This window comes from Stegostoma tigrinum, chromosome 1 (assembly GCF_030684315.1).
Source record: "Stegostoma tigrinum isolate sSteTig4 chromosome 1, sSteTig4.hap1, whole genome shotgun sequence".
In the NCBI taxonomy this organism is placed as follows: Eukaryota; Metazoa; Chordata; class Chondrichthyes; order Orectolobiformes; family Stegostomatidae; genus Stegostoma; species Stegostoma tigrinum.
Window position 1 is genome coordinate 162,247,228 of NC_081354.1, and position 241,421 is coordinate 162,488,648.

The following is a 241,421-nucleotide window of genomic DNA, read 5'->3' on the forward strand; positions in this document are numbered from 1 at the left end:
TCCCTTAATGACAGGGACAGCAAGATTCCTAGGATAGGATCCTGCAGGGAATCTCTTTCTACTTTCTGCTAGAACAAGAAAATTCTTTCAACTCCTAATCTCTGGCTGAAATTTTACAGAGACAATGGCCCAACAGCTGGCTGATAAGTCCTGGCAGTTGGGTCACCCTACTTCAATTCAATGGCTCCCAGCATGTTAATAACTCAGGATGAGGCAGGCACCCTCTTTTAGGCAGGAGTCCAACCTCTGTAAGTTTCCAGTTAATCAAATGGCTGGAAACACTCCCAAAAGCGCTATGGGAACAGTGGTCATTGCTGGAACTGCAGGTAGTTTCTTCTGAAGAAAAGTCATGCTGCCAGCCTGCCAGTCTTCAGTCAATGAGGGAAACTCAATTAGCCAAAGCCCTCCCTCACTAGTGATAAAATACCAACAACGGTGAGCAAGTGAAGGGTGTGGGACCTCCATCATGGATGCAATCTGAAGGATCTCACCTACCAACCTGTTTCAAGGAGGACTGTGAAATTCCAGTCTTCATTTCTGATTCGTTGCAACTTATTGATTTTGCATGGCCTCTACTTTTGGCTTGTTGTGATCCCATGTTGAAGGGTTTCTGAAATTTTGTATGCACCACATTCACAACACTACTCCTGTCTACTACTTTTGTTAATTCCTCAAGTCTTTCAATAACATTAGTTCAGCATTCTTTTCAAAATCCATGCAATCATTGATATTCTCTTTGTCTCTAAATGTTTCGTTATCTGATCTTTCTCAGATTCTCAATTCTCACCGACATTGAGCTAAATAGTTCATCATGCTTGATGTTCTAGGTCCTTTTAAGAACAGGAGTTGTATTTGTTGTCCGCTAGTCATCTGGCGTGATTCATTTTTCTACTGCATTTTTCATATTTCATAGCATATACAACATAGAAACAGGCCATTTGGCCCAATCTCTACATTTAGTCTTCAGTTGTTTTCTCTTAGTTTTCCTTGTTGAACTCAATCGGGACAAGTCTCAATTCTGTCCTCTGCAAAATACTTTATCAGCAGCTCTTTGAGTGCATCGAGATGGATAGACAACTGGCTTGGTCATAGAACACAGAGGGTATGGCAGAAGGATGCTTTTCAGAATGGAAACTGGTAACTAGTAGAGTTTCACATGGATCAGTCTTTGGTCCTTTGTTGTTTGTAATATACATAAATGAAATGGAGGAAAATATGGGTGGACTGATAAGCAAGTTTGCTGATGACACGAAGATTGGTGGAGTTGCTGATAGTGCTAGAGATTGTGAAAGTATACAACAAGATATAGGTAGATTGGTGACTTGGGCACAGAAATGGCAGATGGACTTTAATCCAAACAAAGGCCAGGTGATGCATTTTGGAGGATCAAATTTTGGTGTGAATTATATTGCAAATGTCAGAACCCTTGGAACACTAACATTCAGATGGATCTAGGTGCGCTGGTCCACAGTTCCCTGAAAGTGGCAACACAAGTAGCCAAGGTGATTAAGAAGGCACATGGCATGCTTGGCTTCTTCGCTCGGGGTGTAGAGTACAAGAATTGGCAAAGCATGTCGCAGCTATAAAAAAAACCCTTGTTAGGCCACATTTGAAGTATTGTGTGCAGTTTTGATCACGACACTACCGGAACGATGTGAAAGCTTTGGAGAGAGTACAGCGAAGGTTCACCAGGATGTTTCCTGGCCTCTGGGGCATTGAGTATGAGAAAAGGTTAAAAAAAACTAGGATTGTTTTCACTGGAAAGACAGAATCTGAAGGGAGACCTGACAGAGGTCTATAAAATTATGAAAGGCATAAATGGGGTGGATAATCAGAGGCTTTTTCCAGGTTTGAAGTTTCAATTACAAGGGGGTACAGGTTCAAGGCCAGAAGGGGAATGTTTAAGAAAGGTGTTCGAGGGTGGTAGCAGCCTGGAATGTACTGCCAGAAGTGGTGGAAGCGGGGACATTGAAAACAGTTAAGAGGCACCAAGATAGGTCCATAAATAGGGAGGGAATCAAGGGATATGGTTTGAAAAATGGCTGCTTTTTAAAAATTAATTAGGGCAAGATGGTTGGCACAGGCTTGGAGGGATAAAGAGTCTGTTCCTGTGCTGTACTTTTTCATTTGTTCATTTGTTTTGCATTGGTACTGGTTTGATTTTGTTTTGATGTAACCACTTTGGTATTGTGGGGCACCTGGGCAAATGCACTCATAACATTCTGATTGGAGTTGTCTGTCTTGTTTAAGGAGGAATTAGACAACAACCGGATAACATGTGATATAATATGATTTGGAGTCAATGTTGAGGACTGCCAGCACTATTGTGCCATCATTTCAACAGGTCTGACCTGCCATTGTGTAGATAAGACATGTGAGATACTTGCTTTTATTAGTCAAGGCATTAAATACAAGACCAAGGAGATTATGGTGGAGCTGTAAATGATGTTATTTAGGCCACAGCAGGAATACTGCGTACAGTTCTGGTTGCCACATTATAGGAAGGATGTGATTGCACTAGAGAGGGTGCAGAAGAGAGTCATCAGGATGTCGCCTGGAACCAAGCAATTAAGCTATGAAAAGAGACTAAGTAGGCTGGTATTGTGTTTCCTTAGAGCAGAGAAGACTGAGAGGTAATCTGACTGAGGTGTAGAAAGATCTGAGAGGCATAGACAGCGCCTATCAGGAGAAACTACTCCCCATGGTAGAGGTGTCAACATCAAGGGAGGTACTTAAGGTATGGAATAGGATGTTCAGAGGGGATTTGAGTTAAACTTTTTTTTTCCTGAGAGGCTTCTGGGAGCTCACTGGCGAAAAGTACGTTCAAGACATTAAAAACTATCTACGTGTGAATGCAGAAGGTATAATTAGTAAGTTTTCAGATAACACAAAAATTGATGGTGACATTGATAGTGAGGAGGATGGTCTCAGGCTACAACCTGATAGCGAGCAGCAGGACAGAGCAATGGCAGAAGAAGCTTAGTCACGAATAGTGTGAGGTGATGCAGTTTGTGAGGTCTAAAATGGGAAGAACATCCATAATAAATGGTAGGTTCCTAGGGAATACTGAGGAAAAGTAGAACCTTGGTGTACAAGCCCACAGATCCCTGAATATGTCAGCACAGGTAGACAAGGTAGTGATGAAGGTATATGGGATACTTGCCTTCATTAGCAGGGGCAACGAATATAGGAACAAGAAAGTCTTGTTTAAACTTAGCAGGATTTTGGTTAGCCCACAGATGGAACACTGTGTGCAGTTTGGTTGCCACACTATCAGAAGGATGTGATTGTAGTGGAGAGGGTGCAGAGGAAATTCATCAGAATTTCACTTGGGATGAAAAGTCTCATTTATGAGGAGAGACTGAATAGGCTGTGTTTGTTTTCCATGAGAGTAGATTATTAGAATGTCTTCCCCACAACAGATGTGTCTAAGACCCGAGGGCATAAATTTGAAGTGAGGACCAAATGGTTCACAGGAGATCCGAGGAAAGATTTTTTTCACCCAGACGATGGTAGCTACATGGAACATTCTGCCTGAGAGGCGAGTGGAGGCTGATACTATTGCTACATTTAAAAAGCATCATGGTGAGTACTTAAAATGTCGAGGCATAGTAGACAATGGACGAAGTGCAAGTTAATGGGATTAGTGTAGTTTGGTGTTTGTTGCTCAGTACAGACATAGTGGTCCAAAGGGTCTTTTTATATGACTCTATGAACACTTGAAATGACACAGGATACAACGCTATGAGCCAAATGTCAGAAATAAGGTTAGTATAAATGAATGTTTGATGGAGGTGATTGAGGTAGTAAAGCTCCCAGGTATCTGCCTTTGTTTTTCTACTTGATAAAGATCATAGGTTTGGAAGGTACTGTTGCTGCAGTAGATCATATAAATGCTACATCTGTTGTCACTGTGTTTTGTAGGGAGTAAATATTGAAGATCGTGTATAAGGTGCTAATCAAGCTGACTGGATCATGAAGAACTTCTTGAGTTTAGTTGGAGATCACGCATACCTTATAAATAAGTGGGTGGTGTTGGCCTAATGGTATTATCATTGGACTGTTAAGCCAAAGACCCATGTAATGTTCTGGGGACTCAGATTCAAACCCTACCATGGCAAATGGTGGAATTTGATTCAATAATTATCTGGTATTAGGAGTCTAAAAATGACCATAAAACCATTTTGCATTGTCAGAAAAATCTATCTGATTCACTAATTTTTTTTAGGGAAGGGAATTGCCTCCTTGCTTACTTTCGCCTTCATACGACTCCAGACCCAGACCAATGAGTGCCTCTTAACTTCTGGGCAATTAAGGATGGCAATAAATTCTGGCCTAGCCAGTGACACCCGTATCTCATGAATGAATATTTAAAAAACACACACACTTTCCCTGGTTGTCGAGTGGTTATGTATCGGTGTTCTTACCACCAAGGCCTGGGTTTGATTATTCCTTTAGGGTGGCACAGTGGTTAGCACTGCTGCATTACATTGCCAGGAACCTGGGTTCAATTCCAGCCTCAGGCGACTGTCTGCATGAAGTTTGCACATTCTCCCCGTGTCTGTGTCGGTGTTCGCCGGGCATTCCAATTTCCTCTCACAGTCCAAAGGTGTGCAGGCTAGGTGGATTGGCCATGCTACATTGTCCATAGTGCCCAGGGATGTGTAGATTAGGGGGACGGGACTGGGTGGGATGTTTTGATGGTCAGTGTGGACTTGTTGGGCTGAAGGGCCTGTTTCCACACTGTAGGGATTCTTACATTACACAAAATACCCCACACTAATCACAACTCCTCAAATATTGAAGTGGCCCATGTGCAAATGCAACAAGATCTGAACAACAACCAGGCTTGGGTTAATAAGTGGCAATTTACATTTATGTCACAAATATTATTAAACAGAAGAGAATCTAATCCACTCTGCTTTGCATTATTTGGCACGATCATTTCCGAATCTACCACAACAAAAATCTTGGGGATTACCATTGATTGGAAACTGACTGAACAAACCATGTAAATGCTGTTTATGTAATAAATAAAGCTCAAGAACAGGTCAGTGGCTAGAAATTCTCAGCAAATAATACACCTCCTACAGTCCCCTACAGTGTTCATGCACAATTCAAGAATGTGATAGAATATTTTCCACTTGCCAAATGAGGCAGTTTCAACAAAAATTCAAGAAGTTCTTCATGATCTAGTCAGTTTGACTGCCATCCTATCTTCTGTCTTCAACAGTACACCCTCCACAAACACAATGACATTATGTATCATTTACAAGATGCACTGTAGCAACAGTACCTTCCAAACACTTGCTCTTTCCTGTCTAGAAGGCCAAGGGCAGATACCTGGCAGCATTACTACCTGAAACTTCCCTTCCAAGACACACAACATCCTGACTTGGAACTGTATCAACATTCCTTCACTGTTACTGGGTAATTTTATGATCTTCTTTCCAAACAGCATTGTAGGGTGTGCCTATACCCTAGTTACTGCAATACATTCCAAGTGGATACTACCATCACTCACTGTACAACAGAGAACTCATCTCAGCATGGATAGCTAAACAATATCTGAGGAGTCATGAATGGTACTGAACATTGTACAATCATTGGAGAACGTCCCACTTCTGACCTTATGTTGGGGAGGGGGGGAAAAAGTCATTGATGAAACATCTTCTTTAAAAAGGAGCTAACTTAATTATGTTTTCTCTGACTGAGTGAGTTTATTAGTTATTAAAAGTGAGCAGTAATATGAATGCAACAACATACAAATTAGAAATGATAAGCATCCAAAAACGCGTTAAAAGAAATGCATTTCAGTCTCTATATTGTTCAAGAAGAATAGATAGTGGAATGTTGATAGTGAAGTAGTCTGTTTTGAGATTCTTGAAAGTGCACGTTGATTGTAACTCTTTTGTTGTTTGTTTTTGAGTAGCTTGCTAGCAAACTGCTTTCTTACATTCAGTGTTAGCGTTTTACCTGTAATGCAATGGGTGATTCAACAACTATGATCACTCACCAAACTTAACTCACTTTTGACTGAATTCTTGTGAGTTATAAAAAGGAAGCACAAAATATGTCTCTTGCCTAGACTGCAGCCTTTCCCTCCCCATTTTGTTCACAGTGTGAGTTAATTCCTGAGAGATTGCAGCTCAGTTTGTAGTTACATTTGGTCCCTTTTAGGATTATTCCTTTGAAGTTTCCTTGGCAACACATCATGTGTCATTCCAGGCTGTCTCATAGAACATAGAACACAGAACATAGAAAAGTACAGCACAGTACAGGCCCTTCGGCCCACGATGTTGTGCCGTGGAATAATCCTAATCCAAAAATAAAATAACCTAACCTACATTCCCCTCAATTCACTGCTGTCCATGTGCATGTCCAGTAGTCGCTTAAATGTCACTAATGACTCTGCTTCCACGACTTCCACTGGCAAAGTATTCCATGCGCTCACAACTCTCTGGGTGAAGAACCTCCCTCTGACGTCTCCTCTATACCTTCCTCCTAACACCTTAAAACTATGACCCCTCGGGGCAGTCAATCCTGCCCTGAGAAAAAGTCTCTGGCTATCGACTCTATCCATGCCTCTCATTACTTTGTACACCTCAATCAGGTCACCTCTCTTCCTCCTTCTCTCCAGAGAGAAAAGTCCGAGCTCAGTCAGCCACTCCTCATAAGACAAGCCCTCCAGTCCAGGCAGCATCCTTTGCACCCTCTCCAAAGCCTCCACATCTTTCCTATAATAGGGCGACCAGAACTGGACACAATATTCCAAGCCTCTTTCTCTCTCTCTCTCCAGATGGTTAGTAAACTCACACCTGTAATTATTTTGTCTGTATCAGTCCTTCTAATAATATAACTTGTTGATATTGAAGCTTGATGACATTGTGCTTATTAACTCAGGCAAGCTTGCTTCTATCCAAGCAGAAACTGTATCAAGTCTTAATGATGAGGCAGTGGTAGCAGAAAAAGAAAGATAAGGAAGCAAATCTTGCACTCTGAATCCTATTATATCATGGAACATCCTGTACCATGTACACTGTGAAGAACTGGCTTACCACGTCACATGAAGACCCCTGGCAGAAATTCAAAACCCTGCATAGATATCTTCCTCAAACTGAGGCTCAACTAGCGAGTTGGATAGAAATGACTCCAAGAAAATCATAGAATCCGTGCAATGTGGAAGTAGGCCATTCATTCCATAAAATCCACAACAACCCTCTAAAGAGCATCCTACCTAGACCCACCCCACCCTTGGAACCCTGCATTTCCCATGGCTAATCAACCTAGCCTGCACACCATGGACAATTTCGGATGGCTGATCCACTAATCTGCACATTTTTGGACTGTGGGAGGAAATCCACACAGACATGAGGAGAACATGCAAAACCCACACAGACACCCAAAGCTGAAACCAAACTCATCTTGTCACTGTGAGGCAGCTGCATTAACCTCTAAGCCACCATGCCACTCAGTGCAGTTATCCCTTCCGTCTTTCAATTAACATCACGAAACATGATATCTGCACATTTTCATCCTGCTGTTTGTGCGGACCTTGCTTTGTACAAGATCAATCACCCTGTTTCCATCATTGCAACATTTGCTACACTTTAATATTACTCAAATAAAAGCGAAATGCTGAAGCGGCTGGAAATTTGAAAAAATATTCTAAAGAACAGTGACATTGGACTCAAAACATTAAGAGATAGTAGGAACTACCATTTCTGGAGAATCAGAAAATGGCTCCCTCCAGAAAGACCTAAGTGGATCTCTCACCTATTGCAACCCTCTTGAAATTTCTTTGGCCCCGAAACTGCTTGACCATGTCCTGAAGCAAATCAGGTTGCATTTCTCAGTACCTGCCTCCAGAACCAGATCATCCCTAATGGACTACAGTCTACATTCATACCTTCCCAATTTGGGCCAGACTGCGACAACCACTACATATGGATCATTCACGTCTTTCAAAAACGTTTCTCCCTGCAACTCCTCAAACACACACAGCAATGCACCGGTATTTCCTGGCACTACAATCAAGCCTACCCCAGCTCAGAGCCTCCCCCACCTAAGCCTGCATTTTCTGAAGAAAGGTCCAGACCTGAAACGTCAGCTTTCCTGCTCCTCTGACGCCGTTTGGCCTGCTGTGTTCATCCAGCTCTACACCTTGTATCTCGAAACATTAAACTTGTTTCTTTCTCCAAAGTACTGCTGGGCCTGGAGTTGCCCCACCACTATCTCTTTTTACTTCAAAAGTACTCATTTAGTTGTAAGTGCATTGAAACTTGCTGGTGTCACGATAGAATCTATATAATTGGAAGGCTTCATTTATTTCTTCGTTCACCCTGCCTATAATTCCGTTTCTTACAATATCTCTGGTATTTTTAATTCCGCTTTCTCACCCTGTAACTCCTCGTCAGTGCCTCATGTTACCTTTTGCCCAGTTATTAACGACGTTCTGGACTGGGATACATAAAACTGGTAATGGTGGTTAGAATTCCCGTGGAACCCTGCGCTCCAGAATCCGCTCTTTCCGGCACCTCCCAAAAGGTGCGCATGCGCCACGCACAAGTGCATCCTGGTTTGCAGAGTGGACGGTGGAGAATGGGGGAACGAAATCGGGTGCAGAGTTCGGCCCAGGGGTGAGCTATATCTGCATATACAGGGCCTGCATCCATAATCGGGCTTGGAAAGCATCTTCTACCGCGTCCACTGGCTAGCCATTGCTTTTCATTCCAACCTCGCCAGTATATCCACTGACGGCAGTTGCGAATAGGGCGGTTTCCCTGGCGCAATGCACTCTGGACCAACGCATCGCCATTGACATTTCTCTCGTTATAGTGGGAGCAAGTGGCCCATTACATTATGGAGCTAGAGGGCAATGACGAATAGAAAGGCGGGAGTGCTGTTGCTCTCTGTTACGTCCTACTTTTCATATAACATTTAATGCCGTTGCAAATTGTAGTCAACGCTCTTTGCACAAAGATTTTTATTGCCGTCGTTGACGGTCAATAATCTCAGCTTCAGGACATTATTGCAGGGGTTCCTCAGGGTAGTGCCCTTGGCATAATTACCTTCAAATATTTCATCAGTAACCTTCCCTCCAACGTAAGGTCAGAAGTGAAACACTGTAGTTTGATGATTGCACAGTGTTAGGTACCATTTAAGACTTCTTAGATAGTGAAGCAGTCTCTGTCCAAATGAAAAAAAAATTGAATCATATTCAGGCTTGGGCTGACAAGTACTTACTAACATTTCATCAGTCCAGACTGTAATAAGAACACAAGAACTCTGAGCAGGAGGAGACAATTCAGTTCCATCACCATCTAATGCAATCATGGCTGATCTCATTTTGGCCTTAACTCCACTTTCCTGCTTGTTGTCTGTAGGACCATTTCCACCAAGCCTCCAACCCCACCTCCCCCCTCCCTGGCCACCCAATGGGCGCAAAGACTCAGGAGGCTGGCAGCATTCAGGCAGTGGCAGACTTTTGTTCAAGCAAAACTGATTAATGCAGGGAGAGAGCCAAAGACCTTCCCCAAATTTGGCCTTGATGTGAAAACCAGTCATCCTCTTAATCCAGGGCTCACATTGGAAGAAATATGAATGATGCACTTTCATTTTTACAGTGAAATACAGCATTTTTATACATTTTGTGTTACAATAATCACATACCATGTGATCATAGTGTTTCCCACCTCCCATTCCATACATCCAAACCTGTGAAACACCTAATCAATGATAGACATTCCTCTGGACAGCCCCAGGTTTCCATGACCTCATGGTGTTTAACACTCATTGTAATCGCCAGTCATTGAGATCTTTCTATGCATCCTATTTGCATTCTAAAGTTACTGGTTATGCTGCTTTGGGTCTATCCCAGACATGCTTATCTCTAAGGACTGCTTAAATTCTGTTATTCATCGTACTCCATGTGCTGTTCTATCAAATTCTGTTATAATTCTTATATTTTCCACTGTCCAAATTATACATAAAAAATACAAAAGACTTGTTGATCTCAATGACAGCTATAAGATTCATAGATATAATTTCCCATTATAAAGTTAATTGTACTTTTTAACTAATAAATTGCAAACAATCTATTTTGTTCAGGACATGCCTGGCACATTTTTAAGTAATAAGGAGAGCATTTCCCAAGACTGCTTAACTTTCAAACTTAGGTTTAAATGTTTTTCCACTAATGTTTCTATTATACTTTGGTTATATATGCATCTATAATTATGTTGAAATCTATCTCAATAATTATCTGAAGAATCTTTAACTAAACCTATTTCTTAATATTGGCAATAACTTCAAAAAAACAACTGGTTACTACAAAATAATTTTAGCTGTTGTTTAATGAGTTAGGCTGACTGGTTCGTGAACTGAGATTTACACCCCTTGTTCTAACTGGCACTGATCACCTAATGGGGCAACATTCTTTCATTAACGAGGCTGGAATCAATCACTTGTCATATTTTAATGAACTTGTGTCTATCCTTAAATGTCCTGTTACCAAGCTGTCTTGGATGATTGCTTGTAGGGCCTCCCATTCACCTTGGAGTAGCTCTGTTCAAAGTAACATTATGTTTCACTTAATTGCTGGAGCAGGATGTTTTAATTCTTCTTGGCCGTTTTGTGTCTTTCGAACATGGGTAGCTCTTACACTCTTGATAACCCTTCAATCCATTACTAATTAAAAGTATTTCTGTAATGAGATCTGGACCCAAGCCATCTTGGCAGGATCCAACGTGAATGTCTTGAGCCTGTTATTCTTAAGTAATATGGCACTAATAACATTGTGCACAATAACATTCTGTCACTTTTCTAATAGTTGACAGTCGGCTGATACAGGCAGTAATTTCCCAGTTTGGAATTGCATACAGGGTCGTATCTGGACAGTTTTGCACCTTTCAAGAAAATACCGAGTCAGCTCTGGTCTGAATTATTCTGTTTAGCACAGTGGTAGTAGTACACACCAAAATGGAAGATGTCCTCAGTTTGAATGCAGCACTTTGCCTCCACAAGGATTGTGCAATTGCCACGGACCTTAGAATCCCTACGTTGTGGAAACAAGCACTTTGACCCAACAAGTCGATGTTGATCCTCAGAGCATCCGATGCAGGCCCATTCCCCGATAACCCACCTAATCCACACATCCCTGAACGCTATGGGCAATTTAGCACGGCCAATCCACCTAGCCTGCACATCTTTGCCCTGTGAGAGGAAACCAGAGCACCCGGAGGAAACCCATGCAGACATGGGGAGAACATGCAAACTATGCACAGACAGTCACCCGAGGGTGAAATCAAACCCAGGTTCCTGACGCTATGAGGCAGCAGTGCTAACCACTGAGCCACCATGTCGCCCCATGTCATTTCTACCAATACTATTGTTATCAGTTACCTTTGTGACACATGGCTTAGTGAGGGTGAATTCATGTCAGTTTGTTCCTCTTCTAATTTTCCCTTGGCAGTAGTAGTGCTACCAAACCACTCTTGTGATGTTCATTGAACCCCAGAAATTTGTGTTCTTCCTCCTCCCAGTGCTTTTTCCAAGTGCTGTTCAACATGATTCAACTGATTCTCCAGCTGAGGGAGAACAATAGGTAGTAATTGGTTAGTGTTTTCTTCAGTACTCAGTCAAATAGCTGCTGAATCTATTCTGCTAGCTTCATCTGCAGTAAAATGCAGCCTTCAAAATAACAATTTGACTTGAAATTCCTTTCATGTAGCCTGTGTCATACCATTGAAGAGGAACAAACGTCGGAAAAGAATGTTTGACAGAAATTGGATCTGGCTGTTTCAAATTTTCTGTTTGTTATTGCATAAATGGGTTTGTAACCTGGTTTTCCAAGGATTGTACAGCTCAGGTAGATATTAAGTGCTGCCTTTAAACATTGAAACATTAGAAAATAGTCCTGCAATTCCTGTTGCGTAGTGGTGTTGTAGTCTCAGGTAGATCTGAAAATGAATGTAAGAGTATTGCAAAAGAATAGTTTATTTGCAGCCACACTTGCCTTTGTATCATAATTATCTACATGGCAGTATCTCACTTCTGTAAAAATCACTTCATGCAATTTTAAGAGATTAAGAGGAGATCATAGCCACCATGCAAATCAGGTATCATTCTAGGGCCATGGACAGAGCTTGTGTAAATTTGGCAACCATGGCTTTAAAGGTAAGAATGTTCAAGAGAACATAGAGTTAGATCTTTGCTCTGTCCTTAACAGCAATTATTTCTGCAAACCTTTTCACAGGGTATCAAAAATGGAAGATTTACAGATGAAAAATCTGAACCAAACTTCACACCAAGATCTTAGAGACACAGCAAAATCCTAAAGAGTCATTCAGTTCACTAAGAAATATAGATCATCGAACTTTACCCATGGAGGAAGAAATGTTTGTTTGTTCTGTATGTGGTAAAGGATTTCAAACATTAACGTGGCTGGAAAAGCACCAAGACACACACACTCGAGTGGGTATGTTCCAGTGCACTGACTGTGAAAAATGCTTCAACCAATTACACAGCCTGAGAAAACATCACACTGCTCACAGTGAGGAGAAACCATATGCTTGTTCTGTGTGTGGGCAAGGCCTCAGGCAATCAGTTACCCTCATGCTGCACCACTGTAGTCATGCTCAGGAACCACTATATCAATGTGAGGACTGTGGAAATGGATTCAGTTACCTGTCCAAACTGCAAACCCACCAGCGAATTCACACTGGGGAGAGGTCATTCATCTGTTCCATATGTGGGAAAGGGTTCAGTGAGTCATTTAGTCTCCAGCGGATTCACACTGGGGAAAGGCCACTTGGCTGCTTTGTGTGTGGCAAGAGTTTTATCCGGTCAGCCCATCTGCTGAGACACCAACGAGCTCACACCAGGGAGAGACATTCACTTGTTCTGTGTGTGGGAAGGGATTTACCCACTCCCCCATCCTATTAGAACACCAATGGGTTCACACTGAGGAAAGGCCCTACAAGTGCTCAATCTGTGGGAAGAGCTTCAAAAGTTCCAATGAAGTGAAGGTCCATACACAGATTCACTCTGGACAGAGACAATTCAGCTGTTCTCACTGTGGGAAGAGTTTTGTACAATCCTGCAATCTGTTGAAACACAAAAGAATTCATACAGGGGACACACCCTTCATCTGCTCAGTGTGTGGAAGGGGGTTTGTGGAGTCGGCCACACTTCAGAGACGCCATCGAGTTCACACTGGGGAAAGACCTTTTACCTGCTCAGTCTGTGGGAAAGGATTCAGTCATTCATCCTCCTTGCTGAATCACCAGCGCGTTCACACTGGGGAGAGGCCATTTACCTGCTCCAACTGTGGGAAGGAATTCAATCGGTCATCAAACTGTTAAGACACCAGTGAGTTCACCTGTGACTGCAGTGAGTGGATTCTGCTGTATGTTTAAAACGGACTGTGTAGGGATTTGTTTCTGCTGAAGGGAAGTAATTCTTAGAATGAGGCTGGATTTTAATATTCTGTGCAGTCGTTTTAAACACATGTTCAGTCAAGCCTTTGTTATTTTTAAGATAAAATGAAATCTAATTGTTGCCTTTTTTGGGGTGTATTTTTCTTTTGAAGACTGCCACCTTGATTATTCCCTAATGATCAATGACACACAGGAAAACATCTTTTATAATTACAAAATAAAAATCTTGACATAAATCTTGAATTAATCTTTGTTATATCTATTCAGCATCTGATGAAGCAAATTATTAAAATTTTCAATAAAAGAAGTGCTTATTGGTCCGTGTTCATCCATGTCGACAATTTCTACTGTTTTGCATATTGTTCTTTGTTGGGGACTTGTCTATCCAACAGAAATTGATGATTGATTTATTGTCACATGTACCAAAATACAGTGAAAAGCTTTCTTTATGTGTGGTACAGGCAGATGCAAAAGATGTACAGCTCAAAAAGACTTAGAGGCATACAGGTTACATTATTTGAGGCTAGAGTCCATTCAACAGTCTGATAATGGCGAGAAAGAAGCTGTACCTGAACCTGCTTGTGTGTGTGTTCAGGCTTCTGCATCTTCTACCTGACGGAAGAGGTTGTAGAAGGTCATTATCAGGGTGCGATGGGTATTTGATGATGTTAGCCGCCTTTCTGTGGTAGTGAGCCATGTAAATAGTCTGTTGGCTTCCGTAATGATCTGGGCTGTGCACACAACCTTCTGTAGCTTTTATGGTCCTGAGAGAGCAGTTGCCATACCAGGCCATTATACACCCAGACAGTATGCTTTCAATAGTGTATCTGTAGAAGTTGCTGAGGGACCTTATGGACGTGACAAATATCCTGAGCCACCGAGGAAGAAGACGCATTGTTTTGCCTTTTTGACTGTTGCATTTACATGGGAAGTCCAGGACAGGTCATCAATTATTGTCGGACCGAGGAACTTAATACTCTTCACTCTCTCAATCTCTGTTTCATTGATGTGGACGTGCAGGTGTGTTCTCCTCCTTTCTTTCTGAAGTTGATGATCAGTTATGCAGTTTTGCCAATGTTGAGAGACAGATTGTTCTCATTGAACCATGTCATCAAGCTCGCTATCTCCCTTCTGTATTTTGAGTAGTTGTTATTAGATATCCATCCCACTTCGGTACTGTTGTTAGTGAACTTACAGATGGCGTTCATTCAAAATTTGGCAACATGGTCATCGGTGTTCAGGGAGTACAGTGGTGGCTAGAGATACATCCTTGGGGGGGTCCCCAGTGTTGAATGTTATTGTGGAGGAGGTACAATTACCTATTTTCACTGATTGCGGCCTATGGGTCAGAAAGCTGAGGATACAATTGTAGAGGATGGAGCTAAGACCAAGGTCACACGGTTTTGAGATCAAGTCTGAACATAGAACAATACAGCGCAGAACAGGGCATTCGGCCCTTGATGTTGCGCCAACCTGTGAACTAATCTAAGCCCCTCCCCCTACGCTATCCTATAGGGAGGAATAATGGTGTTGAAGGCAGAGTTGTAGTTAACAAGCAGGGGGCTGACATAGGTGACTTTGTTGTTCAGATATTCCAGGGATGGGACATGGCATCCTTAGTGGATCTGTAATGTCGGTAGGCAAACTGTAGGGGATCAAGGCAGGTTGGAAGACTGAACATAGAACAGTACAGCCCCGTACAGACCCTTCAGCCCACGATGTTGTGTCAACCTATGATCCTACTAAGATCAATTTAACCTGCACAGCCTACATTTTACTATCCTCCATGTGCCTATCCAAGAGACGTTTAAAAATCTCTAAAGTATCTGACTCCACGACCACTGCTGGCAGCACATTCCACATGCCCACCACTCTCTGTGTGAAGAATCTACCTCTGACATCTGCCCTATAACTTCCTCCAATCACCTTAAATTATGCCCCCTCGTAATAGTCATTTCCGCCCTCTCTGACTATCCACTCTCTCTATGCTGCTCATCATCTTGTACACCTCTGTCAAGTCACCTCTCATCCTTCTTTGCTCCAATTAAAAAAGCCCTAGCTCCCTCAATCTTTCCTCATAAGCCCTGCTCTCCAGTCCAGGCAGCATCCTGGTAAATCTCCTCTGCACCCTCTCTAAAGCTTCCATATCTTTCCTGTAATGAGGTCACCAGAACTGAACACAATATTCAAAGTGAGGTTAACCAGAGTTTTATAGAGCTGCAGCGTAGCCTCACGGCTCTTAAATTCAGTTACCCTGCCAATGAAAACCAACACACCATACGCCTTCTTTACAACCCTTTCAACTTGGGTTGCAATTTTGAGGAATCTCAACATGTGGACTCCAACATCCCTCTGTTCCTCTACGCTGCTGAGAATCCTGCCATTAACCCTGTATTCTGCATTCAAATTCTACCTTCCAAAATGAATCACTTCACACTTTTCTGGGTTTAGTTCCATCTGCCGCTTCTTTGCCCAGCTCTGCATCCTGTCAATGTCCCGTTGCAACCTACAACAGCCCTCCACAACTCCACCAACCTTCATGTCATCGGCAAACTTACTAACCCACCCTTCCACTTCCTCATCCAAGTCATTTATAAAGATCACAAAGAGCAGACATCCCACAACAGATCCCTGCAGAACGCCACTGGTCACCGAGATCCAGGCTGAATACTTTCCATCTCCTCCCACTCTCTGTCTTCTATTGGACAGCCAATTCTGTATCCAGACAGCTAAATTTCCCTGAATTCCATGCCTCCTTAGTGGAGTTGATGTTTGCTGAGGATTGCTGGATTAGCAAGGGATCCTGATGGTGATTATTGGATGAGCATGAGATCCTGATTGGGATTGGAAGCCACTTGCTTCTTCGAACCTGCTCCACCTTTTAATAAGATAATGATTAATCTGATTTTACCCTCAAGTCTACATTCCTGCATATCCGCAATAATCTTTCACCCCTTGTATTCAAAAATCTATCTACCTCTGCCTTAAAAATATTTAAAGATTCTCATTGCCTATTTTTCGAGGGAAGGAATTTCAAAGGTTCACAACCCTTTGAAATAATTTATTTATCCTCATCTCTACTGTAAATGGGTAATCCCTTATTTTGTAACTATAATCCCTAGTTCTAGAATCTCCCACTGAAGGAAACATCTTTTTCACATATATCTGATCAAGTCCTCTCAGCATCTTGTACATTTTAATTAAGCTACCTCTGACTCTTCCAAACTCCAGAGGATACAGGCCTAGCCTGTCTAGCCTTTTCTCATAAGGCAATGAGGTGTTGATGGCCTAGTGGTATTATTGCTGGGCTATTAATCCAGCTATTGTTCTGGGGACCTGGGTTCAAATCCACCATAGCAGACGGTGGAATTTGAATTCAATAAAACATCTGGAATTACAAAAACTAATGATGACTGTGAATCCATTGTTAATTATTGTAAAAACCCACCAGGTTCACAAATGTCCTTTACGGAAGGAAACTGCCAATCTTACCTGGTCTGGCCTCCGTGTGACTCCATACGCTCAGCAATGTGGTTGACTCTTAACTGCCCTCTGGGAAATTAGGGATAGGCAACAAAATGCTGCCTGGCCTTCAACCGGTGAATGAATAAAGGAAAAACAAAACTGCTCAGTCCAGGGACTGGACCAACAAGCCTTCTTTGAACCACTTCAATCTCATTAACATCCTTCCGTAAGATCCTTGATATTATCTGCCAACTTTGAGATGTTACATTTTTTTCCCTTATCCAAATCATTCATATATATTGTGAATAGCTGGAGTCCCAGCACCAATCCCTGTAGCATCCCACTAGTTAATGCCTGTCAATTATCAAAGAACCCATTAATTCTTACTCTTTGTTTCCTCTTTGCCAACCAGTTTTCTATCCATCTCAAAACACTTGCCCCAGTCCTATGCACTTTAATCTTGCACATTTATCTCTTATGCAGGACTTTTTCAAATGCTTTCTGAAAGTCCAAATATATCATGTTGACTGGCTCCCCTTGTCAACACAACAAGTTACATCTTAATGGAGTCCCAACAGATTTGTCAATCATGATTTCCCCTTCTTCCATCCAGGCTGGTTATCAGTACTGTACTCCACATGTGATCTTGCCAATGTCCTGTTTAACTGAAATGTAAACTCCTTACTCATGCATTCACACTAAAAGATAATGTTTGATCAGCTTTCCTGATTACTTGCTGTTCCTGCACACTAACCTTCTGTGATTCATGCACTAGAATACCCAGATGTCTCTACATCTCAGAGCTCTGCAACCTCTCACTGTTTAGATAATATGCTTCTTTTCATTCTTTGCCAAAGTGAGCAATTTCACACTTTCCCGCATTGTACACTATTTGGGAGATCTTTGCCCACACAACCTATCTACTCACTTTGTAGATTCCTTAGGTCCTCCTCAACTCACTTTCCTGCCTATCTTTGTACCATCAGCAAATTTAGTGATCATACCTTTGGAATTATTCATATAAATTGGAGCAATGTGGTTGACTTTTAAGTGCTCTCCAAAATGGCCTATCAAGCCACTCAGTTCTATAAATTGCTACAAAGTCGTCAGAAAGAAATGAAACCAGATGGACCATCTGACATCGACTTAGGCACCAGAATAGACAATGGTTGAAACAGCCTGTTGAACTGGCAAAGTCCTCCTTACTAACCTTGGGACCAGAGTCAAATTTGGGAGAGCTGTCTCACAGGCCAGTCAAGCAATGGCCTGATATTGTCACATTTGGAATCGTACCTGACAGACAATGCCCAGACACTACCATCACCATCCCTGGATATGTCCTGTCCCACGGTCAGGACAGACACATCAGAGACAGCAGCACAATAGTATACAGTCAGGAGGGATTTGTCCTTGGAGTCACTAACATTGGTTCTAGACCCCACGAAGTCTCATGACTCCAGGATAAACATAGTCAAGGAAATTTCCCGCTGATTACCACATACAATCCTCCTTTGCTGATGAATCGGTACTACTTCATATTAAACAACACTTCGATAAAGCACTGAGGGCGGCAAGGGGACAAAATGTACTCTGCTTAAGGGATTTCAATATCCACCACCGAGAATGGCTGGATAGCAACACATCGACACAACCCGATCAATCTGGTCAGGTCCGAAAGGACATAGCTGTTAGACTGGGACTGCTCCAGGTAATGAGGGAACCAACAGGAGGGAGAAACATATGATTGCATCCTTACCAACCTACTGGCTGCAGATGTATCTGTCCAAGAATGACTGCCACACAGTTCTTGTGGAGACAAAATCCCACTTTCACATTAAGAATTCCCTTCATTGTGTTATGTGACAGTATCACTGTGATAAATGGAACAGGCTTCAAACAGATCTAAAAACTCAAGACTGAACATCATGAGGCACTGTGGGCTATCAAAAGCAGCTGAATTGTACTTGAGCACAATCGCAACCTCATTGTATCAGAGATAATGGGAACTGCAGATGCTGAAGAATCCAAGATAACAAAGTGTGGAGCTGGATGAACACAGCAGGCTAAGCAGCATCTCAGGAGCACAGAAGCTGACGTTTCAGGCCTAGACCCTTCATCAGAGAGCTCATCGCAACCTCATTGCTTGGCTTATCCCCCCACTCAACCATTACCATCAAGCCAGGGGATCAACACTGGTTCAATATAAGAATGCAGGAGGGCCTGCCAGGAGCAGCATCAAGCATGCCCAAAAATGAGCTGTCTGCAGTATTTCCACATCTAGTTCTGAATGGTGGTGCACAATTAAACAACTGACTGGAGGAGGAGGCTCCACAAACATCCCCATGCTCAATGATGGAGGAGCTTGGCACATCAGTGCAAAAGATAAGCAGTAATCTTCAGACAGAAGTGTCAAATAGATGATCCATGTTGGCCTTCTCCAATGGTCCCTAGCATTACAGATGTCAGTCTTCAGCCAGTTCAATTATCAAGAAATGGCTGGAGGCACTGGATACTGCAAAGGCTATTGGCCCTGACAATATTCCAGCAATAGTACTGAAGGCTTCTGCTCCACATCTTGCCTCTCCCCTAGCCAAGCTGTTCTAATACAGTTGCAACACTGGCATCGACCCGACAATATGGAAAATTGACCAGTATTTCCTGTACACAAAATGCAGGACAAATCCAACCTGCTAATTATGCCCCATCAAAGTACTCTCGATCATCAGTAAAGTGATGGAAGATGTCAGTAACAGCACTATCAAGCAGCACCTGCTCAACAATAACCTGCTCAAGACGCCCAGTTTGGGTTCCGCCAGGGCCACTCAGCTCCTGAATGACTCCTATACCTGTCAGTAAAAATTGCATTTGTTGGAATTGGAGGTAGACTTTTGTACCGGGGTCTGCTTGCCATTTTAAAGGTAACTTTGCTAAAATCCAACTCATTATGTTCTACAGACTATCTACCAGAAAAGATGTAGAGGAATAAATTTAAAACAGAGTTTCAGTGTGGTGCTAAAACTGTAGAGTAGTTATAATGGTGGACATAGAAACATAGAAATGTAGAAATATAGAAGATAGGAGCAGGAGGAGGCCATTCAGCCCTTTAAGCCTGCTCTGCCATTCATCATAATAATAGCTGATTGCCCAACTCAATAGCCTAATCCTGTTTTCTTTCCATAACCTTTGATCCATTTCGCTCCAAATGCTATATCTAGCCACCTCTTGAATACATTCAATGTTTTGGCATCAACTACTTCCTGTGGTAATGAATTCCACAGGCTCACCACTCCTTGAGTGAGGAAATGTCTCTTTGTCTCCATCCTAAACGGTCTACCCTGAATCCTCAGACTGTGCCCTCTGGTTCTGGACACACCCACCATTGGGAACATCCTCCCTGCAACTACCCTGTCGAGTCATTTTAAAATCTCATAAGTCTCCATGAGATCCGCCCGCATTAGTCTGAACTCCAGCAAAAACAATCCTAAACTAGTCAATCTCTCCTCATATGCAAATCCCGCCATCCCCGAAATCAACCAGGTAAACCTTTGCTACCCTCCCTCAGGAGCAACAGCATCCTTCCTCAGGAAAAGCGATCAAAACTGATCACAATATTCTAGATGTGGCCTCACCGAGACCATGGATAACTGCAACAACACATCCCTGCTCCTGTACTTGAAACCTCTCGCAATGATGGCCAATATACCATTTGCCTTCTTTACTGCCTGCTGCAACTGCATGCTTACCGTCAAAGACTGGTGCACAAGAACACCCAGGTCCCACTGCATACTCCCCTTTCCCAATTTACAGCCATTCAATCTGCCTCCTTGTTTTTGCTTCCAAAGTGAATAACCTCACATTTATCCAAATTATATTGCATCTGCCATTGATTTGTCCACTCACACAACCTGTGCTGATCATGCTGAAAGATCTTTGCATCCTCGTCACAGTTCACTCTCCTACCCAACTTGATAATACCTGCCAACTTTGAGATGTTACATTTTGTTCCCTCATCCAAATCATCAATATATATTGTGAATAGCTGGGGTCCCAGCACCAATCCCTGTAGCATCCCACGAGTTAATGCCTGTCAATTATAAAAAGACCCATTAATTCCTACTCTTTGTTTCCTCTTTTCCAACCAGTTTTCTATCCATCCCAAAACCCTTCCCCCAGTCCCATGCACTTTAATCTTGCACATTAATCTCTTATGCAGGACTTTTTCAAATGCTTTCTGAAAGTCCAAATATATCATGTTGACTGGCTCCCCTTGTTGACACAACAAGTTACATCTTAATGGAATTCCCACAGATTTGTCAATCATGATTTCCCCTTCCTACATCCATGCTGACTCTGTCTGGCCCTGCTAGCATGTTCTATATGCTCCGCAATAAAGTCCTTGGGAATGGATTTGTGAATTTTCCCCACTACTTATGTAAGGCTTACTCTCCTAATGTTCCCCGTTTTCTCTCTATCTCCCTTTTTGAATATTGGAGTGACATTAGCTACTCTCTAAACTCCAGAGACTATTCCAGAGTGTACAGAATCCTGGAAGATGACCAGCAAAATATCCGCTATTTCAAGAGCCACTTCCTTAAGTACTCTGAGATTTGGATTACCAGGCCCAGAGGATTTAATCACCTTCAATTCCATCAATCCCAGCACCATTTCTCTCCTAATATTGATCTCCCTCAATTCTTTCCTCTTGCCAAATCTTGCATTTTCCAACATTGTTGTTAGCTGATTTGTGTCCTCTTTTGTGAAGACAGAACCAAAATGTGTATTCAGTTGCTGAGTCATTTCTTTATCCTCTATTACACATTCCCCCTGTTTCTGTCTGTAGGGGACCCACATTTGTCTTCACCAATCTCTTTCTCTTCATGTACCGTTCGAAATTCTTAGTCAATTTTAATGTTCCCTGCAAGCTTTCTTTCATACAGTATTCTCCCCTTCTTAATCAATCCATTGGTCCTTCTTTGCTGAATTCTAAACTGCTCCCAATCCTCAGACATATTATTTTTCTTGGCTAATCTGTATACTTCTTCCTTGGCTTGGATACTATCTCTAATTTCCTTTGTAAGCCATGGATTGGTCTTCTTACTCATTTTGCTTTTGTGCCAGACAGGAGTAAACAGTATAACTGTGAAGCTGGATGAATACAGCAGGCCAAGCAGCATCTCAGGAGCATGTTCATCCAGCTTCACATTTTGTTATCTTGGATTCTCCAGCATCAGCAGTTCCCATTATCTCTGATCACAGGAGTAAACAGTAGTTGCAGCTCCCCCATGCATTCCTTGAATTTTTGCCATTGCCTATCCACTGTCATCCCTTTAAATAACTCTCCCCAATCTGTCAAGGCCAACTCATGCCTCATATCTTCATTGTTTCCTTTATTAAGATTCAGCACCCTAGTCTCCCAATCAACTAACTCACTCTCCATCTTGATAAAAAAACTATCATGTTACGGTCAGTCATTCCCAACATTTCTTGCACTAGTAAATTAGCAATGATGTCCTTCTCATTGCACAGTACACAGTCTACGATGGCCTGCTCTCTAGTTGGTTCCTCCACATATTGGTCAAGGAAACCAACCTGTATACATTCCAGAAATTCCTATTCTACAGCACTGTGGCTAATTTGATCTGCCCAATGTATGTGCAAATTAAAATCATTCGTGATCACTGATATTCCCTTATCACATGCATCTCTAATTTCCTGTTTAATGCCATTCCCTTTATAACCATTGCAGCTTGGAGATCTATATATGACACCCACTAACATTTTTTGTTTTTTGGTATTTCTCAACTCTACCTATACAGATTCCACATTGTCAGAGCTAATATCCTCTCTCGCTATTGTGTTATATTCCTGTTTAACCAGCAACACCACTCCACAACCTTTTTCTTTTTGCCTGTCCTTCCTAAATATCAAATACCCGGGGACATTCAGTTCCCATTCCTGGTCACCGTGGAGTCATGTCCCCATAATCGCAATTATATTGTACCTGCTTACATCTGTCTGTATGATTAGTTCACCACTTTATTGCAAATGCTCCTCCATTAAGGCACAAAGCTGTTAAGCTTGTTTTTTTAACATTGTTTGTCTCATTCTTATTTTTACTCAATAGCTGTGTTTGAATTTTGTCCTTGGTTTCTCTGCCTATCACTTTTCTTATTCCCTTTTCTCCTTACTCCCTCCTTCTCTGACTCCTTACATAGGTTCCCATCCCCCGGCATATCAACTTGAACCCTCCCCAATTGCTCTAGCAAACACTCCCCCGGGACATCAGCCTCAGTCCTGCCCAGGGGTAACCCCTCAATTTATACAGGTCCCACATCCCCCAGAACCGGTCCCAATGCCCCAAGAATCTGAAACCCTCCTCTGAAACCATCTTTTCGGCCATGTATTCATTCACTATATCCTATCATTTGTATTCTGACTCGCACATGACACCAGTATTAATGCTAAGATCACGACAATTGAGGTCTGATTTATTAACTTTCTTCCTGGCTCCCAGTATTCTGCTTGTAGGACCTCATCCCTTTTATTACCTATGACATTTGTACAAATGTGTGCCACGACCACTGGCTGTTCGTCTTCCCCTCCAGAGTGTCCTGTATCCGCTCCCAGACATCCTTGACCCAAGCACCAGGAATGCAATGTATAGACTGGGATAGACACATTGCAAAGAGCTGAGGGGGCAAGAGCTTCTCTAGTGTTTTCATATAATCTTCTAGGTCACTATTTTCTTGTCCAATGAAGAAAATGCATTGCTGGATCTTGTTTAGGGAAGAAGGTCAATTGATCAAATATAAGCAGGGGAATGTTAAGCCAACCAGAATCAAAGTAACAAGTCTATGGAAAAGGAGAAGGAGCACTCAGGGTGAAAATAATTAATTGGGGGATTGATTTAATTGTGTTAAGACAGCACATGGCACCAGTAAATTGGAATCAAAGATCAGTAGGCAAAAGCATAATGGAACAATGAGTTGTATTTAAAAATGAGATCATTTGAATACTTTCAAGCTACATTCACCAGAGCTAGCACAGTAGCATAACTAAAAGCAGACTTTCACAATTGTGTGAGGAAGCCAGTAAAATGGAATCCAAAAAGGATGTTCTTGGCAGATGTCAAATTTATGAGTGTGAATCAGGCTGAATGTAGAAAGTTCATGGGGGACAATACTCCCGCTAATTTAGTTATTCCTGTACAGACCTCTGAGTTCTCAGCATGGTATATTTAAGTCAGAGCAGAAGTCATACAGTGGGGGATAATGAAGTATGCACTAAATTTCTCAGCAGCCACTTAGGTTACTGGGGAGAATGAAAGGAGAAATGAGGAGCAAAGAAAGATTTTGGCTGTTAACATAAGAAGGATATACAAGTGCCCTTGCACATGAAACTTTCCCAATCTATCATCATCTAATTAATAATCTGGCTTTCTGTATTTTTCTTACTGAAGTGGATAACCATGTTTTTCCACAGTTTTCTGCATCTGCCACATATTTTCCCACTTACTTGTAGAATTGCCCTAAAGCTTCTTTACATCCATTTCTGACTGAGAAAGGATAGATAGAAGGCAAAAAGTTAAAACAGTGGACGCCTAACAAGATTTGGGGGTTCAGGTGCACAGATCTTTAAAATACCACAAACAGGTGCAGAATATAGTCAAGAAGACTAACGGAATGCTGGCTCCCATGTCTAAAGGGCTGAAATATAGGGATGTAAGTATTACATTATCTTTACAAAACTCTAGTTAGAGGACTCTACCAGATCTGGGAAGCACATCTTAGAAATGATGTTTTGGTCCTGGAGGGAGTTCAACACAGGTTTGTAAGGATGATAGCTAGACTTCAGGGGTTAAGTTATTCAGAGAGATAAGCCAAATAAGGTCTTTATTCTCTAGAATTTAGAAGGTTTAAGAGTGATCTAATTGAGATCTTCAGGACATTAACAGGGATAGAGAACAATATATTACCTCCACGGGTTGAAAATTCTAGAACCAAGGCAGTAGTCTAAGAATTAGGACCAGACCATTCATGACATATGTTAAAAAGCACTTCTACACGCAAACAGTGGTGGAAGTTTGTAACTCACTTTCTTAAATGGTGGTCAATGCTAATTCAATTGTTAAATTTAAATCTGAGACGGACAATTTTTATTAAGCAAGCGTATCAAGGGATATGGGCCCAAGACAGGCGTATGAAGTTGGGCCATAGATCAGCCATGATTGTATTGAATGTCTGAGTAGGCTTGAGGGGCTGAATAGCCTACTCCTGTTTCTATAATGACTGCTGTGCAGGACCAGGCTGTCTACAGTGGCACCATTCAGTTCATGGAGGCAGCCACGTGTCCTCATGCCAGAGATATATATCAGACAGAAGTTGGACAGATTAATCTATCCTCTGCTGCAGTCTACACATCATCTTTTGTCTCTCTGTTAGCCATGCCCTGCTTGCCTCTGCATCCCTCTGTCAGTTCATGAATGGCTAGGTCCAGACACACATCATTTGTGCTGGGCTCACTGACAGACAGTCCTCCTGCTGTCCTCAGAAATTCAGAGGCATTGGTTGTCTCTTCTTCCTCTAGCTGCAGCCTGTGCCAGTGCAATGCTCAGCAAAATCACCCTGCACCTACTCCAGGTATACTACAGCAAGGTGGAAATCTAGGCGCTGGTGGAGGGTGGGATGGAGCACGTTGATGATGCTTCATCTGAGGTTCCTGCCTACTTCTCCTCACAAGAGTGCTCTTCAGGCTGAAGTTCTCTTTTTAAACCTGCCTTGGAAGTAGGACCTGGAGGCTGCAGAGAAAAACATAATGACTTGTTAGTGTGACGAGCCACTGCCCTCACCCAAAGTGTTATGAAGATGTTGGTGTTTGATGTGCAATTGGAAATAGCAGGTTGAAGGTTTTCTCACGCGATGGCTAGGTGTATCCAATCTCCTTCAGCATGTGACCTTTGTCCTCCTGAATCTCTATTGTCTCTTCTTCAGAAGTGGTGACAACTTTTTTGTCAAGCATTCCCTCATTGCCTGTGCACGCTTATTGCTAGTTGTGCATGCTCTTCTATGGAAGAAGAGAAGCATTAAGAGACTTTAGGATGGTTACATGAGCACTATCCCTGCAATGATCAATCTAGATTAAGATATTAATACATAGCTCTGTGAAAATTTACTGTGTGCAATGCTTCTAAGAAGGATGTGGTATGGAGGAAATTAAGAGTGAAAGGGCTCTGTATGAATGGGGGTTCAGTGGTCAAAGAGATAAAGCTAATGAAAAGAAAAACTAGGGAAGATGTTTAAGAGGGAGGGGAAATATCTGGTTGTCATCTTCTATGTTGGTACTAATGACATTAAACCATACTGAGAACAGTGTTGTGGCAAAATGAAATAACTAGAGCTGTAGACAGTGTTTGAATTAATTAGAGAGAGGGAGTGGTTGGGAGGCAGAAAAAGCCAGAGGGTATAGCAGAATCACAGGGCATCTATTTGGATAATGATAGCCAGAGTGTAGCCAGAAGGGACACAGTGTAAAAACATGGAAAAACAGGCAGTGTGGAAAGCTAAGGGGATGCTGGCCTTCATAGTGGGAGGATTTGAGTATAGATGTTATACAGGACCTTGGTGAGGTCACACCTTGAGTATTGTGTGCAGTTTTGGTCTCCGAGTCTGAGGAAGGACATTCTTGGTATTGAGGGAGTCCAGTGAAGGTTCACCATACTGGTTCCCAGGATGCAGGACTGACATATGAGGAAAGACTGGATCAACTAGGTTTGTATTCTCTGGAATTTAGAAGAATGAGGGGTATCTCACAGAAACATATAAAATCCTGATGGCTCTGGACAGGCTAGATGTGAGAAAAATGTTCCTGATGTTAGGGCAGTCCAGAACTAGGGTTCACTGTTTAAAAATAAGGGGTAAGCCATTCAGGACTGAGATGAGGCAGAATTTCTTCATTCAGAGAGTTGTGAACCTGTGGAATTCTCTCCCACAAGAAGCTGCAGGAGCTAGTTCACTAGGTTTTTCAGGAGGGAGCTGGATGTGGTCCTTATAGCTAAAAGCATCAAGGGAGAGGAAAGGCATGGTATACTGAGATTGCATGGTCAGCCATAATCGTACTGAATGGTGGTGCAGGCTCAAAGGGTTGAATGGCCTACTCCAAAGCTGATTTTGTGTTGTTAACAGCAGAATATAGGGTCAAAGGGGAAAAAAATGATAAAACGAAAAAGAAATTATTTGAATGCTGAAAGCATTTGAAACAAAGGAAATAAACTAATGGCATAACTAACAAGTTGCCATTTTAGGGACAAAGGTACCTAGGTACAGATTCATAAGTGCAAATTCTTTGGTAAAACAAATTCGAAAAATAAAGAAATAAGAGGTCCAGCATTACAGACCAAAGGAATAAATGAGGAAAATAAAGAAATAAGAGGTCCAGCATTACAGACCAAAGGAATAAATGAGGAAAATAAAGAAATAAGAGGTCCAGCATTACAGACCAAAGGAATAAATGAGGAAAATAAAGAAAAAGCTCAGAGTAACAGTCCTTCCAATCCAATCCATACTGGCACCTAGGCTCTAGTCTGCACCTGGCCTTGAATCCAGGCTCTTGAGGCTAGGAGACTGCTCTGGAATCATCGCGAGGCCAGAGGTCAATGCTGAGGCTGCTGAAATGGCAGCTTTGTCGCGACAGGATGAAATAATACCAGGAAATGATCTTGGGTCGGAAGATGTACAAAATGCGGAGGAATGGAATTGTGGGAGATATAGCAGTTTGGATCAGAAATTGGCTTGTCGAAAGAAGACAGAGGGTGGTAGTTGATGGGAAATGTTCATCCTGGGGACCAGTTACTAGTGGTGTACCGCAAGGGTTGGTGTTGGGTCCACTGCTGTTTGTCATTTTTATAAATGACCTGGATGAGGGCGTAGAAGGATGGATTAGTAAATTTGCAGACGGCACTAAGGTCGGTGGAGTTGTGGATAGTGACGAAGGATGCTGTAGGTTGCAGAGAGACATAGATAAGCTGCAGAGCTGGGCTGGGAGGTAGCAAATGGAGTTTAATGCCGACAAGTGTGAGGTGATGCACTTTGGTAGGAGTAACCAGAAGGCAAAGTACAGGGCTAATGGTAAGATTCTTAGCAGTGTAGATGAGCAGAGAGATCTCGGTGTCCATGTACACAGATCCTTGAAAGTTGCCACCCAGGTTGACAGGGCTGTTAAGAAGGCATACAGTGTTTTAGCTTTTATTAATAGAGGGATTGAGTTCCGGAACCAAGAAGTTATGGTGAAGCTGTACAAAACTCTGGTGCAGCCGCACTTGGAGTATTGCGTACAGTTCTGGTCACCGTATTATAAGAAGGATGTGGAAGCTTTGGAAAGGGTGCAGAGGAGATTTACTAGGATGTTGCCTGGTATGGAGGGAAGGTCTTACGAGGAAAGGCTGATGGACTTGAGGCTGTTTTCATTAGAGAGAAGAAAGTTGAGAGGTGACTCATTTGAAACAAATAAAATAATCAGAGGGTTAGATAGGGTGGATAGGGAGAGCCTTTTTCCTAGGATGGTGACAGCGAGCACGAAGGGGCATAGCTTTAAATTGAGGGGTGAAAGATATAGGACAGATGTCAGAGGTAGTTTCTTTACTCAGAGAGTAGTAAGGGAATGGAACGCTCTGCCTGCAACGGTAGTAGATTCGCCAACTTTAGGTACATTTAAGTCGTCATTGGATAAGCATATGGATGTACATGGAATAGTGTAGGTTAGATGGGCTTGAGATCGGTATGATAGGTCGGCACAACATCAAGGGCCGAGAGCCTGTACTGTGCTGTATTGTTCTATTCTATTCTATTCTAATCCATATGGATGGAGGTGAGAAGTAAAAGTGGGAATAAAACACGAGTTGAGGTAATCTATCAGCTCCTCTAACAGTTGCTATATGGTAGGACTCAGAAGAAATCGGGGATAACGAGAGCATGTATATAAATGCAATACATTAATTATGGGCGACTTTAATCTTCATGTAGATTAGGAAAGTTTGATTGGCAGACGTAACCATGAGGAAGAATTCATAGAGTGTATTCAAGACAGTTTCTGAGAACATTATGTTGTGGATTCAACCAGGCAACAAGCTATTCTGGATCTGTTAATGTCTAATGAGGTGGGTTTAATAGATGATCTCCGAGTAAAAGACTCCCCAGAAAAGAGTGACCAGAACATGATACAATTTAGCATTCACTTTAAAAGGGAGAAATTTGAGTCAGAAATAATTGTGCTAAACATGAATTAGGGTAATTATAAAATAATGAGGACAGCACAAACAGGAGTGGTAAATAAAACCCAAAAGAACTGCGGATTCTGTAAATCAGAAACAAAAACAAAGTTGTTGGAAAAGCTCAGCAGGTCTGGCAGCATCTATGAAGGAGAAAACAGAGTTAACGTTTCAGGTCAGGTGACCCTTCCTCGGAGCTGATGGTGGCTGGGAAAACGTCAGTTTACATGCAGAAAATAGGGAGGTGGGTGGGGTAGGGAGTAACTGATAGGATAGAGCCCAAAGAGAGAGAAAGACAGTTGGACAGACAAAGGAGTTGCTAACGATCAGGCTGGGAGGGTTACGCTTCGTTTCCCCAATGTCGAGGAGACCACATTGGTGAGCAGCAAATGCAGGAGACGAAATTCTGAGATGTGCAGGTGAAGTGTTGCTTCACATGGAAGGTATGTTTGGGCCCTTGGATACTGCGGAGGGAGGAGGTAAATGAGCAGGTGTTGCACCTTCACTGGTTACAGGGGTAGGTGCTGCAGGACTGTGGGGAGGTCTTGGGGGGGGTGAATGAAGTGTGGATCAGGGTGTCCCAGAGGGAACGGTCCCTGTGGAAGGTGGAAAAGGGAAGGGAGGGGAATATGTGTCTGATGGTGGCATGTTGCTGGACATGGCGGAAATGGCATCTGATGATCTTCTGGATGTGGATGCTGGTGGGATGGTAGGTGAGGATAAGGGGAACCCTATCGCTGTTGCCGGAGGAAAGAGAAAGGGTGACGGTGGAAGTGGGGGTGATGGGTCAGACCTGGTTGAGGGCCCTGTCGACAACGGAGCTGGGAATCCTCGGTTGAGGAATAATGTGGACATTTCGGAGGCTCCCTTGTTGAAATTGGCCTCACCTGAACATATGCAACAGAGACAGAGGAACTGAGAGAATGGGATGGAGTCTTTACAGGAAGTGGGTTGTGAGGATGTATAGTCCAGGTAGCTGTGGGAGTTGGTGGGTTTGTAATGGATATTAGTGGCCAGTCTATACCCAGAAATGGAAACAGAAATGTCAAGAAAGGTAAGGGAGGAGTCAGAGATAGACCAGGTGAAAGTGAAGGCAGGGTGGAAATTGGAGGCAAAATTGATGAAGTTTTCCAATTCCAGACAAGAGAGGGAAGCAGCTCCGATGATAGCCTCGATGTATTGGAGAAAGAATTGTGGTGGGGGCCAGAATAGGACTGGAAGAAGGAATGTTCCACGTGCCCCACAAAGAGACAGGCATAACTAGGTCCCATGTGGGTACCCATGGCAACCCCTCTTACCAGAAGAAAATGGAGGAGTTGAAAGACAAGTTTTTGAACGTGAGGGGCAAGCTTGGTCAAGTGGAGGAGGGTTGTGGTGGGTGGGGATGGTTCAGGTCTTTGCTCCAGGAAGAAGTGGAGAGCCCCAAGACCCTCCTGGTGGGGAATGGATGTGTAAAAGGATTGCACATGCATGGTAAAGAGGAGGTGGCTGGAGCTGGTAAACTGGAAGTCAGATGAAGCGTAAGTGGGTAGGGATTGGACTGGGAGAGAAGACTGAGTCAAGGTAGGAAGAGATGAGTTCTGTGGGGCAGGAGGAGGCTGAAACAATGGGTCTGCCTGGACAGTCCTGTTTGTGGATTTTTGGCAAGAGGTAGAAATGAGCTGTTTGGGGTTGGGGAACTTCTAGCTTGGAAGCAGAGGAGGGGAGATCACCGGATTAAATGAGATCTGTAACCATAGAGGATACAATGGCCTGATGTGCCACAGTGGGGTCACAGTCCAGGGGAAGGTAGTAGGATGTACCTGAGAGCTGGTGCTCAGCCTCTGCAAGGTAGAGGTTAGTACACCAGACTACAACAGCACCACCCTTATCGGCAGGCTTGATGACAAAGTCAGGGTTGGATCTGAGTGCATGGAGTGCAGTTTGGAGGGAGATAGGTTGGATTTGTTGAGGGGCAATGAAATTGAGGCAACTAATGGTCACGTTGACAGTTCTCAATGAAAAGATCAAGTACAGGTAAAAGGCTGGAGGGAGGGGTCTAGGTGGAGGGAGAGTGTTGGAGTTGGGCAAAGTGGTCTGTGCGACGGGGAGAGGACACTTGTCCAAAGAAATGAACATGGAGGCGAAGACAGCGGAAGAAGAGTTCAGCATTATGTAGTGCCCAAAATTTGTTAAGGTGGGGGTGCAGAGGAATAAAGCTGAGCCCTTTGCTGAGTACAGAGCATGCAGCATTAGACAACGGAAGGTTAGGAGGGATGGTGAATACCTTACAGGAGGTGGGGGGGGATGTTGGGGGAGGGGATAGAGTCAGAGGGAAGTGTACTAAGTAACTAGTAGAAGACAGGAAGTTTGGATAAGGAGGGCATTTTTAGAATAGCAACCTGTAACTAGTGGTGTGCCACAGAAATCAGTATTGTGGCCACAATCATTTACAATATATATTAATGATTTGGATGAGGAAGTAATTGTGCTGTAGTCGTGTTTCTAAACGACGCAAAAATAGTTGGGAAGGCAAATGGTGAGGATGGTATAAAGAGTCTGCAGTGGGGTAAGTGAGTGGATAAAAACTTGGCAGATGGAAACTATTGTGGGCAAATGTGAGATTATGTATTTGGCAGGAAGAATAGATCTGAATATTATTTAAACTGAGAACGACTGCAGTAAGCTACAGCACAGAGACATTTCGGAATCTTCATCCATGAATCACAAAAAGCTAGCATCCAAGATCAGCTGGTAACAAGGAAGGAAAATGGAATATTTACCTTTATTTAGAAGGGTATGAGGTATAAAATAGAGATATCTTGCTTTAACAATGTAACAGCTGTAATACTGTGAACAGCTTTGGGCTCTCTTTTAAGGAAGGATATACTGACATTGGAAACAGTCCAGAGGACGTTCACAATGCTGATCCTGGGCATGCAGGGATTGACTAACGAGAAGATGTTGAGTTGTATTGGCTGTACTCACAGGAACTTAGAAGATTGAGAAACATACAATATTCTTAGGGGACTTGACAGGGCATATGCGGAAAGATGTGACCCATTTGTGGGTGAGTCTAAGGCCAGAGGGCATAATCTCAGAGTTAGGGGTTGCCCAGTAGGGCAGAAATAAGGAAGAATTTCCACTACCAATCTGTGAAATTCTTTATCACAGTCGGTTTTTAAACCTGAATCATTAAATATATTCAAGGCTGAGGTAAGATTTTTAATCAGTAAGGGAATCAAGGGGAATGGGATGAGACAGGATAGTGGAACTCACTGGATGGTGGACCAGATTCAACTGACAGAATGGTCTACTTCTGCTGCTATTTCTTATGGAGTTATGATTTTTGAAAATTCACTCATAGGACATGGGTGATGCTGGCTGTCCAGCATTTATTATCCATCCCTAATTGCACTTCAGAAGGTGGTGGTGAGCTGTCTTCTTGAACCAATGCCGTCTAGGTGATGTAGGTAGATTCAGTGTTGCTAGAAGAAAGCAGAGTTAACGATTTGAGTTTAGGTCTTTGGAAATGAAGCAAGGTGTAAATGTGATGGATTTTATTTTGCCATTGTCCAGTTAACGAGTCACATTCCACACATTGACCACCTTCTTTGTGAAAAAGTTGCCCCTCAGTTTGCTTTTAAATCTTTCCTTTCTCACATTAAATCTACCACATTAAACTCTAGTTTTGGACTCCCCTATCCCAGGAAAAAGACCTTGGCTATTCACCCTATCCATGTCCCAAATGATTTTATAAACCTCTATAAGGTCACCTGTCAGCATCTAATGGTCGAGGGAAAAATGTCCCAGCTATTCAATCTCTCCCTATAGCTCAAACCCTCCAATCCTGGCAACATCCTGTAAATTTTTCTGAACCCTTTCAAGTTTCATCTTTTCTATAGCAAGGAGTTCAGAATTGAATACAGTATTCCAAAAGTGGCCTTACTAATGTTCTGTCCAGCTGGAACATGATGTCCCAACTCCCATACTCATTGCACTGACCAACGAAGGTAAGCATTGCAAACGCATTCATCACATTTAATGTAAGCGAAGGCTGCGTGTCAAATTCAGAGTGGACTGAACCCACAACTTTCTGGCAGCAGGGAGAGAGAGTGATACCATCTAAGCAGAGCTAATATCTACAGATGTGACGCTATTAAATCAATAATTGCACGGGCAAAGAGAAAGAAAAAGACACATTGGTTCAAAATATTAATTGTCATCTCAACAGAATCACCAGAGATCTGCAAGACTTTAGCTCTGCAATAATGGGTTTCACTGCAATCTGTGAGTGTCAGGACATGGCTCCAAGGTCAGTGCTGTCAACTTCAACTGATTAATTTTGATCATCAATTTGCTTGAAGTAAGGAAGCTCTCCCCATCTGTTTTGTAAGCCCAAAAGCGCCCAACTTCAACAACCTGAGGGAAAGGTAATAAATAGTTCTTTTACATTAATAAGCAGCATTATTAGACAACTAACATTACATCAAATATTGCAGTTGCAATTATATTGCTATACATGCCAAATACATTCCAGTCAAACTGAAAAACCAAAATTGCCACGGGTTTTGGCATTTTGTGATTTAGAGCAAAGTTAATCAACATTCTTTTTCAAACCGCATTCAATCAACCTTGTTACCTTTATTTCTGTAACACTGCCAAAAGAAATTAACATCTATTTCAAGGCATAACTGAACTCCAATCATGCTGCATTTTTGCAAACAACAAGTGTAAAAGTTGTGGCAGTTTGCTACTGAGGTATGGTCCTGTTTAGTTCATACGGTGAGGGGAGGGCCTTCCTGGCCCTCTTCAGTCATTCCCCAAGGCATAGTAGCATCCGCTGACACCAACTGTGCAATGATAAATTCTGACTGAATAATCATTTCTTTCAGACTGTGCACTCCTATACACAATAGAAAACCAATCTTTTAAAAAATTAAATAAAAATCTGTGTTTAGCACTCTTTCTCTTCAGAACATAGAACATAGAACAGTACAGCACAGAACAGGCCCTTCAGCCCACGATGTTGTGCCGACCATTGATCCTCATGTATGCACCCTCAAATTTCTGTGACCATATGCATGTCCAGCAGTCTCTTAAATGTCCCCAATGACCTTGCTTCCACAACTGCTGCTGGCAACGCATTCCAGGCTCTCACAACTCACTGTGTAAAGAACCCGCCTCTGACATTCCCTCTATACTTTCCTCTAACCAGCTTAAAACTATGACCCCTCGTGTTAGCCATTTCTGCCCTGGGAAATAGTCTCTGGGTATCAACTCTATCTATGCCTCTCATTTTCTTGTATACCTCCTCCTTTTCTCCAATGAGAAAAAGTCCGAGCTCAGTCAACCTCTCTTCATAAGATAAGCCCTCCAGTCCAGGCAGCATCCTGGTAAACCTCCTCTGAACCCTCACCAAAGCATCCACATCTTTCCTATAATAGGGCGACCAGAACTGGACGCAGTATTCTAAGTGCGGTCGAACCAAAGTTTTATAGAGCTGCAACAAGATCTCACGACTCTTAAACTCATGCTTAAGCTGCATGCTTTTTCATCTTCATAGGTTAGGGGCGGCAGATTTCCTTCCAAAAGGGCATTGGGGAATCAGTTTTTATGAAATCGGCTGTGATTATATAATCAACATTTGTCCATCTTTTATATTGAACTAAAATTTCACCATCTGCCATGGTGGGATTCAAAGCCATGCCCTCAGATGCCATTAGCCTGAGATTCTGGATTACCAATCCATTTGCATTACCAGTTGACTGACAACTTTTTGCAATGCAGTACCTTACATTGGCTGCAGCTTGGTGGATGAGGGAAAGAAGACTATAAGAAGACAAATCATAGAATTGTTGTGGTGGAGGAGGTCATTCAAAAGCATTCTATCTGGGTGCATAACAGGCTGGTATGGCAACTACTCTGCCCAGGACTGTAACAAACTACAGTAAGTTGTGCGCACATTATCAAGGACGCCTTCCACCCCAATAATGGTCTCTTACAAATTCTCCCATCAGGCAAAAGATACAGAAGCTTGAACACATGCACCAACAGGTTCAAGAACGGTAACTTCCTTGCTGTTATTAGACTGTTCAATGGACTTCTCAAACTTCCAATAATGTTGATCTTGCTTTGCACACCTCAAGTGCAGCTGTATCTTTGTATGCCTCGCTCTGTCTAAACATCTTGATCTGTATGTCCTTGTTTCGTATGATCTCTGCCTATACTGCTCGCAAATCAAAGTTCTTCACTGCATTTAGGTACGTGCGACTGTAATAAATCAAATCAAATTATTCAGATCATGCCTACATGCATTTTCTTACCGAGTTCCAATCTCCTGCCTTTTCTCCCATGTCTCTGCACACTGTTTCTATTCAAGTAATCATACAACGCCCTCTCGAAGTCCTCAATTGAACCTGCTTCCACCATATGATAGGGCAATGTTGTGCTCCTGAGATGCTGCTTGGCCTGCTGTGTTCATCCAGCTTCACACTTTGTCATCTTGGATTCTCCAGCATCTGCAGTTCCCATTATCACTGATGCATGAAATGTTTTGCTAAGTGGGAATGTGAATTTTGTCTTGTGTTTTTTTTTAAGTATTTTTATTCATATAAAAATTAATAATCATACAAAGATTCTAATTCTGTTATGTACAATCATATGAAACAGTGAAACAAACACAAACATTGGAATTTAATGGAAAATGAATTTTTTTAAAAAATCCCACAGAGCTACCACGCAGCTGCAAATAACAGGGGAATTTTTAACAAATGGAGGATGAAATTATTTACATTTTAAGGCAAGGAGTGGTATCTGTACCTTGCTTTATTACCATGTTACCTACCTCAGTCAATGAGGACTGAAACGGAGAACCTCAAGAAAACAAGGTGACCTTCCCATGTCATTGTGACAGTGTCTGTTTCCGGGTCAGGGGCGGAGCCTCGCACTGGTGAAGTGACCTTTGCAGGAGCCGCAACAGCCGCCATTTGCAACAGGAGCCGCTTGGAGGTGGCAGCAAGAGCAGCACTTCCACGATAGTATCCACCCTTCGCTCAGTATGCTGTCTGCCCGTCTGGTAACCGTCTCAGTCCGGTCTCTGCTTAGACAGCGAGCTCATGTAAGTATCTTTGAAAGCTTGGCTCCGGTTTTTCCTAAGTTCTGGAGCAGCGAGCCGTGTGAAACAATCCAGAGCCTCCGCCATTTTGGGCAAGCAGTTGGTGGGACGGGGTGGGGAGCAGAGTGACTTTGAAGAGAAACTGTTAACGTCGTTCTGATTATTGACTTATAGTTATTCTTGAAACAAGGCTTTTGACGCTCGTTGCACAGGTTTTGTTCCCTTTTGTGTCAACCTTGTCACGCGGGGAGGTTTCTAACAGTTGCATGTATGCCTATAAGGGAGGTGCATTGAAAACGTCCTGTTGAAGGTCAGGTCCTCCTTTTAATGTCTCTTCATTTCCACACTGAGTTGCGTTACAGTGTTTTCGATCAGCAATATTATTTCTATAAATTTTAAAGATCCTCTTTAAGGGGTTTTACTTTGCACTTGATATTTGCATTCTTATGGGCAGTCATTGAAAATTAGAGAAGAACGTTGGAGAATTTTATTTAGTCTGCATTTAACTGAGTAGTGTTTGATAATGGGTTCAGCAAAGTGCTATAGCTTAATTCCTTGGGTGTTATATTTGATAATATAGTGTGGCTGAATTTAATCAGTGATTTGCTTTGCTTTCCCTTTAAAATTGAAATATATTTTGTCTGTGCTGTAATTAGAAACACAAAATAGGTACATGAATAGGCATTTAGCCCTTTGAGCCTTAGCTACAATTATGTTGGGACTTCAGCTTTGTGTTAAATTATTGCAATTTGAATAGTGGCATTTGATGAGTCTAGTTTTTTTCTCTTAATTAAAATGTTGCATTTTTAACAACAATGGGTTACCTCTCAATCTGTTTTGACTTTGCAGGTTGAAATAATTAATTTTCTCAGCTGTGTTTAGATGTTGATTTGGGGTAGTTGAGCAAATGTCTTTTAATCCTATCCCATTCATGGTGTCAGCTGTAGTTCAGCTGGCACCATTCTGGAATTTAGACCTGTACAGTACAGGCTTTTTAGCCCATGATGTGTTGACCTGTTATCCTATTCTAAGATCAAATGACCCTGCCTTTTACTATCATCAGTAAGTCGCTTAAATGTCTCTAATGTATTTAACTCTATTACCACTGCCAGCAGTGCATTCCACGCACCCCACTGTGTGAAGAACATCTCTGACATCTCCCCTATACCTTCTTCCAATCACCTCAAAATTATTTCAGAGATAGCAGAAACTGCAGATGCTGGAGAATCTGAGATAACTGGATGAACACAGCAGGCCAAGCAGCATCAGAGATTTTCTGAAGATGGGTCTAGGCCTGAAATGTCAGCCTTCCTGCTCCTCTGATACTGTTTGGCCTACTGTGTTCATCCAGCTAGTTATCTTAAAATTATGCCCCCTTGTAATAGTCATTTCTGCCCTGGGAAAAAGTCTGACGATCCACTTTCTCTGCCTCTCATCATCTGTACACCTCTATCAAGTCACCGCTCATCCTTCTTCGTTCCAAAATGAGAGAAGCCCTAGTTCCCTTGATCTTTCTTCATGAGACCTGCCCTCCAGACCAGGCACCATCCTGGTAAATCTCCTCGAAACCTTCTCTGATTCTTCCACATCCCGATGATAATGAGGTGACCAAAACTGAACACAATATTCCAAGTGTGGTTTAACCAGGGTTTTATGGAGCTGCAGCCTAACCCTGTGGCTCTTAAACTCAATTCCCCTACTAATGAAAGCCAACACGTCATATGCCGTCTTAACAATAGGATCAACTTGGGTAACAACTTTGAGGGATCTGTGGATGTGGACCCCAAGATTCCTCTGTTCCTTCACAATGCTGAGAATCCTGCCATTAATCCTGTATTCTGCATTCAAATTTGACCTTCCAAAATGAATCGCTTCTCACTTTTCTGGGTTGAATTCCATCTGCCATTTGTCTGCCCAGCTCTGCATCCTGTTAGTGTCCTGTTGCAACCTACAACAGCCCTCCAAGCTGTCCACTGTTCCCCAACTTTGTGCCATTGGCAAGATTTGGGGCAAGAGTCAGAAGGTTGCAGGTTTCATCTCACTGCTGGACTGTATTCCTCAACTGACATCATTAAAGCACATTGTCTGTTTATCATTCTATTACTTTTTGTATAAGTTTCTGTAAATTGGCCACTGCACTTTCTAAATTATGGAAGTAACTACATTTCAGAAGTATGTCACTCATTGACGATAAAGTGTTTCATATTTGAGATTGTGAATGATGCAAGTCTTATTATTAATCCATTCGTTCACTCAGAACATTTGACAGGCTGAATTCTTGACATTTTACATAGTTTTTAGTGATTACTTCCAGGAGAGGCTTCACTGCTTTTTAAGACAATGAGGCTCAGGTAGTGCTTCCTGAGTACAGAAACCTTTATTTTTGAACCAGATAATAAATTTAAAACTTGTCACTGACCCAGTCTAAGTATGTAACAACAAAATTTACCAACAATCTTTCAACAGAAAGGTGATCTGTATTTTGTGTATGAAAGTGACATTTTGGAAGTATTGTATTGTTAACCTTGTTTAAGAGGTTTATTTCCTACACTCTCTAAAATTCTACAAGCTTTCTGATGTTCTGGGTTATCTAGGGAAAGTGTATTTAAGTTCTGATTTGTTTTTTGTAGGTGGCGAAGCATGCCCTTCCTGCAGCCTTTGTAGGCACCAAGGATCTTCACACTTCAAGAACATGGCTACAAAAGACAGGTCAGTTCTTAAAAAAGGATTTTGACTAACTTACTATTTGTAGAGATTCATAGTCCACTGTTAATAGACGAAAAAAATTGTATGAACAATAAACCATTCTCTTCTGATTTTAAAAATAGTAGGAACTGCTGATGCTGGAGAATCTGAGATAACAAGGTGTAGAGCTGGATGAACACAGCAGGCCAAGCTGTATCCAGGCCTCAATATGGACTTCACAAGCTTCAAAATCTCCCCACCCCTGACCTCATCCCAAAACCAGCCCAGCTTGTCCCTGCCTTTCTGACCTGTCTGTCTTTGACCTATCTGCTCTTCCCACCTCCTACCTACCAGCCTCATCCCTGCTTCCTTGACCTATTTGCCTTCCCTTGACTGATCAACTCCCATCCTAACTCATCACCTACATTCACCTTTACTAACACCATCCCTGCCTTCTTGACCTGTCTGTCTCCTAGCCTCCTTGCACTTGCGCTCCCTATTTATTTTAGAATCTCCTTTCCCTCCCCGATTTTTGAATATGGGTCCAGACCTGAAATGTCAGCTTTCCTGCTCCTCTGTTGCTTGGCCTGCTGTGTTCATTCAGCTCTACACCTTGTCTCTTCTGACTTAATATTGTATTTATATTCATTGACTGACTTCAGCCATGTCATTAACTGAATGTAACAAAAACAAACTGTTGGAAAAACTCAGCGGGCCTGGCAGCATCTATGGAAAGAAATCGAGTTGAAGGGATTACTGGACTTGAAACGTTCAGAATTGTTCTAAAGAAGAGTCACTGGATTCAAATCATTAATGCTGATTTCTCACCACAGATGCTGCCAGACCAGAGCTTTTCCAGTAGTTTATTGTTTTTGTTTCTGATTTCCAGCATCCGCGGTTCTTCCGGGTTCTCATTAACTGAATGTTATTTTCATGTGAATGATGGGTTGTTTCTCAGAATCACAAGTGTTACTGCATTAAAGTAGGCCCTTTGGCTAAATGTGTTTGAACCAACTGAGTATCATTATCTACTGCCAATCTCCTTTTCTTCTCTCCCTTCTCTTCCCCATCCCCCCACCCACCATACTTTCTTTTATAGTGGCTGGCACAATTGATTGCCTCTGAAGGTCCAATGGAATTGAAGGTCTGAACTAACAACACAAGATACAAAATAGATGTTAAAATATTGATGACTGTAGAGCAGCTGAGATATTGTGGAGTGCAGATTCTTGTAGATGGCTAGACAAGCTGAAAAGGTGTTCACAACACATATGGGATGTGTTATTCAAGGCTAAGACTGAGGTTGGAAGTTGGTACATCTTATGTGATTTTGGCACTGCACCAAAAAAATGTTTACCTTAGAGGGTGTTTTGTGATTGCAAGGATGTTACCTAGACTAGCAAGTTTCAGTTACAAGTCAAAGTAGAATATTTGCTGTTTCTTTTAGAATAGAGGTGGTTGCAGGAAAACCTTACTAATTAAATAGAGATCTAGATTAGGTACATAGGAACATCCTGCTCCCTGTTATTTAGGCATTTGTAAATGGGTCACATAAACTTGGGGTGAGTAGGAGTTTACAGGAGAACTTCTTTTCCAGCAGAGGTGGAGGAGTTCTGGAAATCGCAGGAACATTTGAGTGGCTGGAGGCTTGTGTCCAGTGGTGTATCATAGGGATCAGTGCTGTATCTAAATGATAGAGAAAAGTTTGCAGACAAAGTGAATAGTGAAGAAGGTGGTCTTGGGTTACAGGCGCATATAGATGGATTGGTCAGATGAGGTGACAGATGCAATTTAATCCTGATAAATGAGGTGACGCACTTTTGAACGGCTAAGAAGGCTCGATGAATGGCAAGACATAAGGCTGCCCAGAGGAATAAAGGGACCCTGGGACGCCTGAAGGCAGCCGGACCGGTTAATAGGATGGCATGGGATGTTTGCCTTTATTGGTTTTGGTAATGAGATTGTTAGAGCTGTACAAAACTTCAGTTTGGCAACAGCTGGAGTACAGTGTGCAGTTCTGGCCATGGATGTGATTGTAGTGGCGAGATGCAGAGAAGATTCGCCAGGATGTTGCCTAGGATGGATTGTTTTAGCAATCAAGTTACCTTCTTTTCAGTGAAGGTGGTTAATGGGGAACCTGATTTGAGGTATTTAGGATTATGAGGGGTGTACACTGGTAGGATAGAAAGCAACTGTTTTCCTTAGTTAAAGGGTCAATAACAAATAGGAATAATTTTAATTTGAAAGGCAGGAGGTTTACAGAAAAGAAATTTCAGAGTATGGAAGACATTGCCTGGGAGGTTTATCTAGATGAGAAACCTGTAAGAGTATTTAACTTTCATTAACTTTTCTTTGGAGCTTGAGAATTAGCCGAATTTGATCAGTCTTTCCTCAACCAGTTTGTAAGACCGTAAGACATAGGAATGGAAGTAAGGCCATTTGGCCCATCGAGTCCACTCTGCCGTTTAATCATGGTTGGGCATTTCAACTACACTTACCCGTGTTCTCCCCATAGCCCTTAATTCCTTGCAAGATCAAGAATTTATCAATCTCTCCCTTGAAGACATTTAACGTCCCAGCCTCCCCTGCGCCCGGTGGCAACGAATTCCACAGGCCCACCAATCTCTGGCTGAAGAAATGTCTCCTCGTTTCCGTTCTAAATCGACCCCCTCTAATTCTAAGGCCGAGCCCATGGGTCCTAGTCACCTTGCCTAACGGTAACAACTCCCCAGCATCCACCCTTTCAGAGTCATTGTGTGATAGGATTACCCTGGTTGAACCTCTTTTGCAAGTATATCCTTAGAGACCAAAACTGTACACGGTACTCCAGTTACAATATATTATGGTGTTATACAACTGCAGCAAGACATCTTCTGTTTTCAGATCTTTTCCATAAAACATAGAAGCAGAAGTAAACCAACCAGCCTATTGAATCTACCACAGCTGAACTGATTATCCTCAACTTCTTTTTCGTAATAACCTCGATTCCCTTACTAACTAAAAGTCTTTTGTCTCGCTTGAATGTACTGAACAATCTAGCTTCAGCAGCCCTCTGGCAAAGAATGCAACAGATTGACTCCAGAATTCCTCCCTGACCTCTTGTCCTAGACACACTTGCAAGGGGAGAAGTCCAAGTCCCCCAAGAACCTTTGTGTGTTTCAATAGGATCTTATCTTGTTCTTCAAAACTCCAATGAGTACAGGCTCAACGTATTCTACCTCTCCACAAAGGAACATACCCCCGTACCCAAGATTGCTTTGTGAACCTTCTCTGGACTGTCTTCGACCCCAGTATATTTTTTAAATCGGGTCCCAAATCTGTTCCATATTCTAGCTGTGGTCTTACTAGTGTCTTGTCTCGTGTTTTGAATAATTTTCAATTCTCGCTATTTTTACACTGTTTCCTTTGAAATAAAGGCCAGCATTCCATTTGGCTTACCTTGTACTTGCTGAACTTGGTTCTTTAGAGCTAAAGGGATCAAAGGATTTGGTGAGAAAGTGGAAACAGTACTGACTTGTATGATCCACCATTATTGGATATCAGAGCAGGCTCAAATGGCCTGTGCGTTCATTCCTAGTTTTTAGTGATTTATGTATGTGGATTCCTATTTTATGTTTTCATCCGCTGACTTAACCTGTCTGGTCCTCTGTAGACTTTTTTAGTCATTGTCGCCACTTGCCTTACCATATATTTTTGTCATGTCTGCAAACATAGGCAAGTGACTCTGTCACAGCTCATGCAAATCAATAATACATATTGTGAATAATTGTCTCTAACACTGATTCCTGTCATAGTCCACTATTACAGGTTGTCATTCTGAAAATGTGGCTATCTCCAACACGATCGTCTCTTATTAAGTAGCCTAAGCATAGTCAAAAACCTGCTGAAAATCCTAATGTATTATATCCATTGCTACCCCATTAAATACCCTGCTTATTAGAATTCTTTGAAGAAATAATAAATTTGTCAGCAATAATTTTTCCCTTTGTGAAGGCATATTGTTCTACAATCATTGTATTTCTAAGTGCTGTGCTGTAGCATCAGTTAGATGAATAATAACGCAGCATTTGCCTTTCTTAATTATTTGCCCTGCATGTTCACTTTTAGTGAACAAGGATGCCCTGGTCCCTTTGGCCACCAACATGTCTGAACGTCTCCCCATTTAAGAAGCATTCTTAATTATTTTAAGTGATTAACTTTATACCTCTATTCCATCGGCCATCTTGCTCATTCATTCAGTCTGTCCAATTCTGCTTAAAGCTTCCTGTGTCTTAACTTGTTCTGTCATCAGCAAATCTCAATTTTGCGCTTGGTCCCCCCAGCTAAATCAATTATATAGATTGTGAACAGCACTGATCCTTGAAGTAGCATGGAGATTAACTGAGATGGCTAGTTGTTGGCAACACTTTCAATGAATTATATGACCACCTTTTGTGTTGTGTATTTCTATTATGTTAAAGCATAGGCTGTATGTTATGTTAATGAACCAGTTATTACTAATTGGACTAATTTCATGCTTTTGTGAAATGTAAACATCTCTGTCCAGCCACATTTTTGCCTTGGCCTTCCTCTAATTGTGTTTCCATTATTAATTTTTAGTTTACTATGACAGTATTAAGTGCCCTTGTTTTAAGAATACTAAAACCCATAGTGGCTTTAATCTTTAACTATTACACTTGCATTTGATGTGGCTTATCAGTAACCTGATTATTTTTTTCGCATCTCGTGCATCTTTATTATTGTATAATAATGCTTAGCTTATAGTAGGTATCCGGATTATTGGTTTGTGCAGTTTCTGCTAGCTGCAGGAAATTTTTATTCAAGAATCCATAACCTGGGTTCAGATTGTTCTGATACATAGAATCCTAAAAGTTTTCTGCATTAAAGGAACCCATTTGAACCATTGACTCTGCCATCTCTGGTGGCTAGAGCACTTCAACACTAAACTCATGGCCCTGTATAATCCTGAAAGTGAATCCAAAAGACAGATTGGAATATATATCCAATTCTCTTGCCATTTCCTCTGGGAAAGATTTTGGATCTAAACCAGGTAGATGTTTTCCCCCAATTTTTTTCTTTGAGCCTATGATCTTTAAATTGATGGTAGGAACTCACATCTTCTAGTAGTGACTTCCTAGCACCTATTGCTGACTCCTGATAATCACACTTAAAAGAACTTGAAAGTGTTGCAATGTTAATTTTTTTTTAAAAACTCATCAGACTACTCAGCCTTCTCTGCTCAAAGTGCAAATAGCTTCAAATGAACATTGTTGCCATATAGCTACACCTCTAATATTTGCTGTTAGGTACTGCAGAGGTTTCCTCCATTCTGGAAGAACGTATCATGGGAGCTGACGCTTCTGCTGACCTGGAAGAGACAGGTCGTGTGCTGTCAATTGGTGATGGTATCGCTCGTGTGTATGGTCTCAGAAATGTACAGGCTGAAGAAATGGTTGAATTCTCCTCTGGTCTGAAGGTAACTCAAGTGCTTGTGACAAGTTAATAGTATACTGAACTTAATGAATGTGCATGTATTACATGTAGAATCTTTACAGTTAAATTTGTGCAATGGCAGCTAAGCATCACTAATAGCTGATATTTAATATTTAACTGATCGTTCTACTCTCTTGTGACCTCCACTACGTTTTTATAGATCTTAATGTCATAGGCTCCCACATGATTCCCAAAAGATGTTGTGTTAACTGGTTTCCTGATGCAGCTATTGTAGAGGTGCCAGAAGAAATTTTAATGTTTGGCTTGGATAATTTAGTTGGTGTTTCTGTGCTCAGCTGTTAGATTTCTCTTAATTTGTGTGTGCGTGTGGAGGTAGTGTGACAACAATTTATCTCATGATGACCACTTTGGTGAACTATTTGCCAACACGTAAATGTCTAGGATAAAGAATGGCCACTACTGGAGAACTGGCAGCAAGTAAAGAACAATATTCCAAGGGAAATCCATACCTTTCAACTCACTTGCTGTCTTTCAGGGAATGTCTCTGAACTTGGAACCTGACAATGTTGGTGTCGTCGTATTTGGTAATGACAAGCTAATCAAGGAAGGTGACATTGTGAAGAGAACTGGTGCCATTGTGGATGTTCCTGTAGGAGAGGAGCTACTCGGACGTGTTGTAGATGCTCTGGGTAATACCATTGACGGAAAGGTAAAGAGCTTGCAGAAATTGTGCTCGTCCTGAATATATCGGGACTACATAACTCTTGATAGTACTTGTCAGAACGTTTACTTTTAACGTTGTTATTTTTACTTCATTTTAAATGTAGGTAAAAATTTCACTTTACTGAAGATTACCTTGTGGTTGTATAGTAGAGAACTGGGTATTTTGGCCAAGTAGTTATAAATGTTTGTCTCTTTTTGCCCCTCTTAATTCATTCCACATTGCTGTCTTTTGCTTTATCCTTGATGTTGATCGAGCATCAGTTTTTTTTTGGGGATTTGAGAGGGATCTCTAAAATTTGGACTCTGGGCTGTAATAGGTCCAAAGACCACTTAGTAAAACTTAACCAGGCAGTGTCATTAGGGTGATCAAACTAAATTACCATATCATCTTTTTAGTTCCTTTCTTTGGCTTGTCAGAGTTTGGCACTCAAAGAACAACACTTTGCCTTTCTCTAACAGGGTCCACTTGGTGCTAAGAACCGTAGACGTGTGGGACTGAAAGCCCCTGGTATTATTCCCAGGATCTCAGTACGGGAACCTATGCAGACTGGCATTAAAGCAGTAGACAGTCTAGTTCCCATTGGCCGTGGGCAGCGAGAGCTTATCATTGGTGACAGACAGACTGGGTAAGAAAATAGTTCTAAAATTGTGTTAAAGTAGTTTTGGTAAATTTAGGTTCTTGATATAAATTAGGTACAACGTACAGTGGCCTGATTAGCTGTCTCAGTGCTCTTTTTGAAACACTTTTTTAATATTGTCTTAGCAAACATTGGATAAGTATTTCAAGAAAGACTGTGATCTGAATGGAAATTTGCAGGTATGGAGTGAAGCCTGCAAATGTGGGTGCTCTTGGATGATGAGTCAATGCATCATTTCAATGGAGATGAGCCTGCTTTGCTTGGGATTGCTGTATTAGATGCTTGCAAAATCATCCTCGTATTGTTTCTTCTTGTTTAATCTAGAGGCGTGGAAGCCACTTCATGTTCTTACTGTCTTGTCTGAGATGAATTAAGTCCTTATGGGTTATTAATGTACTTGCCGTTTATGTTCTGTATAGCTTGGCTATCAAAATTGTTCTTACTGAAATGATTTTTGTAACGTGTTTCAGAAAAACTGGTATTGCTATTGACACCATCATTAATCAGAAGAGATTCAATGACGGCACTGATGAAAAGAAAAAGCTGTACTGCATCTATGTTGCCATTGGTCAGAAAAGATCCACTGTGGCTCAGCTGGTGAAGAGACTGACAGATGCAGGTGGGAATTTGTATCGAGTAATTGATTTTTTAAAACGTGAGGATTTTGTACAGGTGGCACTGACACTCATGGGTTATTGAAGGAAATCATCAAGGATGGGAGCCTACACAGGGAGGGAGAAGAGTGGAGAATGAGCAAAGAAACAAAAGACTGGGGTGGGAACTGAATATCTATAAGGGTATTCAGTTTTTAAGAAGTTCAGGCGAACAGGAGGTGGGGTAGTTCTGGTTAAAGAAGAAACTGACGCAATAGTGAGGAAGGATATTGGCTTCAGTAAAGTAGAATCCGTGGTAGAGCTTGGAAGCATCTGGGGAAGAAAATGATGCTGGGGGTTTATGTCCAGACCTCCAAATTTGTAATGTTGCAAAGGGCATTAAGCAGGAAAGTTTCCTGGATTAATGTTGAGAAAACAACTTAAATAGGCCATCCTAGAGTGGGTATTATGTAATCAGAAAGGAATAATTGATAGTCTAGTTGTGTGAGGACCTGTGTGGGGAGGATTGACCATATATGATAAAAATTCATCATTTAAGATGCAGTGTGACAGTTAATTTCGAAACTGCAGTCCTGAATGTATAGAAAAATGATGGTGAGAGCTGGTCATGATAAATTAGGTCATTTTACTTACAAAAGGTTGATGGATAGGTAATAGCAAACATATAAAGAATTCTTGGATGAACTGCAATAATTATTATTTGGGGAGAGGCGGTACTGGTGGTGGGGAAGTGACAGAATTGGACAGCGTTAGTGTGGATTTTAAAAAAGGGAAATCTTGCTTTGCAAATCTACTTGAATTTTTTGAGGCTGTAACAATTGGAGTTGATGAGGCAGAAGCAATGGGGTTTAATTGGATTTTGCAAGGCTTTGATAAGGTTGCATTAAAAACGTAATGTTAAAGTGCACAGGACTTGTGGTAGTGTCCAGGCATGGATAAAGATCTGGTTCAAAGACTGGGAACAACATGAACAACTGGGTGTTTTTCCAAGTGGCAGGTGGTAGGTAGTGAGACAGTGCTGTGATCAATGTTCAGACCCCAGCAATTCACAATGTATATTAAAATCTTAATATGAGGAAACTAAATGTAGCATCCCCAGTTTTGAAGATGACAAAGCTGAATGGGAGGGAGAGCTATGAGGAGGATGCAGAGATGGTTAGTTGTGATTTTAGACAAGCTAACAAAGTGAGTAAATGCATGGTGGATGAAATGTAATGTGGATAAATGTGAGGTCATCTACTTTGGGAGCAAAATCTAGAGAGATAATCTTAATGGTGATTAGATTGGTATAGGTGAGGGTGCAAGAAGACCTGGGTGTCACTACAAATAAGCCTGTAGATGCAGCAGGCAGTAAAGTAGCAACTGGGATGTTGGTCCTCATTGAGAGACTTGTGGTACAGTCAGAGAAGCAGGCATGTCTTGCTGCATTTGTGACAGGCTCTGTGAGTTGAAACTTGCAGTGTTATGTGCAGTTGTGGTCTCCTTCTGAGAATGGATGTTTTGGCTATGGAGAGAGTACAGCAAGGTTTGCCAGTGATTCCTGGGGTGGTAAGACTGACATTCAAAGAAGGTTGGATCGGTTAGGACTGTTCACTAGAGATCAGATGAACAAAGGAGAATTTCATGGCCTGCAATGTTCTAACAGGGCTAGACGGGGTAAAAGTAGAAAGGATGTTCTTAATGACTGGAGAATTAAGAATCAGGCCTCATCAGTCTAATAATGTGTCATATGTGTGAGTGATAATGGGAACTGCAGATACTGAAGAATCCAAGATAACAAAGTGTGAGGCTGGATGAACACAGCAGGTCAAGCAGCATCTCAGGAGCACAAAAGCTGATGTTTCAGGCCTAATGTGGCATAAGCCATTTAAGGTTGAGATAAGGAGAGAGTGTGGTGAACTCATGGAATTTTCTGCCATAACGTGGTTGACTCCTCTTCAAATAAGAATGTTTTGCATCAGTTATTGGGAGTAAAAGGATCGAAAGATACAGGGAAAAACCACAAACAGGGTATTGAGATGGATGATCAGCCAACGTAATAAACCTACTACTTTGTTTCTATACAGCAGAATATAGGGATGAATTGATTGAGGGTGGTGGTTATGGTCAGAGGTAGTTGAGTCATAAGCAATAGTTTCTGCACTATAAGTCATTATGGTGATTTTTATCATGCACCTAATAATTCTACTAATGTTTATGACTTATCTTCTAGATGCCATGAAATACACCATTGTGGTTTCTGCCACAGCCTCTGATGCTGCCCCACTGCAGTACCTGGCCCCATATTCTGGCTGCTCTATGGGCGAGTATTTCAGAGACAATGGCAAACATGCACTGATTATCTATGATGATTTGTCCAAACAGGTCAGTGCTGTTTTCCTCTCCTGACTAACTTTTGAGCCATTTCTATATTTGCCCAGTTGTGACTTATTGGCAGAAGGGCATTTTATCAACATTGCCCTTTTTCACAAGTGTCTGGAAGCATGGAATAAGCTTAACTTGTTGTAGAGTTATAGCTATACAACATGGAAACAAACCCCCTGGTCCACTTTATCTGCGCTGACCAGATATCCCAATCTGACCTAGTCCCATTTAATAGCATTTGGCCCATGTCCCTCTAAACCCTTCATTCATTGGCCCATCCAGATGCCTTTTTAAATGTTGCCTTCCTTGCCAGTTTGTTCCATAAACACACCACCCGATGCATGACAGAACCTCCTGAGATTTTCCTGGATCCTAGAAGGAGCACACTTGGCCAGTAGTACCTACACCTGATTATCTGATCTGACTCTATTGTGTAGCGCCAGATAACTCTTCTCCCTCTTTCTTTATCCCCCCTGACCCCCCCCAAAAAAAATCCCTGCCCATCCTTTCTATTCAGAGAAGAATATGTGATGGCCTTTTGAATGCTTCAGCAAAACCTGCCTGCTTTGCCATAAGACATGGGAGCAGAAGTTTAGCCATTTGGCTTATCGAGTCTGCTCCAAATTCAATCGTGGCTGATAAGTTCCCCCACCCCATTCTCCTGCTTTCTCCTCATAACCCTTGATCACCTTGACAATCAAGAACCTGTCTGTCTCAGTTTAAATATATTCAATAACCTGGTCTCCACAGCGTGGCAGTGAATTCCATAGATTGACCACTCCATGGCTGAAGAAGTTTCTCCTTATCTCTGTTCTAAAAGGTCTTCCCTTTACTCTAAGGCTGTGCCCTTGGGCCTAGTCTCTGCTACCAATGGAAGCATCTTCACAACATCCACTCTATCCAGGCCATTCAGTATTCTAAGTTTCAATTGAATCGCAGACAACCCCCCCCCCCACATCCCAAATCCTTCCTACTCCAAAGAGGATAGCCCCAGAGTCTTCAAACATTCCTCATATGTTAAGTTTCTCATTCCTGGACCATTCTTGTGAACCTCCTATGAACCTGCTCCAGGACCAGTACATCCTCCCTGAGATATGGGGCCCAAAACTGCGCACAATACTCCAAATTTGGCCTGACCAGGGCCTTCTAAAACCTCAGTCATACATCCCTGCTTTTATATTTGAGTCCTCTCAATAAATGCCAACATTGCATTTGCCTTCCTGACTGCTGACTCAATCTGAGAGTTTACCTTGATAGAATCCTGGACTAGAACTCCCAAGTCTCTTTGCTCTTCAGACTTCTGAATTTTCTCCCCTTATAGAAAATAGTCCATGCTTTTATTCTTGTTAACAAAGTGCATGACCTCATACTTACCCACATTTGTACTCCATCTGCCACTTCTTTGCCCACACTCCTAACCTGTCCAAATCCTTCTGCAGCCTCCTCACCTCAATACTACCTGTCCCTCTACCTATCTTTGTATCGTCGGCAAACTTAGCCAGAATGCCCACAGTTCCTTCATTTAGATAATTAACATACAAATGAAGATTTGTGATCCCAACACTGACCCTTGCGGAATACCACTTGTCACCAGCTGCCATCATGAGAAAGACCCTTTTATCCCTGCTTTCTGCCTGACAGCTAATCTTCTATCTGTGCTAGCACCTTGCTTCTAACACCATGGGCCCTTATCTTACTCAGCAGCCTCCTGTGCGACTCCTTGTCAAAGTCCTTCTTGAAGTCCAAATAAATAACGTCCATTGGCTCTCCTTGCTCTACCTTGCTCGTTACTTCCTCAAAGAATTCTAGCAGATTTGTTAGATCTCCCCTTGATGAAACCATACTGACTTTGCCCTATTTTACCATACACTTCCAAATATTCAGAAATCTCATCCTTTATGGTGGACTCAAATCTTACCCATGACCAAAGTTAGGCCTGTATTTTTGTATCTTTTTGCCTTACTCCCTTTTGAAAGGTGTCTCACATTTGTGATTTTCCAGTCCTCTGGGTCCCTCTGACTAAAGTGATTCCTGAAAGATCACCAGTAACGATTCCACTATCTCTTCAGCTATCTCCTTTAGAACTCTGGCGTGTAGTCCATCTGGTCCAGATGGTTTATCCACCTTCAAGTCAAATCACTTTTACTAGCAACTTTTGCTTGGTGTTGGCCACCATACTCTCTTGAATTTTTGGGAGATTACTCGTGTTGTCCACAGTGAAGACTGATGTGAAGTAATTATTTAGTTCCTCAGCCATTTCCTTGTTTCCCCACTACTGTCTCTCCAGCATAATTTTCCAGTGGTCCACTGTCGTCTTTTGCCATTTTATATATCTACAGAAACTCTGAGAGTTCTCCTTAATATTACTGGCTAGCTTACCCTCCCTCCTATTTAATCTTCTCCCTTTATTCTTTTCTTTTTTTTGATCTACTGGTGTTTGTAAGCTTCCTGATCCTCTGGTTTCCCACTGCCCACTTCACGTTTCTCGATAGTGCGTTCCATACGCTGATACCTTGCTGTGTGAAAATGATTTTACTCTCATCACTCTTGCTTTGTTTACCCGTCACTTTTTTGTTTTGTTTTCAAGTGGAAACAGCTTTGCTATCTCTACTGTATCCAGTCAATTCATGATTTTTGAAAACCTCAAATCGGATCTCCTCAGTCACCTTCTCTTCAGGGAGATCAGTCCCAAAATCATCATAGCTGAAGTTTCTCATACATGGAACCATTCAAGTAAATAGCTTCTGTACTGTCTGCCCAATACATTCACACATTTCCTCTGTGGCCTCCAGTACTCTGCCCAGTACTCCAGCTGAGTTCTGATAAGTGACTTCTAGAAGTTCAACATCACCTCGTTCTTGTTCTTTATGCCCCCATTAGTAAAGCTGAATACTCACTATACTTTATTTCTTTATTCTTCATCTTGCCACCTTCAGTGATCTGTGCACATATACTTCCAAATCTCTGTGCTCCTGCTCCCCTCTTAGAATTGTACTCCCTATTTACTTGACTTTTGGTGTTTTCCAGATCATTGTGCATTACCTCACTTGTCAGTGTTGACCCTCAACTGCCTGTTCCACTAACTTGTCAGTGTTATCTTGAAATAACAAGGTGTAGAGCTGGATGAACACAGCGGCCAAGCAGCATTAGAGGAGCAGGAAGGCTAACGTTTCCGGCCCAGACCCTTCTTTAGAAAATTTTCTCCAGTATCTGCAGTTCCTGCTATTTCTGAAACAGTGTTATCTTGAAGTTCTGCACTATCCTCACTTCCCAATTCTTCCAGATTTAGTGTCATCTGCAACCTTGAAAGCTGTCCCCTCCCCCCACACACATCCAGATTATTAATATATCAGGCCTTTAATGAAGGAAAGTTTCCAGTTTTTCGGCAAATCCCCAAAGTCAGGAGAATTGAAATATGGCAGGTGCCTCTGCAAATTCTACCCTCACTTGTTTCGAAATTCTCAGATGCATCTCGTCCAGTTCCAGATGTTGGCTTCAAGTGCCAACAATCTGTCTAAGAATTCTTCCTTATTAATATTGATCCCTTCTAGTGATGGCTTTTTCCCTCTGTGACTGACCTGGACAGCATTCTTCTCCTGTACAGACAGGTGCGAGGTATTCACTTAATAACTTAGCCATACTCCCTGCCATCCTCTAAATCCCTTTTTTGTTTTGGGTTTCTAACCCAACTCCTCCTAGCTTCTCTTGCCTGACCATATGCCTAAAGAAGACTTTGGGATCTCCCTTTGTTAGTTGCTGTTGTTTTCTTACAGTTCTTCTTTTTGCTTTTCACCTGCCCCCAGCCTTCCTGATTTTTGATTCTGTTTCATGTTTTCAATCCCACACCTTTTTCCTTTCTAATGTTAATTTCTACTTGCTTTTGTCATCCAGAGTACTCTGGATTTATTTGTCCTCCTGCCTTTTGCATTAGAGCTGATACATCTTGACTGTACCCAAACCATTTGCTCCTTGAATTGGCCCTTTTTCCCCCCACAAGAGATGCCAATCTCTGTTTCAGTCACTTCTCAACATGTTAGTTTGTTTTCTTCTGTCACAGGGTGTGGGCATTGTTGGCAGGTCAGCATTGCTTTCTTTATCTGCTGCAGTCCATGTGCTATAGATAGATCAACAATGCTGTCATGAGGGATTTCCACAATTTCAACCCAGCAGCAGTGAAAGAATGGCAGTATAATTCCTAGTTAGTTGTGGCCCCCTCCCCTGCTTTTTCATTTAAAGCAAAAGAGTGAAAATTGAGCTGCGTGCTTTTGAAATGTGGTTGCTGAGGCTGATTGAGACCAGGCCTAGCCTAACTATGAAGTTCAGGGATAATTGCTTATTTAATCAAATCCTTAAAATCGTTATACATACATAACATACTTTGCCCTATTCCTCCTATTTAGGACTTGTTTGAAGTGCAGTTAAATTTTTTTTTCAGGCTGTCGCCTACCGCCAGATGTCCCTGTTGCTACGTCGTCCCCCAGGTCGTGAAGCCTATCCTGGTGATGTATTTTACCTGCATTCACGTCTTTTGGAGAGAGCAGCCAAAATGAATGATAACTTCGGTGGTGGCTCCCTTACTGCTCTTCCTGTCATTGAGACTCAGGCTGGTGATGTATCTGCTTACATTCCAACAAATGTCATCTCCATCACTGATGGTCAGGTGAGTTGCAAAAACCTATTCAGTTCTGTTTCATGAATATGATTGAAAAGTGAGTCGTTTTATCCATGGTCTCCTTTTTATCAAATGATTCAATCCGAAATCAGCCATATTTCGGAGATAGTCACGGGCATGGGTTGACACTTGGAACTGTGATATTGATGTGATGATGAGATGTAGTTGAGGGAGAGACAAGAATAACAACGTCACTTTTCAGGATATAGGATCTTCAGGCAGGATAGTAGAGGATGCGGAAATGGAGGTGGTGTCACGTTAGTTAGTTACTGCAGTAAAGAGGAGGCATATCTTGGAAAGGTTGTTAAATGAGCCTCTGTGTGTGGAACTTCAGAATAAAAAGGGCCTGTCATACTGTTTAGTATATTGTAGGCTCCTTCACGTAGTCAGCAGGCAATTGAAGTGCAATGTGCAGTTAATGTACTATGGTGTGTGAAAATAATGTAATTATTTTAGGACGTTTCAACTACCTGAATTGGGATAATAAGTATAAAGAGTTAAGAGGAGGCAGAATTCTTGAAATGGAGACTTCTTGTGTCAATGTGCAGATAGCCCAAGAAGGGATTGTGCAGTGCTGTATCTGCTCCTGGGCAACGAAGACAGACAGTTGTTTGAGGTGACGGTGACGGGAGCATTTTAGTGAGAGCAACCTCAACACCATGCGTTTTAGGTTTGTTATGGAAAAGGAGAAATACTCTAATCTGAAATGCCTTTTTATAAAATGTAAGGCAGATTTTAAAATCTGGCTGGATCAGGCCAAAATAGACTAGAAGCAGCCTCTCGAGAAAAAGTGTACAGCAGAACAGGAGGCTTTCAAAAAGCTGTTCATGGACCGTACAGCCTCAACATGTTTTGATTTATGGTGAAATGTTGGAACAAAAAGCTTGATCTCTAGATGTTGAGGAATATTCTGGACTGGATAAAAAGAAAGAGACTTATAACAGGCACGAAGATACCAAAACAATGGAGGTTCTCGACGAGTTTGGAAAGGGGGTGGGGGGGGGTTTCAAAAAAGTAACGAGGTGAGCAAAGATAATGCGTAAAGAAATGAGACAGGCAAGATGAGAGAATCTCAAGATATTCTAGAATTTCTAGGGAAAGAGTAGGGCCTATTGGGAACCAAGGAGACAACCTTGGGTAGGCAATGGCCAAGTGGTGGTATTGTTAGAGATGATAGGAACTGCAGATACTGGAGAATCCAAGATAACAAGGTGTAGAGCTGGTTGCACACAGCAGCCAAGCAGGAAAGCTGACATTTCGGGCCTAGACCCTTCTTCAGAAATGGGGGAGAGGGGGCGGCGGATCAAAGATGGATAGAGGAGAAAATAGGTGGCGAGGAGACAGACAAGCAGTTTAAGGCTGAAGCGATTACAAGAGAGTTGCAGTGGGAGAGATCCCCTGAAGTTTGTCCAGAGCGAGGAGGGTAACTTCAGGTTAGGCATCCCTAGGAGAGGCTTCACAGTGAGGTTAAAATTGTAGCAGAGATAATAGGAACTGTAGATGCTGGAGAAGTGTTCATCCAGCACTTGAAGGGCCTGTTCTGTGTTGTATTGTTCTATGTTCTATGTACACTTTGGTATTATTGTTAGACTGTTAATCCAGAAACCCAGCCGGGAAACCTATGTTTGAATTCCACTATCTGCTGTGGTGGGATTTGAACTTTTTTAAAAGTCTGGAATTAGGAATCTACTGATCACAATGAATCCATTGTTGATTGTCGGAAAAATCCATCTGGTTCATTGATATCATTCGGGGAGGATATCTGCCACCATCACCTCGTCTGGCCTGCATGTGACTCCAGACCCCCAGCAATGTAGTTGCCTTTTCAGACGGCAGTTGAAAGTCAAGTCTCAAAGAAATGAAAATGGATGGATCACCTGGCATCTACCTAGGCACGGAAAAGACAACAATGGGAACAGTCCTGTCAACCCTGTGAAGTCCTCGCTAATGTTTGGAATTAGTGCCAAAATTGGGAGAGCTGTCTCTGACTAGTTAAGCAACAGCCTGACACTTATGATTCTGTGTGTATGACTGTCCCAGCTGCCACCACCACCATCCCTGGATATGTCCTGTCCCACCAGCAGGACAGACCCAGCAGAAATGGTGGCACAGTGGTATACAGTCGTTAGGGAGTTGCTGTAGGAGGTCTCAACATTGACTCTAGGCCCCATGAAGTCTCATGGCTTCAGGTTAAACATGGGCGAGGAAACCTCAATGTGGACTTCACATGCTTCAAAATCTCCCCTTCCCCCACTGCATCTCAAAACTAGCCCAGCTTGACCCCTCCCACTACTGCATCCCAAAACCAGCCCAGCCTGTCTCCGCTTCCCTAACCTGTTCTTCCTCTCACCCATCCCTTCCTCCCACCTGAAGCTGCACTTCCATTTCCTACCTACCACCTCATCCTGCCTCCTTGACCTGTCTGTCTTCCCTGGACTGACCTATCCCCTCCCTACCTCCCCACCTATACTCTCTCCACCTATCTTCTTTTCTCTCCATCTTCGGTGCCTCCCCCCTCTCCCTGTTTATTCCAGTTCCCTCTCCCCATCCCCCTCTCTGAAGGGTCTAGGCCCGAAATGTCAGCTTTTGTGCTTCTGAGATGCTGCTTGGCCTGCTGTGTTCATCCAGCTCCACACTTTGTTATCTTGGATTCTACAGCATCTGCAGTTTCCTTTATCACAAGGAAACCACCTGTTAGTTACCGCAACGCATCTCTCTCTCTCGCTCTCCCTCCCCTCCCTCTTCTCTTCTCTCTCTCTCTCTCTCTCTCTCTCTTTTTCCCCCCCCCCCCCCCCCCCCCCCCAACCTCATATGATGAATTAGGACAAGTTGAACACTTGGAGGATGAGGATAGCAGTGGCACAAAATGTACTCTGGTGGACATTGAAATTCCCCACCCACCAAGTGGCTCAGCAGCAGTACTACTGATCAAGCTGTTCCTGTCCTAAAGGGCATAGCTGCCAGCCTATGTCTGTGGCAGGTGGTGAGGTGACCAATGAGGGAAAAACATGCTTGACCTCATCATTACCAATCTGCCAGCTGCAGTCATATCTGAGCATGATGGTCACTCTTACCGATACTATTGCACAGTCCTTGTGGAGACAAAATCCTGCCTTCACCTTGAACAGCCTCCATGTTGTGTGGTGGTATCACTGTGCTAAATGGGATAGACTTTGCATGGATCTAGCAACTCAAGACTGGGCTTCTATGGGGTGTTGTGGGCCATCAACAGCAGCAGAATTGCACTTGCACAATCTGTAACCTCATGGCTGGCATCGCCCCCTCTAACCATAACCATCAATCCAGGGGATCAACCCTGGTTCAATGGAGAGTGCAGGAGGGTATGCCAGAAACAGCACCAGGCATACCTGAAGGTGAGTTATCAACTTGGTGAAGCCACAAACAGGACTAATTGCATGCCAAACAACAGAAGCAGCTTTAGGTAAACAATCCTACAACCAAGCTATCATATTTAAGCTCTGCAGTCCTGCCACTTCCAGTCGTGAATGGTGGTGAACAATTAAACAACTCACTGGAGGAGGTGGCTCCACAAATATCCCCATCCTGAATGTTTGAAGAGCCCAGCACAAAAGCTAAGGCTGAAGCATTCGCAGCAATCTTCAGCAAGAAGTGCCGGGAGGATGATCCATCTCTGTCTCCTCCAGTAGTCTGCAGCATTACAAGTATTGGTCCTCAGCCAATTTGATTCACTCCATGTGATATCAAGAATTGGTTGCAGACACTGGATGCTGCAGGAGGCAGTAAATACCAAGCAGAGTAGAATAACATCGCTTCATCGGAGGCTCCACTGATGTCACCTAGCACAGTGACAAAACAGCTGAACAAAAACAAGCAAGCTCAGCGTGCAAATTGGCATCACGGCAAGTGACATTCATACCACATAAATGCCAGGCGGTGACCATCACCAATTAGCAACACTCTATCTACTGCCTCTCAACATTCAATGGTGTTACCATCACTAGATCCCCCACTATCAACACCCTAGGAGTTACCATTGACCAGAAACTCAACTGGACTCACTGTATTAACAGTGGCTACAAGAGCAGGCCAGAAGCTTGGAATACTGCAGTGAGTAACTCACCACCTGACACCTCAAAGCCATCCACCATCTGCAAAACAAGTCAAGAGTGTGATGGAATACTCCCCACTTGCCTGCATGGGTGCAGCTGCAACAACATTTTAAGCAAGACAAAGCAGCCGCCTTGACTGGTGCCACATGTACAAACATTCACTTCACCACTAATGCTCAATACTGGCAATATGTGTCATCTACATGATGCACTATGGAAATTCACCAAAGTTGCTTGGGTGACATCTTCCAAACCTATGACCACCAGCACTTGCAAAATCCAATGCAAGCAACAAGTTTTCAATCGTGGTATTCATTTAACAGAGCTATCCTTAAGTGTCGCTGATCAAACTGGACTTTGCACTATTATGGCATTCCATGTGCATCCACAGCACGGGAAGTCTGACAGGGTTTGGATGATGTTATTTCCGGGTGCAGATTCCACAATGTCATCTCACGTGCGCGGTCAGGTCTTTGTCCAAGTCTGCAACGTCAGCAGTAGAAAAGCCAGCAACATCCTTCCCTGTTAGCATTTTGCAGGGACAGTTCCCTCCGAGACACCCCGGTCGACGACGACTCCACTCCCAACACCAGCCCACACCCCCAGGTCATTTTCCCATGCAATCACAGAACTGTAACACTTGTCTGTTTATCTCCTCCTTCACTATTGAAGAGTCCAGACATGTCTTCCAGGTGAAGAAGTTATGTATCTGCATTTTACACAATCTAGACTGCTACATTCACTGCTCACAATACATCACTGTGTTCCCTGGCCAACATTTCTATCTTGGGCCTACTATAATGTTACAATGAGAGTCAGCGTGAGCTGAAAGAACAGCATTTTATTTTCCGTTTGGAAACCCTGCAGCCTTCAGGTCACAATATTCAGTTCAAAAGTTTAGAAGCTGAACACCACCTTTTTATGTCCTTTACCCAGTCCAGTACCCCGGGCCCTTTCAGCGTAGCCGACCCATTTTCACCTACATGCCACCCAGGTTGATAGTGCTGTTAAGAAGGCTTACGCTGTGTTAGGTTTTATTGGTAAAGTGATTGAGTTCCGGAGCCTTGACGTCATGCTGCAGCTGTACAAAACGCTAGTGCGGCCTCATTTGGAATGTTGTGAGCAGTTCTGGTTGCCCCATTACAGGAAGGATGTGGAAGCATTGGAAAAGGTGCAGAGGAGATTTACCAGGATGTTGCCTGGTCTGGAGCAGAGGCCCTATGAAGAAAGGCTGAGGGACTTGGGTCTGTCCTCATTGGAGAGAAGGCGGCGAAGAGGGGATTTAATAGAGACATTCAAGATGATCAGAGGATTAGACAGGGTGGACAGTGAGAGTCTTTTTCCTAGGATGATGACTTCAGCTTGTACGAGGGGGCATAGCTACGAATTGAGGGGTGATAGATTTAAGACAGATGTCAGAGGCAGTTTCTTTACTCAGTGGTAAGGGCATGGAATGCCCTGCCTGCCAATGTAGTTAACTCAGCCACATCAGGGGCATTTAAACAGTACTTGGATAACATATGGATAATGATGGGATAGTAGGGGGAGGGGATTAGATTAGTTCACAGGTCGGCGCAACATCGAGGGCTGAAGGGCCTGTTCTGCGCTGTATTGTTCAATGTTCTAACTCCTGAGTGACAGAACGAGACAGCAAGAGGACACAGTGGATCAAGTAATGCAGTTTGTCGAGCCCAGTCGTCAATTTGTTAAGGATTCAATCAGACTTGTGAAACGACGTACCAAACCAGACAGAAAAGAATTTCAGAAGATTGTCAAGGCAACAGCAATTGGATTTGCCATCATGGGATTCATTGGTTTTTTTGTAAAGCTCATCCACATCCCTGTTAATAACATTGGTTAGGATGTCATCTGGTCTAATGCAAGTTGGGTAAGGAATGAAGATGAGAGGACACCATGGCATAGTTCTTATTTTGTGCGTTATGAATCAATAAAAATCATTTTAGAAAAAAAAGTGGCTCAGTGGTTAGCACTGCAGCCTCACAGTGCCAGGGACCTGGGTTCGATTCCAGCCTTGGGTGACTGTCTGTGTGGAGATTGCATATTCTCCCTGTGTTTGCACATTCTCCCTGTGTCTGTGCGGGTTTCCTCCGGGTGCTCCAGTTTCCTCCCACAGTCCAAAGATGTGCAGGCTAGGGGGATTGGCCATGCTAAATTGCCTGTAGTGTTCAGGGATGTGTGGGTTATAGGGGGGATTGGTCTGGGTGGGATTCAAGGGGCAGTCTAGACTTGTTGGGCCGAAGGGCCTGTTTGCACACTGTAGGTAATCTAATTACAGGGATTCAAGAAGGCACTTACCACTACTTTTTAATGATTTGGGTTTGGAAAATAATGCTAGCCCAGGTAGTGATGTCCACATCCCAACTGATCACTACTTAGTTATATTTTGTAAGTAAAAAGGTGAGACTTCTGTTTGGTTTACAGTAAACAGTTGTAGGGTTTACACTTGACTTTTGGGGTGTATGGATTTCTGTGAGACACCAGAGATAAATGCATCAAAATTTTAATGGTACAACAGCAAATGAGTATTGATTTGAGCGTTTTATTGCTCTGATATCTAGAGTATCTAATTGTGCTTTTTCATGTTGTAAAACTAATGTTGAGGTGATGTGATTTGATACATATCCTTTGTAAGCAGTGCTGCTTTGTCATGCTTTTAAATAATTATTCTGATGTCATGATGGCTTTCATTTAAGTCCATTTATTCTCCCTTAGATCTTTTTGGAAACTGAACTGTTCTATAAAGGTATTCGCCCAGCTATCAATGTGGGTTTGTCTGTGTCACGTGTTGGATCTGCTGCCCAAACCAAAGCCATGAAACAGGTATTCAGTGCACAGATTTTATTTGCTTTTTAATTGAATGGCAAATAGTTCAGCATTGTTACCAGGACTTCATTGATCTATATTCAGTTCAGTCTGCTTTAGTCAACTGATTTATAAAATTTTTAAAAATAAACAAGACCTGCCTATTGATTAAATTTGACTGAAGCAGATGGATTGCTTGATGAACAATATCACTAAATGTCAAATAAGGCAGTCAAAGACATTAAGTTCCAACTCCATTTGTTTAATGAATGAAACCAAGAGATAGACAGATGTACGGAGAGACCTTTGCATCTGCCTAGTTGTAAGTATGCTGCAGCATTTGTCACTTATTCACGGGGTCTAGGCTTTGCTGGCTTGGCCAGTGTTTATTGCCAATTCCTAATTGCCTTTGGAGGTGTTGTGAGCTGCTACCGTTGAACTGCTCCATGGCAGGTATCTATGGTCACAGTGCAGACAGGAAGTTTTAGGATTTTGATCTAGCAACAGTGAAGCATTAGTAATGCAGTTTAAAGTCGGAGTGGTGTGTGGCCTGGAGGGTGGTGGTGCTCCTTTGCATCTTCTTGATTGATAAGAGAACCTGTGGTTCAAACAACTGTCTACTACTGTTCATGCCAGAAGTGTGCTGGGTGGACAGTTAGCAAAGATAGATTTACTTTGACTTATAATCCTGCTGCTTGTCCATCCAATTCCATCTAGATTTGCTAACCTGACAATTGACCTGAAATTTGTGAATGGCCACTTGTGTTCGAAAGAGAGGGTAATGTTTTATGGAGCCTTTGCTGCATACAATAATGTTTGGATGATATTGTTCTGAGAAGTGTAATGAAGCACCCGTAATTTTGATTCTTGGATTTTGTTGCTCACAGGTGGCAGGTACCATGAAGCTGGAGTTGGCTCAGTACCGTGAGGTTGCAGCTTTTGCCCAGTTTGGTTCTGACTTGGATGCAGCCACGCAACAGCTTTTGAATCGTGGTGTTCGTTTAACAGAGTTGCTCAAACAAGGACAATATGGTGAGTGTATCTCTGTACTCTGAGACTTGCATTTATATATTCTCTTCTGTGACCGTTGAGCATTCAGTTGTACTGTGAAACTAACAAAGCTAATTTGAAGGGAACACAATCATATTCCATGTTGTATGGAGGATAGCTAAATTCCTCATTTTATTTTTCTTGTTCTGCCATTAGGGACATTGGTATGGTGCACCATATTAGCTCCATTGTTATAGTGTCAGATAGCTTCAATTACATTATCTGCAAATTCTGGATGATTTTTATCACCACCTATAAAGCAAGAATCCAAACAACTGCACCAAAAAGTACCTGGCTATCAGTTCATTCTGTTGGGCACTTATCAGGATGTACCTTAGTGTAAGGTCATGTTTTCTTTTGCTAATTTTTAAAATTCAAATGGAACATGGTCAACACATATGAAATACAAAGCAAGCTCTCTTGGAATTGTGTTGGGGGGGGTGAAGCAAATTTTGTAGGCAGATATAGTGGGATTTTACCACTGGAAAGGCTTTTGATCATGGGAAACTGGTTTAACTTTTTGGGGATAATCCTGACCTCAGATTTGTGGCATAAATGTTACTTGTCACCTATTAGCCTAAAACTGAATGTTGCCAAGATCTTGCTCCACGCAAGATCTAACCAGTTGCAAATTGATTTGAACACTGCAATTATCAGTAACCCTCCCCATTTCTGACCTTATGATGGAAGGAAGTTTCTTGATGAAACAGCTGACGGTAATTGGGTCTCTGATGCTACTCCTGAGGAACTGCTGCAGTGTTGTCCTTGTGATTGTCCATGCAATCATCATCCTTTGTTCAAGGTCTGACTTAATGGGGAAATCTTCTGCTTAGTTTCTGTTGCCTCAAATTTCATTAGGATGACTTATTACCACAAATGTTGCCTTGAGGTCAAGGGGAGTGACTGACCTCTGGAATTCTGTTCTTTTGTTGTTTTAAAATGAAATATTATGGTCTGGAGCAGAATGATGTTGGTAGAATGCAAATTAACCATCAATGATGAGGTTATTAATGTATAAGTACCACTTGGTGACACTGCCTTTGCTTCACATTAGTCTGATGACAAAGAATTGGCTGGGTTGGATTTGTCCTGCTATTTTGACCAGGATGTACCTGGGCAGTTTTCCAGTAGATAAGTGTAGATGTACTGGAATATTATAGCTAGTTCTGAAGCACACATCTTTGGCACTACAGCCAAGATACATTTGGTGCCCACAGCCTGGATATAGTGAAGAGATGTTTGAAAACTGAATCTGTTGTGTTTTGGATCTCTGAAGGAGGCAGATGGATGATCTGATCGAAGATAAGTGCAAATGCTTCACTTGTTTCATGCCAATACGTGTTGCTAACTAACTCCTGTATTAACTTCCAGTTCCCATGGCTATCGAAGAACAGGTTGCGGTAATTTATGCTGGTGTTAGAGGCCACTTGGATAAAATGGAGCCTACCAAGATCACAAAGTTTGAACCTGCTTTCTTGGCCCATGTGAAAAGTCAGCACCAGGATGTCCTGGAAACAATTAGGTAAGGTCATCTGAATATTTGTGTTGTCATTCTTAGAAAACTTCAACTTCGCATCTTTTTTGCAATATTTTATCATTTTGGAACATAGCTTGAAAGACTTACAATCAATAGAAAGAAAATCCTGGGAATGATAAATGATTGAGGGCTGAAAACATCTAAAAATGTTGTTATTATAGTTTTATATTTTGAATTTACCCTTTTTGGAAATACGCCTTTGTCCTTGAGTCCTATATTGACTACCATCGTATTGCACGTCAAAGGTCAGTGGGTCTCTAGTGCCCACTTAAGCTTCCTTGCTATTCTGAAACCAGCCAGAAAAATGGTTGATAGACTGAGCAAAGCAGCATCATCTCCATCATAGAGGCTTACAAAGTGGGAGTGATAGAAGTATTCAAAATGAAAGAACTAAAAGAACCTGATGGATGTGAAATGTAGCAGAGATTGACAAAAGGGACAATGATGCAGAGTGAAAGATGATAATGAAGAAATTTAAAAAGAAAAGCCTGGAGGAGCTATCAGTCTCACCAGAATTATTGCTAACTGCTACTGTCTGAAAAATGGGAGCTGTAGTTAATCATCTGAATGGTCAAGAATAATTTCCTTTTCAGAAAGGAGAGGGGAAAGGAAAAAGAGGTGGCATAGCTGTTTAAAGAGTAATATTAGCACACCAGTAAGAGATTATCCATCTTTGGAAGATTGAGGTATGGAATCAGTTTGGGTGGAGATGATAAACAGGTGAAAGATATGACTGGTGGAATAGATTAATTCCTCCCAGTGTTGTTACTCCTAAAATGTAGCTGCACTGTAAATCATAACATTGAAAAAGAACTAATGGGAACTTGTTAGATTCTGCAATAATTGTGAACAATTTTAATGTTATTGCAAGGTTGGCTTGGCCAATGCTATGCTGGCAGATGAGTTCATAATGTATTAAGGACTATTTCTTAGATCAATATGTTTTGAAGCTAAGCTTGGAACAGGCTACTTTAGATGAAGTATTTAAATAACTGTATTAATGGAACAGATTCAGAATTGGTCAGGGTCTTCAATGTTATCACATCACTTAGATTTTTTACCTTGAATTTGATGTTCACTGTGGGTCTGAAACTGGTCCTTAAACATAATGTGGTTTCATACCATATGTCTTTATATTGGTGAAAATAGACTGGAAAATAGGCTGAAAGGTGTGACAGCTGAAAAATTGCAGATTTATGGAAATTTCAGAAATCAAAAAATCATTAAAGCATGGCACTAGGGAGGTTTTCTTGCTAACTAAAGAATTTGAGAATAGTATCATTGATGCAAAAGACACAATGCTGCCTTCATAGATGCACTGCATTCCAAACACAAAGTGGGGTGAGAAAGAAAGGATAAATCAAAATAATTAGACATAAAGGCTGATCAGACCCCTAGATTTAAGCTGTATCTTCATTTAAATGAAGTGGATGCAGAGATAGTCGTTACATCAGTTGTAATCAGATTAAATTCCTTAGGGATTGAAAAGTGGAAGTGAAAATTGGGGAGCTATAGGCTAATTAATCTGGCATCCACCACTTGGGGGAAAAATGCCAGAGTATTAAGGTGGCAGTACATAGAAAATCACAATATAAACTGGAAGAATCAATGTAGTTTTGCAAAAGACAATTTGTTTGGTAAATATTACATCTTTTTATGGAGTAACTGACATGGATGTAGAGGAGCTTTTAAGTGCCATGTTATGTAATTGGATTTCCATAAGATACTTGAGTGTCACTAAAGGTCTCTGCACAAAAGAAGAGCCTTTGGTGTTTTTAAACCTGTTTAAACACTGTTCAAATTGGTTCTCCAGGAACCTTAACTTTGAGCCTTGTGGAAAGTGTTTCATTTTAATCACTTTTAGTCAACTGGGGCAGGGGATATCTTGGATAACAGTGTGGAGCTGGATGAACACAGCAGGTCAAGCAGCATTTTAGGAGCACAAAAGCTGATGTTTCAGGCCTAGATCCTTTGTCAGAAAAGGGGGATGGGGTAAGTGCTCTGAAATAGGGAGAGAGGGGGAGATGGATCGAAGATGGATAGAGGACAAAACAGGTAGAGAGGAGAAAAACAAGTTGGGGGGGGGGGGGGGGAGAAGTGAGAATGAGAAGTTAAGACAGAGAACAGAATCAATGGAGCAGAAAACTCAAGCAGGGATTGTACAGTATGGCCAAGTGAAATAAGGATTGATAGGAAGGGTGAGGGGAGTAACAAATTAAAAATATTATATATGAAGGCACGAAGCATAAGAAATAAAGTGGATGAGCTTGAGGCTCAGTTGGAAATTGGCAGGTACGATGTTGTGGGGATAACTGAGACGTGGCTTCAAGTGTACAGGGCCTGGGAAATGAATATTCAAGGCTATACATGCTATTGAAAGGACACACTGACGGGCAGAGGGGATGGGGTGGCCCTGTTGGTGAGGAATGATATTCAGTCCCTTGCGAGGGGTGACATATGATCAGGAGATGTAGAGTCAGTATGGATAGAACTAAGAAATTCTAAGGGTAGAAAGACCCTAATGAGAGTTATCTACAGACCCCCAAACTGTAGTCTGGATGTAGGGTGTAAGTTGAATCAGGAGTTGAAATTGGCCTGTTGCAAAGGTATCACTCCAGTTGTTATGGGGGATTTCAACATGCAGGTAGACTGGGAGAATCGGGATGGTACTGGACCCCAAGAAAGGGAGTTTGTGGCGTGCCTCCGAGATGGATTCTTAGAACAGCTTGTACTGGACCCTACCAGGGAGGAGGCAATTCTGGATCTGGTGTTGTGCAACGAACCGGATTTGATCAGGGACCTCGAAGTAAAGGAGCCGTTAGGAGGTAGTGACCATAATATGACAAGTTTTAACCTGCACTTTGAGAGGGAGAAGGGAGAATCTGAAGTGTCAGTATTGCAGTTGAATAAAGGGAACTATGGAGCTATGAGGGAGGAGCTGGCCAAAGTTCAATGGTTCAATACCCGAGCAGGGATGGCAGTGGAACAACAATGGCAGGTATTTCTGGATATAATGCAGAAGGTGCAGGATCAGATCATACCAAAGAGGAAGAAAGATCCTAAGGGGAGGCAGGGGTGGCCGTGGCTGATGAGGGAAGTTGTATAAAGATGAGAAGAAGTATAACATAGTAAAGATGAGCGGGAAGCTGGAGGTCTGGGAAGCTTTTAAAGAGCAACAGGAGATAACTAAAAAGGCAATACGTGGAGGAAAGAATAAGGTACGAAGGAAAACTGGCCAAAAATATAAAGGAGGATAGTAAAAGCTTTTTAAGGTGTGTGAAAAGAAAAAGGTTAAGACTAAAATTGGGACCTTGAGGACAGAAATGGGTGAATTTGTTATGGGGAACAAGGAAATGGCAGACGAGGTGAATAGGTACTTTGCTTGTGTTTTCCATAGTGAAGACAGATCCAATCTCCCAGATGTAATAGTGGCTGAAGGACCTAGGGTAATGGATGAGCTGAAGGGAATTTATATTAGGCAGGAAATGGTGTTGGATAGACTGTTAAGTCTGAAGGCTGATAAATCCCTGGGACGTGATGGTCTGTATCCCAGGGTACTTAAGGAGGTGGCTGTAGAAATTGTGGATGCATTGGTAATCATTTTCCAATGTTCTGTAGATTCAGGATCAGTTCCTGCGGATTGGAGGGTGGCTAATGTTGTCCCATTTTTCAAGAAAGATGGGAGAGAGAAAACAGGGAATTATAGATGGGTTAGCCTGACGTCAGTGGTGGGAAAGATGCTGGAGCCAATTATAAAAGATGAAATTACGACTCATTTGGATAGCAGTAACAGGATAGGTCAGTCAGCATGGATTTACGAAGGGGAAACCGTGCTTGACTAATCTTCTGGAATTTTTTGAGGATGTAACTATGAAGATGGACAAGGGAGAGCCAGTGGATGTAGTGTACCTGGACTTTCAGAAAGCCTTTGATAAAGTCCCACATGGGAGATGAGTGAGCAAAGTTAGGGCACGTGGTATTGGGGGCATAATACTGACTTGATTGAAAATTGGCTGGCTGACAGGAAGCAGAGAGTAGTGTACATTAATGATGTCGATGAAGGCATTAAAAGTAATATCAGCAAATTTGCTGACGACACAAAGCTGGGTGGCGGTGTGAAATGTGAGGAGGATGTTGAGAATACAAGGTGATTTGGACAGGCTAGGTCAGTGGACGGATGCATGGCAGATGCAGTTTAATGTGGATAAATGTGAGGTTATCCACTTTGGCAAGAACAGGAAGGCCGATTACTATCTAAATGGAGTCAAGTTAGGTAAAGGGGAAGTGCAACGAGATCTAGGTGTTCTTGTACATCAGTCAATGAAAGCAAGCATGCAGGTGCAGCAGGCAGTGAATAAAGCTAATGGCATGCTGGCCTTCATAACAAGAGGAATTGCGTATAGGAGCAAAGAGGTCCTTCTGCAGCTGTACAGGACCCTGGTGAGACCACACCTGGAGTATTGTGTGCAGTTTTGGTCTGCAAATTTGAGGAAGGACATTCTTGCTATTGAGGGAGTGCAGTGTAGGTTCGCGAGGTCAATTCCCGGAATGGCAGGACTTTCGAAGCTGTACAAAACTCTGGTGCGGCTGCACTTGGAGTATTGTGTACAGTTCTGGTCACCGCATTATAAGAAGGATGTGGAAGCTTTGGAAAGGGTGCAGAGGAGATTTACTAGGATGTTGCCTGGTTTGGAGGGAAGGTCTTACGAGGAAAGGCTGGGGGACTTGAGGCTGTTTTCATTAGAGAGAAGAAGGTTGGGAGGTGACTTAATTAAGACATATAAAATAATCAGAGGGTTAGATAGCGTGGATAGGGAGAGCCTTTTTCCTAGGATGGTGACGGCAAGCATGAGGGGGCATAGTTTTAAATTGAGGGGTGAAAGATATAGGACAGATATCAGAGGTAGTTTCTTTACTCAGAGTAGTAAGGGAATGGAACGCTTTGCCTGCAATGGTAGTAGATTCGCCAACTTTAGGTACATTTAAGTCATCATTGGATAAGCATATGGACATACATGGAATAGTGTAGGTTAGATGGGCTTGAGATTGGTATGACAGGTCGACACAACATCGAGGGCCAAAGGGCCTGTACTGTGCTGTAATGTTCTATGTTCTATACGCTTGAGTTTAGAAGGTTGAGAGGGGATCTGATTGAGACGTTTAAGATAATTAAAGGATTGGACACTCTGGAGGCAGGAAGCATGTTTCTGCTGATAGGGGAGTCCAGAACCAGAGGACACAGTTTAAAAATAAGAGGTAGGCCATTTAGAACAGAGTTGAGAAACTTCTTCACCCAGAGAGTGGCGGATATATGGAATGCTCTGCCTCAGAAGGCAGTGGAGGCCAAGTCTCTGGATACTTTCAAGAAAGAGATGGTAGAGCTCTTAAAGATAGTGGGATAAGGCAGGAACAGGATACTGATTGTGGATGATCAGCCATTATCATAATGAATGGTGGTGCCGGGTCGAAGGGCCAAATGGCCTACTCCTGCACCTATTGTCTTAACCATATTTGCTATGCTGCATGATTTTTATAAACAGGCAGTTGAAGCTTGTCTTAGATTTTCTGTTTGAATTTCTCTGGACCTTAATTCTAAATCATATTTAAATCTCTTTTACAGGGCTGAGGGACAAATAAGTAATGAAATGGAAGCCAAGCTGAAGAAGATTGTAGTGGACTTCTTGTCCACCTTTGAGGCATAAACTCATTCCCATGTCCATCAATCTATCCTTGTTGATGTTTGGTTGAATGCTCTGGTTCCTCATCACGTGAACTGTTCAAATAAGTTTATGCTTTTGTTTAAAATGTACAGGAGGTTTTTGCTTCAGAATAAAATATTCCAGTCTGTAATGAGCTTGTTTTTCTCTACTTGTAATTGACATGCAAAAAAGGAAGTTGCTGTTGATGAATGTGGCATGATCAAGGCCAATCCTTTTTCCACTGAACCTTTTTTCCCTAATTTTGAATATTTGAGTCAGTAGCAGTAATCTTTCAGTCATTACTTGGATCAAAGAACTGAATGCAAACGATTTCCTATTTGGCACAGGAATCATGAGGGGGAAAATAAACTGCAAAGCTAAGTATATTCAATATTGTTTCCCTTGATAATGAATTCAGGGGGAAAAAAAAATTCTGTTAATATGGATCCCAGAGAGCTTCATGGAAACATGATCAGGCAAATCAGGGAAGGCAATGAGCTAATGGTATTAATAGCTTGACAGACTATAAAAGCATTGTGAACTGTCAGAAAACCCACCTGGCTCAAATTTTCTTCCCTGAAGGACATTAGCTATCCTCAGAGATAATGGGAACTGCAGATGCTGGAGAATTCCAAGCTAATAAAATGTGAGGCTGGATGAACACAGCAGGCCAAGCAGCATCTCAGGAGCACATGCTCCTGAGATGCTGCTTGGCCTGCTGTGTTCATCCAGCCTCACATTTTATTAGCTATCCTCACCTGGGTTTTGTCTCCATGTGACGCCAGACCCTCAGTAATCTGGTTGACTCTCAACTGCCTTCAGAAATGGCCCAGCAAGCCACTCAGTTGTATCAAACTAAGGCACCAGAAGAGACCATGGCAGAAACAGCCTTGCCAACCCTGCAGAGTCCTCCTTACTAACATCTGGAGGCTAGTGTCAAAGCTGGGACAGCTGTCTCAGACTAGCAACAGCCTGACATAGGAATCATATTTTACACTGTCCCAGGCACAACCCTACCCATCCTTGGATATGTCTTGGAGACAGTAAGAACCACATGCTGGAAGCCATAATCAATAGATGTGAAGCTGGAAAAGCACAGCAAGTCAGCCAGCTTTTAAGCAGCAGGAAAGTTAGTTTCAGGCTTAATTCTTTTCAGGACTGGGAAGGAAGAGGTGGGGGAGGGGTGGAGCTGGGGCAAGAGTGGGTGGGAGGGTAACAAGTGGATGGGGGTTGTGATTAGTCAGTGGGAAGGGTGGAAGTGGATAGGTGAGTAGCAAGATAGATGAGGTGAGGGGGGAGGGTTGCATGTGGGATAATGCTATGGGTGGAGGGAATTTGAAGCTGGTGAGGTCAATGTTGAGATCATTGGGCTGTATGCTCCCAAGCTGAAATATCAGGTGGTGTTCCTCTAGTTTGTTTGGCCTCACTGAAGTGTAGGAGGCCACGGATGGACATGTAACCAGGGCAATGGGAGGTGGAATTGAAATAGTATCCTGAAGGTTGGGTTGATTGGTGCATACAGAGCCCTTGCTGGACTTCTCAATCTCCATCTTTGGAAACCAACTCCTCCAATTTCTTCTCTTCTGTCCTGAAACACACACTTTCTCCTTTCTCCCCACCCCCTTCTCCCCAAAAGCAATAGAGTCCCCTTAATAATTGTGTACCTCCCCATCAACTTCTGAATTCAACACATCCTCTGACATTACCATCACCTACAATCAGACACCCCCTCCCCCCACCCCATCCACTTTCTGTGGGACTGTTCATTCTATCACTCCCTCGTCAGCTTGATGTTCCTCACCAACTTCTCCATCACACCAGGTACCTTCTCCTGCACCTGCATGAGGGGCAACAGGTGCCCCTACACCTCCCCTCTCACCGCCTTCCAAGGCTCCAAACAATCCTTCCAGCAGGACAGACCCAGCAGAAGTGGTGACACGGTGGTGCACAGTTCAAAAGGAGTTGCTCTCGAACCTTAACGTTGACTCCAGATCCCATGAACTGCCATGGCTTCAGATTAAACATGAGCCGGGAAACCTAATTACTACGTACCATCCTCCCACAACTGATAATTCGATACTAGCCCATGTTAAACAACACTTGGAAACACTGAGAATGGCAAAGGTGCAAGATGTATCCTGGGTGGAGGATTTTGCTGCACTCCAAGAATTGCTCAGCAGTAATGTAACGGATCAAGCTGGTCAGATACTAAAGGACATAGCTGCTAGGCTGGGTCTCCTGCAGATAGTCAGGGAGCCAATAAGGGGGAAAATATTGCTGCCTGCAGATACATCTGTCCATGACAGCATTGGTTAAAAGTGCCCACTGCACAGTCCTTGTGGAGCTACAGTTCTGCTTTCACGTTGAGGATATTTTCCATTGTATTATGTGGCACTATCACTGTGCTAAATGGGACAACTTCGAACAAATCTAGCAACTCAAGACTTGGCTTCCATGAGGCACTGGGCCATCAGCAGTAGTGGAATTGTACTCCAGCACAACTTGTAACATTGTGGCCTGGCATATTCTGCAACGCAACCATTACCATTAAACCAGGGTATGAACCCTGGGTCAATGGAGAGTGCAGGACGGTATGCCAGGAGCAGCACCAGTCATAACTGAATGAGGTGTCAACCTGGTGAAGCTTTCAAACTGGACTAATTGAGGGCCGAACTGCATAAACAGCAAGTGATAGGGCCAAGTGATCCCATAACCAATGAATCAGTTCTAAGCTCTGCAGTCCTGCCATTTCCGATTGTGAATTATGGTGGAGCAAGTTCCACATATATCCACATCATCAATGATTGAAGAGCTCAGCATATCAGTGCAAAAGCTAAGGCTGAGACATTCACAGCAATCTCCAGCCAGAAGTGCGAAAAGGCTGATCCACTTTGCCGCCTCGAGTGGTTCCCAGCATTAGTCAATTTGATTTACTCTACGTGATATCTAGAAACAGTCAAAGGCGCTAGATATTGCAAAGGTTGTGGCCCTGACAACATTCCAACAATAGTACTGAAGACTTGTGCTGTTTTCTCACCAAGCTCTTCCAGTACAGTTACAACACTGGTGTCTATATGACAATGTGGAAAATTGCCCAGGTATATCCCATTCACAAAATGCAGAAAAAATCCAACCCATCATTACCAGTCCATCAGTCTACACTCAATCACCAGGAAAGTATCGGAAGGTGTCATTCGACTGAATGTGGCATGAAGAAGCTGTGGCAAAACCGGAATCAATGGGTTCGAGCTCTGGTAGTTGGAGTCACACCTGACACGTAGGAAGATGGTTGTGGTTGCTAGAGGTCAATCATCGCAGCTCTACATCGCTGCAGGAGTTCCCCAAAGTAGTGTCCTAGGGCCAACCATCTTCAGCTACTTCATCCCTCCATCATAAGGTCAGAAGTGGGGATGTTTGCTGATGATTGCGCAATGTTTGGCACCATTCATGACTCCTCCAATACTGAAGCAGTCTGTGTTCAAATGCAACAAGCTCTGGGCAATATCCAGACTTGGGTTGACAAGGGGCAAGTAACATTTGTGAAACACAAATGCCAGGCTATGACCATCACCAATAAGAGACAATCTAACTATCCCCCTTGACATATAATGGTGGTATCATCGCTGTATCCCCCACTCTCAAACATCCTTGAAACTCAACTGGACTTATCACATAAAAAATGTGGCTACAAGAGCAGGTCAGAGGCTAAGAATACTGTAGCTAGTAACTCATCTCAAGACTCCCTGAAGCCTGTCCAGCATCAAGATGGCACAAGTCAGGAATTTCATGGACTATTCCCCACCTGCCTGGATGGGTGCAGCTCTAATGACATTCAAGAAGCTTGAAACCATCCAGGACAAAGCAACTTGCTTGATTTGCATGAAATCCATAGCAACCATTTCCTCCACCACCAATGTTCTGTCGCAGTGGTGTATACTATCTACAAAATACATTGCAGAAATTCTCCAAATATCCTTAGATAGCAATTTGCAAACCTATGACTTCTTTCATCTAAAGGGATAAGGGCAGCAAATACATGGGAACGCGTTCTCTCCAAGCCACTCACCTTCCTGACTTGGAAATGTACTGTTTTTCCTTCACTGTCATTGAATTAAAATCTTGGAATTCCCATCCTAAGGGCATCCTGGGTCAACCTACATTATGTTGACTGCAGTGGTTCAACATGGCAGCTCATCATGACTTTCTCAAAAAAGTATAGACAATAAAATCATTCCATGTCCCTTGAGTGAATGAAAAGAAAATCAGTGCTGATCAAAAGGAGGATATATTGAGGTTGATTTTGTAATTGTTATATCTATTTGGCTGAATAAAATTCAGTTGAATGCTGAAATCACTTTTTTATTACAAGTTTCCAACAAAACAAGTTTATCAAGAGCATCTGTGACTTGTTGTTATTCAAGTTCCAAATATTTGTGCGTCTGGATATTTGCAAAATTAGATGAAGAGTCCCAAAAATCACAAGGTTTATTATTAGACTGTTTATTCGTTGCTACGGCTTTTCCAGGGAAAATGCCTCAGCCTCTCTCTATTCAGCCTCTCCCTCTAACTCAAATCCTCCAGTCCCTCTCAACAATATCCTGCCTATTGGGGTGATGAGAATTGTAAACAATATTCTAAAAGTGGCCTCACTAGTATCCTGTACAGTCAATGTCTCAACTCCTATACTCAATGTTCTCAATATTGAAAGCAAGCAGGCTAAACACCTTTCTGACCACCCTGCCTAACCTGCAACTCCACTTTCAAGGAACTATGCTCCTCCACCCCTAGGTCACTTGTTTGACAACACTCCACAGGGCCCTACCATTAACTGCATCTTGCCCTGGTTTGCTTTACCGAAATGCCACACCTCACATTTATCAAAATTAAAATTCATCTGCCACCCTGTGACTTTTGGCTGGTAATCGTGCTTTGTTAACTATGCAGTATCTCCATTTCTCTGATTTCTTTACACCATTCCTTCTTCCCGTTAACATTCTTCCCGATTGTAGGAATCTTTGGCTTCAATCCTGAAGGTTTTATGCTTGCAGTTTATACTGCCATATTACTCTTCTGAGGCAACTCGCATTTCTATAGTGCTTGTAACATGGTAATAGGTCCCCAGGTCCATCATGTACACATTTTGCCATGAGATTTTGGAACAGGGACTAGGAGCTTGGTCAAAGACGTGGGTTTTGAGGAGTGTCTTAGAATCACAGAGGAGTTCAGTGAAAGAATGTTTAAAATTCATTCACGTTGTCACTGGTGAGGCCAGCATTTATTGACCATCCCTAACTGTCCAGAGGGAAATTAAATTTCAACCGCATTGCTGTGGATTTGGACTCTCAAGTAGGCCAGTCCAAGTAAAAAGGGCAGATTCCTTGCCAAATATGACATTAATGAACCCAATTTTTTTTAACAATAAACAATGGCTCCATGGTTGCTATTTGGCTAGCTTTTTATTTCATATTTTCACTGAATACAAATTTCACCGTTTATCATGGTGGGATTTGTCCCACATACACAGATCTTTACCACTGGGTTCAAGAGTGCTAAACTTGTGATATTATCACCATAGCAAAACAACTCCCACATGAATAGAACATAGAACATAGAACATAGAACATAGAACATTACAGCACAGTACAGGCCCTTCGGCCCTCGATGTTGTGCCGACCTGTCATACCGATCTGAAGCCCATCTAACCTACACTATTCCATGTACGTCCATATGCTTGTCCAATGATGACTTAAATGTACCTAAAGTTTAGAGAGCTAAATACAGAACAGAGCTAAATACAGTTTGTTAAAATCGGTTATCAAAGTGAGATGACTTGGTAATAGAATATTAACCATCCTCCCTCTTAAAATTCCTCCCGTCTGGGTGAGTTGCTGATCCCTGCTGTGTCCATATCTCTTCCTTTTAAGGTTGTTGGTAGTTTTTACAACTCACTCTAGTATTTTGCACACTAACTGATGAATGTCCCAGCCTTGGAAATAGAAAATGAAATTTTCATTTACAATGCCCATTTCACAAGCTTGTGATTTGCCAAAATGTTCTATTTCCAATGGTACTTTTGAAATGTAGTCTTTATTGTAATGTGGGAAACATGGCAGCCAATTTGCACAAATAACTGCAGTAGTTTAGTGATAATGGGAACTGCAGATGCTGGAGAATCCAAGATAATAAAATGTGAAGCTGGATGAACACAGCAGGCCAAGCAGCATCTCAGGAGCACAAAAGCTGACGTTTTGGGCCTAGACCCTTCATCAGAGCTTGCAGTGGGAGAGAGATTCCCTGAGGTTGGTCCGGAGGGAGGAGGGTAACCTCTTCAGGTTAGGCATCCCTGGAAGACGCTTCGCAGTGAGGTTAAAATTGTATCAAAGATAATGGGAACTGCAGATGCTGGAGAATCCAAGATAATAAAGTGTGAAGCTGGATGAACACAGCAGGCCAAGCTGCATCTCAGGAGCACAAGAGCTGACGTTTCGGGCCTAGACCCTTCATCATCCCTCTGATGAAGGGTCTAGGCCCGAAACGTCAGCTCTTGTGCTCCTGAGATGCTGCTTGGCCTGCTGTGTTCATCCAGCTTCACACTTTATTAACGCAGTAGTTCAGTGATTTTGATTTAGTCAAGACATGGGTTCATTTTGAAGCTTGTTTGGGTGACACAGGTGATTGGAGAATAAGATGCAGGAGAGACGGCAAGACAGAGTGACAAACGTGTATTTGAAATAGCAATACTGGAAGGAAAACAAAACACCATCAGTCCAAGGATCAGCAATGTGGAGGGGTTGGTAGGGTGGAGAAGAAGAACTAAGTTTAAAAATGGCACCTGGATTCTGAATTAGTCTTGAAATTTTCACACCAAGCCAAAAATTTAAGTATGTAAATTCTTAATACCAACATGGACTGGTTTGTGCTATTTTCAAACCCTGAAACTACCTCAAAATAGGAAATGGTGATGAGTCCTAATAGTTTGCGATAACTGAGGCTTGTTGGAGTACTTCAGTTGCTGGGTTGGGTGAGGGCACCAAATTTACTTCAATAAAAGATGTCAGAAATTCAGTTACCTTTGTTATCTAGGACAACAATACGACTATTATACCGTTATATCTGATAAAAAAATTCATTACATTCAAATACAGAAATACAACTATTTCTGTTAGTCACCAGTAGGTGGAAATCTTCTATCTTAAATGTCTTCCTACCTACTTGTCCCACCCTGGCTGGAAAAAATTTTGTGTGTGTAGCAGGGAAACAGTTTATCTGTTTTTCCGAAGGGAATAGGAAACCAACTTGTTTGCTTGCCGCATCCATCAAAGGAGATAAGAGAGATGGTGTCTCTGAAAGTAATTAGCTGTAATGATAGTGCTGACTTCTGGTGCCATACTCCAGTAAATGCTTAACTTTAAGACAACACTGTAAAACAATGAATACACACACAGACACACACTGTCCACTAACAGGGCCACTGAAAATCATGTGAACTGTGTTACACTGAGCCAGACAGTCATGAGTCATAAGCAAATATTTAATTAAATATGGCCATTCAAGCCAACCAGGAAATTAACACACACTCTCTTTAAGGATTGAGAATCCACAAAAGGATTATACTGTACGATATACAAAATAAACATTAAAAAATGTATATTAGACAAACATGACATGGATTCAACAACTAAACAGTGTTTTATGATGACCATATATCCAAAGTCGACAGGGTGAATTTCACATGGTGTCAAATGATAAACAGAATGTGGAATAACACAATTTTTTTGAAAAAAAATGCATGTGGTGGGGAGTCCATGTTATGCATTTCAAAAACAACAGCAAAAGCTAGCTGCAATGTGCAAGTTCCATCACAAAGCTATTAATTCAGCTGCAGTTGAACAAGCAAGTAACTATTCATACAGTCGCAGAGTCATTGAGCTGTAAAGCACAGAAACAGACCCTTTGGTCCAACCCGTCCATCTGACCAGATATCCTGAATTAATCCAGTCCCATTTGCCAGCATTTGGCCCATATCCCTCTAAACCCTTCTTATTCAATTACCTGTCCAGATGCGTATTAAATGCTGTAATTATACCAGCCTCCACCACTTCCTTTGGCAGCTGTTTCCACATAGCACCGCTCTCTGCGTAAAAAAGTTGCCCCTTAGGTCCCTTTTAATTCTTTCCCCTCTGACTTCAAATCTATGGTCCCTAGTTTAGGACCCCCTCCCTATGGAGAAGACATTGTCTATTCACTCTATCCATGCCCCTCATGATTCTATAATCTATACTCTATAAGGCCATCCCTCAGCCTCCGACACTCCGAGAAAGACAGCGTTAGCCTATTCTGCCTCTCCCTATAGCTCAAACCCTACAACACTGGCAATATCCTTGTAAATTCTTTCTGAGCTCTTTCAAGTTTCACAACATTCTTCCTGTAGTAGGGAGACTAGAACTGCATGCAGTGTTCCCAAGTGCCCTAACCAATGTTCTATGCAGCTGCAACATGGCCTCCCAATCCCTTTACTCAATGCACTGACCAACAAAGGGAAACATACTAAACGCCTTCTCCACTATCCTACTGACTCCACTTTCAAGGAACTATGTGCTTGCACTCCAAGGTCTCTTTGTTCAGTAACACTACCCAGGACCTTACCATTAAGTGTATAAATCCTGCCTTGATTTGCCCTTACAAAATGCAGCACTTCACATTTATCTAAATAAAACTCCATTTGCCACTCCTCAACCCAGTGGCTCAAACCGATCAAGATCCTATTGTACTCTGAGATACTATTCTTCACCATCCATTGTACCTCCAATTTTGGTGTCACTTGCAAACTTACTAACCATACTCCTATGTTCACATGCAAAACATTAATACAAATGACAAAAAACAGTGGCCTCAGCACCGATCCTTGTGGCACACCACTGATCACAGGTCTCCAGCAACACTCCACCACCATCCTCTGTCTTCTACTTTGAGCCAGTTCTATATCCAAATGGCTAGTTCTCCCTGTAATCCATGAAATCTAACCTTGCTAACTAGTCTACCATGAGGAACCTTATTGAATGCCTTGCTGAAGTCCATGCAGATCATGTTCACCACTCTGACCTCATCAATCCTCTTCATTACTTCTTCAAAACGCTCAATCAAATTAGTGAGACACAATTTCCCAATCCTTTGCAATTGGGAAAAACACTCGCCCCAACCTGATAACTTCAAGGTAAGCTCAGGACCAATGACCCATACATTCAACTACAAAAGGCTGCACAGCTTACTTAGCAGCTTCTGCTTTCCATAACCTTCATTTCAGCCAAAGCTGATATTTAAGAAAGTATAGGCCTTTCCCACAATGGAGACTGTAACAATAGCATATTGTAATTGTATTATTATTTTCTATATTTATAATAAATCTTTGTGAGATTTATGGTGTGTCAGTGCAGCAAGTGAGACATAGCACTGGTGCAAATGTGGGATAATAAACAAGCTTTAGTTTTAAATTTTCAAAAGGCTGCTGTTGCTGTTGTTTAATTTGGATTAATCCCTGTAAATGTCAGAAAAGACACATCTCACATAAGAAGCAAAATGATCATGTGCTGTAAGCTATGGTAAAGTCTGTCCGTGGCACAGTGTGATTTGATTGCAATATTCAAAGGGTCTTTTTGTGTTAATTTAGAATTGTAAGTTTCTTTGGAGTTACCAAAGAATACCTAATTGGGATGTGTAGAAAACAGACTGTCAATTTATCTGTCACTGAAGGTGGATATCATGCCTTAAAGTTTTCCCTACCTCTCTCTCCTTTTTAAAACTGGTGTGGCTTTGATCAGTGTCATGTGCTCTAACACAGGTTCAGTAAAGTTCAGAAATATATCAGCAGAATTTATTTCCTTCAGGAACTTGGGATGTATTCCATTAGACCTTGGTGCTTTTTCTTTCATTAGTTTAATTAAGTAATATGGAATTTTCATTTTATTCATCTCACACTCAAACATCTCAGGATTCACCTCCTTTCTGATAGTCTGCTTTTTAGCAAAGACCAATTCAAAGTACCAAATAAAGACCTCTGAAATACCTCTCTTCAGGCCTTGACTCACTTTTAACTGTATTATTTATTACCCAACTGATGCTCTTAGATGCATTTGAGGAATTTCTTCTTGATGCTCATGCATCACTTCTTAGAATGCGTTTCATTTCCTATTTTGTGATATTCGCCTTCAGTTATTTTATTTTTGTTATTATAGTTCCTTCAAACCTAATTGATTTTTAACTCTATTTACCCATCATCTATGTGTTTGTTGAGTTACATTGCCTCCCACTTAATGCATCAATTTTAAAATTCTTGCCTTTGCTTTTGTGACTTCACCGCCTCCCTATCTCTGTAATCTTCTTCAGCCGTACAGATCCCTCACATCTCTGCACTCCTCTAATTCCATAGACTTCAACATCCCAATTTTCATCATTCCATTACTTGTGGCTGTGCCTTCCGTTGCCTTGGCTGGAGCCAGTATTTCACAAACTTGTTCCCCCAGGACCCCATTCCGATTATGAAATGTTTGAAGAAATCTCAAAGACATCTAAAAGGATCAATCAGGTAAATTGTACACATATCAGCAAAAGTGAGGTGGTGCCTGAGGAGAGGTATCGCAAAGGTATTTAATCAGTACTTTGAACAGACTAGATGAGCTAAAGAGCAGACTACCAGAGAGGAGGTGAATCCTGACATAGAACATAGAACAATACAGCGCAGAACAGGCCCTTCAGCCCTCGATGTTGCGCCGACCTGTGAACTAATCTTAGCCCATCCCCCTAGGTCACAGAAATTTGAGGGTGCATACATGAAGATCAATGGTCGGCACAACATTGTGGGCTGAAGGGCCTGTTCTGTGCTGTACTGTTCTATGTTCTATGTTCTATGTTCTATCCCATCATCATCCATATGCTTATCCAAGGATGTTTAAAAGCCCCTAATGTGGCTGAGTTCACTACACTGGCAGGCAGGGCATTCCACACCCATACCACTCTCTGAGTAAAGAACCTGCCTCTGACATCTGTCTTAAATCTATCACCCCTCAATCTGTAGCTATGCCCCCTTGTACAAGCTGAAGTCAACATCCTCGAAAAAGACTCTCATTGTCCACCCTATCTAATCGTCTGATCATCTTGTATGTCTCTGTTAAATCCCCTCTTAGTCTCCTTCTCTCCCATGAGAACGACGTGATTGTGTATGATTTGGATAAAGTGAAAACGCTTGAAAATTAGAGATAACAAGGTGTGGAGCTGGACGAACACAGTGGGCCAAGCAGCATCTTCGGAGTAGGAAAGCTGACATTTCGGGCCTAGACTCGGTCTAGACCCGAAATGTCAGCTTTCCTGCTCCTAAGATACTGCTTGGCCTGCCGTGTTCATCCAGCTCCACACAGTGTTACCTCGGATTTTCCAGCATCTGCAGTTCCCATTATCTCTGATACGCTTGAAAATTACTATGGCCCTAGACATGACAGCAGGGTACAGGAAGGGACCTTCAAGAGCTGGGATGGTGGGTGGAGAAACTGTTTAATTCGCTAGGTTTTAAAGTACAGATTCTGCAATTCAGCAATCAGGCCTCAAGGATTGACCACTAGGCTGTGCTCTATCAAAACTAAATTGTGATGACTTAAAAGGATCCATGCAGCTATGAGCACTGGAACGGAGCTCTACAGCGTCCATTGCTGCTTCAAAAAACAAAGAAAATTACAGCACAGGAACACGCCTTCGGCCCTCCAAGCCTGCGCCAATCGAGATCCTCTGTCTAAGCCTATCATCTATTTTCTAAGGGTCTGTATCCCTTTGCTCCCTGCCCATCCATGTACCTGTCCACATACATCTTAAAAGACACTATCATGTTTGCGTCTACCATTTCTGCTGGCAACATGTTCCAGGCACCCAACACCCTCTGTGTAAAGGACTTCCCTTGCATATCTCCCATAAACTTTTCTCCTCTCACTCTGAACTCATGACCCCTAGTAATTGAGTCCCCCACTCTGGGAAAAAGCTTCTTGCTATCCACCTTGCTTACAACCCTGATGACTTTGTAGGCCTCAATCAGGTCCCCCCTCAATCTCCGTCTACCTAATGAAAATAATCCTAATCTACTCAACCTCTTTTCATAGCTAGCGCCCTCCATACCAGGCAATATCCTGGTGAACCTCCTCTGCAATCTCTCCAAAGCATCCACATCCTTTTGGTAATGTGGCGACCAGAACTGTACGCAGTACTCTAAATGTGGACGAACCAAAGTCTTATACAACTGTAGCATGACCTGCCAACTCTTGTACTCAATACCCCGTCCGATGAAGGAAAGCATGCCATATGCCATCTTGACCGCTCTACTGACCTACATTGTTCCTTGAAGGAACAATGGACCTGAACACCCAGTTCTCTCTGTACATCAATTTTCTCCAGGACTTTTCTATTTACTGTATAGTTTGCTCTTGAATTAGATCTTCTTAAATGCATCACCTCGCATTTGCCCAGATTGAACTCCATCTGCCATTTATCTGCCCAACTCTCCAGGCTATCTATATTCTGCTATAATCTCTGACAGTCCCCTTCACTATCTGCTACGCCACTAATCTCCGTGTCATCTGCAAACTTGCTGATCAGACCACCTATACCTTCCTCCAAATCATTTACATATATCACAAACAGCAGTGGTCCCAGCACAGATCCCTGTGGAACACCACAGGTCACAGGTCTTCAATTTGAGAAACCCCTTTCCACTACTAATCTCTGTCACTTGCTGCCTAGCCAGTTTTTTATTCATCTAGCTAGCACACCCTGGACCCCAGGCGACTTCACTTTCTCCATCAGCCTACCATGGGGAACCTTATCAAACGCCTTACTGAAGTCCGTATACATGATATCTACTGCCTTTCCCTCATCAATCAACTTTGTCATGTCCTCAAAGAATTCTATTAAGTTGGTAAGACATGACCTTCTCAACCATGTTGTCTATCACCGATAAGCCCATTTTCTTCCAAATGGGAATAGATCCTATCCCTCAGTATCTTCTCCAGCAGGTTCCCTACCACTGACGTCAGGTTCACCGGTCGATAATTACCTGGATTATCCTTGCTGCCCTTCTTAAACAAGGGGACAACATTAGCAATTTTCCAGTCCTCTGGGTTTAAGGATGCTGCAAAGATATCTGTTAAGGCCCCGGCTATTTCCTCTCTCGCGTCCCTCAATAACCTGGGATAGATCCCATCCGGACCTGGGGACATGTCTACCTTAATACCCTTAGGATACCCAACACTTCCTCCCTCCTTCTGCCGACTTGACCTAGAGTAATCAAACATCTATCCCTAACCTCAACATTCGTCATGTCCCTCTCCTTGGTGAATACCGATGCAAAGTACTCGTTAAGGATGTCACCTATTTTCTCTGAATCAGCGCACAACTTTCCTTCTTTGTCCTTAAGTGGGCCAATCCTTTCTCTTGTTACCCTCTTGCTCTTTATATAGGAATAAAAGGCTTTGGGATTTTCCTTAACCATGTTTGCTAAAGATATCTCATGTCCCCTTTTAGCCCTCTTAATTCCTCATTTCAGATTCGCCCTACATTCCTGATATTCTTCCAAAGCTTCATCTGTCTTCAGTCGCCTAGACCTTATGTATGCTTCCTTCAGTGCTCACAATCCCAAATTTCAACTGGTGACTCCAGTGAGCATCGTGACCCACAGTTTGGGATGCCCTGCCCTAAGCTCTGAAATTTCCTCCTGAACTATTCTGTCTCTGCATTTTCCCCCTTCTTGACCAAACATACAGTCATCTGCTTGAATATCTCAGTGTGTAATTTTGTTTTATTGTACCGCTGTTAAGCACTTTATGGACTATTTTATTACAGCAAGGTTACAATAGGAATGCAGGCTATTGAAACTACTAATAATGCATTACTTTTAATTAAATTGAATTATCCTGTATCTTTATACTTGCCATAAGTTTTAAAAACTTCTGTCGCTTTACAGTCTTGTGTGGCTAATTCACAAGGACAAGACAGGCTACATGGTTGGCACCACATCTGTAAACATTCAACTCCTCCACCATCGATGTTTAGTTGCAACATTGTGTGCCATCTACATGATACACTGTAGAAATTCACTAGGGCTCCTTAGACAATGCATTCCAAGGACAGCAGATACATAGGAACCTCACTACTGGTGAATTCCCACCAAGCCATTCACCATTTTGATTTGGAAATATGTCTCTATTCCTTTGGTGTCACTGGCTCAACAGCCTCATGGGCCTACCTACAGCAGATGGACTCCAGCAGTTCAAGACCTCTTCTAGGGCAACTAAGGACAGGCAAAAACTGCTGGCCAAGACAGCAATGCCCGCAACTTCTGAATGAATACAAAAAAAGTAGTGGAGAATTTTATTTTTTGTTTGCTCCCGTAACATTATAAACACACTATGATTTATACACGCTATGATTTGGATATAAATAGTAAACATGATTTCTGGAGCATCTTAAAATAAAATCTGATGCTATGATGTAAGGTGGTGCAGCACTAAATGGGTTTGGCTCATTCCTAATCCTAATCACAAACTTGTTCGATGGCAAATAATGGCGTTTTAAGCCAGAGATGCAAGCAGATATTTCTGTGTTTGAGGTTAGAAGTTAGTAATATTCAAGGGCAGTATTTTTAGAGGTCAAACATGAAGATAAGGGGACATGTACAATGAGTCACAGATCCTCTGGTCCAACTATGCCAATCATGCTCCCAAACTAAACCAGTCCCACCTGCCTGCACTTGGCCCATATCCCTCCAAACCTTTTCCATTCATGAATCTATCCAAACGTCTTTCAAATGTTGTGACTGTATCTGCATCCACCACTTTCTCTGGCAGTTCATTCCAACATGAACCACTCTCTGTACAAAAATGTTGCCCCTCCTTTAAATCTTTTTAAAATCTTTCCCCTCTCAAATTAAAAATATGCCCCCTAGTTTTGAACTCCCCACCCTAGGGAAAAGATCCTTGTCATTCACCTTATCTAAGCCTCTCATGATTTTATAAACCTGAATCTTTTATCGTCAATAAAAACAAGCCCCAGTCTTTCCTGTCTGCTTTTACATCTCAAACCCTCCATTCCTGGCAACGTCTGGGTAAATCTTTTCTGAACCCTTTCCAGTTTAATAATATCTTTCCTACAACAGGGTGACCAAACTGCACACAGTACTCCAGAAGAGGCCTCAGCATTGACCTGTACAATCTCAAAATGCTGTCCCAACTCCTCTGCTCAAAAATCTGAACAATGAAGGCCAGTGTGCTAAACACCTTCTTAACCACCCTGTCTGCCTGTGATGCAAATTTCAAAGAATTATGTAGCAGAACCCCTAGGTCTCATGGTTTTACAACACTACCCATGCCTCTACCATTAATTGTATAAGTGCTGTCCCATTTTGTATTACAAAAATGTAAGATTTCACATTTATCCAAGTCAAAATCCATTTGCGACTCCATAGCCCAATTGATCAAGATCTCTTTACAATCTTAGATAATGTTCTTCACTGACCACCATACTGCCAATTTTGCCGTCATCTGCAAACTTAAGAAACAATGATTCAATTTTGTGTGATGTGAGACTCCCCAAAGCATAACAGTATAACACAGACACCAATACAGTGAAGATGGAACACATCAGTGAGAACTATGTAAGATAATAAAATGTGAGGCTGGATGAACACAGCAGGCCAAGCAGCATCTCAGGAGCACAAAAGCTGGCGTTTCGGGCCTAGACCCTTCATCAGACAGGGGGATGGGCTGAGGGTTCTGGAATAAATAGGGAGAGAGGGAGAGGCGGACCAAAGATGGAGAGAAAAGAAGATAGGTGGAGAGAGTATAGGTGGGGAGGTAGGGAGGGGATAGGTCAGTCCAGGGAAGACGGACAGGTCAAGGAGGTGGGATGAGGTTAGTAGGTAGATGGGGGTGCGGCTTGGGGTGGGAGGAAGGGATGGGTGAGAGGAAGAACAGGTTAGGGAGGCAGAGACAGGTTGGACTGGTTTTGGGATGCAGTGGGTAGAGGGGAAGAGCTGGGCTGGTTGTGTGGTGCAGTGGGGGCAGGGGACGAACTGGGCTGGTTTAGGGATGCGGTGGGGGAAGGGGAGATTTTGAAACTGGTGAAGTCCATATTGACACCATTAGGCTGCAGGGTTCCCAGGCGGAATATGAGTTGCTGTTCCTGCAACCTTCGGGTGGCATCATTGTGGCACTGCAGGAGGCCCATGATGGACATGTTATCTAAAGAATGGGAGGGGGAGTGGAAATGGTTTGCGACTGGGAGGTGCAGTTGTTTGTTGCGAACTGAGCGGAGGTGTTCTGCAAAGTGGTCCCCAAGCCTCCGCTTGGTTTCCCCAATGTAGAGGACGCCACACCGGGTACAGTGGATGCAGTATACCACATTGGCAGATGTGCAGGTGAACCTCTGCTTAATGTGGAATGTCACCTTGGGGCCTGGGATAGGGGTGAGGGAGGAGGTGTGGGGGCAAGTGTAGCATTTCCTGCGGTTGCAGGGGAAGGTGCCAGGTGTGGTGGGGTTGGAGGGCAGTGTGGAGCGAACAGGGAGTCACGGAGAGAGTGGTCTCTCCGGAAAGCAGACAGGGGAGGAGATGAAAAAATGTCTTGGGTGGTGGGGTCGGATTGTAGATGGCGGAAGTGTCGGAGGATGATGCGTTGTATCCGGAGGTTGGTAGGGTGGTGTGTGCAAATGAGGGGGATCCTCTTTGGGCGGTTGTGGCGGGCCAGGGTGTGAGGGATGTGTTGCGGGAAATTCCGGAGACGTGGTCAAGGGCATTCTCGATCACTGTGGGGGGAAAGTTGCGGTCCTTGAGAACTATGTGCTTTGTGAAGCCGGGACATTAGTCCTTAACCCAAGCACTCCTAACCATTTCATACAATGTTACAAGTTCATTACGCCAATGGCTGTGAAGTGCCAGTACTTCGTCATGACCTGGAAAAATCAATCTTAATTGGAAAAAAAGTGATAACCTGTCACTTACCCATAGCCAGCACATGGCGCTGGAGCTACTTACTTCACACCTTGGATCACGAATATCGTGTAGCGCTAAGAATGACTAGGCCCTGTACCTTCAGTGGTGTATCTGGGGCTAGACTGACACTCTCACACACAGCTGTTGAAGTCAAAACATATTTACGAATGTAAAAATATATTAACTGTACTGTGTTTCCCATGTCACCTATGTGCCTTCTGAAGGTCTTTTTCTTTCTTACCCCTCTGCAATGTCTCAGTGAAATCACGCTGGCACAGGCAGGTGACAAATGAAAGGATGTGTTACAACTAAGGAGTGGAAGTTGTGTCATGTTAACAATACATCAAATATGGGGATAATGGGAGAATAGCACTGTAATGGACAATATTTCTTAATTGGTTATCAGGATTGGAAGATTTCAGGATCTCTACAGGACTGTTCCCTGTCTTTGCCAGTGAGAGCAAAAATCTTCTCCTCATAGTGGGTGAAGAACACTCTTGGCTCTTTCAGCACTATTATGGTACATTTTCTCCAGAGGGAGAGAAAGGCATGGATTGAGTGACATGAAAGTGGGTGGCACAGCTGTTTGTGCTGTTGCAGGTTGTGGAAATGTGCTGAGGTTTCTAAAGCATTGGGGAGGCAGTACAGAGATCATGCACGGTTAGTAGTGCTGCCTTTCGGTGTGTGTGTGAGCTAGTGAGGAAAGATGTGGCAGGCTGCAGTGAGAGTGGTAGAATATGAGCCTTGGTGGGCAGTGGGTGTGGGAACACAGACAGAGAGAATGTGAGGTATTGGACAGAAGGTGGTAGCACTTACCATGGTCAAGCAGAGAAGATCCTTGACTTTCTAGTGGCACTGCTGGTTGTTTCTTCAGGCCACGGAGATCACACGGACACAAACAGAAACCTCAGACCAGGCTGGCAGGGGGTCTGGTATCATGTTCCCTCTGTCAGAGTTGAGGAAAGAGAATGTCCCTCTTCGGCATCATCCCATTCACTGGGATCTTCAGGTTCCTGCCCTCAAAGTATGGTACCAATTTCTCTCTGTCTACCATTTCTGCGGCAAATGTTTTCAATCGTGTAAAGCATCACCAGGCTGCCAGCACTTGACAACACACACCTAGGGCTTTTAAATATGATTATGTGGCAGGGATTCCAGGATATGGCCTGAGATTGAGATGGGTGGCACATTCGCTCAGTGGTTAGCATTGCCCAGAACACCAGGGGTCTGGGTTCAATTCCAGCCTCGAGTGACTGTCTATGTGGAGTTTGCACATTCACCCTGCATATGTTTGGGAGCACCCTCCAGGTCCTCCAGTTTCCTCCCACAGTCCAAAGATGTGGAGATTAGGTTGATTGGCTTTGTGAAATTGTCCTCAATGTCCAGGGATGTGCAGGCTAGTTAGCTTAGCCATGGGAAATGCAGGGTTACAGGGACAGATTAGGGGGGTGGGCCTGGGTGGGATGCTCTTCGGATGGTCAGTATGAACGCAATGGGCCAAATAGACTGCTTTCACATGTAGGGATTCTATGATTGCCTGAGGAAACTTGCTAGGCCTTGCAGAAAGTGACCCAGCCAATTTCTGGAAAATTTGAATCATATGCCTGAGGTTAGGGTTTGTGGCAGAATTATGAGTAAAAGCATAGATCTGCCTCAGTCAAATGGGTAGGAGAATATGGCCATGTGCCGCATTTGTTTTTAATTTGCTAATTTAAAGATTTTTCAAAGAAAGATGGAGAGATTTAAATCAATATGTACATCACAGACAAGCTCATACAGAACTACAAGTCAAGAGGAAAAGTGCAGCACCAAGGTTTCTTTAATAAACAGAAATGTTATCATCCCAGCCAATGGTAATGCTGCATAAGTCTGATTCCTGAGTGAAACCTGGTCTTATAGGCCAACAATTTTATCTTTGTTATTTGTTTACTGAACAAATTCATAAAAGACTGTTAATGTATTTTAATAAAAGAACATCAAAGTTTGTTTCGCATTAAAGGAAAAATATGTGAATAACTTTACAATCCATAGAAACTATGCAAATTTTTTATTACAGATCGCAGAAATAATGAATCAACACTTTTATCTCAAATACAACCTTCCAGATGCACAAACTTCAGTAAATGTTAACCCTGTTTCATTTCAAAGTTCCTTGTTCAGTTGGCACAGCTCTACTTGGCTTCTTTCTGACAAACTTATTACTCTTTCTTCAGTCAATGTTTCTCCCTGAGACCCTTAAATAACCTGTTAATTCAGTTCACTGATTTCTTAACATAGATACCTTAAACTCCTCTTCCACAGCTTTCTTTTTCTGCAGCTTTTTCTTACTGATGTTAGACTACACAAGGCTTCCTAACTACACATCGCTTTGGTCGTTGCTATGTTAACAGCACACTTGCTGTTCTAGACTTGTTCTCTATGACAGAAACCTGCACAATGCCTGAAAGACACCTTTTGAATGGATCTCTCTTTCAAAAAGAACTGGGTCCTGTCTCTGTCTCCCTGTATCTTAAGGCAAAATATACTGGGCAACAGCCAAATTATTTTTCTTCTTTTGATCCCATTTCTTTCTAAAGCAATGGACTATTTACCTCACCACCTCATTTAAATGCTTGTAAATACACTTCTGAACACCACTTACCACCGCAGAGCTCAAAAATTAAACCAGGTCCTACCCTTCATCATATGCATAATATTGAAATCTAAATCATATGAAAGCCATACATAGTTTTCTTCACCTTAAAACCTAAGCTTCAACAATAAAGATATACTCATGAGCTTTCATTACATACATTAAGTTACAATTGCTGTGAACTTGTAAACACAACAGAAGACGCTAAAAGCACATAACAGGTTGTTCGTAACAGAAATGACAAAGTGGCCAACTTTGACTGTGTAAATCAGTAACAGCAAATGCATTTTTGTCTGGTATCTTTCCCTCTGCCCCCCCCCCGCCCCTTGAGATTTTGGGTGAGATTGGCACAGTGCTGAGAGAGGGTTATTTGAATTATAAACTGAATTACAATAGCTGTGGACAACTGTTCTTTTCAACGCACATTTGCATTCACGTAAGTAGATTTCTGCAATTCATTGATGGTGTTCCTGCAAACATTCTAATGATAGCTTTGAGCCAATTTCTCACTTTTGTGCTCATGCAAGTATTAAGAAGGAAGTTTGTGCAACAACAAACCAGTTCAGGGAGACACATTAAAAAAACTTTAACCCAGTGTGAGCCAGGCAGCTCTGCTATAACTACATGAACCTTGCTTGGAGGCTGACTCAAACCCCTACAATGCACTTAAAATGCACAAATAACCTGGAAACTTCCGTTTTAGGAGCTTTTCCTTTTTATGCACTTTTATGAATTGCCTAAAAGTAATTTCTGCTTTCTGACTTTGCTGCTATTAAATTCCAGACCACAATACCAATTGTTTGTTTTTGAGGTATATAGTTACAGGTTTAGTCCTTTGTAACATTCTATCTTTAAAAAATAATATGAAGCAACATTAATAAAAAAAAAGTTAGATCACATCTGATTCCATTTTAAGACAGACAACCTTGCTCTGTGGTTGCACAAATATATAAATCCAGATCCTGAGCCAGCCCACACAGCCTCACTCCATAATGCAGTTGTGCCTCAGTGGGTAGCATGCAAAGCTCTGAGTTAAGGATTGTGATTTAAGTCCCAACCCAAAGAAGCTGGAGTGCCAAATTCTAAGCTGACATTTTATTACAGTGCTGGGCTGCTGGAGATGGCGTTAAACTGTGCATATGTCAGTATATAAAAGAACCCATGTCAATATTTCACAATAGTTATCCATGATGTCCTGGTTCATAAACATCCCTTAACTGACATCATTAAAGTGCTGTTTCTGGGGCTTTACCTTTTCTTAAATTGGCTGTGGGGTATCTAATAATGCGATACTTTAATAATACTTCCATGGTTTGTAAGCACTTTGGCACTTCCTCAGTTTGTGAAAGTGTCTATTTCCGGGCTGCTACGTTCCACATCCTCTTATATTTTCAGCTCAAGCTGTGGTTTCTACAGTCCCACACTGAGTTGCTTTGTCCAATATAATCCTGCATTGCCTTTCCTCTGCCACAATTATCATAGTTTAAATTATCTTTTATCATTCATGGGATGTGAGTGTCACTGGCTAGGTCGGCATTTTGTCCTTGAGGGAAGGAAACTGTCATCTTTACCTGGTCTGGCCGACATGTGACTCCAGACCCATAGCAATGTGTTTGACTCTGAACTGCCCTCTGGCCAATTAGAGATGGGCGGTAAATGCCACCTGGCCAGCGACATCCTCATCCCATTAATTAATCAGGAAAAAAACATTTATTACCCGTCCCTACTTGCTGTTGGGAGGACGGTGATGAGCCGCCTTCTTTGACCACTGGTATAGATAAATCCACAATGCTGTTAAGGAAGGGAATTTCATGATTTTGACTTAGTCACACTGAAGGAATGGTGTTTTATTTCCAAGTCAGGATGGTGAGTGGATTGGAGGCAAACTTGCAGGTCATCTGGTTGAGTTCCTGGTCAATGGTAACACCCAGGATGTTGATGTTGGGGGATTCAGTGATGGTAACACCATGAACATTGGGCGACAATAACTGAATTCTTTTTTGCTGGAGATGGTAGTGCCTGGCAATTGTGTGACATGAATTTTACTTGCAGCATATCAGTCCAAGGCTGAATGTTGTTCGAGTCTTGTTAAATTTGGACACAGGCTGCTTCAGTATTTGACAAGTTGTCAATGTGCTGAACATTACGCAATCATCAGTGAATATTTCTACCATGGGCCATATGATGGAAGGGAGGTCCTTGTGATGCAGCTGAAGATGGTTTGGCCTAGCATACTCCCCTAGGGACCTCTGCGATGATGTCCTGTAAATGAGATGATTGACCTCCCACAAACACAACCATCATCCCTATGTGCTAGATATGACACTGATTCCCATTGACTCTGACTCCTAGAGGCTACATCAGGTCAAAGGCTGCCTTGATGTCAAGGCCAGGGATCTTCACTCCCCTCCCTTGAGTCCAGCTCTTTTGTCCATTTTGGACAAGGCTGTAACGAGCATAAGACTATAAAACCATAAGACATAAGCGTAGAAGCAGACAATTGAGCCTGCTTTGCCATTTAATGAGATGATGACCGATCTAACAGTTCTAAGCCCCATTTTTCTGCCTTTTCCCCATATGTCAGGGACAGAGTGTGCCTGGCTGACAGTCAGTGAGCAAGTTACTGGTGTGTAAGTGTCACTCAATAGCACTGTTGGTGATCGCTTCCATCAGATTGCTGATTATTGAGATTAGACTGATTGGGCACTATCTCACAGGGTTGGATTTTTTTTGTGAACAGGCCATATCTGGGCACTCTTCCATATTTCTGATTAGGTGCAGCTAGTTGTGGAGAACACATCTTCAGTACTATTACCAGAATGTTGTCAGGGCCCACAGCCTTTGCAGTGTCCAGTACCTTCTGTTATTTCTTGATTGTGTGAGGAGTGAATTGGATTAGCTGAAAGACTGGCACCTGAGATAGTGGGTGGAAACCTTAAAAGGAGACCAAAATTGATCATCTGCTCAGCACGTCTGGCTGAAGATTGCTTCAGCCTTGTTTTTTGCTTAGCTCTTCCATCATTGAAGATGGGGATATTGTGCCAAACAGACTCATTCTCCACTGAGTTGTTTAATTGTCCACCATTCTTGGGTGGGTGTGGCAGAGCTGCAGACCTTATATCTGATGCATTGGTTGCAGAATATCTTAGCTTTGATAAACACAAGCTGCTTCTGCAGTCTAGCACGCTCGTAGTCGTGTTTTCAGTTTCTCTTGGTTGACAGCTCATTTTTAGTTGTATCTGGTGCTGCTCCTGGCATGTGCTCCTGCACTCTCCATTGAACCAGGATTAATCCCCTGGCTTGGTGGTAATGGGAAAGTGGGGTAAATGCCAGGCCATGAGGCTGCAGATAATGGTTGAATACAATTCTGCTCCTGTTGCTAGCCCACAGTCTCATGGATTCCCACTTTTGAGTAGCTAGGTTTGTTTAACGTCTGTCCCATGTAGCATGGTAATAGGGCCAGACAACATGGTGGAGGGTATTCTCAATGTGAGAATGAGACTTCATCTCCACAAAGACTGTGCAGTGATCTCTCTGGCAGTCATAGACTGATGCAAATCTGACAGGTAGGGGATGGATGAGGTCAAATATATTTGTCCCTCATGTTGGTTCCCTGATCACTGGCCCAGTCTAGAAGCTATCTCTTTTAGGACTCAACCAGCTCAGTCAGGAGTGGTGCTACTGAGACATCATTGCTGATGGGCAGACCCAGAGCAGATTATGTGCCTTATCCCCCTACAGTGGGTACATGCTCCAATTGAAATTCAATACTGAGGAGAACTGAATCATCAGCCAAGGTGGGGAGGCTGATGCTGTGGTAAGCAGCAAGAGGTTTCCTTGACCATGTTTGACCTCATGCTCTGAGACTTCATAGGATCCACAGTCAATGTTGAGGATAACACTCGATGTGGGACTACACCCTCTTGACTGTGCTGCCACCTTTGGTGGGTCTGACCTGTTAGCGGGGCTTCATTCAATATGATTCTGTGTGACTATGTCAGGTTAATACTTATAAATCCAAGACTGAATGTTGCCCATGTCTTGCTACACAATGCCTTATGCACTTTAGCAGGAAGAATAGAGGAGCTGAATATTATTTAAATGGAGAAAAACTGCAGAAAGCTACAGAACAGAGGGATATGGGAGCCTTCATCCATGAATCAGAAAAATGCTAGCATCCAGATTCATCAGGTAATAGGGAAGGCAAATGGATAGTTGGCCTTTATTTCAAAGGGAATGGACCAAAAAATTAGGGAGGCTTTGCTAAAATGCTACAAGGTACTTCTCATACCTCAGCAGGGATACTGTGAACAGTTTTGGGTTCCTTATCTAAGGAAACATATAATGGCATTGGATGTAATCCAGACTGTTCATTAGGCTGAAATTAGATGAGAAGAAGTTGATAGATTGGGCTTCTGCTCATTGGATTATAGCAGAATGAGAAGCAGCCTTACTGAAACAGAAAAGATTCTTTGGCTATTTGACAGGGTAGAACATAGAACAACACAGCACAGAACAGGCCCTTTGGCCCTCAATGTTGTGCCAACCTGTGAACTAATCTAAGCGCCCTACCCCCTACACTATCCCATGGGTAGATGAGCAAAGTTTGTTTCACCCTGTCGGAGAATCTAGGACCAGAGCACATAACTTCAGAATAAGGGTTTGTACATTTAAGACAGAGATGAGAAGCAATTTCTTCCATCAGAGGGTAGTGAATCTGTGGAATTCTTTACCACAAAGGGTTGTGGAGGCTGGATCATAACGTTTATTCAAGGCTGAGATAGATAGATATCTAATCGGTAAGGCAATCAAAGGGAAAAGGCAGGAAAGCAGAATTGAGAATTATTAGGTCAGTCATAATCTCATTGAAAGGCAGCAGGCCTGATGGGCTGAATGGCCTGCTCCTATAACTTATGGTCTTTTGTTCAGACTGGAAATGTGACTGCCTCTTTTCTAAACTTCTGAGGAATAACAGCAATGTTTGTCACGATTGCCTCTGTCTTCTCTCAATTATTTCATGTAAGTGTATATAAAGTACTTTGATGTTGTTTGTAAGATTGATATGGTGTGGAGTGCTGTAATCAGTCCTAAATATATGCCTCACTCTTCATTTCATTTTTAATAATCACATCCAATTAAACTGCAAAGATGAGTGAGGATTCTCAAGAAATATTATTATTTGCATGGTTTTATCACAACATAGTTTGCATTTGTATTCCAAATAATTTGTATTGTCCCAGTGATGAACTATCCTACTCTTGTTATTCTCTGGTATCAGTATTAAATACAATGCAGGTGGAGAACTCTTTAACTTTGCTTTCCTCCATGCCAAGCCTAAACTGACCTCAGTGGACACACATGATCTTCAGTTTATGGAAGATTCCAGTGTCATCACCTGTTCTACACTAGATCTGCAATCACTTCAATCTCATCAATTCTACACATGTAAAACGTAGCCTGTTTTCAAATAATGCTCCAAACTCAGTCACCACCCTATTTAGTCAAATATTCCACCTCCTACTTATGTGGAATGTGTTTAGCAGTTTTCATTCCTCAGCAGCAACTTCTCTCTCTCAAAGACCCAATATTGATGAGGATATCTTTGGCAGATGCCATTTCCTTGGCCCTACGGTCATCCCTGGAGCATCTGGATAACAAGCCCTATCTACATAGGGCTCGACTCATTGACTACAGCTCTGCCTTCAACACTATAATTCCAATGAAACTAATCTCCAAAGTAGGTCTGTCCTCCACTCTCTGCAACTGGATCCTTGACTTCCTGACCCACAGACTGCAATCTGTGAGAATAAGCAACAGCACCTCCTCCACAACAATCCCTAACACTGGCACCCCTCAAGGCTGCGTACTCATCCCCTTACTGAAATTCCTGTGCACACCTGAATGTGTAGCCAGATCCTGTCCTATCCCCATCTATAAGTTCGCTTACAACACCACCGCATTGACAGGATTTCAAACAATGATGAAACATAATACAGGGAAGAGGCAGAGTGCTTGGTGGCATGATGTAAAGATAACAATCTTTCCCTCATTGTCAGCAAGACAAACAAGCTCGTCATTGACTTCAGGAGGCAAGGTGGAGGGCATGTTCCTGTCTACATCAATGGTGCTGAGGTGGAGATGGTCAAGAGCATCAAGTTCCTAGGAGGGATGATCACCAACAATACTGTCCTGGTCCTGTCACCTTCATGTAACTGTCAAGAAAGCACAGCAATGCCTCTACTTCCCCGGAAGGCTGAGGAAATTTGGGATGTCCATGAGGACCCGCAACAACTTCTTTAGATACATCATAGAAAGCATTCTATCCAGATGCATCACAGCGTGGTAAGGCAACTGCTCTGCCCAGGACAGTAAGAAACTACAGAGAGTTATGAACACAGCCCAGACCATCACGTAAGCCAATCTTCCATCCGTTGACTCCATCTGTACTTCCTGCTGCCTCAGAAAGGCAGCCAACATAATCAGAGCCCCCTCACACCCTGGTTATAATCTCTTCCATCAGACAGAAGATACAAAAGCTTAAACACATGCACCAACACATTCAAGAACAGCTTCTTTCCCACTGTTATTAGACTTCCGAATGGACTCCTCAAATTTCAAATTTAATGTTGATCTCGCTCTTTGTGCGCCTTCTCTGCAGCTATAACACCTTCTGGAAATCCAAAATATACAAAACAAACTGGTTTTGTATTGTCTATCCTGCTTATTACCTCCTCAAAGAATTGTAACAAATTTGTCAGATGTGATTTTGCCTTTATGAAGCCATGCTGACTCTGTTCGAATGTATTTCTAAATCCTGTCTTCGCAGCATTCAAACACCCGTGCTTCCCAGATAGCATCTAAAGAATGTTTGAAAGATTCTGAATCTCTCACTCTGTTTAATACTTTAACGCACGTTGTATGTTACGATCTGCCTGTACTGCATGCAAAATAATACTTTTCACAAGGTACATGTGACAATAATAAGCTACCAAGATCAGCTACCAAAAGCAGAGGCTGCTGGAAAAGCAGCAGGTCTGGTAGCATCTGTGAAGAGATATCAGAGTTAATGTCTTGGGTCCTGTGAACCTTCCTCATAACTGCCAGATCAGCTACTCCTGTTAAATCTTCTTCAAACTACAGAAGGTGTGTCCCAAACAATTGCCCAGGTTGGAAAAATGGCATTTGACACTTTGTTGCTTTTGTGCTCCTCTGATGCTGCTTGGCCTGCTGTGTTCATCCAGCTCTACACTTTGTTATCTTTGATACTTTGTTGATGGTTCTCTATAAGGTTGTCTTGGATATTGTAATGTTAGATTGAAACTAAGGAAGCTCTGGAGTTTTTGTCACAAACATGGGGGTTTGGTTTAAGTGTTGCATGATGCTGCTGGAACCACACTGTTCTAGTCTTTACTTTATCTATTCAATGGCCCCAATGATGACATTTATATAAATGTCACTCGTCCATACAATATTGCGCTGTGTTGATTGCTGTCCCTGAATTTGAGGATGATGTCCATTCAGGATCACAAGTTTTTGCCATGTATTTTCATGAGATTGGACAGGCAGATTCATGACTCACAGAGCGCTGGGCACATGAGGCAAGTTGTTTTGTGAGATAGTTGGATCCTGACTGCATGATTTATTTATTTATATTTCTTCTTTGCTACCATTTTACCTCATCATTAAGACACTGGGACTCAAAGCATGATCCAGTTTGGTGGACATGTTATCACAATGAAGAATAATTGGTAGCCAGCTCCTTCCAGCCATGGAAGCCATTTCTGCCACCCTTCAAAGAGAGATTCAGTGTGTCTTTTAAACATTCTTTATATATATAATGGATATATGGCCATTTGGAAGCTGAGAAAACAGGATTAGAAATACATTCAAGCAGAGTCAGCAAGTCTTCATAAAGCAAAAATCATGTCTGACAAATTTCTTATAACTCTTTCAGGAGCTAACGAGCAGAATACAAAATGCGAAACCAGTTGATATTGTATATCTGGATTTCCAAAAAGGTGTTCAATAAGGTACTGCACAGAAGGCTGCATGAGAGCCCATGGTGTTGTGGGTAATGTAATAGAATAAATGATTGGCTAACTGATAGAAAACAGAGATTTGTTGCTGCTGAGGAGGCCCATCCATAACCCAGTCTGCCTACAAATATGCTCTACATCAAAATACAGGTGGTTTTGTTGGCTTCACACTATGTGAGTGATATCTTGACATTTGCAAAACCGTGTGGTTTCTTGGAATGCAAACTCAGAGGTCATTGCATTTTGATTCCGTCCACGTTGGCACTGGCCATAACGGTGGCATGTTCCTTGCTCTAATTTCCACCATTACACATTTAAACATCAGGAAGCAATCTGACAAAAGATGGTAAAACAGTTCACTTTCATCTAAGTTATAAATGTTTCTTGACTCATGTCATTCTGGATGTGGACAGGATCATTTTGTAGCCAGTTATCTGTCATTTGCTGTCACACCCACACCACTTGCTACACTGCAGATGATACAGTTTCTTGCTGCAGGTCACCTCCTTGTGGCTCAGCCTCCTGGAATGACTTCCCCCTTTCTGCATTGTTAGACCAGAGATGGGAACATTTGCTGCTTGAGCTGCCTTGCACCACATTAGCTGAGTTGCTGCAATGTCAAAATAGGTAACTGTTCTCATCGAAGATAATAGGAACTGCAGATGCTGGAGAATCCGAGATAACAAGGTGCGAACACAGCAGGCCATGCAGCGTCTTAGGAGCATCCTCCTCCTTGCTAGAGAGAAATGCCTTTTGTCAAACTACTCCAAGGTGTTCACACTGTGATTCATAAAAGTTGACAAACTCACAGAATCTCAAACTCCTTTGCAAAGTTCATATCTTGCTTTGTGCTGAGGTTTCCCACTTGCTGTTATCAATTCCACTTTCTCACCAATTGATAACTTTTTAAACTTTCTCAGAGGCTAAGCCAAACATGCCCTGCTTGAATGTCCTTTAAAAGGACATCTTGATGTCAAATGATGTATGGCTTGTCGAACACCTTACTGAGTTCATATAGGCAACATCTACCACTCTGTCTTCATCACTCCTTTACATCACTTCTTGATGGGCCAAAGAGCCTGTTTCTAAGCTGATGACTCTGACTCTAATTAAGGTTTTACCTAAGGCAATCATGAATGGTGATTCAACTGGCACTGGGCTCTTTGGGATTTGTGTGTTTTCGTTACTTTTTAAACAAATAATTATTTGTCCAAATATATGGCTACTTACTCTTTTGCTTTAATTCCAAATACAAAGCCAATTTTCTTTCCATTAATAGGAGATCAGGGAAGGGGAGGGGGCGAAGAACAGTGCACAAGGAAATAAGTGTTTGAGACACATAGAAAAAAGGTCTGGTCAAAGAGAAAACAAGCAACATGCTGAAATAAAGACACAAACGAAAATGTGTAAGAAATCAAATGAGCAAAAGAGTGACACACTTACAGAGATAGGTAAGCCTGTTAATGGGAAGGAAGTGTTGTCATTTTATTCTTATTTTAACTCAGATCTCAGAAGCAAATAGATAGTGTTGACTTCAGGAAGAAAGTGGGAGGACACGGCCCTATCTGCATCAATGCTGCCGAGGTGGAGAGGGATCAGGACATCACATTCCTAGGGGTAACAATAACCAACAATATGTCCGGATGCACCATAGATACGACATTCAAGAAGGCACAACAATGCCTCTTTTTCCTCAGGATGCGAAGGAAATTCAGCATGTCCATAAGGATACTCACCGACTTTAACAGATGCATCATAGAAAACATTCTATCTGGGTGCAACATGGCGTGGTACAACAACTGCTCTGCCCAGGACCATAAGAAACTACAGAAAGTTGTGCACACAGCCCAGACCATTGCGAAATCCAACCTTCCAACCATCGACTTCAACACTTCTCACTGGTGCAGAAAGGCAGCCAACATCATCAAAGTCCGCTCTCACCCTATTATTCTCTATTCCAACCTCTTTCGCCTGGTGAAGTTACAGAAATCTAAACACACAGGCTCAAGAACAGCTTCTTCCTCGCTGTTATTAGATTGTTGAATGGGCCTCTCTAATTGCAAATCTAATGTTGATCTTGCTTTGTGCACCTCCTGTGCAGTTGTAACCTTGTATGCCTCACTCTGTCTAAACACCCTATGATCTGTACGTCCTTGTACGTTATGATCTGCCTTTACTGCACAAAAAACAAAACTTTTCACTGCACCGAGGTATTTCTGACAACAATGAATCAAAAATTCAATTTCCATTTATTCATAATTTCTCTTTTGTGTTTTATTAATTTCCTGTGATTTATTTCAGTATGACATGCACATTAAACTCCCTGCAACATAGTTCAGTATCAACATGAATGATTGAATACAGAAATTGTACAAGCTCCCAGAATTTGGCAGGGTCATCACACCATCAGGATGGTTATTCTCACAGAAACCCTGGCTTTCGCAATGTGTATTGATCATCTCCGCCAACAATATCCAAAACAGTATACCTGTTTTGGAGGGAGATGACCACAGTGGGCACCTGCACTGCCTTTCTGCTCTTCCTCTGCCTTTGGCTCACCCATTCCCTTTCTCCCTCAGCAATCCTAATCTGCGATGTGACCAATTCGCTAAACGTTCTATCCACGACTTCCTCAGCATCGCGGATGAGTCCATCCGCAGCTCCAGAGCCGTCATGCGGTCTAGCAAGAGCTGCAGCTGAACACACTTCTTGCATGTGTAGGATTCAGGGACATCAGCCGTGTCCCTGAGCTCCCACAATGAGCAAGAGGAGCATAACACGGGTCTGGGATCTCCTGCCATTTTTACTCTTAGGCTTAACTTAATCCTATTGTAATATCAAATAATAGATAAATGAAATGAATTTTTTTTTACCAATCACTCTACTTATCAGCACATGATTTAAAAAAAAGAAAAAGAAAATCCTTACCTTATCAACACACCACAGAGACTTTTTTTCAGTTAGAGGAGGAGGGCGGGTGGGAGACCCGACACGTGTAGTGTCTCGGGTTTAGCTAGTGAGCAAATGTATCCGTTCACTCACCTTCCGAGAGAGCAATTCGACCGCTCCCACTCAGCTCCGCTGCCAAAATGAAGAATTTACCGTCTCGGCAGCCCCCTGGTCCTCGCTCTCACTGCTCTCGCTGCTGCTGCAAAAACGAAGGCCCCTGATTCCACGAGGTAAGTTTTTAAGTGGGAAATTAACCTTCCCAGTAGTCCCCTGGTCCTCGGTCTCACGGCTCCTGCTGCTCCTGCAAAAATGGTGGGCAAAATGAGAAAAGCAAGTTTCTTTCTTTGGGAGCAGAGTGAAAGTTTTGGATTTTGAAGCCCTGCTAGTGACAATTGCAATTTTAAAAAATTATTTCATGGAGCATGGGCATCACTGGCTATTTACTGCCCATCTCTCATGACCTTTGAACTGAGTGGAGTTATCCTGGTATGGAGGGACTGTCTCATGAACAAGGGTTAAACAGGTTGAGACTCTGCTCACTGGAGTTTAGAAGAATGAGAGGTGATCTCATTGAGACATATAAGGAGCTTGACTGGGTAAATGCTGAGAGGATGTTTCTCCCCATGGAAGAGACAAGGTTCAGAGGGCATCATCTCAGAATAAAGGGGCACCAATTTAAGACTGATATGAGGAAAAATTTCTTCTCTCAGAGGGTTGTGAGTCTTTGGAAATCCTATGCATCGACAGCTATGGGGGCAGAATCTCAGAATATTTAAGGCTGAATAGATAGATATTTGATCAGGAGAGGGATAAAGTGTTTGGGGAAAGGGTCAAGTAAGTGGGCATGAGGAATGTTGGATCAACCATGATCCTATTGAATGGCTGAAAAACCCTGAGGAGCCACATGGCCAATTTCTGCCCCAGAACATAAACTTGGGTCACCAGATTACTCATTCTTTAACAATAACTTTTACACTAGCCCTTCCTCAAATTAAATAATGTTGGTTTCAATTTACACTTAATGGGCAGATCACTCATTTTCCAGGCATGTAGATTATACATTATGCCCTAAGCAGCCATGAACACCTCATTGTTTGCACTGATTTGTTATGTCACCTAAACAGGTATCATGAGAAAAAGGAAGTTAAACATGGAACCTGAAGTTCCCATTTGCCAATTACATCCAATATCAAATACTAGAAGCCAACGCTTCACAGCATTCATGGTAGAGTTCTACTCACAATGTTGCATGAAAACACACAAATGGATAATATCACATACCTCAGTCTTTCTTATGGAAGCAGGACAATGACCACTTTGGGAAGCCTCCACGTCACTGCAACAAGCTGCTGAACTATTCTGGATGCACAAGCTCAGCAGTTGCTTCAATAATGCAGCTTAATTTTGGTGACAATCCCCATGGTTCATCTAGTCACAGAAGTGGTATAATACTAACCCATCCTTCTACGCCCTCATCCAGGTCATTTATAAAAATGACAAACAGCAGTGGACCCAACACCGACCCTTGCAGTACACCACTAGTAGCTGGTCTCCAGGATGAACATTTCCCATCAACTACCACCCTCTGTCTTCTTTCAGCAAGCCAATTTCCGATCCAAACTGCTATATCTCCCACAATTCCATTCCTCCGCATTTTGTACAATAGCCTATTGTGGGGAATCTTATCGAACGCCTTGCTGAAATCCATATACACCACATCAACTGGTTTACTCTCACATGAAGAACAGTGAACTATGAATGCACCTAGGATATTACAGATGTCTTTTTCAACAGCCCTTCATATCCAATGAGTGTGAGGCAGGAATTTCAAGTTCACTTCAATAACGACCTCATGTTGAATATCAATTTATTGCTTTAGTTGCCTAGTGGTATAATTGCCGGACTGTTAATCCAGAAACGCAGGTGATGTTCTGGTGGACTTGGGTTTGAATCCTGCCACTGTAAATGGTGGATTCTGAATTCAATAAAATTCTGGAATAAAGTGACTAATGATGACCATGGACTCATTGTCAATTGTCAGGACAAACCCATCTGGTTCAGGGATAGAAACTGCCATCCTTACCTGGTCTGGTCTAAATGTGACTCCAGACCCACAGCAATGTGGTTGACTCTGAACTGCCCTCTGGGCAATTAGCGATGGGCAGTAAATGCTGGCCTACCCACTGATGCCCTCATCTCATGAATAAATAAAAAATTACATTGAAGCAGTCGGCTCCCAAAAGAGATAAAAGCGCAGTGACTTGTACTTGCTCCTCATATCTGTTTCTATTTCATTATTCTGTCATTGTATATGAAACAATTTCCACATGCTCTATCAACTGAAGAGGGGTTGGTAGGGGAATAGCAGCTTCCAATTTCTGTTAACTATTTTCTTAAAATTGTGGCTTGCTTCTTTATTAATTTTTGTTTTTAGTGCTCTCAGCATTCCTGTGTCTCTGATTGTAGGAAGGTTCTGAGGAAGGGTCACTGGATATGAAACATTAACTCTGTTTTTTCCTTCACAGATGCTGCCAGACCTGCCAGACTTGGTTTTTGTTCCTGATTTACAGCATCCGCAGCTCTTTCGGTTTTTATTTTGTCTCTGACTGTAGAAATGCTTTGCTGCAGCTTTGCAACACTCTATTCTGATTGCATATTTTGCAACTAAAGCAATAAATTGATATTCAACATGAGGTCGTTATTGAAGTGAACTTGAAATTCCTTCCTCACACTCATTGGATATGAAGGGCTGTTGAAAAGACATCTGTAATATCCTAGGTGCATTCATGCTTCCCTGTTCTTCATATGAGAGTAAACCGGTTGATGTGGTGTATATGGATTTCAGCAAGGCGTTCGATAAGATTCCCCACAATAGGCTATTGTACAAAATGCGGAGGAATAGAATTGTGGGAGATATAGCAGTTTGGATCAGAAATTGGAAGACAGAGGGTGGTAGTTGATGGGAAATGTTCATCCTGGAGACCAGTTACTAGTGGTGTACCGCAAGGGTTGGTGTTGGGTCCACTGCTGTTTGTCATTTTTATAAATGACCTGGATGAGGGCGTAGAAGGATGGGTTAGTAAATTTGCAGACGACACTAAGGTCAGTGAAGTTGTGGATAGTGACGAAGGATGCTGTAGGTTGCAGAGAGACATAGATAAGCTGCAGAGCTGGGCTGAGAGGTGGCAAATGGAGTTTAATGCAGACAAGTGTGAGGTGATGCACTTTGGTAGGAGTAACCAGAAGGCAAAGTACAGGGCTAATGGTAAGATTCTTAGTAGTGTAGATGAGCAGAGAGATCTCGGTGTCCATGTTCACAGATCCTTGAAAGTTGCCACCCAGGTTGACAGGGCTGTTAAGGCGGCATACAGTGTTTTAGCTTTTATTAATAGAGGGATCTAGTTCCGGAACCATGAGGTTATGCTGCAACTGTACAAAAGTCTGGTGCGGCCGCACTTGGAGTATTGCGTACAGTTCTGGTCACCGTATTATAAGAAGGATGTGGAAGCTTTGGAAAGGGTGCAGAGGAGATTTACTAGGATGTTGCCTGGTATGGAGGGAAGGTCTTATGAGGAAAGGCTGAGGGACTTGAAGCTGTTTTCATTAGAGAGAAGAAGGTTGAGAGGTGACTTATTTGAAACATATGAAATAATCAGAGGGTTAGATAGGGTGGATAGGGAGAGCCTTTTTCCTAGGATGGTGACGGTGAGCATGAGGGGGCATAGCTTTAAATTGAGGGCTGAAAGATATAGGACAGATGTCAGAGGTAGTTTCTTTACTCAGAGAGTAGTAAGGGAATGGAACGCTTTGCCTGCAATGGTAGTAGATTCGCCAACTTTAGGTACAAAGTCGTCATTGGATAAGCATATGGATGTACATGGAATAGCGTAGGTTAGATGGGCTTGAGATCGGTATGACAGGTCGGCACAACATCAAGAGCTGAAGGGCCTGTACTGTGCTGTAATGTTCTATGTTCTATCTCCTTGGTGGATCTTCACCTGGATATTTCTCCTTCAGGAGACTGTGCAGCAGTTGCTGGTGTTTGCCGTTCCTACTAGCTTTGATGAGGATGCTGTTTCCTTCTATATTATGCAGTTGTACAAAGACTTCAAGGATTCCGGCCATTGTGAGAATATCGGGTCATTAAAGTGCCGCATAGATGCTGGGGTGTCAAGCTACATCATGATCTTCAGTCTGATGTGAAGTGATGTAACATGGTGATTTGAAAATGAAGCCGTCAAAAGTAAGGTTAAGATTTTATGATGGTACCACACTATTCCACTTCCCAGCACTTGATATGTATAGCTCATCCAAGTACTTATTACAATTTGTGATGTTTCCCAGCTCTATTTCCCTGTCTCGTAGTGCATTCCAGATTTTCATGTCTGTCTGGGTGAAAAGCTCTTTCCTCAAATCCCCTCCAATGCTCCTGCCTTTCACCTTGAAACTATGCCCCCTCGTTATTAATCCTTCAACTAAGGGGAACAGCTGCTTCCTATTCACCCTGTCCATGCCCCTGATAATCTTATACACCTCAAGCAAAATCCTGCTTAGCCATCTCCGCTCTAACAAAAAGAACACAAACCTATCCAGCCTCTCTTCATGGCTAAAATGCTTCATCTTAGTCAACCACCTGGTGAATCTCCTCTGCATCTTCTCCAGTGCTTCCTATTTATATCTTCCCATACAGCAATGACCAGACATGCACACAGTACTCCAGCTGTGGCCCAACTAAAGTTTTGTACAGCTGTAACAAACCAGCGTCAACAAAACCTTGTACAGTGTGAACAGAATCTTCCTGTTCTGATAAATTATGCAATGATTGACAAACACAAGTGTCCTGCATGCCTTCTTAACTATCCTATTAGCCTGTCCTGACAAGTGTCCTGACACCTTCAGATGTCTGTAGACAGCATCCGAAGGAACCTCTGCTCTATATTCTGCCATTACAACAATGAAGATCTGGAGTTCCACATCATAGACGGCACGCAATGCCAAACATCCCTGCCACAATGAGTCTAAGGCTTGGACTGGCAACCCACAAAGTGCCAAAGCAGCTTTGTACTCATGTCACATCAGTCCCTAAGATAACCATTGAAAGAATCTTTCCAAACTTGCTAAATCTTCAACACCAAAGCATGGATATTGGCAAAACTGAAATCTGGCTTGATAGATCGTATTTTGTTTTGTTTTAGTTTTAACAAGGTTGTCTCTCATTAAAGTATAAGTACACAATGTTACAGATTTTGTTTTAAAACAAGTTTATTAACCAGAAAAATTAAGAAAAATATATAATAAACCAAATTATTTAGTTATCTTTCAAATTCAAAGATTCTTACACGCAGAAGTATTATTCTATTAATCCCAAAACACTTACAAATTCCAAAATAAAAACATTCATTGTACAGTTCCTAAAACCACTCCTTGTATAGTACTTCCACCAGGGAAAAATACATCTCTTCCTAATACTTTGATAGGGTTAAGGTGACTGTGTATTTAATTCCTAAACTGGAAATGCTGATAGTTTGTCTGTGGAACTATCATACACCTGTTCTTAAAGGCACTTAACTTCAGATACACACTTCAGCTTTTATCCCAACACTTTTGATTTGCTACTATCACTAACTCCCTACTCTAAGGTAAACTTATTATATTCTCCCCTTCCCAGGTGTACTGTTCTGGATAATTATTCCTCTCAAAGGGCTTCAACGAGCTGATAGAAAAGAAAAGCAAAATTGGAAACAGCTCTCTCTAAACTATGAGGATTTTCCTACGCTTAGGAAAACCATAACAGAAATTTCTAACGGACCTTCAAGCACAATGTTTTCCTTTACTAAGGCGTGAAACATCCTAAGGTAAACAAAGAAAAATTAGAGAGATACCAAGGTGTGGAGCTGGATGAATACAGCAGGCCAAGCAGCATCCTAGGAGCAGAAAAGCTGACGTTTCAGGCCTAGGCCCTTATTCAGAAAGAAAAATTAATTTTTCTGATGAAGGCTCTAGGCCCGAAATGTCAGCTTTCCTGCTCCTAGGATGCTGCTTGGCCTGCTGTATTCATCCAGCTCCACACCTTGGTATCTCGGATTCGCCAGCATCTGCAGCTCCTATTATCTCTGATACAAAGAAAATTTAATGCTGCCAAAGTAGCTCTCACAAACTGTTCTAACAAATAAAACAAAAAAAATCACCATTTCTACAGAAAGTTAATTATCACCTTCAGACACTCAGAAAAGTCACACGACACCAACTCAAATTGTAAAACCCAAACTAAAAATAAATGACCCATGTTGTACACATGTAAGAGAAAGAACCAAACCACAACCTAATTCCAATTGTGATTTCTCTCCACAAATGCTGCCAAAGCTGCTGAGCTTTTACAGCAATTTCTGTTTTTGTCAGCAGGTCTGGCAGCATGTGTGAACGGAAAAACAGAGGTAACGTTTTGGTTCCGGTCAACAGACCTGAAATGTTAACTCTCTTTTTTTCCTTCACAGATGCTGCCAAATCCGCTGAGTTCCTGATTTACAGCATCCACAGTTATTTCAGTTTTTATCCAGGAAAATGAGTTGTTTCAGATTCTATTGATAATCTCCCAAGCATGGTTGGACTTTGACATTTTTGTGGCCCTCATAATTTTTGCAGAGTTTGATTTTTTTGTGTTTTTAAATAGATTTCTTGTTTTCCATGTGATTGTATGCCTAATATTATTGGGTGATCCACAATTGACTAAGCAGAGAGTTATGGTGAAAAGTAGAGCACGGTGACTCAGCGGTTAGCTCTGCTGCCTCATTGCGCTAGGGATCCGGGTTCAATTCCACCCTCGGGTAACTTTGTGGAGTTTGCACATTCTCCCTAGTGTCTGCGTGGGTTTCCTCCTGGTGCTCTGGTTTCCTCCCACAGTCCAAAGATGTGCAGGTTAGGTGGATTGCCCATAGAGTTCAGGGACGTGTAGATAGGGGGATGGGTCTGGGTGGGATGCTCTGAGGGTCAGTGTGGACTTGTTGGGCCGAAGGGCCTGCTTCCACACTGTAGGGATTCTGTGATGATCTGAGATATCAGTGAAGAATACAGTGGTAACCCCTGGTGGCAAACATTGGGACCACAGCTCTTTCTGGTATATATTAACAACCCATGCTTGGGATCAGAGAGCATAATTACAAATTTTACAGTTGTATTGAAATCTGGAAACATAGTGTCAGTGAGCATGACAGTAGCACACTTCCAAAGGAGAGAAAGCCTGGCGCAACGAGCAGACAGATGGAGATTAAATTTAATGTAGATCAGTGAGAAGTGATGCATTTTGATGGATAAGTAGGTAGAGTTGTAACAGAGTGCAACTAGAAAAAGACCTTGGGGTGTACAAGTACAACTTTGACAATGACACAAGTTCAGAAGGTTCTCAAAGAAAATATTGGATCCTTATAACTTGAGGCATAATGGCTGATTTGCGGTCCCACACTCTAGAAAGAATGTCAAAGCTTCAGAGAGCATGAAGAGGAGATTTATTAAAATAGTATGATAGGAATATGGGAACACGGGTTAATGGAGAACTTAGGTAGGTTAATTGCTTTGCAGCAGAGAAGATTTGATAATGGGTGCACTGAAAGTTACAGTAATTTCTTTCCAGCAGCAATTAATTACCAGACGGCACAAATTTAAGCTAATTGGCAAAAGAACTAGAGGTGATACAAGGAAAACACTGCACACAGTTGCTACGATCTGGAATACACTGCCTGTCAGTTTGTGGAAGCGGATTCAACTGTAAATGCTTACGCAAGGAATCAGGCCCTGCCTCGACCCCACTTTAGAAACTGCTGTGGAAGGATTACCCTATTGTACTGTAGAGACTAACTTTCTTTCCATGACGTGGCTGGCCAGGAATATCACTCCATCTCAACAAAATATTTCGGCAGGAGTTATAAATTGATACTCAACCTGCTTGACCTTGCTATGAACACAATTTTCTTGGACATTAAACACTGCATGGGGATCTCGATGCTGCAGTGCTGCAAGACCTCCTGTCTCTGAATTCTAGTAGATATCACCACTTTGCAATCGGTGCATTAATTTTGAGCGCCTAACGCCTGAGTGCTGACTGGAAAACAGGAATTTGCTTCTTCGTCATTTCAGTGAACAGTAAGCATCCCAACTCAAATAGAAATAATACCACGTGGATCAATGTATTGCAGCCTCCCTGCACATCCCCGGCAGACACCAGGACCCAGAGGAATCCAATTCTGTCTGTGTGCCTTTTTGGGTGAAGGAATTAAAAACAGTCGAAGGGTGGCGAATTAGACAAATGTCTTTCAGAGCAAGCAAATCATCGACAAGACAGTAGCACTCGTGAACCTGCTGACAAGACGGAACAGGAGTTTTCAGCAGCAAGTTGCTGCTGGATTTCTGGGGATAGTGTTAACGCAGGTTTGGCATTTAATTTCAACATGAGAGAGCCACGGTTTCGGGACAACTTCTGGGTAAGTGGCTTTCGCGCTGTCTGTCTAAGGCTGTACTCATTTATCTGCTGGGAATTTGATTGGGGAGGTGGGACATGGATTTTCATCTTAAGGTGTGCTTGTGCGTCTGTTAGATTTGTGAGTGGGTAAACATTCCCAATGTATTTTGTTTTACTGAACATCGAATACAGTTTAAGTTACGTAGGTGTCCCTTGCTCGTTCTCTCTCGGCATTTCAAGCTGACTCACACCTAAAATGCTCGCAACGAATCCCCACAGGCTGGTCCTGTAAAAAAATTTGTTACCTGGAAATCTGAGACCAATATCTGAAAAATGTTTCCCGTTCTTTTGAAGTGTTGTGTCTCAAATATTAATCCACCCCTCCCCAATTCGCAGATGTTGCCCGACGTGTTAACTATATTCAGCATTTTCCTTTAACTATAGAAGATAGCAGAGTGTGAAGAAAGTAAATACACATCTTCGATCTTTATTCCAGCTCAAGTTGTAGGTGCAAACCGGTTTGTTCTTTAGGATCGGTTTTTTTCCCTCTATTATTCATTAACCGGATGAGGGTGTCACTGGCTGAGCAGCATTTATTGCCCATCCGTAATTGCCCTGAAGGCAGTTCAGAGTCAACCACATCGCTGTGGGTCTGGAGTCACATGTAGGCCATACCGGGTAAGGATGGCAGTTTCCTTCCCTCAAGGACATTAGTGAACCAGGTGGGTTTTTCCTGACAATGGACAATGAATTCACGATCGTCCTTAGACTCTTAATTCCAGATATTTTTACTGAATTCAGATTCCACCATCTGCTGCAGTGGGATTCAAACCTGTGTCCCCAGAACGTTATCTGGGTCTCTGGATTAATAGTCTTGCGATAATACCACTAGGCTATTGCCTCCCCTAGTTAAGCCACTTGAAAGGGCAATTTCAAAAGTAAAATACTGGAAATCTGACAGATAAAGGATACCACTGGAAAAACTCAGTTTGATAGTTCTGAGTTCATGTTTCTTGGCCTTTCATTTTGGAGGTAGGAGGGACGTTGATATAAGCAGACAGTGGAGTCTGATTTCATCCTGCCTCCACCAGAATTGGGTTCTGGGCAGGAAAGTGCTTTTTTTCCACCCTCTTCACCAAAGTTGCTAGCTGTCCTGGAGATACCTTGTCACTTTTTGTGGGTAACTCTTGATTAAGGAACTGAACATCAGACTATGTGGTGCCAATTGGAAACCACGTCTTGTCCTTGCTTTTGCCACGCCCCAACTACCTTTGGCCTTGGCCCTGTGATCTTGGGTCTCAGTCTTAGCCTCCTCTATGGTGCTGCTGAGTGAAATGTGCTTGGGCTGTCATTGGCCAATGTTCCCCTTCATCTTCGACTGCAAGGAAAGACCCATCATTTCTGGGTGTACATGTGGGGTTTGTGGGTTTTCCCTGTAGCTGGCTGATGAGACCCTCCATAGCCATTCCACCATTTGGCCTTCCCTGGTATTGCTGCATACACTGCGTGGAAGGAGAAATGGAGTAGATTCATTGAGGCAAAATCTCAGTTTGAGAAGCAGCTGAAAACTGAGCTGGAGCCAGAACCCCAGGTGAACTTTGCTGCTCCAGCCATTTACGTCATGATTTAATGTGGCTTGTGCCAGCATGGGATTATCGTAACTTCAGGTTTCGGCATGAGGAAAATGTTTGGTAAACTTATCTGAGACAGGAACACTTCCGGATCCACCCAGTTCACTGATGAAAGGGATGGTAGCACCATGATAAAGGATTCTATTCATCAAAGTAGGTGGTGCACTGATGATGTTTCGGTGACAACCTCAGAGAACCTCTGCTGAGGCAGTTGTAGGTGGACTGCGCAATAAACCTGCAACATCAGTGTTGTCTCACAATGCTGTCAGGAACCAATTTTAAATCTGTGAAATTGCCTGCCCCATCACCATCTGAGATAGCTGTGCTCATCCAATTCTAGCCTATCATCCCACCGTCCACCTTCCTGATCTTTTTTTGCTCCACCATTTGGTAGCGGTGTCTTCAGCTACCCAGGCCTAGCTCCATAAACCTCTCCACCTTGCTCTGCCTCACTTTGCTCCTTTATGACTTTCTCCTTGCAACCTACCTGGTCATCTGACCCACGCTCCCTCCACCACGTTGTTCTGTGTCATATTTGGTTTCAGAAGGCAACTGCAAAGTGCCTTAAAGAGCATGGGACTTTTATGTTGAGGTTATCGCATAAATAGAAGATGTTGTTGTGATGCATAGCATCTTTTCTCTTGCTTCCACATGCAAACAACAATCTGATGGTAGAGAACAGCTCTGTGAAAGTGAAACTATTACGAATTCTCAGAAACACTTCTCAGAGACAGGTTGAACTGGTTTTGGGATGCAGTGGGTGGAGGGGAAGAGCTGGGCTGGTTGTGTGGTGCAGTGGGGGCAGGGGACGAACTGGGCTGGTTTAGGGATGCGGTGGGGGAAGGGGAGATTTTGAAACTGGTGAAGTCCACATTGATACCATTAGGCTGCAGGGTTCCCAGGCGGAATATGAGTTGCTGTTCCTGCAACCTTCGAGTGGCATCATTGTGGCACTGCAGGAGGCCCATGATGGACATGTCATCTAGAGAATGGGAGGGGGAGTGGAAATGGTTTGCGACTGGGAGGTGCAGTTGTTTGTTGCGGACTGAGCGGAGGTGTTCTGCAAAGCGGTCTCCAAGCCTCCGCTTCCTTTCCCTCCGTGACTCCCTTGTTCGCTCCACACTGCCCTCCAACCCCACCACACCCGGCACCTTCCCCTGCAACCGCAGGAAATGCTACACTTGCCCCCACACCTCCTCCCTCACCCCTATCCCAGGCACCAAGATGACATTCCACATTAAGCAGAGGTTCACCTGCACATCTGCCAATGTGGTATACTGCATCCACTGTACCCGGTGTGGCCTCCTCTACATTGTGGAAACCAAGCGGAGGCTTGCAGACCTCTTTGCAGAACACCTACACTCTGTTCGCAACAAACAACTGCACCTCCCAGTCGCGAACCATTTCAATTTCCCCCCCCAAACTCCTCGGACGACATGTCTATCCTGGGCCTCCTGCATTACCACAATGATGCCACCTGAAAGATGCAGGAACAGCATCTCGTATTTAGCTTGGGAACCCTGCAGCCCAAGGGTATCAATGTGGACTTCACAAGCTTCAAAATCTCCCCTCCCCTTACTGCATCCCAAAACCAACCCAGCTAGCCCCTGCCTCCCTAACCATTCCTCCCACATCAAGCCCCACCCCCATCCCCTAACCACTAACCTCATCCTGCCCCCCCGACCTGTCCGACCTCCCTGGACTGACCTATCGCCCCTAACTCCTCACCTACATTCACCTTCACTGGCTCTAACCCTGCATCTTTGACCTGTCTGTTTCCTCTCACTCTATCTTCTCCTTTATCCATCTTCTATCCGCCTCCCCCGTCTCCCTATTTATTTCAGAACCCCCTTCCCCTACCCCAATTCTGAAGAAGCGTCCTGACCCAAAACATCATACTTTCCTGCTCCTCTGATGCTGCTTAGCCTGCTGTGTTCATCCAGCTTCATACCATGTTATCTCAGATTCTCCAGCATCGCCAGTTTATACTACCTCTGTGACAAAAACCCAGTTCGCTTCCCCATTTTCTTTCCTAATCTTTGTCTCAGGATTTACGTGCAGTAGAATTTGGGCTTGATGTGTGGTTACAATTGTGTGCAGATGGTAAAGCTGCAGAAATTATTGCATTTTTTGTAGAAGAACAAATCTTGCTCAGTGGTCACTCTGTGCTAGTGGTACCAATTGATTGGACGCACATGGAATAGTGTAGGTTAGATGGGCTTGAGATCGGTATAACAGGTCGGCACAACATCGAGGGCCGAAGGGCCTGTACTGTGCTGTAATGTTCTATGTTCTATGTTCTATCTATGTATTCTTGTGGCTACCGTAGTTTGGGCAAGTGCTTAAAAGACGAATGAAAATATACAGTGAAGAATGTGTCCAAAAAACAATTTTATGAAAAGTTATTGGGATGTTTTAAGGACATAGTGAAGTGTTACACAAATACCATTTTGTTTCTTTTCAAGAGTTGAAAAGGAATGATGCAAAAATGTAAACAGTAAAATTATATGACTGGTTGGCTTCCACCATTATTAACTGCTCCCCTCGAGGAATTTTCCGCAACAACATCACTCTTCAAACTAGCTTAAGATTCACATCATTTCTTGTTGTACACACTGCGGGAGAACTCCATTTCACATGCATCCCGCAAGCAAATATGCAGCTCTTTGAGGAACTCAGAGATATATCCTGACCTTTGGGTGGGCTCCTCATCAAACATTGCTTTGACCCATTCACAGCAACATTAAAAAGTAATCTGTATGCAGAAAGCAACAACTACGGGGACACAGGCTTTTTATTTCAATTTGTTTTGCTGGATTTTGTTCGGAACCACTTTTGTATCACACTGAAGCTGGTGTGAAAAATGTGCTTCACAGAGTTCAGGCAAACAAGTAAAGCTTTAAGCAAAAGTTCTGGGAGTGGCTCCCAATGTGCTAACTTTCACTCTACTCCAGAGCGTCTGTTTTTAAGAGCTGAGCAAACTTTCCATTTATATGTTAAAGCCTCATGGCGCCCTGAGATCACCTTAAAATACTTAACTGCAATCTGGAGCTGGCTTTCACGATGGCCCAGTGGCAGTATTTTCACATTCTATATGGTGTAACATAAGGGAATGTATTTGCTGACACAAACAGAAAGAAAATCTCTAAACTAAGCAATAATGAGGCAAACCCAATCCTTCTACTCGGGTCATATGTTTCCAATGTTAAGCTCAGCAATGGATCCTCTTGGTAATGTAAAGATGAGCAGACCGGATTACAAGACATATGGTAGAAGAAAACGCATAAATATCAGCACAGACCACTTGGGCTGAACAGCTTGTTTTCGTGTTGTAAGCTGAATGTAATAGCACAGGTTTTGTATACCTCACATCCTTGTCTCATGGTTGGTTCTCAGCGACTAGATAAAAGAGCTGGCTGTTAATGGGGAACCATTAGAGGCTGATGTTGGCTTCACGGAAGGGCAGATCCATTTCACCCATCTATTTACCATGTGGTAATGGCAGGTATTTCATCCTGGATGATATTGCAACATTTGCATGTTCTGGTTTCCATATGAAGTTAGATGTGTTGAATGATTAGCACAGCATTGGTGTGAAGTTCCACTTAGCAACAGGTGTGATATTGGCACATGGTGTGTCAAACAAGGAACCATCATGTTCCTGCGTTCTACCAGAATAACTGCTGTTTCAGGAAATTTCGGTGTCATGACTACAGCAATCCAATATGGTACAAGTTGTGACAGGTTTTGTCCTACAAATTTTGGACCATTGATCCACTTAGCTTTTGAGTATTGCCGGTTACTCCATCCAAAATAACAAGCTGTCTGTCACAGACCCATTGCATGTCAGGAGCTTACCTTTCCATGAGGAAAATGTGGCATCTCTGGGAGTTGCAAAGAACGAGAGTGTATTCCCTTGAGGATCACTGTCAATCCCGTATGCATCAGTGAGTGCCACACTGAAGTTGGATTGTGTGAGACTGAGACCCTAAGAATTGCTACAGTGCAGAAAGAGGGCTTTTGGCCCATTGAGTCTGCACTAATCCACTCCATAAAGTAAGTTAATTATTTTTATTACACTGCTGTATCCAAGAATTGTGCCTTGGCACTTATATCTAGGGTGTCACCATAGGAAGGCAGATATTGTAAAAGATTTTTCACTGATTTCTACAATGAAGTACATGTGACAATTAAAAAGATACTGTATATTCTATTCCACCCAATCCCCATAACTCCGCATTTCCCATGGCCAATCTACCTAGCCCTCACATCTTTGGACTGTGGGAGAAAGCTGGAGAATCCAGAGAAACCCTGCACAGATACAGGGAGAACGTAACAGTCACCCATGGCTGGAATCAAACCCAGGTCCCTGGCACTGAAGCAGCAATGCTAATCACTGTGCCACCCCAATTATATGTGAGTTGGATTACATTAAAGTGATAGAATGCTAATTCTAAAGTATATATCTATAGAAGAAGGATAAAATTTGGAGAATTTGGGCTAACTTTAGTTAGGAACAACATAAAGACTGTTAACTTAACTGAAACAACATAGGATAGATGAAATTTGGGCTCAGAAGCAGAGCATTTAGTCCCATTGGCCTGTGCTGGTAATAGTCCATGCATTCTACTCCCATTTATCTAGTTTCCTTTTGAAGCATCGAAGCTGTTTGCATTAACCACTTCCTGTTGTACTGAGTTCCACATTCTAACAACTCACTGAATAAAGAAATTTTTCCAGAGATCCTTATTGCAATTTTGTACTCAGTTTATGAAATGAAGCAGTATAAACATGTTCTCTCACAATTAGATGCACTCTCTCTGTATCTATAATGTCTAACCCATACATCATGACTATATTAGGTCACTTCTCTTCCCTATAGAAAACAGCCTAACCTGTTAAATGTTTTCTCATAGCTGTAAAATTCAGTTCTTGTAATGTTTACCCCAATGTTTCTAAGTCTTGCTAGTGGCACAGAGACCAGAATTATATGGAATACAGTATGTGCATGTTTAACGTAACTCCAGTACTTTTAAATTTCATACCACAAATAAATTTAAGTGCTTTGTGTTTTCGGCTGCTTGCAATGGTGTATTTAACACTTTGATTAACCATACCACTCTTGCCTGTAAATACTGACCTTGCCAATGGCAACCAAATCCAATGAAGGAAAAAAAACCTTTTTTATTTTCCAAGATATTTCTCTATTATAACCCACCAAAGTCCATCCCTTGCAAATTTTCTTTTGTTTTGTTAGATCCAGCAGTTTGGTATCAGCTACAAATTCTGAAATTCAGTTACTTGTTCTTAATTTACATCATTAATTTGAATCTATGATTGACAATGGCACCAGCACTGAGAAGCTTTCTTTGTGGCACAGTGGTAATATCCCTGTCCCTGGAATGGGAGGCCCAGGGCCGGTCTCACCTGCTCCAGAGGTGTGTAATAATATATCTGAACAGGTTGATTAGAACAAATCAGAGCACGTTCTGTCTTCCAGTACCAACCAATAGGGACAAGTCTACTACCACTAAACCTGAAAGACTGACACACCTAAAGAAGTTTCCCCATTTAAGGTCCTCTTGTGGCTCCATGATAGTTTCCCTACCCCTGGACTGAGAGGCCCAGGTTCAAGATCCTCCTGCTCTAAAGGTGTGAAATAGCATCTCTGAGCGTGTTGGTTAGGAAAATAGGTTTCTAAAAAAATCTACCGCCACTGATCTTTCTGAAGCAGTGCTTTCCATGATGCTTCAAACTGACTGACTGTGCTGTAGTCTCTGCTTTCAGAATTTTGGTCACATTACTATGCATTCAGCTGTATATCTGAGGGCTCTAAATGACCTCAAATCTTAGTTATGAGCCCACTGTTTTGTCAAAAAAATCCAAGTATGGGACCTCTACTACATTACCTTTATCAACACTGTGCAGTTCATCAAAGAAGTCAGTCGAGTTGGTGAAGCATAACTTAGCATCTTGGAATCTATGCTGGCTATTTTGTTGTATTTTCGGCCCCTAAGTGGTTCTTCTACCAACTCTTTAGCTGCAGGGCTCAGGCATTCCAATACCTTGCTAGCACTGATATTAACATGACTGATTTGTGATACCAAGTTTATATTTTGTCCCTTTAATTTAGATTAAAAACACTTCTTCAATTTTGCAGTCTGACCTTTTTGAGAAAAAGGCTCCATTTTGATACTATTTCAGTGCGTGAACCAGCTTTGAACACTTCTTGTACATGAATAGATAAACCCATTGGCTTCTTCACAGCTCCTACATTCTTTCAACTTTCTGTCATCAGCCAAGTTAGAAAGTTGTGTATTCTTTCATTAAAGTCTCAGTTATTAAGTATAGAGTGAAAACTTGATACAAATTCCTTGATGTACTTTTTCAAAGTAGTTTAAAGTGAGTGAACATGTGTTCAAGTAACATGCTGTTTGTGCACACAGCAAGAAAACTAGGCTGCCGCCCTGTTTATTTGCTCTCTACATGAAAGTTCAAGGCATTCTGTGACATTTTTATAATGTTTGGATTTAGTAGAAGTTTGTTTGCCAATGATTAACTTAATCGTGAAAATGAAAACTTAAAGACCAGTTGTCCATGGGAATGTGGTTTTCCAAAATTTCCATAACTTTAGCTTTTACACTGATTTCTGTTGAGTTAGAAATTTCCCTAGTGGCTTGCAATTTGATTGATTGTCTGTGATCCCAGAGTTACAGCACTGCTCAGTACAATGTTGCTGAAGTTACCACATGCTAGAATCTGATCTTTTCAACTGTTGTCACTTCTGCAAAGGACACAAATGTGGCTTATTGTTTGGAGGAGGGGTCAGGGACATCTGTTAGTCTCTGGGTAACCTGGAAATATGGAGGCTCAGCCAAATTTAATAGTAGGACATCATTGAAATTCTTAATATCTGTATTCTCTGGCTGCTTGAGGGGCAGGATGACTGACAAGTTGGAAAGACTTTGCTATAAGGCAGCAGACAGAACTGCTAGGGATGGTCCCTGGTCTCAAAGCAACGTAGAAAATGCATTTTCCCCTTCTTGGTTTGGTATCACATGCTGCGTTTTAACTGCCAGGTTTCTTGACTGCTAGGAAATGCAGTCTGAAACCATTAAGCCCAAATTGATAATAACACCCAAACCTTAGGTATTAGTAATGCTGTCTGTCCAGTGTTATTTGACCCATACAAAACCACTCTAGATAAACTGGAAGTAAGCACAACTACATTAGCATGGGTTTCCTATTATTAACAGGCTACATACTAACACCCCTGGCAATATCGTGTCTAGCTGAGAGTTGGATTAAAATTGCCCCTCTTGAAACAGCAGTTCAAGAAGGCAACTCACCACCACCTTCTCAAGGGCAACTAGGGATGGGCAATTAATGCTGGCTTAGTTAAAGATACTTGATTTGTGCCTGATGCAAGCCATTCCTTAATTTTGCCAAAGGCCTTATGGATAGGAACATAGGAACAGGAGTAAGCCATTCAGCTCCTCTAGCTTGTTCCAACATTCAATGAGCTCATGGCTGATCAGTGGCCTAACTCCATATGCTAGCCTTTGGTTCATATCCCTCAATTCCTTTGCTTAATAAAAAGGTATCTAGCTCAGATTTAAAATTAACACCTGACCTTGCATCTACTGCTGCTTGCAGAAGAGTTCCAAATATCTACCACTCTTTGTGTTTGGAAATGCTTCCTAACATCCCAGGCACATATTCTCAGACTATGCCCCCTAGTTATAGAATCCTCAACTAGTGGAAATAGTTTATCTGTATCTACCCCATCTTTTCCGGTTAATATCTTTAATGCTTCGATCAGGTCACCCCTTAACCTTCTAAATTCTAGAGAAAACAGGCCAAATTTGCTTAATTTCTCCTTGTAACTTAATCCCTGACGTCATTCTTGTGCTCCCCTCTTCCTTAGGTGTGGTGCCCAGATCTGCTCTGTCCTCTGCTAACTTAATATTTCAAAGCAGAAGGAGAGGACAGTCAGCCATTTGGCTAGTCTGTGGTTCAGACTACTGCCAACAACTTAGATCTGTTCTGGCAACATCTGTGGAGAGAAATATAGAGTTAACGTTTCGAGTTCACTGATCCTTTTTTGGGACTCTGCTGAGTTTCTCCAGCACTTTGGCTTCTTTTCACTGTTTCAGATCTTCAGCATCTGCAGTTCCCTGTTTTATTTTAGCTTAGGTTTGAATCTTGTTTCGCTTGAGGTAGACGCAGGATCTGAGCGTGAAAGCCAGTGGCAAGTTACTGCTGACACAGACTGTCAAGAAAACTCCCCCAAATGAGGCATTAGCAGCTCAAGTGCCGAGGAGCAGCCTTTAGATTGCGCTCATATGATGATAATGAAAGAACTGGTCATTTGAGTATATTGCACACAAGCATCCTTCACCTCTTCCTATAACAGCAGGTGAATTAATCCTTGATCCTAAAGGAAAAGGGAACATCCATGCTTGGAAAAGCTGAATGGCCGCTACAATGCTGAGACCACAAAATACAATGTGTGTTGCTCCCCAGTGACTAAATTAAATCCACTTTTATTACAGTTTATCCCAGATTTTCAGTTAGTGTTTTTGCTTCACCTGAAGGTATGGCTAAATGAAGATAACTCAGCAGGTTTATATGTATGTTATACTACAAATGAGATTAACTAATCAGCACATTCTTCATTGCTGCTTGTTCAAATTGTAACTCCAAATGTCACTGGACTTGCCAGGAAGCGCCGACAAGCAGTCTTTTTATTAAAGACAAGTCGCCATTCTGAAATATATGTCTGCAACACTTAATTGAACCTGAAGCTAATTATATGAAATAAAGTAGGTGGGGTGGGTGTGGGGTTTGGTGGATCGGAAGAATTTCTGCTTGGATGAGTTTTTAAATGCTATTTTTCGTATCAAAAGCAAATGTGTGATTCAGAAGGCAATTGCAGCATTGATTCAATGCCATGACTGCCGATTAGAGTCAATGAACAGCAACATGTTGCAACATTAACATGTTGTTGTAAGTCGCTGGGTCAAAATCCTGGAATTCTCTCCCTAAGGACGTTGTGGGTCTACCTACAACATGTGGACTGCAGCAGTTCAAGAAAGCAGCTCACCACCACCTTCTCAAGGGGAACTAGGAATGGGCAACAAATGTTGGTCAGCCAGCGACACCCACATGCCATGAGTCAATAAATTATCAAAAGAACCTCCCGTTATTTGATGTTAGAAAAAAACTAATCCTGCTGTGTGAATAAAAATTAAAACAAAAAGCCGCCTACCTCTGCTATGACAGTAAATAATCATTTACAGTTTAAACTGTGTAACTTTTGAATGAGGCCACCTTGGTGAAACTGCCAGCCAAGGCAAAGTTCCATAATAACTTATGTCCTTAGTTTGTTTCACCCACTTGTTGTAAGAAAGCCCCTGGTGGAAGAGGGCATTTGTTCGAAACTATCTGTTATTTTGCCAGATTGGAGGATTGTAATGCCAATCCTATTTTAGTCTGACTATAAGATATAGGTGCAGAATTAGACCATTCGGCCCATTAATCTGCTATGCCATTCAATCATGGCTGTTATGTTTCTCCATCCCATTCTCCTGCCTCTCTCTGCAACCCTTGATCCTTTAACCAATCAAGAACTAACTACCTCTCTTTAAATACTTGCAGTGACTTGGCCTCCACAGCCCTCTGTGACAAGTTCCACAGATTCACCACTCTCTGGCTGAAGAAATTGCTCTTCACTTCAGTTCTAAATGGTCATCCCTTCAACCTGAGTCTTTGCCTTTGGTCCCTGGTCTCTCCTGCTAGTGGAAACATCTTCATGTCCACTCTGTCCAGGCCTCTCAGTCTTCTGTGAGCTTCAATGAGATGCCCCCTCATTCTTCTGAACTCCATCGAGTGCAGACCCAAAGTCATCAACCACTCCTCACAAGACAAGTCCTTCCTCCGCAGGATTATTTTTGTGAACCATCTGCAGACCCCTCCAATTCCAGCACATGCTTCCTTAGATACAGGGGTCCAAAACTGTTCTCAATGTTCCAAATGCAGTCTGGTTGGAGCCTTACATAACCTCATAGAACATCCCTGCTCTTGTATTCCACCTCTCTAGAAATGAATGCTAACCTTGCAGTTGCCTTCCTGACTGGATGTTAACCTGAAGAGAATCCTAAGCCAGGTTACCAAAGCTTTTCCCCATTTAAAAAAGATGGTCTATACCGCTATACATTGCAGCAAAATGTATACATAAGGAGCCAAAAGGAGAGGTTGGACAAACATAGGATTATTTTCATTAGAGCTTCGAAGGCTGAGAGGTGACCTGATAGAAGTGTATAAAATTATGAGAGGCGTGGATAGGGTGGATAGTCAGGGTCTTTTTCCCTGGATAGAAACATCAGGAAGGTTTAAGTTGAAAGGGACAACATCTAAAGTCAAGGTTTTTTTCTCATTGGGTTGTTAGTGCTTGGAACATGCAGCCAGGAAAGGTGACAGAAGCAGATATGATAGCAAAGTTTATAGACGTGTTTTTTATCAGACACATGAACAGGCTGAATTTGGAGGAATATGGACCATGTGCAGACAGATGAGATTATTTTAGAATAGCATCAGGGTCGGCACATACATGGTGGGCCGAAGGGCCTGTTCATGTGCTGTACTGTCCTGCGTTCTCTGTTCTATAACCTTGCAGTGCAGTCCATCTGCCACTTCTTTGCTCACTTCCCAGCCTGCCCAAGACCTTCTGCAGCTTGTCTGCCTCCTGAAAACTACCTGTCCCTCCACCAACCTTCATGTCATCTGTAAGTAATGCCCTCAGTTAATTTGCCCTTACGGCCCTAAAACTGACTCCTGCAGAACTCAAGGTACAAAGTACAAAGTACAAAGAAAATTACAGCACAGGAATAGGCCTTTCAGCCCTCCAAGCCTCCAGTGGCCCAGATCCGATGTCCAAACCTGTCGCCTATTTTCCAAGATATCAGGAACTGCAGATGCTGGAGAATCTGAGATAACAAGGTGTAGAGCTGGATGAACACAGCAGGCCAAGCAGCATTAGAGGAGCAGGAAGGCTGACGTTTCGGGCCTAGACCCTTCTTCAGAAATGGCCCTAGGCCCAGAACGTCAGCCGTCCTGCTCCTCTGATGCTGTTTGGCCTGCTGTGTTCATCCAGCTCTACGCCTATTTTCCAAGGATCTGTATCCCTCTGCTCCCTGCGCATTCACGTATCTGTCTCGATATATCTTAAATGACGCTATTGTTCCCACCTCTACCACCTCCGCTGGCAACGCGTTCCAGGCGCCCACCACCCTCTGTGCAAAGAACTTTCCATGCATATCTCCCTTAAACTTTCCTCCTCTCACCTTGAAATTGTTACCCCTAGTAATTGAGTCCCCCACTCTGGGGAAAAAGCTTCTTGCTATCCACCCTGCCTATACCTCTCATGATTTTGTAGGCCTCAATCAGGTCCTCCGTCAATCTCCTGAGATGCTGCTTGGCCTGCTGTGTTCATCCAGCCTCACATTTTATTACCTCCGTCAATCTCCATCTTTCTAATGTAAATAATTCTAATCTACTCAACCTCTCTTCATAGCTATCACCCTCCATACCAGGCAACATCCTGGTGAATCTCCTCTGCACCCTCTCCAAAGCATCCACTTCCTTTTGGTAATGTGGGACCAGAATTGTACGCAGTATTCCAAATGTGATCGAACCAAAGTCCTATACAACTGTAACATGACCTGCCAACTCTTGTACTCAATACCCCATCCGATGAAGGAAAGCATGCCATATGCCTTCTTGACCAGTCTATCCACCTGCATTGCCACTTCAGGGAACAATGGACCTGAACACCCAGATCTGTCTGTGCATCAATTTTACCCAGGGCTTTTCCATTTACTGTATAGTTCGCTCCACTAGTCACTGACTGCTGTCCTGAAAAGAAATTTTTTATCCCTATTCTCTGCTTTCTGCCATTCTGCCAATCCTCTATCCATGCCAGTACCTTGCTCTTAACACCATGGGCTCTTACCTTAGTTAGCAGCCTAGTGCATGGCAGTTTGTCAAAGATCATATGGAAATCCAAATAGACCACATCCACTGGTTTTCCTTTGTCTAATCTGAGCATTACCTCCTTAAAGAATTCTAACAGATTTGTCAGGCATGACCTCCCGTAAATGAAACTGTGCTGATTCAGCCCTATTTTACCATGCGCTTCCAAGTAACTCCATAATCTCATCTTTCATAATAGACCCTGAAATCTTACCCAATGACTGAGGTCAGGCTAACTGGCTTATCATTTCCAGTCTTCTGCTTCCCTCCCTCCTTAAACTAAGTATATTACAACAGTCATTTTCCAGTTCTCTGGGACCTCCCTGACTCCATTAATTCCTGAAAGATCACCACCAATGCTTCCACAATCTCCTCAGCTGCCTCCTTCAGAACTGTGGGATGTAGTCCATCTGGTCGAGGTGATTTATCCACCTTTAGACCTTTCACCTATCCCAGCACCTTCTCCTTAGTGATGGCCACGACACTCACCTCTGCCCCCTGACTCTCTTGAAGTCCTGGTATGCTGCTGGTGTCTTCCATGATGAAGTCTGATGCAAAGTGCTTATTCCTCTTTATTCCATTTCTTTTTGCCCATTACTAATCCTGCAACCTCATTTCCCAGCTTGTCTCTCTTACCTTTTTATATATATCTGAGAACACCCTTGCAGTCTCCTTCCATATTACTAGCTAGCTTACCCTCATATTTCATTTTCTCCTCCCTTGGTGCTTTCGTAGTTGACCACTAAAGGTATGGCTAAATTAATATAACAGTCCTCTGCTGGTTTTAAAATGCTTTCTGATTCTCTGGCTTCCCACTATTGTTTCAAACAAGGTGGTCTTCTTTATTTCACTTATACCAATGTGTACTCCCCAGGCTTTCATACACGACTCTTATCTACTTTCACTCTCTATTATTAGCATTCAGACAATCCAAAAAAATGTGTCCAAGCTGAGTTTGTTGTGTAGAAAGTCCTGCTTGACTATTGGCCTTAACTGTAAATTGGGCAGCAAGAAAACTTGCAGTTTGATATGAGGCCAAGTTTCCAACTGTGTAAAGGTAACATGCCAAACCATGATCTACCCCACAGTGAGAACAAATCTGGGTAGACAATCTGGAAACTGCGCAAGTAACATGTTCGTTTTCTTTTGAGACAAATAGATATCTTGCCTTGGCAAAGACAGTAGGATTCTTACAAGTAAGCTAGGTGCATATAACATGGAGAAATCTGAGATGTTTCTCAACCTAGCATCATGCACACTAGCAATGTAACTGTTTAACAGAGGCCAGTCTGGCCACCTGTGAGAAATTGGCTTGCTGGCAATCAGAGATGTTAGAACTCAACCCTGGAGCAAATAGATCTTGAGTCTGTGTCTTCTTGTCTAGGGGAAGATACTTTGTTTTTTAAGGCTTTGGACGATGAAGAGAAGGTAAAATCATTGACTGTTGGGTACTGAATTCTTTCATCCATGAATTCTTAGAATCATAGTTTTTATAGCATGGAAAATGGTCCTTCAGTCCATCGTGTCCATGCTGATCAAAAAGTCTCTACTCTAATTCTGTTGTCCACTACTTCACCCATAGGCTCATGTGCTCATCTAAATACTTAAATGCCTTGATGTTCCTGCCTCTACCATCCTTTCAGTTATGAGTTCCAGATTTCCATTACCTTCCAGGTTAAAAAAAAGTCCTCAAATCCCCTCAATGCCCTGCTCCTTACAATAAAACTGTGACCCTTGCTTATTGACCCCTCTATGAAGGGGAAGATTCTGCTTTTCTACCCTATTTATGTCCCTCAGAACTTTGTCCACCTCAGTTTGGTTCCCCCCCTCTGATTCATTTATTGTCACATGTTCTAAGTAACTGAAAAGCTTTGTCTACGAGCAGTGTAGGCAGATCACAGTAAGCAAGGATGTACAGATCAGAGGTTGTAAGAAATACATGTTACAATACACAGAGGGTGTACAGATGGCAAGATCAACGTTAACAACATCAGCATTATTTGACGCTAAAGACTCCATACATCAGTCTAATAACAGCCAGGAAGAAGTTGTTCTTGAACCTGCTGGTGCGTACGTTCAGGCTTCTGTATCTTCTGCCTGACAGGGTGTGATGGGTCTTTGATTTTGACAGCCTTTCTGTGGCAGTGGGCCATGCAAATAGAGTCCATGGATCGAACGTTGACTTCTGTGATGGTCTGGGCTGTGCACATCACCTTCTGCATTTTCTTACAGTCCTGGGCAGAGCAGTTACCATACCAGGCCTTTATGCACCCAGACAGTATACTTTCAATGGTGCATCTGTAGAAGTTGGTGAGGGTCCTTATGGACATGCCAAATTCCCTGACCTGCCTGAGGAAGAGGAGACATTATTTTGCCTTCTTGACTGTCGTGGGAAGTCCAGGTCAAGTTGCCAATTATCATCACTCCAAGGAACCTACCACTTTGGCTCTAAGGAAAACAAGTTCCTTGTCCCTCTTCTTTGAGAGCCGCTTACCTTTAATCTCTTCCACTGCACCAGTAGCTAGGACAGAAAAGTAGATACAACTCATCTGGTGAGCGTGATGAGGAGGATTGTGTAAGGATTGGAGAAAGTGTAACTGTGGATTGATAAAAGGGGAGGTGCAGATGCAGATAAAAAGTGAAAGCATAGGTGCTGTTAGTTTAATTGGATGTTAGGAGTGATGCAAGTGTGTATTTGACAAAGCAAAGTGAAGGTGACATTTACATCACAGAATGTAATAGATCATAACTCTCTGACCTGAGAGGGTCAATAAACTGCTTCCCGCACTGTGTATGGAATCTGAGTGACTCACTCCTGCATCTAATCATCTTGGGCATCTCCAGTCATGCCTTATGTTATGTGATATCTGCAAATTTCTTTTCTGTTGGCGAACAGCATGTCTCTTCTCTTGACTATATCCAGCAATAATTACAGGAAAGTGTTATCAAACCTGGTTTTTGCTCTCCGCATTTTGCCCATTGGTCCTAAACAGCTAATGGTTCCATCAATGTCTGTTTTGGCATTGCCTGTTTAAGCAGCGGGGATCAGATTGTGCACAGTGTGTATGTGATATGTCAGCTTGGTGATTGAAAATCTCAATCTCAAGTCTTAGAATCTGGCCCATTGCCTTCATTGCATACACAACTGGCCTCTCCATTACGATAGGGCCAATGCCTCCCCTAATAGTAGCCACTGGAGTACTTTAAAGATAATGAGCCGTTCCTTGTGAATGCTTGATCTACAAGTGTTTCATTAATGTCATTAATTTGCATCTTGTATCTGTGGTCGCTACATATCTCTGTCCACACTAATGTGTTGATTTTTCTGACTGTGTCTGACTGTGTGGCACCAAAAAGATAGTCACCTACTTACAGTGCCTAATATCTTAAAAGAGTAAATCATTTGGTATGTGTGAGCATTAGCTACTGCATTGTAATCCCGGTTCTATAGTTGATAGAGTAGCGTCTTTGTTGTTGGATCAATAGAGAATGGGGTAATGCACTTCTATTCCTTCTTGGGATGTAAGTATTACCGGTAAAGCTCATTTTTAATTGCCTTTGAATGGTTTACTGAACTGCATTTCAGGGCAGTGCTCTGGGTCTAGAATTATATGTATACTAGGTTAATAACAGTAGATTTTCTTTCATAAAGGACATTTGTGAATCAACTGAGTTTTTACAACTATGCATCATGGTTGTCATGGTCACCGTTATAGAGATGGTCTTTATGTTCTTCTTGCACAAATTGAATTTTAATTTCATCAGTGGCCTTGATGGGAATTTGAACGCATGTCCCCACATCTTTAATTCTGGATTACTAATCTGGTGACACTATCACCATGTCACCATCTTCCCAATGTAAGTGTTGCAAAAACTCTCATCAGTTAAAATTTTGAAAGCTAGGTAATCACATCTATGGTACAAATTAAGAAATCTGTGAATTGGTAACAATGGGCTGTGTTCAAGAAAGGCTTAATCTTTTTAGCACTTTACTGTTGGTAGTTGCAGTGTTCTACAATCTCAGGATCAGGCCACATTGAACGTATTGTTTGACTCTGTACTGCCCAAAGACTTCCTGAGCATTGAATAAGATGACATTGTCTGCCATGTCTAGTGTGATTGGTCTGCTCTGCTTTTATTTTAATAAATTCACCGCATGCAACAATGCTGGCAAAGGTGGCATTAATAACCATCCTCTATCTCCAGCACTATGGTGCTGAACCTGATCTGTTGGGCCTCACAAGATCACGGCTGAGATAACGTTGGATCTGCAGCCTGTTGGTGAGTCTTAGTCTGTGATATGGTACTCAAACAGGAATCGGCACTAAGGTACAATTTAGAGGTATTAGGGCATGTGAGCCCAAGTTTGGTCATAACGGTAGGTTTTAAGGACTAAAAGAACTGCGGATGCTGTAAATCAGGAACAAAAGCAAAGTTGCTGGAAAAGCTCAGCAGGTCTGGCAGCATCTGTGGAGGAGAAAAAAAGAGTTAACGTTTCAGGTCCGGTGACCCTTCCTCAGAACTGTGGGTAGGTTTTAAGAGATGCTTTAAAGATGCCGAGGGTTATAACAAATGTTGGCAGTTAAGGTCTCAGGTCATAAGAAACAACAACTTAAAATCAGGCCAGCTGAAAAGGTCAGAATTGTAGGAGTGCAGGTATCTGGTTACTGAGAGACAGCATCCTAATGAGAAATAGGACACAAAGCTTAGATCCTTGAGGGTTAACGAATATAATAGTTTTGGAGAAGAAAGTGAAGCTATAGCAAATATACACTTGCTGTGAATAGATTAAAAAGAAATGAAGTGATAATAGTCCCACCCAAATGAATACCAGCAGATGGGTGTTGGAAAAGGTGCAGCTGTAAAGCTCATAGATGGTAGTTTATTTTCCATGGTCACATAAAATATCATTTAGGACTATAAGACTCATTTCTGGGAATGTGGGAGAGGCAGAAACCTGTTTGGAGAAAGTCAAGCCTGGAATACACCAGAGGAAAAAAAAATGTATTACTACACGATGTTACAGAAATACAATTGGAACATTGATTCAGTGTTGAGCAGAATGGAATTTCCAACTGAAACCATACAGCACAGTTTATTGGGAAACCTATGTGCTCATGTATTTACAAAATTTAGAAACACATCCACTTTAGGTTGCGTAATAGATTTTTTGGCAGGCTTCCCAGAAGACCTGCATTACTTCCTTTTATAGTCTGTTAAATTTGAGGAATAGCAGCTCTCTTGTTTTTAGTAAAAGAATTTAGCACCTGAATGAATTGTGGTTTGTGCTGAGTCAGTTTTCAGCTGACATAGTTCCTTGAAGTCTATTTTTGCTTTTCTCCATCTCCCTCTTTGACTTCACCTCCGGCCCTTGCTGACAGATGCACAAAAGCTTGGGGCAGCTGCTGCCAAGATGCAGTGGGGAGAGACCACTGTCTGAGGTCTTCCTACCGAAGTTAAATGGGGTTCGTGCAGTTATTGGACCATCCTAGTGCCTCAAACGCATGTATTTATAGTCTTCATACGTGTAAGAGATGTCATTGGTTTGTTTGGACAGAGTCAAACTCCAATGTTTGTTTGTTTCCTTGATTTGCTACTGAGCAGAACTGAATGGTTTGTGACAATGTGTATGTGCAAAGATATTTTTTATGAATAAAATATACGTTTGAAATAACAGAAACAATTCCAAGTCCCTTCATAATATTTCACCTCTATCCACTTATTACAAAGGGTATTGTCACCAAGTTGGGGCAACTTTCTGTCTGGATTAACAGATACTATTGAATCAATGAGAAATGCTGTCAAACTGTGCAGCAGGCAGGAGCACTGTGATTTCACTGGACATATATTCAAACGTTAGGTCTATTTTTGGCTCAGTGTGCTATTGCTTCATTAATTTGATTGCAACAATGTATTGGCAAGTTGAGCTTTGAATGTCATAGTGCTGGCTTTTTGAAAAAGAAAATCATTCATAGGATGTGGATGTCATTGGCTGGGCCAACATTTATTGCCAACTCTTAATTGTCCTTGAGAAAGTAGCAGTGAACTACCTTCCTGAACTGCTGCTGTCTTTTTGGCGAAGTTAGGGAGGGAATTCTAGGATTTTGATCCAGTGACACTGAAGGAACATTGCTTATGTTTTCAAGTCAGGATGGTGAGTAGCTTAGAACAAAGAACAGTACAATACAGGAACAGGACATTCAGCCCACCATGTCCGTGCTGACCATCATGCCATTCTAAACTAGTCCTCTCTACCTTCACATGGTCCATGTCCCTATATTCCCTGCATGATCACATGTCTGTCTAACAGTCTCTTAAATGTTGCTGAAAAACAAAGTTGCTGGCAAAACTCTGCAGGTCTGGAAGCATCTGTGAAGGAAAAAACAGAGTTAACGTTTTGGGTCTGGTGATGCTTCCTCAGAACTGAGGACCAACTAAGAAAAGTATAAGAAAAGACTTTTCTTGCAGATCTCCCTTTAAAATTTTCCTCTCTCATCTTAAACCTATGCCCCACTTGATGTGCAATTTTGATTTTTTTTATTCACAGTAGACCTTTCCAAGTGAAACCCCAACAGAGATAAAGCTGCAGCCTTCAGACAGGAGCACAACAGCAAGCGGAATTTGCAATGGATAGTGTTCCCATGTATCAGCTGTCTTTGTCCTTCTGGATGGAATTGGTCGTGGGTTTGAAAGATGCTAGTCTAAGGATCTTTGGTGAATTTCTGCAGTGCTTCTTACAGGTGATGCACAAGGCTGCTACTGGGCATTGGTGGTGGAGGGAGTGGATGTTTTGTGGATATAGTGCCAATCAAGCGGGCTGTTTTGTCCTGGATGGTGCCAAGTCTCTTGATTGTCGGAGCTGTACCTGTCCAGGCAAGTGGGGAGTATTCTAATCATGCTGCTGACTTGTGCCCTGTAGATGATGGACAGACTTTGAGAGGTAGGTGGTGAGCTACTGCAGTGTTCCTAACCTCTGACCTGCTCTTGTAGCCACAGTATTCATGTGGTGAGTCCAGTTCAATTTCTGGTCAGTGGTGACCCTCAGGATGTTGATGTTGGTGGATTCAATGATGGCATCACCATTGAATTTCAAGGGGAAGTAGTTGGGATTTTCTCTTGTTGGAGATGGTCATTGATATAGTCCATTGTACGAATTTTATTTGCAACTTGTCAACCCACAACAACATATTGTTCAGAAGCAAATGCAGAATGCATCTGTGGAGAGAGAAATTGAGTTAACATTGTGAGTGTGTTATGACTTCTTCAGATATATATACATATTGTCTAGGACTTGCTGCATTTGGGCATGGACTTCTTCAATATCTGAGTAGTGGTGAATGATAGCACAATGTTCAGCACCAGAGAGCATTGCCATTTCTGACCTTATGACAGAGGGAAAGCCATTGATAAGGCAGCTGAAGATGGTTGGGCCTGGACACTACCCTGAGGGACTCCTGCAGCAATGTCCTGGAGCTGAGATGACTGACCTCCAACAACCACAACCATTTTCCTTTTTATGACTCCAACCAGTGGAGAGTTTTTTTCCTGATTTTCATTGATTCTAATTTTGCTGGGACTGCGCGATGCCACACTCAGTTGAATATGGCCTTAATGTCAAAGATAGTTACTCCCACCTCACATCTGATATTCAGCTCTTTTCTTCATGTTTGAACCAAGGCTGTAATGAGGCCAGGAGCTGAGTGGCCCTGACAGAGAGGGTGCACGAAGAGTGAAATCAACATTAAATTTACAATTTGAAAGGTTCGTTCAGTAGTCTAATAAGATTGGGTAGGAAACTGTTAGTGAATCTCTTGGTACGTGTGTTTAAGCTTTTGTATCTTCTACCCAACTGAAGAGGTTGGAAGAGATTATAACCAGGGTGGGAGGGGTTTTTCATTGTGTTGGCTGCCTTTCCAAGGCAGTGAGAAGTGCAGATAGAGTCAATGGATAAAAAGTTGGTTCACAGCTCTGTGCAGTTTCTTACTGTCTTGTTTAGAGCAGTTGCTATATCAAGCTGTAATGCATTCTGATAGAATGCTTTCGATTAATAAAAAAGGTAGTAGTCTTTACAGGAATGCTGAATTTCTGCAATCTCCTAAGGAAATAAAGGCATTGTTGTGCTTTCTTGACCTTCACATCATCATGGGTGGACTAGGGCAGATTGTTGGTGAATATTGTCCCTTGGAACTTGACACTGTTGACCATCTCCACCTCAGTATCATTGAGGTATTCAGGAGCGTGCCCTCCACCTTGTTTCCTGAAGTCAATGACCAGCGCTTTTGTCTTGCTGACATTGAGAAAGAGATTATTATCTTTACACCATGCCACCAAGCACACTGCCCTGTTCCTGTCTTCTGTCTTGGCATTGTTTGAGATCTGGCCTACAATGGTGGGTGATGTCAGCGAACCTGTAGGTGGAGTTAGGACAGAATTTGGCCACATATTTGTGTGTACAGGACGTTCAGTAAGAAGCTGAGTATGCAGCTTTGTGGGGTGCCGGTGTTGAAGATTATCATGGAGTAAAGCAGCAGGTTTGCTGAGTCCAATAAACAACCTGCTCTATAATAAACCTTTCCACTTAAACATATTTTAACCATCTGAACAAAAGCTAAACCAGAGAGATTGTAAAATATCTACCCACCATACATCTGCTAACTAACACTGGCTCGCTACATCAGACAACCTCCTGTCCTGAACAAAAACAAAATTGCTGCAGAGGCTCAGCCGGTCTGGCAGCATCTGTGAAGGTAAAAGACAGAGTTAATGTTTCGGGTCTGGTGACCCTTCCTCAGAACACTATTTCGAGTCACTGGACCCAAAATGTTATCTCTGTTTTTTCCTTCACAGATGCTGCCAGCCCAGCTGAGCCTCTCCAGCAATTTTGTTTTTGTTCCTGATTTACAGCATCTGCATTTCTTTCAGTTTTTTTAACCTCCTGTTGTGTCCTGCCTCAGCATTACTGAACAGGTAAACATTCACCGTATAGCAACCCTCATCGTCTCATCAAATTTTTTTATCAATCCTAAGAATACATTTCTGTCAAGATAGAGTTGGTATTTGGGAAACTTGTTGATGCGGAACTACACTTCCTGTCAGCTTTTCATGGAGAAACATCTGGTTTCTGTAGTCAAAGGAGTCAATGGTTTGTAATGGTCTCAAGGCTGTAACTTAGAGGGGGAAAAATTTATCGTTACATCCCTTTTCTTCAATTGCTTGACTTTTTAAAAATTATGTCCCTTGTAAATGCAATTGTACACTTCATTCTTTCTCTAACTCACTGTAGTTGTATTTTTCTACTTCCAGAGTACAGACATAACCAGCAGCATTGGTTACGATAATCTGATCCAGCACATGAACGATGGGAGAAAAACATGCAAAGAGTTGGAAGATTTTATAAAACAAAGGTTCGTGAACTGTATTGAGATTTTCAGCTCTGCTGAGCTTCATTACAGAATCAAGGCTCTTTGGTGCTGCTTGTTAGTTTAGGCACAGCATGGTAATGTAGTCACTAATGTAATGGAGGCACTGGTCAGTGAGACCTTGTGTGGAATTTCAAACTAGTCCACCCTGTGGGAAAGATTTATTGAGCTGTTCCTGATTGATCCCAGTCCACTGCCATCTAAAAGAGACAGAGATGCTCATCTGAGATAGTGGGAACTGCAGATGCTGGAGAATCCGAGATAACAAGGTGTGGAGCTGGATGAACACAGCAGGCCAAGCAGCATCTCAGGAGCACAAAAGCTGACGTTTCGGGCCTGGACCACTCCTAAGATGCTGCTTGGCCTGCTGTGTTCATCCAGCTGCACACTTTGTTATCTCAGAGATGCTCACCTGATGTGCTGAGACCCATATGAATATGGTGTGCTATCACATCAGCACTGCCCCAAAACAATTTTAACAGCAGGCAGTCTGCTCAGCACTGAAGCAGTGCACCTACATTTTTGTGAGAGGTCGCTAACGTAGGATTTGAGCCCCTAACCTTGCATCTCTGATGTGAGTGTTGCTGCTGAGCTGATGCTGCCACCAAAGGAATGACTTTCACTGAAGCAAAGAATATTAAAAGAACACGTGTCTAACACTATGAAGGATTTCAATGGGTTACCTAAAGAAAGGGAAAAAAACTGCTCCCTTGGCTGGGCAATGAGGATTGTGACAAGTTCAGCCAGCTGGACCTCCATAGAATTTGGGTTTCCTGACTGGGCTGTTAATCTGGGCCAACCAGGGAGTCCTGGCTTAAGTATAGAACATAGAACAATACAGCACAGTACAGGCCCTTCGGCCCACGATGTTGTGCCGAACTTTTATCTCAATCCTAAGGTCTATCTAACCTCCACCCCTACCTTATACTATCATCCATATGCCAATCTCATTCCCACTTAAATGCCCCTACAGAGGCCAACTCCACTAACCCCTCTGGCAATGCATTCCACACCCCAACCACTCTCTAAAGAACCTACCTCTGATGTCTCCCCTATATTGACTTCCGCTCACTTTAAAACTATGCCCCCTCGTAATGGCTACCTCCACCCTAAGAAAAAACTCTCTGGCTGTCTACTCTATCTATACCTCAGATCATTTTGCACACCTCTATCAAGTCACCTCTCATCCTTCGTCGTTCTAAAGAGAACAGCCCTAGCTCTCTCAACCTTTCCTCGTAAGACCTTCCCTCCATTCCAGGCAACATCCTGGTAAATCTCCTCTGCACCTTTTCCAACGCTCCCACATCTTTCCTGCAATGAAGTGACCAGATCTGGACACAATACTCCAGATGTGGCCGAACCAGGCTTTTGTATAGCTGGAGCATAACTTCACGGCTCTTGAACTCAATCCCTCTATTAATGAAAGCTAACACACCATACGCCTTCTTAACAACTCTATCCACCTGGGTGGCAGCTTTCAGGGAACTGTGGGCATGAACCCAAGATGCATCTGCTCCTCCACACTGCCAAGAATCTTTCCATTAACCCTGTATTCTGCTTTCAAAGTTGTCCTTCCAAAATGAATCACCTCACACTTTTCAGGGTTAAACTCCATCTGCCACTTCTCAGCCCAGCTCTGCATCCTATCAATGTCCCTTTGTAACCTAGAACAGCCCTCTGCACTGTCTACAACTCGACCCACCTTCGTGTCGCCTGTGAACTTACTAATCCACCCCTCTACTCCTTCATCCAAATCATTTACAAAAATCACAAAAAGAAGTGGACACAGAACAGATCCTTGTGGTACACCACTCGTAACTGAGCCCCATGTTGAATGTTTTCTGTCCACTACCACCCTTTGCCTTCGAAGGGTCGGCCAATTCTTAATCCAATCTGCCAAATTTCCCCTTAGTCCATGCCTCCTTACTTTCTGCATGAACCTACCATGGGGAACCTGATCAAACGCCTCACTTAAATCCATGTATACCACATCCACTGCTCCACCTTCATCCACGTGTTAGATCACTTCTTCAAAGAATTCAGTAGGGTTTGTGATGCATGAACCACCCCGTACAAATCTATGCTGACTATCACAAATCAAACTGTGCCTTTCCAAGTGATCATAAATCTTATCTCTGAGAGCCCTTTCCAATAATTTGCCCACCACTGATGTAAGACTAACTGGCCTGTAATTTCCCAAGGTTATCCCTATTCCCATTACTGAACAAGGGAATGACATTTGCCTCTCTCCAATCTTCTGGCACTGTACCCATGGACAGTGAGGACGGAAAGATCAGGGCCAATGGCCCTGTGATCTGTTCCCTCACTTCCCATACAATCCTTGGATAAATCCCATCAGGCCCAGGGGACTTATCTATCTTCAAGTTCCTCAAAATTCCTAGTACATCTTCCTTACTAACATCTACCTCCTCTACACACTGCCCTCCTTGACATCTAGGTCCCTCTCAATTGTGAATAATGAAGAAAACTATTCATTAAGGACCTCTCCTATCTCTGTAGGCTCCATGCACAAATTCCCTTTACAATCATTGATCGGCCCTACCCTTTCTCCTTTTTCCTTATGTACGTGTAAAAAGCCCTGGAGTTTTCCTTGATCCTATCTGCCAAGGTTTTCTCATGCCCCCTTCTAGCTCTCCTAAGCCCTTTCTTTAGCTCTTTCCTGGATAACTTGTTTCCCACTGGATCGTTTTCCGTTCCTTGTTTTCTAAACATCACATAAGCATCCTTCTTCCTTTTAACCAGTTGGTCGGCCTTTCTTGAGAATCAAGGCTCCCTCACTCGACCGCATCTTCCCTGCCTGCTAGGGACAAACATATTGAGCACATGCAGTATGTATTCCTTAAACAATCTCCACATTTGTATAGTGGTCTTCCCTGATGGCATCTGTTCCCATTTTACGTTACCCAGTTCTTGCCTAACAGATTTGTAATTACCCTTCCCCAATTATAAACCTTACCCTGCTGTATGTACCTATCCTTTTCCGTGACTAATGTAAAAGTAACAGAGTTATGATCGCTACTGCCAAAATGCCCTCCTACCAACAGGTGTGATGCATGGCCCGGTTCATTGCCAAGCACCAAATCCAAAGTGGCCTGTCCTCGTGTTGGTCTGTTTACATACTGTGTAAGGAATCCTTCCTGAAAGCACTCGACAAAATCCACTCCATCTAAACTATTGCAACTAAAATGTTTCCAATCAATATTTGGAAAGTTGAAGTCACCCGTGACTACAATCCTGTGACTTCTGCACCTTTCCAGTTTCTGCCTCTCAATCTGCTCCTCCACTTCTCTGCAACTACTAGGGGGTCTGTAAAAAAACCCCAATAAAGTGACTGCTCCTTTCTTGTACCTGACTTCAACCCAAACTGACTCTGTGGACATTCTTAAACTGCCTTTCAGTAGCTGCTATACTAGCCCTGACTAGCAATGCCACTCCCCTGCCTCTTGTTCCACCCTCCCTATTTCTTTTAAAGCATCTAAATCCTGGAACTTCCAACAACCATTCCTGTTCCTGAGTTACCCAAGTTTCTGTAATGGCCACAACATCATAGCTCCAAGTACTGACCCATGCTGTAAGTTCATCCGCCTTATTTCTGAATGCCTCATCATCTGAATGACAAATCCGATTCCCCAGCCCTGCCAATCTAGTTTAAACCATCCCGTGTCGTTCAAGCAAACGTCCCTCCCAGGATATTTGTGCCCTTATGGTTCAGGTGCAACCTGTCCTTACTGTACAGGTCCCACCTTCCCCAGAATGTGCTACAATTATCCACATAATGGAAGCCCTTACTCCTACACCAGCCCTGTAGCCACGTGTTTACCTGTGTAAAAAGGGTGAATGTCAGAGATACTGACACTTTGGTACCTGACTCTGAATGAGGCAGTACTAAAGTCAGAGACTGTTCATATGTAATCAAATAGTGCCTTTGGGACAGGATCCTGGCCTTTTTGGAGTTATTTCAGAAGCAGTAAAATCTTTGCAGAGAATGAAGGTAGAATTTGAAGTAATTTCTTCATGCAGAAAGTCACCAGAGTTTGGAAAGTTCTGTCACTACGCTTCAAAAGTATTTCGTTAACTGTCAGGTACTTTAAAGTATGCTGAGGTAGTGAAGGCTCTTCAGGTAACAAAAGGAGATGAGGGCACCTTTTAAGAAAGTGCAGCTAAATACTTGAAATGGAGGAAAATGTGACAGCTGTTTTTACAGACAGCAGTGCAATGGAGCCAGTTTTACATTTACTCAAGAGAAGTGTTCGCACAGATTCTGAACTGGAATGGCTTCTTCTTCTGTAGTGTGAATATCTTTGAATCTGTGGTGGACAATATCGCATTTTTCTGTTCTTACCTGATATATACAAACAACTGGTTTTGGTTTGTGATGGTCTGTTGCTTGGTCTCATCCTATTTGGTTGGAAGAGTGCAGATAGAATGAAGATAGGGCCATATGCTGCTCATGATAAAATATCCTGCAGTGTTAAGGTTCACCCATGCAGAATGGCCACACTAATGATGTATAAGTGGAGCCAAGGGCATTGGGACTATTAGGCTCCAGCATGATTCATTGCCTGCAGGAAGTGAGCGGAGATAAACTGTACAAGACCAGACATTGCAGACGTAGTATCTTCTGATGAGTGAACAATACTCAACAGGAAACAGGCTTTGTGCTCTGTGAAAATGACCGCAATGATTGCTGATGTGTATTTCAGAAGCTGAGTATGTACAAAATAATAAATACACAAAATGCTCGAAAATGCTCAGGTAGGGTCAGTTGGCATCAGTGAAAAGAGGAAAAATTGTTGCGTTGATGGCTTTTCATCTGCACTGGGAAAAGGTTAGATCTGTAAGGATGATCTGTAAGGAATGGAAGGCAAGGAAGTTTAAATGACAAAATGTCTGATGGTGTAAAGCATACTTTTCCTTTCCTCCCATGCTTGCCCCTGTACTTAGTATAAAACCTATTTCTATCCTGGTGGAGGATCAAGGCCTGAGATGTTGCCTGTCCTGCTCCTCTGATGCTGCTTGACCTGCTGTGTTCCTCCAGCTCCACACTGTTATCGACTCTGACTCCAGCATCTGCAGTTCTTCCTGTCTCCTTTACATCTCACAATCTTTCTCAAATGTGACGAACGGCCAGCATTCTGAAAAGTTAACCTGGGTTCTCTCTCCACAGACGATTTCGGAACTGCTGAGCGTTTCCAGAACTTTCTGTTTTAGTTCCAGGTTTCCAATTGTGTTTTTTTTACAGTGTTTTTGTAAGAACTATCCTGATCTGTTGACAGAGCTTCTTTCAATGAGGAAGCACACTGTCTTCTTGCAGATTCAGTTTGTTTCATCAGAGAAGTAGTCATGTTCTGAAATCACAAACACAGACAGCAACAAAAGATTTTGAATTTACAGTTTTTTTTTAAGGGTTCAGGATTGCAAAGAAAAGCCAGAAGACAATTTGACCTTCTTGGTGGATTTTGTGCTTTTCATTTGTTCAGTACAATTAAACATATTGTGAGGGTAGACTTTTTGTTCTTTTTAAATAATAGTCACATTAAACCTGTTAACTGACTAGTTACAGAGATAATGGGAACTGCAGATGCTGGAGAATTCCAAGATAATAAAATGTGAGGCTGGATGAACACAGCAGGCCAAGCAGCATCTCAGGAGCACAAAAGCTGACGTTTCGGGCCTAGACCCTTCATCAGAGAGGGGGATGGGGAGAGGGAACTGGAATAAATAGGGAGAGAGGGGGAGGCGGACCGAAGATGGAGAGTAAAGAAGATAGGTGGAGAGAGTGTAGGTGGGGAGGTAGGGAGGGGATAGGTCAGTCCAGGGAAGACGGACAGGTCAAGGAGGTGGGATGAGGTTAGTAGGTAGCTGGGGGTGCGGCTTGGGGTGGGAGGAAGGGATGGGTGAGAGGAAGAACCGGTTAGGGAGGCAGAGACAGGTTGGACTGGTTTTGGGATGCAGTGGGTGGGGGGGAAGAGCTGGGCTGGTTGTGTGGTGCAGTGGGGGGAGGGGACGAACTGGGCTGGTTTAGGGATGCAGTTGGGGAAGGGGAGATTTTGAAACTGGTGAAGTCCACATTGATACCATATGGCTGCAGGGTTCCCAGGCGGAATATGAGTTGCTGTTCCTGCAACCTTCGGGTGGCATCATTGTGGCACTGCAGGAGGCCCATGATGGACATGTCATCTAAAGAATGGGAGGGGGAGTGGAAATGGTTTGCGACTGGGAGGTGCAGTTGTATGTTGCGAACTGAGCGGAGGTGTTCTGCAAAGCGGTCCCCAAGCCTCCGCTTGGTTTCCCCAATGTAGAGGAAGCCGCACCGGGTACAGTGGATGCAGTATACCACATTGGCAGATGTGCAGGTGAACCTCTGCTTAATGTGGAATGTCATCTTGGTGCCTGGGATGGGGGTGAGGGAGGAGGTGTGGGGACAAGTGTAGCATTTCCTGCGGTTGCAGGGGAAGGTGCCGGGTGTGGTGGGGTTGGAGGGCAGTGTGGAGCGAACAAGGGAGTCACGGAGAGAGTGGTCTCTCCGGAAAGCAGACAGGGGAGGGGATGGAAAAATGTCTTGGGTGGTGGGGTCGGATTGTAAATGGCGGAAGTGTCGGAGGATAATGCGTTGTATCCGGAGGTTGGTAGGGTGGTGTGTGAGAACGAGGGGGATCCTCTTGGGGCGGTTGTGGCAGGGGCGGGGTGTGAGGGATGTGTTGCGGGTAATACGGGAGACGCGGTCAAGGGCGTTCTCGATCACTGTGGGGGGAAATTTGCGGTCCTTAAAGAACTTGGACATCTGGGATGTGCGGGAGTGGAATGTCTTATCGTGGGAGCAGATGCGGCGGAGGCGGAGGAATTGGGAATAGGGGATGGAATTTTTGCAGGAGGGTGGGTGGGAGGAGGTGTATTCTAGGTAGCTGTGGGAGTCGGTGGGCTTGAAATGGACATCAGTTACAAGCTGGTTGCCTGAGATGGAGACTGAGAGGTCCAGGAAGGTGAGGGATGTGCTGGAGATGGCCCAGGTGAACTGAAGGTGGGGGTGGAAGGTGTTGATGAAGTGGATGAACTGTTCGAGCTCCTCTGGGGAGCAAGAGGCGGCGCCGATACAGTCATCAATGTACCGGAGGAAGAGGTGGGGTTTGGGGCCTGTGTAGGTGCGGAATAGGGACTGTTCCACGTAACCTACAAAGAGGCAGGCATGGCTGGGGCCCATGCGGGTGCCCATGGCCACCCCCTTAGTCTGTAGGAAGTGGGAGGAGTCAAAAGAGAAGTTGTTGAGTGTGAGGACGAGTTCAGCTAGGCGGATGAGAGTGTCGGTGGAGGGGGACTGGTCGGGCCTGCGGGACAGGAAGAAGCGGAGGGCCTTGAGGCCATCTCTATGCGGAATGCAGGTGTACAGGGACTGGACGTCCATGGTGAATATGAGGTGTTGGGGGCCAGGGAATTGGAAGTCCTGGAAGAGGTGGAGGGCGTGGGTGGTGTCACGGACGTAGGTGGGGAGTTCCTGGACCAAAGGGGAGAAAATGGAGTCCAGATAGGCGGAGGCTTGGGGACCGCTTTGCAGAACACCTCCGCTCAGTTCGCAACATACAACTGCACCTCCGAGTCGCAAACCATTTCCACTCCCCCTCCCATTCTTTAGATGACATGTCCATCATGGGCCTCCTGCAGTGCCACAATGATGCCACCCGAAGGCTGCAGGAACAGCAACTCATATTCCGCCTGGGAACCCTGCAGCCATATGGTATCAATGTGGACTTCACCAGTTTCAAAATCTCCCCTTCCCCAACTGCATCCCTAAACCAGCCCAGTTCGTCCCCTCCCCCCACTGCACCACACAACCAGCCCAGCTCTTTCCCCCCACCCACTGCATCCCAAAACCAGTCCAACCTGTCTCTGCCTCCCTAACCGGTTCTTCCTCTCACCCATCCCTTCCTCCCACCCCAAGCCGCACCCCCAGCTACCTACTAACCTCATCCCACCTCCTTGACCTGTCCGTCTTCCCTGGACTGATCTATCCCCTCCCTACTTCCCCACCTATACTCTCTCCACCTATCTTCTTTACTCTCCATCTTCGGTCCGCCTCCCCCTCTCTCCCTATTTATTCCAGTTCCCTCCCCCCATCCCCCTCTCTGATGAAGGGTCTAGGCCCGAAACGTCAGCTTTTGTGCTCCTGAGATGCTGCTGGGCCTGCTGTGTTCATCCAGCCTCACATTTTATTAACTGTGTAGTTACGCTGGCCAATTACTTTGTATCTGTTCCTCTAAACTATTGTAATCCACACCATTCAATGTCGACAGCGCATCTCAAAGCAGGTTTCATGCTTTGCGGTACTTTTTGAGTGTAGCAGGAAAGTAGCAACTAATTTGCACCCATTGAGTTCCGTAATTTTTTTTTAAAAGTTAGATTTATTGTCACATGTACTCAAGTACAGGATTACATGAGTACAGAGGAAATTGTATAAAGTTGCTATTTCTGGAGCTATCTTCGGTACAGAGATACCTCGGTAAAAAAATCTTAAGTATAAATTCGAAAAATGAAGAAACTACTGTTTCAGATAATAAATCTTCACAACAGTGAGCTAAAAGCTGTTGAAGGTACTGGGGATAGCTGCCCTGCGATTCTTCTAAATAATGTTATGGACACTTGTACATCCACCTGAGAGAGCAGAAAGGATTTCAGTTTAATGTCTCATCTGAAAGAAACCACCTCTGAGAGAGCTTTGCTCTTTCAGTATTACTGCCATCTGAGCCACAACTGACACAAACTGTTGATTTTTACCCTGGGCATACAACATTTTCTGTCGATGAAAGATTTAATGAAGCTATTTCTACATCTTGTTCACAAATTGGACAGATCATGGCACTGTTGCTAAATGTTTATGGCATTTGGAAGATGTGTGACATCTGAGCAAATTTGTTTGAAAATTTCATTGTGAAGTAAGAGCTGTATCAGTAAATTTTATGGTTTCAGGACTGTGGAATCCTTCAGTTGAATGTTTTTGCTCTTTCGTTAGCCTAGTTTTTAACTGAATTGGGTTTAGTTGGGAAACGTTTATCAGTGAGCAGGACTTGAGTAAGGGGTGCCAACACTACTCCCAAGCCTTCTGATTATCAGGAATGCCTTTTAAGGGTGTGAGCTGATTGAGGTTGCGAGCCCCTGCACACTGCACCAAGCACTTGAAATTTCTTACTGTTATGAAAATAGATATTATGCTGTTGATAGCACAGATAAGAGAGTGAGAGCCTTACCTAGGAATCAGGAGAGTAATGGATTACTGGCACACTGAGGAATTGTGTGGAGGAGCAGGGCCATAATTTGCTATTGGGATCATAAGGGGCCGTGGATGTGGCTAGGGATATAGCAGCCATGAGGAGTCATGGATGGGTCCTGGGCAGTTTTTGGGAGTTGAAGGGATATTAGGACTAGGGGCCCATTTCATTATAATGAGGATGAAAAGCCTCAGCAAAGTCCCTTTAAATATTCTGTAGTGGCATCTAGAAGTCTTGAGGGCAGCTTCTGATTTCTTTACTGGGTCAGCTGCCCCAGTTTGTATTCTCCTGCCAGTGAAGATCCTGTCTTTGAGGGCACTTAATGAAGAATTTTTCTCACTCTACTTAACTGTCTGTGTGATTTTAAAAATAAAAGGTCCCTGTAACAATTACAGATGGTGATGGGGCATTGGTATTGTTGCAAGACACCCAGGTCATGTTCTGGGAAGCTGGCTTTGAGTTCCAGTACCTCAGATGGTAGAATTTGAGTCCAATAAAACAAAGTCTAATGATGGCTGGAATTATTGTGGGTTCACCTATGCCAAATGTACTGGAACTGTTCAAGAAGTTAGCTTAGCACCACCATCTCAAGGGCGACAAGGGCTGGCTTATGTTGTCCATAACCCTTGAATGGATTAAAGAAAACTGAAATTTCCAGAAAATACTGCTCCAATATAGTAACTGTTGAAATATCATCACCTGAACTGACCCTTTTCCTCACTTAGCAAGCCCTTCTTTTGGGAGAGATGCTAGTGTAGTGTGTTGACACTGGTCTAGCAATGCAGTGAGCTAGGCTGAGTGGACACTGGTTCAAATGCCACTAGGCAGCTTTGGAGTTCAAATTCAATGAATGTATAATCTGTCTGGAATTGAAAGCATGTCTCAGTAATAGTGGCTATGACTTCTATCATTGCAAATACCCATCTGGTTCACCTGCATCCTTCAAGAAAGGAAATCTGTCATTCATTCTGCCCTACATGTGACTCCAGGTCCAGAGCAATGTGGTTGAGATTCTTAATGGCCCTCTGAAATGGCTTAGCAAGCAACTCAGTTCAAGGGAAATCAGGGATGCACAACAAATACTGGCTTTGGCAATGCTGCCCACAATCCATTAAAAAATAAACAAAAGAAGAGATTCTGCCTGGTATCATTGTGAATGTCAGAGTAAGGAGCATACACCACTTCGCTGAAGTAATTAGGGATAACAAATGAATACAACCTTCTCAACACAGTCCAGATACAGCTAAAACAATTGCTGTGAAGTTGTTGAGTCCCATAGTGTGTCCTGACCGTTTTCTTCTGGATTTTCTAAATTCTAGATTGAAGCCTAAATTGTTATGTAGTTATCCTTGTGACAAGGCAGGCAGATAAACAAAAAGGTTTCTGTGTGAATGGCAAAATGAGGCTGATAGGAGAACAGGGCTGAGATGAGGTTTGAATGGAAAATGCACACGGAGATCAAAATCAATTGCAATTAAATCGTCAGGAGAGGAATAAAATCATTGCTTCTTTCTGCTGCAACAGTGATAACATTATGGTCACTGGCAGAGCAAGATGCTGCAAAACTCTGGGGAACAATGACGGAACTTTCTTACTGCTGTGTGGGTAGGGGGAGGATGGGGGGAGAGTTGCTGCAGGAAGTCTAACCATTGACTGAGAGGAAACTCGCTACTTGTGCAGTTAACAAATCTGTTGACGTTATGATTGAAATCTGCACCGTATTTGGAGAATTCTGCTTTTTATTAGAAAGCAGCTATGTTATTAACTTTGTCAATGTTCTGTTTTGTTTCATAGCTGTAAGGAATTCAGTGAGATTCCTTCTTCTTCATGCCCATTGTATTTTCAAATCTTTAACCTTGTGTCATTTGTTGAAATTCAATGCCAAAATCTCCAGTCTTATATCAGTGCTTCATATATTAATTACGTGGATTTTTTTTGAAAGGAAGGCAGACATGTTCTCTGAGTGTTGGAGCTGCCAACTCTCCTGGATTCATAGAATCCTGACAGTGCAGATAGCCATTCAGCCCAGCGAAGAGTGATCCACCCTATCCCCATAGCCCTGCATTTCCCGGAGTCATACATCACAACCTGCCCATGCGACCGGGTTTGCTAAACTGAATTAGTCCCATTTGCTTGGTTTGGCCCATAATCCCTCTAAACCTTTCCTATCCATTTACCTGCCCAAATGCCTTTTAAATATTGTAATTAGTACCTGCATTTATTACCTCCTCGGGCAACCCATTCCGTATATGCACTGCCCTCTGTGTGGAAAAAGTTGTGCCTCAGATCATTTTTAAATCTTTCCCTTCTCATCTTAAACCTTTGCCCTCCAGATTTGGCCATGCCCACCTTAAGTAAAGACCTTGGCTATTCACCTTATTTATACTCCTCATGATTTTATAAACCTCTATAAGGTCACCCCTCATCCTCCTACACTTCAGGAAAAAAAGCCCCAGCCTATCTCCTTATAACTCAAACCTTCCAGTCCCAGTAAGAACCGGAGTGCCGGGTGGAAGCCCACACTGATGCAGTGAGAACGTGCAAACTCCACACAGACAGTCACCCAAGGCTGGAATTGAACCTGGGTCCCTGGTGCTGTGAAGCAGGAGCACTAACTGCTGTGCTACCATGTTCTAGATGGTAGATTTACAGGATTTATGGCTTAATATCACTGTCAACTCTGTGAGCAGTCCAGTGAATAAATGCATTAAACAAGATTGTGTGTGTGTGTGTGTGTGTGTGTGTGTGTGTGTGTGTGTGTGTGTCTGTGTGTGTGTGTGTGTGTGTGTGTATTTCAGTCCCATTTTCCTTGAAGGTTCTGAGGGAAAGTTGGGGAAGGTTGCTTGAGTGGTTCAGCTGGAGAGGGTGGCAAAGTCAGCAGATAATGGAATGAACTTCCTGTTATGTGTGAAACCAGAGTTGGCAGTTTATAGAGCCCAGGCTAATACTCTACAAAAATGAATTATTAATTTTGCTGCTATTTGTGGAACCCTGCTGTGTGCAAAGTGGTTTCTGCATTTGCCTCCAAAATAGTTGCAGCCCTTAACAATAGTAACTTGATTTAAATGCAAGCTATCTTGATGTTTGAAGAATAATACTGTGAGACACGGTACAGACAGAAATCTCCTGCACAATTGGTGCTATTATTCCTGTGAGTATATTTTTAACTGCGATCTAGAAAACTCAATGTTGCCATCCTGACAAAGCACACAATCGCAGCTGATAGCTTGATGCTGCACAAAGGGAGACCCACGCTATCACGGCAATCTTTTTTTTGTTAGCTGGGAGACTAAATTGTGACCATGTCTGTCTGTTCAGAGAAACGTAAAGGTTCCTGTAGTATTATTTGAAGAGCAGGAAGGTTCCTATGAGATAGTAGGAACTACCAATGCTGGAGTCTGAGATAACAAGGTGTGGAGCTGGATGAACATAGCAGGCCAAGCAGCATCAGAGGAGCAGGATCTCTAGTTCTGGATGTCCAATCAATAGAAAGATCCTGACTAAGCCTGTGAGAATTTTATATATTTCCTTCAAATCCCCTCTCATACTTCTAAACCATAGTGAACACACGCCGAGTTGAACCAATATCTCCTCATACAACAGTTCTGTCATCCTGCGGATTAGCCAAGTGAACCTTCTTTGTCAACTATATCCTCCTTTAATTAGATTAGATTCCCTACAGTGTGGAAACAGGCCCTTTTGCCCAGCAAGTCCACTCCGCCATTTAAATCATGGCTGATGGGCATTTCAACTCCACTTCCCTGCACTCTCCCTGTAGCCCTTGATTCCTTGTGAGATCAAGAATTTGTTGATCTCTGCCTTGAAGGCATCCAACGTCCCGGCCTCCACTGCACTCCGTGGCAATGAATTCCACAAGCCCACCACTCTCTGGCTGAAGAAATGTTGTCTCATTTCAGTTTTAAATTTGCCCCCTCTAATTTTAAGGCTGTGCCCACGGGTCCTAGTCTCCCCGCCTAACGGAAACAACTTCCTAGTGTCCACCCCTTCTAAACCATACATTATCTTGTAAGTTTCTATTAGGTCTCCTCTCAACCTTCTAAACTCTAATGAGTACAATCCCAGGACCCTTAGCCGTTCATCATACGTTAAACCTACCATTCCAGGGATCATCCGTGTGAATCTCTGCTGGACACGCTCCAGGGCTAGTATGTCCTTCCTGAGGTGTGGAGCCCAAAACTGGACACAGTATTCTAAATGGGGCCTAACTAGAGCTTTATAAAGCCTTAGAAGCACATCGCTGCTTTTATATTCCAACCCTCTTGAGATAAACGACAACATTATATTCGCTTTCTTAATTACGGACTCTACCTGCAAATTAACCTTTAGAGAATCCTGGACCAACACTCCCAGATCCCTCTGTACTTCTGCTTTGCAAATTTTCTCCCCGTTTAGAAAATAGTCCATGCCTGTATTCTTTTTTCCAAAGTGCAAAACCTCACATTTACTCACGTTGAATTTCATCAGCCATTTCCTGGACCACTCTACTAAACTGTCTAAATCTTTCTGCAGCTTCCCCACCTCTTCAGTACTACCTGCCTGTCCACCTATCTTAGTATCATCGGCAAACTTCGCCAGAATGCCCCCAGTCCCTTCATCCAGATCATTAATGTATAAGGTGAACAGCTGCGGCCCCAACACTGAACCCTGCGGGACACCACTCGTCACCGGTTGCCATTCCGAAAAAGAGCCTTTTATCCCAACTCTCTGCCTTCTGTCAGACAGCCAATCCTCAATCCAAGCCAGTAGCTCACCTCGAACACCATGGGCCCTCACCTTGCTCAGAAACTCCATGTATTACAAGATAACAAAGAAACTCCAAATGTATTACAAGATAACAAAGTGTGAAGCTGGATGAACACAGCAGGCCAAGCAGCATCTCAGGAGCACAAAAGGGTCTCATCCCAAAACGTTAGCTTTTGTGCTCCTGCGATGCTGCTTGCCTGCTGTGTTCATCCAGCTTCACACTTTGTTATCTTGGATTCTCCAGCATCTGCAGTTCCCATTATCTTCATGTATTACAATGCTGTTTCTTGTGTGTCAACCATTTGTCAACCTATACCAGTACATTACCCCAATCCCATTTTCTTTTTTTCAAATTTTGGGTTAGCATCTTATTTGGGACCTTATCAAATGAAATAAATGACATCTACTTGTTCTCCCTTATCTACTCTACTAGTTACACCCTCAAAGAAAATTCCAAAATATTAGTTAAGTATGATTTTCCCTTTCATAAATGCATGCTGACAGTGTCTAATCCTGTTAACACTTCCTAAGTATTCTATTATTATATCTTTTATAGTGGACTCTACCATTTGTCCCACTACTGGTGCTGGGCTAATTAGTCTGAAATTCTCTGTTTTTCCCTTCCTCCCATTTTAAATAGTGGGGTTACATTTTTCAATCTTCTAATCTGTAGGAACAGCCCCAGGGTCTATAGAATTTTGAAGATAATTACCAATACATCAACTGTTTTCAAGGCTATTTCCGTGATTACTGTGGGATATAGATTATCAGGTGCTGGGGATTTGTTAGCCTTTATTCTCATTAGCTGGTAAAGCTGGTTTAACAAAAAACTGATACTGATTTTCTTCATTTCCTCTCTGTTTCTAGAACAATGAATTTCTGGGAAATTTTGTGACCCCATGTTCCCTCATTTCTGACTGTGAGGGACATTATTTGTGTCATCCTATTGTAAAGATAAAACCAAGGAATGTATTTAATTGGTCTCTGATCTCTTTGTTCCCCATTATAACTTTGCCCCTAGATCAATTTTCTTGTCCTCTTTTGATGAATTCTAAAATGCTTCCTATTCTCAGGCTTGCCTCTTTTTCTGACAATTTTATATGTCTCCTCTTTGGATCTGATACTATCTCTAACTTATTTTGTAAGCCGTGGTTGCGCCACCATTCCTGTTTTGTTTTTGCATCAGATAGGAATGATAATTCTTGTAGTTCATTCATACATTCCTTATATATTAGCCATTGCCTATCTACTGCCAACCCTTTCATGAAGATTCCCCATTGTGACTCATTCCTTTTGTAGCCCCCTTTGTTTAAATACAACATCCTAGTTTTGGATTCAAGTTCATCCAATCTTGTAGAAGAATTTTATCATTTGTGTTATTTATGTTTATTAGTCCTCACTCATTGCAGAATACCCTGTCAAGGATAGCCTACTCTCTAGTTGGATCCTTGCCATTACAGGTCTTAAAAAGATCTCCACATATGCACTCCAGAAAATCTTCCTCCACAATATTATTGCTAGTTTGGTTTATCCATTTTATATGTAAATTAAAGTCAACATGATTACTTGTGTACCCTTATTGTTTCATATTCGTATCCTTATCCGTAAGTTTCTAATCTCCTGTATAACACCTTCCCTTTCATCTCCTAAAAATAACCCACCAACATTTTCTGCCCCTGGTGTTTCTTATCTCTACACAGACTCCATATCATGATTTTCCAAAGTAACAGCCTTCTCCACTATTGCATTGATTTTATCCTTCACTAACAATGCCACCTCCTTTTGTCTGTCTGCCCTAAGTACTGAATATCCCTGGATGTTTCATTCCCATCTGTTGTCACTCTACAGGCATGTCTCTGTGTTTGCAACTATATCATAACTATGTATATCTATTTATTCTCTTAATTCATTATGATTGTGATGACATCACATATTAAAACACCTTTTAAATGTCCTTTTTAATGTTGCTTGTTATCTTAGTTTTATTTTGCACTGTGGCCCTATTTAGTATTTTGCCCCTTTTTTTCTGCTTTCCACTTTTGCTTCTTTCATTTTTATCCTTGTTTGTCCATTTCTCTGCTGTGATTTCCATGCCCTTGCTATTCCAGTGTAAAGAATCCCTGAAAGCATTAGCAAACAGCCCCCTCAAGACCTTGGACCTAGTCCTGTCAAGATGTAGCCTATCCTATATGCACTAGTCCCATGTTCCCCAGAACAGGTCCCACAAATCTGAATCCTGTCCTTCTACACTATTTCCTCAGCTGCATAGGTAAAACCTGTTATTTCAAGGCTTGCTAGCAGGTGGCAGTGGTAGTAATCCTGAGATTAATACTTCTGAAGTCCTACTTTTTAATTTGTTAGCTCCCTGTGCTCATCTTGTAGGACCTTGTTCCTTTTACCTATGTCATTGATGGGCTGGCCAACCACAACCGCCGCCCCCCACCGCAGCCTGTTTTTTTTACCTGCTGGGTGACCACTCACTGAATATGCTGTACACGATAATCTCAACATCATGGATGCCTAACAGTGAGTCCACCTGCAGCTCCAGTTCCAAAATGTTGTCAGTCTGTAACTGCAGTTTGACTCTCCTCCTGCACTTGTGATTGCCAGGGATACTAGAAATGTCCATGACTTCCCACCTAGCACAGAGAAACATATCACGGGTGCAGGTTCTGCTGCCATGACTTCCTTTATACCAAACTCTTCAGTTATTTTCTTTAAAGAATATTACTTCAGCTAAGAACTTTTATTCCAGTCTGAAAAGTACAGATCAAGTCCCTACTTATCTTGTTTAAACAAGTGGACTGAAGCAGTTTAATTCATGGTAAAAATTCAAGAGAGGCAATAGCCTAGTGGTATTTGTCACTAGACAATTAATCCAAAAACTCAGCTAATTTTCTGGGGACCTGGGTTCAAATCTTGCCATGGCACATGGTGGAATTTGAATTAAATGAAGAATCTGGAATTAATGGTCTAATGATGACCTTGAAACTATTGATGATTTTCCTTTAAGGAAGGAAACTGTCATCCTCACCTGGACTCCAGGCCCACTCTGGGCTATTAGGGATGGGCAACAAGTTTTTTCTTTTATTTGCTTTAGTTCGGCAGGAAGATGTCGGAGGGAGGAGCAGCAGAGCAGAGGTGAGTACTAGACCACCAGAGCTCGGGGCACGAACTGCAAAAAAACTGGAGTGACATCACAGGGAGGCATTGACCTAATTGGCTGGCAGGAAATCTGCACTAAAAAGGACCCAGGAAAGAAGTATCAACAAATTTAATTAACTCATTATAATAATTGTATAAATTAATAAAGTAATTAACTAAGTAGAAATGGCTGCACAGGTGATGTGTTGTAGCTGTATGATGTGGGAGCTGGCGGATTCCATTGCGAACTGCAGTGAAATCACATCTGCAGCAAATGTTCTTTGCTCGAGGAGCTTCGGCTCAGAGTTGATGAGCTGGAATCAGAGCTTCAAACACTGTGGCACATCCGGGAGGGGGGGAAGTACCTGGACGCTTTGTTTCAGGAGGCAGTCACACCTGGTAGATTAAGTACTTCAGAATTGGTCAGTGGCCAAGGACAGCAGGATGTGACTGTGAGTGAGACATGTGGAGGGATCCTGCAGTCAGGGACAGAGGAGCTTCAGCTCTTGACCTTGTCCGACAGGTACAAGGTACTTACTCCCTGTGTGGATGAGGACAACGGCTGCAGGGAGGATGAGCCAACTGACCATTACACTGTGGTACAGGAGGCCATTCAAGAGGGGGGAGCAAAAAAACAAGTGGTAGTTGTAGGGGACTATATAATTAGGGGAATGGATAGTATCCTTTGTAAGCAGGTTCAAGAGTCCTGCATGTTATGTTGCCTGCCCAGTGCCAGGGTAAGGGACATCTCTGACCGGCTTGAAAGAATATTGGAGCGGGAGGGGAATGATCCAGCAGTTGTGGTCCATGTCAGAACAAACAACATAGGCCAGACTAGGAAAGAGGACCTTTTCAGAGATCATCAGGAGCTAGGAACCAAATTAAAGGACAGGTCCTCAAGGGTTATAATCTCCGGATTACTGCCCGAGCCACATGCTAATTGGCATAGGGACATGAGAATAAGGGAAGTAAACACACGGCTAAAGGAGTGGTGCGGGAAAGAGGGGTTCCTTTTCATGGGGCACTGGCATCCGTATTGAAACAGAAGGGATCTGTACCGTTGGGATGGTCTTCACCCGAATCGAGCTGGGACCAATGTTCTAGCAAAAAGGGTAAATAGGCTGGTCAACAGGACTTTGAACTAGAAAGTAGGGGAGAAGGGGATGGTCAAACTTGCCCCAGTGGGAAACAATGCAGCAGGTTAACATATGTAGTGGTGGATTCAACTATGAAAGAAATGAGAGGGAAGGAGAACTCAGGAGAGGTTATTAAAGTCTCCAGCACAGACACAAATAGGACAGAGTGTTTGGAAAGGGCTAGCAATCAAACTTCAAGGGCACTGGATAAACGAATGACAATGAGAAGAGGGACGGTTAATACAGGACTGAAGGTGTTATATCTCAATGCACGCAGTATAAGGAATAAGGCAAATGAGCTTGTGGCGCTGATCAAAATTGGCAAGTATAACGTGGTGGGCATCACGGAGACGTGGCTGCAAGGGGACCAGGATTGTGAACTGAATATCCAAGGACATACATCCTATCAAAAAGATAAGCATATGGGCCGAGGGGCTGGGGCTGCCTTATTGGAAGAAATTAAATTAAATCAATAGAAAGAAATGAAGTAGGGTCAGATGGTATAGAATCTGTGTGGGTAGAATTGAGGAACCGCAGAGGTAAAAAAAACCATAGTTGGAGTTGTGTACAGGCCTCCAAACAGTCGTCAAGAGCTGGGTGGCACAAGATACACCAGGAGATGGAAAAAGTGCAAGAAAGGCAAAGTCGCAGTGATCATGGGGAATTTCAATATGCAGGGGGACAAGGAAAATCATGTTTGAATTGGTTTGCAAGAAAAGGAATTTGTGGAATGTCTATGTAATGGCTTTTTGGAGCAGCTGGTGATGGACCCCACAAAGTAACAGGCAATACTGGAGTTAATGTTGTGCAATGAGCAGACTTGGTAAGGGAGCTGAAGGTAAAGGACCCCTTAGGAGGCAGTGATCACAATATGATTGAATTTTTTCTGTAATTTGAGAAGGAGAAGATAGAATCAGAGGTATTACAGCTGAATAAAAGGTGACTACAGAGGTACGAGGGAGGAGTGGCAGAATTGACTGGAACGAGAGCCTAGTGGGAAAGACAGTGGAACAGCAATGGCAGGAGTTTCTGGGAGTAATTCAGGGAAAAGAGGCATGGTACAGGGCGGGTGAGGCAACCATAGTTGAATAAGGAAGTCAGGGATAGCATAAAAGCAAAAGAGAAAGCATATAATGTGGTGAAGGGCAGTGGGAAACCTGAAGACTGGGAAGCTTACAAAGACCAACAGAGGACAACAACAAATGAAATAAGGAGGGAGAAGATTAAACATAACGGTAAGCTAGCCAATAAAGTAAGTGGAGACTAAAAGAGTTTCTATAGATATATAAAGGGCAAAAGTAGACATTGGACCACTGGAAAATGACACTGGAGAGATAGTAGTGGGGAACAAGGAAATGACTGAGTAACTGAATAATTACTTCGCATCGGTCTTCATGGTGGAAGACATGAATAATCTCCCAAAAATTCAAGAGAGTCGGGGACAGAGCTGAGTATGGTGGCCATCACCAAGGAAAAGGTGCTAGTAAAACTGACTTGACCTGAAGGTGGATAAGGACCAGATGGACTACACGCCAGAGTTCTAAAGGAGATAGCTGAAGAGATAGTGGAAGCGTTAGTGGTGATCTTTCAGGAATAGCTCTAGTCAAGGAGGGTCCCAGAGGACTAGAAAATCATGTACGTGACACCCCTGTTTCAAAAGGGAGTAAGGCAAAGGACGGAAAACCACAGGCTGATTTAGCCCTACCTCGGTTGTGGGTAAGATTTTGGAGTCCATTGTGAAGGATAAGATTTCTGAATATTTGGAAGTGTATGGTAAAGTAGGAAAAAGTCAGCATGGTTTCATCAAGGGGAGGTGATGCCTGACAAATCTGCTAGAATTCTTTGAGGAAGTAACAAGCAGGGTAGAGCAAGGAGAGCCAATGGATGTTATCCACCTGGATTTCAAGAATGCCTTTGACAAGATGCCGCACAGGAGGCAGCTGGGTAAGATAAGGGCCCACGGTGTTAGAGGCAAGGTGCTAGCATGCATAGAAGATTGGCTGTTTGGCAGAAATCAGAGAGTGGGGATAAAAGGATCTTTCTCAGGATGGTAGCCACTACAAATGGTATTCCACAATGATCAGTGTTAGGACCACAACTTTTCACTTTATACATTAACGGTCTTAATGTAGGAACTGTGGGCATCCTGGCTAAGTTTGCAGATGATACAAAGATAGGTGGAGAGAGAGGTAGTATTGAGGAGCTGAGAGGCTGCAGAAGGATTTGGACAGGTTAGGAGTGTGGGCAAAGAAATGGCAGATGGAATACAACATGGGTAAGTGTGAGGTCGTGCACTTTGTTGAGAAGAATAAAAGCATGGACTATTTGCTAAATGGGAAGAAAATTCAGAAGTCTGAAGTGCAAAGAGACTTGGGAGTTCTAGTTCAGGATTCTCTCAAAGTAAACCTGCAGCTTGAGTCAGTAGTCAGGAAGGCAAATGTAATGTTGGCATTTATTTTGAGATAGCTGTAATATAAAAGCAGGAATGTATGACTGAGTCTTTGTAAGGCCCTCGTCAGGCCACATTTGGAGTATTGGGTGCAGTTTTGGGCACCATAAAGGATGTACTGGCCCTGGAGCAGGTTCAGAGGAGGTTCACGAGAATGGCCCCAGGAATGAGAAGCTTAACATATGAGGAACGTTTGAGGACTCTGGGACCATACTCTTTGGAGTTTAGAAGGATGAGGGAGGATCTAATTGAAACTTACAGAATGCTGAATGGCCTGGACAGAGTGGATGTTGGGAAGATGCTTCCATTGGTGGGAGAGACTAGGACACAAGGGCACAGCCTCAGAGTAAAGGGAAGACATTTTAGGACTGAGATAAGGAGAAACCTCTTCAGCCAGAGAGCGATGAATCTGTGAAATTCGCTGTCACAGAAGGCTGTGGAGGCCAGGTCATTGAGTACATTTAAGAATGAGATAGATAGGTTCTTAATTATCAAGGGGATCAAGGATTACAGGGAGAATGGGTAGAGGAAATGGTGGACCAGCCTTGATGGGCCGAATGGCCTAATTTCTGCTCCTGTGCCTTATGGCCTTATGACCTAGCCAGAGATGCCTACATTCTGTGATTGAATAAAAATAAATAGAAGTAATCACCTGACCATACGCCAGATGCTTTCTAATTTACAGCTATTTAAAGATGCACCCTACCAGCATACACTCATCAATTTCATTTTGTTTTAATTTCAAAAATCTAATTTATTCATAAAGATATCTTTAGATGTATCTATTTAATCACAAATGCAGTTCAGTTCTGTACAGTAGCATATCAAGGAAACAAACCCTCATCAAATTCCCCACTGTCCACTTGTGCTTCTTTATATTGAGTTCACCACTTTACTCATGAGCTGCTATATACTGAGTTCCTCCCGATCTGCTTCACAGCAATGCTGACTGCTGCACAGTCTTCCCAGTGCCAGTAATTCCTCAGAGATGATGGGCTCTGGAATGCACTTCCTGAACAAGTTGTGAAGATGCATTCAAAAGAGAATTGGAATAAAGTTGTTTAGAAAACAGTTTGAAAAGCTGAGATATGCATAATGTGCTGCATTGTCCGTCACAATTAAAAACATTTTGTCTATGCTCTCTTTACATTGTTAAATCATGCCTTCCTCTCTCCGGTGGATAAAGCTTCTGATGGTTAATCCCACCCAATTACAAAAATCCGTGTAACAAGTATAAAAATTAAACAGCAGTTAACTGGTTTTAATTTCCACACGATATTAAAGCATTAGTTAGATAGCAATGCTATTGATTTCTTTTTAATTTATCTGTATTAACTGTCCAGTAAGTTTTTTTTATCTATTACAACCAGTTTCTCCGTTATTTGATATAAACAGAACCTATATTTAACAACACTATGTGAGCTTTGTCGCTCAAGTAATTGGGGTGGACAGACTGTATATTTATATCCTATATGTACCAAAGAATATTGATATGCATTGAATGGGATGCTGGTTTACCGTAAAGTGACAATAAAACACTACATCTCTGGTATTACTGAGGACAGTGCCCACGACTTAGATGTTCCATATATGTGTTTTACTCAGGAACATGACAATATTGCTTTTCTGTGAATAGGGCGTCCATTGAGGAGAAATATGGAAAGGAATTGATGTCATTGTCAAAGAAAGTGTGTGGACAAAATGAACTGAAGTAAGTTCTTTATGTATTTTTTTTAGATTAATTTTTCAGTTTCAAGTTATGGAGTGTTTTCCACTGGAGATTAGAATACTGTTAACCACTTGCCAAAATGTCTCTCAAACATCTCTCCTCCCTGCACCCCTGCCCCACCAGATGATGGTTGTTATGAACAGGTGATCAAACAATATTTGTGGTGACCCCATCTATAATGGGTAAAAGCTGAAAAAAACGATGAAGAAAAGAAGGGTATCAGTGTTATATCTGGATATGTTAATGATTTGGATGAGGGGAGCAAATGTACTGTAAACAAGTTTGTGGATGAAACAAAAATAGGTGGGAAGGCAAGCGCTGAGGATGACACCAAGAGTGGATTCTTGTAGAGGTTTCAGCCTGGTGGGCTATGGCGAATTGGGTGAGAAATTCAGTAAGGCCCACTTCTATCAGGAGCATCTTGTGCTGTTCTTCTGCACTTTTGAGGATCAGCACTATAGAAACTCAGTAGACAGTGGGGAGTGCCGACTAAGAGAGATTAGAGCTTGCTAACTGCCTTACTATTGGCATAATTTGCCTCATTAATGTTCAGATCTCTATTTTACCAACTGTACCAAACAAATTAGACATTGAGAAATCTTGGGCAGGACCCTGGAGACTTTGGCTCATCACTTGCTGCAAAGGTCCTCCATTTGGACATGGGGCACCAATATCTTGGCTGTACTTCACATAGTGGCATTCAACATGTACCAGCCTCTAAGAACCCTCATAGCACATCAGCAGCCCACTGATAGTAACCTACTGCACCTTGGGCTGCGGCAGTAACAATTACTGTAATGGACACTGTGCACAGAGACGTGCACCCAGCTCATGGCCTGGACCAGTCTGTATCTCTAGGTTCTTCGATCACTAACATAGTGTTCATATACTCTCAGTTTACCTGGATACTCACAGTATCCCTGCCGTGTATTACCTTGCTTTGTCTTTTTGCCCTTTACTGCCTGAGCTGGAGACACCTGGCTCATATTACTTCTGTCCCGCCTTGTCATTTAGCACAGATACTGAGGTAAGAAACTTTGTTACGATTGTAAATAGGTATCTGTGAAATCAAAAGTGTTGCGAGGGATTAACAGTAAATCGAGAGCAATCTCTGATAACAATCCGCGGGCTTGGTCACAGTCAGTCAGCTGTCTGAGCCAGACAGAGACAAATGCTGTCCACGTAAGGAGTGAGGAGCTGAATGATGGGCAGCCCACCACCTGCCTTGATTCTTTCTTCCCTACTGTGAGCTGTTTTCTTTCTGGAACGAGATGGGGACAAGTATTACAGGAGATAACAGTGCTTAACTGTTGGTTACTCTTGGGGCAGATGAAGAGGTGTCCCAAGCTAGCGAGTAGTCAGCTGAGAGGACCTGGAGTGGTTTTGAGGTTGAGTTAGGTTGGAGCAAGTGAGGGAAGGTGTTACACACAGTAGTGAGAATGATAGAACAAGAGCCCTGGTGGGAAGTGGGTGCAATAGCACAGATAGAGTGAATGTGAGGTATCAGAGAGAGAAAATCGTGGCACTTATTCTGGCAGAGCGGAGAAAGTCATTGGCCCTTTCCCTACATTGCTACGCATTCACCCCGACGGCTGATACTGCACTGACTCAGGTGTCATCCTCAAACCAAACTGGTATGGTCTGGTGCCATGGCCTCTACCACTGGTCCTGACGGAAGAGGAAGTTCTGTGTTTGTACAGCCCTGGCCAGTAGGATTTCCGTGTCTCTACCTGTCAAGCAGGGACTCCAATTTCCTCCTTCTGCCAGGTTCGCTGCAGCAAAGGCAAACCCAGAAGGCTGTAATACACACCTCGCGACAAGGTTGATGACGTCACTGGAGAGGAACTTGGAGTGAAACAGGAAGAATATGATTGTAGTGCTCCACCTGGGGACCAACACATGTCAGACTAATGAAATAGTAAAGGTGCCCCAGCCATGGTTAACCAGGGAAATTAGAGAAGGGTCTAGGCCTGAAATGTCAGCTTTCCTGCTTCTAAGATGCTGCATGGCCTGGTGTGTTCATCCAGCTTCACACTTTGTTATCGCGGATTCTCCAGCATCTGCAGTTCCCATTATCTCTGATACAAATTAGGGGTAGTATTAGATCTAAGGAAGGGGCATAAATATTAACCAAAAAAACAGCAGACTTAAGGAGTGAAGCAGTTTAAAATTCAACAAAGAAGGACAAAGGGATTAATTAAGAAAGGGAAAATACAGTACGAAAGTAAGGTTGTGGGGAAGAAACAAACAGATCATAAGCACTGAGATATTCTGTTGGCATGTGAAGAGAAAAGATTTAGTTAAGACAAATGTAGGCCTCTCATAATTACAAGAAGTAGTTATAATGGGGAACACAGAAATGGCACACCAATTAAATACACAGTTTCGTTCTGTTTTTACAAAGGAGGACACAAAAAACCTTCAGGATATAATGAGTATGAGGAACTGAAGGAAATCGGTATTAGTAGAAAAACTGGGGAAATAGCTAGTTCTAAGAATCTACATTCCAGAGCACTCATGGAAGTTGCACTAATCAATGTATTGGTGGTCACCTTCTGAGGTTCTCTAGACTCTGGAACAGTTCCTACAGATTGGTGCATAGCTAATATAACTCCTCAAAAAAGGTGATATATTATACTGACATAAATAGAGAACTGGTTGGCAGGCAGGAAACTTGTCTCCCTGCTAATAGGATGGATGTTGCGAAACTTGAAAGGGCTCAGAAAAGATTTACGAGCATGTCGTTAGAGTTGGAGGGGTTGAGCTGTAGGGAGAGGCTCAATAGACTGGGGCTATTTTCCCTGGAGCATCAGAGAATGAGGGGTGTCCTGGTAGAAGTTTTTAAAATCAAGAAGAGAATGGATAGGATGAATAGACAAGGACTTTTCCCCAGCATGGGGGAGTCCACAACTAGAGGACATGGGTTTGAAGTGAGAGGGGAAAGATTGAAAGAACCCAAGGAGCAGCTTTTTCACACAGAAGGTGATGCATGTATGGAATGAGCCACCAGAGGAAGTGGTGGAGATTGGTACAATGACAATATTTAATAAGCAACTGGATGGGTATGTGAATGGGAAGGGTTTAGAAGGATATGGGCCAAATGCTGACAAATGGGACTAGATTAATTTAGGATATCTGGTCGGCTTGGATGAGGTAGACCAAAGAGGCTATTTCCATGCTGTACAGCTATATGACTGTACAAGTGTAGGAATAAATGGGCCATTTTTTGAGGAGTACGCAGGGTCAAGCAGACTACCACAATGATTGGTGCTTGGACTCTGTATATTCAAAAATATATACTAATGGTTTAAATGATGGAACTGAATGTATTCTTTCCAAGTTTACAGCTGATGCAAAGCTGGCTGGGGCGGGGTGGTGAACTGTGAGGAGGATGCAGAGATGCTTCAATGTGATGTGGGCACATTGGAGAGTGAGCAAGTGCATGGCAAATAAACGTGAGTTTATCCACTTTGTAGCCAAAACAAGAAGATGAAAAATTATCTTAATGATGAAATTTTCAGGAATGGGAGATGCGACAGCAACCACTTATGGAAGCTGAGGAAGGGTCAATAGACCTGAATCATTAACGCTGATTTCTGTCCATAGATTCTGCCTGACCTGCTAAGATTTTCCAACAATTTTTATTGTTGTTAGGGGAGCTAAATATTGTTTAAATTGGGAAAAATTGCAGAAAGCTACAGGGAGTCATCGTGGATGAATCACAGAAAGCTATCATCCAGGCAAGAAGAGAAAGCAAATCAAATGTTGACCCTTATTTCAAAAGGAACACAGTACAAAAATAGGGAAGTATTACTGAAACTACACATAGCACTAGTTGGATCACACTTAGAATACTGTGAAAATTGTTTTGTTTAAATAAAGATATTTTGGCATTGGAGGCAGTCCACAGAAGGTTCTGCAGGTTGATCCTAGATATGGAGGGAATGTTTTGTGAGGAGAGTAAGTTTCTGAGTTTGAGTAAGTTGAATGTGTACTCATTGGCATTTAGAAAAGAGAGGTGACCTTATTGAAACATACAACATTCTTCGGGGCTTGACATGGTAGATGCTGAAAGACTGTTTCCCCGGTGGAAGAGCATAGCACCCAGAGGGTGTAATCCCTGAATAAAGGAGTCACCCTGTTAGGACAGAGATGAGGAGGAATTTCTTCTTAGAAGATGGTGAAACTGTGGAATTCTTTACCACAGAGAGCTGTGAGGCTGTGTGGAGAGATTTGTAATCAGTCAGTGATTCAAGGCTTATGGAGAAAAGTCGGGAAAGTGGAGTTAATTATTGGTTTGGCTGTGATCTCACTGAATAGCAAAGCAGACTTATACGCTGAATTTCTGCACCACTACGTTATGCTCTTACATGATTAGACTTTGGTTTGACCTTTGACTCATCTCCAATTAAGATGCAGTAACAAGATAGACCACATAGTAGATGCAATTCATAGCCACCTCTACATTATCTAAGTACCTCCCATTTATTTCAGTTAATAGTTTCCTGCACATCGAGGTCAGATTGAAGTATTTATCACATTTTGTAGCTTCTCTTACTTTGCTTTTGTTCTTAGCATGTTGACAGTTGCAGATTTGTGACTGCTAAAAAATATTGTAATTTAGTTAATTTATGGGTGACTGTACAACTGAGTAGCCTGCTCAGACTTCAGAGGGCATGCAGTGTCAACCACATTATACGAACCGAGTTTGTGTAGATGACACCATGGGTAAGTGCAGCCTCAAACTTTACCTGGTGAATATAGAACATAGAACAGAGAACATTACAGCACAGTACAGGCCCTTTGGCCCTCGATGTTGTGCCGACCTGTCATACCGATCTCAAGCCCATCTAACCTACACTATTCCATGTACGTCCTAATGCCTGTCCAATGGCGACTTAAATGTACCTAAAGTTGGCGAATCTACTACCGTTGCAGGCAAAGCGTTCCATTCCCTTACTACTGTCTGAGAAAAGAAACTACCTCTGACATCTGCCCTATATCTTTCACCCCTCAATTTAAAGCTATACTCCCTAAATAGTAAGAGAAGCTATAAAATGTGATAAATATTTCAATCTGACCTCAATGTGCAGGAAACTATTAACTGAAATAAATGGGAGGTACTTAAATAATGTAGAGGTGGCTATGAATTGCATCTACTATGTGGTAGATCTTGTTACTGCATATAGTGACAATCTGACAAGCTTCTGGTGTAACTTCTTGCTGAAGATGTTTTCCTGTTCACAGATGTTGTTACATACTACTGGAGTACATGGAAGCTGAACCTGGGACCACCGGGTCAGAAACAAGGACACTGCTCTTACACTGCAAGAACCAAACCTCACTCATCTCCACCTATCTGGACTCCATTTTCTCCCCTTTGGTCCAGAAACTCCCCACCTACGTCCGTGACACCACCCACGCCCTCCACCTCCTCCAGGACTTCCAATTCCCTGGCCCCCAACACCTCATTTTCACCATCTTCGTCCAGTCCCTGTACACCTGTATTCCTCATGTAGATGGCCTCAAGGCCCTCCGCTTCTTCCTGTCCCGCAGGCCCGACCAATCCCCCTCCACCAACACCCTCATCCACCTAGCCAAACTCGTCCTCACCCTCAACAACTTCTCTTTCAATTCCTCCCACTTCCTACAGACAAAGGGGGTGGCCATGGGTACCCGCATGGGCCCCAGCTATGCCTGCCTCTTTGTAGGTTACGTGGAATATTCCCTCTTCCGCACCTAGACAGGCCTCAAACCCCACCTCTTCCTCCGTTATATTGATGACTGTATCGGTGCCGCCTCTTGCTCCCCAGAGGAGCTCCAACAGTTCATCCACTTCACCAACACCTTCCACCCCAACCTCAAGTTCACCTGAGCTATCTCCAACACATCCCTCACCTTCCTGGACCTCTCAGTCTCCATCTCAGGTAACCAGCTAGAAACTGATGTCCATTTTAAGCCCACCGACTCCCACAGCTACCTAGAATACACCTCCTCCCAACCACCGTCCTGCAAAAATTCCATCCCCTATACACAATTCCTCCGCCGCATCTGCTCCCAGGATGAGGCTTACCACTCCCACACATCCCAGATGTCCACGTTCTTCAAGGACCGCAACATCCCCCCCCCGCAGTGGTCGAGAATGCCCTTGACCGCGTCTTCTGCATTTCCCGCGATACATCCCTCACACCCCGCCTCCGCCACAACCACCCTCGGATGATCCCCCTTGTTCTCACATACCACCCCACCAACCTCCGGATACAACGTATCATCCTCCGACACTTCCGCCATCTACAATCGGACCCCATCACCCAGACTATTTTTCCATCCCCACCCTTGTCTGCCTTCCGGAGAGACCACTCTCTCCGCGACTCCCTTGTCAGCTCTACACTGCCCTCCAACCCCACCACACCCGGCACCTTCCCCTGCAACCGCAGGAAGTGCTACACTTGCCCCCGCACCTTCTCCCTCACCCCCATCCCAGGCCCCAAGATGACTTTCCATATTAAGCAGAGGTTCACCTGCACATCTGCCAATGTGGTAGTTTGTATCCATTGCACCCGGTGTGGCTTCCTCTACATTGGGGAAACCAAGCGGAGGCTTGGGGACCGCTTTGCAGAAAACCTCCGCTCGGTTCGCAACAAACAACTGCACCTCCCAGTCGCGAACTATTTTAACTCCCCCTCCCATTCCTTAGACGACATGTCCATCATGGGCCTCCTGCAGTGCCACAATGATGCCACCCAAAGGTTGCAGGAACAGCAACTCATATTCCGCTTGGGAACCCTGCAGCCCAATGGTATCAATGTGGACTTCACAAACTTCAAAATCTCCCCTTCCCCCACTGCATCCCAAAACCAGCCCAGTTCTTCCCCTCCCCCCACTGCATCCCAAAACCAGCCCAGCCTGTCTCTGCTTCCCTAACCTGTTCTTCCTCTCACCCATCCCTTCCTCCCACCTCAAGCTACACCTCCATCTCCTACCTACTAACCTCATCCCACCTCCTTGACCTGTCCGTCTTCCCTCCCTACCTCCCCACCTATACTCTCCTCTCCAACTATCTTCTTTTCTCTCCATCTTCGGTCCGCCTCCCCCTCTCTCCCTATTTATTCCAGAACCCTCACCCCATCCCCCTCTCTGATGAAGGGTCTAGGCCCGAAACGTCAGCTTTTGTGCTCCTGAGATGCTGCTTGCCCTGCTGTGTTCATCCAGCTCCACACTTTGTTACCTCATGCTTTCTGGCTCCTTTCGGTATTGATATTAATCACCAATTAACTAGACCAGTAATTCCCAGGTCATGAGTTCGAATTGGTGATTGTGAAACTCAAACTTCATAAGAAAAGTAATCTGTGCAATTGAAGATGATCATGCATATTAAGCAGATTCAGTTCCCTAATAAAAACCGTAGATTGTCGACTACATCTGTGGAGAGATAGAGTTAATATTTCAAGTTTGATTTGACTTCTTTGAACTATGCGCAGTGTCTCCAGCACTTTGTTTTTATTTCCAGTCTCTAACATCCACTATGTTTTTGCGTTATGGTGGTTCCGTGTGTTGTTGCTGACCACACCCTCTGGCCTACAGTGGACCAACTGCACGTTATTTAGTTGACTTTTTGATATTTTCTGAAGTGGTTCTGCCTGCCACTATCTAAGCGCTGTTAACACATGTGGAATACATTCTAAACACAAGATACAATCTGAAGTGTACAGCTACTTTAATTGGAAAAAGGCTGAGAGCATTTTCACGTTACTCCTACAATGGGGTACAACCATTAGTAACCCTCACTCCTAGAAAAGAGACTTAATAATGAATTGAATGATAACGTTGTACAGTTGGAAGAACAACATTTGAAACTTGTAAGGAACCCAGTTTTAATCAAATATTTCAGTGATTACCAAAAACCCATCTTAGCTTGTAATTCCAGTTGTTCACCTCAGTCTTCTCTTTTTTTTACTCCCTGTCTAGTACATTGAAGAGAGCTTTTGACGTCTTCAAACAACGTAAGTATTTATCTTCTAAGATGTGAATGACAAGCTGGTCCAAATCTTCTGCTAATTATTTTATGTGCTAGTGATTTAGATGGGAATTCTTTTAACACTGTAACATGTTGAGTAAATAGAAAAAGATGTAGGGTTCTTGAGGTGAAGAGGGTGTAATCAGTGGATGGGAATAGAATCAGAGAATTGTTATGGAGTCGGAAGGGGACCATTCAGCCTGTATGAGATTGAATATAAATGCTTTAGGCAGAGAACAGGAAGAACTTTTTGACAAATAGGCATCTGCAACACCAAAGAGAGGACAGGGACTGAATACCCTATCTCCCATTATGCCCCAGCTCTGTCCCAAAACTGGACCACTTTTGTCGTAGTAAGATCTGGTGAGACTGGGCTACCCACCTACACGTGACAGCTAAGATATCAGATTGACCTTATTAAGTCTAGTTGAAACATTCCAGCGCTGGCAGGATCCAGTTTAGATGCCAAAAGGTGGGGACCCGTCAGTAAGGGGCTAATGCTTCAGTCAGGCCTAGAGACCCTTCCTGGGTGTAGTAGCAATTACATGCTGCCCTGCCCTGCACTGAATTGCCTCCCCTTCCCTGTGCTTGATGGCTGAATCCAACTTCAAGGCCCCATCCTCTATTTGTTGGATGAAGAATGTGTCTCCCACTCATTAAAGGGGTGCGGGTTCATTCCACAGGGAAACACAGCCAACTTGTGTTTGCGGGCGTTGAAGCAAAATACAATGTGGAGGGTTGAGAATAGTGGAATATACTGCCGTTGGTTTTGAAGCAGACTTTGTTAATTTTTAAGCAATGTTTAAAAGTTTGGAATTTCCAGTTGGCAAGCAAACATGTTAGTAATTCTGTTTTGTGGAGAAGGAGCACCAACGTCATTGAGTTGGTCAAAATAACCCACATCTGTTTTGCAGTTTCATTGGGACGCTCTCACTCTGTATCTGTAGCTCCTTATGTTATTTTACAACCCTTCTCAACAAGCAGAGCCACTTTTGACATGTCAAGATTCAGTGCTCACTCATAGAAGCACAAGTATCCCTTGAAAGTGACAGCTTTTGGGGGTTTTTTCTTGTTTGACTGAGCAACTGAGGGATGCCACTCTCATGAATTTACTCCTGAATTGTGCCATTGGATGCTCAGCATCAAAGACAAAGCACTTTCACAAATTGTACGCTGTAAAGGGATAGCCACAAGTGTTGACATGGCACTCAAATTCCAAAGGATAGGGACGATCTCACACTGAGGGGAGGTCATGGTATGATAAAAGATGGGTGTGTCTACAGATATTGTGCAGCACCTTCACCATGGACAGTAAAATATCTCTGTCCAGGACTAAGGGAAATTTGATCTTCTTGCATATGAGTCTGACAAAGTGTGCCTACCATCTGGTGAGTACTGACCAATGTTAATGCAGCTCTTAAAGAGGCGATTAAAAATGTGGAGAACGTTAATTTCAGAATGCCTGGTTTGGAGCTTACCGTTGCAGGAAATGTGTTGAATGCATTGTAACTTTTTTATTAATAGAACAGGGAGATTGTACTTCCATACGGATGAATGGTGATGATGGAGGAATATAGTACAGTCAACTGTATGATAGGTTGAAGACAATACCTACCATTATTCAATACCTGAATATTATTCTTCCTGTTCTATACGATTTAGTATCTTTGGGTCCCAAAGCATGGAACTCATGGCAACACTGAGATCAATTTGCTCTATCTTAAGGTCGTCTGCTCGTAAGATCTGGGTTTTGTTTTAACTGCTTCCTAGCTCTGGATGAGGTGTTGTTGGCCACTGGAAAATGAGAGTCGCTGGAAAGCCGAAGTAAGATTTAGAAAAGCACAACAGAACAACAAAGAGTAAAGTCAAGTTCTAGTGGCTTGCCTGGAAACTCAGTCACTGAAATGATAAGTTGTCTATCTCCTCATTGTTTACTAGGTAGTCACAGGATCAGCTTAAGTGACATGTCCATCACATCACCACATCCTCTGTTATCGCCCAACCACGTTTATTTACAGACCCAGCCACAAGAACATTATGAGCTACCGATCACAACTCTGGTCAAAAGTGACATCCCCATCAGCATAGAGTGTGGGACCTGAACCAGCAAGTTTCCTCAGCTTTGTTAACCCCATCTCGAGGTTGTAGACTTTCCCACTGAGCCGATGTGTTGGTTGCAGATGTTTTGTCACCCTGCGAGGTAACATTGTCAGTGGATTTCCGGTGAAGCGTTAGTGTTCTGTCCCGCTTGTTACTTATATGCCTCGGTTTGCTGGGGTTGTTCAGAAAACCAAGGCATATAAATAACAAGCAGGACAGAACACCAATGCTTCACCGAAGATGCACTGATGACGTTACCTGGCAGGGTGATGAAAGGTCTGTAACCAACACACCGGCTCGTCCAGCAAGTCTACGACCTCATCCACAGCCCGAGCAAGAAATCTTCTCAAAATCTTTAACACCATCTTCCTCATCTGCATTCTATCTGTAGCAAGACTCATAATTTACACATGCTTATTCAGAGGCTGGTATCCTACACCAAGCCACCCTCTATTTACACCTGGAGAATCCTTGACACTGATCCAGCTCCCTCAGAGCTGTCAGACACTCCTGTTCTCATCTGTCACCCAGGGCTCCTTGATTGTACCGGTTTAACAACCCCACTCATAGAACTCATATATTTTGAGGTCCACATGGCTGACTTTGTTACAATCACGACATCCCTGACCCTCTGAGTCCGAGGACATAGGCCAGTTCTTTTTTTTGTAGCTCCTCCTGGGGCATTTTAGCATTAGGTCATCTTCCTCCAACTCTGCCTGTCATACAGGCGATGTGTAACGTACACTAGTTTACCTCTTGTGTCTGGAGTGTTTCTGAAGAAATTCATTCTCTTCTTCAGGCAGCAGAGGTGTCAAGGCAGTGATATCTGTCCTGCCTGTCTCAGATTCTGAAGTATCTTCAAGGCAGTGATATCTGTCCTGCCTGTCTCAGATTCCGAAGTATCTTCAACTCTTGACAGAAAGGGAGAACCCACGGGTTCCAGAATATGTGGTCCAAGTGCTTGTTCAGAACTGTCGCATCTACCCAAACTTCATGCATCACTGGACCTGACCTTGCATCAACTAGTTTAAGGGAGATATGTGTGGAAAGTTCTTTACACAGAGGCTGGTGGGTGCCTGGAACGCGTTGCCAGCAGAGGTGATAGACGCAGACACGTTAGCGTCTTTTAAGATATATTTGGACAGGTACATGGATGGGCAGGGAGCAAATGGACACAGACCGTTAGAAAATAGATGACAGGTTAGACAGAGGATCTTGATTGGCGCAGGCTTGGAGGGCCGAAGGGCCTGTTCCTGTGCTGTAGGTTTCTTTGTTCTTTGTTCTTTACCCATGCAGGGGCCATTCCTGTGGTTCCTACACCATACTTCATCCCCTGCAGTAAACTCTCCCTCTCACTTAGCAATGCCTTATTGACAGCATTGGCACACCTGATTCCTTTCCACCCTCACCCTCCAAGGCCGGGAAAGACCAGATTTAACCTGGTGTGGAGTCTTCTCTGGTGCTGTCTCTGTAGTTGCATGAGGGGTAGTCCTATAATCAAACAGGAACTGGGACTGTTTGGTATCTAGTGAAGCTGTAGGCTGTTTCTTTAAGCCTGCCTTCAAACTTTGGACTGCTCTTTCTGCCAGACCATTGGATGATGAATGATATGGAGCTGTCCTGATTATTGAATAGCATTCAACTCTAGAAAATACTGACATTCCCTGCTGGTAAACTATGGTCTGTAATCTGTGACCAACAATTCTGGAGTTTATGTATTGCAAAAGATGCGTCCAGTTTTTCTACCGTTATCCCCATGTTTGATGAATGAACTCTATGCATGTCAAGCCACTTTGAAGGGGTGTCCACAATGACTAAGAATGTTGAGTCCATTGAAAGGATCTGCATAGTCCACATGTAACTGAGGCTATTCCCACAAATGCGGGGGAAATTTCTGGCAGTAATATTTGTCCTAGCTGGCACTCTGGGCACTACCCCACCAACATGGCTATGTCTGCATCCAATCCTGGCTACCAGATAGAAAACGTCAGCAAGAAGCTTATTTTGGAGACCCCTGCTCCTGGGGACTTGTCTGTCTTAATGCAGTTTAGGATTCCCAAAACTTCCTTTTTCAATATGTTGACACTTTGTAGAGTATTCCCACACTCATCCCTGACCTCAGCATTAGCCATGTCCTTCTCCTTGGTGAAAACTGATACAAAGTACTTATTCAGGATCTCCCCCACTTCCTTAGGTACGACTTCCCTCCTTCGTCCCTGAGTGGGCCTACTCTTTTCCCTTGTTACCTAACATAAGCATAAAAAGCCTTGGGATTCTCCTTGACCCTGTTTGCTAAAGACATTTCTTGGCCCTTTTTGCCTTATTAATTGTGCATTTAAGTTCCTTCCTAATTTCTCTGTATTGCTCCAGGGCTATGTCAGTTTGTAGCTGTCTAGGCTTGCCATATGCTTCCCTTTTCCTTTTGACCAACCTTACAATTTCCCTTTTCATCCATGGTTCCTGAATCCTGCCATTCCTATTCTTTAGTTTTGCATGTCTTATACTTTAGTCAATTGGTCTTTAAAAGCCTCCCCCATGTCAGAGGTCGATTTACCCTCAAATAACTGCTTCCAATCCATATTCTCCAGTTCCTGTGTAATTTGGGTGCAATTGACTCTTGCCCAATTAAGGGCCACTTCTGTCCTTTTCCGTGACTACTCAAATTCTTACGGAGTTATGGTCACTAAGCCCAAAATGCTCTCCTACTGAAACATCAATCACTTGTCCCAGCTCATTCCCTAGAACCAAGTCTAACATGGCAACATCTCTGGTTGGATTGTCAACATACTGCCTCAAAAGCCCTCCTGGACACAACTAATAAATTGCTCTCCATTGGAGCCCCTGGCTGTAAAGGATTGCCAGTCAATAAGAGGAAAGTTGAAGTAATCCACTTTGACTCCCATGCTCTTTTCACAGTTTTCTAGTCACTGACTACACATCTTCTCCTTTGTCTCCTGTGGGCCGTTGGGAGGCCTATAGAAAACTCCCAACATTGTGATTTCACCTTTCCTACTCCTGAGCTCCACCCATAATGCCTCACTGCAAGATCCCTCCGAAGTGTCCTCCCTCGACACAGTTGTGATGTGATCCCTAATCAGCAGTGTAACTTCCCCACCCCTTTTGTTTCCCTTTCTGTCCCTTTGACAGTGATATCCAGGAATGTTAAGCTGGCAGTCCTGACCCTCCTTTCACCATGTCCCTGCAATGGCATCATAATTCCATGCAGTATTCCAGTTCGTCTGAATTACCTGCTATACTCCTTGCATTGAAGTGAATGCATTCCAGCCTTCCAGTCCCTCTGACCCCCATGATTTCCCTGTGCCTGCTCTTACTCTGTGCTATGCATGTCTCTGTCACACTTTTGTCCCCAATCCCTGCACATACAGACCCATTGTTCTGGTTCTTAGCCCCCTGCCAAACTAGTTTAAACCCTCCTGGAGGGTATTGATGGAACTTCCTGACTCCACAAGTGGTCTCCAAGTCTCCAACACCTCCCAGTCGCCAACCACATCGATTCCCCCTCCCACTCCTTGGGCAACTTGTCCATTTTCAGAGATAATGGGAACTGCAGATGCTGGAGAATCCAAGATAATGAAGTGTGAAGCTTGATGAACACAGCAGGCCCAGCAGCATCTCAGGAGCACAAAAGCTGACGTTTCGAGCCTAGACCCTTCATCAGAGAGGGTCTCTGATGAAGGGTCTAGGCCCGAAACGTCATCTTTTGTGCTCCTGAGATGCTGCTTGGCCTGCTATGTTCATCCAGCTTCACACTTCATTATCTTGTCCATTTTTGGCCTCCTCCAGTGCCACAATGATGCCACCCGAAGGCTGGAGGGACAGGACCTCATATTCCATTTGGGAACCCGACAGCCCATTGGTGTTGACCAACCTTTTCTCTCAACTATCTGCTCCTCCCACCTCACTGACCAACCCCCACCCCCCACTTCCTACCTACTAGTCTCATCCCTGCCTCCTTGACCTGCCTGTCTTTTCTCACACCTATCTGCTCCTTCCACCTCACTGACCAACCCCCACCCCTACTTGCTACCTCCTAGCCTCATCCCCGCCTACTTGACCAGTTCTCCTTCCCTCCCACCTACCTGCTCTCCGTCCTCATTGACCAACCCCCCCATCCCAACTCCTCACCTACACTCACCTTTACTGGCTTCATCCCCACCTCCTTTTCTCTCCTCCTATCTGCTCCTCTATCCATCTTCTATCATCGCCTCCACCCCTCTGTTTATTTCAGAGCCCCATTCCGCCCCTCCATTTCTGACGAAGGGTCCAGACCGGAAACATCAGCCTTCCTGCTCCTCAGATGCTGCCTGGCCAGCTGTGTTCATCCAGCTCTACACCTTGTTATTTCAGATTCCAGCATCAGCAGCTCCTACTATCTCATATTTATACTCTGCATTTGCCAAAGTCTTGGATGCAGATGCTGTTTGGCATTCCTTTCAATTGGGCCACCAATGAGTTAATACTACCCTGATGCTGTACGGGAAGACATTGCATGTAAATACCAGATCTCGCTTGGGATCACAATGTGCCAACATCTTAGAGGATGATATCTATTTCTTTATTTCCCTGAAAGTTATGTCTCATCTATGTGACCTTTCTAAAGCTGATGCTTTTTTAAAAGAGTTGATGCAAAGATGCCAGGATGGAGGCCAGATTATGTATGAGCTTTCTGTAATAATTCACCAGCACAAGGAAAGACCTCAGCTCCAGTACAGATGACGGAGCCAGGGCACCTTTGATCAGCCTCACTTTGTCATCCAACAAGTGTAACCTGGTCTTGTCAACTTTATAGTCTAAGTAAGTCACTTAGGATGCCTCGACTACACACATTTCCCTTCAAAGTTGTACACCTGCCTAGGAGAAATGTGTAATATTACATCCAAGTTCTCTAAGTGCTCCTTATTGGTCTTCCTGGTTATTAGCTTGTCATCTAAATAAATGGGTTAGACCTTGTAAAATGTTCTCCACCATACACTGAAAAATTGCTCAAGCCGATGATACCCCACATGGCAGTCTTGTATATTGGTACAAACCTTATTTGTGCATTAATTGTAGCATACTTCTGGGAATCCTTATCTGATCACAATTGCAAGTGAGTGTAGCACATGTCCAACTTATTGAAGGACAACTGCCCCGCCAGCTTTGTGTATAAATCCTCTGTGTGAGAATTTGGGTATTTACCCAGCTGTGAAAGGTGGCTTACCATTTGTTTAAAATCCCCACGAAGGTGAACGGACCCATCGGGCTTCACAATCAGTACAACCGGCGCTGTCCATTCTTGCAAAGTTGACTGGTTTGATAATTCCTTCATTTTCCAGCTTTCTGATTTCTGCCTGTACTTTCGCCTGTAAGGTAAGTGGCACTAGGCGGGCCGTGCAGAATCATGGAATTGCTTCCTGGTCAACGTATAAGGTGGCCTTGGCTCCTTTGATATTCCCTAGATTTTTCTGAAAAATGTGTGGGTAATTAATTAGGACTTCACTCAGGCAGCCATTTTATAAATGAAAAATGTTGAGCCAGTTTGGTGAATCTTTTTCAATTAATTCTGTCCCATCAAGCTTGGGCCTGAGCCTTTTATACTACAATCAGTGGTAACTGAACCAGCTGCTTCTCATTTGAGACTGGAACCAAAGTTGTGCCCTTAATCTATAAAGGTTCCCTGGTGTAGGTTCTGAGACTAGCTGAGGCCTTGTACAAACTTAAGGGTTGGAGTCCACAGTAAATTTTGTTGAAGACTGATTCTGCAATCACTGAAATAGCCATGCTGGCATCGAACTCCATTAGAATTGAGTGACCATTTACCCAGATGTTTATTTTGGTTCTGATTTGGCCGTTGGTAAGCAATTTAACTGATCTAAACCAGATGTGGGTCGACCTTCCAGGGCGTGCACTCTCCTGGAGACCAGCCTGTGAGTTCTCTTACTTAGTTTGGGTCTTTTGCCGTCTCAGATCCGCATACTTGCTGCAACTACAATGGCTTGCCGGACCGGATCCTGAAAAAAGATTTAACTGTTTGGCTGAGGCTTGGCTTTGTTTTCGGTTTTGCTTTGGGCTGACATAGAATCTGTCTGTTCAGGATATGTCCTAAGTGAGACTATGCAACTGCTTTCACTCAAGCTCATTTGGACTGGTGATGGTGTCCAGTTCCAAGATAATACCCTGCAACTCAAGTGCTCCACTTGCCACATTTTCCAATGGTAAATGCCTGCTTGAAGTCCAGTTGGGCTTCAGCTAGTGGGTGCCTTTGCATGTTTACATGATTAATCCCACACATACCAAATGGTCGCTCAGCATCTCATTGAGGGTTAAACCAAAGTCACTTGCCTCTGCCAGTCGTCTTAACCTAGTCAAAAATCCCAATACGGATTCTCTGGTTCTCGAACTGTCGAGTAAAACCAATAGCATCTCAGAATTAGAGGATGTAAAATTGAGGTTGTAAAATTCCTCAACTAAATCTGTCAACTCTTGAAAGGTTTTAGTATCTGATGCCTCGAGTAAAGTTAGGTTCCTCATAACTGAAGAAGTTGCAGGTCCACAAGCTGGTTGCTTTTCATCTGCCGCAATGTCATTTGCCCATAAAAATAACACATTCTTTCCATAAACTGGGCCCGCTTTGACAACAGGATTGAATCACTCAAGCTTTCGAAATAATAACATGATGCCAGACATGCATACCCCAATTCAAAGCAAATTATTAATGTTACGGAACTATTAATCATGCAATTGCTTCATTCCTTCCAGAGATGGAGAATGTGGGACTTTTGCACATCCAGCTGGCTGGCAGTTTACGGGAAGAGATTAAAAAATTGGAGGAATTCCGGGAAAAGCAAAAGGATCAAAGGAAAAAGGTGCTCTGTTTGTGCATTTTGTGTAAAATTATGATTATTGTTTCACACATTCCCTTCTTTTAATTTTTCCTTCTTAATTATCCTCTCTTCCAGAGGTAGTACAGAACTTAAACACTGCTAGAAAGACACAGGAAGTTAAAACTTTGCTTTGCACTCATCATGATTGAAAAACAAGCACCAACTTCAGAAAAGAAATAACAACTTATATAGCATAACCAGAGAGTGTGTTTCAGTCCTGCTGAAATTGAGAAATAGCTAAGGTTGAAGCAGGAGTTGGGAGTCAGACGGAAGCTCTACTCTGCTATTAAACCAGGAATAAGAGAACCCTTTAGTACAGAAGGTGTTGATCCATTATGCCTGTGTGCTGTCAGTTAGTCTCACTCCTGGTTTGCACATGCTGTTAGGGAGGTTTTAAACTAATTTGGCAGGAGGGTGGGGAACAGAGTAGATGTAAAGTCGGGAGCAAGGTCCAATCAGATATAGGAGGAATGCTAGGACAGTCCACTAGGCGAAGAAGACATGGGCAAGATAAGACACATGGGAGGGCTGGAATGCTAAATTGTGTCTTTTTTAATGCAAGGAGATTGACTGGTGAGGCTGATGAACTTAGAGCATTGATCAGCATGTGGGAATATAATATTGTTGCAATCATTGAGACGTGGTTGAAGGAAGGACGTGATTGGCATTCCAGGGTATTGAAGATTCAACCATATTGGGGGTGGGTATAGGAATATACAAGAGCTGGAGGCATTGCATTATTGATAAAGGAAACTGCGAGAAAGAGGGAGGTAGAGGAGCTGATATATAAGCAAATATGTCACAATGAACCAACTGGAGAGCAGGCCATCCTAGACTGGGTATTGTGTAATGAGAGAAGATTATTTAGCACCCTTGTAGTGTAAGATCCTTTTGGGAAGAGTGACCATAATATGGTAGAATTCTTCATTAAGATGGAGAGTGAAACAGTTAAATCTGAGACTAGGGTCCTGAACTTAAAGAAAGCTTACATAGATGGTATGAGACATATATTAGCTAGGATAAGCTGGCCTAGGATACTTGAGGGGCTAATGGTGCATAGACAATGGCAGATACTTAAAGAACATATGGATGAACTTAAACAATTGTATATCCTTGTCTGGCATAAAACAGGAAAGGTGGCTCAACCACAGCTAACAAGGGAAACCAGGGATAGTGTTAAAACTAAAAAGGAGGCATATAAATTGGCCAGAAACAGCAGCAAACTTGAGGGCGATATTTAAAATTTGGCACAGGATGACAAAGGGTTTGATTCAGAATGGGAAAATAAAATATGAGAGTAAGCTTGCAGAAAACACAACAACTAACTGGAAAAGCTTCTAGTGATATTTGAAAAGAACAAAAACTGGCAAAGACAAATGTAGGTCCCTTCCAGTTAGATCCAGGTGAATTCATAATGGACAACAAAGAGATGGCAGACCAGTTGAACAAATACTTTCAATCTGCATTCACTAAGAAGGACACAGATAACCTTCTGGAAATGCTAGGGGACAGAGGTTCAAGCACGAAGGAGGAGCTGAAGGAAATGGCATTGGGGAAATTGATGGGGTTAAAACTCAAGAAATGGACAAGGCCTGATCCTCTACATCACAGAGTACTTAAGGCAGTGGCTTTGGAAATAGTGGATGTATTACTGATCATTTTCCAATGTTCTATAGACTATTGGAAGAATTCCAACAGACTGGAGGGTAGCTAATATAACTGCACTTTTTAAAACAGGAGGCAGAAAGAAAAGAGGAAATATAGGCTGGTTGGCCTGATATCGGTAGTGGGGAAAATGCTGGTGTCAGTCATTAAGGATGTAATAACTGAGCATTTGGAAAACAGTGACAGAATCAGTCCTAGTCAGCGTGGATTCACTAAAGGGAAATCACGCTTGACAAATCTTCTGGAATTTTTTGAGGATGTGACCAGTAGAGTGGGCAAGGGTGTTGTGTATGTGGATGTTGTGTATCTGAACTTTCAAAAGGCTGTTGACAAGGTCCCACACAAGAGACTTTAAGGAAAATTAAAGCGAATGACATCGGAATTAATGTATTGAGGTAGCTCGAGAACAGGTTGGCAGACAGGAAGCAGAGAGTTGGAATAAACAGGGTCTTTTCAGAACGGCAGGCAGTGACGAGTGCGGTGCTGCAGGGTTCCGTGCTGGGACCCCAACTGTTCACAATATACATTAATGGTTTGGACGAAGGAATTGACTGCCGTATCTCCATATTTGCAAATGACTCTAAGCTGGGTGGCAGTGTGTGCTGTGAGGAGGATGCTAAGAGGCTGCGGGGTGACTTGGACAGTCTGGCTGAGTGGGCAAACACTTGGCAAATGCAACATAATGTGGATAAATGGCACTTCAGTGGCAAAAACAGGAAGGCAGATTATTATCTGAATAGCGGCAGTTTAGGAAAAGGTGAAGTGCAATGAGACCTGGGTTTCATGGTGGAACAGTCACTGATGATTGGCGTGCAGGTACAGCAGGCAGTGAGGAAAGCTAACGGGATGCTGGCTTTCATAGCTAGAGGATTTGAATATAGAAATTATACAGGGCCTTGGTGAGTCCGTGCCTGGAGTATTGTGTGCAGTTTTGGTCTCCTGTTCTGAGGAAGGACATTCTCGCTATTGAACGAGTCCAGCGAAGGATCACCAATCTGATCCCCAGCATATAAGACTGACGTATGAAGACATACTGGTTTGACTGGGCTTGTACTCAGTGGAATTTGAAAGGCTGAGGGAGAATCTGTTAGAAACATATAAAATCCTAATGGGACTGGACAAACCACATGTGGGAAGAATGTTCCCAACGTTGGGAAAATCCAGAACTAGGGATCACAGTCTAAGAATAGGGTAAACTATTCAGGACTGAGATGAGGAAGAATTTCTTCACCCGGAGTTATGAACCTGTGGAATTCTCTGCCACAGAAATTTTGGGGCCAGTTTTTTTAGGTATATTCAAGAGGGAGCTGGATGTGGCCCTTGCGGCTAAAGGGATCGGGGTATTGAGAGAAAGTGGGAATGGGATACTGAAGTTGCCTGATTTGCTGTGATCGTATTGAATAGTGGTGCTGGCTCAAAGGGCTGAATGGCCTACTCCTGCACCTATTTTCTGTGTTTCGAATTACAGAAATGTGTGAGAGAATCGGGTTATTGTTGCAGGGCATTTCAACTTAGTCAAAATTAATTGGGATCATTTTAGTGTGAAAGAATTAGAAAGGGGTGGAATTTTGAAATTGCATCCAGGTCAGTTTTTTTTAATGCCAGTGTCTAGATAGCCCTACTAAAGGTGGGGCAATGATAGACCCAATCTTAGGGAATTAAGCTAGTCAAGTGGTTGAAGTTTCAGTGCACGAGTTTTTTGCAGATGGTAAGTGTAATTTTTTATTTTTTTTGTTCATCCATGGGATGAAGGCGTCACTGATCAGGCATCTTTTATTGCCCATCTCTAATTGCCCAGAGGGTAGTTGAGAGTCAACCACATTGCTGTGGGTCTGGAATCACATGTAGGCCTGACCAGGTAAGGATGGCAGTTTCCTTTCCTAAAGGACATTAGTGAACCAGATGGGTTTTTCTGACAATCGACAATGGATTCATAGTCATCATTAGATTCTTAATTCCAAATATTTTATTGAATTGAACTTCCACCATCTGCCGTGGCGGGATTCGAACTGGCGTCCCCAGAATGCTACTGGGTCTCTGGATTAACAGTCCAGTGATAATACTACTAGGCCATTGCCTCCCAGTGTCTGTAAGTTTCAAAGTGAGAGTGATAAGGATAGTGCCGAAGTTAAGTGTCCAAATTAGGAGAAAGTCAATTTTAATATCATTGGACAGAATCTGGCAAATATAGACTGGGCACAGCTACTTGCAGTTAAGACTACATTTGGAAAGTGGGAATCTTTTAAAAGTTGTACAGTGGGAATTTACGGCTAGCATTTTCCCCTAATAGTGAAGGGCAAGGGCAGCAGGTCCAGGTAGCCCTAGATATCAATGAATATTCAGACGTTCATAAAGAATAAGAAGGAAGTATATGTCAGGTACAGACCAGAGGAAATCCTTCTAATGTACAGAGAGTGTAGAGGGTTGCTTAGAAAAGAAATTAGGAGAGCAGAAAGGAACCACAGCACATTGTTGGCGGATTTCGTCAAGGAAGCCAAGGCCAGCCGCAATATCATTAGACAGTATCTGCCAAACACAGATTGGGAGTGGCTATTTGCAGATGAGTCTACATTTGGAATGTGGAAATCTTTTAAAAGATTAGTGAAAATTCAGGGCCAACATAGCCCTATAAGAGTGAAGGGCAAGACAGCAAGTCTTTGGGAACACTGGATGTCAAAGGATTGCAAGAGTTTGATCTTTTTATTTAAAAAAGGAAGCATATGGCAGATAAAGCATGCAATCAGGGGAGGCCTTTCAAAAATAGAGAGAGTGCCGGAGGTTGCTTAAAGACATTAGGAGGACAGAAAGGTACCATGAAGTATCTTTGGCAGATAGGATCAAGGAAATCTTTCAGCATCTTATATATAAACGGTACGAGGATTACCAGGGAAAGAGAGGTACCTATTGGAGACAAAAAAGGTAACCTGTGCATGGAGGTAGAGGATGTGGGTGAGGCCTCAGATGAATACTTCTCATCTGTATTCAGAGGTTCAGAACCTGTTAAGATTAATTAGCAGGAGATATTAAATATTGTAGCCGGCATAAAGGTACGTAAATCCCCTGGCTGCATTGGGAGGCAAGGAAGGAGATTTCTTGCTCCCTGGCAGATATATTTAGCATTTCAATGGTCACAGGTGAAGTGCTAGTTGACCAGGGGATAGCTAATGTGGCTCCTTTGTTCAAGAAGGGCACAAGGAATGGGCCAGATAGTTACAGACCAGTTAGTCTGATGACAGTGGTACAGAAATTATTGGAAAAAAGGACAGGATTAATCAATACTTGGAAAGGTAGGGATTGATCAGGGATAGTGAGCATAGATTTGTTAGAGGGATACCCAGACTGAATAATTCAATAGAGATTTTTATTTGAAAAGATGACCAAATATATTGATGAGGGTAATGCACTTGATGTGGTTGACATCGACTTCAGTAAGGCCTTTGATAATGGCCCACGTGGAAGGTTGGTTCAAAAGTAAGAGCCGATGGGATTCAGGACAAGTTGGCAAAACTGGATCCAAAACTGGTGTACAAACAGGAGACAAAGGCCATGGTGGCAGGCTGTTTTTGTAATTGGAAGCCACACCATCATCACTGGACGCATGTCACCATTCTTCGGTGCCATCTGGCTTCCATTTTTGGGTCCACACTTGGCAAATCTCTGCAATGAACCTGCTGCTGAAGCAGCCAGATCCTCACTTGAGCTCAAACTTGACACTGGGCCCATCATGCCGAAGGAACCAGTGCCTGTTGGGGTTACATTGCTGCTGCTGCCGCTGACGCCACCTGAGACCACCGTTTCAGCAAGGATATTTTTGGTCCCTGTGGGGTACTGAGGAACAAAGGGACCTTTCATGTGCTAGATTCCTGAAGGTGTCCACACAGGTTGATGGAGTGATGAATAAGGGTTCTGTGATACTTGCCTTCATTTGCTGGGCCATAGAATATAGGAGCAAGGGAGCCTTGTCACCATTTTAGAAAGCATTGGTTAGGCCACAGTTGGAATGCTGTTTGCCATTCTGGTCACCATACTATTGGATGGATGTAATTACACTGGAGAGGGTGCAGAGGAGATTCACCAGGATGTTAAATGAAAAAAATACCCAAAGAACTTTGGATATTGGAAATCAGAAACAAAAGCAGAAGTTTCTGACAAAACTCAGTAGATCTTGCAGCATCTATGCAGAGGATCTAGTGACCTTTCTTCAGGTCTCTTTCTGAATGCTTGCCTGATCATCAAGAATGAACTTAGCTCAGCAGGCAATGCCAAGAAAGTTCTTTTTGATGAGAATGTCTTGGTAAAGTCAGAATGAGGACATTTGTCTCATCAAGTCCATGTCAACTCTTTGCAAATCATCCAGTTGGCCCCATAATAAAAAATATTTGGAAAATCTCAATGTACTGGGCAGCATCTGTTGAGAAAAACAAAATTTAAAACCAAATGACTTTTCATCAGAACTGTGAAATGCAGCAAGTTCCAAAGGAGGTAGGCTGGAGAGAGTGAGAGGAGCAGAGAAATTGAGACTGCCGCCTGCAGCTCTCGATGAAAAGGTTTAGAGAGGATAAGAGGTCAGAGTGAGGTGTCCAAGTGGACAATGCATGAAGGGATCCATGAAGTGAGGGCAAGACTCCTGGTCAAAAATGGAGGCACAGAGGCAACTGAAGGATGAGGTCAGCATTGTGCTAAATGCATTAAGGTGGAGATAAGAGAGGATGATGCCAAGAACAGGGTATTTGGAGTCAGAGAGGGGTAGGTAGGGAGGGACTGTGAACACATGACAAGGGTAAGACTGGATAAAGAAATGGTGTAGGAGAGAGAGAAGGAAGGATCTGGGGAATGCTGGTAGGCATGAATTGATGAAGCCTACAACCTTCACACCTAAAAGAAAGATAAAATGCATTTTTTTTAAAGCACCAAATAAATCAAAAGATGAAATTAGACTGAGGAGCAGGTCGGCTTTGAGCTGAAGTGAGTCGGCGTCACTCGAGAGAAAGGTTGAAAGCAAGTGTGGAGAGAAACAGGATTCATGTTTCAGATTAAGCGACATTTCATCTGTTCTGGTGAAAGTTCCTGTACCGGTGAATGTTTCTGTACCGGTGCAAGTTTCTGTTCTGGTGAACGTTTCTGTTCTGGTGTAAGTTTCTGATCTGGTGAAATTTTCTGATCTGGTGAAAGTTTCTGTTCTGGTGAAAGTTCCTGTACCGGTGAAAGTTTCTGTTCCGGTGGAAGTTTCTGATCTGGTGAAAGTTCCTGTTCTGGTGAAAGTTTCTGTTCCGGTGGAAGTTTCTGATCTGGTGAAAGTTTCTGTACTGCTGAAAGTTTCTGTTCTGGTGAAAGTTCCTGTTCTGGTGAAAGTTTCTGTTCCGGTGGAAGTTTCTGATCTGGTGAAAGTTCCTGTTCTGGTGAAAGTTTCTGTTCCGGTGGAAGTTTCTGATCTGGTGAAAGTTTCTGTACTGCTGAAAGTTTCTGTTCTGGTGAAAGTTTCCACTACCTCAAATGTTAACTCCACAGCTTCTGCCTGACCTGCTGAATTTTTCCAGCAAATTTTGTTTTTATTTTAGTTGTTGGCATCCACGGACATTACCACTTGCCGCATGAAAATGTTCTTCCTCAATTTTCCACTGCATCCCTAAATGTTTTAGTGTCTTCTTGTTACTAATGGGAACTGCTCTTTGTTGTATACCATATTCATACTTACCTTGGGTCTCTATATAAAATCTCCCTTGCTGCCAGGATAATGAATTTATAGCTAAATTCCCTCGGCCTGGGACTGTTCTGTTAAATTGCCTCTGAATCCTAATAATGATCCTCTCATCCTTACTACAATATAGTGACCAGAATTGGATGCAATACACTTGTGGCCCAATACATTTTATAAAGGATCCGCATAGCTTTAGTACAGCCTTCAGTACTAAATCTGTGTGGAATTTGCATGTTCTCCCCGTGGGATTCCTCTGGGTGCTTTGGTTTCTTCCCACATTCCAAAGATGTGCTGGTTAGATGGATTGGCTGTGTTAAATTGCGTCATAGTGTCCAGAGATGTGCAGGCAGGGGAATTCGCCCTGAGAAATGCAGGGATAGGGTGGGTCTGGTTTGGATGCTGTTTGGAGTGGGGAGTGGTGGGAATCACTGCAGACTCAATGTGCCAAATGGCCTCTTTCTGCACTGTAGGGAATTATGAATCTACACTAATGTCTCCAATGTTCTAGCCTTGAAAGCAGCTATCAACCGCAACTAAGATAACAAAGTGTGAAGCTGGATGAGCACAGCAGGCCAAGCAGCATCTCAGGAGCACAAAAGCTGACGTTTCGGGTCTAGACCCTTCATCAGAGAGCTGATGAAGGGTCTAGGCCTGAAACGTCAGCTTTTCTGCTCCTGAGATGCTGCTTGGCCTGCTGTGTTCATCCAGCTTCACACTGTGTTATCTTGGATTCTCCAGTATCTGCAGTTCCCATTATCTCTATCAACCGCAACTTGCTGCTTCTGACATGAAGCCAATCTCTGCTCTGGCTTTTTTTTCTACTGTCTAACCAAATGCTGGAAAAGTCTTGAAAAGTTGAGTGGCCTTGCTCGGTTCCAGTAAATAAGTAATCATTTACTGCTTTCATTCCACTGCCACCATTATTGTTAACAAGAACTGGATGTTGTGCAACAGCAACTTGTTGAGATTAAAATTAACGGCGCTGTCCATATCCTGCTTGTGCAATTTCTAGAATGCAGTAATGTTTGAATGATTAAAGATTCAGCTGGAGGCATTCAGCCATTTTAGGTTTGTTCACTCCACTCACACCAGTTGTATGATTCTTTGGTCTCTCTGCCCTTCATCTCTCTGCCTATAAACTCTGCTGTCCTCTCTCTGCACCTGACGAAGGGGAGGCACTCTGAAAGCTTGTGATTTCACATAAACCTGTTGGACTAGAAACTTGTGTCTTGTGATTTTTGACTTTATCCACTATAGCCCAACACTGGCACCTCCACATCAAATTGAAACAGAACAGGATTTTTGTTTTTAGCTAGAACGACTCATTCCGATTGCATATCAAACAAGGAAGTTAGAGATTATTGCTGGTTTATGACTAGAAAGAGGAAACACATCTAGCCCATAATCAAGCTTGCAATCTAGTTACTCATTTAGTTTCCACTATTGTTCTATTTAAGATTATAAATGTAATCTTAATATTTAATTATATAAATTTGTGCCCTTAATGGGGACATGCTATTACACTTGTTTATTTCACCATTAATGACAAATTATATTGAATGCATACCACCTTTGATCTTTCAATATTGTTGATACTGTATTGACAGTAAATTACTCTCTGGTTGTGGATGTGCAGGGAGTATTGGCTGTTTTGCAAATTTTACTTTTATAACAAAGAACAAAGAAAATTACAGCACAGCAACAGGCCCTTCGGCCTTCCAAGCCTGTGCCGATCAAGATCTTCTGTCTGACCTGTCATCTATTTTCTAACGGTCTGTGTCCATTTGCTCCCTGCCCATCCATGTACCTGTCCAAATATATCTTAAAAGACGCTAACATGTCTGCGTCTATCACCTCCGCTGGCAACGCGTTCCAGGCACCCACCACCCTCTGTGTAAAGAACTTTCCACGCATATCTCCCATAAACTTTCCTCCTCTTACTTTGAACTCATGACCCCTAGTAATTGAGTCCCCCACTCTGGGAAAAAGTTTTTTGCTATCCACCCTGCCTATACCCCTCATGATTTTGTAGACCTCAATCCCTCAATCTCCATCTTTCTAATGAAAATAATCCTAATCTACTCAAAGATAATGGGAACTGCAGATGCTGGAGATTCCAAGATAATAAAATGTGAGGCTGGACGAACACAGCAGGCCAAGCAGCATCTCAGGAGCACAAAAGCTGACGTTTCGGGCCTAGACCCTTCATCAGAGAGGGGGATGGGGGGAGGGAACTGGAATAAATAGGGAGAGAGGGGGAGGCGGACCGAAGATGGAGAGTAAAGAAGATAGGTGGAGAGAGTGTAGGTGGGGAGGTAGGGAGGGGATAGGTCAGTCCAGGGAAGACGGACAGGTCAAGGAGGTGGGATGAGGTTAGTAGGTAGCGGGGGGTGCGGCTTGGGGTGGGAGGAAGGGATGGGTGAGAGGAAGAACCGGTTAGGGAGGCAGAGACAGGTTGGATTGGTTCTGGGATGCAGTGGGTGGGGGGGAAGAGCTGGGCTGGTTGTGTGGTGCAGTGGGGGGAGGGGACGAACTGGGCTGGTTGAGTGATGCAGTAGGGGAAGGGGAGATTTTGAAACTGGTGAAGTCCACATTGATACCATATGGCTGCAGGGTTCCCAGGCGGAATATGAGTTGCTGTTCCTGCAACCTTCGGGTGGCATCATTGTGGCAGTGCAGGAGGCCCATGATGGACATGTCATCAAGAGAATGGGAGGGGGAGTGGAAATGGTTTGCGACTGGGAGGTGCAGTTGTTTTTTGCGAACTGAGCGGAGGTGTTCTGCAAAGCGGTCCCCAAGCCTCCGCTTGGTTTCCCCAATGTAGAGGAAGCCGCACCGGGTACAGTGGATGCAGTATACCACATTGGCAGATGTGCAGGTGAACCTCTGCTTGATGTGGAATGTCATCTTGGGGCCTGGGATGGGGGTGAGGGAGGAGGTGTGGGGACAAGTGGAGCATTTCCTGCGGTTGCAGGGGAAGGAGCCGGGTGTGGTGGGGTTGGAGGGCAGTGTGGAGCGAACAAGGGAGTCACGGAGAGAGTGGTCTCTCCGGAAAGCAGACAGGGGAGGGGATGGAAAAATGTCTTGGGTGGTGGGGTCGGATTGTAAATGGCGGAAGTGTCGGAGGATAATGCGTTGTATCCGGAGGTTGGTAGGGTGGTGTGTGAGAACGAGGGGGATCCTCTTGGGGCGGTTGTGGCGGGGGCGGGGTGTGAGGGATGTGTTGCGGGAAATGCGGGAGACGCGGTCAAGGGCGTTCTCGATCACCGTGGGGGGAAAGTTGCGGTCCTTAAAGAACTTGGAGATCTGGGATGTGCGGGAGTGGAATGTCTTGTCGTGGGAGCAGATGCGGCGGAGGCGGAGGAATTGGGAATAGGGGATGGAATTTTTGCAGGAGGGTGGGTGGGAGGAGGTGTATTCTAGGTAGCTGTGGGAGTCGGTGGGCTTGAAATGGACATCAGTTACAAGCTGGTTGCCTGAGATGGAGACTGAGAGGTCCAGGAAGGTGAGGGATGTGCTGGAGATGGCCCAGGTGAACTGAAGGTTGGGGTGGAAGGTGTTGGTGAAGTCCTCCGACACTTCCGCCATTTACAATCCGACCCCACCACCCAAGACATTTTTCCATCCCCTCCCCTGTCTGCTTTCCGGAGAGACCACTCTCTCCGTGACTCCCTTGTTCGCTCCACACTGCCCTCCAACCCCACCACACCTGGCACCTTCCCCTGCAACCGCAGGAAATGCTACACTTGTCCCCACACCTCCTCCCTCACCCCCATCCCAGGCCCCAAGATGACATTCCACATCAAGCAGAGGTTCACCTGCACATCTGCCAATGTGGTATACTGCATCCACTGTACCCGGTGCGGCCTCCTCTACATTGGGGAAACCAAGCGGAGGCTTGGGGACCGCTTTGCAGAACACCTCCGCTCAGTTCGCAAAAAACAACTGCACCTCCCAGTCGCAAACCATTTCCACTCCCCCTCCCATTCTCTTGATGACATGTCCATCATGGGCCTCCTGCACTGCCACAATGATGCCACCCGAAGGTTGCAGGAACAGCAACTCATATTCCGCCTGGGAACCCTGCAGCCATATGGTATCAATGTGGACTTCACCAGTTTCAAAATCTCCCCTTCCCCTACTGCATCACTCAACCAGCCCAGTTCGTCCCCTCCCCCCACTGCACCACACAACCAGCCCAGCTCTTCCCCCCCACCCACTGCATCCCAAAACCAGTCCAACCTGTCTCTGCCTCCCTAACCGGTTCTTCCTCTCACCCATCCCTTCCTCCCACCCCAAGCCGCACCCCCCGCTACCTACTAACCTCATCCCACCTCCTTGACCTGTCCGTCTTCCCTGGACTGACCTATCCCCTCCCTACCTCCCCACCTACACTCTCTCCACCTATCTTCTTTACTCTCCATCTTCGGTCCGCCTCCCCCTCTCTCCCTATTTATTCCAGTTCCCTCCCCCCATCCCCCTCTCTGATGAAGGGTCTAGGCCCGAAACGTCAGCTTTTGTGCTCCTGAGATGCTGCTTGGCCTGCTGTGTTCGTCCAGCCTCACATTTTATTACCCTAATCTACTCAACCTGTCTTCATAGCTAGCACCCTCCATACCAGGCAACATCCTGGTGAACCTCCCCTGCACCCTCCCCAAAGCATCCACATCCTTTTGGTAATGTGGCAACCAGAACTGTACACAGTACTCCAAATGTGGCCGAACCAAAGTCCTATACAACTGCAACATGACCTGCCAACTCTTGTACTCAATACCCCGTCCAATGAAGGAAAGCATGCCATATGCCTTCTTGACCACCCTATTGACCTGTGTTGTCACCTTCAGGGAACAATGGACCTGAACACCCAGATCTCTTTGTTCATCAATTTTCTCTAGGTCTTTTCCATTTACTGTATAGTTCGCCCTTGAATTTGATCTTCCAAAATGCATCACCTCGCATTTGCCCGTTTTGAACTCCATCTGCCATTTATTTGCCCAACTCTCCAGTCTATCTATATTCTGCTGTAATCTCTGACAGTCCCCTTCACTATCTGCTACTCCACCAATCTTAGTGTCATCTGCATAATGTGAAGTTTGTTATTTTTTCAATAGGGCTTTTTAAAAAAATTATTGGTGTTAACTGTGGGTAAAATGTGATACTGCACATTGGCACATTTTGAAACTTTACTCTGTCCATGACCTAATATCTGCTGTGGCTCTTTGCTGCTGCCCTTTTTAGAATTTCCACTATGACTCTCAACTTGGGATATCTAATAGAATTTTGAAGAAATACAGGTAATGTACAGGGAGAGGGAATTATGGGTGCACACATAGATGAGGTAATCTGTAACAGAGTGATAGAGATGTACAACATGGAAACAGACCCTTCAATCCAACTCATCACTGCCAACCAGATATCCTAAATTAATCTAGACCTATTTGCCAGCATTTTATCCATATTCTTTGTCCTTTTTCTTTGAGATGAAGTAGACACATTGTGGAAAAAGGAGAAGAAACACAACTACTGTTTCAGCAGCATGGGAATTGCAGATTGTGCCTCCATCTTCCAGAACACTCCAAATTTTAAAAAATTGTAAAATAGACTCATTAAATATGTATTCTCTAACTTCTCAACCCACTATGAATGATCCAACTCCACTCAACCAACGGACCAAATGGTGTACCCTTGTTTCTAGGTTTCTATCTCATCTGTCTATCCGTGTCTAGCTTTGTTTATCATTAACTTCATCTACAGTTAAGATCTCACTGAAACTCAATAACTTAAACATTGCTAAAAGGAGATGAGAAGTTGCAGCTTTTTCATGTTACACTTGCCAGAACTAGGATACAGCAAGCAGACTTGAGTGAAGAGACACCGTTTCTTTTACAGAATGAATACCGGATGTTGATTGGCTAGACCATCATTGTCATGGAGATACAGCAGGAACAGTTAACCGTGAGCCGAATTTGCAGAGCAGGCAGGCAGACTCTGATTGGTCAGATTGCTGTCATTGGGATGCAGCAAAGATTTGCTGTCTCAATGACACCTTTTTTGAAAAAACTATGCAGTGTCTATACAAAATTGTTCTGCTACATAAAACAGCCCTGCTTATTTACATGCGTAGCTTTTAGCACATGCAAATACATCACACTGCAAGCTTATCTAGTGGTCTTGAATCGGTTTCTGGTGTAACTATTAGTACACCTTAGATTATTTAATGATTTCCAATAGCAGAATAATTTCTAATGGTGGATATACCTTTCTGAGGCTTGTAAACGTGGGCTGGTTGAGATGAATTGACAGCTACAAATAGTCAGTGAGAAAGGTGCTTTTATATGGTCCATCAGCCATTGGGATGTATGGCCTACATATATTGCACCACACTGACATTGAAACTCACAGTGTGATGCACTTACACATACTAGAAGTTACATAACATAAATACACAACATCCTGTTTTATATAACCTAAAGGAATTTGCACATACATTGCATCTTTCTCAAACAAAAAAAAATCACTGAAAAGTCAATCTCTGCTACCATCCCATGGCAACAACCTGCCCAATCAGAATCAGCCAGCCTGCTATGACAATTGATAATGACAGGGAACTGTTCCTGTTGAATCTGTATGCCAATGATAGCCCCACCAATCAGCCCACTTTTCTCATGTTGCAAAAATTGTCTGCCTTTGTTCAAGTCTGTTTCTTTCCTGCTAGTTCTGATGAGTGCAAATTCAAAAGCTTTGCCTTGATGTCTTTCATTTTAAGCAATGTTCAAGTTCTGTTATGAACGTTAAAAAATAAGTTCAAATACTCAGTTGGTAATGAAGGAATTATACCATGTGGTTTAATAGTTCAGATAAAAATCTTTACTCGACAAGAATTGAACAAGACATTCCTATTAACAATATATTTCACAAACAAGTATAATTTAAGCCCAGAAATCTCAATAGGGCACTATTGTTATTTCCACTTCTTTACAGGATTTAAGGATTCTTTCTTTTTTTCTGGGAACAAACAAATGTGTGCCACAGCTCTCAGAGATTCACTGTGTAATTTTCTTCAGTGTTCCTGATATTCTCTGAAGTATGACATGGAGGTGTCAGTATTAGGCTGGGGTGGACAAGGCCAAAAATCACACAACGCCAGTTTATAGTCCACCAGATTTATTTGAAAACCCAAGTTTTAACCTGGTATTGTGTGATTTTTGACTTCTCTGAAGTATGGTATTTCTTGGGCTCCTTCCATTATCACCTACATGTTCTCACTAACTTTTCTGAAGCATATCACAATAGTGGACACTTCAGCTCGAGCTTGGGCCTTGTTTTTTGCTTGTTTCATGATTACAAAATCAAAAAGTCATCTCGATTTCTGATAGTACTTTGCTATTGGTAGCGTAGAATTTTCCCTCTACTTATCCAGGCTCCTAGACTGCAACTGTCTATTTCTGTGAGATATCACGTAGATAAAAGCCAACTAAAAAAAAAACTATTTTTATAGTCTATCCTATTGGGAACATGGCACACTTGGGATGACTCAGATAAGGATTTAAACTAGGATTTTCCATTCACAAACTTCAGGTTTTTTTGGGAAACCAAATGGATACTTCAAATGATTTGTGAAGACAAGTATAAGCATTCCATTTCCATTAAAAGTTCTGAAAGAGATGATGTGTTGTTTACTATTTTCACACTCTTAACACTGACCCTGTTATTTAAACACTGGTTATCGTCTGAAATGTAATCATTTTAGGCCTGTTTACCAGCCCCCAAAACCGTATGTCTCCAGCAACTCACCTCTTAAAAACTTCAACCCCAAATAAAAGTTTTATTTTTAGAGATTATGAATTATGAAATTAGCGCTATTGTTACAAAAAGGTGTAAAGGCATTTTTATAGCCATTTCTAATCTTTAATGTCTAAACTTGCTCTTTATTACTGAGAATAGTCTGAAAGATGACAGGGAAGATCGTTGAATACTCATGATTTCATCTATGGAGTAAAAAGAGGAAGAGCATAATGGCAGTAAAGTTTCTCCACTTCCCCATTGCAGCTAGGTTTGTTTCTCTGGGTGATATATGTCCTGAACATATGACGACACTTACATTTGTGTAGCACCAGTAATAAAGTAAAACATTCCAGGCCACGTTGTACATGTAGTTTTCATCAAAGGCTGATATCAAGTCACAAACTAATATTTATAAACTGGAAACAAAAAAAATTATCAACATGTTATACTTTTGGAAGGGTCCTAAAGAAACTGAGAGAGTGGCAAAGAGAGGATAAGATATTTAGGCACAAAATGCCAGAGGTTAAAGCGCATCAGCTGAAAACACAATGCCAGTGGTGGAAAGGCGAAATTTAGGGATCTATAAGAGGCTGTTTAGATATCAGAGATTTGTAGGGATGTCAGAAGTTTTAGAGTTGGAAGAGAGAGGCCACACAGGTATTTGAAAACCAGGATGATTGTTCAAGGTCAGCAAAGTCAGGAATGATAAATGACTGGGTATTTGCATTAGTAAGGGTGTGAGCAGTAGGGCTTTAGTTTGACTTGTGTTTAAGAATGTGCAAAGGTTGGAGACAGGCCAGGTAAGCATTGGAATAGTTGAGTATAGAGGCAATAAAGGCAAGGACAAGGGGTTCCCCAAGATGTTTATCTGATATGAAGAAGGGTGTTATTATGGGGACACACAACCACAGGCAGTCAGATAGGATATAGTATGAACACTAAAACATAGAAACCACAGGAGCAGGAGTAGGACTAGGCCATTTGGCCCTTTGAGCCTGTTCTGCTATTCAGCATATTCAAGGCTGATGCTCTATCTCCATGCCATATTTCTTCTTTCTCTCATGGACATTAATACCTTGTTAAAAATTGCCTCTCTTTTTCTTAAATATATTCACTGTCTCAGCCTCCACAACCTTCTGTCGTAGCACATTCTGAGTGAAGAAATGTTTTTATATCTCAGTTCTGGATGGTTTACACCATATCCTGAGAGTGTAATCCTGAGTCTAGACTCTTCCCCCCAGTGGAAACATCCTATCTGCATTTAGTCTGACCAGCCCTGTTAGAATTTTGTACCTCTCGTTCTTCTACACTGTCATGAAAGCGGGCCCAAATGAGGCAATCTATCCCTGTGTGATAGTCCTCCCATTCCTAGTACTAGCCAAGAGAACATTCACTACATTCCCTCTATGGAAAGCATATCCTCTTTAAGGTGGGGAGATGAATCAGCACAAAGTACGCTAGTATGGTCTCACCAAGACCCTGTATTAATGCAATTAGAAATCTCTACTGTCCTTAGTATCAGGATTGAGTCACAAGGGAAAGTTTAAAAAGCTGGCAAATTAGAGATGGACTTAAAAAATTCAAAAAAATGTTTCACAGATTTGGCCTTTGTATCAATATGAATAAAAAGATGAATGATGGGTTTGAAAGAAAACTTTCAGGATAAATGCACGCTACTTAGTTTGGTGGGGAGTTGACACTGGTGAATTTTGGATAGCTGGGTCTATTTTTGTTTTTTTGTGTATAAGCATGATTAATAGTAACAGGACTAGGCCATTCAGCTCCTTGAGCCTGTTCCACCATTCAATGAGATCATGGCTGACCTGTGACCTCAGTCCATATTCCTGACCTTGGCCAATAAGCCTTAACACCTTTGCATACCAAAAGTATATCAATCTCAGATTTAAAATTAACAACTGATTCTGCATTCACTGCCATTTTTGAGAGAGAGTTCCAAACATCTATTATGCTTTGTGTACTTCACAGGCTTTATATGGTCATAAGAAATAGGAGTAGTAGGCCATTTGGCCCCTTGAGCCTGCTCTACCATTCAATAGGGTCATGACTGACCCTGGTTGTGGTGTTAACTCCACTTCCCTGCCTTTCCCTCTTAAATGTTGACTCTCTTGCAGATCAAAAATATGTCTAACTCAGCTTTGAATATTTTCAGTGATCCAAATTCAATTGCTCTCCAAGGAAGTGAATTCCAAAAACTAACCATCCCTGAGAAGAAATTTCTCTTCATGACTGCCTTAAATGGAAGATACATTGTTATTAAGTGGTGGTCTCCACCAGTAGGGTACATTAGTTCTCAGCATCTATCCTGTTCAAGCTCCCTTGGAATTTTATGTTTCAATAAGTTTCTCATTCTTATCAACTTCAATGACTGTTGGCAACATCTGCTCAACCTCTCATCCTGAGCAAATCACTTCATCTCAGGAACCTTTTCCAAAGTGCTTCTTTTGGGTTTGAGCACAGGGATTTTAAAATTTGTTGACTATCTTCAGTTCGGAGGTTTGACCAAATTGTTAGGATTGTAGAAGATGAAGGTGTAGAAATTTTAATTTTGCTGACTGACCCCGCCTCCTCATATTTTCTACATTTCTGTGTCTGCCAGTAGCCAATAGTTCAATTTGCAAAGCATCACTGAACATTTCTTGGTTTCATGTCCTGCCTTTGATCCCACCGGTTCCATTGGTGGAAAGTATGACCAAATCTTTGAAATGTTGAATATGAATGAATATGGTGGTGAGTCTTCCATTTTCTTCCATTTATCCTATTTCCTTCCTCCTTTGCAGCTCGAACATTGCATGGAAAATTTGCACAAGCAGAAAACTGTGTTTTTCAAGAAAACCATAGAGGTAAGCATTTTATTTCAATTTCTTTCTTGTCTTCCTTTAAAGAATTTACCTTGGTCTATCGTTTGCTGCTTTTTCTTTTGGAGGATATTTAACTGTGATTATTCATTATGTTAAAGATTAAATAATTTGGGGTGAGTCAGTTTTATATTTATCTGGTAGAGGAGAAGTCTTCAAAATAAGCCAAATTAACATGCAATTTGGTTCTGGTCAAACACATGTTTTTGTTGCCTTTCATAATTTCCTATGTAATCTGATTTCTCCACCTTTTCAGGCAATACATTCAAGATTGTCATAACCCTCTGTTGTGTAATAATGTACTTTCCTATTCTGCCCGTTTTTATTTCGTTCTTCTGGCAATTATTTTAAATCATTGGCTGTTGGCTGTGATCCTAGTTGCCAAAGAATATAGTTTTGTCCCTATTTATTCAATCAAAGCCCTCCTAATTTAGAATAATTCATCTTAGTCTTCCCTTAGCCTTCTCTACAGAAAGCAACCTGAGGCTCAACCCTGCTGTAAATTTTTCAGATGCCTCGATACCTTCCTAAATTGTGATGTAGCATACAGCACTCCAGCCGGGAATACGTGGAAATCCCTTATTTATAAAATAAATACAAAGCCAAGCATCTGCTACTCTATCTTAACTCGTCAATTTAAAGGATTTGTGAATATTTACTCTGTGATCCCTCTGCGCTTGACAGCCCCTGCTTAGAATTGTACTATTTGTATAATGTTTCCTCTTCTAATGTTACTTCCAAAGTAACCATTTCATATTTAACTGCATTAAGTCGCACCTGCCCATTACAGGTTTTGAAGTCTTTTACTTCTGTTTTCACATTTACTATGTTACCATGTTTTATCTGATCCATAGTCTTGAAAGTTGTAGCCTCTATAGCCAGGTCCAGACTGGTTATGTATCGCAAGGAAAGCAATTGTACTGTGGATGTACCTATTTCAAATTTCTCTCCAGTCAGAAAAACATCCATTCATCACTACCCGCTTTCTCTTCTCCCTCTTCAACACTCAAAACAAACAGCCCAGCCCTTCATGCAAGCCACCCTTCCATCCATGACTCCATTTGTACTTCTTGCTGTCTTGAAAAGGAAGCCAACATACTCAAAGACTCCTCGCACCCAGGTCATAATCTCTTCCAACTCTTCTGTTGGGCAGAAAATGCAAAAGCTTAAATCAACAGATTCAATAAAAACTTCTTCCCTGCTTTTAGTAGAATTTCTCAAATTTTAAATTTAATGTTAATCTCGCTCTTTGTCCACTTTCTCTGCAATTGTAGCATTGTATTCTTCACCCTGTTCTCTACCTTACTGCACTTTGTATGGTATGATCTGCCTGTACTACACACAAAACAAAAGTTTCCACTGTGTCTGGGTACACGTGAAAATAATAAATCAAACCAAATATCAAACAATTTGTTATTGTCTGCTTCTAGAGTTTATTCAATGATTCTCCAATTGAATCTGGAGGATGAGGCAGAGGCAATGCTTTGAAGTGTTGCTGAACTACACTTTAGGTCTCACTGCAGCCCCGGATTGCTGATGAGACTTCTTGACAGCTCGGACTATTGAATTGTGGAGGCCTTTGTTGTAAAACACTTGCTGCCCTAGTTTGTAGAAGAATGAGCAGGTGCAGTGTTGGAGCTTCTCGTCAATGGTGGCTTCCTGAGAGATGTCGGAGTGAGTCAATGTTGTGAGTGTGAACCAGCCAGAACCTCTTTAATCTCAGCCACCCCTGACCACCATAAACAAACATGATCATACAGCTTGCGGATGACTGCAGCGTTGTACCCCACTCTCCTCTAGATTTATAGGCTGACCTCGATCTCTTCAGTTCTGCATTCAAGAGACTCGGCCTGTCCTTCAATATTGCCAAACAAAAATCTCACATTCAAGCCACCTCCCTTATTTATTGCAGGGCACACTGTAAATTATGTTGGGCACTAATATTATACCTGCTACCGTGTTCCTCACTAACTGACTGGGATTGTACTTCCAAATAATTCATTTAATTCATGCTCTTACGTAATTCTTGTAATCACCTACATTGCACCAGTTGTAGCCAAAATTCTTCCACTGACAAAACAAAAGTCCCTTTATATTGGGACGGTCTCTCGCTGGCCTGTAATATATCCTGTTAGTGTGAGTTTGCTCCCCTCTCACAACATGAAATCCTGCTTGAGAGACATTGTGTCATCCACATCAGTAGGAGAGAAAGTGATCCATTGCTGAAACCTTCTGAGTTGTTCAGATCATGGTTAGAACTCTGCTATGGAGTCTGTGCTTTGTGATTTATTGTTCATTATTTTGTATTTACTTTAGTCCAAGAAGACTTACGAGCAAAAATGTAAAGAAAAGGATGAGGCTGAACAGATACTAAATCGAAGTTCTGGGATCAGCAATTCCAAGCAGCAAGATAAAGTAAGAATCTCTCACAACTGCACTGTCAATGCTCTGCTCTGTTGCTTATTCACTGAAATTGCTATTGTTATGTTGTTTCCATTGTTCACCAATTGTTTTACTTTCCTTAAGCCACAGTTTAAATATTTGTGCAACTGTGAGGACCTGTCTGGCCACCAGCGGGTTCAGCGAAACAGTAGATCTGAAAACCAAAGGAAAAGAAGATGTAAGATAAAGAAATACTGATACTCATCAGGATAATGGTCAGGACCAAACTGTATCGTCTTTCAACAGACTCTATGAAAGATGCTGAAACTCACATGCACAACATGAGTTATAAGAGAATGGTGCAGAGACTGTCTGTTCAGGATATTTGTAATGTGAGACACTGAGAAGGAGTGCCTGGGCAGTGGGTGCTGTATTGAGGGAGTGCTCTGGGCGGCGGGTGCTGTATTGAGGGAGTGCGCTGGGCAGTGGGTGCTGTATTGAGGGAGTGCCTGGGCAGTAGGTGCTGTATTGAGGGAGTGCCTGGGCAGTGGGTGCTGTATTGAGGGAGTGCTCTGGGCAGTGGGTGCTGTATTGAGGGAGTGCTCTGGGCAGCCGGTGCTGTATTGAGGGAGTGCCTGGGCAGTGGGTGCTGTATTGAGGGAGTGCACTGGTCAGTAGGTGCTGTATTGAGGGAGTGCTCTGGGCAGCGGGTGCTATATTGAGGGAGTGCCTGGGCAGTGGGTGCTGTATTGAGGGAGTGCCTGGGCAGTGGGTGCTGTATTGAAGGAGTGCACTGGTCAGTAGGTGCTGTATTGAGGGAGTGCTCTGGGCAGCGGGTGCTGTATTGAGGGAGTGCACTGGTCAGTAGGTGCTGTATTGAGGGAGTGCTCTGGGCAGCGGGTGCTGTATTGAGGGAGTGCCTGGGCAGTGGGTGCTGTATTGAGGGAGTGCCTGGGCAGTGGGTGCTGTATTGAGGGAGTGCACTGGGCAGCGGGTGCTGTATTGAGGGAGTGCTCTGGGCAGTGGGTGCTGTATTGAGGGAGTGCTCTGGGGAGTAGGTGCAGTATTGAGGGAGTGCTCTGGGCAGTGGGTGCTGTATTGAGGGAGTGCTCTGGGCAGCGGGTGCTGTATTGAGGGAGTGCTCTGGGCAGTGGGTGCTGTATTGAGGGAGTGAGCTGGGCAGTGTGTGCTGTATTGAGGGAGTGCGCTGGGGAGTAGGTGCAGTATTGAGGGAGTGCCTGGGCAGTGGGTGCTGTATTGAGGGAGTGCTCTGGGCAGTGGGTGCTGTATTGAGGGAGTGCTCTGGGCAGTGGGTGCTGTATTGAGGGAGTGCGCTGGGGAGTAGGTGCAGTATTGAGGGAGTGCTCTGGGCAGCGGGTGCTGTATTGAGGAAGTGCGCTGGGCAGTGGGTGCTGTATTGAGGGAGTGCGCTGGGGAGTAGCTGCAGTATTGAGGGAGTGCTCTGGGCAGCGGGTGCTGTATTGAGGAAGTGCGCTGGGCAGTGGGTGCTGTATTGAGGGAGTGCTCTGGGCAGCAGGTGCTGTATTGAGGAAGTGCGCTGGGCAGTGGGTGCTGTATTGAGGGAGTGCTCTGGGCAGCGGGTGCTGTATTGAGGAAGTGCGCTGGGCAGTGGGTGCTGTATTGAGGGAGTGCCTGGGCAGTGGGTGCTGTATTGAGGGAGTGCTCTGGGCAGCGGGTGCTGTATTGAGGGAGTGCTCTGGGCAGTGGGTGCTGTATTGAGGGAGTGCTCTGGGCAGTGGGTGCTGTATTGAGGGAGTGCGCTGGGGAGTAGGTGCAGTATTGAGGGAGTGCTCTGGGCAGCGGGTGCTGTATTGAGGAAGTGCGCTGGGCAGTGGGTGCTGTATTGAGGGAGTGCGCTGGGGAGTAGCTGCAGTATTGAGGGAGTGCTCTGGGCAGCGGGTGCTGTATTGAGGAAGTGCGCTGGGCAGTGGGTGCTGTATTGAGGGAGTGCTCTGGGCAGCAGGTGCTGTATTGAGGAAGTGCGCTGGGCAGTGGGTGCTGTATTGAGGGAGTGCTCTGGGCAGCGGGTGCTGTATTGAGGAAGTGCGCTGGGCAGTGGGTGCTGTATTGAGGGAGTGCCTGGGCAGTGGGTGCTGTATTGAGGGAGTGCTCTGGGCAGCGGGTGCTGTATTGAGGAAGTGTGCTGGGCAGTGGGTGCTGTATTGAGGGAGTGCGCTGGGGAGTAGCTGCAGTATTGAGGGAGTGCTCTGGGCAGCGGGTGCTGTATTGAGGAAGTGCGCTGGGCAGTGGGTGCTGTATTGAGGGAGTGCTCTGGGCAGCAGGTGCTGTATTGAGGAAGTGCGCTGGGCAGTGGGTGCTGTATTGAGGGAGTGCTCTGGGCAGCGGGTGCTGTATTGAGGAAGTGCGCTGGGCAGTGGGTGCTGTATTGAGGGAGTGCCTGGGCAGTGGGTGCTGTATTGAGGGAGTGCGCTAGGGAGTAGGTGCAGTATTGAGGGAGTGCCTGGGCAGTCGGTGCTGTATTGAGGGAGTGCTCTGGGCAGTGGGTGCTGTATTGAGGGACTTCTCTGGGCAGTGGGTGCTGTATTGAGGGAGTGCCTGGGCAGCGGGTGCTGTATTGAGGGAGTGCGCTGGGGAGTAGGTGCAGTATTGAGGGAGTGCTCTGGGCAGCAGGTGCTGTATTGAGGAAGTGCGCTGGGCAGTGGGTGCTGTATTGAGGGAGTGCTCTGGGCAGCGGGTGCTGTATTGAGGAAGTGCGCTGGGCAGTGGGTGCTGTATTGAGGGAGTGCTCTAGGCAGCGGGTGCTGTATTGAGGAAGTGCGCTGGGCAGTGGGTGCTGTATTGAGGGAGTGCCTGGGCAGTGGGTGCTGTATTGAGGGAGTGCGCTAGGGAGTAGGTGCAGTATTGAGGGAGTGCCTGGGCAGTCGGTGCTGTATTGAGGGAGTGCTCTGGGCAGTGGGTGCTGTATTGAGGGACTTCTCTGGGCAGTGGGTGCTGTATTGAGGGAGTGCCTCGGCAGTGGGTGCTGTATTGAGGGAATGCACTGGGCAGTGGGTGCTGTATTGAGGGAGTGCTCTGGGCAGCGGGTGCTGTATTGAGGGAGTGCTCTGTGGGGTAGGTGCAGTATTGAGGGAGTGCTCAGGGCAGTGGGTGCTGTATTGAGGGAGTGCTCTGGGGAGTAGGTGCAGTATTGAGGGTGTGCTCTGGGCAGTGGGTGCTGTATTGAGGGAGTGCTGTGGGCAGTGGGTGCTGTAATGAAGGAGTGCACTGGACAGTGGATGCTGTATTGAAGGAATGCCCTGGACAGCGGGTGCTGTAATGAGGGAATGCCCTGGACAGTGAGTGTTATATTGAGGAAGTGATCTGAACGGTGAGTGTTATATTGAGGGTGTGCCCTGGACAGTGAGTATTGTATTGAGGAAGTGCCCTGGTCTGCCAGCACTGTGGTGGAGTTTTGCTGACATCTTCTTGATAAGTTAATTGAATTAATGCTAATTCTTCCTGTAATGTCAACTCCCAATGTTGTACACTGATTTGCAGCATTCATTTTAAAATAAAGTATTTCATTTTGACTGAGAAGAATAACAGGCTTTCTAGTCCTTAATTTACCTCTATTCTGTCTTTATATCTTTTAATCAATAAAGCCCTTTCCATTCCTTCAAATTCATCAGGTCAACAAAATAATCCTAGACTTCTTCAATAATAATCTCTCTTCTCCTTTGTTCAATTTGGTGCAATCGCTTGTTCATATTTGCTGTCAAGTCTCTGAATAAAAAGGTAAAGGACTTCTCTTAACGTTTTAGAATTGGAAGGTAGCAAATGAATTCACAATTTAAGAAAAGAATAAGTGAAAAACGGGGAACTATAGACCTGTCTCCTCTCAATCAGTAATAGAGCAAATAGTGGAATCTGTTATCAAGGATGTGATATGTAGACACTGAGGTAATAATGATCTGACTGGGCATAGTCAGCATGGATTTGTGAATGGCAAATCATGTTTGACTAACCTGCTTGGGTGGCACAGTGGCTCATTTGTTAATACTGCTGCCTCACTGCGCCAGGACCTGGATTCAGTTCCATCCTTGGGCGACTGTTTGGAGTTTGCACATTCTCCCCATGTCTGTGTGGGTTTCCTCCGGGTGGTCTGCTTTCCTCCCACAGTCCAAAGATGTGCAAGTTAGGTGGATTAGCCATGCTAAATTGCCCATACTGTTCAGGATGTGTAGACTATGTGGATTGTAGGGGTTGGGTCTTGGTGGAATGTTCTGAGGATCAGTGTGGACTTGTTGGGCCAAAGGGCCTGTTTCCATACTGCAGGGATTCTATCATTCTATGATAACCTGTTGGAGATTTTTGAAGATGTTATAGACAATATCGACAATGTGACATACTTAGATTTTCAGGCTTTTAATAAAATTCCCCACAGGTGGTTCTTAGCAAAATTAAAGCACTTGCATAGGTGGTACATGACATGGATTGCAGATTGGTTAGCAGACAGAAAACAGAGAGTAGGGGTAAATGCTTCATTCTTATATTAGCAGACTGCGACTTATGGGGTTCCACAAGGAATGATTCTTGGGCCCCAGCTGTTCTTGATATGTAGTGAATGGTTTGGAGTGGGGACCACATAAATTTCCAAATTTGCAATGATACAAAACTATGTGGGAGTGTTTGTTCTGTGGAAGATGTAAAGTGGCTTCAGCACAATGGGGCAGACTTAGTGAATGGGCAAAAGCGTGGAGATGGAATATAGTATGGAAAAATGTAAGGACAATGTTGGTGATGAAGGGTCTAGGCCCGAAACGTCAGCTTTTGTGCTCCTGAGATGCTGCTTGGCCTGCTGTGTTCATCTAGCTTCACACTTTATTATCTAGGACAATGTTGGAGCTTGCTTAAATGACAAGATGTTGGAAGTGTCGATTGCAAAGGGATGTAATTGAGAGTGTTAGTAAGTCACGAAAGACACATGCAGGTGCAGCAAGATATTAGGAATTCTCATGGAATGTTAGCCATTATTGCAAGAGGATTTGAATACAGGAATAGTGAATTCTTGCTTCAGTTGTGTCAGAGCTTGTTTAGATGACATTTTGACTACCATGTGCAGTTTTGACCTCCTTATTTCCGGTAAGGTGTTATTTTCATGGAGGGAGTGCAATGAGGGTTCACCAGCCTTGTTCCTGGGATGGTGAGACTGCCCTTTGAAGAGAGACTGGACAAACTGTGATCTCATTGAAACTTACAAAGCACTTAAATGGTTAGACAAAGATAATTTTTTACTCACAGGATTATGAACCTTGGAATTCCCTTCCACAGAGTTCTGTGAATCCTTCGACTTAGAGTATGTTTTAGGTAAAGATTAATAGATTTCTGATTACCAATGGCGTACAGGGTTATGGAGATTGGTGCATTAAAAGTATTAAAGTGTTGGATCAGCTATGATCATATTAAATGGTGGGACAGTCACAGTGGGAAGAATAGCCTATTCCTGTTCCTGTACAGTGTCTTTCATCCTCTCAGGACACCCAAAGTATTTTAAAGAGAATGAAGTGATGTTGATTGAGTGGTAGATATTGACCAGAACCCTGGATTAACATTTCTTCCCTACAATAGTGTTGTGGAATCTTGTCCCGGAGAGTAATTGTAAAACCATAAGTTGTAGAAACAGATGTAGGCCATTCAGTCCATTGAATCTGCTCTGCCATTCACAGAGCTCATGGCTGATCTGATAATCCTCAAATCTACTTTACTTGCCTTTTCATTGATTCCCTTACTGATTAAAAATATTGTCTCTCTCAATTTTAAGTATACTTAATGACCCAGCTTCTATAGCCCTTTGCCGTGAAGAATTCCACACATTCGCTGCCCTCTGGGAGAAGCAATTTCTCCTCATCTCTGCCTTAAACGGGCAGCCCCTATTCTAAGATTATCCTCTCTGGTTCTTGGCTTTCCCTCAAGGGGAAACAACATCTTGCATGTTTCAATAATATTACCTCCATTCTTCAATATTCTAATAAGCACAGACCAAACCTACTGAGCCGATCTTCATAAAACAGTGTTTTCAAACTTATCCGCTCAGGAAACTTCTCTGGACTGCCTCCAATGCCAGTATATCTTGTCTTAGATAAAGGGCTCAAACTATTTACAGTAGCCGTGGTCTAGCTAGTTTCTTGTATAGTTTTAGCCAAATGTCCCTACTTTTGTACTCCATTTCCTTTGAATTAAAGACCAGCATCCCATTTACCTTCCCTATTGTGTGCTGAACCCTCATGGATCATGCACGAGGACTCCCAAATCCCTCAGTATTGTATCTTCTGGCAGTCTTTGTTTTTTTTTATTCATTCATGGGACAGCCAGTATTTAATTGCCCATCTCTAATTGCCCAGTGGGCAGTTAAGAGTCCACCACATTTCTCTGAGTCTGGAGTCATACTTGGGTCAGGCCAGGTAAGGACTGCCATTTCCTTCCCTAAAAGACATTAGTCAACCAGATGGGTTTTTCTGACAATTGCCAATGGTTTCATCACTCGACTCTTAATTATAGATATGTACTGAATTCAAATTCTACCATCTGCCAGGGCAGGATTCACACCTGGGCCCCAGACTAATAGTCTAACAATAATCCAGTAGGCCATCACTTCCCCCAAAATAAAATGTAAATTTAATTTAAATAAATTTCAATAATATTTGCTCCACTTGGAGCCTGGGTTTAATGCCTTTACCAAAAGATAGCACCTTCAACAATTTGGCACTGCCCCTTAAAAAAATTACAAGTTCAAATCCCATTTCAAAGGCATGAGCATGACATGTGAGGCAGTGTGGTGCATCATAGTGCATCCAGTGACACTACAAGTAACTCCAGGTGGAAAAGAAAGAAGGATAGAGAGTTGGTGTTATCAGTAAATCACCTTACTGTTTAATGCCATCGATGTCCTGTAGTGATCTTGTGATTGAGAGTCTGATGAGATGCTGGGCTTGAGAATGTTTTAAATTGTGTTGCTTTTTAAGATCATTCCATGTGATAATATTCTGTTTTTCAGTTGCAGTCAAAGGCAAACCAGAGTAAACAAATTGCAGAAGATGCTGGTGAGTGAAGCAACAATAAAATATTTACCGGGATGGGGGAGAATATTGTGACTGGAAAGCCAGACATGCCAAACTTGACTCATTAGAAAGGATGCTCCTTGAACTGAATGTCTACCTGCTTTGTTACCCCTAAAATAAATGCATGCAACCGCTTCCAATTAAATAGCTTGCATTCAAAGCTGTAAATTCTCCTCCCAAAATTTTATTGATGAACTGTCTGAAGGACAAAGGGACTTGGGAGTCTTGCTTTAGGGTTCTCTTAAGGTTAAAACTCAGGTTCAGTTGGAAGTTAGGAGGGCAAATGCAATGTTAGCGTTCATCCCAAGAGGACTAGCCTACAAGAGCAGCGATGTACAGCTGAGGCTGTATACGGCTGTGGCCAGACCACATTTGGAATATTCTGAACAGTTTCGGGTCCTGTGTCTGAGGAAAGATGTGCTGGCCTTGGAGGGGATCCAGAGGAGGTTTACAAGAATGATCCTGCTGATAAAAGGTTTGTCATTTGAGGAGCGGTTGAGGACTCGAGATCGGGAGTTTAGAAGGATGAGGGGCATCTCATTGAAAGTTACAGAATACTGAAAGGCTTGGGTGGAGTGGAGGTAGAGACGATATTTTCAATAGTAGGAGAGCAATAATAGTACCTGAACGCACTGCCTCAAAGTGAAGGGATGGTCCTTTAGAACTGCGATGGAGAAGGATTTCTTCAGCCAGTTTGGTGAATCTGTGACACCTGTTTCTGCAGAGGGCTGTGGAGGCCAAGTCATTGAGTGTATTTCAATCAGAGATAGATGCGTTCTTCATTAGTAAAAGATCAGAGATTGCGGGGAGAAAGCAGGAAAATGGTGTTGAGAAGTATATCGGCCATGATCAAACAGCAGAACAGTTTTAATGGGTCGAACATGCTAATTATGCTCCTATATCTAGTGGTCTTATGGAAACACATTCATAGTGAATCCATCCACACTTGCTCCAAGTACATATAATAACAAGAAGAGAATTTTGAAGCAGGCTGTTCAGCCCCTCACGTCTGCTTCACCTCCTGACAGCTGATCTGGTTGTATCTTTTTCTTTTCTGTCTGTCCCATATATTCTCTGATACCCTGACCACTCAAGAATGTATCCAACTCAGTTTTAAAAATATTCACCACCTCCCAAGACAAAGGATTTTCTGAGAGAGAAAACAAAATCTTAAATGGATGTCTTCTTATTTTTAAACTGTGTGTCCTAGTTCTGGTCTCCTCCACACCCTGTCAAATTGTGTCATGGTCTGATATGTTTCAATAAGATCACCTCTCCTTCCTCTAGCCCACGGTAGATATGGGCCCAATCTGTCACAGCTTTCCCATTCGAAACCATCTTCATCCCAGGAATCAGGTAACTGAACTTCCTCTGCGCTGTTCTCAATGCAATTATGCCCTAACTTAAATTGGGTGACCACTGGAACCAAGTCTAAAATCATACTCGGCATTTCGAAGGATGCAGATGTGTGTTGAATGATCTGGAATAGAAAATGGACCTCTTTTACAAATACTTGAATGGATCATTTTGCATGTGGACAAGTCAAACAACTTGTTCACACACACATTCTCTTTTCATTTTAATTCTCTATTCAAAAACCAGTGAGCAAGTGAGTCCGAACATGGATCATTCAGCTCAAAGTAAGAAATGACATAAATTAATGCGGACTGAAGATCCGGGATGTACACAGCCAAGGTTCAGTAATAAACTGATTAATTTTATAAATCACGTGCTCCTTGAGTCAAGTCTCCCTCTCTGATCAGCGGAGAGCTCCCATGCCATGGAGTACAGGAGCAGGCTCGAGCAGTTCTGAGAGGACCCATAGAGTCATAGAGCTGTACAGCATGGAAACAGATCCGTCTGTCCAACTCATCCATGCCAACCAGATATCTGAAATTAATCTGGTCCCATTTGCCAGCATTTGGCCCTCCAAACCCTTCCTATTCATAAGCCATGCAAATACCTTTTAAATATTATAATAGTATCAGCCTTCACCACTTCCTCTGACAGCTCATTCCATGCACGCACCACCCTCTGAGTGAAAAAGTTGCCCCTTAAGTCCCTTTTATATCTTTCCCCTCTCACCTTAAACCTATGCCCTCTAGTTTTGGATTCCAATACCCTGGGGAAAAGACTTTAGCTATTAACCCTATCCATGCCCGTCATGATTTTATAAATTTGTATAAGTTTATCCCTCATCCTCTGACGCTCCAGGGAAAATAGCCCCAGCCTATGAAGCCTCTCCCCATTGCTCCATGAGGGTCATGGCCTACTGCTCTCCTCCCACGCAGAGCTGCACTTTGCAACATTGCTAATTGCATAACTGCAGCAAAGTGAAATATGTCACTCAAGTAACTTCCTATTTGCAATTTGACACTTTTAAAAATGTTACTTGTGGAATTGAACTTGAATATTTTTGAAAGAGCAATTTTTCCAAAGGTTTTTGTCTATCAGAGTTAACGTTTCAGGTCCGGTGACCCTTCCTCAGAACAGTGACCCTTCCTCAATTCTGCTACTTGTTCCCCAACTCTACATTCAGACCTTGTTCATTCATCTTCTATTATCTTGAAAGGGTGCAATGATAGCAGTGGTTCCCAAAGCCTACCCCCTTTGTGGCCCATTTTGAAGCTTGAAAATTTCCATGACACCAAAGTTTTGAGAGTGAGGGGGTCACCCATGACAGTGGGATGGAACAGAAACTGGAGAGCTGGAAGAGCAGGAAAAATGTAGAGTGAAGAATCCTCCAGCCCACTGTCACAGCTCTACAAGGGGTCTTGGAATGTATTGGAGATTGGAAAGATGTAAAAGGGAAAGTGGGAAGTGTGAAAGTAGGGATTGGGGAAGATGGGGAGTTGGCACAATAAGTAAAGGACAACCTCCTAAACCAGTCCAGGGCATGGTCACATCTCCAGTCAGAAAGGTCTTATTCTGGGTCTCTGCAGTACAAGGAGTGGGGCATGGTCAGTCCATTGGTTCCATAGCATGGTCTTGTGGTTCGTGCTGGTAAATGGGGAGATGCACAGGCACCAATCAGGGGTCTGGACATGTCCTGCCCAGGACAGTATGTTCATGGCAGTCGAGGAGGTGGGTCATAGAGTTATAAATTCATACAGCATGGAAACAGAGCCTTTAGCCCAATTTGATCATGCCAACCAAGCTTCCAAAACAAAACTAGTCCTACATATCTACACTTGGTCCATATCCCTATCAACCTTTTCAATTTGTGTCCCTTTCCAAATGACTTCATTAAATGTTGTAATTTAAAACACCTACCGCTTCCTCTGCAAGTTTATTCCACATATGAACCACCCTCTCTGTGAAAAAATTTCCCCTCAGGTCCCTTTTAAATTTTTCTCCTCTCACCAAAGCAACGTGCCCTCTGGTTTTGAACTCCCCCCAAGCTAGGGAAAAAACCTTTGCTATTCATCTTATCTATGGCCCTCATGATTTTATAATCTTCTATAAGTTCACCCCTCAACTTCCTACACTTTAGTGAAAAAGGTCCCAGCTTTTCCAGCCTCTGCTTACAACTTAAACCCTCCATTCCTGACAACATCCTTGTAAATCTTTTCTGAACCCTCTCTAATTTAATATCCTTCATTCAGCAGGGTGACCAGAACTGTACACTGTACTCCAAAAGTGCCATTACTATGTCTTGTACAACTCAAGATGACATCCCAACTGCTATATTCAGGGGTCTGTGCAATGAAGGAAAACATGCCAAACGCCTTCTTAAGTACCCTGTCTACTTTTGAGAGATAGTAAGAACTGCAGATGTTGGAATCAGAGGTAACACAGTGCGGAGCTGGAGGAACACAGCAGGCCAGGCAGCATCAGAGAAGCAGGAAGGTTGACGTTTCGGGTCAGGACCATTCTTCAGAAATCTGGCGGTGGCATGTTAATGAGAAAAGGGAAATGAATGAGTGATGTGACAGTGGCTGGTATGGCTGTTAGTATTGGTGTATGTAGAAGAAAAGTGGTGAGGTGTCCCCAGATGAATGTGTAGGTGTTACAGAGGGCATGCAGTATTACTGGTTTGAGAAGCTGAGGGGAAAGTGAATGGGTGAAGGAAGAAGTTGCAATGGTTAGAATGGCGGGCCGTGAGCCTTGGTGGGTGTGTGCAGTAGTAAGGATGGAGTATAAGATGACACTTGGTGGAGGATTGACCTTCTTTCTACATTGCTGGCTGTTCCTCCACTGCCCTGGATGTGGCACTGACCTGGGTGATGATCTGAGACTACACTGGCAAGGTCTAGTGCATAGCCACTTCTGCTACTCCTCCAGGACAAGGACACCTCCCCTTTGCACCACCCCATCAACCAAAAGCCCCAGGTCATTGTTGGAAAATCCTGTTCTCCAACATGTTGCAATTCTGTCCCATGCCCAAGCAGGGCAGCTTTGGAATGCCAGTGCATATGAAGACACACGGTGCTGTTGAAAAGATGATGCAGGCTCAAGGGATGCGGATATTTTGGTGGGTACCCTCTGAGTGGCGAATTTTGGGGAAACGGCATGAGGTAAGTTAAGGTGAAATCAGACGTGGGAGACACCATGGGGCAGGGTCGATAATCAGTGAGGTGAGTTGAGTAAAATGGGATGAGAAAATTCACAAGGCTTCGTGATAAAAAGCCCTTTAAAAAAAAATCCTGATGCAGTTCAGACTTTGCCAAAAAAAACTCATAAAATTCAGCCTCTTGTGGTTACTCTTTTACTAGTTATAATATTAGACAGACTATTTTGGGAAGATGTGCTTCCCATGTTCAAACTGTTTCTATATTCATAAAGGGATTTGGCAGCTATGAGTCATTAGCTTGACCTTAAAAGATTGGAAAAGTTATGGAGTAAACAACTGGAAACAGAATGGACAAGAAGCGTAATAAATGGCAGATGTCTAACCTCAGAGAATTTGATAAGGCTGAACCCATAAGAAGTGGAACACACAGACTTCCAAAGGCTTCTGATTGATGTTGAACAATATGCACTTTATTACAATCTAAGCTATTTAGCTGCTGAGCAGATTGGTATCAAAGGTAGGCTACACACATGCACATGATCCTCCTTTTCCAGTTCAATTCTAATGATATATCCCACTCTACATCTCACTTTGGGTACACACCAGGTTTCAAGTTCAAAAATGAAGTCACTTGAGGGACCCCTTCATCCTGGGAGATGCCTGCCATCTGCCTGCACGTGGGTCGATGTATGTTTCTGCATCCCGTAAACACTTACTCTCAAATTCAAATCACAGACTAAACTATGAGATAAATGGAACCAGAATAGAGCAATGTATCATAAAACAAAAATACAACTCCCCGGAGATGGTGCAATAGTGGTTAGGAACAGAATGCTGGCCACTTTCTCTGCCCACCTCCCTTAACCAGGTCAGTGATCCTGCAGTGTTCACGTAACTCATTACAGACTGAGGGTTGCTCCTGTGACTCTCCTCCTTTACACGGCTCAGCTGAGCCCTCAAGCAGCAGATATTTCCTGAAAAATGATGTACGTTTGGTTTATGGTGTATGTGGCCTCTTTACATGTTCGCACATTCAAGTAAAGTTGCTTTTTATAACTGCTGTATGAGTCAGAATGGCTTGTTTATTGGCACTGTCTGCAGTGAAACTATTTTGCAAGTTTCCATCTACCCAGACAAAATTATGCTTCCTTGTAATTTGTCTTCAGACTGTTTCCAATCCTTTTCTATTTTGATAATTATGATGAAAAGGTAGAGTTCACACTTTTCCTAGGAATATAAGCACAAAAATAAGCCATTCAGCCCATCAAGACTGCTCCACCAGTTAATACACGCAAGGCTGATTGAACATTTCATACCTTTTACCAACACTATCCCCATAACCTTTATGCATTGTTAATCAGAAATTTGTCAATCTCTACTTTGAAAGCTCACACTTTGAGTTTACAATGCTCTGCAGTATTCCCTTTAGTTTTCATCTCAGCTGTGCAGGTTTCTGAAGTCCATGTACAGCAATGACCTCTGCCAGAACCAGATGTCATGCAGTAATTGGCATGTTGACACAAATCGCTGTGCATGGAATCATGGAGTGGCTGTGTGTGCAGCTGTGAGGGAACACTGGTCCTCAGGTTTGTGCCCCCTGGTTTTGTACTTCCCAACCGGGCAAATATCTGATGGACAGCATAGATGCAATGCGGTTAAGTATTTTTTAGGTTTCATTGAGATCACCTCTCATTCTTTGATACACTGGAGAATACAGGTTCAGTTTGCTCAACCTCTGTCCAAAGGACAGCCCCACCATTTTGGGAACAAGTCTGATGAACCTTTGTTGCACTCTCTGTGCGGCAATAATATTTTTCCTGAGATTAGGAAACCAAAACTGCCCACAGTACTCCAGATGTGAACTAACCAAGCTCCTATTCACTTGAAGCTGGGCTTCGATACTGTTATACTCAACTCCTGTTATGATCGCCTTCTACCTGTATATTAGCCTTCAGTGACTTATTGATCAGGACACCTTGGTCCCTTTGTATTTTGATACTTTTCAATGTCCTACATTTAAAATAAAAACTTTGCACATCTGTTTCTCCTACTAAATTGGATGACATCAGATTTTCCACATTGTATTCCATCTGCAATGCTCTTACCCATTCACGAAGCTTGTCCATTTTCCTTACAACACACTTTCCCACTTAGCTTTGTATCATCCATAAATTTGGAAATATTACATTGGTGCTCACCTCAAAATAAGTTATATATGCGTATATATTATATATATATGCACACATATTTTGTGTATCAAGTACTAGTCTTTCAGTACCCACTAGTCACAATCTGCCAACATGATAATGACCTATTTATTCCTGCACTGCTTTCTGTCTGCAAGCTGAACTTTAATCCATTACCTCCTATCCAATGTGCTTTAATTTTGCTAACCAACTTCCTGTGGGGAGGACATTATCAAAACCCTTCTGACGAGTCATTTCTACTTCATCAATCAACTCCTCTTTATCAATTTTGTAGGAAAATCCTCAAAAAAATCCAATAAGTTCATCAATCAAGATTTCCCATTTGTAAATTTGTGCTTACAATGCCCGATCAGATCGTGATCCATTTATGTCATCCTTTATAATAGATTCAAGAATTTCTCTACAATTGATGTAAGGTTCACAGGTTTGTAGTTCTCTGTTTCTTTCTTGCCACCACTTAAGTTGTGCAATGGTATCTGATAGCTTCTAATGTACAAGAATCTTTCCAGAATATCCAAAATATTGAAAGATAAAGAAAATGCTTATCTCCGTAGCCATCTCCTTCAACACTCTGGAACATAGTATATCCTAGGACTTATCAACTTCCATGAAGCTCTTATAGAGGTTACTTGCTCAGAAGAATTTAAAATCCACTACCTTCTACAATAAGAACTCATGTTAAGGACCAAAGCATTACAACCAATAAACCAAGTCCATTATCAGAGATCACAGTAATACCATCAGCGGATGTTAGGGAATCTAAAACTCTATTTAAGAATGTGGATCATTCAAAAGAGGTAATTGGCATGCCTTTATTGATTGAGGCCCAGGAAGCTGATTGAGTTAATTATATTAATACTGAGAGCTCATATCGAAGCTGAGGCTGTAGAGTTTGCTTAAAAAGGGAACCCTGATGAGGAAGCAGAGCAATCCTCTCATGCTTGCGGATGAAGAATGGATAGTTGTTCATCAAATAGTGATACTGTCCGGATTTTGTAAGGAGGTATTGTCCAAAGCATGTGAGATTCATAAGACAGAACGTATAGGAATACAGAAAAAGCAGGTATCAATGAACAAGTAATTTTACATGGCCAAGATTTCATAAAGATGTAGCCAGTTCTGTAAAACATGTCATGCACGTCAGGAGGTAGGAAACCTCAACATATAATCGAACCAGTACCTTTGATACCCATGATAACAAAGTGTGGAGCTGGATGAATTTAGCAGGCCAAGCAGCATTTTAGGAGCGCAAAAGCTTTTGTGCTCCCAAGATGCTGCTTGGCCTGCTGTGTTCATCCAGCTCCACACTTTGTTATCTCAGATTCTGCAGCATCTGCAATTCCTATTACCTTTGATATCCATGCCAGTTTTTGAAGAATCATTTAGCCGAGTGTTAGTGGATTGTGTAGAAAAAACAAAAGTAGGACATCAGTTTATCGGTTTTCTGAAAAAGGGTCTCGACCTGAAACGTCAACTTTCCTGCTCCACTGATGATGCTTGGCCCCCTGTGTTCATCCAGCTTCACACTGTGTTATCTCAGATTCTCCAGCATCGGCAGTTCCTACTATGCTGCATCAGTTTATCTTTATTGTTATGGATGTGACAACCCAATTCCCTTAAGGACATTTACAGTTGGGTGGTGATGGAATTATTGATGAAGTGTTTTTAATTATTATAGGCTAACATTTGACATACAGTCTGATCAGTTCTAATTTATTTGACTATAGTTTTCCGGGAAGTCATTAGCAGTTTGGGTATAGAATAATTAAAGTCAATTGCATATCATCCACAAAAAAAAGGGAACTTTAGGTGTTGTCGGACTGACAAAACCATGATTTAGGCATATTGTACTGAATATCCACAGGATTGGGACTAAGGATTGGATTTCTTACTGTTTGCTACCAGAGATTCTCCAAATGTGTCCATTGGATTTAGTCCATTTGAATTGGTTAATGTTCATGAGATTTGAGGTCCAATAAAATTCATTCAGGAGAAGGGCTTGAATCAAAAAGACAAATCCTCAATGTTGGGTTACATTTCCATCTTTCTAGGAAGACTCAGAGGAGTATGTAAGGCAGCAGAGGAATATCTGAAAGTTTTACAGATGAAAGTGAAAGAAAAGGCACATAAACATTCAACAATTAGAATGTTTCAAATGGGAAATTAAGTAATGGTGTTGCTGCCTTTACAAGGTGAACCCCTGAAAGTGAAATCTAGAAGCCCATACTCATGTTCTAATATTTAAACAGAACAACAGGAAGATCTTGCAAGACTAAACAAAACAACCAAAGAACTGTGGATGCTGGAAGTCTGAAACAAAATCAGAAAATGGGAAAACTCAGCAGGTCTTGCAGCATCTGTGGAGAGAAAGCAGAGTTCAGCAACCTTCTTCAGTTCTGATGAAGTTTTCCTTTGTGTTTTACTTCAGTGTTCTAATCATACAAAGGACAATAAAAACAGGACTCGGAGGCTGTTTTTGTACACTTGTTGTTTGCATGGAGTTTAAACATGTGTCCTCATGTATAGGTACATAGTCACCTCCAGAAAGAAATCTTCCATTTGGCCTCCCGGTTTGAGCCATCCAGACACTGCCACAAGAACAATATCAACTTGAAACGTTAACTGTGTTTCTCTCTGCACAGAATTTGTTATTGCTGAGCATTTGCTTTGTTTATTTAAAGTTTTCAGCATCTGCATTGTTTGTTTCTTTTTATTTGAGTGTTTGGCTGGAAAATGGTGGTGCTTATGAGGGTAAGAGATGGAGAGTAGGAGTGGGAGGAACAGATTGTGAGGCTGTCCAAAGCAAAGGACATGCATAGTGCTGATGGTGGTAAAGGGGAAGTAAAGATGTACAATGGGGTGTATTGAACATTTGAAAAGAAGAAAATAGGTCCACTTAACTGAGAGCAAAGTCAAGAAGAAAGCCAAGATATTGGTGAAATGTAAGAATAGTGGAGAACAGAGTTGATGATCTGAAGTTGCTGAACTCAGGAAAATTTTTGTTTCAGATTGACAGTATCCACAGTATTTTGCTTTCTGCTGGATTACACAATGATGTAGTTTACAGGCTTAATGTCCTTAATGCTTCATGCAAAGATTTTGAATCTTGTTTTCCCACCTTGCAGATCGAACATACCAGCAGAATGTCTCCACCCTCGAGAAGATCCAGGAGGAATGGCAAAATGAACACATCAGGACCTGTGAGGTAGGTGTAAAGGTACATACCAAAATAACATTGAAGACCTCCCAATGATGTTCTGGCCAGAGAGATTCAATTGATCTGCAAACCCTTTGTCAAATTGAATCAAGCTAATCCAAACTCGAAATCTGGATCTATTGACTGCAACGTACAGCAAGGTGAAAAATTTATATCACATTTTCTCAATTCACCAGTAATACTTTTTTAATGCAATGTTTTCTGGCCAGCGATTCTGAAGAAGGGCTCAATATGGTTCATTGCAGCTCTGAGCATAATACTGAAGGCTGTGTTGCTTGCACAGTGCCAGGGTTAAGAACGTCTCCTCGAGGCTGGAGAGCGGCTTGAAAGGGGGAGAAGAATAGAGATCCAGTTGTCATTGTCCACATAGATGCTAATGACATTGATAGCACTAGGAAGAAGGTTCTGCTGAAAGATTTTTAGGTACTGAATTAGGAACCAGAACCTCCAAGGTAATGATCTCTGGATAACTACCCAAGCCATGGGCAAACTGGCATTGAGTAAACAAAGCTAAGGAGTTAAATGTATGACTCAGAATCTGGTGTGGAAAAATAGGTTTCAGATGATGGGGCACTGCCACCAGAACAGGGGTCAAAGGGAGCTGCTAGGGAGCAGGACGTGCTTCACTTAAACAGTTTTGCGGCCAGTGTCCTGTTGAATTGAACAACTAGGGTCATAGAGATGGCTTTAAACTAACTGGATGGAGGAGTGTTTAGGAAAAGGATGATGTAGGCTTCTAAAGCAAGAGGGTGTGATAGCTTTACAAGGCAGCTATTTGGATGTTGGTATCCGCAATGGCACAGGAAGAGGTAGAAAACATGGAAAAACAGCAAATGGGATCACAGGAGTTAAAAATGGTAAAAATGCAAATTAATGGCCCTTTACCCAAACGTATATTGTTGCTGGAACAAAATAAATGAATTAATGGCACAACCCACAGTCTAAACATGTGCAGGTGAGGTGGATTGGCCATGCTGAATTGCCTATAGTGTCTAGGGTGGGAATTGCTGGGATAGGATAAGCTGTGGGTCTGGGTGGGATGCTCTTTAGAGGGTCGGTGTGGACTCAATGGGCCAAATGGCCTGCTTCCATGCTGTAAGGATTCTATGACTTATATGACTTAACAGTACAGGTTAATGGATATGATCTTCCAGCCATTACAGAAAGCTTAAAATTAAAAACTATGGGTAAGGGAATAACAGACTTCCTTTTAAAAAAAGTTGCATTGAGATCTCCTTCTTATAGGCTTTATAATATAAAGTATAGGCTTTAACTTCTCAGTCTACAAACACTGAATTTGAAAGACGTGTGGGTCTTTTTAGACAAGTCTGAGTCAGCAAATTTTTAAGGGAAGATTATGGCAGTCAGTGAAGTGGTATGCTCCTCCTGACAGATGTGTGAGATTAGGGAACAGTTGGACTATCCCTGGAGACTATGTATGCAGGAGGTGTATTTGGATCTGTCTCACACCGCAGAATACTTGAATCAGTTGGAGAGGCAGATGGAGTCACTGACAACCGTCCAGTGAAGCTATATGGGTGGAACTCAGAAATAAGAAGCGGATGATGGGATTGTACATAGGCACCTCCAGTAGTCAGCAGGAAACTGAGGAGCAAGTAAGCAGAGAGATCTTAGATATATGTAAGAATAATAGGGTTGTGATTGTAAGGGACTGCCAGACTGTTAAGGGTTGGATGGTGAGGAATTTAATAAATGCGTTCAAGAAAATTTTCTTTATCAAGATGTAGATGTGCCTCCTCGCGAAAGAACATAACTTGACCTTCCCTTGACAGGGCAAATGACTGAGTATTAGTGGGTCCAGTTCTTGATTTACAGCATCAGCAGTTCTTTCGGTTTTCATTTAATATTCATGGAGATTGGTACAGACAGTATGGCAGAAGAAGCCATGGGGAAGAATTCATAGAGTGTATTTTGGATAGTTTCTTAGGACAATATGTTGTGGATCCAATCAGGGATTAGGCAATGTTGGTTCTAGTAAACCGCAATAAAGCGAGTTTAATAAGTAATCTTAGACTCAGGATCCCTTTGGGCGTATTCTCAGAATAAAGGGATGCCAATTTAAGACTGAGGTCAGGGAGAATTTCTTCTCTCAGAGGGTTGTGAGTCTTTGGAACTCCTTGCCACAGAGAGCTGTGGGGGCAGAGTCCTTGTGTATATTTAAGGCTGAGGTAGATTTTTGATCAATAGCAGAATCAAGGGTTATAGGAAATGGGCAGGAAAGTGGATGTAAGGAGTGTTGGATCAGTCATGATTGTATTGAATGGTGGGGCAGGCTCAAGGGGCCAAACAGCCTACTCTTGTTCCTACTTTGTATGATCTAACGGTCAACATAGCATAGAAGAATTTAGCACTCCATTTGAGAGTGAGAAACCTGGGTCAGAAACAACTATCTTAAATTCAGATAAAGCTAATTACAGTGGTGGCTAGAGAGGACTTGGAAAGGAATTTAGTAGCAAAGACAATTGAGGAACAATGACAGAAGTTTCAGAAGATCATTCATGGCCCACAACAAAAATATACCCCAGTGAGAAAGAAGGTTCTAGCATGGTGATAAGCCAACCATGGTTGAGCAAGGAAGTTAAGCATAGCGTCAGATTGAAAGAAAAAAATGTACAATATGTGAAAAGATTAATGGTAAGCTAGATGTTTCAGAAAGTGTCAAAATCAACAAAAGATAACTCAATAAATAACAAAGAGGGAGAAAAGAGCTATCATAGGCACAAACAGAAATTGTTGGAAAAGCTCAGTCAGTCTGGCAACATCTGTGCAGAGGGATCAGTATTAGCCTTCAGGTTGGGTGACCCTTACTCAGATCTAAAATGTTAATTCTGATTTCTGTTCACAGATGCTGCCAGATTTGCTGAGCTTTTCCAGCAATTTCTGATTTTGTTTTTGATTTGCAGCATCCACAGTTCTTTCAGTTTTCATTGTAAAAGTAAACATTGTGGTAAGCTTGCAAGTAACTTGAAAACAGAGATCAAGATCTCCTTGAAATACATGAAAAGGAAGAGAGAGTCAAAAGTGAGCATAGTCTCCTTAGAGAATGAGGCTGGGGAAGTTATCCTGGCAGATGGAGTACAATGTTGGTAAATGTGAGATCATCCATTTTGTTAGAAATAACAGCAAAATGGACTATTATTTAAATGGTGAAAAATTGCAGCATGCTGCTATGCAGAGGGGCCTGGGTGGCCTTGTGCATGAATCACAAAAAGTAGGTTTGCAGGTGCAACAAGCAATTAAGAAGGCAAATGGAATATTGTCCTTTATTGCTAGAGGGATAGAGTTTAAAAACTGGGAGGTTATGTTTGGGTATTGGGTGCTGGTGAGGCCACACATGGAATACTGGATACAGTTTCGGTCTCCTTACTTGAGAAAGGATGTACTGGCATTGGAGGGGGTGCAGAGGAGGTTCACTCGATTGATTCTGGAGTTGAGGGGGGTTGGCTTATGAGCAGAGATTGAGTAGACTGGGACCATACTCATTGGAATTTAGAAGTATGAGGCAGGGAGGGACTATAAAATTGTAAAAGGAATAGATTAGACAGAAAATGGAGGGGTGTTTCCACTGCCTGGTGAAACTAGAACTAGGGACATAGCCTCAGAATAAGGGGAAGCAGATTTGGGACTGAGCTGAGGAGGAACTTCTCCCAAGGTATTGTGAATGTGGAATTCCCTGCCCAATGATGTTATGCTCCAGCTGTACAAAAGCCTGGTTCAGCCACATCTGGAGTATTGTGTCCAGTTCTGGTCACCTCATTACAGGAAAGATGTGGAAGTGTTGGAAAAGGTGCAGAGGAGATTTATCAGGATGTTGCCTGGAATGGAGGGAAGGTCTTACGAGTCTCACTTTAGCATGATCTGCCTGTGCTGCACACAAAATGAAACTTTTCATTGTACCTAGGTACTTGTGACAACAATAAATCAAATCAAATCAACACCCGACCAGCCAGTCAGCCACTGTGGCAAAAGCAAATCAGTTAACTCTTGTCAGGTGTAAATTTCTTCAGAACTTTCTCATTGTGTTTTGGTCAACTCCATTAACTCTGCTATGCTGCTCCTGATGAGCTTAATTTATGATGTCCCCTCTAAACTATGCAAACACAAGGCTGCAAAGCAAACCAAAATGTACGGTGTACACCACTTACAAGATCGCGCATTTAGAACATAGAACATAGAACAGTACTGCACAGTACAGGTCCTTCGGCTCATGATGTTGTGCCGAACTTTTACCCAAAACCCAAGGTCTATCTAACCTCCACCGCTACCTTATACTATCATCCATATGCCTATCTAACAGCCGCTTAAATGCCCCAAATGAGGCCAACTCCACTACCCTGTCTGGTAATGCATTCCATGTCCCAACCACTCTCTCTGAGTAAAGAACCTATCTCTGACGTCTCGCCAATATCTACCTCCTTTCACTTTAAAACTATGTCTCCTCGTAAAAGCTACCTCCACTCTAGGAAAATGTCTCTGGCAGTCTTACTCTATCAATACCTCTGATCATATTGTACACATCTGTAAAGTCACGTCTCATTCTTCATCATTCTAAAGAGAAAAGCCCTAGCTCTCTCAACCTTTCCTCGTAAGACCTTCCCTCCATTCCAGGCAACATCCTGATAAATCTCCTCTGCACCTTTTCCAACACTTCCACATCTTTCCTGTAATGAGGTGACCAGAACTGGACACAATACTCCAGATGTGGCTGAACCAGGCTTTTGTATAGCTGGAGCATAACATCATGGCTCTTGAACTCAATCCCTCTATTAATGAAAGCTAACAAAGCTCAGGATACTTGGTGTGTGCAATACTGTGCATTCAAGCAACTAGGTTACATAAAACAAAAACATTTAGAGGATTCATTGAAAAGATAGGGCTGCAGCATCTAAACATTAATACAGTTCAGTAAGTGTATATTTTGGACATGTGGTAATCCTAATCCTGTGTATCTCCCCTGCAGTTCAATTTCTTCACTAAATTATCCATCCGACTTACATATACCTGAAAAGAGCACTTGACTGGATGCAATTTCAAATAGTCAGATAAAGTTTTCATTTTTGTATTGTACATTTCATGATCTTAGGACTTATCAATGTGCTTTATAGCTAATAATGTCCTTCTGAGTATAGCCACAGTTGTCATGTAGGAAATATATCTATCAATTTGTGCAAGATCCCACAAACTTGATGAATGACTCAATCAGCTGCTTTTTTAGTCTTGTTGATTGAGGGATAAATATTGGCCATAAAAAAGCTCCCCTGTTTTTTTCCTAAAGTGTTGTACTGAGAGGTTGATGAAACTTTTTAATGATGTATCTGCAAGACAGCACTTCAGACTTTGTATCCTTTCTGGCATAACCGCCTGTAATCTGCGTTGTCTAAATGAAAAAATCCCCAATTTTCAAATCAGTCTTTGTATAGCGAGTTCCTCATACCAGGGAGCATACTGTGACGATGTACTGAACACTTCATAAACATTCTTTCTACTGCGGAGCTAACAGCACACAATGTTTCCTTTGTGGACTTGCCAAGCTCGTTCTTCACGTTGGAATGTTATCTTATACTAAAAGAACAGTACAAACATAAGATGTTGTTTTTGATTCTGAATGTCATGATGTGGAGGTGCCAGTGTTTGACTGGGTCGTGATTTCTGATTATGAATGTGATAATGGTTAAAGATTGTTCTTGTCGGGACTGCCATGGATGTGGTGCTGAGGACAAGCTCAGCAGTGACTCCAAGTGGCTCTCAGTGGAACTGTGAGCAGAGATAATGGGAACTGCGGATGCTGGAGAATCCGAGATAACAAAGTGTGAAGCTGGATGAACACAGCAGGCCAAGCAGCATCTCAGGAGCACAGAAGCTGACGAGGGTCTAGGCCCGAAACGTCAGCTTTTGTGCTCCTCAGATGCTGCTTGGCCTGCTGTGTTCATCCAGCTTCACACTTTGTTATCTCAATGGAACTGTTACTGTTTGCAGAGATAGTAGGAACTGCCGATGCTGGAGAACCTGAGATAACAAGGTGTAGAGCTGGATGAACACAGCAGGCCAAGCAGCATCAGAGGAGCGGGAAGGCTGACGTTTCGAGTTGAGACCCTTCTTCAGGAAAGGGGGAGGGGAAGGGGATTCTGAAATAAATAGGGAGAGAGGGGGAGGCAGATAGGAGATGGATAAGGGAGTAGATAGGTGGAGAGGAGACAGACATGTCAAAGAGGCGGGGATGGAGCCAATAGAGGTGAGTGTAGGTGGGGAGGTAGGGAGGGGATAGGTCAGTCCAGGGAGGATGGACAGGTCAAGGAGGCGGGAGTGGGTAGGAGATGGGGGTGGGGATTGAGGTGGGAGGAATGGTTAGGGAGATGGGGACGAGCTGGGCTGGTTTTGGGTTGCAGTGGGGGAGGGGAGATTTTGAAACTTGTGAAGCCCACATTGATACCATTGGGCTGCAGGGTTCCCAAGCAAAATATGAGTTGCTGTTCCTGCAGCTTTCAGGTGGCATCATTGTGGCACTGCAGGAGGCCCAGGATGGACATGTCGTCGGAGGAGTGGGAGGGGGAGTTGAAATGGGAGGTGTAGTTGTTTATTTCGAACCGAGTGTTGGTGTTTCGCAAAATAATCCCCAAGCCTCTGCTTGGTTTCCCCAATGTAGAGGAGGCCACAACAGGAACAGCAGATGCAGTATACCACATTAGCAGATGTGCAGGTGAACATCTGTTTGATGTGGAAGGTCTTCTTGGGGCCTGGGTGGGGATGATGGGGGAGGTGTGGGGCAGGTGTAGCACTTCCTGCGGTTGCAGGGAAAAGTGCCGGGTGTGGTGGGGCTGGAAGGGAGTGTGCAGCGGACAAGGGAGTCACGGAGAGAGTGGTCTGTCCGGAAGGCAGATGAGGGTGTGGAGGGAGAAATGTCTTTGGTAGTGGGGTCAGATTGTGATAGAAAATAAAAATATAGGGGCAGACAAAGGGTTAAATTTTACAGTGATCAGTATGATGATGTACTGAATTATGGAATGTTGCAATAATCAATGAAATGCTGTACCCTAATAGAATGAGGTGTTTGAGCATAGGTCAAGGGAGTGTAGAACAATGGCAGTATAACTAGGCTAGCTATTAATGGCAGCTTAGTTAGGTTGAGTAAAGCATGATAGAAGCAAGGACTAGCATGATGTAATTGGGTCAACCCAAGGTGAGGGACCGTTGTGGCAGATGTAGTAAAAAATGATCATTATCTTAGTTTGAAGAAGAAACAGCCATAGTGGCAGAGATAGAAAGATAACATAAACTAACAGCATTGACTTACTGCCTAAGTGTAGAAAGATAACCCGTACTGACACCATTGGGCATGCTGGCAACCTGAGAAAGAGCATGATAACTGAAAATGCATAAAGGATAACAAGCCCTGAGAGTCGGGGGCGATCGGGAAACTACATTCTGATTGTCCACAGCTTTTGTTTGCAAATAAAAGTTTAACTCCCTGAAGAATTCTCCGCGTCTCCTGGTAGTTTCTCCACGACAATTGCAGATGGCGGAAGTGCGGAGGACGATGCGTTGGATCCGGATGTTGGTGGGGTGGTACATGAGGATGAGGGAGATTCTGTTTTGGTTGTTATTGCAGGGAGATGGTGTGAGGGATGAGTTGCAGGAAATGCGAGAGACATGGTCGAGGGCATTTTCAACCACTGAGGGGGGTCATTGCAGTCCTTGAAAAGCCTACCGACTCCCACAACTACCTAGAATACACCTCCTCTCACCCACCTTCCTGCAAAAAGGCCATCCCCCATTCCCAATTCCTTTGCCTCCACCGCATCTGCTCCCGAGATGAGGCATTCCACTCCCAGACATCCCAGATGTCCTCGTTTTTCAAGGAATAGCATCTCAAATTTCACTTAGGAACCCCGCAACCCAAGGGCATCAATGCAGCCCAGCTCGTCCCCATCTCCCTAACCATTCCTCCCGCATCAAGCCCCACCCCCATCTCCTACCCACTAACCTCATCCCACCTCCTCGACCTCTCCATCCTCCCTGGACCGACCTATTCACTCCCTAACTCCCCACCTACGCTCACATTTATTGGCTCCAACCCCGATTCTTTGACCTGTCTGTCTCCTCTCCGCCTATCTTCTCTTTTATCCATCTTCTATCCACCTCCGTCTCTCTCCCCATTTATTTTAGAAGCCCCTTCCCCTCTCCATTTCTGAACAAGAGTCTCAACCCGAAATGCCAGCCTTCCTGCTCCTCTGATGCTGCTTGTTACTGTTTGTAAACTGGCAGAGAAAAAAATAAAAAAACTGCAAATGATGGAGATGTCATTTAATAAGCAGGAAATACTAGAAATGTTCAGAAATGATCAGTATGGCTATTAGGAAGAGATTTTTGCTCAAAATCTCAAATCATTTTTCTGCTAGATGTGGACATGAGAGGTGAATTTGAGTGGTGACGTGAGAGTGACTATCTTTGGCATCGAGGTGACATTTGACTGAGTGTGGCATCAAAGGACCCATAAAAATTGAATTGAGAGTGGGGATGGGAGGGAATTTTTCTATTGGCTGAAGTCATACCTGGCACAAATGAAGATGGTTGTCGAAGACCAATCATAGTAATGCCAGAACATCTCTGGAGGTGTCCATCTGGATGTCCTCATCCCATTTCCAGCAGTCCCATCATGACTTTCCTTTGATTGTAAGGTCAGAAGCAGGGATGTCTATTGAGGAACAATGACCACTTCCAACAAAGAACCTAAATGTGCAAAAACAATCTGAACACCTTCTCTCCCCACCACTGATTGACAAGCAGTCTTCTTCTGGAGAAGGCTCAATCTATTCTTGACTGACTTTGAGACTTGATTGTCTTTTGACTTGGCTGTTAGTCTATTTTTGTTATGATTTAAGAGTAGATCATTGTATTGTTGAGATAACTTAATGGTCACTTTATAGATTAATATATGTTTGTAAGTGAAATGCAAAATTTTGCATTATTAATGGCATTTTCACTAGATTTTCAAATGTTTGTGTTTTTTCAGGAGCTCATAAGAACTATTATTGATTTTATTTAGTTTATGGATACTGCATGGGGTATACTAGATGGCGGCTATGGGGAATGCAGTGAAGGCATTGAGTGGACATAGATGCAGAGTGTGTGGGATATGAGAGGACATGGGTTGGCGTGGAGGATTTGATAGGGCATGGAAATGGCATTAGGAATCTGAGAGATATGCATGGGGTTTAGTCTGCATGAGCAATCTAAGGGGCATGTGGTGGTATGGACTATTTGAAGGGCATGAAAGGAGCATATGGATGATCTGAAGAGGTGGCATGTTATGCGGTACATGGGGCCTTTCAGCATAGTTGACAGCAGGACTAATATCTTTGTCTAACAAGACTGCCTGTGCACCTCCATTCCTCCCAGACTCCAACACAGCTCCCAAGGTGTACTGCAAGGCCAAACCCTGTGTGAGATAATAAAAGTTCTAGGTAAAGTCAAAGATGAGTCATGTGCATTTTGGAAGGTGCCAAAGTGCATAAACCATGATTCCTGACCTACACGAAAATCCAGGCCAATGTGTGTGAAGATTTAAGACCCACAACCTCCTGCCACAGTGTTTTGAGTGTACAACACAGCAGTGGATTCAACATAAGGTTTTTATTCAGATAACTTAAGACATTTGTCCACAGCCTGTGCACCTCATTATAGAAGTCATATGACTACAGTAGACTAAGAGGGACTTTTGTATATGATTGCATTCCAAGCCACACATACAGGCCTAAGGCAATTGAATAAGCAATGAAATAATTAACTGATTGTCCCTAGAAAGACAGACTAATCCATTATGACATATCAATTTTGCCTGAGCGTTATGGATTCTCTCTCAATCAGATAAGCTCACTCCAAGCAAAATTAATGCCTGGTCCAAAGTCCTATTTGTATAACTATCAAAAATATGGCTGAGGCTTGTCTGACTCTCTGAAGCACCTTGAGATGTGTGACTGTTTTGAAGATGCTGCGTAAATATAATTATTGTCACCATACCTCAATGTGACAAGTGTCATTATCCAGTCTGGTTTTTGAAGAAAAGAGAATTATGTGGTAGAAGGCCTTAAATTCCCATATTAAGTATACTTGGCAAGATGTTCACTCTAATCCTTATCACACTGCATTTACTTAAGAATTGGCTAGAAAAGGATGCAGTCTGTTTCGTTAGATACCCTCAGACACTCTTAATGCCGAACTATGAGGACATCTAATCCAAAAGCATGAAAATATGGTAATTAGATCACAACAGATCTCTTATCCACCAGTAGTTACATCCTGGAATTTCCAACCAACCTGGTAATCTTGTGGATGAAACATGAAACGTGGAATTTTAAGAGAAAGTCTGAGTGCTGGCACTAACTAGTAGTTGTGGAATATGAAACCCATTCTGGCATAATCTGAGGGCATGTTTGTTTGGAAGTATCACTCCAGAAGCCACAAGGATATCCTCTGGTGGTAAGTTTTTAAAATTCATTTGTGGGACATTGGCATTGCTGGCTGGGTCAGCATTTATTGGCCACCCCCCAGTTCCCCTTGAGAAGGTGGTGGTGAGCTGCCTTCTTGAACTGCTGCAGTTCACCTGCTGTAGGTTGACCCACAATGCCATTAGGGAGGGATTACCAGGATTTTGACCCAGCAACAGTGAAGGAATGGCAGCATATTTCCAAATCAGGATGGTGAATGATTTGGAGGTGAACTTCGAGGTGGTAGTGTTCCCATTTATCAACTGCAATTGACCTTCAGGATGGTAGTGGTTACGGGTCTGGATGGTGCAGTGTGAGAATGTTTGCTGAATTTCTACAGTGCTTCTTGTAGATAGTACACACTGCTGCTATCGAGCATTTGTGGTGGAGGGAGTGGATGTGGTATCAATGAAACAGGCTGCTTTGTCCTGAAGGGTGTCAAGTTCGTTGAGAGTTGTTGAAGGTGCACTCATCTAGACAAGTCAGGAATACTGTCTCACACTCCTGACCTGTTTAGGGAGTCAGGATGTGAGTTACTCGCCACAGTATTCCGAGCTTCTGACCTGCTCTTGTAGCCACTGTGTTTATGTACCAGGTCTAGTTCTGGTCAATGTTAAGTTGAAGGCCTAAATTTTGTTTTTTTAAAAACAAATTTTATTTTTATTTCAGTTCCTTGAGAAGCAGGACTGTGAGCGAATACACACCATGCGTAATGCTATGTGGGTCCATGCCAATCAACTCTCCCAGGGGTGTGTGACCAGTGACGAGGTAAGAGGTTATCGTATTCTCATCCAATTCAGACCCCTTCTTCTCAGTCTTTTATTTATTGCCTACCTGAGTATAAAGACAGACAAGCTGACTTGCTCCTTTAAAAGTGGTATTGCTATAAACTTTGCAGCAGATCTGATTTCACAAGACTGTTCCTTTTTTTTTCCTTTATTCATTAATGGTATGAGGGCGTCACTGGCCAGTCAGTATCTATTGCCCATCCTTAATAGCCCAGAGAGCACTTCAGAGTCAAACACACTCTTGTGGCTTTAGAGTGAGACCAGGTAAAGATGGCAGTTTCCTTCCCTGAAGGATATTACTGAACCAGATGGGTTTTTCCTGACAATTGACAATGGATTCATGATCATCATTAGATTCTTACTTCCAGATTTTTTTTTTAAAAATGGTGTATTTTCAGCTTGTAGACTTTTTTTGATCCTCCTTCAACTTTCTTTCTGCTTCACCCTCAGATGTATGAAGAAATACGAAAGGTGCTGGAACAGTGCAACATACAACGAGACTTAGAATTCTTCATAGACCTGAAAAGGACTGGTGATACTCCACCAGGTAAAGCTGTTACCTTTAGCAGGAGGCCATAATACGGCTTATAATGTGCATCCTGTGCAGTTAGTTTTTGTGAAAGGATATTGTTTACAGTCCAGAATTAGTTTGTGCAGTAAAGTCCTCTTGGATCAAAGTGAACCTTTTGATCATATTCAGAGATTCAGTAGTGATCCCATCGTTCTGGCTGCAGATGCAAACTCATGAGTCTGTTCTCGGCGCCGCCTTCTTCACAGAGAATAATTAAAAAGTGGAAATTCACCCCAGCATCTGCTCTTGGCCAGTAAGTGTAGATTGACATCGAAATAAATCTGAAAGCAGATCTAAGAGGACTAAGGTCCAAAATAAGTTTGCATGAAAAGCACTTCAGCGGTGCAAAAGGGGATCAAAAATGTGGTAAGATCAGATCAGCACCAGCTTAATTTTTATAATGTAAAGAACCCAGCTGATGCTAATAATGGATCGGTCAGATCCCAGATTGAGTCTGTTTAAAGTAAGTTTACGTTTTGCCGTTGGGCAATGTGGAGGGGAGTCACTAAGACATTTGAACAAGGGTGCATCTGTCCTTTAATGAAAGAACACAAATTTATTACTCAAAAGAGAAATAAGAGTCCGCTTCCACACAGCATGCTGACTGCATATGATGTTAAGTCTCCTCACCAGTTGCATGGCCTAACAGTTATTTCCTGCATGGTGCCTCCTCTACGTCTATCTGTTTTTTAATTCCCACCAACCGCTACTCCATATATGTTCTTTAGTGACCAGTTGTCTCTTTTAAGTTCCCTAATGAAAATCTAGCAACAAGTTAGATTGTTAGATTCTTGGCAGCGTGGAGGAACAGAGGGATCTTGGTGTGCAGATACATAGATCCCTTAAAATGGCCACTTGCGAAGATCTTTGCATCCTCGCTCTCCACTGGAGTCGTACCTGAGGACTGGAGAGAGGCAAATGTAATTCCTCTCTTCAAGAAAGGAAATGGGGAAATCCCCGGCAATTATAGACCGGTAAGTCTCACGTCTGTCGTCTGCAAGGTGTTAGAAAGGATTCTGAGGGATAGGATTTATGGCCATCTGGAAGAGCATGGCTTGATCAAATACAGTCAACACGGCTTTGTGAGGGGTAGGTCATGCCTTACAAACCTTATTGAGTTTTTTGAGGATGTGACTAGAAAAGTTGATGAGGGTCGAGCTGTGGATGTGGTGTATATGGACTTCAGTAAGGCATTTGATAAGGTTCCCCATGGTAGGCTCATTCAGAAGGTCAGGAGGAATGGGATACAGGGGAACTTAGCGGCTTGGATACAGAATTGGCTGGCCAACAGAAGACAGCGAGTGGTAGTAGAAGGAAAATATTCTGCCTGGAAGTCAGTGGTGAGTGGAGTTCCACAGGGCTCTGTCCTTGGGCCTCTACTGTTTGTAATTTTTATTAATGACTTGGACGAGGGGATTGAAGGATGGGTCAGCAAGTTTGCAGACGACACAAAGGTCGGAGGTGTCGTTGACAGTGTAGAGGGCTGTTGTAGGCTGCAGCGGGACATTGACAGGATGCAGAGATGGGCTGAGAGGTGGCAGATGGAGTTCAACCTGGATAAATGCGAGGTGATGCATTTTGGAAGGTCGAATTTGAAAGCTGAGTACAGGATTAAGGATAGGATTCTTGGCAGCGTGGAGGAACAGAGGGATCTTGGTGTGCAGATACATAGATCCCTTAAAATGGCCACCCAAGTGGACAGGGTTGTTAAGAAAGCATATGGTGTTTTGGCTTTCATTAACAGGGGGATTGAGTTTAAGAGTCGTGACATCTTGTTGCAGCTCTATAAAACTTTGGTTAGACCGCACTTGGAATACTGCATCCAGTTCTGGGCGCCCTATTATAGGAAAGATGTGGATGCTTTGGAGAGGGTTCAGAGGAGGTTTACCAGGATGCTGCCTGGACTGGAGGGCTTATCTTATGAAGAGAGGTTGACTGAGCTCGGTCTCTTTTCATTGGAGAAAAGGAGGAGGAGAGGGGACCTAATTGAGGTATACAAGATAATGAGAGGCATAGATAGAGTTGATAGCCAGAGACTATTTCCCAGGGCAGAAATGGCTAGCACGAGGGGTCATAGTTTTAAGCTGTTTGGAGGAAAGTATAGAGGGGATGTCAGAGGCAGGTTCTTTACGCAGAGAGTTGTGGGAGCATGGAATGCGTTGCCAGCAGCTGTTGTGGAAGCAAGGTCATTGGGGTCATTTAAGAGACTGCTGGACATGTATATGGTCACAGAAATTTGAGGGTGCATACATGAGGATCAATGGTCGGCACAACATTGTGGGCTGAAGGGCCTGTTCTGTGCTGTACTGTTCTATGTTCTATGTTCTATGTTCTATGTTCCTATGCATTGTTGAATGTAAGAAACAATTTGAGTGTCAAACTTAGCAATCCCTTTGAGTTATTTGTTTTCTGAATGCTACAATATTGTGTGGCACAAATCGCATGCAAAAATACACTATTAATCGCAATAATATGTAACATCATCATACTACAGAAAAGGTTATGTTTTTGGATAATAATATAACCAGCCACATTTTGTCTCTTTTTCTCCCCCTATTCAGCCCCCGTCCCATATGAGAATTACTACACTGGCCAGAGGGGGCTGCCTCCGAGCCGGGTTCCAGTCACCTTGAGGTGAGTGCCGGAAAAAGCAAGGGATTTCATAATTCAGCATTGTATACACTGTCTGATCAAGTTCCTTCAGTCTGTTCCAGAGCGTATATCTCTGTATATATGTATATAGATGGAGGAAGGAAGCACTGTCAAATCAGACTCACATGGCATAATTGAGATTTATGCTGTAGCTGTACAAAACTCTGGTGCGGCCGCACTTGGAGTACTGCATACAGTTCTGGTCACCGCATTATAAGAAGGATGTGGAAGCTTTGGAAAGGGTGCAGAGGAGATTTACTAGGATGTTGCCTGGTATGGGGGGAAGGTCTTATGAGGAAAGGCTGAGGGACTTGAGGCTGTTTTCATTAGAGAGAAGAACGTTGAGAGGTGACTTAATTGAAACATATAAAATAATCAGAGGGTTAGATAGGGTGGATAGGGAGAGCCTTTTTCCTAGGATGGTGACGGCGAGCACGAGGGGGCATAGCTTTAAATTGAGGGGTGAAAGATATAGGACAGATGTCAGAGGTGGTTTCTTTACTCAGAGTAGTAAGGGAATGGAACGCTTTGCCTGCAACGGTAGTAGATTCGCCAACTTTAGGTACATTTAAGTCGTCATTGGACAAGCATATGGACGTACACGGAATAGTGTAGGTTAGATGGACTTGAGATCGGTATGACAGGTCGGCACAACATCGAGGGCCGAAGGGCCTGTACTGTGCTGTAATGTTCTATGTTCTATGTCTCAAACCTGGCAGCTTTGAATATATTGTGTATGGTCCATAGTCTGCTTTGAATTGAATATATATTTCTTGCTGTCTCCTGGGTCCTCACTTTCACACAGAAAACTGATTATAGCTTGGGCAATACATGTCAACTGGTGTTGCTGGAAAAGCTCAGAAGATCTGGCAGCATCTGTGAAGAAAAATCAGAGTTAATGTTTCAGGTCCGGTGACCTTTCCTTAGAACGGACCCAAAATGTTAACCTGATTTTTCTTCACAGACGCTGCCAGATCTGCTGAGCTTTTCCAGCAACACCAGTTGAAATGCTAGACCTGCTGATCTTTTCCAGCAACTTCTGGTTTTTGTTCCTGATTCACAGCGTCTGCAGTTCTTTTGGTTTTTACATTTCAATTGATGGTCCATGATCTGTAATAGCAGGAGGTTGGTTCAGAATCAGTAAAGCTGCGAAATTGATACAAGATTTATGATGGTGAGAAGATGGCCCAGAATGTAGAAAAAAAAGCTTAACTGGAAGTTTGAGTGAAAGAGCTAAGAGCGATGTACATGGAGGCGAAATGCAAAGAACAGAGAACGGTACAGCACGGAACAGGCCCTTCAGCCCACCAAGACTACATTGACACATGGTGTTTTTCTAAATTGAAACCCTTTTGCATCTACACCGCCTGTATCTCTCTATTCCCTGCCTGTTCTTGTATCTGTCAAGATGCCTTTTGAATGTTGCTGATATCAGCCTCCATCATCTCCTCTGGCAGCACATTCCAGGCACTTGCCATCCTCTGTGTAAAAGAAAATCTTGTCTCTCACATTTTTGAATTTACTCCCTTACCCGCGTCTCCTGGTAATTGACAGTTCTAACCTGAAAGAGGACTCTAACTATCGATTCTATCCATGCCTCTCCTAATTTTGTAAACTTCAACCAAGTCACTTCTCATCCTTCAATATTGAAGTGAAAACAGATCCTGTTTGTCCAATCTCTCGTCATAGCTTACACCTCCAACCCAGGCAACATCCTGGTATAACAAGGTGTAGAGCTGGATGAACACAGCAGGCCAAGCAGCATCAGAGGAGCAGGGAAGCTGGTAAACAATTCTGTACCCTCTCCAATATTCCAAATGTGACCCAACTAAAGTTCTGTCAGCTGCAACATGACTTGCTAAGTTTTATACTCCATTCCCCGCCCAATGAAGGTAAGCATGCCATATGCCTACTTGACCACCCTATCCCCTTTTGTTACCACTTTCAGGGCACTGTGCATCTGTATGCCTAGATCCCTCTGTATGTTAATCCTACTAAAGCTTCTGCTACATATTGTATACTTCCCTCCTGCAATAGATCTCCCAAATGCATCATTTCGCATTTGTCTGGTTGAACTCCTTCTGCCATTTCTTTGTCCAAGTCTCGTGCTGTATCCTTTGGCAAGCCACCTCACTATCAACAGCTCTCCAAATCTTTGTGTCGTTTCCCAGATTTATCAAATTGGATAACCTACATTATCCTCTAAATCATATGTATATATTACAAACAATATAGGTCCCAGCACTGATCCCTGCAGAACACCACTAGTCACAGATCTCCAGTCAGAAAAACATGCTTCTACTGCTGCTGTCTGTCTTCTATGACAAGCCAGTTCCACATCCATCTTACCAGCTCAGCATGGATCCCGTGTGACATCACCTTTTGTATCTGTCTGCCATGAGGGATCTTGTCAAAGGCCTTATTAAAATCCATGCAGCCTTCACTTCCGAATTTCATCCGAGTGAGATTTTACCCATTATAGAATGTAACAACGAATGGAAATAATTGGCTATATATTCCAGTTAATTTGGACTGAATATTTACTGCTTGTGGGAGCAATATTACTCACAACCTTGCTTTCTTTACTTCAGGCGTTTGCCCGTACCAAGTCCTGACAATTCAGCATGTAAGTAGCTATCTCCATGAATTATTAATAAATCAAATTAAAGTCAAGGCAATTGAAGACATTTTGACTTCAGTTGATTCTCTACGAGCTGTTTTAACCTTCATGTTATTACCTTTTCATTTGCGTCATGAGGCTGATGTGACCAATGTGTGGATGGTCTTTGGCTTTACATCGGAAGTGTGTTGTAATTAGCAACATAGAAACAGGGTTAGGCCATTCAGCTCCTCAAGCGTGTTCTGTCTTTCAGTGAGACCTTGGCTGATCTGTGGCCTAGCTCCATGTACCCACCTTTGGTACGTTGCTTAACAAAACTTTAAATATCTCACATTTAAAACCACAACTGATCTAGAATCAATTGCCATTTGTGGAAGAGAAATCCAAATCTTTTTCACCCTTTGTGTGTAGAAGTGCTTCCTGACATTGCTCCTGAACAGTCTGGCCCTAATTTTCAGACCATGCCCCCTGGTTCTAGAAACCCCACCCATTGGAAATACCTTTTCTTTATCTGCCCTTTTATTTCCTGTTAATCTCTTAAAGATTTTGATTAGGTCAACTGTTAACCTTCTAAATTCTAGAGAAAATAGGCCTAATTTGTGTAATCTCTCTTAATCCCTGAATTGCAGGTATCATTGTTGTAAACCTGGATTATACTCCTTCCATGACCAATATAGCCTTCCCTGAGTGTGATATCCAGATCAGTTCACAGCACTCCAAGTGGGTCTAACCCCAGTTCAGCAATATGTTTGCAAAGGAAAAAACGTGCAGCGAGAACCCAAGAGATCTGTCGAAAATCAAAACATTCATCTCCATGGTTAAGAAACTGAGAAATTAATTGAGAATTGTTCAGAGAAAGAGTTGTCTCACATGGTCTCATTCTGTTAGTGCTGCATAAGGTTAAATTTTCAACAGAATTCTTTTTGATTCTAATGTTGTTGTCACTGTTCTGAGATCTGCTACCTCTATTGTATAGAAGCCATAGCCTTGCGTCATCTTAGAACTACATAAAGGAATGAATAGAAAACTAAAATACCACAGAAGTAAAAACCAGAACATATTAACTGACCTTCAAAGTATTTACATCCATAGAGAGAGAAATGGGACTAATGCTTCAGGATTTCCAGCTGGGATGGCAACTATTCTTCTCTCTCTCCAGATGCTACCTGACCTGCTATGTGTTTTTTTTACTGTTGTTTCAGATTTCCAGTGTTGCTATGTCACTTTAAGAGGGAATATGCTAATGAGCAAGTAGCCATGATGTAGAGCATTGAGACAGAAGCTGTCATACAGTCAGTCTAGCTATTAGCATATTGTGTGAGTGGGGTGTAATCGTACTTTCCTGTACCAGGCATTGCTGAATCATTATAGTGAACCTGTCTGCTGAGTAACCCTCTATCTATCTTTCACGCCAAATATACAGAGTCTACATTTAGGTTACCAGCCCTGGTATCAGATTGATACATTTGTAGAAAACAAAATTAGAAGTACAACCTGATGGCAGCAATGAATGTTTGAAAAATGCAGGAAGAGCCATATATTTAAAAATAAGCTGTATGTACATTGAAACCCCAGCAGGTAGAACCTGTGTATAAACAGTGCTCCCTGAGCAGTGACTATAAGATTTGTGGACTAGCCAGATTGGTGATTCAGGGGAACAACAAAGTTGGTTTTGAATTTGCAGTACCATTATGACAACCTTGGGTTACATTCCCACGCAAAAGGAAAAAAAAACATCCAAAATGAAATACGCCTAAATTGCAGCCTAAATCAGAACAGAAAATGAAAAAGAGATAAAGAAAATATTGCTGAACCTCGCCACAGAAGCAAGGTAGTTACGGATGCCCTACATATTGGAAGTGATTGTAAAAGACAGGGAGCAACAGAAAGATGACCACCAAACTCCCTGGCAAGAATTGGGATGTCCTACCTGAAAGCAGGCTTTTAAACAAGGGCAAACCGGTGCTTGTACCTGAACCTGTTCACTGAGACATCTTGCCGCAGTTACACCTGGGGCATACAAGCTTAAAATGAATAAGATACCTGGCAAAGGGAATTATTTTTTGGCCAGGGATCAACTACATTATCAAAAATTTGCTGAGGATACCCGAGACATGCCAGAGTCACCAAAGAACCCCTGCACACTCATGAGATGCCATTATACCTTTGGTCTGAAATTCCAACAGATTAATTCACTATGAATGGTGACAGTTTTCTCCTAGTCACTGACTACTTTTACAAGTACCTATAATCAGAATAATTAAAGGACACTTCTGCAATATAGCACTTGTTTGTGAGATCACAGATTTGGTCTTTAGTAAATGCATTTGCACCTTCTCGGACAGGAGATGATTCAGTGTCTTCTTTGGTTATTCTCTTATTGCAGCTGAGCCACAATATGCTACGGTTGGAGAAAATAATTACAGTTATATTCGGCACCATTAGTCATGTAAGTTCTTCAAATGTTCCTGCTGTCTCTTTATTTTTGCTCTCTTATCAAGGTATAAACCATTGTTCCTGGTCTTCTAAATGGTTATTCTTAATCCGTGAGTCTAAATAATAAACATCAACAACCTCTTAAGAAATGAGGATATCAGCTGAGATGAAATTCCATATGTACCTGCAAGAGTCTTTGGATAAGGGTCAAGCACGGGTCTAGAACAGAATCTGAGGAACCCCACTAGTAATGTTGTTTAATAGATGAGCCACAAGCCACATTAGCTAAGTGGGAATCAAGATGTGACTAATAGTTTCATTGTTGATTAGTGGATAATGTTACATTAAAGATGAGAAGAATGCACTGTCTTTCTTTAGTTCCACTACTCCATGGAACACAGTATGAACTTAATTGTTTACCCAGTCCTTGATAGGCTAGCAATAACAAGATCCATCAACCAGTCCTCTTTAGTAAACACAAAGCATTGATTTAATATAAAACAAAACTTATGCCACAAAGATGCAGAATTTTGTAATACGCAGTTTGTAATTTAAAAATATAAATGTTCTATAAATGATCTAAATAATCTAGAGTGCACACAAGCACGGACACATGCAAAGGTTTTTGAGAAGATTTGTAGCTTGGGAAGTGGATGAGGTTACAGACTTGCTCGCTGAGCTGGCGTGTTTAGATTAGATTACCTACGGTGTGGAAGCAGGCTCTTCGGCCCAACAAGTTCACACCACCCCTTGAAGCATCCCACCCTGACCCATTCCCCTACAACCCACACACCCCTGTACACTATGGGCAATTTAGCATGGCTGATCTACCTAACCTGCACATCTTTGGATTGTGGGAGGAAACCGGTGCACCCGGAGGAAACCCACGCAGACACGGGGAGAATGTGCAAACTCCACACAGACAGTCACCCGAGGCTGGAATTGAACCTGGGTCCCTGGCGCTGTGAGGCTGTCGTGCTAACCACTGAGCCACCGTGCCACCCCAATTAATTGCAAACCCTGCTGAGTAACATTGAGCATCTCTGGTGAAACATTGGTGTTCTGTCCAGCTTGTTATTTATTTGCTGATTGTAAAAACTGAAAAACAGAACCAGATGTAATACCAACTACCCCAGCACTGTTCTGAAATGTTTCAAACATTTTTGCATCTGCCCTTAAAGTGGCAGACCAATACTGTATATTGTATTCGGGATGTGGTCTCTCCAATGCTCTGTGTTTCCGAAGCATAAACCCCTTACTATTGTGTTCAATTGTCTTCACAATAAACCATAACCTTATATTAGCTTCCTAATTTCTTGCTGTAGCTGCAATTTTACAATTCACGCATTGTGCCAGTACATGTAACTGCATATATAATATATACTTATCTGGAATATGTAGATAGTAATTATAATCAGTGCATGTGATCATAATAGTGCTTCTACAACCAGACCTGTGGGTATTATATATACTTGTAGCCACTTTAAAGAATTAAAATTGGATCTGGGAGACTTGATCTAATACTACTGATAACATGTAGAGGAATTTTTCTGTTCTCTCCTCCTCTGTTTAAAGTATCGTGAGCTGTCTAAAATGGACATTGTTACTCCTTTTTCATTTCATGGAACTTGCTGGGAGTAGATTGGTAGATTTGTTTCATATAGTAGTGACTATATTCAAAATTACTTCATTGAATGTAAAGTGTTTTGGGGCTCCTGAGGTCATGAAAGGTATAATGTAAGTGCAGGTTTTTCCTCCTGTGATCAATCTGTCTGTTACTGTATCAGTTTGTTTTGTAGCACCCAGAAATAGAAGTCAGAGAGTTCCTAGGGTTGCAATTGAGTTCTACTGCTAATTGCTACTTTTGACTGTCCAAAATGTTAGGTACATTTGATATTTCCTAGGAGCAATGGAGGACCAGTTGCAAGGTGTTCAATAGATCACTCAAAGCGGTTCAAGGGCCACTGACAACAGTTCCTGAGTCACAATTTGCTGGAGTTGGACAACACGTAAAGACAGAAGCAAGCTCCATGTCAAAAAGAGCAGTGAAGCATCTTGCTGAGAAGGGAAATGAACTACACTGTATAGTTGAGAACTTTGTGAAGCTAAGAGCCATTGGAATGTCTTTATGATGTTACAACTCAGGAGGGGGTTTTTGGAGTTGGTAGGTAGGTAAATGTTGGAGTCGGAGCTTTGGAAAAGTTATGGGAGCTGCAGGGGCTGTGAAGAAATTGCGTGCCACTAAAAATTCCACTTATAATTCAATATAGTTGTAAGAGAATATATAGGAAGCACAAGCAGTTTCAACTATGAGCAACTGAGCCAGATTAGAACTCAGGCTACACTAGCTTGGTGAAGCTTGCTGTTTTGTAAAAAATTGGCGCTGTGTATATGTGCTGGATTGCAGTTTCCAAGAATTCAGAAAATTGTTGTCCCAGGAAATGAAGGTGAACCAGTCATTGAGAGAGTTTCAAAGCCTGCTTTTCAAAAGCATAGAGTCATAACTCCGTATGATGTTTTCTTGAGACTACAGTGACTCACACTGTCGCTAATGTTTAGAGGGGGAATGGAGAGATTGCTGAGAAATCTGTGGAATCTGCCTTGATCTCAGTTGCTATTGTTATCCAGGGTGTTTGACCATGGCTGGACTGTTGCTTATATTTGCCGTGTGTTAAGTTTAGGATGTTAAAATGTAAGTTGTATCTGTCTTTGCACAATTTAAAATTTGTTTGTCAATAACCTTGCACTCATCAGGACAATTTGCAAGTATCCCAATGAAGGGGAAAGAACATCTATATTAGATGAGAGGTCGCAGGTGAACTCTGCATTGCCGTACAGAATGATTGACATTTAACTGCCAGGCTTGTTTTGATTTTTAAACCAGGCAGATTAACACCAATCTGTCAAGGCATTGCCCTCACAAAATGAGCCAGCTAATGGTTGTCATTTTTTGTTGACAAATTCCACAAAATGTATCTTTTTTTAGCAGCATTAAAATGTCAGCTATTGATGTGTCTACAAACTTAGGAAATATCAAGGAATCAGTTGAAATTTTCAAGGGATTCTAGGGTATACAACAATATTTGAATTGCCATTGAGTCCAGTTTTTACACAAGAAATAGGAGCAGGATTACACCATATGTCCTAACAAGCTAACTCCATCATGCAACATGGTCATGATTGATCTTCAGCTTCATCTCCGCTCTCCTGCCAATTCCCATTTCACTTGATTCATAGGGACATCAAAGATCAGTTTCTCTCAATCTTAAATATATTCAATAGGGATCATATACACCCTTCTTGGGTAGAGAATTCCACACACTGACAATCTTTTGGTGAAGAGGTTTCTCCTCTCTCAGTCTTAAATGATTACTTGCCCTTTCGGAGACTGTTTCCCTGTGGTCTAGATTGAGGGGGAAAATGAATCTGCACTCAACTCACTCTGTCAAGCACCTTCTTGAATGTTTTGTTATGACTAGATCCAGGCAATGTTCCCCAATTTAATCCAGTTCCAGAAAGAACACCCGAAACTGCTAAGCTTATGATTAAGGAGGGATGAAATGATTTACCTCTTTATTCATGCAACCACTCGATTAACTGCAACAAGGTGAATTTTAAAGGATCCCTTCCCTTATGGATACCTTTCTCCCAGACCAAAAGAAATTTATGTTTTAAAAGGAGCCAATTTGAGACAGGCATTCTTGAGTTAACGAAGAGTGAATTTATTAATTTTTAATTGCAGAAATAATTTGTAACATGATGCATATGACGATGCTTCTCATTGTACCTCAGTACACATGGCAGTAATAAATCAAATCTAATCAAAAGATAAGAAGCGAGTTCAAAATGCTAAAACTTTGAAAAAAACATACATGCATCAGTTTTGATGAGCAGATAGCCGAACATTGCAGTGGTGATTACCAATAATGTTGATGTTAGTAGTTTTAGCTGTTGGTTTCACAATGCTTAATTTTGCAGATTGGTTAACAGTCTGCAGTTCTGATTTTTTATTTGACTGTGATTCCAGCATTCAGCCTGAAACGTCAGTTTTTGTGCTCCTGAGATGCTGCTTGGCCTGCTGTGTTCATCCAGCTTCACAATTTGTTATCTCTGATTCTCCAGCATCTGCAGTCCCCATTATCTCTGAGAGAATCGTTTTGTTGTCTTGTTTCCTTTTGACTGGTTTGCAGCAAAGAGAATGAGAACGGATGCAACACAGGGTTTACTCGAGGATATTTCTTAGACTGTAACCTTCACAGCGGGCTAACACCCAAACCCATGCACACAAGAGCCTTTCGTCCCATTAGCACCCTCTAGGTACAGTTGAAACTGGCTTTTTAGCTCTGATCCTTATGTGTTCTTCAAAGGGAAAAACACAAAATAAGTCTGCAATTTAGGTCAAATCTGCAAGGGTGGCTTGAGTAGGGGGCATCAGTCCTTTGTTACCACTGTAGTCACAAGAAATTACAAGCCAGGCTGTATTGACTTGCTTCTTACTCCAAATCTTTCGAAGGGATAATGTATGAAAGCCCCTTCTCAACTACACATGTAATGTTTTGTCAGTCTCTCTCTCTCCAGGTAGTCACTTGATTTAAATCAGCAGCCATTTTTAGCTGTAACAGCCCTCTTTTAAAAAGCCACGTTTTGGAATCACAAGTTTAAAATGTTCACAGTACTTTAGGGTTCTCACTCATGGTTATGCCAATTTCAGTAAAGTGAGCTTTCATTCTTCTGAACTCCAGCTGTTAAAGGCCCAATTTACTCCACCTCTAATTACTAAACAATTCTATTAGCTCAGGACACAAATTAGTGAATTTACAACAGAGAAAGAGACCAGTCACTCCAACTAGTCTACAATGTTGTTTAAGCTGCACACAAGCCTCCTCTGAATTGACTGCATCTCAACTCATCAGTATTGCCTTCTATCCCTCGTGTGCTTATCCCTCAAATTCAGTTAAACTCCGAAGTACCCGAAGCAAATCTATCAACCAGTTAAAACTTCAAAATTTGCAGATTATTCCTCCAAGAATCAAATGAAACTTCACATTATCGGTATAACATTATGAGTTATTGATGAAACACCTAAACCTTTGTTTCCACAGATTGAAGCTCATATCTTGGCAGCAAAGACGCCATTGGAAGCTCTGCAGCTTTGGGATCGTGGATATTTTATTCACTGTGGGAATGCAAGAACATTTGAAAACACTGGTTTATGTGTCAATCTCATGGATTTTAACTGTTGCTGCCAAAATTAATATATTTACACTTATACATTTCTCAGTTACAATGTCAAATTCTGAGGAGATGCTAATCAGTACTAGGATGGAGTTCAGACTTGAATTTTAATTTCAGCCTTTCACCATGACACAGCATAAGGCTAATTGTACAAAGACCTGTTCACCTGATGGTTAAGGTGGTTAAGTTTGAATAGCTGAAGCATGTAAACACATGCTAACCACATCTCCAATTTGTGATGCTGGTGGGTCTCCAGTGGATTAGGGGTAATGGTGTCAAAATTGGTTTTCCTCCTTTGTGGTTTTAAGAGGAACTGCAGCCACAGCAGCCCATCAGCCTGTTGAATAGTCTTGCCAACCCTTGCCACCAGATTTGTTGATTCAGACCACCAGTTAGTGCCCATGGAACCACACCCAACTGTTGAGGAAAGAGGCAGGCTAAAAGAAGAATAAAAAATAAAAACCTACTGTTCTGTACATTTGAACTTTGCAAAATATCAAGAACTGCAAATGCTGAAGTCAGATTCAATACAGTGTGGAGCTGGAGGAACACAGCAGGTCAGGCAGCATCAGAGGAGCAGGAGAGTCAGTGTTTTGGGTCAGGACCCTTTATCAGGACATCAAAACATCAACTCTCCCGCTCTTCTGATGCTGCCTGACCTGCTGAGTTCCTCCAGCTCCACACTATTGATTATGAACTCTGGAACTTACTATAGTTAAATTCTTCCTTTTTAAGACAAAAAAAACAATATTACATAGATCCAGTCTATCCGTGTCCAAGCAACAGTAATAACGGTTCAAGTAGTTCCATTAATAGTCAGCTATGGTTATTTAGAGGCATCTGTCAATTTACAAAACAGTAACTAAAATGTCCATACTGCAGATAATTCTCTATGGAGCCCAGTGAGTTCAATTCCATTGTTGCAACTGTGTGATATAAGCTGTAGGTTCTGCTTGGATTATTTGTAGTCAGTTCCACTGGAGTCAATTAATTCCATTTTGCAAGTTGTTGGAGTGGGTGAATATGTTATGGTGTTTCGTGTTCTTCCTTTCGCTCACTATCCCCAGATAGCACTCTGATTGAGAACTTCACTTTCATCTCTCTGCCAGTGGCACTTTACAGCTGTCTGCTATGAGAGTGATCACAGAGTGACCCTTCCTTATTTTTAAGGAAGCTAATAGGATTAATGAAGCATTTGGGGTTTCAGAGGAATGATCTGCTGCTCATTTCACAATCCTTCAGTCTAGTTGAAGAGATGCTTGCCTTGTTCAATCTGATCCTACATGCCATTTTATTTCCATCTTCCATTCCAGTAACTCCAATTGCAAAATATTGTCTGCTATCAAAGGTTGAAGGCGGATATTATGAATGATGGAAACTATTCAATGGCTTGACATTACATTTTGACCCTGATACATTTATATGCTGGGTGAATTTGCAGCAGTATGAAATTGCATGCAGTATAGCGTCATCTCCCGTACAGATTAATTGTTGTTTTAAATTTCACATTTTTATTTTTATGTCATAAAAATTTGATAAAGAGTGGCTGCTGTTATTTGTTTTGATGCCTGGAACTATCACTATTTATTTTCTGCAGCAAAATAACTTTTACAATAATTCAAAAATCTGTCAATGGCTGCCTGTGTAACATTATGCTGCATTGGACCCTTTCTCCATTGTAGGGTGAGATATCTTTACTGCATTGCAGGTAAGTCAGTTTAAAATAAAATGAGGTGAATTCTAAACTCAGTGGTAAAAATACTGATCACTTGGTTATATGGAATCACAAAATGGTGGCCAAGCAGAAGGAGGCATTTTGGCTTGTCATTCTGTGCCAAGCAATTCAGTTAGAGTCACCCTCTGTCTTCTCCCCATGGTTCTACGCATTCATCCTTTTTAAACAACAATCCAGTTCTCTCTAGAATGAGATAGCACAGTATGGAGCTGGAAGAACACAGCTGGCCAGGCAGCATCAGAGAAGCAGGAACGTTTTGGATCGGGACCCTTCTTCAGAAATGGGGAGGGGGAAGGGTGCTCAGAAATAAATAGAGAGGAGAGGTGGGGCTGGGGAAGGTAGGTGGGATGGTGATAGGTGAGTCCAAGTAGACAGTGCTGGAGATTGGTCAGTGAGGTGGAGGGGTGGATAGATGGGAGAGAAGATGGACAGCCTGTGTCAGTTCAAGGAGGCAGGGATAAGAACATGGATTGAGGCCAGGGCTGGAGAGATTTTGAAGCTGGTAAAATCCACATTTATGCCATCGGGCTGTAGGCTCCCAAGGCGGAGTACGAGTTGCTTCTCCTCCAGTTTCTGGGTGGTGTCATTGTGACATTCTAGGAGGCTCAGGATGGACATGTTGTGCAGACAGTGGGAGGGAGAGTTAAAATGCTTCGCAACCGGAAGGTGTAGTTGTTTGTCGTGTACAGTGCTCAGGTGCTCTACAAAATGGTGTCCAAGCTTCTGCTTGGTCTCATCGATGTAGAGAAGGCCACACCAGGAGCAGTGGATGCAGTAGACCACTCCCTGGGTGACAGTTCCATCCTGGGCTTCCTCCAGTGTCACAATGACGCCACCCAGAAACTGGAAAAGCAGCACCTCATATTCACCTTGCAAGTCTACAGCTTAATGGCCTAAATGTGGATTTTACCAGTTTCAAAATCTCCCCACCCCCAGCCTCATCCCATGATCAACACTCCCTCTCATCCCTGCCTCCTTGACCTTACACAACCTGTCGATGTTCTCTACCACCTATCTGAACCCTCCCCCAACCTCACTGACCAAACCCCATGACTCCCTACCTGCACTCACCTTCACTATCCCACCTACCTTCCCCAGCCCTACACCTCCTTTCCATTTATTTCTGAGCTCTGTCCCCTCCTCCCCATTTCTGAAGAAGGGTCCCGATCCAAAATATCAACTTTCCTGCTCCTCTGATACTGCCTGGCCTGCTGTATTCTCCCAACTCCACACTGTTATCTCTGACTCCAGCATCTGCAGTTCTTACTATCTCTCTAGAATGAACCTGTTTCCACTGCATGAAAGTGTATTTCACACAGAAGACACCTCAAGAGTTATGCCTAGTGCCTCGGCAATTTCCACTCATACTTGCAGCCCATTTGGACCTAATGTTTTACCAATTTTAAGAAATAGGGGCAGAATAGGCCATTTAGCCACCTCAAGCCTGCCTGCTGTTTGACAAGATCATGACTGATCTACCCTAGGCCCCAACTCCTCTTTTGTACCAGCTCAGCACAGCTTCAAAATAAGAGTCAACATTTTCAGCTCTGATGTGAGACTCTGCTTCATTGTTTTCAATGTCAAGACTCTCATGTTCACATTAATAGTTTTTTAATAACAAAAAACCCTCATTTTCTGAGTAGCAATCCCATCCAGTACCTCCTGCTCATCAATGTTAAACCCTTCAAGACTCAGAGTTATCTCTTTTTACTTCAGAACCCAAGTAGCATCTTACCCTAGGCAGAGGTAGCTTCAAATGATTGATTTAATATTTTAGCCATGACTGCTGCACATATAAATCTCTGCGTTTGATCCCTTATTTCTTCTATTACTACTCTTTACTATTTATACGACTATGCAAGACTTTTGTGTTCCCTTTTATATAGCTAGAAATCTTCTCATACTTTTTTAAAAATTACTTCAGATTAGATTACCTACAGTGTGGAAACAGGCCCTTTGGCCCAACAAGTCCACACCGCCCGTTGAAGCATCCCACCCAGACCCATTCCCCTATAACCCACACACCCCTGAACACTACAGGCAATTTAGCATCCACCTAGTCTGCACATCTTTGGACTGTGGGAGGAAACCGGAGCACCTGGAGGAAACCCATGCAGACACGGGGAGAATGTGCAAACTCTACACAGTCGCCTGAGGCTGGAATTGAACCCAGGTCCCTGGCGTTGTGAGCTGCAGTGCTAACCACTGAGCCACCGTGCTGTCCTAAATCCCCTGTTAAACTTCTTCACTTCCTGTCTGAATGTTAGATCTTGAGCCTGGTTCTTAGTTAAATTGTGCATCTAACATCAATCATAAGTACACTTAATTCTTCATCTTAATCTGTATTCTTTTGTCATCCACAGACCTTTGGATTTGTTTGCTGTGCCTTTGCAGTTTGTGGGAATAAACAATAGTCAATGCCCAAATGGTCTCTTCTTTAAAGATAGACCAATTTTGCCTGCCAACTTTTTGAGTTCAATTCTGGAGCTGATCTGTCTTCACTTCATTGAAACTGACTTTCCCCTGGTTAATTGTTATTAGTCGGGATTGTTCCCTCACCTTTCCCATACCCAATAACCATAATCATAATCTTATGATATTTGGTCACTGTCCCTGAAATGATCCTCCACTGACACTTGATCCACTTAGACCAGTACAGATTGGATTCTTATAGCATTATAGTACATTGTTTATGGACGTTCACTGGACCCGAAACATTTACTTTGCTTTCTCTCCTCAGCTGCTGCCGGAGCTTTTGAGTTTCTCCAGCAATAACTGTTTTTGTAGTATATTTGTTGCATTGTTTCAGGAATATGCACATGGTATATTTGTAAATAGTTTAGAGGCAGATTTTTGAAAGCTGCAAGTTTTTCTTTGGTATTGTGAAAGATTTTACTGAATGGCACAGGAAATGCACATAGAACTTTGGAACTTTTATAAATGTGCACTACAGGTTTATGTAGAAACATCATTATTCAATAACCTAATTACTGTTGGGCTTTTTTGATTAGCATGTCATTAGCTGTTTTTTTTTTCATGTTTTGATGTTTTCAGTTCCCTTCCTGTATATTTACTCACCTAAAGTTTGCTAATTAATTTGAAAAAATCAATTACATACTCTGGGTCTGGAGTCATACCAGATTAGGTAGGATTAATAGGGTACCTTCTCTGAAATACATGGATGAACTTGTCCAATTTCACAACAATTTGGTAGTTTTCACAGTTGCCTCCCGATTTTTTTGCCCATGAATGATTTTAAAATGACTGATTCCAGTTCAGAACTTAGTGGGAACTCTGGGTTGTTAAATCCATTACCATAACCACTAGACCGCCACACAGTCCAGAATGGATAAGATGGAAAAATAGCCGGTTGTGTTCAGCCACTTCCTTAACAAGGGTGCTGTAGCTTGCTTCTCCAGTGTGTAGCCAAATGATGCGCCGCCGAAGTCCCACATTGAAGCTCTTGTCTGTGACTGTCTTATAACTTGGGCAACCAGGTGGGTTTGTAACAATTGACCTCTGTACCATTCAGCTCAGAAGAGATAAACTGGCCACAATTCTTCAGACTGCTATGAAAAGTGCATACATTTCACTGAGTTTGGTCCCCAGCTCATCAAAATGCGATGTTCTCCAAGGTCAAAATGCCTCATGATCTGTGTAATTGCAACTCAAATTTGAATATTGACCACCGTGTCCACACACCAGGCAAGAAGTGAACGCTTTTACAAGTGTAGAGAGAATTTTGAAGAAGCACAGGCCATAACTTAAAAAATAAGTTTGAGTAGATCTTCGTATGTTAGAGACAGGAGTTCTGTTAATATCAAACTAAATTAATTAACAAATCTTATGGCACTGAATGAGGCCATGAGTTTTATCATGCTGGTCAACGTTTTAAAAGAATTATCCTTTAGTTTCACGCCCCTGTTGTTTCCCTTGGGCCTTGCAAATGTATTGCAAGCAGTTCAGGAAGGTAGCATACCAGCACCTTCTTAAGGATAATGAGGAATGAAAAGCAACACTCTCATCTCATTAATGCATTTTTTAAAAGTTTCACTTTCAAGTATAGATTTAATTCCCTTCTGTGAAAGTTAATATTGAACCTGCTTCCAATATTCATTTGGACAGTGTTTGACAGATCTTCATAATGTGTAGTCTCTCACTGATTCTTAACCAACCTACCACTGGAAATAGTTTTCCCCTATCTGCCAAAACAATCCACAATTTTAAACCACTCTAAGCAGTTTCACCAAATGTCCCTCATCCCTAGAGCCATTTTAGCATATCCCTTACTTATGACAAAGAATAGGAAGCAAAGATTGTTAAATCAATTTGGGACGCACTTACCCCATGATTCAGTTGAAAGGTGAAACAGGCTTGATAGACCATGACCTGTTATTGATGTTATTCATAGGAATTAATCCCCAGAAAAGACATTGTTCAATGCCAGTCCAAGGTAATCCCATTTTATATTTCACTACTAGTGTCAGGCTGATTGCCACAAGAAAATCGAACCTGTTATCAATATCGTATCCAGTGTAGAACTACTTGAGCTGAAGTGGTTCTCTGTACATGTGTTCCAAGACTCTGGAACTATCAGTTTTAATCACGATGCAGATCAGATTCCAAAGCTTTGGCAACAAGCAAAAAATGCAAATCTTAAAGCACACACCAGCAATTTTTCCAGACGGAAGACTTTCATTTACATAGCACTTTTTACTACCTCAGCATGACCCAAAGTACTTTCAAAATTCTTTGAATTGTGATAACTTGTAACGTATGGTATCTGTCAGCCAACTTGTGTGCAAATTTCCCTAAAATCACTGAAATAAATGACCAGATATTCTCTAATAGTGATGTTGGTCAAAGAGTTCTGCACCATCACAGAAACATGTTTGCAGGAAGGATAGGACTGGCAACTCAACATTCTGGGGCGCAGGATCTTTAGATGAGACAGCGGAGAGTGTAAAAAATAGTTGTGGTGTAGCACTATTGATTAAGGAGCTAATTGCTGCAGTATGGAGAGATGATGTCTTAAAGGGTCAGATGAGTTGGGCCGTCAGTTCAAAGTCTCACCCAAAAGCCTCCATCACTGGAGTGTCAGACTGAATTATGAATTCACATATCCAGAAGCAAGAGAGCTACTAACTGACCAATACTGAATCACAACATTTCTGCAACTATGAAATATTTTTAAAACTTGTAACATGATGAAATAATTCACTGCATTTATTTAAAGTAAAAAAATGTTGATGTAGAATAGGGATGAAAATTGCTACAGTACTACTGTCTCTTTTTCTTTAACCATAAAATTGTTGCAGGGAAGGAGGAGGCCATACAACCCATCTTTTCTTCTGGCTGTCTGAATGAACTCACTTAAGCCTTTCCCTGGCCGCCTCTCTGCAATTATACATACATATTCTTTCTTTTCAAATAACAGTCCAATTATACCTGTTTGAATGACTGACCCTACCTCCACTACACTTCCTTCAGTATAGCAGATAAGGAATTGCAGATAGTATCAAGTTTCAGGGATTGATTTAAAAATAATGTTTTAAGTACAGGTACCTTTTTGTTTTTGTTTTACAAAGTAAAACTCTTCAAATGTTAGGAGTAGGGGCTAAGAGGAAAAAATTAGCTGATAAGATGGAGAACAGGGCAGCCTACCAGTTGGTCACAGCTTACCAAAGGAGCACATGAATAAGGAAGCAGTATTGTATATGAGAGGCAGGTTCTTATTGGTATTGTTGTGCTTTCAATCTACTACACTGTTTATTAAATCTCCAAAAGCTCTTAGCACCGGACAAACACTTACTTATATTTGAGTTTGGAATTTTGACTGTCTTCCAGCCAAAGATTCCTAGGGGTAGGTGGGAATGTGGATTTGAGGCTACACCCAGATCAGCCATGATCTTATTGAATAGCAGACTGGCTCAAGGGGCTGAATGGCCTACTTCTGCTTGCAATTGATATGTTTATAATAGGGTTGCATTCTTTAATACTCATTCTCAGAATGTAAACAACACTGCAAGTCTGATGTTCATAGTTCAAGTGGATGTTATTGGTAAAATCCCCTTTACAGCCCCTAGCTCTCGAATTGTCTTAAAGGCCTTAAGAATCAGACAATGAGTTTGCATTCTGACATTGGAACCCTTTTTAGACCAGGCCAAGTAAGGGACACACTTAAATACTATCAAATCATTAACTACATCTAAATTGTCTGTTCCTGTCTTTTTTTTGGTAAAATTCCATTAATTAATTTGCTGTCTAAGCACACCTTTTATTTATAATTTGTTACTTTTTTTATTTGCTTAAAATTGGCTACCAGATAACACTATACTGTGTTGCCAAAATAATTAACAGCTTGTATTTAATTTAGATAATGTAATTAAACTTGTAAAGAAAAAAACTACATCAGAGATAATGGGAACTGCAGATGCTGGAGAATCCAAGATAATAAAGTGTGAAGCTGGATGAACACAGCAGGCCAAGCAGCATCTCAGGAGCACAAAGAAAAAACTGCACATGCTTTACCGATCAATTCTCAACTCTATTCTAGACTTTGTGAGAGACAAAAAAAACTGCAGGTGCTGGAAGCCAAGTAGACAGACAGGAGGCTGGAAGAACACAACAAGCCAGGCTGCATCTGGAGGACAGCAGCGGTCAATGTTTTGGATATTGCCCTTCTTTAGGTCCTGCTGGCTGTTTGGTCCTGAAGAAGGGTGGTACCCAAAACATTGACTGCTCCTTTCCTCCAGATGCTGCCTGGCTTGCTGTGTTCATCCATGCACCTGTTTGTCTACCTAGTCTAGATTTTGAATGCAAGACTGTGTAAAAATTGTGTAAATTAGGTGATAGTGAGATGACAGCCCATTTAACAACCAGGAAATATTTTAAAAGGGCTAGTGATTCACAGTTGCCCACTTTACATAGTCATAAGTTCAACCTCTATCCTTTATCTCAATAAGTGTTCTATTACACTTAAAAAGGTACAAACTCCATGAAAATACAGTATGAATTTGGCAAAAGATTTGTGCGCAGAGATTACATCAACATGAGGTGAGGCATCTATCTTGAACTTCACTACTCTTTTCCCATTCCAGCCTCTTAGATGATCCCAGGATTTTCAACAGGTCATTCCAAATGTTGATCATACTTTGCATCTTTGCACA

The 241,421-nt window shown here is 42.8% G+C and overlaps 2 protein-coding genes and 1 long non-coding RNA gene across 3 annotated transcripts; 2 read left to right on the forward strand and 1 right to left on the reverse strand.

Annotated features, from left to right (window-relative positions):
• Positions 1-32,441: 32,441 nt before the first annotated feature.
• Positions 32,442-36,045, reverse strand: LOC125457953 (uncharacterized). Its single transcript, XR_007248714.2, has 3 exons — positions 35,993-36,045; positions 35,289-35,418; positions 32,442-33,567 (listed from the first exon to the last, which is right to left on the reverse strand). It is a non-coding gene; the product is annotated as an uncharacterized LOC125457953 (long non-coding RNA).
• A 58-nt stretch (positions 36,046-36,103) lies between these two features.
• atp5fa1 (ATP synthase F1 subunit alpha) lies at positions 36,104-68,763 on the forward strand. Its single transcript, XM_048542767.2, has 12 exons — positions 36,104-36,265; positions 38,893-38,971; positions 44,254-44,423; positions 44,937-45,110; positions 45,584-45,750; positions 46,233-46,381; positions 48,589-48,740; positions 53,176-53,400; positions 60,237-60,344; positions 61,214-61,358; positions 62,748-62,898; positions 68,534-68,763. The coding sequence occupies exons 1-12, from the start codon at positions 36,206-36,208 to the stop codon at positions 68,613-68,615; spliced, it is 1,662 nt and encodes a 553-aa protein (XP_048398724.1). The 5' UTR covers positions 36,104-36,205; the 3' UTR covers positions 68,616-68,763.
• A 38,609-nt stretch (positions 68,764-107,372) lies between these two features.
• pstpip2 (proline-serine-threonine phosphatase interacting protein 2) lies at positions 107,373-234,474 on the forward strand. The gene is made up of 15 exons (XM_048547050.2): positions 107,373-107,723; positions 130,669-130,769; positions 153,195-153,269; positions 161,256-161,290; positions 170,164-170,270; positions 188,235-188,297; positions 190,629-190,727; positions 197,710-197,755; positions 207,619-207,698; positions 218,885-218,983; positions 219,454-219,550; positions 222,136-222,208; positions 224,818-224,852; positions 227,233-227,295; positions 232,385-234,474. The coding sequence occupies exons 1-14, from the start codon at positions 107,691-107,693 to the stop codon at positions 227,289-227,291; spliced, it is 1,002 nt and encodes a 333-aa protein (XP_048403007.1). The 5' UTR covers positions 107,373-107,690; the 3' UTR covers positions 227,292-227,295; positions 232,385-234,474.
• The last annotated feature ends 6,947 nt before the right edge of the window (positions 234,475-241,421 follow it).

Excerpts from the sequence above, each read along its gene's own strand:
- pstpip2 (XM_048547050.2), top strand. The coding sequence starts at position 107,691 with ATGAGAGAGCCACGGTTTCGGGACAACTTCTGG. Across the intron at positions 161,291-170,163 it reads TTTTGACGTCTTCAAACAAC|AGATGGAGAATGTGGGACTT; the intron begins GTAAGTATTTAT and ends CATTCCTTCCAG. Across the intron at positions 197,756-207,618 it reads ACAAATTGCAGAAGATGCTG|ATCGAACATACCAGCAGAAT; the intron begins GTGAGTGAAGCA and ends CCCACCTTGCAG.
- atp5fa1 (XM_048542767.2), top strand. The coding sequence starts at position 36,206 with ATGCTGTCTGCCCGTCTGGTAACCGTCTCAGTCCGGTCTCTGCTTAGA. Across the intron at positions 53,401-60,236 it reads TCTCCATCACTGATGGTCAG|ATCTTTTTGGAAACTGAACT; the intron begins GTGAGTTGCAAA and ends ATTCTCCCTTAG. Across the intron at positions 60,345-61,213 it reads AAACCAAAGCCATGAAACAG|GTGGCAGGTACCATGAAGCT; the intron begins GTATTCAGTGCA and ends TGTTGCTCACAG.